Consider the following 273917-nt stretch of genomic DNA (forward strand, 5'->3'; position numbering starts at 1 on the left):
TGCTCCTGGCTTCAGATCAGCTCAACTTCAACTGTTGTTGTCACTTGGGGAGTCAATCAATGGATGGAAGCTCTTCCTTTCTGTCTCTCCACCTCTCTGAATATCTGACTTTCCAATACTAAAAAAAAATCTTATAACAAAAAATAAAAAAAGATAACCTTGATAAGCAGGTGTGTGTGTGGGTGGATCATTGGCTAATCCTATGCCTCCAAGTGCTAGTATCCCATATGGGTGCCATTTTGTATCTGGCTGTTCCACTTCCCATCCAGCTCCCTGCTTATGACCTGGGAAAGCAGCAGAAGATGGCTCACAGCCTTGAGACCCTGCTCCCATGCGGGAGACCTGCAAAAAATTCTTCATTTTGGATTGGCTCAAATCTGGCCATTGTGGCCACTTGGGGAGTGAAGCAGCAGATGGAAGATCATTCTGTCTTTCCTCCTCTCTGTAACTGCCTTTCCATGCAGCCGGTGTTGTGGCAGAGCAAAATTTGGCTTGTAACACCAGCATTCCAGTGTAGTTGTTCAGGTCCCTGCTTCCTGCAGTTCACTGCACCCAGGCAGGCAGCAAAACATGCATCATATGTGGGTCCTCGCCAGCCTCACAGTACATCAAGCTGGAGTTCCTGGTCCCTGGCTCAGGCCCAGCCCAACCCTTGGCTGTTCAGGATGATCTCGTCCTTTCTTGTTCTGTCTTTCAAATAAACAAATGTTTCTAAAGGAGCACAGGCCACAACCTGGAGCTACTTTCAGTGTAGCCTGCTCCTGCTATCCGCATGATCTTGGCACGCTCCCACCGTTCACCCTGGGTGAGAGCAGACCAGCCAGGAAATAAGAGGCTCAAGCCTGTTCCAGTGCAGCTCACTGAGGCCTCCACCAATACCAACCTTCAATCCCAGTTAGGAAAGTTCAGAAGACTTCATGGTAATTCAGAACTTGTACAAGAAAATTCAACAAGTTAAAAAATAATAATTTTTGTATGAAAAAATAACGTTTCATCATACAAGTAGCTTATACACATCAAAATACCATATATTCAAAAGACTAAGTAAACAATGTTAGAGAAGCATGTTCAAAACCACGTTTGATCATAATACAAATGTGAGTAAAACACTGCAAGGGGTTGCCATTGTGGTGCAGTGGGTTAAGCTGCTGCATCCTATACTGGAGGGCTGGTTCAAGTCCCAGCTGCTCAGCTTCCAATCCAGACTTCCTGCTAATGAGCCTGGGAAGGTAGAAGACAGCCCAAGTACTTGGGCCCCTGCTACCCATTTGGGAAAGCAGGAGGCAGTTCCTGGCTTGTGGGTTTGGACTGGCCCAGCCCTGGCTGTTGTGGCCTTTTTGGGAATGAATCAGCACTCTTCAAACACAGGACCTACAACTCCAAGACTTATCATAAGCGAATAATCAAAGATACAGACCATGTTCACCACAGCACTATTTGTAATTAGAAAAACAGAGACAGTTTAAATGTCCAACAGCAAGGGATTGGCTAAGTACACCCATATTATGCAGCCATTAATCTTTAATGATAGAAAAGTGCATAATAAGAGTTTTGAAAAGTTGATAAACTTTTATATAAAACAAGGATATAGAAAAGTGTATCAAATAGAAGATACTAGAAATTGTACATTTTGTATTTTCAGTATTTTTCCAATTGTCCATATGAGCTATACATTAGAGTAACTGTCACAAACAAAAATTCAGTATTATTGAAACCAAAGGATGCTAAGATCGTGCCATGCCCTGCCCCTACTAGAAGCCTTGGCTTCCTCCCTGCCCTTCTCCTTAAGCCTAGCTCTCTGCTCCCAGTTCCAGCTCTACCTGGCTCCCTTAGGTGCCAGCTGGGTCTGTTTCCATGGCTAGGTTGACTGATCAGGGTGGGCAGTCTTTTTACTACCTGAAAATCTTTGCATCTAACCAGTCTTATTAGTTCCCAAGATTTGAACCCTGCATTTCAGAAAACTGTTATTACTCCAGCACCATCATCACTGGTATACACCAGGGTTTTGGATATGGGAGAAGTATACGGACCGATGAAACAACACAACAGCAGAAATGTATCAGAAGCATAATTAGCTTCGATTTGGGGAACATATGACCAGGTGGCCCTGCTGACGGAGGGCCTGCAGCACAGCAGGGTTGCTAGCAGCACAGTGCTAGGCACAGAATGATTCCTGTGACTGCAATTAGAAAATGCAAGTAAGCAACATGACTGACTGCAACACTTTTAGTGTACCTGGACACTTCTGTCCTACTAGTAGAAAACCACTTAGGCAATTACTTTTTTTTAATCTTAAGATAGTCACTTTATGGTTAAGTTTCAGGCATAGATTAATCTGCTCCACTGGTTTCCATCCTGTCATGTGCTTTTGGATGCAGAACATCCTACATCTCTGGCTCTGGTTCACCGATTTCCACGATTTGACACAACCTGTCCACAGCTCCTCAACCTGTAAACATGCTGACATTCTTCTCATGCCAATAGGTCTGTTTGCCCATACTGATGATGTTTCTTCCTCTTCACCTACTGACTCCCCCAGCTGGAAGCTCCCCGTGGGCCACTGACTGCTCTGTCTTAGTACAGCTGGGGGAATCATGTTCCTGGAAAGACAGTCTGACTACACTGCTTCCCTCGTAAATGCTCCCTGAGGTATCACACCAGCTACAGAATGCAGAAGCTCCTTAGGCAAGAAGGCTTCTGGTGTTATCTCATTCCACTGTTCCTTTTACCTTTCAAAAGCCAGTAGTACCTAACATGGTAACATTAACCTGGGCTCTCCTTTCATTTTCTCGGGCCTCTATGCTGTATGGCTTATGTCCTTGTCCACTTCCATTCAGACTGTCCTGGGCAGGCTTTCCCGAGCACCTATCATCTCAAGGCCCACCACCATGTTGTAAATCCCCTCTTCAGTGCTCCTCAGTAGCGTTCAGTGAACAAGTGCCAGAGCTCACCATATGACAATGACAGTAATTTCATGTCATTCAAGTGATTTCATGCAGGACCTTGCACCTAGTACAAAGAGAAGGCTCAAATGTTTTAACATCAAATCTGGAACCAATGGAAAACTATTTCAGTGTAACTGGTTTCAAGTTTAGATTTTTTTTTTTAAGACCTCAGTTTAAAAACAAAACAACATGAGAATTGGGCCTTACACTGTTGCTATTCTCACTTCATTTTCTAAAGTTTTCTGAGAGCTGATAATGGGGTGGGGCTAGAATGACCCAACCATAGTTCTGATGATCTTAAAAACCCAAAGGTAGAGGGAAGTGACACCCCTGACAGTGGCTTTCATAGTCCTGGATAACCAAAACCAAGAACACAAGGCAACAATCCAGGACGGCAAACAGTGCCCTGGCTTCTCCACACTTAGTGAGCACGCCCATAGGGTTTCTCTGCTCAGTAACTGACGCTAGCGTTACTCTGCTTTCTCAATGTGGCTCACTACCCACTGGGGCCTGAGAGCTGTTCATTCTTTGGCTCCTTCTGTTGGGCCTTCCTTCACCAGTATTGCAGCAAGGATCCTGTCTCTCAGGGCCGCTGTGTCCCCAAGACAATCGCGTGGGCCAAATCCCGCTGCTCCTGGTCAGCTCCACACTCCCAAGGCTGTCAAGAATCACCTGTGCTTTTGTACTAACTGGCTTCAAAACACGCCCAATGTTTTCTTATGCTTACGCTTTAAATGGGTCTAATTCTTTGCAGAAACAGCACATCACACCATGGCAAGCTGTTGTAGAAATAAGACATACTAATTCACCTAAGTCTTCCTTTATTTGGCTCTAGGAAGAAGTTGCGTGAAAATGAGTCTATGGCAGGTACAGAATGCATGTAACAGCACCGGAGAGACACAGCTCTCTCCTGCGGGCCTCGGGCGGCGCACATACACATGTGGCTTCAGTAATAAACCCAGACAGTCTGGAAACAGGAGCCCTTTAGAAACAAAACTCTGTTGAGAGTGATTTTTCAAATTAACCAGTTCCTGTCATACACTTAAAATTCAAATAATGGATAAATTCAGAAGCCCAAGTGTTGGCATAGAATAAAATCAAGTTCATTTATTTTTTTCTGCATTTTAGAATTAGAAGGCATAAAATTAAATATGTTGAATGTAATAAATTCATCCATACAAGTGCAAGTCCCCAGCTATATTGTATTTTATGGCAGATTTATTATTTTAAAAATGTACCAGTAAATCAAAAAAGAGGGAGTAGGTCCATTTAACTTTTATTGAAGTGTATGTAGGAGGTCTTCAGAAATCAAATATGAGCATGAAGATACGGCCAAACATAAAATTATCAAATTCTGTGAAAAGTTGCCGACTTTAAATAGTAGTTGTAAGAATGACCAATATATATTCTTTGTTAACAACCCCTCACTCTACAGTAAAAAAAAAAATAAAATAAACATTCAGTAAACATTCTTTCCTAAGGTAGTTTCCCTTATAATCAGTGATTTATCCATTTCTTTGTATACACAAATTTGTTGAACATACCAATCAGTGGTTCTCACAATTAAAAAATAAAAGCACAAAAAAGTTTACACTCTTGTACAGGTAAATAAAAGATCACCGTGAATTAAACTGGATCTCCTTAAGGGCGCAGTATAGTTTCATTACCTATTACATAATTAGTTTCTTACATACAAATATTGACATATTTGGCTTGTGCTTCGAAGCCTTTGTGTCTGTGACATCCACGTGGCCACAGCTCATAACTGGAAGTCCGTGGGAAGCTCGCTGCCACCACCGGCTCGCCCCTGCTCCTCAGCGTCGGCACCTGCCCTGCACACCTCGGGGGCTTCGTTGGCGTCGGGGTCCAGGCCTTCAGGGCAGGGCAGCTTGAGCAGCTCCTCCCGAAGCTGAGCAGTGTGACGCTGCGCAGGAGAGAATATTCATCAGGACTACAACTTCGGGTTGCTAGCACAACGCTGCCTGGGTTCTAACTACAGGGCAAACCTGCTGTCCCTGGGCGTGTCCTGAGCCCCCCCCCCGCCACCCCCAGTGCTGGCTGCGGGTATAGGTGCCACCCCAGAGGCAGGAAGAACAATGGCGGGAAAGCTCCCAGCGAGCACGGCAGCACGTCCTCTCACAGGAAGACAGGGACACACAAGCGGGGGACATCACTAACTGACACATGTGTTCCACAAAATGAATCACACCAGCACTTGGGCTTCTCATATACTGGCAGGCTGTTCCTGGTGAAATACTTTGGAAAGACAGACGAATAAATGTAAGAAAACAAACGAACAACAACAAAACAACAAAAACCTGCTATTTTGGTATATAAAAACTTGTATCTAGCAAGTACTAGAGCCCTAAGTAAAATCTGTTAAGACTTAATTTCATCGCAGAATATATATATATATATATATATATATATATATATATATATATATATATATATATAAATTTAAACAGAACACATTCTGCCAGATTACATCACTGAAGCTCTGGGCCCCAGCAGCCCAAGTGAGGAGGAGACCGAGAGGAAGAAGTCGTGTGTAAAGGTCTGGGAGAGCGCCTGAGGCAGGATAAAGAAGGTACGGGAACCGCAGAGAGGCAGACTTAAGTAGAATGGAAGTTATTAGTGAGAGGAGCTGCTTTCTTGTTCTTTTTAAAATATATATTTACTGGTTTATTTATTACTGCAAAGAGATTTACAGAGAGAAAGAGAGAAAGACCTTTTACCCATTGGTGCACTTCCTAAGTGGTACTTGAAGAGAGGATTAGCCACTCGAAGCACTGGGTCGGGCCCGAGAGGGGCTACAAATGGCAGGAATAAGCACGAGTTAATCTACTCTGACAGTGCAAGAAAACAAATGTCTGCAATAGAGCAAACAGCATTAGCTAAGGAGAAGATGGCAGTGTTTATCACTTGGTGTTTCTGAACACAATGTGGAAGACGGGGACTTAAGGAATAACACCTACAACACTGACAAGTTATGATTATCATCTAGCTGTTCTAAGTAGAATGTTTAAGTTTATATAAGATTTATTTATTTTGAAAGTCAGAGTTACATGAAGAGATCTTAAATCGGTTGGGCTATCCCCAGATGGCTGTAACACCCAGGGCTGAGCCAGGGTGCAGGGACCCAAGGTCTTGGCTCATCTTCTACTATTTTCCAGGACATTACAAGGGATTTTGACTAATAACTTCCATTCTACTTAAGTCTGCCTCTCTGCGGTTCCTGTACCTTCTTTATCCTGCCTCAGGCGCTCTCCCAGACCTTTACACACGACTTCTTCCTCTCCATCTCCTCCTCACTTGGGCTGCTGGGGCCCAGAGCTTCAGTGATGTAATCTGGCAGAATGTGTTCTGTTTATATTTATATTTATATATATATATATATATATTCTGTGATGAAATTAAGTCTTAACAGATTTTACTTAGGGCTCTAGTACTTGCTAGATACAAGTTTTTATTTATCAAAATAGCAGGTTTTTGTTGTTTTGTTGTTGTTCGTTTGTTTTCTTATATTTATTCGTCTGTCTTTCATGGACATGAAATGGTACCCACACAGGAAGTGCTCAGCCAGTTATACCACAGGGCTGGCACCAGAGAGACAGTTTTAAGGTTGGAAGAGAGGGGCTGGCGAAGATGGAAAATCAATCCTGACTGGAGGACGGGAGAGATGGTAGAGTGTGGAAGGCACAGACATCCTGGGGTAGAAAAAAAATCATGGCCATCTTGAAAAATGATTCGCACAAATGGGAAAACAAAACAAAACATTCCGAGCCCATCACATTTCACCTCTTACATTCTGTGAATGTCCAAAGTGCAAATAATGCTTGCTCTGCTACACAGGAATCCTAATGGCTGAGGCCTACCAGGCTGTCACACACCCCCACATCCTGCCCTCAACATTACTCCAAGGACTCCAACTCTGGAAGGCGAGATGCCTGAAGAAGTATTCACAGAGCACACTTTGCAGTTTTCATTTTCAAAGAAGTCTAAGACCTCTTTTGGCTCTGTCCTTGTGACCAAGCTCAATGTAAAGAACTAGAAAAGCCTCTAAATGATAGCACTTTGAGTAGCAATCCAGTCTTTTGTACTTCACCTTCAGGTTTCTCTGGCCCTGCTCCTTCAACCTGCTGGCAGCTGTACCCAGCTCATCTCGGCAAGAACACAGAGCTCACCTTGAGGGCAGCCGCGTGGTGAGACATAGTCCGGCCAACTCGTTTGTCACTGCTATACTGCTGGATGTCTGCGATCCACTCCTCACACTGCGCCATGATCTCAACTCGTTTCAAGTAAAAATGTTTGTGTATGACCTTGGAGGGAAAAAGACGCAATACAACAAAACCTGTTTAACACCAGAACTTACAGGACAAATGATGTACCATGATACATAATGAAACTAAAAAGAAACTACAAGATTTAATTTAGTGCCTGTTACTTTATCAACACAGAGGACTCAGAGTCATGATGTCAGCTTCTAATGCCAAAACCTGCAGTCCCACAGGAGCCACGCACGTGCGTTATTGCTCACACACGCAATGCACCCTTTCCAGAGAGGACATACAGAGTTAGAAGATGAATATAAAATAAACACTAACCAGGAGAAAAGAAATTTACAATCAAGACACTGGCTTTAAAAGCAGACTTGAAAATTTATACAACATGCTCAAAATATCACCGACAGTAACAGAAATAACAGTTCTATTAAAAAAAAAACCCTTATCTTCTGGTTAATTATATAAACAGAATTTTACTTTATGAAAATACATTTTCTTGTAATGACGATTTACATTTGGGATTAAATTTTTCTGCCTTTGCACAATGAGTAAAATTAAAATGTAAATAGAAGGAACTCATATCTGGTAAGTTTTCAGGGAAACACAGATAAGAGTTTGAACACACGCTGTTGGGGAGCTGTGTGAGCCGCAGCATGATGCACTGCGCTCATCACTCCCAACAATAAGGCCGTCGGACCTGCAAAGGCAATCACGTGCAAGTCCTAAACATGGATGTTACATTTAACCTACTTATTTTGATGACAGGGTCAAGTTCAAAAACAAGCAGGACATAGCTTGCTATGAAGAAAAATGACAGGGCCCGGTGGCATGGTGGACTAGCGGCTAAAGTCCTCGCCTTGAACGTGCCAGGATCCCATATGGGCACCGGTTCTAATCCCAGCAGCTCCACTTCCCATCCAGCTCCCTGCTTGTGGCCTGGGAAAGCAGTCGAGGACGGCCCAAAGTCTTGGGACCCTGCACCAGTTTGGGAGACCCGGAGGAGGTTCCTGGCTTCAGATCGGCACAGCTCTGGCCGTTGTGGTCACTTGTGGAGTGAATCAAAGGACAGAAGATCTTCCTCTCTGTCTCTTCTCCTCTCTGTACATCTGACTTTCTAATAAAAATAAATAAATCTTAAAAAAAAAAAAAAAGAAATATGACAAAACCAGGGAGCTCAAGAGGACAAATCACACTTAATTGGATTCTTTTTTTTTTTTAAAGATTTATTCATTTTTTTATAGCCAGATATACACTGAGGAGGAGAGACAGAGAGGAAGATCTTCCGTCCGATGTTTCACTCCCCAAGTGAGCTGCAACGGGCCGATGCGCGCCGATCCGATGCCGGGAACCTGGAACCTCTTCCGGGTCTCCCACGCGGGTGCAGGGTCCCAATGCATTGGGCGTCCGCGACTGCTTTCCCAAGCCACAAGCAGGGAGCTGGATGGGAAGTGGAGCTGCCAGGATTAGAACCAGCACCCATATGGGATCCTGGGGCACTCAAGGCGAAGACTTTAGCCGCTAGGCCACGGCGCCGGGCCCACTTAATTGGATTCTTTTGGTAAAAGTCATTTCACATATGATTCTCCTGTGTTCACGTGGGGAGAATATTTGACTGACCCTTAAGACACACCCCTTAGCACAGCACCTGGCACTGCTGCTCTCCCGATGCTGTGAGGTAGCAAGATGCCTGGAGTGACTGTGTTCTGTTAACCAAACGGGACACCCAGAATGAATTAACTGCTCTGACTTTGTCTCTGACCATCATAGGCACGTGGAGAATAAACTAGCAGACAGAAACAAGCTTTCTATCTTGGGGGGGAAAAACACAGTCTAAAAAAATTCATACTTGATTCATTTAACACACACACACAGGGCACCAGCGTAATCCCATTGCCTGCTTCACTCCCCAGATGGCCACAATGACCAGAGCTGGGCCAAGTGTTGCCACAAGCTCCATCCATGTATCCCACACCGTGTTGGGCTCTTCTACTGCTTTCCCAGTCCAACAGAATGGTGCTTGGTTGGAAGACAAGCAGATTGAACTCAAAATGGTGCTCACATGGGATGCTGGCTTTGTAGATGACAGATTAATACACACTATGCCACAGCGCCAGGCCCAAGAAGCCAGTTTTTGAGTTATCATCACTGACTTCCACGACTTTAAGGGAAAGCTATAGGCAGCAGATGGAGGCAGCATTAGATCCAAACACTCCAATGGGGGACATAGGCAGCTTCACTTCTAAAACATCCATTTCTGCTACTTCAAAAAAAAAAAAAAAAATTGGGGCCTGGCACGATGGTGTAGCTTCTTAAGTCCTTGCCTTGAACATGCCAGGATCCCATATGGGAGTTACTTCTGTTTTTGGCAGCCCCACTTCCCATCCAGCTCCCTGCTTGTGGCCTGGGAAAGTGTAGAGGATGACCCAAAGCCTTGTGACCTTGTCCCTGTGTGTGGGAGACCCAGAAAAAGCTCTTGGCTCCTGGCTTTGGATCGGCTCAGCTTCAGCTGTTATGGTCACTTGGGCAGTGAACCAGTGCTTGGAAGATATTTCTCTTTGTTTCTCCTTCTCTCCATCAATCTGCCTTTCCAGTAATAACTTAATTTTTTAAAGATTTATTTATTTTTATTGGAAATTCAGATATACAGAGAGGATGAGAGAGAGAGAGATCTTCCCTGCGATGGTTCGCGTTCTCTCATCAGGTGGTCGCAATGGCTGGAGCTGAGCCAATCTGAAGCCAGGAGCCGGGAGGCTCTTCCAGGTCTCCCAAGCGGGTCCAGGGTCCCCAGGCTTTGGGCAGTCCTCGACTGCATTCCCAGGCCACAAGCAGGGAGCTGGATGTGAAGTCGAGCAGCTGGGATATGGACAAGCTGCTAAAATGGGACCCTGGAACTTTAAGACAAGGACTTAGTCACTCATGATATCGTACTGAGCTCACTTTTTTAAGGTGAAGTTGAACATATTTTGAAAAGCACACAGATAACGTGCATAAAAGTGAACGTGTGAGTGTGTTCCCACACTGAACACACCACCATATTCTCTGTTACAACACACCAGACCACCACCCCCAGAAAAAATTCTCCTTCCAGTTTCGACAGACAAGGTACCACACCATCCTGACTTCTTTCAGTGTAACTGAATTTGCTTGGTTTCTGAGCTGTGGGTAAGCTGACCTCTTACACTGAAGGAAGAAGTGAGAATCCACAGTGCAGTTTCACACAGCACAGTCTGAAGTGACTGCTCCTTATGGCAGCAGAGCTTTCAGGAAATATATGTGGGTTCAATATAGTCTTTAAGGGATTGAGGGATTAATTTAGGACACAAGCACAAGGAAAGGAGGGTTTTCAAGGCAAACAACCTATTTAATGTAGTACTTTCTGAACTGTGGCATAGTGCCTAAGATTTTATATTTGATACTACTGCAAAGTGAGTTACTTCATTTGGGCAGTGAAAGTTCAAAAAGCAACAGAATATTATGTGAATTTGCATTTCCTATATTATCAGTCAACTTAGACATTCAAAGTACACTGCCTTGCCAATTCATTTATAATAGCAGAAACAAAAATGGGAATGGTTTTGTTATGTTCCTATGGAGCACATTCAGTCCTATCGGACAAGGCCAAGGGCTTAGCAGTGACACTGCAGGGTTCATGCACACAGAGTTGCTCAGCTAGACGAAAGAACAAATTTCTGCCAGGTAAACAACCCCTCCAACACTAAATGCGTACAAAAACAAATGGCCACAATCTGACTTTAAGAAAACACAAGCAGCCCAGCACCCAGGTAACAGGAGGTGTGCTGCTGCTGCTGCAGTCAGTTGTGATAGGTGACAGATGTGTTAGGCAGTCTCTGGGGAGACACCTCAGCGCAGGGTGAGCCACTACACAGAGCAGAGTGCCATACAAAGTCTTAGTCACCTTCTCTCCAAAGGAAAAGAAACGTCTTTTCCACATGTGGCACACACACATCAGTTAAGAGGGAAATGTTGGAGTCAGCAATGTGGCATAGCAGGTGAGGTGATCCTGCAACACTAGCACCCCAATTAACTTTCAGCCCTTGTTGCTCTGCTTCTTCATCTTTTCTTTAAACAATGACAACAAAACTTATTTATATATTTGAAAGCCAGAGTTAGAGAGAGACAGAGAGATCTTCCACTCTCTGCTTCGTTCATTCATTCCTCACATGGCTATAACGGATGGGGCTAAGCTAAGCTAAAGCCAAGAGTTTCTTCTAGGTTTCTCCGACAGGTGCAGGAGCCCAAGCCATTTGGCCCTACTGGCTCCAGGCCATGTGCAGGAAGCTGGGTACGAAGAAGAGCAGCTGGGACTCAAACCAGTGCCTCATGGCCTGAATGTTGGCCGCTGCTCTGCCTCCGATTCAGCTTCATTTTAATGCCCAAGTACTTAGGGCCCTGCCACTCACCTAAGCGAGCAGGATCAAGTTCCTGGTTCCTGGTTATGCTTGGCCCAGACCTCGCTACTGTGCACACTGGGACAGTGAATAAACAAGTGGATGATACTCATTTTCTCTTTCCCCCTCTCTGGCCTCTGTCCTTCAAATAATCACAGTTATTTTTCAAACTGCTAATACAATAGTAACATTCAAAAATAAGCAATAAAATTGTTTCAAAATATATTCAGATGTCTTTTAGGATACAGACAGCATCAAATAACACCTGTATTGTGCATCACACAATACATGGTTTTACAATGACTAACTCTGAATACCAAGCTCTAAATACAAGGACAGATGCAATACTGACAAACTATATTTTAAAATGTCTTTGAAAATTCGTTCAGTAACTTTATTGAGCATACCTCTTTAAAGCATGGTGAAGGGTTTCTGATTTGTTCTAGCATTGCCCACTTAACCGTTGCCTGCCGAATATTCCCATCATATTCTCGAGAACTCTGTGTGCCGCTGGGAGTGCCTCGGGACCGCTCATATCCTGGCTCATTGAAATAAGGCTCAGCTACTAATATAAGGGACTGGACAGATACCAACACCTGCAGAAAAACAAAAACACATGATAGTAACAAGGGGATTCCCAAAAACCTGGGATCTCACTTCTATGAGTACAGTCTCTTTTAATGTTTCTAAATAAACGTATCAACATGAAATTGATGTTCACAGTGACAAGGAAATACTTTATTAAAGAAAAATAACATGTAACTTATTATTTACTGAAATCCATAAATAAGAATATTCTACTTCTTGAAAATGCTAAAAAATAATTTGTCTATAAACACTCAAACCAACTGAAATAGATATGCTCAAACCATTCTTACTCTAAGAGCATAAACTAACCGTGTAGTCTTAAAGCAGTTTGACAAGGAAAACCATCCAGAAGGCAGTTTCTAATTCTAATTTCAAGGAAAATGGTCACGGTATCATAAACAAAACAAAACCATCACTTAAACCTTTCAATGGGAAAACAGTTTTATGTTCTTATGTTCATTTGTGACTCCTCACTTATTTAACAGAACACTTACTTCTCTAAACATAAATGACACATACTGACAAGGCAGATTCCAGCGAATACAAATAAATACTCCTAGTAACATACCCGCGCAACCAAAAGCTTCTGAACACAAAACACATCAGATAATTTAGTTACAGAAAAATTTTTAAAGATTAACTGCAAAGAAAAATTTAAAAAGTAAGTGCTTGTCGGGCCAGCACTATGGCTGAGCACAATAAGCTGCCCTGCTAGCATGGCATGTCATATGGACACAGGTAGGAGCCTTGGCTTTGCTTCTATCATAGCTCTCCACCTATGCTCCTGGGAAAATAAGCAGCAGATGACCCATGTGTGAGACCGAAAGGCAGCTCTGGGATCCAGGTTTTGACCTCAACCAACCCCAGCCCATGCGGCTACTTGGAGCATGAAGAAATGGATAGAAGATTTTGCCTTCCCTCTCTCACACTTCCTCTCAAATACGTAAAGATGAGTCTTTAAAAAAAAAAATGATGGGGTGGGGTGAAAACCTAGCCTCGCCTTGCATGCACCGGGAATCCATATGGGTGCCAGTTTGTGTCCCGGCAGCTCCACTTCCCATCCAGCTCCCTGCTTGTGGCCTGAGAATGCAATCAAGGATGGCCCAAAGCTTTGGGAACCTATACCCATGTGGCAGACCCAGAAGAAGCTCCTGGCTCCTCTCTTCAGATCGGCTCAGCTCAAGTCCTTGGGCCCTAACTAGTAACACTGGAACCCTTAAAGAAGCTCTTGGTTTCTAGCCTTTAAGGTCACCCAAGGAATAACCAATGTATCCCCTTCTTTGTGCAAATCTTTTAAGTAAAAAAAATGAATTAAAAAAAATAGGAATGTAGGAAAACATTCCAGAGTAGGTCAACTTTACTAAGTTTACATGGTTTTAATTTAACATAATCTTTTCTTAAACACTAAATACAAATGTCAAGCTTAAAACATAGAAACAATGATTGCTTCTGCTTCTTGAACAAAGAAGCAACAAAATTCATTTCTATTGTCAATATATTTCTATCCATGTGCTTGCTTGGATATGGAACATCAATAATAAACTTTAGATGGGATAATATGTGGCATTTTACTATATGCATTCATGTGTTTTGCAGAAATTAACAAAGAATAGGATTATGGAATGTATATACTAAATGCTTTGTAAAACAAGAACTGCAAATATCAAATTTTATGAACTCAAGAAACTCAAAAGAATTCATAAAATAGACTATAGAACAACATGATATAATTCCAATAGTGCTTTCTAAAGGTTTTTTTCACTAATGTTTTAACCTAAAATTTTTAAATCACAAACATGAGAATAAAATGGTTTAATGTCTGTGGTTCCTGATTTTCTAAATGAAATTGTAAGAGAAAAAGTTTGTTTACTTGCAAAAAGCTTGAGGTCTGAGGATTCCACTTCTCCTCTGGCCTTCCATGCCAAGTATTTAAGATGCTTAAACACACCTGAAAAGGAAGGGAGAAAAGTATCACCAAAACTGGAAGGATTTGTTTTTATAGAAGAAAAACAAATGCTGTTAGGTCAAAGTGTCTGGATTTTATCTGTCCTAAATACAACTCCAAGAGGTATTCTATTAAAGAAAACTGGCTTTTTCATATATAATCTAAACTATGTGGCATTTATAATTAATGCATAATGAAACGTGAAATAATACCAACTACATCCAACATAAGCAATGTTACTTTTAAATGAAAAACAACTTCTTTTCAAAAATTGAAACTGCAATGAGGAAAAAAATGATACTTTGGCCCAGTGGTTACATCACTGCCTGCAGCTTCCAGAATCCCATGTGGGTGCTGCTTGCAGTCCTGTGTACTCCACTTCTGATCCAGTTCCCTACTAATGGAAGGATGGCATGAGGACGTGGATTCCTGCATGCATGTGGGAAACCTTAGTCACTTCTGGCTCAAACTTTGCCCATCTGTTGTGGTCACTTGGGCAGTGAACCAGCAAACAGAAGATATCTCTCTCTCACTGTAACTCACATTTTCAAATAAATAAATATTTTTAGATCATATGCCCAAATACCATGTTCTTCTGAAATGAGACAACCATCATGAAAAATACAAGATCAATAGAGAGGTAAACATGTATTTTTTAAATTTGTTTTGTTTTATTTCTATTTTTTTTTCTTTTTTTGTTATGTTTAGGTAAACATATATGTACATATATTCATCTAGAAGAACGATATACCAGAGACTGTCATTTCAAGATGTGAAGACACATTGAAATAATCATCTCTACTCATGATGGACTCCTAATTAAACTGTTAAATACCTTCTCAATAGGATGCTAGACTTTCTGCCTTTGTCTCTACCTATAATGACACACTTCAAAAGCAGCATGATGTACTAATGGCTGCTTTTGAAGAACTACACTATGTTACCATAATACAGAGGAAATCAGTGAGAGGAGGGAAACTGTTTCTTCCCTGATGAAATATAATAGAAATGGAGACAATGAGAGTAAAAAAGCTGAGAGGCAAAGACAGACAAGGGCTCTGTTTACATTCTAAATGAGGACAGCTTGCATTAGTGGGTGATGAAATGAACTGAGGGCCAAATAGGTAGTATTTAGGTCAGTGAAGATGGCCCCTCAGTTCTCAGGGGACCTCCTGAATTCACACGGGGGAAGGAGGAAAGGGGGAGGGCTTGTTAATAGGATTATTTACTACATTTGCTTCTTAACCTGCCAATGTGATCCTTCCACTGAACAGATTCAAATATTGCCACCTGACGCTCTCACCACATGCCGAACCAATAGGCTGGAAGTTGCAATAATGATGATCTAACAACTGCAAATATAGTACATTTGTATTACTAATAGAAGACTGTTGTAAATACATTACCTTGCCATCATTATAAAGATTTGGATTGAACCGCACACTATGACCACCAGTCGTCTCTAGATTCACCAGAGGGGGTGAACTGGGATAATCTTGAGGAAAATACACATCAAACTCAAAACAGCCATTTGCATAGGGGGTATCCGCGGGACCTGTTATCAGAACCTAGTATGCAAAAGACACAGAGAACTGGGGTTATGAAACACTGACATCCAGAAAAATACAACCCAACATGAAATAATAACAATCTCCTAACTGTCTAAATATGTTACTACTAAAACATGTTAAAAATGAAGCTGAAAGTTAAAAATAAATACAGGACTACAAAATGGTTTAGGGTTACAATTAAAGTGATTTGTTTTTGGGAAAGGACTACTGAAAGAGATACTCTACAGGTATTAAGTAAGAACAGCAATTAATGCCTTTTTGACGCAGTCAACAGCAACATAAGATAACAGTTTTTGTCTTTAAAAGCTGTGTGGAATCAAGCGGCACCAGCATAAACTTTGATTTAAACAATGCTCCTCTGAGTCTGTGCTGTAAGTGGTGGATAGCAGGATGCGACCCAGCTCCAGCGAAGAGGCTCTTCTGCTATTTCCTTGTCAATACTTTGAATAGCAGTCTGTCATACTACTCCAAATCCATCTTAGAAAAGAATTCCTTTCACAAAGTTTTTTTTTTTTTTAACTAATTCTGTTCAACTTTAGGCTATTTCTAGTATGTATGCATATTTGAGTAAGATGGACAGAAAAAAACAGTTGCTCTTGCTACCTTCATGATGTCGAGTCGCTCCTCGTCACAGCGCACAAACACACTGGAGGACGACGAGAGGGGCAGTGAGGTTGAAAGCGTCACAGCTTCCTGGGCAAGGCGGCGGGCTCTGGCAGCGCTGTTGGCATCACTGGCATTCTTCACCTGAGACATGTAGTGGTAATTCACTCTAAAACCCAATTTCCCATCGTCATCTTCAGAAACCATTTCAAACGTATCTAAAAAGGTGTGTGTGGGGGGGATTCAACCGTTAAAAACAAAGAAGCCAGACTGAAGAACAACTGCTATAACAAAAATCACAAATAAATCAATACTCTTTCTTGCACACATAAGACAGAAGACAGCAAATTATGAATGTTTCTGCAACACGCAGATACAAATGCACGTTCACAGTGTTGGATGGATGGAAAATACAACAGACACAAAAACAGAGAACAATTTTTAATCAAAACAATTTGAAAATTACTTAAATAACAGTGAAAAGAAATAATTTCTTATCAAAATAGTATATCTTCCCAAAATAAATCAAACTATAAATTTATAAAAAGTACTCTCATAGCTCATTACGAAGTCAGTCCTTGTGTATCTCCAGTGATTTGAAACTAGAGAACAGAAACATTTGGCTGAGAATTACATTTATAGAACAAAAACGTATTAGTAAGATGGTGCTTAACTGACTTAGAAAGAAAAACCAATGTTCCACATACTCTGAAATAATGTAACGAGTAACTCTAAATCATTCATTTAGAAAAACGTAGGAGGATCTATTCTTTAGTTAAATAAACAATAGAAAAACTATACTTGAATTTTATCTCTGGCATTACCGCAATTCCTCATCAATATATAAACAAATTATAATACTAAATTAAAACCAGTTAAGGAAAAACTAGGATTATTGCAATGACTTATGACCTATTTTCCACATATTACTGCCATCAACTTTGCCAACAGCTCAGTAAGTAAAAGGTCCTGGGCTAGAGAATTCAAACCAAATAATACAGAACATAGTATATATATTGATATGCCTTCAAGGAGTTCAGGATCTAGTAAAACAGCAAGAACCACAAATAGCATACTACAGAGTTGGAACCAGAATGCTACAATCTTCAAAAAAAAAAAAAAAAAAAAAGACAAATTTTGGTATTTCATGCAGAAACTATCACCAATACACTGAAAACCTAAAAAATTTTTATTTAACCTGAAAATCAGTTATAGAATGGGGATACAGTATCTCCCACCTTCCCTTGTTAACTCCACAATGGCCAGAGCTGAGCTCAACTGAAGCCAGGTCCAGGGAGTCCCATCCAGGTCTTCCACAAGGGTACAGGGGCCAAGGACTTGAGCCATACTCAACTGCTTCCCAAGCCCTAAGCTTCTGACACATAGATGTAGTCTCAGCAAAACTACTGACTGGTTTCTATCAGTAAACTTGCAAGCTGAAACTATTCCAACTGTGTAACACTTGTCTTTCACGGACAACAGGGATAAAATTTCCCTCCAGTTTTATAAATAGTAATCCATCACTAAAATCGGCCTATGATCATGCCAAGAAACTCTGATCTCATAGATCACAGGGTCTAATAATATCAAAATTTTATTCAAGTACCATCCAAATGTCTAGTTGTTGAAGATACAGATACTGTTTGACTCAGAAATTCCTCTTGTATTAATAAGGACTCAATCATGTATACACACAAATATTTACACCTAATGATGGTACTGAGATGCTACATATTTTACTGAAAAGCTATGAACAACCTAAAGGTCCACTGATTACACACAAATGACATTACATCATATAATGGACGACCATGGTAAAAGCGAATCACCATACTAAAAAATGTAGCTGTATAGTAGAAAGAACAGTTTACCGTTAAAAAAAAAATCATCCAGGGATATGGTTATGTGTCAGATACATGTCAAAAGTGCTGTGAAAAACTTTACTCAGATTTTACACTTGATCTTAACAACACTGGCATTCCAGACGGACACCTGCCCTCAATCTCCACTTACAAGCCAGATCCCTGCTCACATTCTAGCAAAAGAGGTGGAAAGCAGCCAAAATGCCTGGCCCTCTTCAATGCACAAAGGAGACCCAGAAAGAGCTACTAGTACCTGGCTTTGGCCTGGTAAGCAGGCCACCTTCTTGTGCTTTTCCCAGGTTCATTAGCAAGGAGCTGGATTGGAAGTGGGATAGCTCACACTTGAACTAATCATCATACAGGATGCTGGCCTTAGAGACAGTAGCTTAACCTCTACCACTAAGAGGTGAATATCTCATAGGAGGTGCTAATTTATCTTTTCATTAGTCTTCATTTGTCTTGAGTTCTTTGATGGGAGAGCCTGAAGATTTGTCTCAGGGGAGTTTAAAATGGTAAGCAGACTTAAGTCAAACCCCAGTTTTAGCTTCCTGGTGAGGATGCACATATAATCAGGAGCTTGTGTGGAAAAGGTACACTTTCTGCCTCTTCTGGAGACATCCTGCTTATGCTATTTTTCTAGGTTCTTACAGACTTCCTTCTACTGAAGCTGTAATTTTCACAAATTGAAGAAACAAAAGTGATACAAATTTTCAAATGTATCCACATGCAAAGTATAAGTGATCTTGCGTGCAGTTCTTCTAAATTTTTACGTAACAAAAAGACAAAGAGAGCTCCCATTCACTGGCTAACTCCTCAAATGCCTGGAATGGCCAGTACTGGGCCGGTGGGCCAGGGCACAAGGCAGGAGCTGGAGCTCAGTTTAATTCCTCCACACGGGTAACAGAACAAACACTTCAAAACCTTTAATACCAAAATACGTGTCAATAGCGCTGTTAAAACCTTGGGAGTGAGATTTTTACACTTGATCTTAATCAAAAGGCTGAGAAGTGACAAAAATGAGATTTAACTCTTGAAAAACTTCCACTTACCAAACTGTAATTTCTTCATAACAGCCACATACTTTTCTTCAAGCGATTTTAATACTGACAAAGGTTTGGGTTTCATGGCCACCTTCTTGGAATATTCACCTAGTTTTTTTTCTGTTATTTGATATTTGAAGATAAATAATATCAGTAAGCATATTATTATTTTAGAAATAATATCAGTAAGCATTTAAAAACAATTCACATATGGAGTTCAGATTCTGAATTCTAAAGCAATGTCTAATGTTTCAGTTATTTTCCCATTATACCTTTTTCAGAGGAAAGGATGTCTGTATCATAAATGTTAACTGTAGGGCCCCAAACCCAATCAATCTTCCAAATGGATGTGAAATAAAAGATACTGTGAATTTACTGCTAATATTTGAAAATGTTTAAGTAAATTAAATTATCGCAGTCTTAAGCTACTACTTCCTACCTAATGCAACAGCATTTTTCAATTTTATTACTTTCAGTCAAAAAAAAAAAAAAAAACGAATGATGCATGTTCGTAGCCAACCACCATTCAGTCTTAGCAACACTGTGTAGCAGATACACATTCTCAAATTCAAGAACATTTGTGTTAAAAAAAACCTGACAAGAACAAAGCTTGACAGAGCAATATGTTTAGGAAAATAGACCTACTTGAAAACCATTAACTAGGTTAAGGAGAAAGACAGCCTTGAGTAGATAAACATCTTTGGGCCAAGCGAGAAGCTGCCTTGCGGGAACAGTCCCTACCTTGATGTGCCTGCCGCAAGCTCATGGTGGCTGCATACACGATCTCGGCTGTCTTCTGGATGTCTGGCACCAGAAGAGTAAGTCCTTCTGGCTCTTGATCAGATGCATCTGGCTTTACTCCAGTTTTAACATTTTCCCTTTTAGATCTTAATTTTTTTTAACATGGAAAGAAATATAAGGAAAATCAAAATGTTAGAAATGAAAGTAAACACCTATATTCGTCAATAACAGGGGTTAAAAATTAAATTGACAATTTTTATTTCATTTGTCATACACATACACAGCAGTGGTCAATTTAGATTGATTATTGCTTGAAATCTCAGACTCAAAACTAGGATATTAAAATTATTTCACCTAATATAAAAAAAGAATCAAACATTATGCAATGTGCTATAAAGACTGATATCTGAATATCTGCTTACATTCACAATATCAAAGGCACAATGAGTCTAAAGATAGAAAAATCACAGGTACACCATAACGTGTATACGCATCTTCTCTAAGATTTGGAGTTCAAACAATAATGAGCTGTTTTATGTTAATATTATCAGCGTAAGTGCAAAATATATGTTCACTACTAGATTTTTTTTTACTACAACATATTGGATCTTTAAGCATTAAGTTATACTGCATAATCATTTTAAGGTATTATTCTGTTTTCTTATGAGGATTATACTACATTTTCTATCAAATTGTTAAAATAAGATGTAATACTATAAGATTTATGCACATAAGAGAAGAAAATTATTGAAGTTTTTCTAGGTGACACTAGTACAAGTTAACAAAGACTTCAGATTCTTCAGAAAGTTCATGGAAACCGTGTACTGTGGGGAGAAAAACACTACACAAGGATTTTAAATTTCTGTACCAGCATAAATTTAATTCCATTTCCATGAACTTCTTGAAGTAACTATTTCTTTTGTTTTTTATTCCCACTCTTAGCATGTTAACATAATATCTTTAATACTGAACTTGTTACAAATCTATATCCTCATAAACCAATTTTCATATAAAGTTAAAATATATATGTATATATATATACACACACACACACACACAAAGGTATGATTTCAATTACTCATTACCCATTTTTCTAGTTGTATATCTACCAATAAAATCATCTGGACATTAAAATAAAATACTATTTCACAATATGGAGCTTTACAGAAGCAGAAAAAAAATAAGGGAACAGAGAAGAATCTTTATACAAAATTATACTGCATCATCTGTACACAGATGAACTTTTATCACAAAGAGAAAAATTGCCCAGAAGCAATTCAATGCTTAACTCTAGGTATATAACAAGTAGTAAAACTAAAAAGCCACACAGGCAAGGTAGCAAGGGTAAATATCTGGATACAGTATTATGCATGTATACTAAATTTGGTTCCTCTACTGTATGCAAAAGCACTAGCATCCACAAATATGTCAAATTACATGGTACATAATACTAATCTTTCAAGATGACTTAACTAGAGATGTAGAATTTGTAACTGAACTATTCCCTTTTCTCTTGTGCCTCCTTTCACATTTCCGAAATAAATTAAGTCACAGAGAATACACCACCACTTACAGAGCCATTTGGCAGGTATACTGAAAGCACCTTCACTCAATAACTTTTGCATGTATGTGTACAAAAATGTATGTTTTCATGTTCGAGTCAATCAGGATTTGTATCGATTTTAGTTATGAAAACAAGTCGGAATTCTAGCTTAACAGGGACTCTGAGACGGGAACAGATTCTCAATTGCATTTCCAAAGCAGGCAACAGTGTTAAACCAGAGAGCCAGGAAAAGTGCTTAAGTCACTGGACAAAACCCATTTTTGACTGTCATGTACTTTTTTCGCCCAAGTGTAAATCAGACTCTAATAGCAGGCCTTAAAAATTCTTCAGCAAAAAGGTCAGTATGAACAATCATAAGAAAACAACAGTAGCTTGTTTAAGCAAAGAGTTACGGGTAACAGTTCTAACAAAATACAGATGGTTTCCTAAGCCTACGGTCAAGCAATTACCTCACGCTGTGTTCCCAACAAAGATCTCACTTCAAGAAACAAATCTTGCAAAAGCAGAGTATGAAGATACGAAAGGGAAGTTCCTTTCTTCCTAAGAGCTACTTTTTTCTCCAGGTAAGCAGACACCTGTGGCATGGCAAGTGTCCTGCATTAGGGCAACCCATGGCTTCACAGTGCTTGTCACCCAGCAGACTGGTGACCCTGGTCCTAAATGTCAGGTCACTTTCATTATCACCAATTGCTTAATTCCAAGTTTTACAATATTATATTATTAAAACAGTGCAAAAGAGATGGTTAAGTTTTTATTTTGTGGTTAAAAATTCATGTAAGAATCCAGAGAAGTGGAAAAATTTTACACCAAATACATAAAAGAAATGAAGGTTGAATCATAAAGCAGATATATCTTAGACCAGATGAGGTTCTAATGAGAATTTTGACTTGAATAAGCAAAAGAGGTCATCTTCAAACAGTGAGAGTCAATCAAATACATGAAGATCGCACACTACCTGCCTTGCCATGGTTGCAGCCAGTCACTGATATTAAACTATAGCCAATCATCTCTTTTCTACAAAAGGTGCAGGTTACTGTCAACACATATGTAGGCCCAGCTCATGAAAAAAGGCCATACCTTAGCTCACATCCTGAAGTCTGTGTGAAAAGCTATTTGAGTTCAAGGCACCTAGCAGGAAGTAGGTCTTTGGGACTGACAATGGATCCAACATGGTAAGAGCAATCAGCGACGGCCGCTACCATGGTATCCGCTGCTTTGTGCAGACGTTGAATCTGGTTGTGATCACTGCCCTGAAGAAATATGAGGAAGCAACTGAAGTTTCTACTGTTGCACAGAATTAGCTGCAAATATTATCCACTATGCTGTGAATTTCAACTAAGCTAACAGAATAAGCAAATTTTGGTTTTGTGACATATAATCTGAACTAGGATGTGAGCAAAATGGGCAAGTTGTTCTTTCGCAAACTAAAGAAAAAAAAAAACTCTCACACTTCAACACTTAACTTCAATGAACTGCCTGTACTACCACGCCAATTAAGCCAAAAAATACTAAAGCTAAATGCATATTGCAATCATGCTTGATTCAGCAAAATGGAAACAGCTTACTACAGCTGTTTTCTTGGTAAACTGATGAAGCCCTCTTCAATTCTTATACTTCCAATTTTAAATTCAAACAAATCACACAGTTGAAATAAACACTTAAAAGTAGAGCTACTCTCAAGAAGCTATCTGACAAAGTTACATGCCGGGATACCCAGATTCAGGATTCTTAGATTAACATCTCAGAGGAAGATTCTCAAACTGCAGGAGAATGAGACTTTTGCAATTACCTACTATACTATCATCACACCACGCTCTTCACTTCCAAATCTTTTAGGAAATAGAAGTTTAAAACAAATTAAGAATAAAAGTAAGTTGAAAACTTTTTCAAGTATTACTCCTGTACAGACTGTTTGCTTCTTACGTTCCAGAAAGAATTCACAAAATGTGCTGGCAAATGAGACTTCTGTAAGACATTTTCTGTGACAAATTTGAAGCCTGATTTTTTTCTGTGATTCCATTTTATAAAATGGGAATACCAAAAATAACAGTACAAAAGAAGCAAATTCTGAAAACAGAGGAATAAGAAGCCTGTAACAACTTGTAGGCCAGAATACAAGTCACCATATATACTGACAGCCTGTGAGTTACTGTGGAATAGAGCTGCCACCTCACCAAGGGATGCCCAAACCATGATAAAGAAGGAATATTATAACAAATGTTAGTGCACTTATCTCCACCACCATGCAGAAAGGTGACAGACAGCTGAATTTGTTTAAACTCATCTAAAACTTTTAAGGACATACCAGGTAAGAGCAAACAGAACCTTTTCATTCTATAGATATCTGAAGCAGAAGTAACAAAGTAGATACTACTTTCTTTCTGATTTTCCTTATCTCTGAGAATTGGCCTTTCCAAAGAAAATAAATCTTAACCAAAAAAAAAAAAAAAAAAAAGCTAGTAGGAATTGTTTTCCCAACAGACAACAAAATGAGGTCTTGAACTGAAATTGCTTATGTAACTGACTAAGCGCTAAGATTCAGTTTCAAGCCGGTTAAAATACAACAGCCTGGGGCTTGCACAGTGATGTAGCAAGCTGATTCTTTGCTAGTAGTACAGGCACCCCATGTGGCCAATGGTTTGATGCCCAGCTGCCCCAATTTTGCCCTTGCTCCCTGCTAAAGGCCTGGTAGATAGAGGAGGATGGCCCAAGTCCCTGGGACCTTGGGTCCACAAAGGAGACCCAGAGGAAGCTCCTGGCTCCCAGCTCAGTCCAGCCCACTTCTGGTTGAAGCAGGCATTTTGAGGAGTATAACAATGGTTGAAGATCTCTCTTTGTTACTCCCTGTTTCAGTAATTCTGACTTTCAAGTAAAACCAATCTTAACAAAGGTACAACAGCTTGATAGCAATATGCTATCAAGAAGCAGGTCAAGTAACCAGTTAGCAAGACTCAAAATGGAGTAAAGTATTTCTGTAAAACAGCTAAAAGAACGCATGATCATCACTTCTCGGCCTTTTGGCTAAGATCAAGTGTGAGAATGCATGATCCCCATTCAGGTGTCCACCACAGTTTACATTGACACACACTGTCCTAATAGCTACTGTGATGCAAATTTCTGGTAAACTCTCGTATCAAATATGCTAAACATGACAACTTAACTCCTGGAGTCCAGAAGGAAACACAGATTAGAAACAACTGTCTTTGCTGCTCCTTCAATAAAGGTATAAATACACTTAATAAAAGTAAAACCAGCGTGCTAGGAGCAGTGGCACATAAACTTAATCCTCCAAATGCAAGTGCCAGCATACCACAAAGGCGCTAGTTTGTGTCCTGGATGCACCCCCTCTGATCCAGCTGCCTGCCTGTGACATGGGAAAGCAGCAGAGGAATACCCACTGCCTTGGGTACTTTATCCACATGCGGGAAACTGAAGAAATTTCTGGCTCCTAGTTTCAGATTGGCTCAGCTTCAGCCAATGCAGCCATTTGGGGAGTGAATCAGCAGAGACAATATCTTTCTGTATCTCTTTTCTCTGTGTATCTGTCTTTTCAATAAGAACAAATAAATCTTTTTTTAAAAATGTGTGGTGTTTGCAACTGATATTCTCAGGTTCAATCTCAGCTGCCAGTTACACGCACAATGGGAGGCAGCACTTGGTCTCTCCCTTCAACAGAGATCCAGGCTGAGTGCTCAGGTCCTGGCTTGAGCCAGCCCAGAGTTGGCCGTCGTGGGCTCTGGGAAAGAAAACCACACAGGGGAGTTCTGTCTGCTTCTCTGCCTTTGAAAATAAAGGAAATAAAATACTGGGAGGGGGCAGAGCCCCTTACTACTCTTAAAACACATGACTATAATATGGGCTCTGATAGGCCTGTGTAGAGTTATATAAACTATTTATAATAATTAGGTTATATTTACTTAGTAGAAGGTTTCCTGAGTTCTTTTCTAAAATACTCAGTGCAAAAATGGTGTGGCAGGCAAAGTCTGGGAGGGGTCCGGGCCTTGGGGTTGGGGGCAGCTTGCAGCACCCCACAGTGTGGCAGCTGTGTGGGGGGGTGCCCCTGCCGGCCGGATCTAAGGCTGGGGACTCAGGCCAAAGCCACTGCCGAAACACAGTGAATGAGTCCTTGGCTTTGGGCGGCCAGTGCACCTATTTGGTGCCAGGCTCTGCCTGCAGGCCACCCAGCGGCGAGCTCTGGGGTTTTTATGATATGAAACTGCTGCTTTGGGACACCCATGAATAAGGCCAGCTTTAGTGTAGGTGAGAGATGAATTCTGGGTGATTCCCAGTAACAGGGTCAGGAAACTCTCGGGCAAGCGTGGGGACTGAGACCTGATGGTTTGGAGGGGAGTGTCCATAAGATCTATTTGGACCAGACTGATCCACCAGCCAAATTAGGAATCCTAAGATGAGCTGTTAGCATAGAGCATCACTGACTACCACACACCAGTCCACACCAAAGCTATGGATGGGCCTGTCTGGCAGGGCTAGATACGATTACCTGACTGGGTGGTGGAACAGTGGACTGGTCACATTTGGCAGGGTCAAGACACTAACCAGCATGCGAGAGAACTTGGTCTGGGGGCAAACTCTGTGGGGGAAGTGTGGTCCAACTCTGTGGAAATACAAGTCCTGCAGGCTTGCTCACGAGCTGAGGTGGTGAAGGGCTAACCTAGGAGTGACCACGGCACCTGCCACCACTTACGGGTAAAGGAACCAATGACAATCTGGGCAGGTCAAGGCAGCACCACCCGAAGGTGCATCCTAAAATAGGATGTGGGGTGGGCCAAGCTGCAACTGGAAGGGGGCAGACTAGGCAGGGCCAAGCAAACTTCAATTTACAAAAAAGAAAAGAAATTAGGATGGAGCACATGTCATTCCAACCTAGGTTCTTACCCCAACTGGTCTTCATGAGGCAGAGATACTACTGCACAGCATCACAGGCAAAATCTGAGACAGGTGAGGGGCTAAGCAACTGGGTCAGAGCACCCACGTACACGCGCGTTATTTTGGGTTGGGAATAGACTTGGTTGGGGAGCTGTGAGACTACACCCTTGCTTGGTTGGGATTCCCACAGGAGGGTGTAGGGGCTGTGTTCTGGTCTGGATATGACTGCAATCTCCCGATGCACAGATATGGACTGGGTCTGGGTGCACCAAGTTGGGCTAGACAACAGCACTATCTGGTGCTCTGGAGAACCTGGGTAGATGTAGGACGGACTAGGCTGGGTCTCTGCCCCTACTGAGCCATATGTGAGCAGTGTCTGGGTATGGACAAGCCTTGGCTGGGGTGAAACAGCAAACACAAAGAATTGGAATGGATTGAAGGCCAGCAATGAGGGCTGGCCCATGGAACCACCAGTACACACAAGACCTGGCATAGGGAGAGGTTCTGAAGGAGGAGCTTGCAAAACTCCTCTGTCAGAACACAGTCCCTACAGGTGAGTCCAAGAATCATGATATGGAGCAACCCAGACCAGGCCAGAGGAAGATACCCATCATCATACATAGGTGGGGAGCAGACCAGGCTGAACCCGTTCATATTAACCACGGGAGAATCCAAGCACCAGCACAGAGTGTGGGTCAGGCCAGTTTCAGTTGTAACACATATCAGTACACATTAAGGAATGCCAAGGTGAGGTGAGCCATACCAGATGTGCTTGCAGCACCCAAACAGCACACGTGAGAAACGGGGAAGGAGGCAATACCAGCAGGGGAATGTGGGCTCCCCTGCTGGACAACCACTCCCACTGGAGAGCAGGAGTTGAGATGGGGGCAGACCAGACCAGGCAGGGCTACAACACTTGTGGGCCTTATGTGAGCTAGACTGGGGAAGGGCCAGATTGGGCTGACTGTTTCGACTAGCACAAGCAAAAATTAGAGTGGGTGAGGGTTGGTTGGGCTTTGCCATATCATCAGAGGGCAGAGGCTACCATTGGGGGCTAATTCTGTTAAGTTAAATGCCAGAACCACCCGGAGAGTGCACAATCCAGAAGTTGGAGTGGCCTAGTAGGAAGATAGTGGGCACCTCCCTCATGGGTTACCACTCCCACTGGAGAACATGAACCAGGACTGGGGCAGGGGTGGCTAGACACAAAGTATGTGTGTGGGCTGGACAGTAAGTTGGTTGGGTTGAACTAGCGCATGACACTGCTCACATGTGACAAACTTCCTCGCCAACAACTCTGATAGATATACCAACCAGCCCAATTTCAGTATTACGAACATACACCTGTATCAAAGAATCACATTGTACCCAACAGGATGATAGTAAAAGACACAAAAAACCCAAATTAAATAACAAAATCAAGGTCAATTTGGATGTCTAACGTTAGCTTCTCCCAACCAATGGGGTAAAGGAGTGAAAATGGTTAAAATCTCATTTGTTCTCTCTTTTTTCTATCTTGCTAGTTTATACTGCAAATGTTTTGACTTTTAGGGGATATGGGGATGCAGTCTAAAAAACAATTATCTCAAATTAGCAAGAAGATGTTCAGTAGTAGTATGCTATGAAATAACTGAATTACACAAGCAGAAAGCAATTATGAAAGGAAAGGTCTTGTTAAAACTTTGGTTATTTATTAATTTAGTCAAATCTCACTTCTTAAAAGCAGGGCAGGAGTCTGGTATCTGTCAATGAAAATTTCTATTTCAATTTGTTCATGCTTTTTATTTCCAGATATCTAAAAAAAGGCAAAATTATAATGGCAGAATACACCTGGGGATACCAAAGGGATACACGTGAGATGAGGGCTTGACTGCAAAGAGTAGCAAAAACACTGAATGGATTTTAAGGAGATAAAACTGTTTTTTCTTCATGATAATACTGAAATAAATCGAAACATGCATTCAATTCATAGTATGGAACATAAAAGAAAAATGACTACACCATATAATACTCATATTCTTCAGAATCCATTTAAGTAAATCAATGGTAGGGACTGACACTGTGTTGTAATGGGTAAAGCCACCACCTGAGACACCCACCAGCATCACATGCAGGGACTGATTTCATTCCTAGCTGCCCCACTTCTGTTCTGGTTCCCTGCTCATGCCAGAGAAAAGCATGAGGCCGGCTAATGTTCCACATCTCCAAGTGCACACATATGAATGAGTGCCAGTTTGTATCGTGGTTGCTACACTTCCCACCCAGCTCCCTGCTCTTGGGCAGCAGGGGACAGTCCAAAGCCTTGGGACCTCATGCTGCCATGGGAGACTCGGAAGAAGCTCCTGGCTCTTGGCTTCAGATCAACTCACCTCCAGCCGTTATGGCCATTTGCAAAGTGAATCAGTGGATGGAAGATTTTTGTCTCTCCTTCTCTTTGTAAAATCTGCCTTTCCAATGAAAATAAATGAATCTTAAGAAAAGGAGAGAAGGGCCCAGTGCCATGACCTAGGGGCTAAAGTCCTTTCCTTGAATGCACCGGAATCCAATATGGGCACTGGTTCTAATCCCAGCAGCTCCACTTCCCATCCAGCTCCCCGCCTGTGCCCTGGCAAAGCAGTCGAGGATGGCCCAAAGTCTTGGGACCCTGCACCCATTTGCGAGACCTGGAGGAAGTTCCTGACTCCTGGCTCTGGATCGGTACAGCACCGGCCGTTGTGGCTCACATGGGGAGTGAATCAATGGATGGAAGATCTATCTCTCTGTCTCTCCCCCTCTCGGTATATCTGACTTTATAATAAAAACAAATAAACCTTTAAAAAAGGAAAAGGAGAGCAAAGCATCAGGGGATGGTGAAGTCCTTGGGCCTCTGCTACCTGTGTGTGAGATGCAGGTGAAGCTCCTGGAAGCTTTCTCTTCCCTCCTGCCCCTAAGTGCTTGGGCCCCTGAGCTCACGTGGGAGACCTGGAAATATCTCCTGGCTTCTGGCTACAGCCTGGCCCAGTCTTGCCAGAACAATAAATCAGTAATAGAAAAAGAAAATTCATTGGTATGCTTAAGCAGTTCTTACTACATCTAAAAATACTGATTACTTTTATTCTTTTTTACAGCTATGAAGAGATATACTATGGTTTAAGCAGTCCCCTGTAATGGAAATGTATTTTATTTCTCTAAATTTCATTTTATGAAAGAAAATCTGGCAGAAATTATTCTGTTTATTCTTCTTTGCACACTTTAAATAAACCCTATTTCATTAACAGTAAAAATCTTAACCATTTTTACCTGTAACTTGCTTATATGCCTAATATCACTTCTTTTAAGTCAGTAATTGCAGCTTCCTCTTGTAACAAAACGCAACCTTGCTTTCTCTTAAATGCTATTTGATCTAATGAGAAACTCTAAACGATAGTATACCTGTTATTACATGTGGAAGTTCTTCCTCTGAAAAAAAAAAAAAAAAAAAAAAAAGCTCTTTCTGACCTGACAGACCTCTAGGACCTAATGATCTGACAAAAAATTTCTACTAAAAAAACCTTCTTGAAGTTTTTAAACATGAAAACTACATGACTTATTTAATCAATTTACTTAAATCTCACTATTACATTAACTCTCTAATGGATGTGGTTAAGTTCTAAGCATAGGAAAAATGTCCGGGCCAGGTGCAAGGGCTCCTTGGCTGAAGGATTAAACCATTTGTAACAACTGGAATCTCATGGGAGGGCCAGTTCCTGTGCCAGCTACTCCACTTCCCATTCAGCTCCCTGGGAAAGGAGGATTGCCCAAAGCCTCGCGACACTGCACCAGTTTGGGAGACCCTGAGGAAGCTCATAGCTCCTGACTTTGAAAAAACTCAGCAACAGCCATTTTGGCCATTTGGAGAGTGAATCAGCTGACAGAAGATCTTTCTCTCTCTCTAATTCTTTTTGTAAAACTACCATCCCAATAAAAATAAATCTTTAAAAAAAAGTTCAAGAAAAAAAAAAAACGTAAATCCACTTACTACTGCATATTTGCAAAGGTAGCTGGACATACCCCCTAAGAATTATCACAGTTATGTATGAATATGTTTCCAGTCTCACCATATGATCCTTGGACCAAAAAGCGAAATATACTCAAGTCCTTTACCAGGACTGATGACAGCGTGTGGCATGAGCATCCCATACAGGTGTCAGTTTGTGTCCTAGCTGCTCCACTTAAAACTCAGCTTATGGCCTGGAAAGGCAGCGAAGGATGGCTCAAGAGCTTGGGACCCTATTCCTATGTGGGACACTGAGAGGAGGCTCCTGGCTCCTGGCTTCAGGTAGGCTCAGCTCTGGACACTGCAGCCATTTGGGCAGTGACGGAGGAAAGAGAATTTTTGATGGAAGATTCTCTCTCTCTCTCTCTGTAACTCTGCTTTAAAATTTAAAGATTCTCGGGCTCGGCAGTGTGGCCCAGTGGCTAAGGTCCTCGCCTTGATCCCATATGGCCGCTGGTTCTAATCCCGGCAGCTCCACTTCCTCTCTATCTCTCCTCCTCTCAGTATATCTGACTTTGTAATAAAAATAAAATAAATCTAAAAAAAAAAAAAATTAAAGATTCTCTGAGGCCCAGCACGATACTCTAGTAGTTATATCATAGTGTTGCACCCTTTGGGATCCCGTATGGGTGCCGGTTCATATCCCCACTGCTTCACTTCCCAACCTGCTTGTGGCCTGGCAAGGCAGTGGAGAATGGCCCAAAAATCTTGGGATCCTGCACCACCATGGGATACAGAGAAGAGGCTCCTGGCTTCAGATCAGCTTAGCTCCGGCCTGTGCGGCCACCAGAGGTGTGAACCAATGGACAGAAGATCTTTCTCCATATCTCTTCTCTCTGTGCATCTGCCTTTCCAATAAAAAGAAATACATCTTAAAAGAAAAAAAAAGATTCTCTACTAATGATCGTTTCTTTATCAAGCCTTTTAAACAGCTAAATGAATCTTTGTGAAGGATTCAGGCGTGGGGCATGTGAATCTATGGATCCTCTTTTAATCTCTTAATTATCAAAACTGCAATAAAAATAACCACAATGATTACACAGAGATCAGCAAAGTACACATTAAATCCAGTTTTTCTTTATACAAGATTACTAAGGATTTCATCTGAAGAAAAAAAAAATACATGTCGGGCCTGGCAAGGTGACCTAGCAGCTAAAGTCCTCACCTTGAACGTGCCAGGATCCCATATGGGCACCGGTTCTAATCCCGGCAGCTCCACTTCCCATCCAGCTCCCTGTTTGTAGCCTGGGAAAGCAGTCAAGGATGGCCCAAAGCCTTGGGACCCTGCACCCACGTGGGAGACCCAGAAGAAGCCCTTGGCTCCTGGCTTTGGACTGGCGCAGTACCAGCTTTTGCGGTCACATGGGGAGTGAATCATCGGCTGGAAGATCTTTCTCTCTGTCTCTCTCTGTATATCTGACGCACGCTAAAAATTAAATAAATCTTAAAAAAATACGTCTTTTGTGGGAAAGAAAGAAGGAAGGGAAAGAAATGGCTAAAAAAGAGGGAGGGAAGTTAATGAGAAGAAAAGCCACTTAAGTCTTGACTGGTTAGCAAAGAATGAATGGCCTTAACTCTCTGTGAAGTTAGAAATGCATTCTCAATGTGTTAGGGCCTTGAAAGCAAAATAGGGATGCACTGGGCTTTTTCTGATAAAGGCTTTGCAGTCCAACAGAAACCTCAAGAAATATCTAGTAAAAATCGCTTCAAAACATACTAATAGTGCTTCATTAGAGTAAAATGGCATTAATAAACATATTTATTGTACATGATCACTGTGAAGATAAATGAAATATCTCTTTAAACAGTCATTATGAATTTCACAAGGAAGTTTTGTTGCTGCATACTTAGAATTTAAAATGCATTTTTTGATGGTTGAAGTAGTAAGAATCTAAGCAATAATTTTTTCCATGTGATCAAATAAATAAATAAATAAATAAAAACCAGCTCCAGTTATTTGAAACTCAGTTATTTCCTATATGAAATCAAATTTTCCTGACAAAATAATTAACAATTTTTACAGAAGATTCCTCTTACCAAAACATCATGGAACATATTATACACACAGGAAACAGGTTAATTTATGAAAAGCAAAGAGTACAGAGGCACTCAAAGAGAGCAAACCCATTCAAAAAAGGATACTTTGTAACTATCTAACACCTTGACTCCATTTATACATGATGCAACAGGAACTACAGCATGAGAAATAACAATACTATTATTAATTTTTAGTTTTACTGCACTGCAACTTGTGATACTAACCAAGGCTCTAACCAAAAATTCACAAGCATTTTAAATCAGCACACATTTTTTCACCTAAGAAATAACGCTGGCTAAAAAGCACTCAAGATTCTACAAACTTCCAATGTTTAGTTAGAAAATAACATGGTCATCTCAAAAAATAGACATGCAACCTACAAAAACACAGGAAAAAATTTCCCTTAATGTAGGCAATCTCAAGCCTTGGTGTATTATGTTAGTATACTAGCCACAAACCGCATGCTTCCTGTACGTGTGTACGGTAAGGGACAAGGGCAGGCCGGGAAGAGCACAGGACAATCACTGAAGCTGGGCACCAAGCAGACGTAACTCGACCACAGAATCAGCCTTTCACTTCAATTATGACACATTATTTTTACATAATTACGCTGGCTTGGTTCCCTCCCTGAAACACTGAGGTTATCACAACAGAAGATGTTCCCTCTATCATAACAGAAGAAATATCCCTTAAAGAAAACAACTCTTCCAATTTTCCTTTCCTAGCAGCAAGAGTAATACAAATCACTAGTTGTTCCCTCTCTGCCAACCAGCTCTCCTTCTTTCTTTTCATTGTCTGGCTGTAATCAGCTTTTAATGTCAACACAGACACGGATACCTGCCATAGTCACAAGTTTTCTGTCATTGTTTGATATACACTGCTTAAGTCGCAAGGGAAAACAGGCAAAGCAAATATAGTACAAAGCTGGTAAAGAACGTGGATTGAACCAAAAGATCACTGACAAACGAACACATTTCTGCTGTCAGTCCAAATGCTTTAAGAATCAGAATCAGCCATGAAGAAGGAAACCACTCAGCAGATTGCTAAGAGCAAGAAAAAGGCTTTCTACGTTACTGGGAATTTAGATACTAGGTAATTTATAATTTGAAAATCTGAATCTAGTGTTATTAATGCACACAAAAATAATTTTAAATTCAATTTACCAGAAACAATTTACCCTTTGACTTACAAAAAGAATTGTATCACGAATTATGACATATATCAAAAAATGAACGAACAAAACAGGAATAACACACATACCCAATAATTCTACTTCTAAAACTGTAAACTGCAGACACACAGTTTTACAAACCGGAAATAATCTAACTATCCACTGCAAATAGGCTAAGCCAAACAGAGCATTTATATACAATGGAGACTCAGAAACATAAAGGACAAAGTCAGCGAAACGTATCTGCTGCCACTGAGAACCATATCCAACAGTTACAGTGAGTACAGCTAGCCAGCATTTACTTCATGGACTTGTCTACAGACGAGATAGAACGGGAATCATTTAAGAAAGACTCCTCCGAGGCAGGCATCAGATCATACAGGGAAATGTCTGAGAAACATCTAGGGATAAATATTTCTTTCTTAGTGTAGGATTTGGTTAGATGTGTCACTTTAGATCTTTATGTAAGAACAGTGAATGTGTATTTAAATAACATGTATCACTAAAACAAAACAAAACAAAAAAAACCTATACATTGTTAGAATCAAGAGGAATAGCAGCCAATCTAGTACCTTAAACGGTTGGTGTATGTATCTACACAGGTCTTCATTTTGGCTAATAATGTACCAACAGAAGTTTGACACTCGGACTGGTCCTCCTCCTCTTCACCATTCTCTGTAGAAAGAGGCAGCAGCAGGGGCACCATGGACGTGCAGGAAGCAATGGCCCGGAGCAATTCCAGCAGAGCTCTATAGAGGGGTACATGTCTCGCCATGTCGAGAACTACAGGAAGAGAGGGGAAAACGCAAAATGAGAACATGTGCAATGCAAGCCCTAGGTCACCGCACTGTGGCTTCTACCCGGATCTCAAGAGGGACTGCTTAGTGGACAAATGGACAAACACAGGACGTGATAAAGCACCGATATACAGAGCATGGCAAGTACTCTGGGAAATACAAGAAGTATTAAATACAGAGCTGGCGGTGGGGTGATTGTAGAACATGTAAAATCTATCCACCTAATTAACTAACACATAACAATGAACACATAGCCCAAAATAATATAATACAGTAGAAAATACAACTATCACCACAAAGTACAAAGGTATTCTTTGTATTAAGTTAAAACAACAACCATTAAATCTTACATGAAAACCAATAGCACTATAGCTCCCTGAAAAATCTTTCAACAAATCAATATTTTTATATAACAAAAAAAGGATATTGATTATGAGGACATACCATTAGTAGCTGCAAGTGAAAACAATTTTTTCTTACTGTCTGGCGGTAGCACACCAGAGTCCCTGCCACCTGGGACACCCTCACGCTATATCAATCTGAGTGCCTTTTTCAGGCCTGACTATTCCACTTTGAACAGAACTAGCTGACAGTGTTTCTGGGGAACAGCAAGTGGCTGCCCAGTATGTAGCTCCCAGACACTGCCTTGGGAGAATGAAATGGGGTTCAGCTCCTGCCTTTTACTCAGCTCAGCTGTGCCAGTGTGGCCATTTAAAAAAGGCAATCAGATAATGAAGAGATCTTTCTCAAACTCTCCGTCTGTCAGTTACTCTACTCCTCAAATAAATAAATTTTCCTAAAATTAATTTTTAAGAACGATTTATTTATTTTGTATTGGAAAGGCGGGTTCATAGAGAAAAGGAGACAGAAAGATCTTCCATCTGCTGGTTCACTCCCCAAGTGGCCATAATGGCCAGACCTGAGCTGATCTAAAGCCAGGAGCCAGGTACTCCTTCTGGGTCTCCCACATATTTCCAGGGTCACAAGAGTCCTTTCTTGCTTTCCCAGGCCACAACAAGGGAGCTGGAAAGGAAGTGGAGCAGCCAGGATATGAACCAGTGCCTGCATGGGATCCCGGTGCATGCAAGGGAAGGACTTTAGTCACCAGATTAACGGGCCCCAAAATTCATCTTTTTTGAAATGAAACACATGAATTATGGTGGAGATGATTAACCTTGCTGCTTGCAACACAGGCATCTCATACCAGATCAAGGGCACAAGTCCTGCCTGCTTTGCCTCCAACTGAGCACATTACGAACGTGCTTGGGAAAGCAAGGAATGGTAGGTAGCACAAGAGCCTGTGCCCCTGCCTCGTAGGCACGAAATGCAGGGAGTTCCTCCCTCTGGGCTTCAGGTGGGAAGCAGCCTAAGGACAATCGCAGTCTGTTTCTCTTTCTTCGTTGCTCTTTCAAAAAAAATCCTATCCATCTTAGAATGTATTCTTATCTTGAGAAAGGTAAGCTATAATTAAGGCATGTATAAATGGGTTTATGGTTGTAGCACAACTGAAATTTGCGTGAATCATTTGAGATAAGCATCTAGCATCTTTTTTTCCCAACACAAGCTACTGAACACTACAAACTTTCACTAAAATCTGTGCACTGTTACCCACCGTCTGCTGGAGGACATAAAAGCCAGGGGCATGACTGGTTGGACAAGGCTGCAGAACCTGCCTGCAAGTGTTAGAGCAGGGGGTGGACCACATCAGCCTGGGCTGCCGCATCCACCAGAGCACAGGAGAAGCTGATCTGAGCGCAGATTCTACAGGGGACTTGTGGGCTCACCTCTGTGGTACCTCAGCACCTGCCGGTTGACCATGAAACTCACTAAACACTCAAGGAAGCTCAGGCTGGGAGCAGGCTACAGAACCCACATACCAGAACATACAAAGGCCAAGCCTGAGGACAGATTAAGCCAAGCAGGGTCACAGCACCTGCCGGCATGCTTGAGAACTAGGGCTGGGTATGGGCCTGAACTCCCCTGCTAGGCTGCAGCCACCGCTGATGAGTGTGAGAGCTGGGCCTGGGGATGGGCCAAGCTGGGCTAGGCCAAAGTACCAGCTGGGGAGAGACAAGACTGGGGATGGGCGCAGTATCTGCCAACAAACACTGAGATCTGAGGCAGGGATCAGGCCTCGTAGGGAAGCTTGGGGAACTCCCCTGCTAGGCTGTAGCTCCTGTTTGTAAGCATGAGAGCGAAAGCTGGGGGCAGGCAAGGCCAGGCTGGCCTGCAGCTCCCGTCAACGATGTATGAGGCAGGTCCGGGAGTGGGCTGGCCTGGGCCAGTCCATGGAACACACTGGCACAATCAAAGATACAGGATGAAAGCAGGCCAGGCCAGGATGGACAACAAAAACTTTCACTTCACATGGGGGCTAAAGGCTGGGCTAGGTTTGTGGCACTCGTTCGCAAAAGCTGGGACAAGGACCCAGCACAGTAGCCTAGTGGCTGAAGTCCACACCTTGCAAGTGCCGGGAATCCCATATGGACACTGGGTCTAATCCCGGAGGTCCCAGTTCCCATTCAACTCCCTGCTTGTGGGTTGGGAAAGCAGTTGAGCATGGCCCAGGACCTTGGGACCCTGCACCCGCGTGGGAGATCTGAAAGAAGCTCCTGGCTTTGGATCAGCTCAGCTCCAGCCATTGTGTGAATCATCTGACGGAAGATCTTCCTCGCTGTATCTCGTTCTCTCTCTATTTGCCTTTCCAATAAAAATAAAATAAATGTTAAAAATAAATAAATGATCTTAAAAAAAACAGCTGGGACTGGAGTTGGGAATCTCAGACTGGGCTGCAGCACTCAGCAGCACATGCAGCAGCCTGGTACGGGGAGCTCCAGGACTCTGCTGGGCTGCAGCTTCACTGCTAAGTGAGAAAGCTGGGACTCAGGGCGGGCTGCTCTGGGCAGGACTGTAGTACCTGCTAGTGTGCACAACGGCCAAATGGGTGCAGGCCAAGAGAGCTAGCCTGCAGCAGCTGCTGGCAAGAGCTGGGACTGTGTGCAGTTCCTGTGAGGCTGGACTGCAATGCCCCCTGGCAGGCGCAAGGTCTGGGGCTGGGACAGGGAAGTGTGAACAGTCCCCTGCTGGGCTACAATGGCACCCATAGAATCTGGTGACTGGTACATACAGACATAAACACCTTAACTATAGTCAAGTGCTTCGACTTTTACTTGTACTACTCATCTAAGAGATATATTGTTCAACAAAATAAGATAATCGCTTCTCGGCCTTTTGGCTAAGATCAAGTATAGTAAACAAAATAAGATAACATTATTTTCATAAATAATAAAATTACATATTTTAAGATATGTTTTACAAGAGCACTAACACAATTTCTGATCCCAGAAAGAACAAACCTCTTATATTTTGTCCTCGGAAATCTAATAAAATGGCAATGCTACCAAATGTGCATGGAGTTTGAGGTCAACTATTAAACAATAGCATATAAATTTTTTAAATGATGCCATATTTAAAATCTTTGTCACAACATTAACTTTATTCTCAAACACTGAGGAAGTCAGGCTGAAGCAGTGACTTTTTAAAGGAATTTATCCAAAGGTAGAAACAGAGGTAACACCAAAAATCCCGTTATAAAATTATCTTCAGGCTATGCAAGTGTAAGGCACATGAGATGTATCCAAGTTGTTTAGATTTGGATTTTATCTTCAAGTTATCCCATTATCTATATAAAAGTATTAAAAATATATTTTAAAAATCCCAAGCACTTCTGGACTCAAACATTTTACATGATGGACAGTCCTTAAGTACCACCATTTAGCTAAGAGTCCAAATAGAACATTTTTATAAGTGTCCTTTACAGTTTTTCTAATAAAAGCTCGATGCTTGCTTTCCCATCTCTCCCTTCCTCTACACATCACATATACTTATTTCCCATTTCCCTACTGACAAAAGACAGAAAATTTTGCTTGTAAATTTGAAAATAAGTCAGTTTAGTATCAGCACACTATTGCTTTAAACTTGGGCAACTGAACCAGTTCCGCTGGACTTCATTTTACAATAAATCAAGAAATTGCCAGGCAATATCTAGGACAACTTCAATTTCCATCCACCCCCTTTTAAAGATTTATTTGTTTTTATTGGAAAGGCATATTTAGAGAAGAAGTGACAGAAAGATTTTCCATCTGCTAGTTCATTCCACAAAGGTCTTGGGCCATTCTACACTGCTATCTCCGGCTACAAGCAGAGACTTGGACAGGAAGTGGAGCAGGCAGAACATAAACCATCACCCAGGAAATCTCAGCACTTGCGAGGGAAACTTTGTCCAACTGTGCTACTCTAATGGGCCTCAACTTCCATTTCTACAGGGAAAGAATCATCTCCTTACTCTGAAACACTGAAAAAGTAAAGATTTCTTAAAACTAAAGGATGTTGGGCTCGGCAGCGTGGCCTAGTGGCTAAGGTTCTCGCCTTGATCCCATATGGCCGCTGGTTCTAATCCCGGAGGCTCCACTTCCTCTCTATCTCTCCTCCTCTCAGTATATCTGACTTTGTAATGAAAATAAAATAAATCTAAAAAAACAAAAACAAAAAAAACTAAAGGATGTTTAGCATAACCACCAAGTTATTGGCAAGTACCTAAAATTGCCCTGAGACAGTACACTGTTTTCTGAAGAGGAAAAAGGAAGAGTATGATAAGGTCAAGATTTATGTCAACACTGAATTGAAATGTAACATTAAATTATGAGCATTACACCAACTATTTCGAACAGTGAGACAAGATCTCCATCTAGTGGCCAGAGCGAAGAGTTCAATCTTTAAAAAGTAGTCTAAACATTAATTTTAAAAATTACTTTTATATCCTTTTAAAAACATGTACAGTATGCCATTCAAAGAGAGTCAGAGTGCTTAAGATCCACATCAAAGAATTGTAAAACCTAATATACTTTTTTTTTTTAAAGATTTATTTTATTTTTTTTATTTTTATTACAAAGTCAGATACACTGAGAGGAGGAGAGACAGAGAGGAAGTGGAGCTGCCGGGATTAGAACCAGCGACCATATGGGATCAAGGCGAGGACCTTGGCCACTAGGCCACGCCGCCAAGCCCAAAACCTAATATACTTTTAAGACCCTAAGCTACTGGGAAATGGGGCGAGAGAGCAGAGAAATCTTCCATCTCCTTAGAATGTGTGAGGAAGATGTCAAGTATAACCTATCAGGAACACAACAGGTAACTCATAGACTTCAGACTCGAATCAGCATTAGACAATAGTACAACTACAAAGACATGGGGGAATCAAGAGCGATCCTGACAACCTCTTAACAGGAGGTCATATGCAGAGCGGGGGGGAGGGACCCTAGAGTGGAGCAGGGGGACAGAAGGAGGCTTGCATCCCAACCCTAGAGACTACAAGATCGTCACCAAGGATTATCAGTACGGGAACCAAGGACTACATCCCAACTGCCAAGGAGACCACGGGGAACTGGAGTGCCTTCGGAGGCCAAGAACTCTGAGGTCACCCACCCCCGTTTGGATCTCCCACATGGGATGGAAGAAGCCCAAATCCTTCCTCGCAGGATCTAAGGTCACTGGAACAACAGCCAGGAACCCTGAGCGGTCCACAGAAACAGAAGAACAGTAAACTTCCTTCAGGACTAGGGAGGGCATATTTCTCTGGTCCTTACTTAGTTCCAACTTTGGATCCCCACCCTTTCTGGCAATGACCATAAGAGTCGCTCCAGAAAACCGCCCCCCCAAAACAAAATTAGAATAGACAGAGAACAACAAGGAAAGCTTAGAACAGACAGGAAACAGTCAGCGTTGACTCACACATACCTTACTAGATAGAACACAAAGATGAGTTAGTCCTCACTAGGGTACTGAAGATTTCTCTGCACACACCTCCTAAAACTGGTATGCACCTCAACTGTTGACATATGCCTTGTTAGAGTTTGAAGTCAGTTTAGACTATCCTAAAATCTGCCAAGTTCAGCACTTAGGCTTCTACACTTATAAACTGCTAAATACCAAGATGAAAATAGACACAAGACAGCTGAATAGTGCCCTATAGCCATTTTAAGGTGTATAGAAGCTGCAAGCTTCAGACCCCCTCACCTCCGGCCAGTGCGGCCACTGGGGAATAATCAGGGAAGGCAAGTTCTCCGTCTCTCCCCTTCTCTTTGTAACAGTGACTTTCAAAGATTTGCTGTCACCCAACCTACTAGGGTTATCATTTGATAGGAACTTACCTTTGTTTTATTTCAAATACCTTTTTAATATTAACATTAATTAAAATCATACTAAACAGTATCAGATTCAAATACATTTGGGAATGAAACAGCAAATGGAAGGTATGTCACTATTTTTCAAATAAAAATAAATAAATAAAATAATTAACAAGAGACAACCAATCTGATATATAAACCTATCAACCTAAAACTTTGCTGAAGGTGTTTGAGGGAGGCAGGAAGTGGTGTGTGCTTAAAGCACACTTTCTGCCACTGGGAGAAAGCAGGCAACCGTGTTCCACACAGGAGGAGTGTCCCTGCTCGTTCGGACGATTCTCTCCTAGGAAGTAAGATGGAACTGAGTGATTGATGCATCTGTTTTTCACATCAAATTACTATTGTCTAACTTTTTAGCATTCAACAAACACGATAAACAACCCCACGGGAATTCTGACATACTTAGATTAGGGAATCATCATGAAGTGGTGGTCAGGCCATTTTTATAACCATTTTTGTTTACAGGTTATAAAGACAAAGAAATGTACTTTCGGTAATAATATCGGGGAAATCAGCTGGGGGGAAGGGATTCTGGGGAGTGGATAAGGGAAATCCCAAAGTCTACGGAGTTGTATCATAACATTAAACATAAATTACAAGGAAAAAAGATCATAGGCAAAAAAAAAAATGTCTCGGGGAAGCACGCAAAAAGGTCTAATTATCGTATAAATAGAAACCATGCATTTGAATTTGCTTCTTTTGAGAAAGTAAGAGTTCTTTTCTGATACAACAGGTGGTCTAAATAATTGAACATATCATACAGACAAGAAATGATGTTTAAATAAGATTGTGCAGATAATTATTATTTTCAATGATTCTGTTACTCCAAAAATTAGTTTCTGAAAAAAAGGGGTTGAACGTTAAATGACAAATGTAACTCTGAATTTACCTTTTCTACCAATGGTACTGTTGGCTAGGTTCACGAATTCTAGAACTCTGAATTTAGGTGCATACACATTTTCATAATATGATTTTCTGAATAATGAAATGGTCATCACAGTAAAATACGTGTATCAGTCATAGTGGTACTATATATATTGGATCAACTATTATGATAAGAGTTTAATTAATTAAGAGTTTAATTAAGATAATTACTTCAGCTTTTAAAAAAAACCAATCCATCAGATAATTCAACTGAAACGTATTTAAGTCGCTATGACAAATAAATAACCAACATTCATCCACAAGGCAATTCCAAGGGGTGACTGCAAAGGGCTTTACCGGAATCATTTCGCAGGTAGGACGACACGGCGGGGATGAGGCAGGACTGACTGAGCAGCTCCAGGAGCACGGCGGGCAGGGCGCTGCTGTTCTGGCCTCGGCTCTCCTGAGCGGACTGCGCCTCTCCACTGACCGCACCACTCAGCGGGTTGATGTAACTCGCAAGAACCTAGGTGTAAAAGTGGTTGAAATTCAACTGGATCACACTGATATACTTGAAAACCCTGCACTCTCAATACTCAGAATACTTTCTATCTCATGCTACGTATAGAAAACACGATATTTTTGTTAAAAATTTTTCAAAGTCCGTTTTGCCAGGATGCTGCTTACAAACAAATCTAATTCAACAGATGTTTGAAACTTAAAAACTTGGCAGCAACTCTGATCTTATTTATGATAATATTGAAAAAATTCAGTTCACAGTGTGAGAGTGAACTCAAATTAGCAGATAACAATGAAAACCGATCTTCTTTAAGCATCTCTCGTCACCTCTGTAGTAAATTTTCTACACTAGCCTAGAAAAATTATGAATAAAAGTAATACTTTGAAAAACAAAAATATAAATAATTACTTCTGTGGAGTCCAGAGACAACATGTTAAGGTGAGAGGATGACTAGAAAAATTATTTCCAGGGCCTGGCGTGGTGGCCTAATGGTTAAAAGAAAGAAAGAGAGAGGGTAATTTCATTCTTGCCACTTTTCCCAGGAAAAACATTTAGAAAAACATGTGGAAAACCGTCATCTCTGATGAGTGGCATCTTAAGTGAGCATAATTAGTATCTTGTGAGTAATCAACACCTAAAAACCATCAGATGTGCAAAAACCAAGTAACTGAGCAATGCTACCGTCAACCTTGCAAATATACCTGCAGAAGACAGGTGACGTGCTCCTCTTCCAGCCTCTGCTTAGTTAAGGCTTGTTCCACATCCCACCCAGAAGCTGTGGAGCCTGTTCCAAAACCAGTCCCTTTGGCCCAATACAGCTGCTGTTCTTCTGTTGATGTAGGGTTATGAGAGCTTGCCACCTGTGGCTTATAACAACAGAACATGAACATTTATTACTACTTCTTGTTATTTATTCAAAAGTAAAATGGTTCAACCACTATGGAAAACACTGTGACAATGCCTTTAAAAAACGAGGTACGAATCCCAGCCTAAACGAAATTGTACCACATAATTTAGAATTCAAAATAAAAATATATTTTAAAAAACAACAACAACAAAAATAAGGGGTACTAAATTACTTTAAGGTCCAAAAATACCCAGGTATACACCCAAAAGCAATGAACACGTTGTTTAAAAAAAAAAAACATGCAAATGCACTTTCGCAGTATGCTATTCCACAAGAAGAAAGAAGAAGAAACAGAGGGAAGGAGGAAAGAAGGGAGAAGAAAAAGGGAGAAGTCGATGTGTTCACTAACAGATGATTATATACGAAGAAATGCAGGGAGTATCACTCAGAGGTCAGAAACATTAAATTACCGACACACCACCATACACGTGAGCCTTAGAATCCTTAACCCCAGAAAGAGCCCTCATTCTCCAATTCACATACACTCATTTTCCTAGAAAGCTAAGTATAATTCTTTTGTAATCATTCCTTACATTACTTAAATTACATTAAGTAATAAATCATTACTCAGTAAGTAAATTTCTTCACAACTGTATCACTAATGAGGAAGTCAGGCCCTGTAATTCTGAAGCTTGCATCAACCCTGGCTGCTGTGAGAGCCACCAGTGCCGCTCCCCTTGCTGGCCTAGTCACTCCTGTTACCTTACAGCAGCACTTCATCACTTAGGAGAGCACAATTACACTGTTCGTGCTTCCAAATCCACTGCTGTTAACACCACAAATGACAATACACTGTTTGCTATTGTTGCTTTTTAAAATTTTAGCCTAGCTGATGCAGTCACAGCATACTGAATTTCTGGTTTTTATTCTTCCAATAACTACCCAACAGGAAACACTGTTTTCCCGTGTTTTGGATACTGAGAAGACTTTCTATATCCTTTCAAGCATTTCACACATTTTTAAAATTGGTTTATTTGCTTTTGCTTTTACATATTCTCGATATAAATTCCTTATCAAGATCTGCTGATGTCACAGTCTGTGACCTACCTTTTCACATTAGAGAAATTCATACTTCTGAGGGCAGATCAGAACAGGCTGGTCAATGGACACAGAGTCACAATAAGACAGAAGTTTTATGTTCTTTTTGACAGATCAACAACAGTTGCTTATTTCAAAGTGACTGGAAGACTGAGGGTAACTATATGTGAAGGATATGATAATTACCCTGACTTGTCATAACATAATGTACCCATGTGTTGAAAATTCACATCGGGGGGCCAATGTGGTAATACAGCCTACACCTATGGCACTAGCATGTCATATGGACGTTGGTTCAAGTACCAGCTGCTCTACTCCCCAACCCAGCTCCCTGTTTATGGCCTAGGAAACCAACAGCAGCTGGCTCAAATGATTAGGCCTCTGCACACACATGGGAGGCCCAGAAGAAGCTCCGGGCTCCTGGCTCCAAACGGCCCAAGTCTCACCATTTCAGCCATTTTGGGGAGTGATGGGAGAGCACTCACTCCTCTTTCTACAACTAACTTTCCAATAAAAATAAGTAAATCTTTTTTTGTTGGTGTTGTTTTCTTTTTGCTTTTTTTTTTTTTTTTGCTATTCTTTTTATTTATTTATTTTTTTGAAAATAAGTAAATCTTTAAAAGTAAAACAAAGTATCCCATTGCAACCCATTTTTAAGACTCCCAGGTTTTCTTCTAAATATCCTTTGCTTTAGATGTAAAAAAAAAAAAGGGGGGGCGGGGGGCGCCAAATCTCCGAAATACGAACTGAATTATGTCCCATGTTTTACTCTGTAGTCAAAGTTACATAACAAAACAAAATTACAATTGAACCTACCTCTGTTTGATTGAGGTTAGAGTTTGGAACACGTGGAGCATGGTGGCTCAAAGCAGAGAGGCACACAAGAATGAGGTGCAGCGCCCCGATTTCCAAGGCCATCCGCCTTAGCAGCACACCATCATCAGTTGTCAAGGGGGTAGAGCTGAACAAGCTCCGGAGGACATGGAAAGGAAGGGTTGGAAGCACATTGGCTGATGGAGATTGCAGAATATGACCTAAGATTAAAAAAAAAAAGACTCCAAATTAAATATAATTAGAAACAAAAGAGCTACATACTAACACAATTAGCAATGCAACATAAAATTATATAACTAAATTCAGAATGGAATATGTGAAAACATAATCCAAATACTGTCAGAGAAAACCTTCTAAAACAGTACATAAACACAAACAGGAAGTTGGATTACACGAAACTGAATAGTGATATTACATGGAAATCACTGCAAATCCCAATACAAACTAAAACATAGGAGCCAAAATGAAACATTAAAAATTCCCTGAGAGAAATTTACTCTCCTTAGGAAGGATCTCAATAAAGAACTATTCTCTTTTCTGCAACAACATCTCCTAGTGCATTCCAGTCGGGAAGGAATACTAAATGTAAAAACAGTAGTGTTATGCAAAAGATAGCGAAGACAACTGCTACAAAGTACTGTCAAAATCATCCTTCACAATAGCTTGAAATGGCTTAAACACAAATCTTCCTCCTCTTTTAAGCAGGGTTTTAGAAATGTGCTAAAATACAGTGCTTCTTATGCCTCTGTCTGCTTATAACACCAAAATCAATTAGGTAATTAAAATTTGTTGTAAGTTAAAATCAGTACACAGAATCATGTATAAGTAACCAAGACCAGGTAGAACACACAAAATAACATGAATGTTACAACATCAAAAGTCAGTAATTATGGAGGAATTGGTGAACATGAGAGTATAAAAGAAAAATGATTACTTTGCATACTTAGCAATAGAGGTTTAACACGCAAAGTTGCACAGTTTTATTAGGTTACATATAATCTGTGCTACAGGGTTCCTACATGGTATATAAAATAAATCAGATTATTAATCAAAATCTTGAGATTTAACATTCAAAACCACTACTGACTAATATTAATGAAATCAGCATTAACCAAAGGAGTCCAAGTGAAAATCCATTTATCACGGCATTCTTTTTTAGTTTCTTTTCCTTCCTTCTATTCAAGGGAAACAACTCCCACAGCATTCTGTAAGTATCCTATATAATATGCCATGCTACATGCTCTGTTATTTTCCTGTTATTATTCACTCCCCAAGTGGCTGCAAAGGCTGGAGCTGCACCAATCTGAAGCGAGGATCCTAGAGCCTTTTCTGGGTCTCCCACACGGTGCAGGGTCCCAAGGCTTTGAGCCATCCTCAACTACTTTCCCAGGCCACAAGGAGGGAGATGGATGGGAAGTAGGGCCATGAACCAGCACCCACATGGGATCCCAGCATGTGCAAGGCGAGGACTTTAGCCACTAGGCTAAGGTGTCGGGCCCTGGCTCATGTGTTTTGAGGTGGTATTATCACTGAAATCACACAGCGTATGTACACAAACCTCGATGGCAGAGTCTGCCACATGGATGCTACATGCAGATCACAGATCAGTAGTTTCACAAGCACTCAGTAAATACCTTTTGAATAAGTACAAATATAAAAATGAAAGTTCCTTAGCATTTACTGTGCCTAATACACCAAATGAGCCAGTACAAATAACAACATCAACTAGCAACTATGAAAGAAAGAAGTAAAACCTTAGTAGCAGGTCATGAATTGGGCAACATTAGACACCTATTTTCTGTATGAAAGAATAAAACTACATTAATAACTTACTTCCTTCTCCATCATCTGTCACCCCTAACACTAAACGCAGAAGGCACTGGGCGTGTTTCCTCTCTTTCAGCAGCACTTCAGCATAGCCTGGAAGACGCAGAAACAGGCCAAAGGCAGCCAGAGAGTGGGCAGGTATGGGCGACATGGTCTGCACTGCGGACTTGATTGGGGGAGGCTCAGCTGCGATGGTTTCTGGTGCTTCATAGACTAACTCCCCGGACTGCTCAATAGTCACCCATTCAAACTGATCACTGTCCTTTGGCTTCTCCTGAGTAGCAGATGTTACAACTGGAGCACTGACCTAAAAAAGAAACAAACAAAAAAGAAAAGAAAAAAAGAAAAAGGGGGAAAAAAAGCAATGTCTACGGTTATTTTCAGGTGTCAACGTCAGGTTCCAACTACGTTATGTCAAATAACCTATTTTAAAATTCGAAATATAAGAATTAAAGGGGAGGTGTTTGTGAAATCAGGCTTCAAAACATAAGCAAAAATGTGACATAAGTGTGGTTCTGTCTGCTAGCTGTCTCTACAACAGCACTATTATTTTTGCCGTTGTAATTACAAATATATATGTGGAAAGAATCTTTCAAACAACATAAATGCATTTTTTTTCATCAGCAACCTGTAACACTACTTGTTGTGGTAACTTTGTTTCATTTCTTCTACAATTAATAGTTAGAACTGAAGTATAATCATAAACAGTCCCATCTCCATATACTACTTTATTAATTTCTACCAGTATGGATTTCAGTTTTATTCTATAGATTTCACTCCGTAACCACCTATTTTGACATCCAAACAGAATCTGATTTTATTAATAGAATCCACATTAAGCAGACCCCTGCGTTATTTTATAACACTTATTTTTATTGGAAAGTCAGATATACAGAAAGGCGGAGAGACAGAGAGGAAGATCTTCCATCCACTGATTCACTCCCCAAGCAGCCGCAAAAGCCAGGAGCCAGAAGCTTCTTCCAGGTTTCCCACATGTGGAAACTCCCAGGTTTCCCAAAGCTTTGGGACATTCTCTACCGCTTTCCCAGGCTACATGCAGGGAGCTGGACGGGAAGCGGGGCCACCAGCTCACAAACTGGTGCCCACATATGATCCCGAAGAGAGCTAGTTGAGGATTTTAGCCATTAGGCTACTGCGCCAGCCCAATTCCGGAGTCTTTTCCAAACATCCATTATGCTTTGTATTTCCTTCCTTGCTGACACAGAAAGATGTTCTAAGGTTCACCTATCTGCACATTCTCTGCTCTAACAATGGAATGTCTCCAAGGATAATCACTTTCTTTTAATGTTGAATGGAGTCTGTTGCTGGGCTCTGTCAGCAAATAAATCTATGAAATGCACAAATCCTTCAGGGTCACAAGGTCTTAGGCCATCCTCCACTGTACATCCAGGCCACACAAGCAGTAAGATGGATGAGAAGTGGAGCAGCCAGGACATGAACTGGCATCCATTTGGGATCCTAGCGCATGCAAGGCGAGACTTTAGCCAATAGGTTACCATGCTGGGCTCACCATTAGTAATTCTCATATCCCTATTTCTACCAAGTCTGTGTATAATGATTTAGGCAATCTCTAAAAACAATTTGGATTTTCTCAAACGTGATCCACATTTTTTCCCCTTAGGCTCTATCACTAATATTTCTACTAATAATCTGTCAAAGAAACTCTAGGATTATTCTGTCATGCTACTTGATATTCTTCCACACTCTGACAACTACCCAATTCTAATGTCAATTTTGCATTTTTAGAATTATGCCATATTAGTATTGTAATACCATCGTACTTTCCAGGTACTGATCAAAACAGTAAAGCACACAAAGTTTTGAATTAGGAAAACCATTTTCAGTAAGTAAAGATAATTGTGAGAATGTTGAGGAAATACTTGCTTCAAACATTTAACTAATTATGATATCACTTTTTCTAATAATACAAAAAATTTGACTTACATCTTTTCACACCAACCACACTACCACATAGCTATATAAAATCAAATAAAAATGTCATATCTTGAACTTTGTGAATAGTAAGAAATACCCATTTTTAAACAGATACTGTTTCAAGTTAGATTTTAGCACTCTAAAAGATATAATAATGTCCTAAATACAGTTAATTTGCCCCCTATGAATTCCTATCAAGTTCCTTGCTAATTTCCGGAGAAAAGCAGTGGAAGATGGTTCGAGTGCTTTGGTCTCTACCACTCTAGCAGGAGACCCTGCTGTTGTTCTAGGTTCCTAGCTTCAGCCTGGAGTATTGTAGTCATCTTAGCAAAGAACCGGCCAATGGAAGCTCCCTGTCTGTCTCCCCCCCTCTGTTTCATCCCAATTTTAAACTAAAGAAATAAATCTTTAAAAAGAAAAAGGATCTGCAGGCCCGGCGCCGTGGCCTGGCAGCTAAAGTACTCGCCTTGAACGCCCTGGGATCCCATATGGGTGCCGGTTCTGGTCCCGGCAGCTCCACTTCCCATCCAGCTCCCTGCTTGTGGCCTGGGAAGGCGGTTGAGGATGGCCCAACACTTTGGGACCCTGCACCCGTGTGGGAGACCCGGAGGAGGTTCCAGGTTCCCGGCATTGGATCGGCGCGCATTGGCCCATTGCGGCTCACTTGGGGAGTGAATCATCGGACGGAGGATCTTCCTCTCTGTCTCTCCTCCTCTCTGTATATCTGGCTGTAATAAAATGAATAAATCTTTAAAAAAAAAAAAAAAAAAAGAAAGAAAAAGGATCTGCCCAGAAGTAATCAAGAGATGAGAGAAAATCATTTAAGGAGACACTAAATCCAGTGTTAAGGAGAGGGGTATTAGACAACAGTCAGGGCAGATGGCCACAAGAAGACACAGGCCGAAATGAAGAGTGAAGCAGCTGTAAATGCGAGAATGCCTAGAACCATCAACCAATGAAGCAGGGAAAAGGCAAGGAAGGATTCTTCTCCAGAACCTTCACAAAGATCACTGTCTTCTGCACACTCTCAACTAAGACTGGAAGCTTCCAAAATCAAGAAGACATGTCTGCTGTTTCAAGCTAACTCTATTGCAAAAGATCTAAAAATTTGAGTACATGTATTTTTATATACAAAAGCAGTCAGAATATTTCCAAATCTCATTCAATAAACATTTAATAAAGCGCTGTATTTAAACCTATGTATTACACTACTACCTCATAAAAAAAACCACCAGAAATTTACATACACCAATGGCAAAAACATTACTGAACAGTTAAGCAGCTTAAATTACTGCATTTCTTAAACGCTCTAATATGGAAAGGACACCCAAAACCTAAGATACAAAAAATGATATAAATACGAAATCATATACTTAAGTTATTCTCTCATTTATAAGAATATCCACATTAAATATCACACATTAAAAAAAGAGAGAAGAATGTGAATATGACAATCATGAAATTGAGAAGAAACAACTCTATGTGATTAGTGTGCCAACTGTTCTCAGTCATCAACTAATTTGCATGAAGCTCTGCATAAGCTGACCTTTGAAAGATTAATAGACTGTTCAGTAAAGGAAGGGGTACTTCTAAAATGTCAAGACAGATTAGTTGAAAAAATGGAAAACAAATAAAGGGCTCTACTATAGAATAATATATTTACTTACAAAACTTATTATTACCTGTTGAATTACTTCAGGATACAGCATAGGCAATCTTTCTGCAATAAGAGCCAGTCCACCCATTCCTGCAAAAACCTGTAATGGTGACTGAATGGGACAGGTTTCAAGCAAAGATTCATCCATTATCCCATCCATGCACTCATCATTTGGAGTGAGGGCCTCATCTTCAGGACAGTTACCAAGTAAGTCTCCATGATCTAGACAACGAATTACAAATAATTAAATATGTGAGAAAGGCTCTATTAGTATAATATTCTCTTATTTTTACAAAAGCATTGAGATTATTCCCTACTATCTACCCAATGAAAGAACATGAATAGTATAGTTATATAAGTGGATTAAGATTAGCTACAACAAAGACCTCTATATGACCTCTGACATTGACTTACACACCAATTACTCAAAAATATAGTTCAGGTTCTGTCAGCATGAGCATCACCTGAGTTTGTTTCAAAAACAGAACCTCTGGTTCTACCAACCAGCATCTAGATATGTAATTAGTAACCTTACCTAAATTTGAAAAGCACTGTCAGTTAATCAACATATAATTAAGTTCTCCAAAGACACAGATTGATTGATATATATATACACATGCCAGCGTGTATGATGTATGAATGTATGTATATGTGCATATAAATAATATATAAATATATATTCATAAAATATCAAATATGTATGTATGTATGTAAATTCAATTAGGTTGATTTAACAAAAGCTGAAGCCATGCCACTAAAAAGGCAAGTTTAGCATGTTCAGCACAAAACCAAACCTTACACACTATAACAAACAGACATGGTGCTGAAAAACTGGGCAAAAACTGTGTTAAATGCAACAGATATACCTAACAACTGAATTTCAATCATGACACGGAAACTTCAAATAAGGTAGTATTACATTCATACTGTGAAAATGATTAAAAAATAGTTCTATTATAAGAACTTAAAAATAATCAAAAGTTTCAATGTTGGAAAATTTTATTATGCCACATGAATAAATAGCAGAGCTTTTAAATCCTCAAAAAAAATTAATGGAATATATAAGCAAAACAATCAGAAGAAAATGTATGATCCTCTCTATTCTAAATAAGGAAAACTGTTATTGAACATTCAATATAAATTAGCAATAAAGTATAAATTCAAGTTCTCACTTTGACTTTCAAATGAAAATTGATGTAGCTATTACAATAAAAGAAAAAGCTTAAAAGATTAAAACATAGCTATTCAAAACATAAAGGATACAGTAAGCAAAATGACCACAACATAATTTCCAAAGGAAATAATGACATTTTGCACTAGTGCACAGTCATAAAGAAAAACAGCATTTTGTTAAGCTAATGTGATTGAGTAGAGGAAAGTAGAAGATTCAAGTTCATGATTTCATAAGTGATAAAAATCCCTGCCTCCTTACATGACAATGATTCTTAAATGAATATCACACACGTACCTTTTTCAGGATGCAGCCTTTTAAAAGAGTCTGTTTTTGACAGACTTGGGTCTGTGATAACTCTTGATCCCAACTTAACAGTTAGATCTATTGAGCGATAACCTTGAGGAAGTTTTCGGTCATATAGGAGAGTTAAAAGCTGGGCAAGTGTCATTTCAGCAGGCAACGGTTGGCCTGAAAATGATACAATTAAATTAAACACAGAATCCACGGATATATTTATTTGATTCTTACTATGTTTTCAAAACATGAAATTATACTCCAATTTCAAAACAGTTTAAAATACGCCATTTACAAAAACTAGATTTCAGACTTATATTAACAACAGTTTGTGGAAATTCAACTGAAGTATAAAATCATGGCCAAACAGAAACAGAAGAACAGATATTTTCCATAAATCTGAAATTGGCAAATTTTTCCAAAAAGGACCAAATAGTTAAGTATCTTAAACTAATTGTCAAATATTCTCACCTATAACTACTAACACTTGTGGTGAAGCATAAAAATACCTACTGGCAACAAACAGTCATCATTGTATTCGGATTAAATTGTATTTATCAAAATATATATCTAACCAACTAGCAACAGTTTTTCACTCCTAATATAAATAATGAAAAGCTAAGAAAGAAAATTCAGAGTTAGAAGGCAATGTGAAACAATACCATAGGTGGGGAAAAAAGTGAAGAATAGTTCCCACCTTTAGCAAAAGCAAGAATACAGAGCAAGGAAGCTGCCTGGAGTTTAAGACTATTTTACTTAATTGTCAGAAATATACTCAGAATTATACATCCAACACTAGTCACACAAAATCTATTTAAATACTGCCTTCTATTTAACCTGTTGTAAACCCTCCAAACAACCATTTTTTGGCACACTGACAGTGAAATTAGAAAATTGCCATAAAGTGGAGACATATAATAAATAGTATCAAGGACACATAATAGTTTATTCCATTTTTGTTCTTTTTCTTAGAACTGAATGGAGAGTCTCAACTTGTTAGCAACAACTGGAGAGAAACGATTTGAGCGAATACAGACAATCTACATAGTTGGAAGCTTATTGACGCTTATTTAATTTTCACCCAGCATGAATATTACCTGCCAAAAGTTTGTGAAACAGATGAAATACTGGGACAGTAATAACTTTGCTGGCAGCCTCTGCTCCTGAGGAAGCAGTTCCTATTTTATCAGGTACTGTCCTCCCTCTCCTGGATGGTGGGCGAGGTGGGGTGGCAGAAACAGCACGTTTAGACTGGGACTTCAGGCCTAAGAGAAAGCAAGCAGTAAGAATCAATATGGCCAGAATAGCAACAGGAAGTAAAGTTTTTGAAATATTTTAATAACACAAGCATTGCTAGGTAACGTCGGCAACAACCATGCTTCTATTCCATTACCTCAACTCCCAATTCTATTTGCATTTCATGACTACCTTAGATAATTTTCCTAGAAAAATAATGCTAGCAGCAATAAACTGACATAGACAATCATCCATTAAACAGAAGGCAATTTTTCCAAATGCATAAGAAATCTCTTGTTCTTCCTAAGTAGGTAAGATGTTGACTTTCCATTTCTCAACAAAAATTATCCCACTTATATTAAAGAAATAACCCTACAAAGTTGTCAGTTATCCTTATAGTTTTGATTTTTTTCCTGAACCTGATATGAAAAATTCCTACTTTTTAGGTAAATATTTATCTTTTCGAGTTTTATAGAATGAACACAATGGTTTTCTTTTGAGTAATGAAGTTATATGAAAATTCCTGAAAAATTACTGGATCTAAGAGAATATGATTCAACCTGTTACTTTTTACCAAGTAAAAATGAAATATTTGAACTATTCACACATATGAAGTGATGAAACAGTAACAGTAACTTTTGGCTATAAATGCCAGAGTTACAGATTGCTAGTTCAGTATTAATCTAGTATTAAAAAAACATTACAGGTCTAGTTTTGCATTAATGCTTTTTTATTACATAAAATTCAAACAAATAAGTCATTTTGGGTCCATGTTTTAGCACAGAAAGTAAAGCAACCACCTGCAATGCTGGCATTCCATATGGGTACTGGTTCAAGTCCTGGTCACTCCATTTCTGATCCAGTTCCCTGCTAACGGCACCTGGGTAAGCAACAGAAGCTGGTCCAAGAACTTGTGTGCCTACACCTACTTAGGAGAGCCAAATAAAGCTCCTGGCCCCTGGTCTCAGAAGAGCCCAGTTTTGGCCATTACTGTGATCTGGGGAGTAAATCAGCAGTTGCAATATCTCTATCTTCCCCCTTTCTGTGTAACTGTGCATTTGAAATAAATAAGTAAACTATTAAGAAATGTAAATATAAGCCACCTTACTGAAATTAAAAAATCAATATTATAAAAACTAGAAACCGTACCGGAAGCAACAACAACACTATAGTTGTCTTGAAATCCATTTTCCGCCTTAACTTTTTCTTTTTCTTCATGGTTTTTCTTTTCTTTGTCATCTTTTTGTTCACTAATTAATTTAGCTGTGATGCTTGGAGTATCTATAAGAGAATATTATCTAAAACATACTGCTTTTCCAAAATATAAAAGGGAAGGGGTATCTTAAGAGCAATATTAAGCAGAATTACATTAATTTCAAAAATAATTAAACAGCAATAGAAAGGCTACTGACTGCTCAAAAATGGCAAATAAGAAATGTGTCCTTAGGCCTTACTCAAAATTATATACCAGATTTCTGCTCATAGAACAAATTCCTGTGAAATTCTGTCTTGTTGTTTTTATTTAGATTAAGACAACCATCTTAGATAGTAAATTAGTGTAATACTCTATTAGCACTTCAAAAACAAACACTGAGGGTATGCACAGATGGGGACTATACGCTGCATAAGCATCTTTTATTTCTTCGGTGTGCACAGCATGTTATTAAAATACAAGTGATCATATGAGTAGGTGATTACACCTAACAGATGAATAAACTGGTTTAATACTGGAAATTTTTTGCAACATGTGACAGTGATTGATGCAGACATTCTTATAATTTCCCTGATTTAACACAATTATGATATGAATTTTTGTGTCATTAAAAAGGTTCAGAAAATCCAGTAAGCAGCATGCGTGCTATCTTCTATTTCACAATCATCTTTGAGAATGTAAAGATCTCAGTGACTTGGTTCTGGAATCTCTTACAAACTATGGATGGCATTCCACAGTGCATAATGCAACAATCATTTCACTTTCTAAGGAAGCAATCAAGGATTGGTACAACTGAACTGAAACTTACTATTTACTTAAATTTTCCACTCCAAGTTTCAAAAATTAAATCATAGGATAATTAGGGGAAAATATGTGAAGAGTACTTACTAGGTGCTAAGAATTTCTAATCACAATGAGAACTGTGATTATTTATACATTCAAATGATTTCCATTTTATACACTCAGATGTCCCAAAAACTAAAATTTAAACAGCTTTCAAATACTAAAAGATACAACTAAGACAAATTTCCTCAACCTACTGTTTAAAACTTCCGTTTTTTAGAATTCCATTTAACGAGGACCAGGAATGCTCTCTCACTTCAAAAACTAATACTTTTGAAAACATATGAAACAGTTTTGGACACTGGGCTTTAGGTAGGAGGCAACAGTGATGCCTAGGTCACAGGCACACATGGTGAGCCCTAGGACTGAACTTTCTTATCCGGAGTTTCCCAGGCCCAGGGTGGCAGAATCTCAGTCAGTCATGTGTGTTGACAGAGCAGAGCTAAGAACCCAGGAGACAAACGCAGCTGGCTGCAATTCCTAGGACACACTGTTTAGTGTGAACAGATACCAGCATAGAAAGGTTCAAGGCTCCATGGAAGGTCTCCTTTACTTCTGTGATGTGTACTGACAGTACAATCCAAAGAGGCAATGACCAAAAGTAAGCTAGAAACCACGCCAAAGAAGGGAGCGCAAGATCGCTAGGATCACAAATGGGAGTTCGACTATTTTGTTTTAAATGCGCAGTGTAATTAGAAGGGCAGAGCCTCAATACTAAAGTCTATGTAGCCCTACACCTCTATTTTCAAATCGGCACCTTACTTCAAGTATATTCAAAACAAAACTCATTAAAATTAAAAATATAGGGCCTGGCGGCATGGCTTAGCGGCTAAAATCCTCGCTTTGAACGCACCGGGATCCCATATGGGCGCTGGTTCTAATCCCGGCAGCTCCATTTCCCATCCAGCTCCCTGCTTGTGGCCTGGGAAAGCGATTGAGGATGGCCCAATGCTTTAGGACCCTGCACCCACGTGTGAGACCTGGAAGAGGTTCCTGATTCCCGGCTTCAGATTGGCGCAGCACCGGCCGTTGTGGTCACTTGGGGAGTGAATCATCGGATGGAAGATCTTCCTCTCTGTCTCTCCTCCTCTGTATATCTGACTATGTAATAAAAATAAATAAATCTTTTAAAAAAAATAAAATTAAAAACATAGCTTTCAGATTCATCAGCCACATTTTATGTTCTCAACAATCATTGGACTTGCCAGCACAGATTGATAAGCATCAATTCTCATGGTAGGTTTTACCTTAGATTAAAAGCTGCTCATATTTCAACTATCAAACCTTAACAGCAGGTCCCACAAGCAACAAACTATTTCAAAGTAATATGTCAAGCAAACAATATCACATACAGTTTCTATTAATGACCTATAAACATTCGAACTATTTTATCGTTACTCCGAAGAATATGCACTGTTACAAAGAATTAGATGTCTGAGGAATTTGAGCATTTTGCCTACTTGATTATCTCCTTATTTATGCTTCAAAAAAATGAAGAAATCTTGAGTTTTTCTAGTTATGGATTATAAACTGTGTAAATACAGTGACACAAAGTTATAAAATTACTAAAATACCATTTAAATACTACACAAAGTTCAACAAATTTCATACTTAAATATGACTTGCCTGACACTCTGTCAAGGACATCTGATAATGTCGTTGAAACAGGCAGATGCAGAGTACGGAACTTGTGGCCTGCACCATACATTGGATGCTGGATGACATGGCTAGTAGCATTAATTCTACCTTTATACAACTGAAAAACAAATTAAAATTAAGAAAAAAAAAACCTTTTGGAATATGCATCATCATGAAAGAACATAAAAGCACAAAAGAATAAAAATGTAATGAATCACATAAAACAATTTCATTTTAATTATTTGGTTCACACAGTTTCATTTGACTTACTTGTTTTAAACGTGGCACACTTACTCCATAATGTGTTAAATGGCCAACTTTCACCTTAGTGGTAACATTACTTAAAATCACCTCACTTTCTCATCTAACCAAATCATGCTTCCTGAGGTGAGATGAAAGTGTTATTCCCTCCTAAAGAGCTCTGCAAGCCCTGGGCAAGTGCTGACACAAAATTATAAACTTTACACTAATATACTTACTGGACAGGGAGACTGAAGAAACATTGTCACCTTCTCATCTTCCAGCATTAACTGTAAAAATAATCTGCGTATAAACCCTGAAATGTTCCCAGATGTGGGCAGGTTCCCTCGCTGGGGAGCGGTCTGAAACAGTTCACAAAGAACCTGACAAGGCAAAAGATATCAAGACTTAAATGAAGAATTTGTAGCTTTCTTATTTTGAGGAATACATGGAAATGAAGAAAGGTGGATGGATACATTTTAACATATGAAATCAGCAATTAAAGAACAAACTATTCTACATTAAAGAATAAGAATATAAAAGTAGAGCAAAAGTAAAAGATGCGTTATTTCTGTGGTTAAAAGAAGCTACTACGTAAAGGTTTTCACATGCTGAATATTAACTTTACCCAATTTATTTTTAGCTCATCAATACTGACACTGCTACAGTAAAATAAGAATAGGAACGAGACACTGTCTTTTTTTAAATCTAGTAAGGCACTGAGAGATGCTAACTGTGTCAGAAGACAATAGGACATAGATAAACACTTTACAAAAGCACAAATCAAATCACAAAACGAATCATGCCCCTTGGTTAAAGAAGGTAATTTAAATAATTCATTTTAATTATGCATACTTAGTACATTAATCATATATCCCCAACTATAATGTCATTGCACTCTTTCCTTCAAAGAAACATTCATTTATTTATTTGAAAGGCAACATTAGAGAGAGAAAATGGGCAACAGAGAACTTCCACCAGCTGGTTTTCTCCATAGATGATCGCAACAACCAGGCCTGTATTAGCCCAAACCCAGGATCACAAAATTCTCTCCAGATCTCCCACGCGGGTGGCAGGAACACAGGTACTGGTGTCTTCTCAGGTGCAGTATCACGGGGCGGCTCAGCCAGGACCCAAATCTGCACTCACATGAGATGCTGGTATCCTAAGTGAAGGCTTAACCCACTGTTGCAGAACACCAACACCTTTCTTCTTATTAAGATTAAATGTGTCAGGATGTTGTAGAAATGTGCTAACCATATTTACACATACTAATACAATTTTATGTAGATACAACCTATTAAGAAGCAGGGTGGGAAAGATGATTACCAATTATTTTTATCTACCACATCTCAGACTCGCAAATGAGGTTTTTTTAAACACATCAAAATATTCAATCTTATGAAAATTCTTAAAGCAGGTGCTACTACCCCAGCTTAAACAATTTGCCAGAGTACAAAGTAGGAATTACTTGGCAAAAATCCCTTGGAGTTATTCCTGAAAGACTCTGCCCCATACAGACTTACTATACAATAAAATTATTTTTTACATCCTTAACTTAGAGTCTCCAATCCAAAGCTTACTCTACTGGCATGGCATTCCACTTACATCAAATCCATATCTCAATGTAGGCATGGCATTCAGGACCCACTAACAGTTGGTCAGACTGCATGTGCCAGCTAAAACACTGCCTTGTAGTTTATTCATTTCTTAGCTTGTATTTTTTGAACTGAGAATTTTTTTGAAAGGAGGGGTACACAATCTATAACTAGAAATTCACCAATCTGCAAACAGTTTCATAAAAAAGAAGGCAGCAAATTCAGAAAAAGGAGTTGGCCAGGACAAGTATTTTGTAAGAAAGCACATTAAAACAAGAGCTGTGAGACATAAGGTAGCTGTTCTGCTTTTACCTGTGCCATCAGCTTCTGATTATTAGGGTGGCATGAAATACACTGTAGAAAGAACGCAACAGTGGCATTCTCAATTGCTGTCCGCTGCTGAGTAGTCAATCCTGCGGTGGTGGTTGAAGCAAGAGAGGCTGATTTGGTACTGGTCTGTTGGGCAGCTAAAGCAGGTCCTCCCGAAGCTGACCCGGGGTGACACAGTAAGAACAGAAGTGCTGTCCAGAGCGGATTGACTTCAGAACCGCCAAGCCAATCTTTCATAATATGGCTATTGCCGACTTCCGTCAGAAACCTCAGAATAGGAGCAACCAGGTCTGCTGTGACAGGCATCTTGTTGCATTGCTGTAGAACATGATGCCGCCGCAGTTTGTCCTGGGAAACATCTATTGACGGAGCAATACTTTCTGAGTAAGAAATGTGGCTAAAGCAGAAACTTGCCAGACTCCTCACAAGCAAAGAAGGCACGCCCGAGTCTAGTAGCTGCTTGATAGCCTCTGGAGACTGTGAGGACGAAGCCAGGGTTGCCAGGTGTGACTCCGTGAGTGCCAGGGGTGCCTGAGCATTTTTAGAGTCATCTGTTAAGGATGAACTGAGATCCTGCTTTTTGCTGTCATCCGTCATGGAAAGCCTGTGGTGGCACTGCACAGGGGGAGGGGCAATGCCCATCCAGCCCATGAGCAACGAAAAGTAAGTGGGGTGGATGTGACACATGGAGCAAAGCAGACTGTCCACAGCTTTCTTCAGCACCATATTACAGGGAAGAGACATGGACCAATTAAACAGCAACCTTGAAAAAACAAAAACATAATGTCAATTCATTAGATTTAGAAAGAACTCTACTTAACATTAAATAGCATGATATCTATAATGCATTTCAAAAGCTGCTTATGCCACATAATTTTTATACAAGAGTGCAGGCAGACTGACAGGTATATTTGAAACATTACCATAAAAAAGCAAATAACCCACACTAAAATGGTTCTACCATTGTGTGTCTTAAAAAAAAAAAAATCCATACAAAGAATATTAGAGGGGAAATCAGCAGTAAGGAGGAGGGGAATTTGGGAGGGAAACAGGAAATCCCAGAGCCTATGGAACTTTATGATAAAGAAAAAAATCCATACAAAGAAACAAAAATAAATATGCTAAAAAATGTTTAGGTAAAATTTGGCATAACTGATAAATTAGTTCATGTTTGTATACCAAAACCATGAACAAAGGTCGCTATTACTAACTCATGGAAGATATGCACCATTAGGGTCAACTATGAAGATGATACAGCAGAGGTCCAAATATTAATTTTCTTAAGTCATGAAACTCTTTAAAAACACGAAGATAAAGTATGCTGTTGTGACATTTCACACAAATTTAAGAGTTGATAATCACTGCTTTGAAAATGTTATTAGTATGCAAACAAGAATATAAAATTTTCTTTGGTAAAGTGAAAATCTAAAGTGCTATAATACTGGGGGAAAAACCAGTTATCCAAGCATACTTACTCAAAGAGTTCTCTGTCCAGCAGCGCTGGTAAATCATACTCTACAAGCAGTTCGTAACTATGCCACAGGATGGCTGCCACGCAGTGCAAGTGAGAGGGCGATGGCATCAGCAGACCATACTCCACTGCGGAGTAATTAGGGCACATGTAGTTCATCCTGCCACTTCTCTTCATAGCAGCCACTCTTGCAGAATCACTGACCCATTTTAACAAGGCCTGAATTCTTAAAAGAAGAAAATTATTTCAAACAATTAATTACTACAATTGATATTGATAAATATCCCCTTTGCAATTAAGCAAAGAAAGTTTCAGAAAAACTGTTATTGCTTAGTTTAATACAAATACGAGGGGAAAGAAATTTACAAGGAACGAGGACCAGAGCATTTATTCAACAACTTTACCAATTCTAATGAAGGCCGTGAGACAACACAATTAATACTCAAAAAATTGGTTACACCTCTATCTCACTTTTTATAAAATACAGTCAACTCTAGAATTTAGGATACACACTTCAACCAACTCACATTTTCCTGTTAATTTTCTGTGATCTAAGAGCAAATCCATACAATATATAGCACTGACGTGGAGCTATTTCATTACCCTGAGATTTCCTCATGAAATACAGCAAGTGTCATAGACCTAGACCCTAAGCACAAAATGCTGGTAGTCACTACTCACCCTCACTCATTCTTACAATACAATATATACTCAAACTACAAATTTTCTAAAATTTCACCCTACTCCAATCTCTGATGCTGGTGGCAAATTTTTAAAAATCCTAATATGAACCACTAGTTGAGTGCAAAGTATTAAAGCAATATTGGTGGGTCCTACAACATGGGAAACCAAGTTAAGTCTCCACCTGCATGCTGGCAACCCATATGGGCATAAGTTTGGGGCACAGCTGCCACACTTCTGATCTGCCTCTCTGCTAATGCAACTGGGAGAAGTGTGGGGGATGGCCCCAAGTCCTTGAGTCCCCGCACACATGTGGGAGACCCGGACAAAGCTCCAGACTGCTGGCTTTCAACCAGCCCAGTTCTGGCAGATGAGGCCATTTGGCAAGTGAGCAGTGGACAGAATTCTCTTTGTGCCTCTCTTTCTTTCTATAAATCTGTCTTTCAAATTTAAAAAAAAATTTTCACCAGAATTTACATTAAAAAAATACAAATGAGATGAAACCATGTGCTGTAGCACTACACTACACACTAAACTGCTTCTCCCTTTATCTCCCCCTTTACCGCAGATACAGAAAAAATAATGTGGAAATAAGAGTCTTACCCACTTTCCTGTAGCCCTCAAACCTTTGTGCCCTAATTAACTATGTAAAGATTGTTAAAAATAAAGAAGAAAAAATTGCTTCCTATGACGCCTTCATCCCACAATGGGTACCAGTTTGTATCCTGGCTGCTTTACTTCCAATTCAATTTCCTGCTAAGGTGCCTAATACACTACTGTTGGAGATGTGGATAAAAAATTTTATTTGGACTTCCACCTGGTACGGTCCAAGCTATTGAGGGAATTTGGTAAGTGAACCAGTGGATGGATAATTTCTCCTTCTCTATAACTCTGTCTTTCAAATGGGGAAAAAAAAAAAAAAACTTCTAAAACATCAAGAGAGAGATACAATGTAAAACACTGGGATGATACACAAACATTTCTCATAAAATTTTTTATTCCTATACTCTCTGAAGACAGCAACTCTCTTTCTCTTTTTTAAAGATTAATTTATGGTTGGAGCTGAGCCAATAGGAAGCCAGGAGCCAGGAGCTTCTTCCAGGTCTCCCACACAGGTGCAGGGATCCAAGGCTTTGGGCCTTCCTCAACTGCTTTCCCAGGCTACAACCAGGGAGCTGTATAGGAAGCGGGGCTGCCAGGATTAGAACGGTACCCATACGGGATCCTGGCGCATTTAACGTGAGGACTTAGCTGCTAGGCTACCATGCCGGGCTCAAGATACAACTTTTAAAAGGATATCAGAGAAAGTATTTTCTCAGCCCATAGCAGACAATCACATCATCAATGTCAATTCCAAACACTAAATTCCCATATTTGACAAAGCATGAAGCTTGGATTTGAGTCTTCGCTGCCCGGCTGCCTATCCATTTTCCTACTAACACACCTGAGAAAGCAAAGCAAGAAGGCTCAAGTGCTTGTGCCCCAGCCACCTAGAGAGATTTGGATAGAACTCCTGGATCCTGTCATCAGTTAGGCCCAGACCCAGCCACTGCAGCCACCTGGGCAGCAACTAGCAGCTGGATGAACTCTTCCTCCCTTCTCCCCGTCCTTGCTTCCACTCCATCTTACAGATTAAGATTTAGTATTTAAAAAGACACAAGCAAAAAAAAAAACCCTTCATTTGCTTATGATTTAAAAAGCATAAATACATCTTCATAGTGGCAAAAGATTTCCAACAATCTGCTCTGGAAAAATATTTATAACTATTAAAATACATCTTCGCACTACAAAACAACCTATTATATTCTATGTGATAATTCTGGTACATGTTCTATAATATTTATTTATTTGAGAGGCAGAAGGGTAGAAACAGAGATGAGCATGGGGTGGGGAGGAAGAAAGATCAAGTGCTCCCCAATTCACTGCTTCAGGTTCATATTCCCAAATACCCAAGATGGCCAGGTTGGTCCCCAGCTGGCACTGGGAGCATAGAACGCTGTTCTCACGAGTGTCTGCAGGAAGCCAAGCACTGCAGTCATCAGCGCTTTCCCTCCCAGGGTCTGCATTCTCATGAAGCAACGCTAAGGCATCTTGAGGGGCAGGTGGCAAAGTCAAACTAACCACTCCATGACACCAGTGTTGCTAGGGAGGCGCAAAACCAATCCACTAAAGAAGTATTAGGATAGGAAACAGCTCTTTTTAATATTCTAAAGGTGTGATTCATGTTCAAAAGGACTTTCCTGTACTGAAAACATGACTTAAACACTTCAAAATCAATAAAAGATGAAAATAATAAAACAATCAAGTTGTTACAGTATTTACGCTAAGTAGCAATTTTTCTCAGATTGCCTTCACTGTCCAGCACCTCATTCACATTCCCATGTCTGGCATCAACCTTGGTAGCTGAGACTTCTCTACTCCCCTAAGCTAAGGTACACTAACTCAGATTTCAACCTCATCTCGCGAGTTCCTAAACAATGCTTGCCATACAACAACTGCCAGACAAAAACTCAGTAAGAGGAGGAAAGAGCCACCAAAAACCTAATGTTCCTACTGATTAAGAGTTAACAGGCACTATTTTGTGAAATGTGGCAAAAGTTTTAGGACTGCAGGGACATCAGTGAGCTGCACATGTGCTGAGCTCGCAAGAACTCACTGAGCTCAGTGCATTGCACGGGTCCCACAAAAAATAATACTGACTATGGCATTGTATGAATCAAATTAGGTCCGTGTATCCCTCAGACCTAACAGCCAACAGGTTCCTGCAAGATTAGCACCAACAACCTAGCTAAATGTGACTCCTGGTTTCTCCCTAATTCTGGGACCTGCCGTAAGCAGAAATGAGAGAAAGGTTGTTCAGACAATGGTGCAGCCTCAGCAGTGTCACAGGAGGTGGAGAGTGGTGAGTCAGGAGCTGGGGCTACGGAGACCCATGAGAACCCAGACCTGGAACTCGCTGCAAAGAGTGGCACAATTGGCTGCAAGCAAAGAGTTGTGTACCAACCACAATAAGTAAAACCAAACTGTAGACCTGTGGGTGAAACAGCTTAGACACCTGTCATAAGGAGAAGATTCTGCTAACCAGAAGTACAAAGACCAAAAGCAAAGGAAGAGACAAAGGAACAATGAATAATACTGAAGAAACCCCTGCAAAGGAGCAAAACCCTATGCCACATAGATCATACAGTAGCATCACTTTCTTCAAGGAGGTTCTTGATTTACACTTCTTCAGCGACACATCAGTCATTCAGTAGCATGTTATTAAACTTCATGGCATTTTTAATTTGCTGGATTTTTTTCTTCCTGTTGTTGATTATGTTTTGTAGCTTTTCTCTTAGGGAGATGTACAGTAACTGTGTCATGTAATGGAGAATATCATATCCAGCAGCAGGTTATTTAACTTCATGGAATTGTAAATTCCTATTTTTCTTCCTATTATTGATTTTGTATTGTGGCTTTTCACTTAAGGTGACGTACAGTAACTCTGAAATGGAAACTAACATATCCAGATGTGAGGATACAATGCAGTATGCATTTCTACTTCCAGACTAAAGTTGGACTCCAATGAAACTATTTACTACATGACAATAGGATGCTGGACTCTCTGCCATTATCCATGTCCACAATAATGGACATACGACTGTGTATGAAGAACTATACTATAGTAATAATACAGAGGAACTTGCTTGGCGGGGGATGGACTGGGAAGGGGATAACAGAAATCCCAGGGCCTAGGGAACCATATAAAATAATAACAACAATAAAAGATTTTAAAAAAAAGGAAATGTACTACCAAAAATGAAGTTTAAAACTGTTTGTTCTTGGTTCCAGCATGATAGCCTAGTGGCTAAAGTTCTCATCTTGCACACGCCGGGATCCCATATGGCCACTGGTTCAAATCCCAGAGGCCCCACTTCCCATCCAGCTTCCTGCCTAATGTCTAGGAAAACAGTCAAGGACAGCCCAAAGCCTTGAGACTCTGCACCCACTTAGGAGATCCAGAAGAAGTTCCTGGCTTTTCACTTCACATCAACTCAGCTCTGGCCGTTGTGGCCACTTAGGGAGCGGATCAGTGGACTTAAGAGCTTCCTCTATGTATATCTGCCTTTCCAATAAAAAAAAAAAAAAAAAAAAAAAGAATTTCTGTTCAGGGGCCAAGTTGTGACACAACAGGCTAAGATGGTGCTTGTGATTCTGGCAATCCATGTGAGTGTTGGTGTAAGTCCCAGGTGCTCCTTTTCCAATCTCACTCCCTGGTAATGTGACTGGGAAAACACTAGAAGATGACCCAAGTACCTGGTCCCTTTAACCCACACGAAAGGACTACATGGAGTTCCAGGCTCATGGCTCTGACTTAACTGTACGGGGCCCTCTGCAGCCATTGGGGAAATGAACCAGGGAATGGAAGATCTCTGTGTAACTCTGTCTCTTAAAAAGAATTAAATTCTTTTCAAAAATTATGTTTAGAAGTCTCTAAATTTGTGTAATATGAAACATGTAAGAAAAGGAACTATAACATCAATTTAATAAAATTCTGGAAAATTAGTTTAAAATACAAGTTCATGGAGCTTTCAATTCTGCTATTTCACATTTCCTGAAGTACCCTCTTGTAACCGTGTAGTCTTATGACATAATCTGACAGTGTTTTCACTAATATTCACTACAGTGTGTTCCTGTGCACAGGCATGCATTAATATCAAGCAGAATCATACCTGTCTTTTGTTCCAGGATCCTGAGTTGTTCCAAGCTGGTAAAGAATGTCTATTGTAGAGTCAGAAGAGAGTCCATTCAGCCTTCCAAAAAGTAAAGGGCTATTCAAGTCTTGCAAAGAATCAAAAGAAAAACCTTGCTAAGTTACCAAACAGACTATTCATTAAAAACATTTATAAATGCCAACAAGAAACAGAAACCTCTAGCGGTCATGAATAGGTCAGAACAGGTAAACTACAAGGAGCCCATAGTCCAATATACTGAATACACTTAGAAATCCTGTGAATTATGTAAAAAACAAAACATTCATTTCAAAATGTTTCCATTTTCCACAGTTTTGAAATCCCCATCACACAAGAAAATAGCAGATGTAGTCGTCACCTGTAGGATCGCTGCCAGAGGCCGCACAGTTTCTCAGGAGGATGTCAATGAGCTTCAGGCCGATGCTGGTGGACTGCAGTCCTATCTTGACAAGCACAACCTCGATGTTGGGGGAATGCATCCCACAGTACGGGGACATGAGTAAGGCAGCACAAGTCTGTAGCAGGTTAGCAGTAGGCGCAGCTGCACTTGCCATCATTCCTTCTAAATCACTTATGTGAGTGAGGCAATGATGCAGCAAGCGTAACCACCCAATACTGAAATACAAAACACAAAATGTTCAGGGGTGAGTTGGAACTTTTTGAAGACCACATATTGTGTTTCATAAATGGCATCAAGCAATACAAAATAAAATACTTAAGAATGCTAAAAATAGTCCTAGACCCTCTGTGCCCTAATCAACCATGTGAAGATTATCAAAATCAAATAATTAAAAAAAAAAGCTACAAGATAAAAATGAAATCCAAAGGAAGGTTGCCCATAAATAAGTATCAAAAGCATTTTGAAATTATATGCTCAGTTTGTTGAAAACAAACAAAAGAATCCCAGAAGTATGTACATATACATAAAATACAACTACATATAGTTACATTCATCTTGGTAGCAACACATATGCAAAAAATGTAAAGTCCTGGGAACTTGAGAATAAAAAAATTATAAATTTTTTTTCACCAGGCAAAACTTTCAATAAAACTTCTCAGGAGAATATTGATTAAAGGATATGTTCAAATCTTATTTGGCCAAGGTACAAGCCCTCTGCTGCCATTCAGGAATTACCATCAAAGATGAGGTCCCTGCTTCTATAATCTGCTCTGACAGACAATGACACCAACTGTCGGACTCTACAAACATAACAGCATGCATCTCAAAACACACATTAATACTAATTTTAGTCAGATTCAGGGTTATGCCCTCACAAAGTAGTTCCTCCATCACATGTAATAAAACAACACAATTTAAGGTATCCATGCAGCAAAAAGCATACCGTAAATGCTAAGCAATGCAACCATTCAATGAGTACCTTAAAAGCACAGAAAGCTTTTGTTAAGCATCAGAACACTTACCTGGTTTTTGATACCTGATCTTCAGACGGAAGGAAGGGATTATTAACTGTTGCTGAAGAAGTGGTACCAAAAGCGGTAAGGCCCAACAATTTGATTTGTGACAGGCCTACAGTACTGGCATCACGTGGACGGTGCAGTCGAAGGCAGACAGCAGAAGCTACTTCAGCTTTCACCAATTGGATTTTTATGTAGGTGAGACCACTTGTGACAACAGGAGTAGACAAGGGAAGCATATTTACCCCATCTGCACTGACTTCAACCGACACCGACGACGGACAGGCTACAGGAAGACACAAAGAATAATAACAAAAGAATGAGTGAACTGCAATTGAGAATCTAATAAAAATACTAATAAATAAAGCAATTTTGTGTTTTATTCATTATGGACTTACATAAAAAAATTTCTACACCAAATCAAATGTTGTCACTTTCATTATAATTAATTTTAACACAGGATCCATAACGTAACAAACAAAAAAGTAAATGTTGTTTTATGACAAAAGTAAAACTGCACAATCTACATGTAGCTACTCTCTCCAGGGAGGGGAGAACAGGCAGTAATTTCATCATTTTTTGATTCATAACCATCGCATGGAACACGCTATGATCTTATTGTTTAAATAATTTGGGAAAGGAAATGTAATAGCAAAATATTTTTGCACCAACACAATACCACTAAAATTCAGCTGAATTTTTACACTGTTGAAATTCTAATCTTGTGTCCCTATTCAAAATTGAGCCAACACAAAATACCCTAAAAACTAATTCTTGTAAAATGGATACTATTAAAGTAATAATGGCAGCTATTAAGGGAAAAGTATTTCTTCCTAGGATAATGCAGAAAGCTATGTAATAAAAGCCTCTATCAACAAAAACAACCATAAAAATTTAAGGTATATATTAATTTCAGTGAAGTAAATTTCACAGGGAGGCAATTGTAAGTGAAGATATAATTAAAATTAGATAACTTTTAAATATCAATTTAATTCTCCATTTTCAAGCAATTACCCACAGTTTATATGAGCAGACCATAAACCCCATTAAATAGTGCAACAGCAAATGAAATATGATGTCTGATTTAAAATTCTACATTATTTTCACTGGAGAACAATATTGCCTTCAATTTCAACTCTTTTCCAAAACTAAAAGCTAACTGTGTGAACATATGTAAGCACTAAAATGTTTAAATCTACTATTTTTTTTTCAAACCAGGAAACATCTTTGAAACATGCTTCCTTTCAACGCTTACGTGCAAATCATCATACTTCAATATGCACATTTAAATGCATGTTTTCTCTGACCAAATAAAAATAATCTTAAATTTGAGTTTTCTTTAATTTTATACTGACTTACATATTGCCTGTTTATTATAATTATATTGTGATCAACTGAAGCACTCTTCCGCCAGTATGTTTTCTTGTAACTTTAACACTAATGATTTGTTTTATCTATTTTTTTTCAAAGTTCTTTAGATTAAAAAATCTTAATAAATTAAAACATAAGAGATCTGAGACTGGCATGGTAGACTTAGTGGCTCAAGTACTCGCCATGTAAGTGCCAGAATTTCATACGGGCACAAATTCATGTCCTGGCTGCTCCGTTTCCCTCCCAACTCCCTGCTTGCAGCCTGAGAAAGCAGCTGAGGACAGCCCAAAGTCTTGGGACCCTGCAATCTTGTGGGAGACCTAGAAGGAGCTCCTGGCTTTGTATCAGCTCAGCTGCAGTCATTATGGCTACATGGGGAGGAAACTAGCTGATGGAATATCTTTTTCTCTGTCTCTGCATGTCTCTGAAAATCTGCCTTTCCAATAAAAAGAAATAAATAAATCTTAAAAAAAAGTTTAGTAGAAAGAAGTCTATTATTTCTAATTTCCAAAAACTCAATTTACCAAATTTTCATGCATTTGAAATGAAAACGAAGCAATTTTAGTGAACATTAAGAATTACACTGAAAGGGTTTGAGGAAGTTCAACAACTCAAACCTGTATCTCAACTTGTCTGTAAACACTTAGGAGGTTCCTGCTCCACTTAATCTATAGTTTCTAAAAATCTCAAATTATTTATTTTACAAAGTCACAATTAAATGTATTCAACCAATAACAAATCAGATTATAGCGTTAAAATATAATTGCAATATTGTAATATAAGTTACCTAAGCCTTTAAAATTGCACATAAATATTCAAAACATTATTGCAAAAAATATTTTAATTGAAAATTCCTCAGGCTGTTCCAACTGGGCTACAGGAACAATGGTGTATATGAGGGCCAAGTCTGTGGTGGCTGCACCACAGCATCCACTGGATTATGTAAGAGATCGAGCCGCAGACAGAACTGACCCACCAACTGCAACTACCAGTGCATGTGGGGGCTCATGTGCTGGACCCTGTACTGCAAACGCAAGCACACACAAGGTTCAGGTCTGGGATCACTTCAGAAGAGGTTTGTTTGGGGTTATCCCCAGCTGAACCACTGAATTAGGAGCTCCAACTATGGGGAGAACAGTAGAATCTGTGGTTTGACTGTGGAGTGCATGTGTCAGAACTGTGCCTCATCAGTGGCTAAGACAGAGCAATAGAAGGTATGCCCAGATGCACAGACAGGATATGGCAGTACCTTGGGGGCTGAAGAGGACCTGGTACCATAGCAGAGAATGGAGGTCAGAACAAATTGGTCAACCACCCCAGCCAAGAGTTAACAGCAAACATCTGGGCAAATGGAGACTCTAAGGTGGACTGTGTCAGCCAATGGATTGGCAAGACCAATAGAATTTCAGAACTTCAAAACCACTTGAGCAGAACCCTCAGAACATACTCTACATTGGACCCTGGGATGACACTGTCCAATAAATCCTTCACTTTGAAAATAGTTATCTTTATTCTCAGATGGAATGCCCGGGTACTGAGGCAGTTGGGAAGTTGGGTATGGCTTCACCCTTTCTGTCCCTTCTTCCACCAGATACAGGAAAAACAAAAAAAGAAAATCTGGAAACAACGGTCTCAGCCATGTTCCTCTAATCCTTGACCCTCCCTACCCAAATCAACTATGTAAACATCATCAAAAGTAAAATTTTAAAAACTAGATTAAATAAAAGAAAATAAATCTTAACAAAAACAACACAACAAAACAAACAAAGAAAAAACTAATCACTTCAGAAAGGTAATTACATTACAATGGAGACAGTAGGAGAGATACACAAATAAATCTACCTTAATATCACAGTACAGGACTAGAACTAAAAAACATGCTACCAAAACAAAACAAAAATGTTAACACCCCACAAGTACACATAAACAAATTTACTTTGAGATAAGGCAATAAGCTAATAAATCTAGAATGAAAGTAAAAGCAAAATACTGTATTTAATTCCTTAGACTCAGGGTTTTCTCCTTCCGCCACCTGCCCCCTAGACATCCCCCACAGTGCTTTCCCCAATATTATTACAATGGTATAGTCCTTCAGCAATAGTCACAAATCCATCATTCTGCTATTTAAGTGTATGCTGACATTGCTGGTAGAGACAATAGCAGAAAGTCCAACATCCTATTGTGAAAATACATTCAACAGTTTCACTGAGAGTTCATCTTTTATTCTAATCCAGAGATGTATATTGTAATGTATCCTCACTGCACAGTATACTTGTCTCCATTATACAGTTCCTCTAGATGAATGAATGCATGTATATACACATTTGTTCCTATATATATATATATACACATATATATATATATATATCCATTAATATGGCATTTTGCATGAAGGTTGCTATCTAGATAATGGTACAAGCCATGTCACTCTCAAAAATTAGGCAATTTGATAATCATTCATGAGAACATCTAATTACTTGCTAAATATATTTCTTTTTCAAAATTTTGTTAGTTACACTTTATTCCACGATGTATCTTTGCAAAATCTTACTTGCAAGAGATGCTAAATGAGGCTGGATGTGTATCTCTTTAAGCAGCACCGCGGCAGGAAGGTGGATGGTAAGGTCACACCATGCTTCCTCTGGCAGAAAGATGTAGGACCAAGCAGCAGAGCGCGCTCTTCTATGGGGCGGTGTGGCCTGCAAAAGCACCTCTGCTGGCTGAGCAGTAGGACTGCTAGAGGTGATCGTGCCTGTGGAACACATTCCAAAAATGAAATGGACGCCAAAAGTTGCAATGAAACACTAAGAATCATTCAAATCATAATTACTAAACTGGAAAAGCTAGCCTAAAAATACAAACTGTCTGCTACTAATACACTTAACAACCTAACCATGTTCCCAAAATATCAGAAAATGTAGTCAACTGGCAAGGTGACAAACTTTAACTTCGATAAAAATTTTTTCTCATCTAAAATACTGATTACAAATCTGACATAGTCATTCTCAAATGAATTCAAGAAAACATAAAGTCTAATAAATCCTTCACCTTGAAAATAGACATCTTTACTCTCAGATGGCAATGTTCATGAACTAGAAACATGAGAAGGAAAAAAATAAAAAAGTATATGGATTGCATAAAGGAATGATTTCCTAAATTTAAAACTTTAAAAGAGAATACCATGAAAGAAGGAAAAATCTCCTTCAACTATATTAATGATCTAAAGGAAAATGGACACAACATTTTCCAACTCTAACAGTGTGTTTCTATATAAACTCAGAAATAAAACATATTTAACCATCAGTTTAAACTGAGTAGTAAAAATGTTTTGAAATGCAGCAGTGTAAAATCAATTACAATTAACATGGTGATAATCAAATACACTTTATTTATCATAACAACTAATTTTGCTTCACAATATTTAACAATAGATTAAACAGTCATACCAATTAGTAACACTTTATTTACCCAGGGGTGCGAAGTTATGGATCCCTTCTGCGTTATCAGGTTCAGAAGCTAGAATTCTTGTTTTCAAAGAGCTGTCAACAGCTTTGTTTGGGCCAGAATCAAGAAATTTCATAATGGTTGATACCATACTTCTTGCAGGGTTCACAATAGCCCTTGTACTAGTAACCATATTGTTGCAAATCAGCTGAACACCACCTAAACATACAAAGAATACTGACTGAAAATAATTCTCAGTAGAGGTTTCACTGAAAAAGACTAAAAAAACCAGGAGACAGCCAGGTGGCATAACTCTCTGAGGGAGGAGAGGCCCTGAGTGGCTTGGGCAACAATGGTGCCAGGAGAATCCCTTGACCCACCTTGGGGCACGCTCTGTTTACTTGGAGGGTAGGCTTACAAGGGGTATGGGGCTGGCACAGGTTTCGGGGGCACCAGGCATCTGAGGGCTCATTATGCAGGTGAGGAATGATTACTGAGTGTCTTCCAAAGACAACGTGCATGTGTTTGCAGGTTAGTGAGGGGGCTGAGATCAAGCAGCGTTAAGGGGAAAATGTGAAGACCTTTAAAGGTCAGACCAAAGTGCCAGCATGCATGGGACACCTGAGCTGCAGTAGTTAACACTGACTAACACCGAGTACCACTGACAGGTTCACACTAAAGCTAAGACTGGGGGCCTTACTTGGTGTGGTTAGATTATAGTATCCACCAGTGAGATGTGGAACAGGGGACGGGTAATGTTAGGCTGGCCCATGATACTAACTAGCATACAAGATAATCAGACCTGGAGCAGAATCTGTGTGGGGGTATGTGGGCTCACCCTTATGGAACTGCAATCTTTGCTGGCATGCACAAGATCTGTGGCTGGGAACTGGCCTGGTCAGGGAACTAAGGGGACATACCAGCTGGGTTGGTGTTCCCACTGGCGAGTACAGGGGCCCGGAATGGGGGAAGTGGTGTGGACTGGACATGGCTTAGTACACCTTGACATGGGTGTGGAATGGGTCTGTGGAGCAACAGACTGAGGCAGATTCCAGCATCCACTGTTAGACGGGAGAGGCAGGGTGGGTGTAAAACCTGTGCTGGGTCTCGGCTCTCGCTAAACAACATGAAAGGTGGCACTGGAAGTGGACCAGGTATGGCTGGACTGTAACTCGAAAGAGTAACAACTAGAATGGGTGTGGGCCAGCTGGGCAATGACACTGTATTTGCCAGGACAAGAGGTGGACTAAGTTAACCTGGGCCAAGCAGCCACCGGTGTGTATAAGATCTGCTCCTGGGAAGAGACCTGATACAGGAACTGGGGAACTCCTTTGTTAGGATGCAGTCCTTGCAGCTGAGTGCAAGAACCAAGGCAAGGAGCAGTCCAGACCATACCAGGTTATTGTACTCGCCAGTATACACATGATTCAGATGGCTGGAGCAGGGTGGGCCAGTTCATAACATCCACTGGCAGATCTGAGAACCAGGACAGGGTGTGGGACAGGACAGGCCAGAATACAACTCCAGCCAGTTCACATAAGGGCAGGGACTGGAGGCTGGATGAGCCAGGTAAGGCTGTATCACACACCAACAGGAGCTACAAATGGGAGCAGGTGGTAACAGCCACAAGTAGATGCCGAGGTGAGGGGAATCAGGCCAGTCTGGGCATGGTGTTTCAGTCAGGACCCAAGTTTCCAGGCCTGGGTCCTTGGGCCTGCCTGCATGGTGGGTACTGGGTCTGTGAGTGGTCTCACAGGGATGGTGGGGTCTGGGTCGCCTGGCGCAGGCCCTCAAGTCCACCAGCAAGAGCAGTTCCTCCTAAGTGGAAAAGATGGAGCAGTGGACGGCAGGCCCCGATGCACAAAGAGGATACGGCAGTACAATGGGGCCTGCAGAGGACACCATAGCAAAGGAAGTAGAAAAGAACAAATTGGACAACTATCCCAGCCAAAGGATGACAGCAAAAATCTGGTTGATGGTGAGTGCAAGGTCGAGTATGACAAGCAATGGACATTGGAAGGGTTTCCTCATCTTGGATCAGCAAGATCAAAGGCACTTTTGAACTACTGAAACCACCCAGGCAGAACCCTGGGAGTGTGTACCACGTCGGGACACTGGGTTGACAGAGGGTGGATTTCCCCCATCCCCAGGTACTGGGGTGGCTGAGAGGCTGGGCTTGGCTCATCCCTGATCTCCTAAAGGAGGAGGAAATGGAAAATTTGGAAACAATGGCCACACCCACTTTTACCTAATCCTTGATCCTTCCCTCCCTGATAAATTAGGTAAACATTTTCAAAAATAAAATTAAAGAAAAAGAGGGAGAATATAACATAATATCACTTGATCATATGTAAATGCTATTTTCTTCTTTTTTGTGTGTGTAAATGCAATTTTCAAACTCATCTTACCCATATCATGGAATGCTTTCAACGCATCACTAGTATCCAATACTCTTAAAATGAACCACAATAATGGTTCAGATAACTGGCAGGTAGCAAGAGAACCCTAAAAAAAAATCGTACACATCACTATAAATGTTTCTATAGATTATTACAGATTATGCTACAAATAAACTCGTCAATGAATGTAATATTCCTTTAAAGTTAAAATTTTTATACAATGACAGGTTTACATACACTAAATACAAAATATCTGCCAAAATTTTCTGCCATAATCCCTACCTGTGGCCTGGAAAAGCAGTCAAGGACAGCCCAAAACCCTGGGGCCCTGCACCTGCATGGGAGACCCAGAACAAGCTCCTGGTTTCGGATTGGCTCAACTCCGTCTCCCACAAGGGTGCAGAATCCCAAAGCTTTGGGCCATCCTCGACTGCTTTCCCAGGCCACAAGCAGGGAGCTGGATGGGAAGCGGAGCTGCAGGAGTTAGAACCGGCGCCCATTTGGGATCCCGTCACATGCAAGGTGAGGACCTTAACCAATATGCCATCACACCAGGCCCTAAATCTTTTTTTTTTTTTAAGATCTATTTATTTTTATTGGAAATTCAGATATACAGAGAGGAGGAGAGACAGAGAGGAAGACCTTCCATCTGATGGTTCACTCGAGTGACTGCAACAGCCGGAGCTGAGTCAATCTGAAGCCAGGAGCCTATTCCAGGTCTCACACACGGATACAGGGTCCCAAGGCTTTAGGCCGTCCTCAACTTCTTTTCCAGGCCACTAGCAGGGAGCTGGATGGAAAGCCTGGCTGCTGAGATTAGAACCGGCGCACCCATATGGGAGGACTTAAGCTGCTAGGCCACCGCACCAGGCCCAATGGCGTTATTTTTCAGTCCTTGCTACCCACATGGGATGCTATGCTGTTGGCATATCCTTAAATGTCTTCGCAATTTCAGGGGAGTAAGCCAGCAGATGGAGGCTCACTCTGTGTTTCACTTTTCGTTTGATTTTTTTTTTTCACCCCAAAGGAAGCAGGCCCCGAACCCAGGCAGGCCCGGGGCACAGCTCACCTTGTGCACATGGTGGCCGGAGTCGGGATTCGAGCAAGACGCCCCATCCTGCGGCCCCTCGTTTGACTTTCAAATAAATAATTTAAGATCTTAAAATTCACTCCAAAGGAAATTTACTCATCAACTTCTATAAATAGTCCAGTCTCTCATCTATTTATATTTCATTTCCAAATGTGGAATAGGAATACACTGAAGCATAACTTAACAGTAGAAATATACTCTGAGATGTATGTCCCTAGGCAATTTCTTTGCTATGTTAACATCACAGAATATATACTTAAAGAACCTAACACAGCCATGACATTACTAGGTTGCATAACCTTAGGAGCATGGACGTTGAATGAAACAGAATTACATACTCCATCACTATACCCCTATCTGCCACTTTAGCATTGTCGGAAAACTACTGGAATTACTGCACTTACTTGTCTGCCCATATAGCCACAGGCCATGTAGGTCAAAATGGGCTGCAGCATCATGTGGACTGTGGATGCTTTTTTACTAAGGGTTGTCAGTATGGTAAACAATCCATCCCCAACTGATATCGCATCTAATCCACCATGAAAATTTTCATGTTTGGTAAGATGTAATCCACTTGCCCCTAATTTAAATAAAATATTATACATTTTTCAAAATCATATCTTCAAAAGTCATCAATAAATAAACAGAATTTTATATGACAACTAAGGAATGATACAACCACAATAGGTAAAAACACATATATACACCCTTAGAGATAAAATATCAATAACCATATATACAGTATCTTTGGAAGATACCCTGTCGTATGAGATATTTGTACTGTTCATAACAAAACTGGTATTCAACATAATCTGACTGTAATTTCTAAAATGTGAATACATATTACTGATTTATGTAAAATTCAATGTCTTATCCTTCTCCATTTGAAACATTAGCTAGTATGATGTGAGTTTTTCACAAAATAAACACAACGTTGCTTTGTTACAGTTTTCCAACAGATTTGAAATATGTTTTACAAAAAATACTGCACTTTAATTATAGTTCAAATCACGCTGTAAAAGAATTCACTAATGAAAGTCAGTTATAAGGCGTATAATAAAGTCGCTTTACACTAACAATTAAAATGTTCCTATACAATGCTAAAGATAAATGTAGTACTGAAAACAATCTATATTGAATACTGTCAATACATACCAATGATCATTGCCATGGTACTGCTGTTACACAGACCCAGAGCAGACAGAATCTGGCTCATAATTTGTTGGTTGGCTAAGACCAGGTCAGCGACATGGGCAGGAGATCCTGGACTGCAGCTGCCACTTCCATTGACATCTTTGCCTCCCGAGACTTTTTCTTCATCTGACACACTATCTGTTGTATTGCTGGTCACAGACACTCTTGCACTGTATTCCTTGTTGCCTGAAAGGGGCAACTGAACTAAAATGTTAACAAGTTTTAACAAATCAAACATAAGTTGGTCTCTTGTCATTTCGCCACAAACTGCCTTTGCATCACCTGGACGGATGAGATTGGCAAAGAGCCCACCAAAGCATGCTCTAGCTCCCACGGAGCTGTCAGATCCACTTCTAGACATGACTTTGTCCGAGCAAGTGATATAGTGGTGTACCAAGAAGGTGACCGATTCTATTACAGCAGAAATAGTGCTAACTGAAACAACTTCAAAATTTTGCTCCAAAGTAAATTCTAACAGCTTCACTTGGGCATCAAGGGGTCCTTGGCCTGTCTGGAAGGCACCCCTGCAAAAAAGAACAGTTAAAACTATTACTCAAACAAACACTGAAATAAAAATGTAAATGCTCAGAAGTTCTGTTTCCATCTAAGATTTAAAAAAAAGCTGGAAAGATAATCTCAAGTTACCACCAAGAAAAAGTCCAATTACTTATAAAATCATAATTTTTTTTTGTCATTCAATGAAAACCAAAAGAATGAAACTAAGGAAACACAGGCACTTCTAAGGAGACTGCAGGGAACACCACCTTTCCTTTTGAAATGAGATGGAAAAATTCACTTAAAATACTCAACTAACTGCTGCAGGCTGAGCACATGTTAGGATGACGCATGTTAGAAACAGCCTGGGTGCCTTTCCAGGCTCAACGCCTGTTTGTTTCACTTCATGCTCTTCTCTGTAACTCTCCTTTTCAAGTAACTAAACAAACTTAAAAAAAAAAAAAAAAAAAAACTTTCATTCTCAATGTATTCCAGAACATTTTAAAATATTTTTAAAATTTATTTTCATTTAAGCTGAAAAGCAGAGAGACACAGACAAGCACAAACACAGACTTTCACCAGCTGGTTTATTCCTCAAATGCCTACACACTACAGGCTGGAAGAATGTGAGGCCAGAGCTCAGAATTTCACTTGGGTCTCAAAAGCTGGCAGGGACCCATGTACCTGAGGGCATGCACTAGCAGGAAGCTGCCTGAGAAGCTGCATCAGGAATGAATCAGGATTTCCATAGGGGATGAGACTATAAGAAAGGATGCTTTAATGGCAGCACCAAATGCCTGCCCCTTCCAGAACAATTTGAACAGCTTCAAAATAAACATCAACTAAAACTTATGTAATAACTATTAAAATCATTAAAAGCAAGTCAAGTTGTGAATTACTGCATTCCTTTCAGATTACAGAATAGAGGACTTGAGAGTCATAAAGAAGAAAAATGGAAACAATCAGGGAACACATTATAAATGCTTCCCCCTATTAATCCCTATGTTCCCCAAAACTCAGAATTACAGTACTGTTCTGGTAAGCACATTTGAAAACACTGAAACTTACCTTTCTGTTGAAAGTATGTGAACTAATTTAAGCAAAAATTCACTGAATATTTGAGGACATGTTGAAGAAAGATGTACTTGTAATCTGGTAAGAAATTCTTGCATAGCTTGTGTAGCTGTTGGGCCAACCTGAAGAGACACATATATATCACTCATTTAAGAAGTATCAAGCTTAAATTCAAAAGACATACCGATGAACTTTTCATAAGAAAGAAGAAAAAAATTATCAAGAAAAAGTATTTCACAATCTGATATGTTTAATTGGAAATTACAAATTCAACTGTCAAAATTAATTATAATTTATACTTCACATTACTTCATTAAAGATTTATTTATTTATTTGAAAGCCAGACTTTCAGAGAAAAAGAGAGATTTCGATCCTATGATTCACTCTTCAAAGGGCAGCAACAGCAGCCACTGGGGCCAGGCAAAATCCAAGAGCCTGAAAAATCATCACATTCTCCCATGTGTGTGGCAAGAACCCAAGCACTGGGGCCATTATCTGCTGTTTTTCCAATGAACATAGAACTGGATCAGAAGTGGAGCAGCCAGAACTCAAACCTGTGCACATCTGGGACACTACTGTTTTTACAGACAGAGACTTTACCTGCTCTGTCACAACAAAGGACTCTAGATTATTCAATTCATCACAGAAAAGAATCTCCGGAACTACACAAGAACATCTTTGTATAAAGAATGTATGCATAGATTTTATAGAAAACCTAAATCATTATCCCCTTTCAAAACACTTAACTTCTACAGGCCAAATAAAACAAAAACAAGCACACAAAAAAAGCTAACGGTAAAGATAAACCTTTACCATGTTTAAAACACTGTTTTCCTAAATCTCTACTTTATCATCAAAAAGAAATGATAATGAAATCTAAACTAAACAACCTGAGGAATGTCAACACTCCTACTTACTGACATTAATACGCTTTATGCTAACTTGGTATGATGGGCAGATAATAAAAGTCTGAGGAGCACAGGAAAAATACATGACATTAATCCTCCAAACAATTATAATTTCTAATCTGAGCATAAAAATAGTAGAGTATAAAAAATAACAGAAATGCTTGTTCTTACACATTTCCCACACTTTTGAAACATAAACCAAACAAGAGGGAAAACTATTTCACACAGCAACATGCTCCCCAGCATGTTACCTTACCACTGACCAGATGCATCATTTTAGAATTTGCTGTATCTTCTCTTAAATGTAAAATAGGAAGGACAGAATTACTGATACACACAGCTTATGTGTAATTGTCACTCAGTAACACACCTTTGCATCCACCAGAAACCCTAACCCCATCTATCAGCAGCTCTTACTGCTGTTTCCCTTACCTTACTTATTTCATTATGATCTATAACATTAAAGTGCATAAAATGTATTCACCAGAATTGAAGTTCTATGAAGGCAGAGATTAATTCTTGGCAAATACCAGAAACTTCTTAAATGCTTACTAATAAGGAAATCAATTATTTTGCATTATACAACCTAATTAGAAAGTGTCTAATGGCAAACAAATGCAAAAAATTGGAAACTTGCAAGATAACGTTGAATAGCCACCATTTAAAAAAATTATACAAATACTAAATCTTATATGAAAATATAATAGAGCAGAAATATTTACACTAAAGTACTACAAAATAGTAACAAATTAAATTTATGTGAAAGAAAGCTACAGTGAGAAAGTCTTATAAACCTTGACTCATTTTGTTAAATAAAAATTAGTACTATAAAATGATTAATGAAAATAGTCACCTTAACAATAGAGCATAAATGACACATCTCTATCTTCTTCCTTCTCATTTTCCATTATACGCTTTTGCTGTTGTGGAGGTTTCCCCACCTTCCCTCTCTTTCCTCCTTTTCCCCTGCTCATTGCCCCTTGTATTTTAAAATTATATAGGTCTTCAGCTGAAGAAACAACTCCAATATTCTGCTCTTTATATGTGTCATGACACTGTATATATAGGCAACGGTGGATAATCTAGTATCTTGTTGTCAAAGGTCTATGTAACAGATTTATTGGGCTCTTCTTTTATTTTGAAGTCCTTACCAAACTTTTTAATGAGTACTAACGTTTCTTAAACAGTCAAAAATATAGTGCAAAGGCATTTGCCTACAGCAAAACTTTTAATATTCTGCTAAAAGATAATTACTAATTACTGTCACTGTAACAGCAAATATTTTATATAGATATTCAAAGATTATTATTAAATACTTTAGTAGTAAAACTTTTCCTTTAAAAGCACTGTTTCAGATCACTAGTTGAAAGTATACTACCTGTGGACTGTGTTGATTTGTTCCATGTGGACTGGTACCAGAAAGAAATTTCACTAACACATGGATAAGGTTTGGATCGGAAACCAACAAATGTGCAGTACTTTCCTGAGTTCCAATAGCACTAGTGCATCCAGCTACAAAACAGTAAGGAGGGGTGAAGAGGGGAAAAAAAACTCTTAAAAAAAAAAAAAGAAAATGAAACAGAACGCACATTTCAAAACAGTTTCATAAATTCTCCGAAATAACAGTTTTCATTATGAGAGTTTCAATGTTTTTTTCCTACCAAACTTCTGTATTTTTTACCTACCATATACCTCATCTTGCCTTTTTCCTAATTATGAAAACATTAATGTTTATTGTGCATGTTACTCAGCATACAGTCAAAGAAATTCATTGTAAGACTTAATTAAACACATTATATACTTTTAACAGGAAACACCAGTTTTGTGAGCTGAATAAAAGTCTTCGTGGGCAAAACCTTTATTTAGCATCAGAGAGCAGTACCTTTGATTCCATTTTTGGAAAATAAATCCCAAATGAGGAAGAATAGCACTTTGACGTTAAAATCTATTAACATCTTTGTCAATGTGCCGGAGCCCGCTCTATAAAGCCATCCATACATTGTCATAACCTCCAAATGAAATGCAGATTTATATTCACAAATGGCTAAAAGTTGCTTTCTAAAATAAACTTGAGGTTTTTACTTCACAGGACAGTCAAGAACGCTAAATACAACCAATACAACCTTGACTTAAATGGGAAAACTAAAATCCATCAACACTATTTAACATAGTTTAATACGCTTATGCCACTGAAACATGTAAGGTCACCAAGGGGCGGGGGGGGGGGGGGTTGGGCGGGGGGGGGGGGGGGTTGGGCGGGGGGCGGCGGGGCGGGGGGACCGAACCAAAAGGAAAAAACAACCACTTTCAGGTTCCTTTTCAAGAAGGTTCATTATTATTTTACAACTTTAAATTAAAAAGGGGTGTTTGGGTAGGGTAAAACAAACGTTTCATACAGCATTAGAATCTGAAAAACGATATTTGTAACCAGCAAGCATATCTTTAAGATGGAGAAGGCAGGGCCAGTTTTGTGGAGGTAAAGCCACTGTCTGTGATGTAGTCATCCCCTATGGGTGCAGATCTGAGTTCCAGCTGCTCCATCTCCAATCCAGCACCCTGCTAATGGCTTGAGAAAGGCGGCAGCTGCTACCCATCTGGCAGACCTGGTTGAAGTTCCTGGCTTTGGGCTGGCTCAGTCCTGGCTGATGCAAGGAGTATGGGGAGTGAAGCAGGGAATGGAGGCCACCTCTCCCTTACTCCCACCCATGTCTGCCATACCTCACCCAATGCATCCGAAACTTTCAAAAAAAATGAAGACAACAAGAAAAGAAAACTTGGGAATCCAGTCACATCTCTATGAACAGCACAAGTGAACTGCTATTAAGTACAAAGATTTCTAAAAAGAATACATAAGCTAAATACTTGGAAAATTTGACATTAAATGCTGAAATCAATTAGTTTCAATTTAATAATCGGTAAGAAGATACAAATATAATCTGAACTTTCTCTAATGGTTTACACTGAAATAATTCAATCATTTTGCTGATGTTATCGCTTCTTAGAACCAAATTTTAAAAATCAAGATGGTTAACGTTTATGTCAGGGATTTAAATGAATATATTTGAACTTACAGTTAAGCTGCATGTTTGTCATGAGTGTTAGGCTATGAAGCACGAGGCACCACGTCCGAAGTAAAGTATTGGGATACCAAGCAAGCACTGTGAGAAAGCTAGTTATTGATGCTATGCAGAAAAGAGAAACAGAAAACATTTTTACTCAAAAAAAAATTCAAAAACAAGACACCTATTCTTTAACTGAATTCACTGACTAGTATTCTCAAATCAATGAAATAGTTGCCCACTTAATTCAACTAAACATTAAGAGTAGATAACATTTTGTGGCAAAGCTTAAGATTCAGCCCACAGGACATAAAATAACATAATAACATAAATTTCTGTTGCTTTCCATACTATAGACATTTCTATAGCCATATAACTTGTGTGCTACTGGAAAGTATTAAGGCATATTGCAAGATAAAGGATAGATTATATTAATCAAAATCAATGCAACTTCACAACAGAAACTGGGTGGTCAGGAAAGCCCAGATATGAAGCACTCATGGAGAAGGCAAATAATTTACTAAACATGTACAAATATGAAATGGGCATTTGGTCCTGGGAGTATGATGTCCACCTTGCACATGGGAGTGCCTGACACCGAGACCCACCTCTGCTCCCTAGCCACTCCCCTGCGAGTGTGCCTGTAGGCAGCAAATGGGGGAAGCGGGGATCTAGACACCCTTGTGAGAAACTGAAGTGGAATTCCCAGATCCTGGCTTTGGTCTGGCCATGACTGCAGCGATTGGGGTGATTTGTGGAGCAATTACAGGCGGAAGATCTCTAAATAAATATAAATAAATATAAATATAAATAAATATACACGTTTGTGTATATTTATGCATGTATGGTGCTGCCACTCATTATTTACATATATTGAGTATTTACACTATATATATTATATACTGTGTGTGTGTGCATGTGTGTGTGCGTGGAGAGAGAATATAAAATGTATATATTGAGGTATATACATTTTAGGGGCAAGTTTAACTAGAATCACGAACCAGTTTGTTTTATCACTAAGAGAATTTTTCATAGCTGAGTAAGACAAGGGAGAAGGACTCAGGAATACTTAACTTTTCTTAACACTGTAGCAAGAGCTTAAGACTAGCTGTTTTGCTGCTGAAATATATATTTTACTTTCATACCTTACATCTATCAAGGGAAAAAGATAAGACAACTGCTAATGGAATTTAACTTTCTTTCTCCAGGAGACCAACCCTGGGCTACTTTAGACTGGGGGAAGGGAAATACCACCTGCTGTAACAGAATAGTGAAAGTAGAGGAAACTTTAAGGAAATTCAATGTAAAGAGAATAAAAGATTATTCTGTTATTTTTGCTAAGACTAAGTTAGTTCATTTTTCAAAAGGCAGGGATGGCTTCCCTCACTGAAACAATGTAACCCCAGTGAGAATGATCTGGCATATTCAAATGTAATGACTGCCTTCTGAGCTTATTTGTAGTATATCAAAAATTTTTCCTTCTAGTAAGTCTTACCTTGATTTAATGAAATTATAGGTACTCGATTAGCATTATATAAGAAAATGTCTGCTCCATTCTCCTTGTTTCCAGATGAGCTGGAATTCAAGCTCAATGTGAGCCACAACTGGAGAAGTGATTCCAACTGCAAAAGAAAGATACTGACAGGTAAAAATGTATCTATTATCTTTAAGAAACACTGTTTCAACAAAAATCTTCAATCTAAATCCTTATCCTGAATAAAAAAATTCATTCATACAGGGGCTGGCATTGTGGTACAGCAAGTTAACCTGTCGCCTATAATGTCAGCATGACATATGGATGCTGGTTTATGTCACAGCTGTTCCATTTCCAACCCAGCTCCCGATTAATGCTCTGAGAAAATGGCAGTACAAAATGGGCCACATGCTTATTAGGCCACTGAACCCCTGTTAGAGTCCCCAAAAGCAGCTTCTAACTCCTGACATCAGCCTGGCCGAGCCGGGCCACTGTGGTCATTTGGAAAGGAAACCAGCAGACAGAAAATATTTCTGTGTAGCCTTGCCCTCTTTCTCTGTAACTCTGCCTTCAAAGTAAATAAAAGAACAATTTATCCTATTAAATACCTTGCTAGTTACAATTCTTTTGACAAACCAACACATCCTCAAAGTTTAGATGAAACAAAATACGGCTCAACTCACTTACATAAATATTTATTACACATAACAACAGTTGGTTCAAGACTTGAAATCAAATCAAACTTAGGGGTCAACGTTGTGTAGCAGGTTCAGATACTGCTTATCCAATATCCACCAATTGGAGTCCCAAGTGATCTACTTTCAATTCAGCTCCCACTAATGTGCCTGGGAAAGCAACACAAGATGGCCCACATGGCTGATCTGTTCTGCATTCCTGGCTTTAGCACGGCCAACCCTCAGCTATTACAGCCACTGCAGATAGAAGACAGAAGGTCTCTTTCTCCATCCCTTGTCCCACCCTTATACTCTCAGCACTCTGCATTTCAAATCAATCTTAATAAAAAGAAAGAAATCAGATTTAGCAAGAACTATAATGCCACAACTTAAAAACCTGAGTTTCAGGTGGCCCATAACTAAGGAACTGAAATCTTCAACTATTTCCAATTTTCTTTCAAGGTTTAATAACTAAAGCGACTCAATTAGCCTCTCAATTAGCTCCATCTTTTGTTGAGCCAGCAACATTATGTATAAATATACCATTTCTCATAGTCATACCTGGACATGATGGACTTGAAGCATGGAAAAAAGTTTGTTGAAACAAACATTTAACATTGGGACAGATGACAGCTGGATAATAAGTTGGTTGGTTTGGTTCACTGCTTGAAAACTTCCTAGAAGTGAATCATCAGTACCAGTGGGAGACTGTGATACTGGAAATCAAACATAAATATGATTTTACGTACACAGTTTCAGAAGATGTGTTACGCAGTAGGTAAAACAAACAAGTTGTACTATACAAGACTAGCTCAAATCTCTACAGCATTTAAAATTCTGTGTTTAGAATCAAACATGAAAGTTAAAAAGACCAGGGACTTTCAAATTCTGAAGACTCACTTATCAATAGAAAAGAATTTATGATAATTTTTAATCACATTTTTCTTAATTAATCAAGGAATAACAAAAAGAGGGATGTTATCTTAAAACTATGGTAGTTTTACAATTATTTACTTTCTGATCCACTGATTGTTAACGCTGACTGTATATTACAATCAACCTTTTTTAAGGCTCCAATGTCTCTGGTTCTACATCAAACTAATTATACTGAGTACATACCATGAGGGACAGAAAAACACTGACAAATTCAGACAGATTTTTCATTTATGCACAATACCACATGCAACAAGGGGCCAATGTTGTGCAGAATAATCAAAATAAAATATTAAAAGCAGCATGTACCATTTCAAAAGGGCATTCTAGTAAGTGCTTAGTCTGTGATGATGGGCAGACTAGGATCCTATAACAAGGCTTACAGCACGAGATGATAACAAACAACAACACTAGTGTACCAAGATGAAGATTACCAAACATCCTCTTTTCTCCTTTGATTCTAGGGCCACAAACTACATGAAGAGTGCAAACTGAAAGAATTCAATTTAACATATAGAAAAACAAAAACCTCACACTTCTCTTCTGACACAGGTTGATGCACTTCAGGGAGGAAGAGAAGTGGTCTTCATACCTAGCACCTATCATCTCTAACACGTTACTCACTCTAGCCCAGAAAAGATGGCATGATTTATAAACAGGCCAGAAAATACACTATGATTCTCTTCTCAGCCTGGATGAAAAGCAGAGCTCTCTGTAACTGTACTTCCCTGACATGCGGAGATCTACAAAGCATAGCAATATCTATCAAGTCAGTGACTATGAACTGATACAGCCAAATTTAGCAATGCGTTTATGTCTGTAACACAGCCATGCCTATTCATTTACATACTACCAAAGGCTGCCTTCCAGCTACCTCTTCACAGTTGAGCTAGCTCAAAAACACATTATGGGGGGTCCGGCGGCATGGCCTAGGGGCTAAAGTCCTCGCCTTGAACACCCTGGGATCCCATATGGGCACCAGTTCTAATCCCAGCAGCTCCACTTCCCATCCAGTTCCCTGCTTGTGGCCTGGGAAAGCAGTCAAGGACGGCCCAAATCCTTGGGACCCTGCGCCCACGTGGGAGACCCGGAAGAGGTTCCAGGTTGCCGGCTTTGGATCGGCGCAGCACCGGCCATTGAGCTCACTTGGGGAGTGAAGCATCGGACGGAAAATCTTCCTCTCTGTCTCTCCTCTTCTCTGGAATCTGACTTTGTAATAAAAAAAATAAATAAATAAATCTTAAAAAAAAAAAACCCACTGTATCAAAAAACTATAATGAAAAGAATTCACAACTAACTAATCCCCAGTCTTCTTTAGGAATTTAATTAACTTCACAACAGCACAATTCATTTTGAACTACAATTAGAGCTCTATACGAGGTGTCTGGCTTGCACTTTTCTCATGTTGATCATTTCACTATTTTTGTTCTCAATATACTAGTAACTTTGATAGGGAAGAAGTGATACATTCAGACTTACAATAGACGGGGAATTCTTTTTTTTTTTTTTTTTAAAGATTTATTCATTTTACTACAGCCAGATATACACAGAGGAGGAGAGACAGAGAGGAAGATCTTCTGTCCGATGATTCACTCAGACTGGGAATTCTTGTAGAGGTCCTTGCCTTGTCGAACATACCCAAAAATAATCAAGGGATAAATCACATGTAACAATTTTCTAAGCAGGCTAGTTGTACTTACATGCTGGAGATGTATTTGTTAGTGCCTGTAAAATGGAATCTGCTTCCAGGGTTGACATCATTTTCAACATAAGTTCTGCCTGCTGTTCAAGACCAACTTCAAGGCGAGCATCCAAGGCTACAAAAAACAATCGGATGGGAAGAGCACATTTGCCATTATTACTCATTTCTGCCATGTACAATAAAATGCTAACATCTTGACGGTACTAAGCAAAAACACCCCAGAAGAAAGTATGAGAGCTGGAGCAGGGCGTACACATCTGTGCAAAGTGGGTAGACAGAAGTCTGGCTATACAGACAGAGGCAGGCAAAACTTCAAGGGAAAAAAAAAAAAACAAAAGCCAATGCATTAAGGACAATGAGAGCCAGGTCTCTGTCAAAACTAAGCGATACAGCCCTTGAAAACAGAAAGTAATACTTTATGGAGAGAGAAAAAAATACAAATGCAAATGTCCATGTACACACACACACACACACACACACACCCTCGCTCTGTCCATGTAAAGGGCATGGAAACGGCCACAAAAAACACAAGTGTTTCTAGCATCCAAATCCTGCTTTCTTAACCAGATCCCTTTAGCAATTAAAAAACGCAAACAAGATTCTGAAATACTATACTGCTTTCACAAGCAGATAATTCTTACGCAGGGGAAGGTAAAATTAAATGAGGCATCACATTTTGCTCAAAAACAACAAAGTACAAACATTAGAGTTAGGCAGCTCCTCCTGGTCAAACATGGGACAATTTAAACATTAAAATAAATAATGACAGCACTATATTTAAGTATACTTAATGGTACTAAATGATACACACATGACAAAAAATGATTTAAATGATCAGTTGCACAGTATTTACACATAAGAATAAATGATAAATTTCACAAGGAAAATAAGAAACAAAGAATAAAAACATAAAAAACAAATGATAAATTATAATCTCCACATAACTTAATTGTGAATGCATAACTAAATGAATTAACAAGCTAATTCATTTTATAAAAAAATAACCTTGGTAAGAAACAGGATATTTATATTGTTTCCAATTATTACTCTGCTTCCCAAAGCCTCAAATATTTTCTTTTACAAAGGTTAAGAGAAATTCAACAATGGAAAACTTGGCAGAAACTTCCCTGATTAAAATTAACAGAATTAAGTTTGGACAAATAAAATTCACAGATCATCTAGGAATTTACAATCCATTTTTTTCATGCCAAGATGTACCTCAATCAAAATATGAGCAAAAAGCACACAAAGGTAAACTGAGGGACATCCACTATACAAAACAGTCAAATATGCAACAGCATCAAGGACAGATAGCATAGAACAGCTGCAAACTGAACAACACTAAAAAGTTCTGAAAATGAAGTGCCAAGGCACTGATAGAGACCGGCTTCTGAGCAATGCCCACCATTTGAATAGGATCTCAGTATGAGACCGTAGTTAACATTAAATTCCTGATTTCAATGAAAGCTGACTCTTGATATGTTCATGTGTAATGTCTGGCTTTGTAAACTAAAGGAAGTAACTTAGAGTGAACAACGAACTCTCAAATAATTTGGGATAAAAAACGTTGTCTGTAGTGACTTGTAGCATTTTGTTAGACATATAATAGCATGAAAGTCTTTAATACTTTTAAACATGTAGATTGTTTGACCTATTCTATATGACTAAAAAAATGCAAAACCAAATTTCAACGGCTTTAACATTGATAGCACACAACCAAGCTCAATTTCTCAAGGGACGCAGTAGACACAAATTTAGAATTCTTTTAAGAGTAGCACATGTTTTAAGATATAGGTACACACTTACCCTGAGACACAGAAACACTAACTGTCTGTGATCCATTCTTTTCCGTGTTTGCTGGTGGCTTTGCTACAGGAATTCCCAGACCGCTAATGTAAGGGTTGTAGTTGTATGTGCCATAATCAGCACCCCAGTAATCATACCACGTACTGCTTATTGGCTTAAAAATTAAAAAAAAAAGAAGACAAAGCAAAAAAAATTGATTTATTTTTATCTTTTCACTGACACAAATTGAATACTGTCACCATTTCCAACTCATTTATAAACTGCTTAAAATTTTATCTAAATCTGAGAGATTAAGAAAGAGAAACAGTCTGAGCACCTGTGCAACACTCCCTAAATGGCAGCAATGGCCAACTGTGACTGGATTGGGTGAAGCTCGCAGCAGGGAACTCAATCGAGATCCCTCTTGAGTGCAGCAAAAATCCAAGTACTCTGCACCACCACTGCAACTGAGGACTGTATGCACAGGCAAGCAGAGTCAAGAGTAGAGCCAACAACTCAATCTGCACACTCCATAATGGCAACCATGCCTGCCAAAGGTTGGGCAAAGGCCAGCTTCTGTCACTTCTAATTTTAATGATTTACAAGAAGGGTTCAGGGCAGCTGGCGTCATGGTTTAATAGGTGATCCTTTATATTCATATGTTGCCAACCCAATCCCAGCTGCTTCACACCTAATCCAGCCCTGCTTATGGCCTGAGAAGTTAATGGAAGATGCCCCCGTCCTTAGATCCCTATACCCATGTGGGAGATCCAGGCAGGGAGTCCCGACTCGCAGCTTTGGCCAGTGCAGCCATGTACGGAGTAACCCAGTGGCTGGAAGATTTTTCTATATATCTATGTATCATCTTCTCTCTATAAATCTGCCTTTCAAATAAAAAAATACATATATTTTCAAAGAAAGATTCAAGAACATTTGATGCATTTTCTGCCAAAGGAGCATCTTTAGTAAGTATCTACTATGAGTTAAAAGAACATTAAAGTATTACACGAAGCAGAGGCCAAAACGATAATCTGCAACAAGCTCAGCCTGTGTAAGATTTAAATATTTACTGCACCGTTGGTATTCTGTAACTGCACTTCCAACTGCTCTTCAGTGGTTCTTATTCTTTTAATTTTTGTTCCTACATTACTAAAAGTGGTGTAAATTAATTAATTAATTGCTGGACTTTTTTTAACTACTCTAATATCGGCAATGTACAACTTGAAGACCCCCTAAAATTACTTGTATTTGAAGACAAATATGGATCTTTCCATCTTCTAAGCGTATAAAGCAGAAAATGTGAGAAGAAATATTGTGAACAATATTCTAATGTATCAAAATACCTTGAAAACTTTGGCTGCAAGAGGATCCTTTTCTAAATCAATATCTAACGGATCAATGTCTACTTCCATTAGATCTTGAAGTAACTCCAGGTCTATTTCTTTATCTTTTTCCAAAGAGGAGAGAGGGGGTGCACCTTAAAATAATTGAAAATTATTGTATTGGCAGAGTATCACATAAAACTTACATAATACACTACTTATAGTAACCCAAAAGGTATTCTACTAACACACATGACACTTGCCTGCTGATGTGTTTTTAAAACTCTCTATTTACACTTAGCAAATTAAAATAAATATGCTTATGTGATACTCAACAGCACGAAAGAATTATAACACTGCAACTATATGTTGATTTCCTAAGAGAATAAAACATCATTAACTCTTCTTAAATCAAGGGACATAAACTTCTTAAAAAGATTTATTTATTTGAAAATGGAAAGAGAGGAAGGAAGGAGAGAGAGAGAGACTAAAAAATAGAGAAAGAGAGAGAAACAGAGAATGTAAGAGATACATCTTCCAAGCGCTGGTTCAATCTCAAAATAGCCGCAAAGGCCAGGGCTGTCAGTACTCAGTACCCTGGAGATCCATCTGAATTTTTCACCTGTATGGCAGGGCCCAAGTTTCTGCCATCCTGTGCTGTTTTCCCAGGCACATTAGCAGAGAATTAAATAAAAAGGTTCAGTCAAGACTTGAACCAGCACTCAGAAATGAGAAGCCAGAAGTGTAGGAGGCAGCTTTGCTTACTGCACCACAATGGAAGGCCCAAGTCTATAAACTCTGCTATGTAGAATAATCATTAATATGTTTTGAATAATATTATTCATTCAATTACACTCTACGTGTCATTCATTATACAGTATGTATCTTTTATGACAAATTTTACCCTTTATTAAAAGAGTAAGTCAAAGGTTTCCACACTGACATCTTTTATTAGGGTTACTCTATATGCATATAAAAAGAAAATAAATCCACACCCTAAGAGAAGACACAGGTTCAGAGAGGTGGAAGTACAATAAATTTAACTCCAGCATGGCACACACTAGCAGAGACACCGAGATCACGACAGGGCCTGTTTCATGGCACAGCACACTAGGCTGATCCCTGCAATGTTGGTATTCCACAGATGTTGGTTCTAATCCAGGCTGATGCACTTCTGATATATCACCTTGCTGAAACGCCCAGCTAGGGAAGCAGCAGATGTCCCAGTCCTTGGGACCTGCCACCCACGCTAACATGAACACTTACCTGTTATGTCATGTGTCAAAGGCTCGTCTATGGTTTCCAGCAACTGAACGGAAGACTGCTGTAGGGAGTCATCGGAGTCTCCAGCTGTTGCTCCGACATCCTCACTAACAGTTCCTTCTTCCATGGCCTCTGCAGCTACCGGAGCCAACAACTCTCCTACACATAAGCAGACAATCCTAATCACTTTAATAATATATACACAGTCTTACAGATCATATTAAATCACAATTTTTCCTGTCGTTTAGAAAATAGCAAAATACATGCTATCATAAGAGAACCCAAGGCAAATGAGATTTCACCTACCCAAAGGATGTTAGGATTCACTGCATTATCTTTGAACATCAAAGACAGATGGTGAGCAGTAAAAAAGCTCAACATACATAGATGTCATTATTATAATAATTTTATATGTTACCTTAATTTAAAAAAAAGATCTTACAAAGTATTTTTACTTTCCTTAATTGACAGATGCAGAAACTGAGAACAATAATCCCCTCAAGGCCAAATAAGGAACCAGTAATGTTAACACAATGCTTACTAGAAATAAAACAGACCAGCCCAATCTCCAAGCCCATTAACAACCTCTTTAAGTAGATTTATCACAGGTCTCCACTAACTGTGAAACCTGTAAGTTTTTCAGAGGAATTGTAACTTCTTTAAAAGACTAACTCATGGAGCAGTGACAACCTAAATTCAACATATGCCATGAAAAGTAAATCCTTACAAACCTGCTAAAATATCCTGCAGCATACAAGTTAAGGAATACTGAGCCCAAGCTCCACCCCAAGATATGTCGCCTCTATTGAAGTCAGTTCCAACAAGAAGTAACAGCAGCCTTTCCAGTTGTGGTTCATTCACAATTTCACACAGATGAATAGTTGGCCTGGTAGCATTTGCAATGCGTGCAAGAACCTGAAATAGGTTTAAGGAAATCACAATCTTAAACAGCAATTACATTTTATTTCAGAGGTTTAGGCTAAGCTACTATTTGGAAAACCAGAATCCATATGGGAGTGTTGGTTTGAGTGTCCACTACTCCTTGCTTCTGATCAAGTGCCTGGCCATGCTGCAGACCGGAATGGAGTTCCTGACTCCATACTTGGGCATGGCCTAGTCCTGAATGTTCCAAACATTATTTGGAGGGTGAAGCAACTAAAGGAAGATATCTAATACCTGCTTTCATCTCATGACTATGTTTGAAATAAAATGAACCTTTAAGAAAAATGGGCAGGACTGGCACTGCAGCATTGCAGGCTGCTGCCTCCCATACAGTCACCAGTTCAAATCCCAAATGCTCCACTTCTGATCCAGCCAGCTGTACCCACATGGAAGCCCAGAAGAAGCTCCTGAATATTGCTTTTAGTTAACCCAGCTCTAGCCATCTCAGACATTTGGGGAGTGACCCAGCAGACTGAAGATCAATTGGGTCAAAAAATCATTTTTAAAACAAGGAAAGAAAAGGAGTGGGAGAGAAGGGTAAAAGAAACAGAAATATAAAACAAAAAAGAAAAAAAAAATGTCGCCAACATTGCAATACAGTGGGTTAAGCTGGTACTTGCTAGAACGGCACCCATATCTGGGTTCCAGTTTGAATTCTGCGCAATCGGCTTCTGATCTAGCTTCCAGCTCATACACTTGGGAGAGCAGTGGATGACGGTTCAGTTACTTTGTGGCCCTGTCACTAATATGGGAAACAAGGACAGAGTTCCCACTTTGACTCCTAGTTTCACCATAGCCCAAGCTTTGGCTGTTGCAATCACTTGCAGAGAGAACCAACAGAGAGGGAATGATCTTGCCATCCCTTCCTTTGTTGCTCTATCTTAAAAAAATTATAAAATAAGAAGAAACCTACAATTACATTAGCAGTAAAGAAATATTATAATATGTTTGTTTTTAGTGATTAAATAATCACTAGAAATGGAATGTCAAATAATGTAATTCCAGGAATCAATATTACAATATGACTAGAGGGACTAGCATTAAGGTATAAGGTAAGCTGCTGCCTAAAACCCCAGTCCCATGCGAGTGCTGGCTGGAGTTCAGGTGCTCTGGCTCCCTGTTGAGGTGTGTGGCAAAGTAGCAAAAGATAGAAAAACATGTGGGAGACACAAATGGAGTTCCAGGCGCCTGATTTGAGCCTAACTCAGTCTGACTGTTGAAGACATTTGGAGATATAAGCTCTCTCCCCTTTTTTCTAACTACTGTGCCTTTAAAATAAATAAACCTGAAAAATTACTAACAATAATGATTTCTATAAATAGTGAATATACTGTAGGAAAGCAATCACTGTAAGAAGCACCTAATTAATATTTCATTCCAAAATACTGTCTTCAAGAGTATATCAAAAACTGTTCACTTTTTAAGCAACAAAAAATAAACTACAAAAATGGAAAGTCAAAAGATGCAATATTATTTTTTATAATCAAAATAATTTAATACTCCCTATTCTAAATGGTTTTCTTACTCCATAAATCAGAACCTACAAAAGCCTAATAATTTACTTACCTTACAAACAAAGAGTAAGAGATCTGCATGACATGTAAAATCCATGGACAAGAGAAACAAAACAAGTTTCTGGACCACTGAAATACACCGTTCATGGGCCAGAGTAAATGGGAGTGGTTCTATCTCTGGGCTTTCTTTTGTGGTCGTAACTTCTGTATCTAAGTTAGAACGAGACCATTCTGCTGTCCGACGTAAACGAATTAAATCCTTAAAATGCTGTACACAAAAGATTATAGCATTAAAACCAATAAATACTTAAGAAACATTTTTCAGTACAAGCTTATTCACTCAGTAAACATATAATTTCTACAGAACAAAACATTTAAACAAACCATAAGCTTCAAAAGTAAAAACGATAGGGCCAATGCTAAACAGCAGTGAGTTAAGCCGAGTGATGCGAAAGATCAGCCATCTGCACACTGGTTAGGCTCTCGGTTGCTCCACTTCTAATCCAGTTTCAGGCGAGGAAGCCGCGGGAAGCACTGGGGGATGGACCACCGGAGGCCCAACTGCCCACATGGAGACCTGCCTGGAGTTCCAGGCTGATGGCTTTGGCCACGACCAGCCCAGGCAACTGTAGCTATTTGGAGGATAAGCTGTCCAAGATAGATCAAGCAAGCAAGCAGTCAATCTCTGCCCCGCTCATTCCTCTCCTCTCTCTCTCTCTCTCTCTCTCTTCCTGACCCTGGCTTCCATTTTTCATTCTGATTCAAATAATTTTTTTAAAAAAAAAGCATGATTACAAACTATATTAATTCACCTTACCTCTCATTTAGAGTATGATACAGGAAATAAAATAACATTTTAGGAGAGTAACATTGTACAACAAGATAACAGGACAAATCTATCATTTTAAGTAAGCATTAAAATATTCTCAACATAATTCATACTAACTTGATGGTAAGGAATAAATACAAACTATAAATACAACCTCAAGCACTAAACCTCAACTAACGTCCTTTCAGAATCTAGCAGACTATAATGTAATATTTGAAGAAACAATACAAAATGCGTATCCATGGTTTCCTTTTATTTTTAAGACTGAAATTTAATCTACCATAGAAGTCACATACTGGAGAAAGCATCACTTACACACACCTCTCACAGTTCCTCTGGCTAAAAGTCTCTGTACTTCACTCCCTGTCTAGGGCAGATAATTTTTTTCTGTTGACAAACAGGAAATAAAGTATCTAAATTTCCTAAATATTATTAAAGACAATTAACTTCTAAAGCAACTTAAAATACTGAGGGGGAAAGTAACTTTTCTAAGGAAATCGCATTACAATGTTTACTTCATACCTTTGAAGTAGCTTGTTTTAGCTTTGCTTGCTCTACCAGGAGTTTATATGAGGATCCTTTGTTACTCTGTATTTTTTCTTTTTCCATCTGTTCCACCAAAGCCTTCTGTTTTGCTTTTAGCAGGTTAAGTTGCTTTAAAAAAACAAAATATTTGATCTTAAAAAGATGAAGACATGTATTATTTTCCTCATTGAATTCCTACATGACATTAATGGTATAAATACTCCTTGAAAGACACAATAATACAAATTTTTTTCTAAAAGATTTATTTTTATTACAAAGCCGGATATACAGAGAGGAGGAGAGACAGAGAGGAAGATCTTCCGTACGATGATTCACTCCCCAAGTGTGCCGCAACGGGCCGGTGCTGTGCCGATCCAATGCCGGGAACCAGGAACCTCTTCCAGGTCTCCCACGCGGGTGCAGGGTCCCAAGGCTTTGGGCCATCCTCAACTGCCTTCCCAGGCCACAGGCAGGGAGCTGGATGGGAAGTGGAGCTGCCAGGATTAGAACCGGTGCCCTTATGGAATCCCGGGCCATTCAAGGCGAGGACTTAAGCCGCTAGGCCACGCCGCCAGGCCCAGTAATAAAAATTTAACTGTGTTGCTGATTTGAAAGAAATCGGAAGCAAGTTTTAGCACAGCCATTAAAACACAGCTTGTGATATCCACATTTCAAATCACAATAGAGCAGAATCCTGCCTGCTCTACTTCAGGCTTCCCACTAAAGCACTCAGATGACTACTCAAATACACTGATTCCTCAGATTCAAATACAAGGCCACCAAAGAGCTCCTGACTGGGGCCTGACCTGCGGTCATCCTGATGTGAACCACCACACTGACAGGTGATCTGTCTGTCACTCACATTCACTCACTTTGTGTGTCTGCCTTTCCAATGCAGCTAGTACTACAAATGTTCTAGTCATTTACAAATGTTGACTTTGAGATTTCTACAAGTCACCATTTAGAAAAGCCTCAGCCAAGTAACACAAGCAAATATAATACACAGCAGCCACATAAATCAAGACAGAACTCATACTTCCTGGTTATGTTCCTTATTTTATTTGTAAAGTATGTGTTTATCTTGAAAAACGTCACAAAATGACAGGGGGACAGACGATATTTTAATAATAACACGAGATCTCAGAAACAGAAGAACAGTAAACTACCTTCACGACTAGAGAGAGGAGCTTTCTCTGGTCTTAGTTCCAACTTTGGATCCCCACCCTTTCTGGCAATGACCATAAGAGTCGCTCCAGAAAACCGCCCCCCCAAAACAAAATTAGAATAGACAGAGAACAACAAGGAAAGCTTAGAACAGACAGGAAACAGTCAGCGTTGATTCACATATACCTTTCTAGGTAGGACACAAAGATGAGTTAGTCCTCACTAGGGTACTGAAAATTTCTCTGCACACACCTCCTAAAACTGGTCTGCACCTCAAGTGTTGACATATGCCTTGTTAGAGTTTGAAGTCAGTTTAGACTATCCTAAAATCTGCCAAGTTCAGCACTTAGGCTTCTACACTATAAACCGTTAAATACCAAGATGAAAATAGACACGAGACAGCTGAATAGTGCCCTATAGCCATTTTAAGGTGTATAGAAGCTGCAAGCTTCAGACCCCCTCACCTCCGGCCAGTGCGGCCACTGGGGAATGATCAGGGAAGGCAAGTTCTCCGTCTCTCCCCTTCTCTTTGTAACAGTGACTTTCAAAGATTTGTTGTCACCCAACCTATTAGGGTTATCATTTGATAGGAACTTACCTTTGTTTTATTTCAAATACCTTTTTAATATTAACATTAATTAAAATCATACTAAACAGTATCAGATTCAAATACATTTGGGAATAAAATGTAAAAATAAGCCAACAATTAAAAAGCTTATTAATAGAAACACAGTTACAGAAAGAGTTAATTAATAGGAAAAAGGATGCAGAAATTTGGGAAGACAAAGAAATGGATAATGGTCAGAAATGAGAAAGAACTACTGATAAACTGGACATGCATCAATCTTAGAAGCATCTCTTTGAACGAAAGAAGCCCGCCATGGAGGACATAAAAAAATAGGTTTTCTCAGAGAAATGTGCAGAGCACAGTTACATGGCGGAAGGCATGGGAGAAGAAAACTTTTCTTAGCACATAAAGACAGCCTACATGAGAACACTAGTGTGCGCATTTTCAGCAATAAAAATTCAACATAAGCTCATATTTAAGAAACTGAAATCTGAAGGTTGGAAAGAGGGGCAGATGACAACTATCCTAATATCTTGATAAATAATGTGACTTCCACTCAAAAGTCAACAAGGAGTCACAAGGAACGTTAGGAGGAAATGGTATGATCAGTTTTGTATATAAAAATAATTTTTGAGGGTTAAGAATAGAAAACGAATTTAAGTAAGAATAATCAAAGCAGGGAGACAATAGCCAACTCATTTTGAAAGGTAGTAATACAGATGTGAAGGGTAAACATTTTAAAGACTTCATACAAATCCTGTAAATTGCAATTGCTGCATCGTACAAATGAAACTCAGTCTGCAAAGTGTTAAGTAATTTCCCTAAGCTAAGTAGTTCACCAAATTTAACAGCAAAGATCCAGGTGACGGCAGGTCAACCACATAAAACTGCTCAAATAATATTCCTAAGCGTTAAAATGAAAAATGTACTGATAATTACCTGCTTATGATGAACAAGCTGCTTTCTGATTTTCCTGGAATATAATCTATCCAGGCTACTGCTGCCTTTTGATGATCTTGTTAAACTCTGAGTATGCAGATTATTGTTAATAAAACTCCACTGGTTACCTAACAGGAAAGGAAATGACTTATTAATATTTCCATTGAACACATTGTAAAGGAACTTGCAAATATAAAAAATGAAAAACACTAGAACAAGTGTGACGATCACAACAAAGCTGCTATAGCCAAGCACAGCACAGCAAGAAAATCATCAGATGACTGACCCTAGAGAGATGCAATCACCGTCACTGCACTGCACTAACCTGCACTCTGAATGACTGTAAGACATGAGCTCTCTGCTCTCACCTTCCCTTCAGCCTGGAATTCATCTTCTTCCACAACATTAGCACTAATTTTTGCACAACACAGTTTGAACAGCAAATACTACTGTCCAATCAAAACACATGTTTTTACACAGAGATCAAAAGAGGGTACTCAAAAATTACAACTAAGAATTAACAAACTAAAGTTAAATAATTAAAAAAATGAAATTATATTCATTTTTTTAACTGTCTGGAAAATTCCAATTCCATCTAATTCATTTAATACCTTACTCTACTAATAAAGAATCTCTGGTTGTTTATACAAGTTTGTTTAACCTAAATCATCTTTTTTTTTGGTACTACCCATTACTGAAGTCTTACTTCAAATTCTTCAAATCCTGACAAGCCATCAATGTTGTCACAGTAGATGAACAATGTAAAGATTTCCAAAGCTATTCCAATATTATACTGCAGTACTGTTCATTGTAATCCTACATCTAAACTCTGTACTTTTTAATAGTACAATCACCAACATATAAAAATGAGTTTTCAAAACCAATAAAAAACAAATTCCCTACCCATCATTTTCCAAAACAAAATAAAACAAAAAAAACCCCTAGTTCAGCTATAAAACATTTCAAGAAAACTGTAATATACTGAAATTCTGACAATATGTGGAATTCCAAATTTTATAAAATTTTGTAAAGATAATTTTCACATATCAGATTTAATTATTTCAAATTCTTTAATGAAAAGCATTGTTAACTGCCAAGAGTAGAAAAAAATGGGTACTGATGCTTGATTGCTTTATACCTTATAAAAGAAAATACAACTAAAAAAAACATAAAACTAACAAATTTCTCTGAGCATTAAATGCATCTACACTTGTTCAGGAAAACATTATATTAAAATAGAAACACACACAAGAATGCCAAATAAATTTCCATTTCATAATTCAATCATAGCTCTGCTTACTATAAACTGTTTCAAAGAGCAACAGAAAAATTTTGTGAAAGGCACAGTTGTATTTAAAAATGAAAAGCTGGGCCCAGTGCAGTATCTTCGTGGCTAGAGTCTTCGCAATGTATGCATCGGGATCTCATATGGGCACTAGACCACGTCCCGGCTGTTCTGCTTCCCATCCAGCTCCCTGCTCGTGGCTTGGGAAGGCGAGAGTCCAAAGTCTTGGGACTCTGCACCTGCGTGTGAGACCTGGAAGAAGCTGGTTCACCCGTGAGTGAACCAACAGATGGAAAATCTTTCTGTATTTCCTTGAATCTGCATTTCCAATTAAAGAAAAATCTTTAAATCATAGAGTAAAATAAAAATGAAAATCCATGACCAAAGGAGCTTGTCCATCAAATATAATTTCTTTCCTTAAATATCACATTTTACATAAACTACATACTGCTGGGCATCTCCATGTCACTAGCCAGATCAGGAACACCTGCAGAGTAAGTCAAACGTCCCACCAACACATTAGTATAAACTGTGGTACCTGTCAGAAACCTCTCCCTGTCTTTACCATTCAAAGGCTTCTTTGCAGCTGCTGCTTCATCTTCAACAGTTGACACATAATCCAGCAATCTGGACACCAGCATAACCACCCAACTGATCATGGGAATATCTAGTACTCCTATACAGCAAGGACAGGAAAAAGAAAGAGATCCAGGTGACTATTAGAGCTCATCAGCTGATAAAACAACTGAGATAAAAGGAAAACCCTAAAGTATATCATATAACTATATACACTAATGCTTAACAGACTGAAACTATCAATTAACAAATCAATTACAAAAACACTAAAGAAAACTGTTAGACTTAAAAGCTGTAACTCAACTTACAATTCATATAGAACACATTCTAAGATTTTAAAATTTTTCTAACAATTTTCTGGCTGAAATGAAACTCATTATCATCACTGACCAGAATACCAATGGTTCATTAAAGCTTAAACTTCTATGACAAAATTTGGTTTTAGTTGTGACAGTACAAAAAAATCATAACAATATCCAAGTGTGAAGTGCAAATAAAAAGCTATAATAGATTTATGAAGTACTAATTCAATCAATGAATTTACATGAAAAAAACAAATGTGCAGATAATGGATATTTTTAAGTATTTTATGAAAGCAGTATTTACTGGATTCTTAGGTTTTTACTGAAGACCACTACCTTCTGTCCGTCTATGCATGGGTAACTGTGGCTGAAGAGGTGACAATAAGTTATCCAGAAGATTAAGTAGGCTTTCTAGTACTCCACTGTTACTAAGTGACCTTTGTCCAATGCAGGAAAGTAACATGAAGACCCTAAAAATAGATATTAAAAAATACCAAGCAAGATGATGTTAAAATAAGCTTTTTCCAGTTATTAGTCATAGAATTATCCACAAAGAATTAAACAATTTTATCTTAGATTCAAAACACACACTGAACATATAATGCAGAAAATACTTAAAAACATCGTGTTAGAAATTGCACAGGTTCCATTAAGTTCAACAGGAACATTACATTTGCATCTTGCACAGTCATCCTCAACATAGTGCTGTCTTTCATGGGGCATTCAGAAGACTAGCCAATGCCTACTTCATTGCCTCCATACTTAATATTGACAAGCAAAATTTCAAAATTAGACAAAAAACTGAAATAAAATCACTACTAACAAATACCTCCAGCATTTTCTGACCTACCTATCTTGTGGAAAGATGAGAAGCTGCTCTGAGTTGTATAATTCCTGAAGAACATTGGAAAGAAACTGACCCCACCATCTTTCACCACCACATAGCTGTACAAGCAGAAGCCCAGTGTGTAACCGTATCTTTGGGGTTCCACTGATGCACAGGTGTTTGAAGAGCTCCTCACAAGCCTGGGCATGAAATGTGCTCTGCAAAACTGCAGGAACAGAGTGTCCTAGAACAAGAGACAATATAAGATTTCCCATTTAAGACAGTGGTACAATCACAAAATTTGCACTTACATACACATTTGTCTTTACCAACAGACTATATATATTATATATAATATATTATATTATATTTAATTTCCCAATCTCCTTCTAGATGCCCATGTATCTAGAAGCTCATTGTTAAACAACAGGTGGAAGAGATGAGCCAGAACTTACATCTCCTCTCTGTGGAGCTAGGTTTAACAGGAAGACACATGGGCTAATGGTGGCACTGGGCATTAGGATTTGTATCAGTGTTGGCTAGTGCTCCGGGAATGATCCAGTCTCTGGCAAGACTATGATGATACTTTATCAGGCTGATTATCTATGAAAAATCTTCAACTTTAACAGTACTTATCATTTTGCCAGAAACACAATGATGTATATGTTAATAGCATAATCCCAAGAAACAAAACCCACCAAAATCAACTCAAAAGAAAACAAGAGGGGAAAAATGTGTGACTCTAAGCAGACATTTCATCTTTCAGTTAGAATAGATAATAAAACATCCAGAAAACAGTAAAGATCCTAATTTGCAATTAAATCACAGAAAACACAAGTAGACTTTTCCAGCCTTTGAATTACAAAAAGCAAATACCAACCATTGGAAGAGTGAAGCAGGCTGAGCAAAGTGTCCAAAAGGTATCTGATGGTGGTCCTCAACTGCTCCGTGGAGGACATCTGAATTAACTCTTCTGGATCTGATGTTTCACTCAGCATCTTACGACTTGAACCCAAAGCTACTTTGAGCCTTTGCACTGCATTATGAGCCAAATTTAGTTGAAGCTGTAACTGAATACAGTCTTGGTAAGCAGAAAAAACCCTACTGTCTTCCTCCACTGCCTTGTTTGGTTTTCGTAAAAAGTACTGTGCATTATTGGCACTGTTGAGAGGAGGAAGATCAATACTTTGCAAAAGAGCTTCCAGACGATGACAAGCCAAGTTGTATCTGTAAGTAAAAAAATAAACTAACGCTCGCAAGTTTCCTTAATACATACATACATACTGAAATTAATTTTTTAAAAAATCTACAACTGTTAAAAAAGAATTACTCAATGGTAAGCAACAATAAATTGATTCAATTACTTAAGCACAGTGTTTCCATGCATTACTACTGCAAGGTGCTAGTGTCCAACTTTCCTTCGTTTCCATAGAGAATTTTTTGACAAACAATACATCATAAAAAACATAATTTCAATACAATTAAAACACTTGTGTAAGTTTCTACTAACCTGCACTGTATATCCTCCTGCAGAGCAACCATCATTGTTAAATGCTGATCAATCTCTGGCTGGTTTGCAGACTCGCCCTCTCCCCTTAGAGGATCATGCATTAATTTCAGTTCACTTTCCCAAGGCAAGATATAAGTATGACCATAGTAAAATCCTAAAGGAATTTTGGCTCTTGCATTGGTACTGCCATAACGTCCAATGACAGTGATCTGAAACAAAAATTTATAAACATCCATAGTAATGTGCCATAAAAAAAATCTGAGCAATGAATTTAGATGCAATTTATACTGTAATTACTTCTTATCAGGGTAGTTGTCAATGAGAGTCACAAATATGGAAAGCTATCAATTTACTTGAAGTAATTTACCTTCATGAATCTGCACACAGGAGGTGGTATTAAATCATGGAGAATCAGGGAATGAGTGCTTATATCAGTTGCTACCACCAATCGCCTCCCATCTACCTCTTCTCCTAAAGTCCAAATGTCAATTGATAAGGAAGCCAAGTCTCCACAAGTTGGAATCAGAACATCTGTCAACAGTATTGATTTGCCAAAATCCAAAGTCACAAATCTCCTGGCTCCTATGACGGAAATAGTTCACAAAAAAAATGCATCAGTCACATGATAAGTTAAAAGCAGCTTAAAGCATTCATCTTAAAATATGAAACCCACTTACTGAAGTACAGAAAAGAAGAAAAGTAAGTAAAACTACCTATATCAATTCCCATTCAAAGCCTCAACCTATGGTTAGCTTAGAATCCCAACATTTAAGTCAAAAATTACAAAGGAGTGTTGCTGTGAAGGCAACCCACTATACATGTAAGCTTCAGTTATTACATTACATCCTAAAAAACTAAAACAGCAAATGTAGTATGTTAGGTCTACAAGTAGTAATCTCCTTTTCAAGCACTCGATATTCTTATAGTTTGACAACTTAGATATATCATAGATATCAAACACTAGTAGTTGGCTTCAGTGCTCCTTTTTTTTTTTTTAAGAAAAAAATATTATTGGAAAGGCAGATATACAGAGAGAAGGAAATACACAGAGAAAAATCTTCTGTCTTTTGGTTCACTCCCCAAGTGGCTGCAATAGCTGGAGCTGCGCAGACTCAAAGTCAGGAGTCGGCAGATTTTTCCACGTCTCCTACAGGGGTGCAGAAACGCAAGGCTTTGAGTCATCCTCTACTGCTTTCCCAAGCCACACACGCGGAGCTGGATAGGAAGTGAAGCAGCCAGGACACAAACCAGGCACATCAAGGCGAAGATTTAGCCACTGAGCCATCACATTGGGCCCTTGGCTTCAGTTGCCTAAAGCCTAACTAAACTTGTTGAACCGTAAACTATATTGGGGTTAAAAAGCAAAATCAAAGTGTGTCTACAAATCACATAAACGATCATTAAAAATTGTGTTGGAAAGGCCCTCCAAAGGAAAAAGATGAGTGTTTGCTAATGAACACATCAGTGTCTCATTAGCTCAACAAGGTAAATAAACCGTAAATTTGCATCTCTCATTTTACATATATTAAAAGGTTAAGTTCATTTAGTTAATTAAACAGAAAGAAGATCATTAATAGTACTATAAATCTTTCTCACTGCCAAGGTAAGCAGAGTTAGCAAAATTGCCAACTGTACTTTTTCCCCCCGGGCCTGAACAGTCTTGCTTAATTAACACCTTAAATACAAGGGAGTAAATCGGGGAGACCAAACCCCCAGCAAGGGTAAAGCAGCAGGAGGAGGAGACAGAAAAATGGGTAGACACGCACCCTGGGATGCTATAACCCTGCAGGAGCTGAAGTCCCCACCGTCTCCCACCAGGACCTGGAGCTGATCCCCAGCACAAAGGTGGGCCTGGTCTGTGCGGCAGGTAAGTGGGCCAGCCCCCTTAAGCTACCCACAAGGAAAGCATCTCCAGTGACTCTGGGACAACAGTGGGTAGAACACATTAAGAATAAGGGCCACCAAAGCTGCCACGTTGCCCAGGAGAAAGTATCGAAAGTACCCCTCTTTGCTGTGGGAGCGTCGCGGGGTGGCCAGTCTTCGGCCCCAGCTCCTCTTCCACCTCTAACTCCTGCCAAATCCAGGAAGCCTGGTTGGCAGCAACTTCAGCTATAGGGCACAGGTCTGTATGGTGCTCAGAATGCTGGTAGAAGAGGACATACACAGAACATCACAACCTGGCTCTCATCTGCCATTGTCACCATGCTGTCATCAAACAGGTGCCAGCTCACATCACTGCACTGGCTGCTACGGTTGTTGGGCAGGCAGCACAGGCAGCAAAGTGGCTGCCAATCATGCCTCTGTAATGGTTGATGACAGCCGTACAGGTCATAGCACCAACCACATTTTACAGTGAAATAAAATACCAAAACTTGTAGTAATAGCACTATTTTTGATGAAGCCAGTTTGCAAAAAAAAACAAGGTAATTACTAATACTCTTCTAAACAGAAGTACCTTTAAAACCAAAAAAACAGAAACAAAAAAAGAGCATAACTCTCCTCCATGGTAGTCTCATGTGTCACAGTCACTTACTTACATGGAAAAAGCACGCTGAACCGCAATACAAAGAATTACTCAGATGTCGAAAGGCAACAGAGCCACAAACTATTACTCTAAATGATGTAAGCATTAATAGAGCTGCCAATGAACAGTTAGTTGATCATAAAAAACTACAAAACATTCAATTAACTATCCGTGAGACTCCTCCTTTCAAACCAGGAAACATTCCATTGCAATAAAGCAAAGGTGGTTTAATTGATAATAGAATGAAAACTACTACTATGAGCAATAGCCACCAATACTATTTAATTCTGATGTCACTCAAGTACAGAAACAGAAATTGGTAGTGCTGTAGGTAAAAACTGTCTACAAATAAAAGCACCTATCCTGGCAGCAAGACTGGGCACAGCAAGTCAAGTCACTGACCACAGAACCATCTCCACACTAGAGCACTGGTCTGAGTCTCGACTGCTCCTCTTCGGATCCAGCTCTCTACTAATATGCCTGAGAAAGCAGTGGCAGGTGGCACAAACAGTCCTCTGCACCCAAGTTCGAGACCTGGAAGGGGCTCCTAGTTAAGCCCTAGCCAATGCAGCCATTTGAGTAAAGCAGTGGATGGAACACTTTTTCTCTCCCTATATATCTGTAACTCTGCCTTTCAAGAAAATAACATGAATATTTAAAGAAATAAAAATACATGTATCTACCCCAGTCACAGGACTCTAGCACATATGCATGAAACTAAGCAAGGTAAAATTTAATCCAGCTAGAGACCCTGCGCTTTTTTAATCTTACTCTCATTTTATTATACTATAATAAGTAGCAGCTGTCTGTATATACTACATGAATGCCAATTTCAAGAACATATCCTTGACTCCAATTATTGAACAAGTAAAATGGAAGTAAATAATTATATCATACTTCAACAAACATGACTCATGTCCAGATCATTTGTACAGTTTAGAGCTGAGCATACGTGCTCCACAGCAATCTTCCAATCAACTTGTGAACACATGGCTTCATCATTCCGTAATACTTGGCAAACAGACTTATCCAAGAGCAAACGTCATTTATTTGCAAATGAAAGTCAAACTAAAGAATGATAATTCATAAAAGGTCCAACAGGCTAGCCAGGTAAGATGTTTCAAAAAGTCAGTATTTACCTGAATGCATTCGTTCTATAATGATGGACTGGTGAGGTGGAGGCTGAAGAAAGTGTGAAGCATGAGAAATTGCAAGGGCCAGACCAGAACCGAGTGGATTCTAGAAAAGAATAGAATAGAATTCTATATTGATATTATTCTTGCTCTATAAGAATTACCAACAATGCTAATCAATTAACATATCTCATTTCCAGATGTATATTCTACAGCACTATATTTTAAATATCTAATTTGATATACTGAGATACAGAGACGATATAATTTTGCATAATAAAATTAGAGCTTATTTCAAATGCACAAGGCAACACCTTTTTAAAACATAATTTACCATTCTGGACTTGTTGGAATTTTTGTTATGTGCAGCAAGATTGACTGTTGGGGGATCAATGACTGAGCCTGGGAAAAGTTGTGCAAGTTCGGCATTAATCACAACGGATACTGCTTCATTGGGTGGAGTGAGTGGTGGAGTCATAAAAAGTGGTGTTGTTTTTGGAGTGGGTGGAATAACATCAGATGGATGAATGAAGAATCCAGGGGCAGCCACTGGGTTGGAAGGCACAGAGTTGTGAACAGGACCTACTGCTGTTGCTGCTGATGCTGCCGCAGCTGCTGCAGCTGTTGTCTGATGTAACTTGGCTTCCAGCTTTGCTTTCTGTAAAAGAAGTAAAAGCAATATATATAGACTAATCCTGCTGCCTAGGTTGTGAGGAATACTGCATGGGCTTATGCTATGAAGAGAAAGACAAATAACCAGAACATCTCTGGTTTATACTTCATAACTAGGATTTTCTCAATTCAAAGGTAAAAATGAAGCAGACCAAATTAAATGTCAACAGGAAGCAAAATTTTGCTCACAACAATGTATTAACAGAAGGTGGAGTCTCCTGATAACTGACCTGACAAAATTCCATCATTTACTTAGATCCCAACGAACCCTACAAAACAGCTGAAACTATTAAACTTTAAACTAATATTAATCTAATTGGTCCTGAAAGTATTATTTTAGCTTTTACAAGCCAACTAAATAGTTAAAAGGTAATGTTTGATCAGGAGTATCTAATGGATTTTAGTTTTAAGACTCCACAAAAAGTACCATGATATTCTCTGAAATATGTAACCAATAAAATGCATTCATGTAACTTTAACAGACTTAAACATATCACAAAACCTTTACCTCATTTTTTGTCGAAAGTGATTAGCTCAGATGGATCAACCTACTTTCCTTTACGAAAACAACGGTCATTTTTATAGCACTTTTTCAGCTTTTGCAGTTTAGAGACAGCATGAACAAAGAGCCAAATAGTCTCCAACCTGTTGCTGAAGCTTCAAAAGCTGCTGCTGTTTCTCTTGCAGCACCTGCAGCTGTTGCTCGGCTGAAGCCATTGCATGAGAGAGAGACTGCAAAGCTACCTGGGCTGCTGAACTCAGGGCTGTCGAGGCTTCCCCAACTGTCCCAGATGAAAGTCCACCTACTGCAGGAGTAACCCCGAAGGAACTCACTGGCATAAGACAAGGGAAAAACAAAACAAAACAAAACACACCAGGATGAAGAGAAGGCCCACAAAGAAACATTCGAGGCACCACACTTTATCACTATAGTTAATTTTCATTTAAAAAAGAATCTAGGAATTTTAAATAAAGAAATCTTAATGACTTAAGTAATACAGTATTTCTAATATTAGCATTCACATTCTAAGGGATGCAGGAATCACATTGTTTTTACATTGTCATTTTATTGAAAGATAGATGCAAACAGAGAAATCCTCAATCTGCTAGTCTGCCTAAAAGGTCATAACAGTTGCACCTGCACAAGGCCAAAGCCAGGATCCCCACGTGGATGGCAGGGACTCCGCTCCTAGAGCCATCACGTGCTGCTTCCCAGGTGAACAGCAGGAGGCCTCAGAGGAAAGAGAGGAGCCTGGACTCAAAATGGCATGCCAATAAGGTATGTGGGCATTCCAAGCAACAGCTGAACCCTCTGTACCACAATGCCTACACTCACAACCTATTTCCTAACAAATCATCATAAAATCAAAGGTGGGGATGAATCTGACGACAATATGAATATTTCTCACAACTGTTTACTTGCAAAGTTCCACTAGAGAAAGATAGCTGCTGTAACAGCAAACATTAGTGTGCACTACCAGTTTTAGTGATCTGCCAGAGGGCCAAAGTGCTGCGTCCAGTCCTGCCTCCAGCTGCCCGTTAGTGCACCCCCCGAGAGCTGCCCACGTTGTGGACTGAGTTACAGTCTCCCGGTGTCAGCCTGGCCAAACTAGATTGCTCCAAGTACTCAAGGACTGATTCAGGAAACAGACTCTTTCTCCATTTCTCTGCCGTTCCAATAAATAATGCTCTCAAAAAAAGAATAAACCAAGGACTGACTAAATGAAGAAAAATTAACTGCAAAGCACAAAGCTAAGTATAAAACCTACACTAAGTCACTATCTCCTAATTAAGCAATTAGTAACATACAATATGATCTTCTTATAGAAATGAAATTATGAGAAGTAATGTAATTTCCTCATAACTATGGAAGATGGGGGAAAGCTAGTCATTTGCAACCTGGTTTTGTAATATCAAACAAGGGCTATATGAAAAAAGAGTACACAGGAAGGTAAGAGGTTACAGTCATCTTTCAGGACCTTATAATCCCTGATCAGGACTCGGTTCTAACATATGACAGAAAGTCCTCTACACAGTTTTATGCTGGGCAGACGACAGAAAGAGTGCTTGTATATGAACAGAATACATCACAAAGACTGCTTTCTGTGCACGAGGGGAAATGAGTAGATAATATGAAGAAATACTTTTTATTATATTTAAGTTTTAACCTTCTGAAAGTATGCCAGACCAAAAAATGAAGAAATTTTCAGGATACTCACTTTCATGACAAGTATAATAAAAGGACTAATAAATGGTTTTGTTAGATTTTAATTTCTTGGACATCGCATGTTTCTATCCAATTGCGAATCAGTTTCTATACAGTGACTGTTAATAGTTAGAGAAAAACTAATTCTGAACCTTCTAAAATCTACATAATGTAAAAGCAAAATTAAATTCAAATTGGTCACCATCACTGTATAAGTTATGCATTGTGCTTAGTGGCAATGAGGACATAATGACATTCTGAATATAAAGGCACCAAATTAAATTCCTTTTAAAAAGCACTCTTGTAATTATAGAACCAAGTGCAAGATTAAATTTTCTATGACTTCTCATATGGAAACTTATACCGAAAAGGGCAAACACAATCAAACCCTTCAGTTACAATAATACAAACATAAAGCTACATGCCAATATTGTTAATTCTAACAAACTATTTGTGCTATAATAGAACCAACTGCAAGTAAACATTAACCTTACCATGTAGGGGTAAAAAGCAAATCACACACCATAAAACAAACCAAAAAAAATGATAAGTTTCCACTCACAGTCACACTTAATTTTATTTAAGACATCAATAACCTCCATGTATTTAACACATTCAAACAGTATTCTAGAGAAATATCACTCCCTGTTTATTCATCTCAGTCTTTTTTTTACACACATTATAAATGTAAGGTAACAATTAAATTCAGGAAACATCTTTCTAATTCCAAAATTAGCACACAGTGTAGACCAAGTGTGAGTGGCCACCAGTTGGTGGGTGTGGAAAGGAGTAAGGGAAATTGCAGAGTATTTCATTCCTGCACTGTTTCCTTTATGGTTGGTATTTTCCAAATTAAAGATAACAATGCACACAGACAGAAACAAAAGGATTTAAGACAATGCTCTAATGTGGAGAAAGGGTAGGGACCGGGGGTACTCATAGACTGAGAGCAAAATGATATAAAACCATTTACATCCATCCGCATACATTTCCACCAAAAACTACAGCAACAACACTTAGATCATAAACAGATACTTAAATACTTACATTTCACAGTGTTACCATAGAAAATAAATAATAAAAGAAGGTATATACCAGTAAACGTACTTGCATCATCCCTTTCTATTCTGGTTCCATCACTAGTTGACACACAAGTAAAGTGCAGTGGTTCCACTTCCAGCAGTCCAGTCAGAGACGTAAAGCTGCCCTCAGCAGCTGTGTAACTGCTGACCTTTCCGTTTCCTGGCACAGAAACAAAGACAAGCCTTACAAGAGAGGAAGACATTGATAATTCATGTATTATTCCAATTATAATTAGAAATATCTAAATGCACATCCTCATAGTAGCTTTCAACAATGGACATGATATTAAGCAACAGTAGCTAGCAGTTACTCTGTTACAAAAGCAGAAAAGCATAAATGCAAGTTAGTACCATTCACACTAATTAGAAACACCAGGATATTATTTCCTAGAACACTAATTTCAAAACAAGTGATTTAGACTTTAAATGGACAGAGTAAAACACCAAACAATACTAAATATTTCAAAATATTAACAATATTGATCTACATGAGGAACACTGCAATGATAAAAATAGTTCAAGTGAACCTAACTAGCTTAAAAAAAAAAAACATGGAAATAATACATTAACTGCAAAACCAGTCTAAGAATACAGGGGAAACAAACTTCATAGTGGCCCTGTGGTAGCCTTGGGAAGCTAAGTATATACTTAATTACTTTCAAATTTCTTGGAATTGGCACAACTTTAAACAGAATCCTTTAAAAGACAAAGTAAAATACTATTAAATATTTTAAACATTAAAAGCAAGACTAAGTGATCATAATCTTGATCTACAAACTCCCACTGCGGACTGAAATGTGTTCTAAACAATGTTTACTGAACAACAATTTGATAAAAGACTTGGGAGGGAAAAAAAATAAAGTTCAATCCTGATGAAACTTTAGCTTTAAAATTAAGTTTTTTTTAAAGGTCAAGTTCTACTTAAAGAAAAACACAAATAATCAAGCGGAGACCAGTCCTAAGTGACAAAGTAACAAAATGCTTCCCAGAAGAAATCATGAGGGAAATGGGAAGATTAAAAAGATTTCTACAAATTCATTCCCTTAAGGTGGGAGAATCCACCCAGAAAAACCCATGAAGCAAAACCCTTGTGTGACACATTAGAGGAAATGTATGACGAGCCTAAACAGTTCTTGGCCCTAAGAGCCCTCCATGTGCCTTTAACATATTATCAACTCTAACACACTTCCATTCACATGGATTGTGCATCTCTTCATATATACCACAGCAGAAATATAAAAAGTGAGGATATGTTTAGTTTAAGTCATTAAGGAGCAGGCATGGCAGCCTAAGTGGGTTAAACCTCTTGGGAACTCTCCATCCCATATCGAAATGCTAGTTCAAGTTCTTGCTCTTCCATTTTCAATCCAGCTTCTTGGTAAAGTTCCTGGAAAAATGGGAGGGGAACACCCAAACCTAAAACCTGATCAGAGTTTCTAGCAGGAAACTTGGGCTTCACAATGGCCAAAGACCCAGCTGCCCCAGTATTCCGGGAGTGAATAGGTAGATGAAAGATCTCTCTTCCCTTTCCATTTCATTCTGCCCCTCAAGTTAATCTTTTTGAACAATTAAAGCATTTAATAGTGCAACCAATACGGAGAATAACAGCATATTTCAACTTAAAATATAACTACTGTTTAACAAAACAAAAACTTCAAATACTGCAAATCTTTTTAAAATCTGATTTATCAGAAAACAGCTGCAGAATCTGTCCCTGTATTCAATTTGCTTCCTCTATATGCATTGTGATAGAAATATATAAGGAAAAAAATCAAGCCTGAGAAGTGCAGGATGATTTTATTAATCTAACATATTTAGTAACTTGAAGGTGATTTGCTTCTTAATAATTACTTACAGTATAGTATTCTCTGAAATCTTTCAAATGCATTTATCAAACTCTATAACATTAATATCAATTCCCCTAGGTTTAGGCAACCGCCTAGGCTGCCTTGTACCTAGGCAAGTGTTACTGCTGGGAGAAAAGCAAAAGCAATCAATACCTGGCTGGCATTCTGGGCCTAGTTTATGCTAAATTTGTGTGAACTATACCAGTGTGCCAGCACAGTTGCCTACCCTTTCCTTTTTTATTTCTTTTTTTGTTTGTTTAAAGATTCATTTATTTTTATTGGAAAGTCAGACACAGAGAGGAGGAGAGACAAAGGGAGATCTTCCATCTGCTGATTCATTCCCGAGGCAGCTGCCAACAGTTGGAGCTGTGCTGATCCAAAGCCAGGAGCTTGGAGCCTCCTCTGGGTCTCCCACACGGATGCAGGGTTCCAAGGCTTTGCATCATTCTCCACTACCTTCCCAGGTCACAAGAAGGGAGCTGGATGGGACATGGGGCCACTGGGACCAGAATCGGTGCCCATATGGGATTCCAGTGTGTGCATGGAGAGGACTTCAGCCACTAGGCTACCGTGATTTTTTTTTTTTTTTTAAGATATGTGTGGAAGGTGGAGAACGCCAGGCAGGGGAACAAGAACCCAGCGCCCCGAACATGTGCTGCAGATTGCAGGTCAAGTATATACAGAAACATATTGGAATGGGAATACCTGAAGGCATGACAGACAGGAACCAATGACTTCTGGGGTCTTCCTCAGGATGGCAGCACCCACCAGTATATCCACTGACGTGGGTTTGATGATGGGCAGAGAAACACTGGACCGCAGAACTCACCTGAGAGGAACCCACCTGACCCTCATGGGAGCTTGGGCTGGGAGAAGGTCAGGTGTGGCCAAGCACATGCAAAGGTGACATGAGGGCAGGCCATGCCAAGCAGGGCCACTGCACCCACCTGCACAAGTGCAATCTGGGGCTGGGAGCAGGCCTGGCAAGTAGAACTCCTCTACTAGGCCATAACCCCCACTGGTGTGCATAAAGACCAGGTCTGTTGCGGGCCCACTGGGCTAGACTTCAGCACCCACTGGTTCACATGAGATGCAGCTGGGGTGGAACTGACCAGGCAGCTGTATCCACTGGCATAAGTAATGCAACAAGAATCAAGTCTGAGGTCATTCAAGGTGAGGTTTTATGGGGGACTCCCCAACTAGACTGCCAGAGTCAGATCCCAGCCATCCCAGGAAATCACGTGAGGTCTGACCTTCGACTGCCTGTATCAGAACTGGGCCACCTCAGTTGCTGATGCCTGTGCAGTGGACAGTGTGCCCAGATGTATACAGGCGACTTGATGGCCAGCTCATGTTGGCCAGCAGAGTTCATTGACTGCCTTCATCAGAGGATGGAAAGCAGAACAGGCTAGGCAATGGTGGCCAAGCTAGCAGCATGTTCCGGGGTGTGTGGATGCACTAAAGCAGACTTTGTCAACCAACAGACACGGAAAAGATTTTCTCAACACTGGAACAATGAAACTAACAACTATCTCAAGTAACACCCTCAGAACACTCCTCTCCATATCAGGGTCTCTAAGTTGTCATTACATGACTGCTCCCCATCCCTTGGTGCTGATGTGGCTTGACACAGCAAGGAGTGGACCCGTCCTCCTCCTCCTTCTCCTCCTCCTCCTCCCCTCCTCTTCCTCTGAAGACACGGGCGGCAAAAAAAAAAAAAAATTGAAACATGTCCCACTCACCTTACTCCATACATGACCCTCCCCACTACCCTTAAAAAAAAGACCCACATGGTGTGCATCTCTCTCAACTATGTAAATAATACTAAATAGAAAACTGAAAATTATAAAATATATCAATTGATCTTATGTTTTAAGAAATCTTTTCCCTATGCACAATGACGAAACATTATGTGGAAAACTCTGGACGACCATTTCTCAGTGTTAACATTTCATTATCAGTCTAATCACATTCCATCAGAAAAATCATTAGGTACTGTGAAATAATCAACCTCACTCACTGTAGAAGATCCAAGTCCAGAATTCCAATTTTTGCTTAAAAGCTTCACTTTTCAACATTGGAAACTTCTCACAAAATGAAAGGCTATTTTCATTCATCATGAAAAAGTGCATGACATATAACCATGTCTGAATAAACATAGCTTATCTGCAAACCATGTTCTTTCAATTTATTTCTTCACAGAGTTGGGAGTGGAGAAGAAGGGAAAGAGGAATGGAGAAAGGCAACAGGGAATGAAGTAGGAGAGGTGAGGCTTTTTTCTACTGGTTTACTCCCAGATGGATGGTTTTAACAGCCAGCAATGGACCAGGACCAAGCCAAGTGCCAGAACTTCACCAGGGCCTCCCACACAGGTGAAAGGGCCCCAAACACTTATGCTATTCTCCACAGCTTCTCCCAGACCATTAGCAAGGAGCTACATTTGAAGTAGAGCAGCTAGAACACGAACCGGCACATATAGGATGCTGGAATCACAGGCAATAGTTTTATCCACTATGCCACAATGCTGGCCTCCTTCCAATCATTCATGCAAATAAAAACGTGTTCCCTGACAAAAGCAATTAGCTCATCTTGGGATCCTAAAAATTGCACAAGTTCAGTTCCCTAAAACAATCCTTGTACTTCTGTAGGCAAAAGTATCTTGTGAATATTTCTGTTTATCATGGAACACTTAGAAAGATGTGCACTGGTGTTTATAAACATTCAATAAAATTACTTTTAAAAATATTTGTGCTTTTAACATATTTTGATTGACAAGTAATCTGTGCATTCCCTTGGGGTACAATGTGATATTTCTACACATGTATACAGGACAGACTGATCAAATTCTACAAACTGGCAATTTTTATGTCATCAAGAACATCTAAATGAAACATATTTTCTTTTTTTTTTTTTAAGATTTTATTTTATTTTTATTACAAAGTCAGATATACTGAGAGGAGGAGAGATAGAGAGAAAGTGGAGCTGCCGGGATTAGAACCAGCGGCCATATGGGATCAAGGCGAGGACCTTAGCCACTAGGCCACGCTGCCAAGCCCATGAAACATATTTTCAAGTGCACAGTTAGGAACACACATGATGCAAATCTGTATAAATTTCAATGCAAACAGGCATTGATCAAGACAAGTAATATTCTGAAAGCAACTCAGAAAACATAACTAGTCCAAGGAAAGGAAAATAAAAGGGACAATGGAACAACATTACATGGAAAATCAAAGATAGTCAAATCACAGAGGATTTTATGTTGTACATCAGAGACTGAAGTTCAGAACAATAGCAAGATATGAAAATATATTTCAAGAAGAGAAGTTGGACAAGTAGGTTTGCATCCAAAAAGGAGCACACTCTGCAATGGGGAGAATGTTCAAAGCAAGAGACCAAAACAAAAGCTACGACTGCAGTGCAGGCTCAAGGGGACTGGGCGTGGACTCTCATCATGCGAACAATTGGTAAGAGGCAACAGAGCACAGATGCAATATACATTGGTAGAAAAATGAGTAAGACCTGAATACAGCCTGAAAGTGGAGCACAAGAAAGAGGGAAGTTGAAACGCATGACATTTAATCAGTAAACACAGGCAGTAACACACACACTCAAGGCCACCCAAATCATCAAGCAAGTGACAATCCAGTACATGTAACATAACTGTTTTAATAAAAACTTTATATGTGTTGCTAATGAGTCAGAGCAGCTAAACATCCAGACAGTGAAAAGGGGAGAGCTGAAGCATTTCACATTTCCATTTTTCATTCCTCTATTTTGCTTTTGTTCACAAATTCTTGATTTAAAAATAAAACTGAGATTAATACTGAAAACTTACTTACTTGAAGTGGGAGCTATCTTCATATGCTTGTAAATAAATGTTTAAACATTTCCATTAACTATTAATACTTGCAATAAGTGCAATTAGAAAAAACTTACAAGATAATAACCAATGCTTATCTATTGAAAGTAGCTACAAATTCTAGCACTTAAGAAGATTATACAAGTAGTGTTATACACAGAATCCTAAAGCTTTAGAAATGTGAAGGATACACATACTGCATACAAACTACCTCAAAAGGGATAGCGGATGCAAGAAATTCTTTCTGCATCCTTGCTAATTATAGTAAGTACATATCAATTTCATGATTTTAAAATAAAATACATTCTATTACTTTGTAAAATCAACAAAAGGACATCAAATAAAATCAAAAAACTACAAGTAAATTTAAACTCTTATATGCACATTAAAGTCATTTCAATAAGCAATAAAAAAACAAATTCACAACCATTTCAAAGATAAACTTAATATAGTATTATTTTGTTCACATAGAGAGCGGACAAGGTAAGCAAAAGGTTTAATGATTGGCAGATTGTTAAGTTCTAAAGAATACTGGTTATCCAAAGACAAAATATAGTATCCACAATCTAGGAAACTAAATAGTAACTTAAGATAACGACATTCAGGAGTCCCTTTAACAACAGAAGACACTACCTGAAAGGACATCTGATAAATCAATTTCATCGGACTGGACACCAATACTGCTGTTGTATACATTTTTACAGGAAGAACCACTCATCTCCAAATCAAACAGGACTGGATCAAATGGCGAGCTGTAGAGCCCATATCTGGAAAACAAAGCAGCAAAATAAAATATTTCCCGTCAGCCATCTAATTAACAAATCACTTAATAGTTTTTATAGTGGTCTGATTCACAGGACAGATGAAGATCCTAACCAGACTTAACTGACATCACATTCAGGGACTCTCAAATATGTTCTCTGAGGTTAACACACAGAAGACACTGTCCAGAGACCCAACACATGCAATCATGTGACTCTGAGTCCAATAAGCTAGGACCTAACACTCTAAGATGGCCAAAGGCAGACCCCAGGACAAGGGCTGCTAGGCGCTCTTCTTTCCCATTCATTATAAGCACACAACAGAAAACACAATAGCTTTGAGGATATTTCCACTGAAATCAAGATTTCTAATACAACTACAAAAGCACTGCTCAAAGTGGAAGAGTACTTCACTTAAAACAATGAAAAGTCAGGCAATATTTCACATCCAACCTTTTCCTGTTTCTTAATTCATTTTCATCAGAAACATACAAATCAAACACAGTGATTTATCTGTTATGATTCCACCTATAATAGATTATATTACTTTTATTCCATTACCAGGGAATACTATTTTTAACTATTAAATATAATGTGTGCTCTGAATGACATCTGTCTTCAAAACTTCTCAAATCATCAAAGAACAATGTTAGAGAAAAAAAAAAAAAAAAAGAGGGTCCGGCACGGTAGCCTAGCGGCTTAAGTCCTTGCCTTGAATGTGCTGGGATCTCATACGGGCACCATCTGTGGTTCCAGTGGTCCCGCTTCCCATCCAGCTCACTGCCCATGGCCTTGGAAAGCAGTCAAGGATGACACAAGACCTGGGGACTCTGCACTGCACGGGCAACCCACAAGAGGCTCCTGATCTGCTCAGCTCTGGCCATTGTGGCCAACTGGGGAGTGAATCAACAGATGGAAGATCTTCCTCTCTGTCTCTCTCTCCTCTCCGTAATATCAGACTTTGCAATAAAATTTAAATAAATATTTAAAAGGTAAAAGAAACCGGAAAACTAAACCCTTACGCTACAATCATTTCAAAACAATTAAACCATAAACCAAACATATTTTTTGAAGGAAAAGCAATGTACTGTATCTATTAAGTAACAGTCCTGTGCAAATATGGTATCACTTTACACATTCTAAAATACCTTGTTTGAAGTAAAGCCTCCATTGGTGTCAGCCTGTCCTGTAACTGTCTGGACACAGCAGTAAGCAAAGATGCACAAGCCGTACTGCATCCAGCCAAATCTTCATCTTTAACATAATTCAACAGGACAAAATACCAATAGACAGAACCTAGAAAACAACAATAAAAACGTTCGTGTTTCTCCCTTGCTCTCTAACAAAGTCAACTGCACACTACACATTTACCAGTATATAATCTTTCACTGAAAAGACACATCCTTTTTCCGGAAAGAAAATCTTTAAAGCAGCTTAGAAAAAAGGACAAACTCTTTAAAGTGATCAAAGAAGGCATAGCGGGGCTGCTGTGGTGGTGTGGTAGGTAAAGCTACCATCCGAGGTGCCAGTACCTCCAATAGGGGAACAGGACTGTGTCCCAGCTCTTCCACTTATGATCCTGCCCTGAGAAAGGCAGCACAAGGTGGCCCAACTGTTTGGGCCACTGTCACTCATGGGGGAGACCAGATGGACACCCCGGCTTCTGCTCTTGGCCTGGCTCAGCCCTGCCACTGTGGAAACCAAAGGACTGAAGCAGCAGATCCAACACCTCTCCTGTCCTTCTGTCTAATTCCGCCTTTCAAATCAATAAACAAATCTTGAAAACAAAGAGAGAGGATATACAATATAAAGTATAGTCTGTGGTATAACCACACACAAAGAATTTCAGACATATTCTAAGACATATCAAGTCAGTGCAGGCACTTTGATGTAAAATAATGTCAACTGATTCTGAGAAACATATTAGAATTGCTGGAGAAATGAAGACATTAAAAGTCCTCTGAGTTATTTGTCAACAAGTACTTTATGTTTATAGTAATATTTTTTAAGTCAATGAATGGCAGTGAGCTTAAAACACTACAAATTAGTAAGTAGAGCAATTCTACACCGCTAATCAGATAAAAAACATGGCTTAAAAGAAGAATCATGGTGGTATGAATTAAGACCTTTCCATGAAAATTGAGATGTTTCAGCTATAAATGCATTCCAGAATTTAAATACACTAACTCCAAAATTATCCTCTACTCTATATCCTGCAAAATTATCTTCTACTCTATACTTACATAAAAGTTAGTGGAAAGTATGTTAGCAGTAAATATACTCTATACAATGATAAAATTGCTGACCATTCGCAAATTAACCTTGAGAAACTTTTCCTGGCTTATTTGAAAATATGTATCTCACTGAGACCATAAGCAGAGAACTGGATGAGAAGTGGAGCAGCTGGGACACAAATTGGAATCCAAAGGGGGTCCTGGAGCTTGCACAGTAAGGATGTAGCTACTGAGCACGGTGTCAGGCCCCATATTAAGTATTTTATAAGCCTTGTTCATAAATAAACTCTTGACCTGACTAATTACATACTTTATATTAAAAAAAAAAGATTTATTTTTCATTGGAAAGGCAGATCTACAGAGAAAAGGAGAGACAGAAAGAAAGATCTTCCTTCCACTAGTTCACTCCCCAAATGGTCAAAGCATCTGGAGCTGAACTGATTCATAGCAAGGAGCAAGGAGCTTCGTCCACGTCTCCCAGGGTGTACAGGGTCCCAAGGACTTGGGCCAAGCAGAGAGCGGGATTCAAAGTGGAGCAGCCAAGGCACGAACCGGTATCCATTCAGGATGCTGGTGTCACAGGGCAGAGCATTAGCCCGTTGACCTAACACGCTGGCCCCAATTGTATTTTTTCTTGAAATTCACTTGCAGAATCTTCAGATATTAACAAAAACCACCACTCCATCTTCAGAAACTCATAGTTCCCCCAAGTCATCCCCAAAATATGCTCACACAAGGAAACTGGATTATTTTACTTCCGTACATCATCTAGACGGCACTTGCGGAAATTTTCATTTATGACATCTGATCTACAGCCAGCGAATAACCAAACAATGCAATAATTTAGGAAAAGACATATGAATGTAAAGATTTAATGTTTACTTAACTATCCCTTTAATCTTTTTCTAGAAATATTATCAAAACAACACACGCCTACCGAAGTATATTTCTCAATCCCTTTAAAAAATGAGGTAAATTACAGAACATAATGGGGCTAATAGATAAAAAAGAGGTGCCCCATTCTAATTGTGAGACATGCTGCATAACTGTGGCCAGAAATATTAACTGCACATACCACCAGTTGCTGCTGCAGGCAAGAATGGCATGTTATCAAGTAAAGCCTTCAAAAGAACAGATCCAAATCCCGGCTGACATGGGTCACATTTGCCATTACTGAAAAAGATTTAAAAAGGAAAAATTCGAAGTTATTATTCAATCCCTAAAGCCCTCAAACTGGGAGGCTATCTTTACATCAAAGTATTCTAACATTAATTAAAAGAAAACTCTTAGTTAAATATATATATAAACATACAGAGAGGTGGTAGGGACTGAATAAACTACATAATAATCAATGGAAACATTATGTGCTAAACCATTTTATTACAAAGAGCAAACGAGTAAGTCTAGTCTACAATAACCATTAAGGGCTAAAGATTTCTTGGACAGCTTTAGTTTTCAGAGTGAAACAAAGTGTTGTTTACAATGTTACAAAAGCCCAGTGAGATGGTTACCTGAGGATATTCTTAAATCTTAGGAAAAATAAGATCAAAAGGTAAGCTTATCTTAGTGCAAAATAATTTTGAAATTCATGTCAATGAAGGGTCTTTAAGTTGACCAAAAAATAAAAAAACAACACTATGACAAAACCATTTAGGCATACCAAACTTGCACTTTTGAAATGAACAACTATACATGTTTATGGGCTACCGTGTGATATTTCAATAAATGTATACAACACATACTGATCAAAACAGTGTAATGAACCTCATTCTATGAGATTACTTTATGAATACAGACTCCTATTATACACTGTATGAACAAACTTGTACACTGTATGAACAGAAAAAAAATGGACTGATTGCATCAAAATATCTTTTTTAAAAAAAGTATTTATTTGCAGTCAAACGGAAGCACAAGGAAAGAGACAGAGAACAATGCCCAACTGCTCACAAAGCCCGAGTCTGAGATGAGCCAGGTCCAGCCACAGCCAAAGCGCTGGGCTGGGAACGCAGGTCAGGACTTATCCTTTGATAGCAGCAGCCCAAAACCACTGCCTAGCAAGGTTTTCATCAGCAGAAGTTGGAGTTAGAGCCACTGCCAGAAATTAAACCACAATATAATGATGTGGGATGGGAGCATGTTTACCACTCAGCTCACCCAAAGTGAATGCTATCCTTTAATCCTACCTTTCTATCAACAGTCTTTATCACAAGAAACAAAACATCAGATAAACAACTAGGAAGAGTCAGGAATGAAAGGGTGAGAATGCCTTCACGTACCAAACGCTCCAAAGTGCTACTACCACATGGAGAAACTCATTGGCTCCTTTTATTAACAGACTTACTTAAGAACACAGCACGACCTGCTAACCCAAAAATTCTGTCTTAGAATCTCAGTATTCCTTCTGAAATGTTCTTAAGTCACACACACACACATATTTCACTGAATATCAAATCACAGACAAAGGATATAGTCCAATCAAACTGTAGATGCACATACAGAAAGTATACTGTCAACTGAGAACACACCAACCTGATGCACAAGGCTAGAAAGCGGGCACACTTATGGGCTATACTGCGTCCTGCCTCAAAGAAGCACACACGTATGATGTCTGAAAGACACTTTCGTGTTTTTGAAAGTAGACTCTCATTTCCTTCCTTTGAGCTGCAAAACAATACCAGACATTGAGATTTCTCTTAAGACATCCAAAGAGCAACCAACAGTAATAAACAAAGAAACAAATTAACCTTCCAGGTCCATTTGAATGCACTCCAGCTAACCAACACAGAGTGTCCAACACAAGGCTCTGGGCGTGTTCTGTGATCTGGCCATCATCTACTTTTCTGCAAAGAGTGTCAAGAAGCTTCTCATGAAATTCTGAAAACTGTAACATGGCACATCGCTGCACTCTACAAGAAAATAAAACAAAATTACCAAATAAAATGGAACAATTAGATTCAACAACCTATTTAAGTCATGGATATCATAATTATGTTTTCAAAATGTTTATGAGGCCATTGTAGTGACTTGACAAGCAAAGCTCCGAGCTGCAATGCAGGGAGCCCAAACATAAAGCGGTTCAATGCCCCAGTGCCTCTACTTTCAACCCAGCTGCGGGCAAATATGCCTGGAAAACCAGTGGAAGAGGACCCAAGTGCTTAGGTCTTTAAATCCAGAGGGGAGATTGGGAATAAGCTCCTGCCTCCTGGCTCCCAGCTCCCAGCTTTGACATGGCCCAGCTACAGCCACTGCAGTCGGCAGAATAAACCAACAGATGCAAGATATGCATCACTGATTTTCTTTTGGTAATGTAACTTTCAAATAAATAAATCTTGGAAAAAAAAAAACACACATAAATAACTGGGCCTGGCATAGTATCCTAACGGCTAAAGTCCTTGCCTTATCTGCACCAGCATCCCATGTAGGTGCTGATTCTAATCCCAGCAGCCCTGCTTCCCATCCAGATCCCTGCTTTGGGCCTGGGAAAGCAGTCAAGGTAGGCCCAAAGCTTTCGGACCCTGCACCCATGTGGGAGACCTGGAAGAAGTTCCTGGATCTTGGCTTTCAATCAGTTAAGGCTGTTGCGGCCACTTAGTGAATTTATGGACGGAAGATCCGCCTCTCTGTCTCTCCTCTTCTCTGTATATCTGACTTTCCATTAAAAATAAAATAAATTTTTAAAAAAATTTACAGGAAATATTTGGCTTATTATCTAGCTCTATGTGCTTACTCCAGCATTCAGGTGAAAAAACTGTGGGAAGTATCAATGATTGGTTTAGTAAGTGGACTCTTGCCATGCACACGGACACCCAGGGCCAGCCACTGTGGTCAGGATACTTAGGGAGTAAACCAGCAAACAGAAACGATGTCTCACTTTGCATAACCCTCCTTCACAAAAAAATAATCAAAACACAAATGGCTTTTCCATTAGCATAATGAAGAATTTCACTTGTACAAAGTTTTACCAGAAACAAATTTACAGCAATGTATTATAGTCTGACAATTACTAGAACCACTAGAACTTCAATAAATTTTATTCATTTCCTTCCTCATCTATTACTAGCATATAATAAGTACAGTTACACACGGCAGTAATAAACCAATGAGGTAGTAAGATACCTCAAATCTTCACTGGTTTAGATTTTCTTAAGATACAAGAAAAGCGGGCCCGGCGCCGTGGCTTAGCGGCTAAAATCCTCGCCTTGAATGCCCCGGGATCCCATATGGGCACCGGTTCTAATCCCGGCAGGTCCACTTCCCATCCAGCTCTCTGTTTGTGGCCTGGGAAGGCAGTCGAGGACGGCCCAATGCATTGGGACCCTGCACCCGCGTGGGAGACCCGGAAGAGGTTCCTGGATCCTGGCTTCGGATCAGCATAGTATCGGCCCGTTGCGGCTCACTTGGGGAGTGAATCATTGGACGGAAGATCTTCCTCTCTGTCTCTCCTCCTCTCTGTATATCCGGCTTTCCAATAATAATAAAATCTTTAAAAAAAAAAAAAGATACAAGAAAAGCAACAAAAATTTCAGGCAGGCAATGACGTCTGGCATCCAGTAAAAATGCAATTAGGGGAACAGTGTCATGGAATGGCAGGTAAAGTCACTGCATATTAACACTGACACCCTAGAAGGGGCCCCAGTTTATATCCCAGGCTGCTCCTGTTGGCTATGACCCAGCTCCCTGCTAATGGCCTGATAAAAGCAGCAGCAGATGATCACGTGTTTGGGCCTCCGCCACCAGGCAGGATCTAGAGGAAATTCAGGAATTACGTCCTGGCTTCTCGCGGCCTCAGTTTAGCCCAGGCTGGCCACTGGGGCAACCACTTATGGAGTAAACTGGTAGACAGGAAGATACCTCACAATTTCATTTTTTCCCTCTCTCTCTTCCTTTATAACTCTGACTTTCAAACAAATTAAAAAAACCTTAAAAAACAAAAACAAAAACAAGAGATAGAAAATAACTCAGAAATTAAGTCACCCATTTACATCTCACATCAAAGTAAATGGGTTTGAATCCTGGCAGAAGCTCCTGACTCCAGCTTACAGTTGGCGCAAACCCTGGAAGCAACAATAATGAATCAACTAGGTAGTTTTCAGCCACCCAAAATAGGAAACCTGGATTGAGTTCCTAGTTCCTGCTTTGAACGTGGGACCAACAATTTAACAAGTAAGGAGCAGGGCCTAGCAGCTAAAGTCCTCGCCTTGCATGCACCAGGATCCCTTATGGGCATTGGTTAATAATCCAGCTGCTCCACTTCCCATCCAGCTTCTTGTTTGTGGCCTGGGAAAGCAATCAAGGATGGCCAAGGCCTTGGGACCCTGCACCTGTGTGGGAGACCTGGAAGAAGTTCCTGGCTCCTGGCTTAGGATGAACTCAGCTCCAGTCACTTGGACAGTGAATCAATGGACAGAAGATCTTTCTCTCTGTATCTCCTTCTCTCTGTAAATTTGACTTTCCAATAAAAAAGATTTAAATAAATCTTAAAAAAAAAAAAAAAAAAAAAAGGACATTGAGAGCAGATATTGAGCATGGGAGCTGGGACTGGGGGCAGACCAAGCAGGGCAGGGATACAAAACCCGTGAGTTGCGTTAGGGGAAAGTCAGACTGGGCTAAGCAACTATATCCACTGGTAAGTGCGTAAGCCAAAGTAAATGCAAGCTGGATGTGCTCTGCCACAGCATCAACTGCCAAGTGTTGGAACTGAAGGCAAGTCCTGTTAGACTAGACTAGAATCATGATGGAGGGCTGGGAGTGGTCCAGTAGGGAAATGGTGGGCACCTCTCTGATTGGTTACATCTCCCACTAGTGAGCAGCAGAACCAGGCCTGGCTAGACAGGCAGTAGCACCCACCAGAATAGTGGATAGTGAGGATAGTTGGCTGAGCTAGGCTCCAACACCCGTTGAAGTGTATGAGAGCTGAATGGGATGTGGGACACACTGGATCAGTCTGCTGGCATGCACAGGAACCAGGGCTGTGGGAAGGCCTAGTAGGGGTTAATGGGGCTTGCTTCAACTAGGCTGCAGTTCCCGCTGGTGCACATGAGGGTAGAGTGTGCAGTGGCAAAGGTTAGACTCTGTCACAGCATCTATCAATTTGCATACGAGATGGGGCTGGGGACAGAACTGATCAGATAATTACAACCGGGCCCGGTGGCATGGCCTAGTGACTAAAGTCCTTGCCTTGAATGCCCCGGGCATCCCATATGGCCACCGGTTCTAATCCCGGCTGCTCCACTTCCCATCCAGCTCCCTGCTTGTGGCCTGGGAAAGCAGTTGAAGATGGCCCAAAGCCTTGAGACTCTGCATCCATGTGGGAGACCTGGAAGAAGTTCCTGGCTCCTGGTTTCGGATCGGCATAGCACCCACTGTTGCACTCACTTGGGGAGTGAAGCATCGGAAGGAAGATATTCTTCTCTGTCTCTCCTCCTATCTGCATATCTGATTTTGTAATAAAAATAAAATAAATCTTAAAAAAAAAAAAAAGATAATTACAACCACCATTGCGTGTGTAGGCTAATGTGGGCAATGGACTAAGCGAGACCCTACACTGGCTCACAAACACCGGAGTAAGGTTGGAGTTACCTCTGGTGAGGCTTCTTTGGGGACCCCCTTCCAGCTGGATTATGGACTCGGAACTCCCAAAAACAGTAAAAATCCCAGGACTTGTAGGTTAATCATGCAGTGCCTGTGTCAGAACTGGGTCTCCATGGTTGCTGAGGCCTGTGTGGTGAGTGTTACTCCCAGATGATCATGGGAACATGACAACCAGTCATTTGGGCCTGCAGAGGACATCTAGTACCATGCAGGGTAGAAAAAATTGGACAACTCTCTCAGCTAATTATCTACGCAAATGGAGATTCTAAGGTGGACTATGTCAGCCAGTGAACCTTGCAAGGATTTCCTCAACCTTGCAGCAATGAAATCAACAGCATCTCAGAACCAATGAAACCACTTCAGCAGTAACTGCAGAGCATATTGCACACGGGGGACCTGGGATGACATCCGGTGGCCTTCCCTATTTCTGCTTACTGATGTGGTTGGGCTTCTGGGAGGGGCCCGCTGCCCTTCTCTCTCCATTTTCCCCAGAATCCAGAAGAAAACTGCAGGCAGATGTCATATCCACTTTCTCCCACTCCTCAACCCTCTCCAACCTAATTGGTGGTCTACACTGGCATGCATCCTTCTCAACCATGTAAACATAATCAAAAATAAAATGTATTATTAATTAAAAAAAGTCAACAGCAGATGCAGGAGCACTAACTTGCCTGTTTCACATGCTCGTTCTACTTTTCAGTACATTACAATTGTGGCTGGGTTTTTTTATGTTTATGTTTTATATATTTATTAGCACAAGTATATCAGGAGAATGAAACTACCTTTCCTTAGGGATGGAAGTTTTCTTGAATCTTCTAATGGTGACTGAGACCTCCTGCAGTAAATCACAGCCGCGGAGGTTTTCAGCTTTCCGAGTACTACCTGCATTTTCATTCTTCACATTAGATGATTTTTCCTAAGCATACAATAAATGGCTGAATCAATAAACAAAACTAAAACACTTATTTATACTTAAAGTTATGAAAGAAAATGTAACTGAATCATGATTATCAAAACATAAATCTCAAAACCATAGTTTTTATTCTCATATTCAACACATGATTTTCTTAAAAACAAATAAATAAAAACGGGGGTTGAAGACAGTCACTATGCCTAAGTCAATAATTAAAGATTATAAAATCAAAGCTTAAACAACTCCAGTTACAGTTCTTTATAAAAGACACACCAATTTCTCAACTCCTACTCTCCAGTGTTAGAAAAAATTTTAAATGAGATACAATAGTATCTACTCTGTCTAACCCAGAGGTGTTTTTGATAATCAAATCAGAAAAGGTACATGGAGCCCCTTGAAAAATACACAAATCCAATACTAATATTGCCAGTTGTAATAACACTGTAAAATAAAACCTCTGGAATTTGGCAAAATCTGAGATCAGACAATCATGAAGAGCCAGCAGGTTACACAACTAAAATCAATTATGAAGACTGAGACATGCTTCTAAAGTTACTGTGGAACTTCTTTTCCTGGATCCTCCCAAATGTTCTCTCTTTCTCGTTCTTTCACTCTCTCTCACACACATATACACACACACAACACATACATACAACACACACTGAGCTTCCATTACAGGATACAGGAAAAATCCCCTTACTCATCACAGGCTGATGAGTCCATTTTAATGAAAGGAAATACCAGTTAATAATTATTTCCTTCAGAGCACACTTTACAAAAGCTAGAGAATTTGCCTAAAGCTAATTCAAAACATTGCCTCCTTACTTGTATTTCTGCAAATTATTGCAAAGAAAAAATACAAACCAAGTGTCAAGGACAACATCAACGAAGAACCAAACTACTTCCGCAGTATGTCAACTCTCATGCTCAATTCTTCAGAGTCACCAAGGTTCCAGAGCATAGTACCGTACCTTTCCTGCTGCAACTTTAGCCAACAGGGAAGCCAGCGAGTAGCCCTTGTTACTCTGGTGTTTCAGGGATGGGAGTCTCACAACAGGACGTACACCACCGTTACAAATATCGTCTGTTCCTCTTTCATTCACTGCCTTCACATGGATTAAAAATGAGCGATATTTTCCTCCTGCCATACCTAAAGGAGTAGCATACAATATGATGAAGAACTGAATCACCAAAAGTCAATCTTTTTTTTAATCTTCACAGAGCAAGCTACAGAGTAACTCTAACAACAACAAAAATACACTAGGTCAGAATCATTTAAGTACACTGTTTGATCACAGTAATACTGTGTAGACTTCATACAGGGGCCAAAAAAAACACAGGGAGTTATCCATGCATGTTTGTGTGTACACACCACTAAGGTACTCACAAAAGAAACACCTTAAAAGTCACTACTGGATTTGAGTGAAGACTCCACCAAGTATCATGCATGTGTAAAATACTAAGTGTATACCTCAGGAGATAATGAAAATTAGAATTCCTTTGTTTGGCAAGGTAGAAACCACTCTAAACAGTCATCATCACCAGTGTTTTATGCTGTTTCAATTAAATCGAGATCATACTACATAATCTACATGTAAAATACTTTACAAAAATACCTTCAAATGAATACATCTGCCAGCCCAATACTGATCTACTGCTGCCTTAGCAATTATAAATCCTTTTTGTGACACCAAGAGTACCTTTCTTGTTTCCTATGTACCAGTCTGCCTATGTGCTTAAACCATCCTGTCAACAATTCCTCCTGAATTATTCTAGATTCAAATACCTGACAAAACTCTCCTGGCTCAAGAACCTATTCAATTTTTTTTTTTTTTTGAAGGGGGGGGAGGGAGTTGCGGAGGAAGTGATTCACTTTTTATACTTCCATTAAAATTCAGCAATCATTTTCTCCAGTTTCCATGACTTTGAAGAGATTGTTCTCAAAAATTTGGGACCAGTGCTGTGGCATAGTAGATAGTCACTGCCTGTGACATCAGCTCCCATATGGGCGTGAGTTCAAGTCCCAGCTGTTCCACCTCAAATCCAGTTCCCTACCAATGTACCCAGGAAAGCAGTGGAAGATGCCTAAGTGCTTGCACCCTTGTACTCATGTAGTAGACCTGAAAGAAGTTCCAGGCTGCTGCCTTTGAATTGGCCCAGCTCTGGTGCTTGTAGGAAGTCAATGGAAGACCTATCTCTTTCCCACCACCACCCCTCACTGCCCCGCCTCTCAACCTTTCTCCTTCTTCCCTACCACTCTCACTGTAACTTTGCCTTTCAAATAACTAGATGTCTGAAACTTAATCAATGAATAAAATATAGTAAAGTAACTACAGTAAACCTTACATATACAAAGGTTCCCTCTCCTTTATTCAAGATCTCCTGTGGATGTCTGAAACCATGTACCAAGTCCTCTATGTATTTTCCTATACATAACATAACTACAATAATGCTTAATATATTTTTCATTTTAAAGAAACACCTACTACACTGTGGCCAGAACTTTTTCAGTCTGAGATGTGATTATAAGAATGACATGAATTTCCTTTTTCTTTCTCACAATTTCACAAACAGAAGATTCATTTTCTCTGTTCATCTAAGCTACCTAGTTTAATACCATTTTACTTCCTTCACATAAGTTAAAAACTTTCACCTTTTCCCTTGAAAGAAGTACTGAAAGGGAGTAAGTTTCTACCCCACCAGTAAAGAACCTGAGTCCTTCACAGGAGTACATGGGTTCAAGCCTCATTTACTAACTCCAACTTCTTGTTAACACATTCTCTGGGAGACAAAAGTAAGGGTTCAAATAATTGGGTTCCTGATACTCACATAGGAAACCTGCACTGGGCCCAGCGGCGTGGCCTAGCGGCTAAAGTCCTCGCCTTGAACGCCCCGGAATCCCATATGGGCACCGGTTCTAATCCCGGCAGCTCCACTTCCCAAAGCTTTGGGACCCTGCACCCACATAGGAAACCTGGAGGAGGTTTTGGGTTCCCGGCTTCAGATTGGCGCAGCACCAGCCGTTGCGCTCACTTGGGGAGTGAATCATCTGACAGAAGATCTTCCTCTCTGTCTCTCCTCCTCTCTGTATATCTGACTTTGTAATAAAAAAAATAAATAAATATTTAAAAAAAAAAAAAAAAAAAAGGAAACCTGCACTGACTTCTCCCCTCTCCACTTCGGTCCCAAGCCAGCACTCGCCTTACAGCTATTTGGGAGTCAACCAGACAGAGAAAGCTGTCTACGCATCTATTTTTCTGCCTTCCAAACAAACTATAAAAGAAATCACAAGCTAAACTTTCTAACATGTCTTAGGCATGTTTCAAATGGCCAGAGCACTATTCTTGCACTTTGGGGCCACTACGAAGTCAAATGCAGTCACATGAACACGGCACAGGGACACTTCAATAGTCCAGCTGACAAGTGAGAAGGCCACTGGTGAGCAGTCAGTCTATCTGGCATAGACAGGTTACACAAAAGCATGACTCGTGACCGGGCCTGCATGGAGCAGAACGAAGTGAGATTCATCACACTATTCACAACAGCTCACAGTTTAAAGCCGTTTAGCTGGTTACTCCTGGAATTTCCATTTAACATTTTTTCACTAACACTGACCATGAGAACAACCTGCAGAAAATAAAACTACAGATAAGAGGAATTACTATATACTACGCATTGTAACTAACCATAAATGTTAATGTGACAAACTATGAAGGGAATTAAAAATTAAATAAATTAAACAAACTAAAATAGCTGTTGTTTAGGTAGTAAGCTGTTCTTGAATTGAGGAAGGATCTTCACATCTCACTTGCCTCCAATCATTTTCAACAATCAAAATAAGGGTTTTATTTGATTAATTTGCTTTTGTTTAATCCATCCCAGAGATACAAAAGCTGAAAAAAATCCATACTAGTATTTGTACATATTATCCAGATAACAGTTCACTGTTAAACATACATTTATTATAATTTCTGCTTATTATACTCAAATCACTCTATCTCAATATATACCAAAAGACTCTTCCAGAAAACCTATGAATAAAAATGCAATATGTAACACTCTTGAACACAGACTCTAAAATTACAGGAAATACAAAATGACATAATATGCATCATAACTTAGAAGATCTTGATTGTCACCCTGCAGCCACTTCCTTATGTTTTTTCAAAAACAACTAAGACTATTACCCAAAAAAGAGAATATACATTTCACACACAATTATTTGAATAAATAACTTCAGAAAACAGCAAGCTGTTAAAATAATGAAGTCCTAAATAAAACACTGTGCCTTTTACTTTTAGTTCATTTTTAAAAAATGTTTACAATGTGTTATTATTCATTCTGCTTTGTTAAATGTACTACTTCACCTTTAACAAGTTTGGGGCTTGTTAACGTCAACATCCCAGCATGACCTGACAGATCAAGGCCACTAGCAAGCCATACCGGCCCACACAGAATGTCTTCTTTATGATCCTCTAAAAATGGACATAATCTAAGACCTAAAAAGAAAAACATATATTTTTTCTTTTAAATTAGTTATTAAAAAAAATTTACATATAATACCATCACACAAAATTATTATACTTAGACGTATTTAAGAAAGAATCAAGGTCATGCTAAGGAACGATAATCAATTATCCAATATATGGTGTTGCTTTCCAGTCCCATATTATTTTAAATTTCACCTCGATTTTCAAAAAAAAATTGTAAGACCAAGACTTGATTGTAATTGCAAGGCATTAAAAAAAAAATAAAAAGAAGAAGGAAGAAGAATGCAAGTATTAGCGCAGCTATGTTCACAAAGATGAGCTGGAAGTTAAAGCATATTGCCAAAGCAGAAATATTGGTTATTTTTTCATTGTGTTTTTAAAATCAACTTTTTGCAAGCCAGAAGGAAATCTGTGCCCAACAGGATGCATGTGGATCACCACTCCTCTTACTGTCGGACAACAGCTCTACGATTTAACTCACACTGTGATTCCTCTACATCCATGTGCTGCATTTCTTCATTCAAATCAATCAGGGACGGTTTCCCATTTTGTTCCACTTCAATGTTAAGAGCTGGAGACAAAGGAAAGGTGATCTGCCTATCTACTGCTGTTTCTAGAGGATAAAAATATTGATAAACTTAGTTTTGTTTAATATCAATGTTTTATGTGCCTAAAAACCTAAATTTTCTAACTGGGAACTACTGCAATTTTCCTGCTATGAAACAGCTATGATGAGAGAAGAAAGTTCAACTAACTGCTTTACATACTTCTCCCTCCTCTAATAAAGAAAAATTCACCTGCAGAAGTAACTTATTGGCAACCAAAGTTCTTATTCTCAGCTACACAGTTTAAGTGCCTGCAGAGTTTAAAAAAAAATTCGCAGGTCTAAGTCCCAGACTCAATTATCAAAACATTATGACTCACAAAAATGAAAATACAGAAATACAAAAACACATGCATACACAAAGTCACATCAAGATACAAATGCATCTATATAAACAGTGTATGTAATTCTTGACACAGGAAATCTTTCAGATTTCAATATCTGAAATGCTTAATTTAGGCTACCATTTACCCTAAAGATTATCCCCGGTCTTTCAGAATAACTTGTAATAATAATAATAATAGAGAAAAAGGCCACCAAGAGCAATATCTAGTTTTTATCATGCATAATTTGTACAATTCACTTCAGTAACTCAGCATAACAAATTCTAAATCTACAAGAAAGCTAAATAAAAACAGGCATTGTCTGGCACCACACTAATGATGGCATTACTGTAAAAAGAGCAGTAAGTTCTGGTAATATGCTCTTCATAATCAAGTCTCCTCATAGGAAAAGAAATGCATAAATGAATGAATCTTTAAAAAAAAAAAAAAGGTTCTAACACTAAAGTTGAAAGTAATTCACAATAGAACTAATCCTACTTCCCCAACAGCATGATAAAATTACTCAAGTTTACGCTATTCCAAAAAGCACCGAGTTACTGAAAAGCTCTGAAATCAGTGTTCTCTGGATGACGCTACTAGATACAATCACAGAAAGTAGAGCAGACAGAGCCCCAAGAGATAAAGGAAGGGCATCAAACCCAGATCACCAAGTGGAAAATTAGTCTTTTTTTTTTTCTTTTAAAGAAATCAACCACGGGCTCGGCAGCGTGGCCTGGTGGCTAAGATCCTCGCCTTGATCCCATATGGCCGCTGGTTCTAATCCTGGCAGCTCCACTTCCTCTCTATCTCTCCTCCTCTCAGTATATATCTGACTTTGTAATAAAAATAAAATAAATCTAAAAAAAAAAGAAATCAACCACGATATCTTCATTTTGATCTATTCTTACCATTAACTTTCCCTAAGCCTGGAGCTTTGTTTTTCAGCAGTGTCACTTGTATCTGAGGAATGTTGGTGATGTTTGAGTTCAGAACAAATTTGAAGTCCACATGTCCAACCATACAAGCCTTAGGTAGAACCAGTTCAAATACATGTTCATCCCAGCTGTTGCTGTCAAATAAGAGGGGAAATGCCAATTAAAGCAAAATTTTTCCTCAGCCATAATCTTACTTCCTTCACTACTTCTTTTCCTACTTTTTTATTTGTAGAGTCCAGCAAATCTTCATGTTTCTCGTGGGATCAAAAGAAGATAAGCTGTTCTCACCAGGGAGGTTAATCACAGAGCAATGAGTGATCTTACCCTACAACTGCCATGAGATTTACACAGACCTATGCAAGAAACCCTTGTGGCCCAAACTGTGAATCATCTCACACCAAAATTATCAGATTCCTGGGTTCCACACCACATCGAAAGGCAGGATACAAGTCTGCTTCATTTTTTAAAACAAATCCAACTTGCATTAATACATTCAAATACACACAAATCCTCAGGTTTTAAATTCTTCAAAGTTAGAAAATTACACTCTCCAAATCATACTCCATTATATCCAGACGTCTACTAGATAACTCAAACTCATCCTGAAAAATAAAGACACACACACCCTTCTTGATTACCCCTTCCTGCATGTCAGAGAACAGAAGTTCCATCTTTCAATGAGTCAAGCCAAAATCTTACAGGCATCCCTTACACTTCTCTCATATCAGATGTTTAACATATCAGCAAATTCTACTCCTTCACCTCCAAATTACTGCCATGATCCACCAATGCACCTAAGCTTGTCACTACCCACATCACTGTCACCATGGTCCATTAGCATCTCACCCCATTACTGCACCAGCAATGCAACTGGAATCCTCACTGCCCCCTCTCCTGCAATCATCTTTATTCTACACTTAGTATTAATGGTAAAACTTTTAAATCACAGATCCTATCTCCACATTCCTATATTCACAACCCTCCAACATCTTCCTACTTCATACAGTACACAAAGAGCTAGGGCTCTGCTTTCCAGCTGGCTGGTCTGACCTGACTCTCTGTCACTATCTCCCCTGCCATCACTACATAACAATAGCAGTCTTCATTGTGTGCTTTGTAGAACTCACAAAATGGACTCCTCAGTGTCTTCATATTTTCTATTGCCTGTGAATTCGTATCTCCACAGAAATAACATGTTTTCATACACATTTTTTCTTTTACTCACTCCCTCAACTCTTAAACACACACAGATACCCAACAACTTCTCTCTTAACATACTCTGTTTTTAACAATTCCCACAGCTTTTACGACCACACACTACATTTCATACAAAGATGGTTCAAAAGTTCATGAAAAAATGGAATAGGTCAAGTTTATTTTGGTACAGAAAAATTTGAAATCTATGCATACACAGGGTCTTCACCAAAATAAACTTTTTAATTGAATCAGAGAGAAAACAAATGAAGCTGCCACATACTGGCTCACTACTGATTTGCCTACAAAGGCAAAAGAACCAGAGTCAAGGACAATTAAATCCAAGCTTCGCAAGCAGATGGTCACCACTTGAGTCATCATCGTGTCTCAGCGCATAACGTCAAGAAGCTCGAGTCTGGGGCAGAGCTAGGTATTGAACAAGGCACCCAACAAAGGAAGGTGGCATCTTCTGCTTAAAGATTTATTTATTAGATTTCATCTGCTGGCTCACTCCTGTATTGATTATAAAAGGCCTGAGATTCCACCTGGGTCTCTCAAGTTGGTGGCACTGACTCAAATGGCTGAGCTTCCCTGCACATTACAGGGAGCCAGAGAAGAAGTAGCCAAGACTCAAACCACTGCTCACATATGGGATTCAGGCATCCTTTGCAGAGCCTGATCCCACCTGCATCGTTAATACCCGTCCCAGCTTAACTTAACTTAACTTCTAGACAAACACCCAACTAAAATCTATTTTTTAATTCTACTTTCCACAAAGTTTTTGAAATTTATTTGGAATGTAAATTTCATGAAAGTCCTACTACAAGTGTCTACAAGAGTACTTGCTTGTATATTTCTTAAATATATTCACAAACTGGGGCCGGTGCAATAGTTTCATGTGGCTAATCATCTGCCTGGAACAATGACATCCCATATGGATGCCAGTTTGCGTCCCAGTTGCTCCAGTTTCCTTCCAGTTTCCTGCTGGTGGTCTGGAAAACCAATGGGAAATGGCTCAAAGCCTTGGGACCCTGCATCCACGTGGGAGATCCCAAAGAAGCCCCTGGCTCCTAACTTTAGATCAGCTCAGCTCTGATTGTTGCAGCCATTTGGGGAGTAGACCAATAAATGGAAGATCTTCCTCTCTGTGTCTCTCCTTCTCTCTATAAATCTGTCTTTCTAATAAAAACAGATTGATCTTTAAATGTATTCACAAATAAAGGACCAAGTTATTGCAATGGCTAATTTATACAAGTACTATTTTATCCATCTATTAAGAATAAGAATACAACAACTTTCAAAACCAAGATGACAGAATGAATGGTATCAATAATAAAAAAAATATTGAAGAGAATCATTAATAACATCCCCAGAACCCCGACATTGTCTCTGACAAAGCATCTTGGGTAAAGGTTTTACCTGTCCGTCTGCAGTTTCCAAGTTCTAGTGTGCTGAGCGGCATCTCCATGGTGCTGCTGGTGGAGGTGCTGAGGATGCCTCCTTTGCTGCTGTTCTTGCTGAACTTCCACCCAGCATGGAGGGACAGTAGCTGAAAACCGTGGGGTTAAGGTCTCGAAGCGGGTGAGCTCCACTAGAGACGTCAAGGTTTCAAGTGTGAGTGGCTGGTCCACCAACAAATCAACTCCTTGACATTGGTCAGTGAAACAATTAAAGGATAGAAAAAAAAATGGTAGTTTTAATTCCTGTTTTGGTGGCCTATTCAATTATAACACTACCAAATAACTTTAAAGTAAATAAAGTGGGCTCAGAAATTTATATCCAAGTATTTATACCCAATTAAAATAACTAGCACTCGCTGAATGGTATAGCACAGAAGACAAATCCATGGAGACTATTTTAAAGCACAGCAAAACTACTTGCAATTGGAAAACCCCCAAATCAACTTGGGGAAGAGACCTTCCCGAGGTTCACTTAGTCCTAAGTCAACAATGCCAACAGAAGCATTGGTACCAAACGCAAGTCCTTTCCCATCAGATCCACTAGACCTTGATACTTATACAAGAACAAGCTAAAAACCAGCAAAACATATACCCTTTTACAATCAATACAGAAATCTTAATGCTTATAAACAAACAGATTAAATGCTATTTTGCCTTCATCTGTGGTAACAAAGTATTTTCGATATCTACCAGCAACATTAGGGTACTAACCTGCTTTGGACAGTTTAATCTTCTTTTACAAATACATGTATTCACATCTATGAGATGTCTGATAATAGTCAAAACTTAGAAGTTGTTCTTATTCAAATGAACAAGAAAGTGAATTTTAAAGATTTAAGCATGAGTTTTGGTAAGTTCAGAAAATTTTCACAAATGACAATTTCTACAAAATTATTATAATGTTTACTTCAAACAACATCTTTACCTTGAAGTTGAGACCCTTTTTAATCTGAATAAGACAGAATTAAGTATTATTTATAAACATTTATGCAACATAAATGTCTTTTTATATTACTTCTTTACTACTTAATCTTTTCTTTACAGAAAGTATTATTTGAGCTTTATAGAGAAATTCCCCCATTCTTCCAAAAATGCACAAACTATTAGTATACTCAGTACCTTAGTTTTTACAACAGGTCATAGAGTTAACCTAGATGAATGACAGCAGGTCAGTACAGCTCGGGTTGGAGAGCACCGGTGCGGCTGTGTGCACTCCTGAAATCTAGTGCGCAGGAGAAACCTGCTACCACAGCAGAGAAAGTCTCCCGACACCAAGAGCACTGCCCTGCAATGAATGCACTTCAGACTGCAACATACTCCACTGCCAATCCTTAAAGATCACTAAAAGTTTGCTCTTGGCGCCAGGAAGAATGATCAAATGCCCAAATATAAGTGTTCATGAAAACTAACTTTGTAAATTATTTCCACGTGGAATATATTCAAGTTCAAATACTTTTCATTACTTATTAAACTTCTTCTAAAATTCTAGACTCAGGACGGGAAATGGGGTGAGTGCTAAGAGTCAAGCATGACAGAACTATGGACACACAAAAGAAAGAACAAGGATAAAAAAAAAATCTTAGTGTGACATGTTAAGAGCAAGAAAGGGAATTACAAAGTACCCTGTAGTTGGAGACTGGTTCACAGAAGTTCACAAAGCTAAGATTTTTTTATCTAAACCAGGGACTAATGTGCCATCATTTCTTCATATGGTGGGTTGGGGAACCTTTTGGAGAGCAATATGGAACACAGATGTAGAAACCAACCAAAAACAATCACCCACAAACTGAACTGATTTAGAGGCTGACAATGTGGTGTGCACACAAACTCCATGAGAACATACTTTTTCAGATTTTAATTCCTCTGTCACATGAAATTATTATTCAGTCTACTGATTTTTTCCTTTCATAAATTAATAAATCTTTCTTTCCATTTTAGTACTCCCTAACTAGAAGAAAAGCTCCTTAATGGCAGAATAATGTTTCTACCTCTTATACAGCACCATTAATATTAACCTACCATAAGTAACAAATCAATTCTTATTTTACATTTATGTAACATCTCCCAAATGCTAAAAGACAAATACACAGTAGCAACTCTGTTGAAAGAGTAACAACAAAGCAACCAGCCTCTCAACAAAGCAACCAAAAGTTGAATATAACTGAGGTAATGTTTAAGATTATGTAAAATACTCAGAACATTGAAAATCATCAAAATTTGCACTTGCAAAAATATTTAAAATTAATGTCATACCTGAAATGCCAGGACTTGAAGGATTTGACAAAGGTTTAGAACCTTCTGAAGATGGCTCTACTCCTTTAGAAAGAGATCCATCCACTAGAATATCAGCTTCATCAATATCATCACAGGTTCCTCCAATTTGGAGAAAATGAAGCTCACCACCTAAGGGTCAAAATTTCATCAACACAGATATATGAAGTATGGATAAATATTCAAATATTTAAATACAGTACTAATTAGTTAAGAACTCTAATTGTTTCACCATTACTTAATAGGCAGATAAAAAAGGCCTACCGAAATAAATAAAATTACCTCCAAGAATTTGGAAATTATATTGCGAAAGTCCTATAAACTGTCAACCAACTATAAGAAAATTACAAACACACACATATGAAAATAAGTATTTATTAGTATCAACTACATGAAGGACACTATCTTAGGTGTTTGATTCATTCATCTAGTTTTCACCCAAACCCTTGAGGTAAAGAACAAATGCAATAGCTATATGGAACTCCACAGCCCAACCTCTTAATGCCAGCAGTACAAAACTGATCAAATATTTTGGGTATTTTGAAGTGCCTACAATGAAATGAAAACTAATTTCCAGCTTTTAAATCTGTTACAGAAAAAAAAGCAAAATATTTTTAAGATTTATTTATTTTATTGGAAAGGCAGATTTTACAGAGACAAGGACTGACAGAAATATCTTCCAACTGCTAGTTCACTTCCCAGTGGCCACAAAGACCAGAACTGAGCTGATCCAAAGCCAGGAGCTACTTCCAAGTCCCCTGGGGGTGAAGCATTCCAAGCCTTTGAACTATTTTCCATTGTCTTCCCAGGCCACTATCAGGTAGCAAGATGGGAAGTGCAGCAGCCCCCTCCCCACATAAACTGGCACATTTACTGGATGCCAGTGCTTGTAGGTGCCATTGTGCCTACCCCAAAAGAGCAAACAACAACAACAAAAAGAAAAAACAAAGAATAGCATATTCTAGCAAAATGTATTTGAAGATTCACTGACAAAAACAAGTAAATCATTAAATCCTTTTTCTAAAACACAACTGGAAAGCAGGACAGACATACCAGTCAGTGCAGGTGGGGGAGCCCTTAAACCAGCCTTCAGGTCGCTCCATGCTGAGCTTTGTTTGGAAAGCTTCCACTTTAAAAACGATAATTTTTTCTTAATAGGAAACAAACAAGGTCTTCTAACTGAGGTCTCAATGCCTCTGAAACAAGCAACCCAGTACAAATAGCAAGAAATTAACACGGAATTACTAGAAGCAAGAGAAACATCGAGGGCTTGGCAAATTTCATATAACTCAAAGACCAGAGACTATGCACATCCACAAAACACACCCAGGAGCAGCAATGCCGCCCAAGCAGCCCTATCACGATGCCAGGCAGATCGACACAAAAGAACCTGAGGACACGCAGAAAAGCAGCCCAGGGAACACTCAAACAACCAATGCCTTCCCAACTCAAGGTATTTGGACACAACAGCTCACCAGTGTTTAACTGAAACTAAACTATGTTGACACATCAGCAACAAAAAAGAAAGACCACTTAACAATAAAAACCAAGGGGCAGGGGAGAAACACCCGAGTTGCACACTGCAATGGAAACAATGGAAACAAAAAATGGCCCAGGTGAGTTATCAACTAAAGCAACAAACTCCAGGAGGGGAGAAATCAGGACCCAGTCTCTGAGCCATTCTAAATATCCACTAACAAATGAAATATTAAAGGACATACAAAGAAGTAGTGACTATACTCAAGAGGTCAGGGAAACTGTTCCACGTCATGATTTCACCAGATCAAAACTCAAAAGCAGCTATGTTAAATTTTTTTCTACAAGAAAAAGATACAAAAGATTATAATAAGCCATGTTCCAAATGACTGAAAAAAGGTTACTTTAAAAAGAACATAACAGAAAAAAAAAAAAGGAACATAATGGGAAGTCCAGGTAATTCATTGGCGTGGTTGCTATGGTATGGGGTACCCAGGCCGGATCAGGCTTTCTGATGGGGCTCCTAGCTCCCCATCCACTGCTGCTAACTAGACAAGCGGAGGGTCCTGGACTTGTCCAAGCCCAAGGTCCAAGATATTCCTCTGTCCACAGTGACCATGCCCCATACAGTGGTACATGTCTCAGATGGCTCTGGCCATGCTCAGGATTATGTCTCTGCCCACAAACACCATCATGGTGGGCAGACTCCAGGTAACTGAGCAGCAGTGTGGGTGACTAGATCTCCCAGCCATGTAGCTGTGGCTGGGGGTACCCCTGCCAGCCCAGGATTCCTGTTGGGGATCCTAGCTCCTCATCCATGTCTGGTAGGAGCGGGAGAGTTATGGGCTTGTGAGCAGCCAGAGCGGCTACTGGCATTGGGCTTTGCCCGCTGGCCACCTGGTAGCTATTTCTGGGATCTTGGGAGTATGGAATTACTGCAAAGGGACACCCATGGATACGGCCACTGTATTTGTAGTTTAGGAATGAATCCTGAGGGACACCCAACGACAGGGCCACTGTACTTGCAGGTAAGTGAGAGGACTTAGACCTGGAGGTTTGGAGAAGTGAGACTTGAAGATCTTTATGGGTCAAACCGATGCACCAGCCCACATGGAAGCCCTGGGTTGGACTTGTTACCATGGAACATGGCTGACCACTACATGCCAGCGGACACACACAAGCTATGACTGAGCGCCTGTCTGGCAGGGCTAGATTCCAGTACCTGACAATGAGAGTCAGATCAGGGAATAGGTCACATTAGGCTGGACTATGACAACAACCACCATGAAAGAGAACCAGGTCCGGCATTGAATTCTGTGGGGGATATGTGGGCACAATCCTATGGATCTACAAGTCCCACTGCTTAGCTTGAGAATTGGGATGGTAATGGGCTGACCTATATGTGACCATGGAATTCACCGGTACTGGGACTGGGAACAAGCAGGGCAGGTCCAGGATGCAGCACCCAACACAGCAACATAAAACAGGGTATGGGGCAGGCTAGGTGACACTAGCTCATACATACAGGCAGGGACAGAAGGGGCAGGCCATGCCATGTAAGGGCTAAGCACCCACTAGCAAGCGTGAAATATAGGTCTGGGTGTTGGGCAGACCAGGCAGGGTAGCTCCATCCGTTGGCAAGTGTGTGAGTTAGTTTTAGAAGGGGGCAAACCAGGCTAGACCGAGCAAACCATAGCCCACTGGCAAGTGCAGAAACCAGGATGGAGTGCAGGTCATGCCAGGCTAGGCTGCCACATCTACTGGTCTATCACATGAGCCTGGCATAAGAGCAGAGTGAGCAAGGCCAGATTGCAGCACCCAACAGTCAGAGTTAGGACTGCAGCATCTGAAGGCGAAGACCAAGACAGGGGAGGGACTAAGCCAAACTGGGTCAGAGCAACCACTGGCACACACAAGATCTATAGCTGGGATCAGACCTGGTTGGGTAGCTAAGAGGATGTCCTGGCTGGGTTGTGGGTTACACTGGTGAACACAGGGGCTGGAGTGGGGGCTGTCGTCTGCTCTGCATATGGTTGCAGTCACCCTCAGCATGGCTGTGGAATGGTCTGGGGCGAGTAAGACTGGGTTAGATCGCAGCACCCACTGCAGCTCATGAGAACCAGGATGGGTGTAGGATGGGCTGGGGTAGGTCTCTGTTCCTGCCGATCCATGTGTGAGCTGTGTCTCGGTATGGACAAGGTTTGGCTGGGTTGTAGCACCAACAATAAGAACCAGAATGGGTGAAGGTTGGTGAGGAAAAGTCACTATTCCTGATGGGGCAGGAAGTGGACTAAGTAAGGTTGGCCCATTGATCCACCGGTGTGCTGAGATCTGGCATTCGGAGAGGTTCTGATGGAGAAACATGGGGAACTGCTCTGTCGGAACACAGTCCTGTAGGTGAGCACGAGAATCAAGAAAGAGAGCAGCCCACAACACGCTGGGGAAAGGTACTCATAGGCATACCTTTGGCTCAGGTCTGGGGCAAGCCAGACTGGACCAGTTCACATCACCAGCTGGCAAATCTGAGAGCTAGAACAGTGCGTGAGTCATGCCATGTTGGGCAGAAATACCAGCTAGTTCACATGAGGGCTGGGACTAGGGGCTGGCTGGGGATGGCTAGGCTGTAGTTCACACAAGCGTGAGATGGAAATGAGGGAGACCAGGGCTGGGTCAGGCTACAACACCCACTGCCAATTGCTGAGGTGAGGCAGGCCATGCTAGACAGGGCCGCAGCACCCAACCAGCACACTTGAGACCCAGCAGAGAATGGGTGAAGCCGGTAGGCGGGCTGCAGGGAGACCCCCTACTGGGCCACAATTCCCACTAGTGAGCATGAGAGCTGGGATGGGGGCAGACAAGACCATGCAGGGCTACAACACCTGTTGACCTGCATGTAAGCTGGATCAGGGATAAGCCAGGCTAGGTGGACTGTACCTACTGGTACATGCATAAGTCAGAGGGGGTGTGGGTTGGCTAGGCTTTGCCACAGCATCAGCTGGCAGATGCTGGCACAGGGGGAAATCTCTGTCGAGCTAAATTGCAGTACCACCTGAAGAGTGCAATACCCGCGAGTGGGAGTGGACCCAGAAGGGAAACAATAGGCACCTCCCTGTTGGGTTGCCACTCAGACTAGTGAGCAAGAGAACCAGGACTGGGACAGGCATGGCTAGCAGAGAGTTGCACCCGCCAGCAGATGTTGAATAGTGTCGCTGGTTGGGATGAACTAGGCTTCCATAGCCACTGACATGTATAAAAGTGGGTTCCCCCTTCTTGGGTCACTATTCCCGTGGGAGGGCATGAAGACTGGGACGGGGGCTGGGATGGCTAGATAGAGAGGCACTCAACAACACCCGTGAGGGCTGGGTTCCCCCTTCTTGGGTCACTATTCCCGTGGGAGGGCATGAAGACTGGGACGGGGGCTGGGATGGCTAGATAGAGAGGCACTCAACAACACCCGTGAGGGCTGGATGGTTGAGTTGGTTAGATAGAACTAAGCTTTAATACCCACTGACACGTACAAGAGCCAAATGGGATGAGGGACAGACTGGTCTTCTGCTACACATACTGGCAAACCAGGGTAGGGGGCGGGCCTGGTGGGGGTTATTGTGGGTCGCCCCAACTAGGCTGCAGCTCCCACTGGTTTGTGTGAGGGCCGAGTACGTGCTGGGCAGAACCAGACTGGACTGCAACACCCATTGGTTCCAGTGCAACTCGGGACTGAAAACAGAACCAACCCAGCAATTGCAACCACCAGCTGATCGTGGTGATGGACTGTGCCGGGCCCTGTGCTTGCTAGAACATACAAGAAACTAGTCTGGGAATACCTCAAAGTTTCTTTGGAGATCTCCCTAATCGAACTGCTGGACTCAGAACTCTAATCAAGAAAAGACAGAAGACAGAGCAGATCAATCATTCATCTCAGCTATATGTTGGCAGCGATATATGGGGCAAACGGAGACTTTATGATGGACCATATCAATCAGTGGACGACCTCATCGAGCGAAACTGGCAGCGATTCATAACCGGAGAACTATTAACACCACTCGAGCACATATCTCAGAGCATGCCCCACATCCGGGACTCGGGGTGGGCGGGAAACCGGGTGGGGCTTCCCCCTCAATATCCCCCTTTACCTCAGATACAAGATGGAAACAATGTGGACATAATAGTATTACCCACTTCCCTATCCCCCTGAACCTTTTTTTTTTTCTTTTTCTTTCTTTAACTGTAATTAACTATGTAAAGATTGTCAACAACACAATAAAATAGGAGAAAAAAAAGAAAAAAAATAAATAAAAAATAAAAAAGAATTGAAATATGGCATTTCCATCCATATACAAAAAAAAAAAAAAAAAAAAAAAGAGCTGAATGAGACATGGGACAGAAAGAACCAGTCTGCTGTACATACTGGCAAGCACAGGAACCAGGACAAGGGGTGAGCCTGATGGAGGTTACTGCAGTTTGCTCCAATTAGACTTCAGCTCCCACTGGTTTGTATGAGGTCGAATGTGCAGCAGGCAGGATTGAGCTGGATTGCAACACACACTAGTTCGCATAGAAGACAGAGCAGGAGACATGTGACCCAGCAATTGCAACTAACAGTGTGCACAAAGGGCAGTCTGGGCAATGGACTGTGCCAGACCCTGTATTGGCACGCACACACAAGAATCAGGTCAGGGATGACCTCAGATGAAGTTCTTTGGGAAGTCCCCCAAACAAACCACTGGACTCAGAACTCCAACCATGGAGGTTCCATGATCTGACCATGAAATGCATGTGTCAGAGCTGGGTCTCCTCAGTGGCTCAGATGGAGCAGGGGACAGCATATCTAGATGCACATGAAGGATTTAGCAGTACACTGGAACTGCAGAATACACCTGGTACCATAGCAGAGGATGGAGGACAGAACAAATCGACCAACTATCCCACCCAAATGTTGGCAGTGAATACCTGGACAAACGGAGACTCTTAGGTAGATTATGTCAGCCAGTGGAGTCTTGGAGAGATTTCATCATGCTTGAAATACAAGATCAGCAGCAACACAGAACTGTTGAACTATCAAAACCACTTGAACAGGACCCTCAGAGCATGCCACACATCAGGGACCATGGGATGGTTGGGAGGCTGGGTGTGGCTTCCCCCCTCGTGCCTCCCCTCCCCACAAATACAGGAAGGAAAAAAGAGAATGTCAAAACAATGGTTTCACCTACTTTCCTCTAGTCTTTGACCCTTTTCACCCTAATCAAATGTGTAAGAATTATCAAAAATAAAATTTATACAACTAAAAAATAAAAAAAAGAATAAAAGGAGGCCAGGTACTGTAGTCTAGCGGATAAACCCTCACCCGGCAAAAACCAGGATCCCAAATGGCACTGGTTCACATCCAAGTTGCTCCACCTCCCACCCAGCACTCTACCTGTAGCCTGGGAAAGCAGTGGAGGACAGCCCAAAAGCTTGGGACCCTGTACCCAAGTGGGAAACCTGGTTCCTAGCTTCAAATCTGCTCAGATCCAACCATTATGACCACTTGGGGAGTGAATCATTGGAAGGAAGATCTTCCATTCTCTCTCCTTCTCTCTGTAAATCTTCCTTCCCAATAAAAACAAACCAACCTTAAAAACAAGGGGAGGGGGAGCTGGTCTGATAGGGCAGAAAGCTAATTCTTTGCCCTGTGATGCCAACATCCATTATAAGTGCTAGTTCAAGTCCCAGCTGCTCCATTTCTGATCCAGCTCTGGAAAGCAGCGAAGGATGGTCCAAGTCCTTGGGACCATGTGGGAGACCCAGAGCAGGCTCCTAGCTCCCAGTTTCAGATCAACTCAGCTCTGGCTGATGCAGCTCTTTGAGAGCTGTGGATGGAAGACCTTCTCTATCCAGCTCTCCTTTTCTCTCCTTAAAATCTGTCTTTCAAATAAAAATAAATCCTAAAAATAAAAAAGAGGAAATTTTGAAGGTCCTAAGTAAAATATTTAAAAATAAAACAAATAAAAGAAAACTTCACTGTCTATAGCAAATTTGAGACAGTAGCTGAAGGGATCAATGACATAAAGACAGATCAAGAGGAATTAACCAATCTGAAAACAAACAAAAGGAAAAACATTAATGAAGAGAACTCCAGGCCTGAGAGGCAGCTGAATTGTAAGAACACACACCTAGGGTCAGTTTAATGGCACGCATTAGGTCATGATCCCATGTGAGCAGTGGTTGGGGTCCCAGATGATCCACACCCAATATGGCTCCCTGCTGGTACGTCTGGGAAGGCAGCTGATGATGGCTCAAATATTTGAGGCCCTGGTACCTGTGTGGAGGAGCCAGGAGGAATGCCAGGGTTTAGGCCTGGTCTAACTGCAGCCACTGCACCCAACTGGGGAGTGAACCAGTAAATGGAGGAGCACTGTATGACTGGCCTTCCCCACTTGTGTAAATCTCTATCCTTAACATACATAAATAAATCCAACAAAAAGAGAACATACAAACAACTAGAACGCCATAAAGAGGAGAGAAAAAAAAAATCTGAAGAAACAGTGAGGGACTGGTATTGTGGTGTAGCCAGTACAACCACAACCTGCAATGCCAGCTTACCCACTCCACTTCCTATCTAGGTCCTGCTAAAGACCTGGCCAAAGCAGTGAAGGTAGCAAAGAGCTTCCCTCCTGGTTCTAGCTTGGCTCACCCAACTGCTACAGCCTTACGGAGGGTGAACCAGCGGGTAGAATATTCTGTGTCTCTCCAATCTTTCAAAATAAATTAAATAAATAAATCATTGGAGGGTAAAAAAAGGAAGAGCCAAAATTTCTCAAATTTGATGGAAACGCTTCAGAATCCACTCATATGACTGTCAAACAAGACAGAGATACGCACATACATACAAACTATTGAGAGTCAAAGTCAGAGAACATCATGAAAAGACCAAGATAAAAATGACATCACAGAGAGAGAAACAGCAACACCAACTAACTGATGACCTACCACAAACCAGAGGGGACAGAAGACGCTGGGATGACATTCAAAGGGCAAACAAACTGTCAACTTTAATTCCATACACAGCATTCTTTCAAAAATGAAGTGCAGACATTTCCAGATAAGGAAGACTGAGAGGATGTTATGCTAGCACATCTGTCTTACAATCAATACAAAAGAAAAAAAATAAAAGATAAGTAAATATTATTTTTTCTCATTTCTTTCACAACTATTTTAAAAGATCAAAGTTGTACATATAAAATAATAACAACATTTTTGTTTGGTTTCTAACATATCTAAAGGCAGTACCCAAGGGCAGGGTCTAGGTCAGGGATGGGTGCTTGCCTAGCCATGAAGACATTCACATCCTGAAGTGGAGTGGGCAGATTTGACCAATTCCCAATGCTAGTTCCTTGCTAATGGAGGACAACAGGCAGGGTTGGCTTAGAGGTCAGGGCCCTGCTTCAGCAAGCATCTAGAGAGTGAACCAGCTGAGGGGAATTCTCTCCACGTCTCTTTGCAGGTATCCATCTCACAAAGAAATTTTTAAAAAGCAAAATGAAAGTAAGTCAGTATTCATTCTAAAGCAGATATTAAAAATATATATTAATTTTACTTGCAAGAATTACCTAGAGAGGGGGAAAAGGAGGGGGGAATGGAGAGAGAAAGAGAGGAAAGAGAGAATCTTCCATCCATTGGCTCACTCCCCAAATAGTTGAAACAGCCAGATCTGGGCAGGTCCAAAGTCAGAGCTTCTTACGCATCTCTCACGAGGGTGTCGGGGCGCAAGACTTTAAGGCATCCTGCACTGTTTTCCAAGGCCATTAGCAGGGAGCTGGATCAGAAGTAGAGCAGTCAGAACTAGAACTGGCATCTAGATGAAGTTGACAGTGCAGGCGGAGGATTAGCAAACTACACCACTGTGCCAGCTCCCTAAAGTAGATTCTGGTAAATTAAAACACTGAAAACCAATAAGCATGGAACTGAGGGATTGATAACTTCAGGCCAAATAGCAAAGCAAAAAGTTCTAGAGCCCAGGAGGGGAACGTCCAGCTCGTGGGCAGTGTTAAGACCAGTAATTCAGAGTTTGGTGGGTTAACTTTTAACACGATAATCTCCTATGGCCACAAATAACATTACAACTACCCAAACAGCCCTTAGCAGAATAAAGATCTCCCACTACACACTGAAAGGAGTAGAGAAACAGCCAGCTGGTGCCATCCCTCGGACCTCAGCCCTGGCATAGCTTCAGGTCCAGTGGCTCCCATGCCTGGAGCTGCTGGTTGCACCAGGATTAGCAGCTGGAGACCTTGTCCTCCCCAAAAGGTGGTGCTGTGTATTTTGGTTGCTTTGGCAGTGCCCGGAGGACTAGAGCAAACACTTTGGCCTTTTCAGACTGAAGCGGTCTGCTCTATGGGAAGACTGAAGAGATTAGAATCCTTTGGAGAAGAGACAGTTGAGCAAGGAAATTTATCAGGTCCCTGACCGCAGAGAGAATGAAACCTAAACCTCAGAGGTCATACGTAATAACAAACACAGTCTTTGTAAAAATAGCCTGGAAAAGTCACAAATGGACAGCTGCAGCCAACAGCAAGGGACATTCTCCCTGACTGGAAGAATTAGATTTCCAAAGGACCACAGCACAGCAGTCAGAGAGACCCATTCGCAACAACAAATCACAAAGCATTCCAAGAAGCAGCAAGGGCCCACCCACGGGGAAAAACAACACACTGCCCTGAGGGTGCCCCTCCACCAATGCAGCTGAAGAGAAAGGACAGGAAGCCCAGCACAATGGCTTAGTGGATGAATTACAACTCTTCAGAATTAAACTCTTGTGCATCAAATGACACTATAAAGACGGTGAAATGACAACCCACAGATTGAGAAAATATTTACAAACCATAAATCTAATAAGGGCCTAATGTCTGAATTTAAAGAAAAAGTCTACAACTCAATAAATAGCTGAATTTAAAAACAAAGGACATAAACATATCTCTCTAGAAAAGAAATACAAATGACCAGTAAACACATGAAAACGTGTTCAACATTGCTCATCATCAGAGAAATAAAAATCAAAACCAAAAGCAGCTACAAACAAGTTCAAATTACCATTTAACACCTGCTACAATAGCTACTACTCAACACGCACCCTCAGAAAATAGGCTTGGCTGGAAGTAGAAATATTAAGGATCCTCCCCCGCCCCCCCCAAAAAAAAACATTGCTTGTGAAAATGTAAAATTGTGCAGCCTTCACAGAAAACCATGTGGTGATTCCTGAAAAAATTGTATACAACATTATCATGCCACAATAATGGGTGTATATCTTTAAAAAAAATGGTAACCAAGACAAGCACTTGCCACACACAAGTGTTAAGACACACCTTGAGGAGAACTGGATGAGAAGTGAAGCAGTCAGGATTAGAACTGGCCGCCCATATGGGATGTGGATACTGCATGCGGAAGCTCAGCTTGCTAAGCTCCCACCTTTGCACTGGCCCAGCCTTAGCTATGGCAAGCATTTTTGAAAAATGAACCAATGGATAGAAAATTTTCTCTCCCTTTCAAAGAAAATAATAATTTAAAAATATTTTTAAAAAGAATGAAAACGAAGGGCCCAAATAACTTGCACATCAAATGTAAAAGACTTGAACATAATTTTGGTACAAAAAATTTAATCAATGCAGTTTTTCATAATATTCATCTTTAAATTTTTTAAATAACCCTCATGGGCACCGATTTCAAAAATATATATGTTAAGGCACAATGACAGGGAAGGAGAAAGAGAGAGCTCTTCCACTCCCCAATATACAGGTGTCCCATATGGATGGCAGGGGCTCAAGTAAGTGGGCCATCAACTGCTGTTTTCCCAGGCACAATGGCAGGGAACTGGGTGGGAAGCACAGCATGTCACTCAACCATGTGCACTGATGTGGAATGCCGGCATCACAAACAGTAATTCAACCCACTGTACCACCAATACGAGACTATAAATTTCAAAAATGGTTTGCACCAACACAAACTTATCTTTTTATTATTTCATTATTTTCTACGAACTTTGTGAAAAGTTCGTAGAAAATGGTGTAACAACTCAAGTGTCCATTTTTACATTAAATAAACAAAGCACCCTGTTACACAGTGGCACATTATCTGGCACAGTAGGTTAAGCCACCGCTTGGAATGCTTCCTCTGCTTACAATCCAGCTTCCCACCAATGCACCCTTGCAGGCAGCACTTGGGTCGTGCCTCTCACGTGGGGAGACCAGGACTAACTTCCAGACCCCTGGCTTTGGTTTGGCCAGCCCTGGCTTGCTGAGGGCTTCTGGGGAGTGAGTCAACAGACAGTACACTCTCTCAACCCAGCCTTTCAAGCAATTTACTTTTGTTCTTTTCTTTTGATTCCAAGAAGCAAATGAGAAGGGTGGCGGGGTATCATCTTCTGAGTTGTAATAGTTCTCTTGTATGTCAAGGATTCCTTTAAAAAAAAAAAAAAACTCTACCCTATTTATTTGACCAAAAGAGTTACAGAGAGAGAAGGAGAAACAAAGATTGAACTTATATCCAATGATTCACTCCCAAAATGCCTGCAACAGCTGTGCTGGCAAAGGCAGAAGCCAAGACTCAAACACAGTCTCCCAGAGGGTGACCAAAGCCCAACCACTTGAACCATGTTCAGCTGCCTCCCAAATGCATTAGCAAGAAAGTGGACTTAGGAGTGCAGCCGTTGAAATTCAACTCAGACCTCCCACTTGGGAAGGGGACATCCCAAGCAGCTGCTTCAACCACTGTGCCGCAACACAGGTCTCAGGAAAGATAGCTGTCAGATCTACCATTACTTTATTTCTACTTAAAATTAGTCTATAACACTTATTAACTGTAGATTTATATTTATGAAACAGTTTTGTGCTATTTTAATATACTCCAAAGACAAATGTCACATCTGTTTCATTCACAGGATAAGTGGCTGCTCTACTTCCCATCCAGCTCCCTGCTTGTAGCCTGGGAGCGCAGTCAAGGATGACCCAAAGTCTTGGGACTCTGCACCCGTGTGGGAGACCTGGAAGAGGCTCCTGGCTCCTGGCTTCGGATCAGCTCAACTCCAGCCTTTGCAGCCATTAGGGAGGGAACTAGCAGAGAGATCTTTCTCTCTGTATCTCCTTCTCTCTGTGTATCTGCCTTTTCAATAAAAATAAATAAACCATTAAAAAATCCTCATAAAATGTTAAAATGATCTCTGAAATCGCACAGGATTTTAGTGGCTTTTCTGACCTTTTTAATTCTGATTCAAAATTTTATTAACTAAATTTATTCGGCACTGATTACTTTCGTAGATTAACCTTGCTGGATTTTAATATTAGTTCAGGCTTTTTCCCCTCGTCACTTCATTAGATGCAGCAAAAAGGTGGTAATAATCTGAACGACTTCATTAACATGACACCCCTTAGCTAAACTCTCGAAAACCATGTGAAGTAAGGAAAAACTCAGGTAAATTCCCGTTTGAACAGCAAAGGAGAAGCATGAAAACTCTTCTCAAATCCCAAATCCCGATCAGCTAGGCTTCACTGGGGCCTTGCCTAAAACTCCTTCACTCTGGCCAACTTTGTCAATAATCCTTTTTGAAACATCTGCTATCTCTTCAATGTAAAATAGTTAGAGTAAAACAAATATTGTTACGTCATGTATTAATTCGAAATGGGGTCTAAAATGTTATAAAATGGACTTATTGTCAGTCAAGTATTAGAAATAAGTAAGAAAAAAATCTGGCAAAATTAGCAAATATATGGTAAGCATTTTTATTTCAAAAATAAAAACTGACAGCTGTGCCAGCAATTTCATATATACGATTTCATTTAACAAACATGGGAAATAGATCCTAACTTATAAACTAGGAAACAAGGTTTAATGAGTTCCAAGCCTAAGATTTTGGATTAGAACTACAGAACCAATTACAATTGGTTATTTTCTTGAGGTTAAAGACATTGAGGACCTTAATGACTTACTTATGAAACCAAAATATTTTAAAAAAAAAAAAAAGGCTCTGAGAGTCATTAAGACAACAGAAAGATTTTACTACTACTTTACAAAACAATAAATTCCCCGGCATCTGTAAGATCTAAGATTCACACTGGTATGCAGGCAAACAAACACCACACATATACTGGTGGATCTGAAGAACCAAAACAGACGGCTTACCTTTGGTGCACGCACACAGCCGATCTGTGCCCGAGCAGTAGATGACGGAGACAAATGTGTCCTGTTCCTCAGTGCCCTCCTTTCTAGGAGGCTCCACTTTGGCCAAAATCTCGAAGGTTGAAAGATCTAGTATTTTTACATATCCTCCCTGAGTGGTTATTACCAGGTGTCCAAGAGTTGAAATGTCACACTTTCTCTCCCTTTCAAAGCCATTTTTTGAGGTTAACTGCATTTCTTCAGCAGGTTCCTCACAATCATCCTCTCGATTATCCAATATATCTGGTGGAAGCAAAATGAGCGAGGTAATTGTGTCCTGGGGATCTTTGATATGTTGAATTTTTATGGGCTCTTCTTCTAAAGTCACTATCCGAGTGGCATAATTCATTTTATAAAGCACTAAATATCCACCACTGGCGTTCCTCTGCTCAGGCTCAATGATCAGAGGCGTCTGTACATCTGCTGGTGATTCATGTGGGATTACACTAAGATTTGCACCGTTGACTACAGCGAGATTTGATTCCAGCTCACCTTTCCGTCTACTACATAGTGCAGAGTTTAATTTATTTAAATTATTCAAGGCCTCTACTTGATTTATTGCACTCAAGGATTCAACAGGGCATGTCCGCAGTCCTACCAACAAATGGATTCCATCGGCACAGGGAGTTATGGAGTCTATGCAAAGATTCTCCTCCTCTGCGAACTTCGGCAGCCTCAAGCACTGAACCAAAGTCCCAGGCTTAGGCAGCACTGAGCTCCACTTCTCAGAATCTGGAGAGGTAAGGTTGGTGGCCGCATCTGCGAACTGCTGAATGTAACTCACAGGTGGGTCCTGCAGCAACAGCTGTTCCTGACTGTCCAGCTCCATTTCAATGATCTGGGGAACAGTGAAACCGTCATCATGCAAACTTTTGCTCATAATATTGTTCATCTGTGAAAATATTTTTCCTGCTTTCTCATCAGATTCCTTGATGCTATAAAGAAGTAAAACCGGCAAAGTCCTCCTTACTAGAGGAGAATTAAGTTCTGAATTAGTGCAGGATTCATTGTCTGTTGACCCTTGCTCTGATATATTTTCACCCTGAGTTCTGCTTAAACCATCCAGTGACCTATGAGAATTACTACTAATGGGTGAGGTCGCAGGAGATTTGTATGTTAGTAAACCTCCCGCCAACAAACACGGAAAGGGAATGTTGTGTTGCTCCTGGTGCTTCTCCTTTGTCTTTTCACTCTTGCAGCTGGTTAAGCAAGGATTTGCACCAAGTTCTTCAAGATCTTTAACAGTATCTTCCAGCACATTTGCAACAATCTCCCACTGAAGCTTTTCTGGCTGTTGGAGAATACTGAGTGCTGTTACATCCAGGCTTATTTCCATGGCTTCCTTTTGTGATGTATGCCCTTCAAAAAGAACCATATTCATTAGATATGGCAGGGATATGCCAGACATGCTCCCATATGGAGCAGCCAGTACCCAAGTCAAAGCCCATACGGGATGCCAGCGACACAGGCAGCAACTTTAGCCACCAGGGCACAACACTAGCCCACATGTAAACCTTAGCTACAGAACATAATGTACTTAACACTAATTCAAGATGTCTGACACACAATGCTTTGGTTTTCTCTGTATATCAGTGAACAACTGAGTATGCATTAACTAAGTGTACATTAACATAAACAGGTATTTAACTGGAGAACTATGAAACTTAAGAATTTAAAGACATTATTACATTTTTTTATATACCTGTCACAGAATCTGATCTGGAATGCTCTTCACTGTCTGAATCCTCCAGTAAATCATCACTTAAATCAAAAGACAAAAACAATCAATTTAAAAAGAAGTACTCATACATCAAAAACAAAGTATTAGTAAAAAAAAATCACTGCTACTTACATCAACCAGTGACATATATAAATCAGTTTGAAACCATAACTGAAAATGAATCATCTTAAGTCAATAAATGTCTACCTGAAATAGAATGTGGAAATCACAAAGAAGCTACTATTTCATTCATAGAATTTTGTTTATTAAAATTTATGGGTTTTTTACTGGAAAGTGAGATCTATAGAGAGGAAAAGAGAGAGAAAGGTCTTTCATCCGCTGCTTCACTCCCCAAGCGGCAGCAACAGCCAGAGCTGAGCCAATCTGAAGCCAGGAGTTTCTTCCAGGTCTCCCACAGGTGTGCAGGGTCCCAAGAAATTGGGCCGTCCTCGACTGCTTTTCCAGGCCACAAGCAGAGAGCTGGATGGAAAGTGGGGTAGTTGGGACATGAACCGGCGCCCGGCGCCCATATGTGATCCTGATGCCACTAGGCTACAGCGCTGGGTCCATCATTCATTGAAAAATTTTTTTTAAAGATTTATTTATTTTTATTGGAAAGGCAGATATACAGAGAGGAGGAGATACAGAGAGGAGGAGAGACAGAGAGGAAGATCTTCCGTCCGATAGTTCACTCCCCAAGTGACCGCAATGGCTGGAGTTGAGCCAATCCGAAGCTGGAGTTGAGCCAATCCGAAGCCAGGAGCCAGGAGCTCTTCTGAGTCTCCCATGCGGGTGCAGGATCCCAAAGCTCTGGGCCATCCTTCACCACTTTCCCAGGCCATAAGCAGGGAGCTGGATGGGAAGCAGGGCCGCCAGGATTAGAACCGGCGCTCATAAGGGATCATGGCACATGCAAGGCGAGGACTTTAGGCACTAAACTATCGCGCCGGGCCCATCATTCATAGAAATTTAAAGACAATTATAGGACTGGGGGTGATCTAGGCAACTAAGAGAATTTTTTTAAAAAGCTGCTACTAAAATCGTACATAAGCTTACAGTTTTAACATTTTAAGAACTATTTTATCACTGAATTCAAGACAGTAACCTAAAAGCAAACAGAAGAGCTGAATAAATAAATATACAGGTTTGTATATGTACTTTCACACACATGCATTTCACTGCTCAGGGTTTTTCATGTTTTGCAGAGCCTCCATGACATCTCTCTCCAAAACTCTGCCTTTTGAATAAATGAATAAATCTTTAAAATTTAAAGATGGGATGCGGGGTGAAGGATGGCCAAGGACAGAAGTACCTGCTTTCTCTTACGCTGCGCATTTCCAAAGGCCACCATGAAAGCAGAGCTGCAATTAAAACCTATTTTCAATTCAAATTCTATTTCCCCTAGGAGACACAGGTATTCCAGCTAGAGTCTGAACTGTTGAGCCAAGCTCCGCCCCAACTCACATAATCTTAACTAAACAATTTTAATGTACCTACATCTTGTTCATTTTTGCTCAATACTTTGTGAAACACCTTGTGTTCTGTACAAGAGTTTAGTAGAGGGACCGGTGCTATGCCGGTTAGTAAAGTCACTCGCTACAATGCCAGTATTCCTTACGGGCACTGGCAATAGTCCCCGCCGCTCCACTTCCCAGCCAGCCGCCTGCCAACAGGCCTGAGAAAGCAGCAGAAGATGGCCCAAGTGCTTGGATTCCTGCACCTACATAGAAGATTGCAAGAAGCTCCTAGCACCTGGTCCAGCTCTGGCCATTGTAACCACTGGTTATATTGTAACCACTGGTTCATGAACCAGCAGATGTAAGATCGAGCGTTTTAAGTCTGCTTTTCAACTAAATAAACAAATCTTAAACAAACATTTAAAAAAAAAAAAAGGAAAGAAAGAAAAAAACTCCGCAACATGCAGGGAAACTATTACTACTCAGAAGATAGGACCTCATTTGCTCTCCACTCAAATGCAGAATAAATGTCAGCTTCCCTCTTTGTATTCACACTTACTTTACTCTCTTCCTGTTATCATCAAAAAAAGATGTAATTTCAAATTACTCCAAAATAACTTACATACCTACAGTAATTCCTAAAACTGTTAAGTTCACTGTAAAAATCAAGATTCATTTTATAGAAATAACAATGTTTCATTCTGAAACATGATGTACTTCATCTGAAACGAACAGACATTTGTAATAAATACTGTAAGTTGGTGAATTTAAGATGCTGAAAGATATATTCCAAGACAACGGCTGAAATTTGAAGGCAGGTACCCAGATGTGTTGGACAAAGTTTCTCTGTTTTGGGTTTGTGAAGCTAGTAAATCCAAAAAAACACTTCATAGTGCAGAAATGTAAAACAAGTGGTACTCATCCGGGATGCCAGCAATGCAGGCAGGATTCCCTTCCAGGGCCACCAAGTTAGCCCCAACTACAGACTTCTTAAAAGGATTTTATTTATTTGAAAGTCAAAATTACCGAGAGAGGGAGAGTCAAAGAGTGAAAAAGACAGAGATTTCCCATTTACTGGCTTACTCCCCTCAAGCGTCTGCAACAATCGGGTCTGGGCCAAGCTGAAGCCAAGAACTTATTTGAGGTATCACAGGTGGGCAGCAAAGGCCCAAGCATTGGGTCATCTTCAGCTTTACTTCCAGGCCATCAGCAGGCATCCGGATCAGAGTGGAACAGCCAGGACTAGAACCTGCATTCATATGGGATGCAGGTGTTGCAGCACTTCGACCCGGTGTGTCATAACATCAGTCCCTTTAGTAACGCCATGCACAGGACAGAAAGCCTTTCACAAAGTACTCAGCAATATAAACGATACGGGTAAATTAAAACTGTTTAGTAAAGATTGTACATGTTGGACCTGGCACTTAGCCCAACAGTTAAGGCACCACAGGGAACACCTGTGTCCCAGTGTGGAACCAGTCTTAAGCCCTAGCTCTGCTTTTACACTGGTCTCCCGTGAATGCATAGCCTTGGAAGCAGCAGGTAGTAGCTCAACTACATATGAGAGACACAGACTGAGTTCTTAGCTCCCGCCTTCAGTCTGGCACAATCCCACTGTTGCAGCATACAGAAGGTAGACCTCTCCATCTCTACACTTCAGCTACGCTTCAAATAAGTGGAAATAAATTTAACAAAATTGTCTAAGAAATAACGGAAAAAATTGCTCAATATACAACACAATTCTATGCTGTCTCTTTCTGTGCGTAAATGATTTTCAAATAATTTTTTTAAATTTATTTTACTGAAAAGGCAGATACACAGAGAAAGGAGAGGCAGAGAGAAAGATCTTTCATGTATTTGGCTCACTCCCCAAGTGGCTGCAACAGCTGGAGCACAGCTGCACTGATCTGAGGTCAGGAGCCAGGAGCCAGGAGCCAAGAGCCGGGGGCTTCTTCCAGGTATCCCACAGGAGTGCAGGGTCCCAAGGCTTTGGGCAATCCTCTATTGCTTTCCCAGGCCACAGGGAGCTGGATGGGTAGTGGAGCGGCTGGGACATGAATTGGTGCACCAATATGTGATCCCGGCACATGCAATGTGAGGATTTAGCCACTATGCCATCACACCAGGCCCTAAATAAATAAATCTTAAAAAAAATTGTTCTACATAGTGCTGAAAACTAAACGTTATAAATAATGGGACATCTTGGTTAATATTAATACTATAAATATCTTTAAAATTAAATTCAGGATATTTTTATAAATTTGACAAAATAAACAACTAATGAAACAACTAGACAAAACATTAGTTCATTAGAACTGTTTCCACACCTTTTTCCCTAAATAAGTGGAAACGGCTAAAAAGCAATTTCTAAGAAAATTACAATGATAGTTACTTTAAACATATTATTTTTCAAGTTAATGAAAGCCACATGGGGTATTTTAAAACTAGTTCCAATTTATGTTTCGTTACAAAAAGACTAATCTAGTTCATTATAACCACTACAAATCAAACCGGATTTCTAGTTCCTCTGAGAGAGGGAAACCCAGAGAGGCTTAAGGTTAGGAATGCCAGTTCTCCCTCTTCCTCTGCTTCCTTCCACACCAATTCAGCTGTCATGTCTTCTGGGGGAGGGAAGGAAAGGGAGGCGGGCCAGGGTGAGGCCAGAGTTTTCCCACATCGATAACTGGAACCTAACCAGATCTGCTTCACCAGCCACCTTCTGGGAAAACCATCAGCAGCAAGCTGATTACAAGGGGAGTATGCCAAGCAGATACTTCGTTACGGGATATAGATGTCCCAAGTGGCAACTATCATGCCGAACACCTGAAATCGTTCTGTGTGAACTGTTTGCCACTTTCTTGGGCAAATAGTCCCTTGTGCCCAGATACAGCGTACATATTTTTTTAATCAGGCAGAGGAATTTAAATCTCAACTCCAGAACATATATCAAAGTGATGTTTTCTAGTACAAATGTGAGTACATACATTTATGAATACAATGTATATTTTAAGAAAGCGGTAGGGCCCGGCGGCATGGCCTAGTGGCTAAGGTCCTCGCCTTGAATGCGCCAGGATCCCATATGGTCGCTGGTTCTAATCCCAGCAGCTCCACTTCCTCTCTATCTCTCCTCCTCTTTGTATATCTGACTTTGTAATAAAAATAAAAAAGAAATCTTAAAAAAAAAAAAAAGAAAGGGGTAAACAGGGGCCCAAACTGTGGCTCAACAGGTGAATCCTCCATATTCAATGTGCTGGTATCCCATAAGCGGGGTTGGTTCGTGTCCCGGCTGCTTCTCTTCCTATCCAGGTCCCTGCTTATGGCCAGAGAAAATAGCACTTGTACCCATGTGGAAGACTTTGAAGAGACTCCTGGCTCTTGGCTTCCAATCAGCTCAGTGCGGGTCACTGTGGCCATATGGGGAAGAACCAGTGGACAGAAGATCTTCCCCTCTGCCAGCCTGCGAATACTGCAAATGTTGCTTGTGTGAACCGAACCTGGCTCAGTGACAACTGCACAGCTTCCTTGGAATCAAGTACAAGGGACTGGATTTTACTAATTCTACCCCACACGGAACAGATGCAGCCCAAAAGAGCGAGAGAAATCACAAATCTGTCAGACTTAGAGAAAAATCCAGAAACGTAATTTTAGGAAAATATTTCCAGACATATTTATGCTATGTCAAATCAGTGAATACTGGTGTACTGCTCCAAACAATTAGGTACTCATGTTTTACCTCAGGTCATTTCACTTTTATTAGCACTTCAATAATTTAAGATGCTACTGGAAATACAAAACTTTAATTTTTTTTACTCTATGAAAAGATATAATAGAAGCCAAAATTACAAATCTAATTCAAGAATTTCATTTAACAATTCAAACTTTTCTTTTTCAAAGTGGCAATCATTTCTAATTCCTACAGATTAAGATAGAAAATATATTTTATAGAGAATGGCATTTCCACAAAAAAAAATTTTACACAAGGGATAAGATTTCTAACTAAATCTCTGTTCTTCAATCTCCTAAGATAACCATTTTTCTGTCTGTTTCATTAGAACACTGAGAATGCAAACTTTAGGGGAAAACAAAAGCCTGTAACAATAAACAAAGTCACATACCTATCTCCTTCCAATTTCGGTATATCTGAGCAACTGGAGGAATCCTCCAGCCATGCCAAAGTTGGTCTTGTTGAATCAACTCCTGAGCTTGGTTCTCCTGACAGAGTAAGCTGTTGTACAATTGCTGGATCATAGGCATTGATTTCAAACTTTAAGTGCACCTGAAGAAATGAGAAGCCTAAGTGTATCACTGATTTTCCCCTCTGTTATTTATCTGTTGCTTCAAGATTCAAACATACCTTCATAAGTTTGGAAACATCCCATATGCAAATCTTTCCTCGTTTAGTTGCAGCAGCTAAAAACTGAGGGCAGCTTCCAGACCCAAAGCAAGATATCCTGTCGGTTCCATCCGTACAAGGAAACTGTGCAGGACTCGTGGCAAGAGTGACAGACAACGGCACATTCTGGGTGTGCTCACCTTTCACAAACGGGCAGTTGGGGGAATGTCTCTCATGTTCAGACCTTTATACAGATTAAGAAAGGAAAAAGTTTACTGAACAGCAAAGCAGTGAAGTTTATACACTGAAACAAAACTAGGATCATCATCTTCTCTGAAAAAACTGAAGTTACAAAGCATTAATAATTGGAAGACTTACAGGTACCAACCAGGGTTACGTTCCTTCTAACATACTCTACATTCAAAGCACACTAGCCATTATTACTGTAACTGGCTACCAACAAAGTCAGGCTCAGAAGAAACTGGGACAACAATGTCATCTTCTCATTTGCGTTGTAGTATCACACTAAAAAAACTGCTTCAAATTTTTGATACTATCGCTTCTCGGCCTTTTGGCTAAGATCAAGTGTAAACTTTTGATACTGCCACACATTGGTCTCCTTGTAATGTGAATAAGTAAATCATTTGTTTCAATTTTCGTAAATATCTAAAAGCAAGGAGATTTCCAAAACATGAATAAAATTCATATATTAAAAACATAGAAATACAAGTTCACCATAGGATACAGTCAGACCAAAAACTTCAAACAGAATTTTCTTTCAAAGTACCTTAGAAAGTAAAGTTTGTAAGCCACATAACAACAGTCAGACTTCCATGTCTATGGGTTGCAGATTCTCAACCTAACTAACTTCAGATAAAAAATACACAGGCTTTATTCCTGTCATCATTTTCTGACCAGTGCAGTAAAACAACTAATCTGTAGAATTCACATTGTAGTAGGTATGAGTAACCTAGGGATGATGTAAAATAGGGCAGAGGATGTGCAAAACTTAGGTGAAAACACAATGCCATTTTATACAAAGGACTGGAGCATCCTCAGATTCTAGTACCAAGTTACCTGCATACGCCCATAAAGCCAGAGCAATTTGCAATATGCAGATACTTTCTATAATCCATCTATACTGAACTCTCAAGAACATGATTTGTTCTTAGGGGATTTTTTTTTTTTTTTTTTTTTTTTTTTAGTTTTTATTTGAAACAGAGCTACAGACAGTGAGACAACGACAGAGATCTTCCACTTGCTGGTTCACTCCCCAAATGACTGCATCAGCCTGAGGTAGCTGATCCAAACCCAGGAGTCAAACCTTCCCCAATGTGGATGCAGGGTTCCAAGGACTTGAGTCATCCTCCACAGCTTTCCCAGGTACTAAGCAGGAAGCTGGATTAGAAGTGAATGAAGTGGGTACCGGCGCAGTAGCCTACTGGCTAAAGTCCTCTCCTTGAACGTCCCGGGATCCCATATGAGCGCCAGTTCTAATCCTGGCAGCTCCACTTCCCATCCCGCTCCCTGCTTGTGGCCTGGGAAAGCAGTTGAGGACAGCTCCAATGCTTTGGGACCCTGCACCCGCGTGGGAGACCCGGAAGAGGTTCCTAGTTCCTGGCTTTGGATCAGCACAGCACCGGCCATTGTGCTCACTTGGGGAGTGAATCATCAGATGGAAGCTCTTCCACTCTGTCTCTCCTCCTCTCTATATATCTGACTTTGTAATAAAAATAAAAATAAATCTTTTTTTTTAAAAAAAAAGAAGTGAATGAGGTGAGCCTGGTGCAGTAGCCTAGTACACACCAGGATCCCATATGGGCACCAGTTCATGTCCCAGCTGCTTCATTTACCATCCAGCTCCTTGCTTGTGACCTGGGAAAGTAACAGAAGATGGCCCAAAGCCTTGAGACCCCACATCCAAATGAAGAAACCAGAAGAAATTCCTGGCTCCAGATCAGCTTAACTGCGATTATTGCGACCACATGTGGAGTGAATCAGCAGACAGATTTCCTTCTCTCTGTATATCTGCATTTCCAATAAAGGTAAATAAATCTTTAAAACAAATTGGCATAGCAATCTTGCACCTGCAGCTCCATCATCCCATATAGGTGCTGGCTTGAATCCTGCCTGCTCCACTTCCATTCTAGTTCCCTATCTAGGATCTGGGAACACAGTGGAGGATGGCCCAAGGCCTTTGGACCTTAAACCATTCTGAGAGTCTCTGAGGAAGCTCCTGGCTCCCAGCTTCAGACAGGAGTAAACAGAGTGAACCAGCATATGGCAGATCTCTGTCTCTCTCTCTCCACATACAAGTAAATAAATCATTGAAAAAAAAAAGACAGTGGAGGAGTCTGGCCACGAACCAGCACCCACAGGGGAAGGTGGCATCACAGGTGAAGGCTAAACCAACTACACTACACCACAGGCCACAAGCACATATTTTAATCAAATCCACACCTGACCAAAACCTGCAATGTTATTTCTCCTGTCTTTACCTTGGGTTTTTATTTCTTACTTACATTTTTTTAAGTATAATTTTTTATTTATATTTTACTTACATAATTAAGGTATGATTGCAGCATATCTGTCTATGGTCAGAGCCTAGTTCTACTAACTGGCATATATCCCATGTTTACGCTAGAGGCACTGCACACTAAACAATGTTGAGAGACTACAGACAGTGCTATCTTACTTTCTCCAGATGGTGGCAAAAAGGTGAGAGGATTACTGTATCAGGAGGGGAAAAGTAAAACTTAAATGCATATCTGTAGAACTACCTTAGCTTATTACAGCCAGAAAAATCAAGACTCACCAAGGTTCATCAGTAGGTTCCCAACAGACAAGACAGACACTACAAGTAAAACACATGGCTCGATCATCTCCAGATGAAGCAGGCTACAAAATTAGAAAAGACAGAATAGGTTAATCAGTACTGAAATAGCTTCTTTTCTTTCAAAACATCACAATTTTAAACCTTACACCAAGGAAAGAAAATTAATCTGTACTATTAGGCCCCAACGATTCATTAAAGTTCCAAATGTGGGGCCAGCATTGTGCCACAACAAATAAATCTGTGAATTTGAGCCCTAGCTGCTCCACTTTCAAACCAGCTCCCTGCTAAGATGCCTGAGAAAACAGAAGAAATGGCCCAAGTGTCTGGGCTCTTGCAACCATGGTAGAGAGCAGGAAGAAGCTTCTGGCTTTGGCCTCTCCCAATCCTGACCACTTCGACCTTTAACCAAACAGAAGACATTTCCTTCTGTCTCGCTGCAACTCTGCTTTTCAAATACAATAATCAGCCTTTTTAAAAATCCCACATGTTTATGAAATGGCTACTTTACTTGAAAAATCATGATACAACACCTATGATCAGCAAACACTAACTCAAAACCACACAGGCACACACATTACTCAGTGATCCACTATCTTCTAACGACAATACTTCACTATCTGAAATATAGTTGAGTATATAAAAAAGACATACGCTCAATAGGACCATTATTAAAAACTGAATTACATAGAATTTCAAAAGAAAAAAAAACTAGCTAATTAATTCATGTAATATTCTCTGAGAAACATGAAACAAAATGCTATTTATCAGTTCACAATTTGACATATGCATCAAAAAACAACATATTTACTGACATTACATAACTGCAGATTGCAAAATGAATTTTAATAACTTTAAAGAATAAATATAAAATATAATGTGGTAAATGTATAATAAATTTCCATCTTCAGAGTAAGTTCACAGAAACAATCAGTTTTCAGGTTTGTATGCTGAATTCAAACATTTTTTAAAAAATTAGAAGATAGGATTCTGAGTTTTCATAGCAGAAAGGAATGTTAACTGTTCAGATAGATTTCCCTGAAGTGTCCACTGCACATAGCATATACATACTGAAACTCATACAGTACTTCCAAAAACCTGCATTTTACATCCATTAAAAACTTCAGACTTTAAGCAAAAAAAAAAATAATAATAATAATAACAATAACCCCCCCAAAAAAACCACTGTATCCCATAAATATGTACCTTTATGGTTAATAAAATTTTATTTGATGTTTTAATAAGGAAGTAAATTTATTATACATTTTATGAGGTTAAGAATACTTAGTCCCCAATACAAGAAGAAGATTCTATAAAATCCACACTTTTAAAAATGCATTTGAGGGCCCGGCGGCGTGGCCTAATGGCTAAAGTCCTCCTCTTGAACGCTCCGGGATCCCATATGGGCGCCGGTTCTAATCCCGGCAGCTCCACTTCCCATCCAGCTCCCTGCTTGTGGCCTGGGAAAGCAGTCGAGGACGGCCCAATGCATTGGGACACTGCACCCGCGTGGGAGACCCGGAAGAGGTTCCAGGTTCCCGGCTTCGGATCGGCGCAGCACCGGCCGTTGCGGCTCACTTGGGGAGTGTATCATCGGATGGAAGATCTTCCTCTCTGTCTCTCCTTCTCTCTGTATATCTGACTCTGTAATAAAATAAATAAATCTTTAAAAAAAAAAATGCATTTGAAAGGTTAAGTTGCTGAGAGAGAAAGAGACAAAGATACAGATCTTCCACTCACTACTTTACTCCCTAAATGGTCCAAAGAACCACAATGTGACAGAGAAAAGCCAAGAGTTTGGAATTTCATCTCAGCTTCCCACAGGGGGGAGTGAGCCCTGGAGTCATCTTTGTCTGCTTTCCTAAGTGTAGCCAGAGACCTGGATGACAACTACATCAGCCAGGCCTGAAACAGCACTCAAGCACGGAACGTTGGCATCACACAGGAACTATTCCCACTGCTCCGCAACACCAGCCCCTGTACTGTGTTATCTTTGCAAAAACTGGATGTAATAAACAGTAACTCAGAAGAAAAATCACCAGGTCTCACTTAACAAAGACACTTGCAGAAAATAACACCAAATTACAAGAGAAATTGTTAAAAAAAAAAAAAAAAAAAAAAAGGGTGGTACACATTTGATCTTTCATTTAGAGAAATAATTTCAATAGTTTCAACATTAGCCAGTCCCCAAAGTTCTCTATTACTGGAAAATGGATCAGCTCTAAATACCAATTATGCATCTGCTGCTACACTGCCAATTTAGACCTCTTCTAATTCAGCTGGAAAGACAGTGGTAAGGGCCCAAGTACTTGAACACGTGCCATGCTCGTGGAAGACAAGAATGGACGTTCCTGCTTCCTGGCTTTGGCTCTGCCCAGATCAGGCTGTTCCAGCCATTTGGAAAGTGAGCCATCAGACAGGCGATCTCTCTCTCATTCTTTTTCCCTCCCTCCTCTATCAGGCTTCCATTTGAAACAAGTTGTTTTAAAATGTATGTAACACAAAATAAAAGTTACTAAGCATTAATTAATTCAGTTGCTAACTTTTTTAAACACTTTTTTCCGTTGTGTACCCAATACATGACATGTGAAACAGCCATTCAGCATCATATTAAAAAATACAGAAACAAAACTCACACACACGAATAATTAAGAGTGCACAGGAAAGTGACAAAGTCCGTTTCTGAAGAAATAATGAAATGCTTATGATTTCACAATGGCATGATGAAAAGCATTATTTTTTTATCTCTTTTACCTGATGATAAAATCCAGCTTGAGCCATGGGATCTGGTTGTGCCCACCTGTAGCCTACATGGGGCCATGAGGTAAATGTCTCCCGTCTATTAGCTTCACTATACATCAAGGATCTACAAGTAAACACACTTTGTGTAACTAGAGTAAACCAAAAAACTACAGTGAAATGCTTCTTTAACAATGTAGAAAAAAAATTTAAAGGGTCATCAACAAAAACTAGGAATGGCTTATTAATGTACTTCAAACCTGTCTTAAACTAAAAACAGTCACTTTTAAGAAGTTTCCTTAAGCAAGATAGAAAAAAAGAAAATGGGTTACTTACGATTTATCAAATCAGCCATTTTAGGGATAAATTAAGTTAACCAATGCTGCATAATTACCATAGAATTACCAATACTTACATCTCAACTCTATTGAGAAAGTTTTTGATTTCTTGTTCACCTGATTGAAACAGAATGCAGTTTTCTGTTCCTTCTTCAAAGAAATCCTTTTCCAGGAAGGCTACACTCTCCAGAGAGTTATCAAAAATGTAATCTTCCCAAGTGTTTTCATATTAAAATACATTGGTTCATTGAGAGACAAACTATTACCAAAAGCACTAGAGAATCTCTTTCAAGAGCCAGGGCAAAGCTAGCAAGAAAGGACTGTGAATAAACTTAACACAAAACAGCACCTGCTTAAGAGCCATCATGAAGAGGCTAGAAAAATACTTCGCTTAATGTTTTCCAGTAATTTAGTACATGATTTCATATGATATTGCTAGTGACCTTAGAATTACAACTGTATTCTGGCATTTTTAATTTAAGTTGTTAGGTTAGAATTCTCATTTATAAGTTATATTCAGAGACAATCTGTCTCAACTAGTGATATTATCAATCAAAATAGCAGCATTTAAGAGAAACTAATAAAAACCTGCAACAAATCTAAGGTCAATAAACTCCTTACATTGCTATTTTCATTTTTAATTAAGCAAATGCAATATGAAAGTTAATATTGGGGGAAATATTTAAACACTTCCTATTTAAACACTTCCAGAAACACTTAATATTCTATCTGAAGAATGCATTTGCTACAATACTACAACATCTCCCACAGCTTGCACTTATTTCTTGAGAAGCCCTGCTACTGTTAGCAGGGCTATTTTATGATCTCAAGATCAGCACAGCTCACACTCAGATAACAGAACTAATGCCCTGCTTACTGTCACCCTCTCAGATATATTCCAAAGACTACCCTAATGACATCTCTAACACACAGCATCTGACACTCAGAAAGACACTGTTTACACTATGTCCAAAGGCCAAACATAGTAATATCATAACATGATGCAAAAACTTCCTGGAGCAAGTTAGTAAAATCACATTTCTTCACAAAACACAACAAATGATCATAACCATATACACTCACAGTTTACCACAAGATAATTAAATATAACAGATGAGAATCAGAACTATATTTTGTGAAAATTTATTTTTCAACATATCTTTGTTAATAAACGCATATACTAATTACAAATGTACCTCAAAAAGATGCAAAGGAACTTAAAATTCACAGCCACTGAGCGTGTGAAAATACAAATGCTACATGTAAGGCATATGCGAATATCTAATACAAACTGTTGGGATTTTACATCTCAATATAACACTTCAATACCTTTAGTAAGAATCTGATTAGTGGCATTTCAAATATCAAATCATTTAAATACTCAATTAGTGCATTACTGGCTCTTCAGTTTCAAATAAAACAGTCACTCTCAATAAATACCTACTGAACAAAACACAAGTAAGATACAATTTTCACAATGCAGCTTAAATCCTGGGCAGGCAGCTTAAAAATCTTAACTCAAAACTGCTCTAATTGGTTTTTCAACTTGTTTCAAATTTTTGTTGGAAAATAACAGATTTAGCTGTAAATTTCTCAAAATTTATCTCAAAGCTCACAAAAATTCAACAACAGCAAAGTAATTCTTACTGAATGATGATAATTTTATGTTAACTCAAACATTACAAAGTAACAAACTGCAACTTTCAAAACTACACCTCACAATCACCCCAATACTTGTAAAGTACCAAAAGACCCACTGTTTTAACAATAATCCTGTTAGGAGCCAAAGACTTATGGGCCTTAGACTTGGCCTACCTGACAGCCTGTTGCATTGCAAAAGCCTGCAGGCAGGGCTACAGCAAGCAGGATATTAGGCCAAAACATCCTCTGTAGAGCAAGCAGAATACAACCTCCACCCTTGTTCCTGTTCAAATAATTAGTTCCTCCCCTGTTTCAATATAGCTGATTAGTTCCTTCCCTGCTTCAGTGAAGATAATTACTCCCAGGAAACCCCTCCCTTTTTCCCCCTCCCCTAGAGAAGGTATATATATGAGGAGTAAAAATAAAGAGAGAGGCACTCTTTTCCACCAAGTACGAGTGTCCGTGTGTTTCTTGGGCTAGCAGCCCGGGGCTACCAGCTCGGCATTCCCAGTCCACCCTCAGGGTTTGAGCCTCGCGTCCTGCAGGTCGGGACAAATCCTAGCAATAATTTCTAGCAATTCTAGTAGTACTTTATCAATCCCATGTGTTTTAACAGAAATGACAATTTGGCTTTCAAAACATTTTTTAAATCACAATCACATTTTACAGTTGTTTTCTGTAAACCCAAAGCCCCTCGATGTCATCCCACCGCGGCTGCTGTGGATATGCAGGTTCTTACCTGTCTACAGAACGGCCTGGCCCCACTCCGAGTTCTGGACGTGCACTAGGTAAGAGGTAAGACAATCTGTCCATCACTGAGGATGCCACAGGTAAGGCAGCAACATTTTGATTTATTTTCTTGAGTTCATTTACAATGGCACTGGCAATGGACTTCAACACATGATGAGGAAGATGAAATGTAACTGTGGCCCACTGAAAAACAATGGGGGATATAAACAAAGGAAAATGTATTCAACAGCTTTAGGCAAAACTTAACTTAGTCGGTACCAAATAAAAAAACAATTGGCAATCTCAAGTCGGTTTTATCCCACTAGTTTTTCATTTACAGCAGTTTGTAGCTATGCATATTTTTTAAAATGTCTTATTCAAAAGATCAGATATGGAAGCAATGTAAGAATCTATCAACTGATGAATAAATCAAGAAAGTAATGGTGTGAAGACACAATGGAATACTATATAGCCTTTAAAAAGCTCATTTTGCATTTGCAACAGCATGGATGAACCTGGAGAACACTATGCAGAGAGAAACAAGCCAGGCACAGAAAGGCAAATACTGCACAACCTCAGCTGCGTGTAAAACTTAAACAGCTGAATTCATGTCAGCAGAAAGTAGAAGGTGAGGCATGGGTGAGGATTAGGGATGCCAACATGCAGTTGACTACACAGAAAAAACACATTTGGTCATTCATTGCACAGCATGGTGTACATATTTTACATTTCCAAACTTCAAAAAGAGTAAATTTTAAACATTTTCACCAGAAAGAAATAATGAGGTGATAAATGTCAAATACCCCTGGCTAGTCTTTTCAGACAATGCAGACATACAGCAAAACATGTTATACCTCATAAATGTAAACCATTATCATTTTCCAATTTTTTCAACGAAACCTCAACTGCCAATTCTGAAAAAGACTGTGATAGGGTAACTCATCTTTTCACATACCCCATCACATTAAGTGTAAAGGGAAATCATCTGTCGTTTTTCCTGTTTGTTCAGAATTCACATAATATAAAGCACAAAATAAACAACCTAGTATCTGCATCCATACAAACATACGTGGACAATGGTCATTTCCAGGGTAGATGACGATTCAGTTCAGCATAGTAGGGCCTTTTGTTGCTGCTGTCATCATAATTCAGCAACAGTAACTAAAAGGATAACCTTGCAAGTCCAGGATTCTGAGACCAGCAAGTAATAATTTCAGTATGTTTACTAAAATATTTACTATTACAATAATTGTTGAAAAATTAGACTGCTAAAATGCTATTATTCTCTCAAAGAACTCTATTAACTTCATCTTTGCATCCTGCCCTACCTAACCTGGGAAATGGTCTCCACTCCATCTAGGACATTTCTAGGTGGCCTCATAAATTATTATCTATAAAAACAGAAGAATTTCTGGCAAAAATAATAACTTGAATTGTTTTTGAAAAAAAGTGTGGGGTGTGCCACATGTCTGGCAAAGCTGTTAAGATTGCCACATCCCATATTTCAGTGCCTGGACTGAAATCCAGGCTCCATTCTCAATTCCAGCTTCCTACTGATGAACACCTGAGGTAGTACATGATAACTGAAGTATTAGATCGCTGCCACCAACATGAGAACCAAGCCTTTAGCTATCCAGTCCCAGCTCCTACAGGCATTGGGAAATAAACTGGCACATGAGCTCATTCTTCCAACCTGTCTTTCCAATAAATTAATCATATCTTAGAGAAGGAAAATCTTTAGATTCAAGCCCTAACCATGTGAGACCTGGCTGAAGCTCCTAGTTTGTTCTGACTCAGCTCTGGCCATTACAGCTGCTTGAGGAATTAACCAGCACATGGAAAACCTTTATGTCTCCCCCACTCTGTAACTCAGACTTCCAAATAAATAAGTGAATCTTTAAAAATAAAAAAGAAGACATGGTTTGGGATGCTCACATTACCTATCAACACCCTTGCTATGGTCCCCAATTCCAGCTTGGTGCTAGTAGGCAATGGGTGATAAGTAACTGGGTCCCTGTTATCCATACAGGTGACCTGATAAGGCAGCAAATGTCTGAAGAGCTTGGGCCCTGCTAACCAGCTGAGACTTAGATGGAGTTCCTGATTCTGTGCTTCAGCCCCGCTCTGTCCTGGCTGCTGCAGCCATTTGGAAAACAAACCAACAGATGCAAGAACTAGCTCTGCCTTCCTCTTACTTCTCTCGTGTGTGTGTGTGTGTGTGTGTGTACTTTAAATTTTTTTTGTAAAGTTTCAGAGGTAGGCATTTGGGCTGGCAGGTAAAACGCCCATGTCATACACCAAAATGACTAGGTTCAGTTGCCAGGCACAGCTCCCCATCAGTGAACTCCCGAGAGACAGCAGGGGATAGAGACAGGCACGGGTGAGTTCCTGCCTGCCACACAGGAGATGTGCACTGGGTCCTGGCTCCAGGCTTTGTTGTGGGTCGCAATGCACATTCTCTTTCCTCTCCTCCCTCTCTATCTCCCTGCCCATAACCAACCCCCCCACCCCTCACCCTACAATCCAGCTTTTATAATAAAAATTTTTTAGACTTTTTAAGTTTGAGATGATTTGAAAGCACATTTTGTTTTTTGCAGCAGAGAAAAATCCAGAATTAGGACATTTCCAAGGGAAGAGGAATCAAAAAGGCAACTTACATTCCAAGCCCACATAAGATCATCTTTCTGACTTCTTACCTTAGCAACTTTGTGGTTTGCTGCAGTTTCATGAGATGTATTTTTTAAACCATCTTTGAGCTGTGTGATGAACAAATCATAACCTTCTGTACTTGAAATATCTACCTTTTCTAAACATGCTGATAAGAGCTGCTGTGCCTAAATAAAGAAGGTAACAAAAAATTAAACAGACAAAAAGTTGTAAGCATGTCCTAATTCAGATACCTTAACTTATATGACTATGTTAGGCATGATACTCAACTAACCTTTTTTAAAAAATAAATCAAATTAACTAATATGTAAAGCACTACTACAAAACAGAAAGTATTCAGTGTAGAACCACAGCAAGATTTCAATTTAATGATTATTATAAACCAAATCAAACCATAAGAGAGAACAGTTAGCAAGAATGAAACAGGTAAAATACTTGAAATAAATATAAACTCTGCACTGAGTTCTCAATACTCAAAGTGTGCAAAGCCCCAACAGATGACATTCACTAAAACAGCATGTAAGATAAAAAAGTCCTTTGCACTATTACCCATCTGTTCAATATGTACCATTCTTAGTGAAAATGCACGGCTGATATAAGACCAGACTAAATCCATCACATTAACCAAACTAATGCCAGAATCCCGTACTTTAGAATGAATGGTGACAGACTGACGTGGTGCAGCAGAGGACGCGTGGGACCGTACAAAAGTCCACCATGAACAACAGCCAGAGCTGAGATTCTTTAAGGAAAAAGGCAGAAAATGAGCAGTAGAAATCTCAGCAGGCAAGCTGCAGAGAGTAGGGGTATAAGCCACCTAAATACCCTGCCAGTCGGCATAGCAGAAAATGCAGACTTGACAATCAATAAATGCACAAATAGCTCACTGTGCTTCATTGGTTCCTTGCAAAAGCTGAACATAGCTTAACTCCATCTGTAATTGTTGAATACATCACATCCTTTATTAAGTTATCATCTATCCTATATTTCCTAAATTAGTAGAGGAATAAAAGTTTCAAGTACCTAGAACTAACATTTCAGATATACCCCCAGATTCAGATATTCTGAAGACAAAGATACTGAACATATTACACTAAATGCAAATAATATATTTGGGCATCTTGAGAAAAAAAACTAGCACAAAGGGAAAATTTTAAACAAGATATTTAAAGGCAATGCACTTAAAATTTACACTTAGGGGCTGTTGTCGTGATATCCAGGTTAACCCTCCACCTGTAATGCCAACATCCCATATGGACACCAGCTGAAGTCCCACTGCTGTACCTCAATCCAGGTGCCTGGCAGCAGCCTGGGAAAGCAGGGAAAGATGGCTTAAACACCTGGGCTCCTCCCACCCTCATGAGGACAGAGCAGAAGCCTCTAGCCTGGTCCTTGCAGCCTTCTAGGGCGTGAACCAGCAGATGGACCGAGTGCACGCTCCCTCCCCCATCTCTCAGTCTTGCCCTCTCTAACAGTGATTTTCAAATTTAAAATAGTAAATCTTTTAAAAATTTACACATTAACACTTCACCTATTCTAAAATAGAAAACAGCAGAACACTTCAAAAACTGTAGCAAAGAGGACTTAAAAGTTAAATTTGTTTCAGTGTAATAAAATTTGAAATCACTGCATATACTATTTTGGTTTTATAAACTAATTATATCAATGTTGTACAGCAATGCAGAACAGTTAATTACCAACTACCTGAGACCATACCAAGCAGAAAGAACACAGTGACACTTCAACTTACCTCTGTAACGGGCAATTCAAGCTGAACCACATCATCCTGCTTTGCAACCGGAGTCTGTAGAGCAGTATCTAACAACAAGATCCCATTGAGGTCTTTCCTACATCCTACTGCATATTCATCCACAAATACAACTTTATCCACAGCAGAAATATACTGACATTTCACTTGTCCTCCTGGTTTCGCTGTCAAAAGAATAAAAATCCAATGCAACATTTTAAGACCAACTACAAGTAAACGTTTAGGGGCTGGTATTAAGATTTAACAGATAAAGCCACAACCTCCAACATCAGCAACCCATGTGGGCACCACTTCAGCTGCCCTCCGCTTCATTTCTCATCAGGCTCCCTGCTGACAGCCTGGGAAAAGCCGGGAACATGGCCCAAGTGCTTGGTCACCTGCCCCTCATATGGGAGATTTGGGTGAAGCCCCTGGCTCCTGACTTCAGCCTGGCTAGTCATGGCCACTGTGGTAATGCAGGGAGTAAACCAGGGGATAAAACATCTCTCCCTGCCTTCCCTCTTTCTTTTTGTAGCTCTAACTTTCCAACAAACAAGTAAATCTGAGAGAGTGAAATAAGTACCCAAGAGATCTATAAAGCAGCCTATCTGCATCACTGCAAGGAAAGTATCCTTAATCGCATACAACATTTCCTCTTAGATCATACTTTTCTTCTATGATTTTTATTCATGGTTTGGTATTCTTACTACTCAATAATATCAATAAGCGTAAATGCTGCAAACAACATTAATTAAATGTAATTTAACAACCCTTATTTCAATTACATACCCCAGATTTATATTTCAAAAAATTCAATGTTACTTTAACAGTTTAAGAAGTATTGTTTCGGGCCCGGCGGCATGGCCTAGCGGCTAAAGCCCTCCCCTTGAACGCCCTGGGATCCCATATGGGCGCCGGTTCTAATCCCGGCAGCTCCACTTCCCATCCAGCTCCCTGCTTGTGGCCTGGGAAAGCAGTTGAGGACGGCCCAATGCATTGGGACACTGCACCCACGTGGGACCTGGAAGAGGTTCCTGGTTCCCGGCTTCGGATCGGCGCAGCACCGGCCCGTTGCGGCTCACTTGGGGAGTGAAACATCGGATGGAAGATCTTCCTCTCTGTCTCTCCTCCTCTCTGTATATCTGACTTTATAATAAAAAATAAAATCTTAAAAAAAAAAAAAGAAGTATTGTTTCCCCTGTAAGTTGTTTTTTTTTTAAAGATTTTATTATCATTAAAAATAAAATCTTAAAAACAAAAAGTATTGTTTCCCCTGTAAGTTCTTTTTTTTAAAGATTTTATTATTATTAAAAATAAAATCTTAAAAAAAAAAAGTATTGTTTCCCCTGTAAGTTCTTTTTTTTTTTTTTTTAAAGATTTTATTATTATTGGAAAGCCGGATATACAGAGAGGAGGAGAGACAGAGAGGAAGATCTTCCATCCGATGTTTCACTCCCCAAGTGAGCCGCAACGGGCCAATGCGCGCCGATCCGAAGCCGGGAACCAGGAACCTCTTCCAGGTCTCCCACGTGGGTGCAGTGTCCCAATGCATTGGGCCGTCCTCAACTGCTTTCCCAGGCCACAAGCAGGGAGCTGGATGGGAAGTGGAGCTGCCGGGATTAGAACCGGCGCCCATATGGGATCCCAGGGCGTTCAAGGGGAGGGCTTTAGCCGCTAGGCCACGCCCCCCCTGTAAGTTCTAAATGCCTAAAAATACATTTCTTAAAAACAGTTACACTAAGGTAACATTTACTAGGTTCTCAAGAGGAGGAGCAGCATGAGGAAAATTTCTTGCACATTACCTATTTCCATTCGAACTTTTAAACTTACATAGAAAAAGTTCAGAAAATTCACATACAAATTCTAATGGAGGAAAACTGATATTTCCACTGTCTACACCAGATGTCAGCCAACTCCTTCTGAAAAGGGTCACTTTACAGTTACTTAGGCTCTGCCCACAGCTATTCTGTCACTGCAATAGCAGTCAGGCCATGCCAATCAACAATGCAGCAGTGTCCCAATAACCCTTCACTGTGTTTACAAAAGCAGGAAGCAGCAGCCCAAGAGCCACAGCAGCAGCAAACCACAGCTGGCAACTGTGACTAACACTAATGATTTTCAACAGCACAAGGTTCTTTTTGGAGGTAGAAGAAACCTCATAAAAATAGATTAAAAAGTCACTGCCAGAAACAACAAACTGCGGAAAACTAACTAAACAAATCTTAAAAGTAGTCAGGGGCCCGCCGGCATGGCCTAGTGGCTAAAATCCTCGCCTTGAATGCCCAGGGATCCCATATGGGCGCTGGTTCTAATCCTGGCAGCTCCACTTCCCATCCAGCTCCCTGCCTGTGACCTGGGAAAGCAGTCGAGGACGGCCCAAAGCTTTGGGACCCTGTACCCGCGTGGGAGACCTGGAAGAGGTTCCTGGTTCCCGGCTCCAGATCAGCGCAGAACCGGCCATTGCGGTTACCTGGGGAGTGAATCATCGGACGGAAGATCTTCCTCTCTGTCTCTCCTTCTCTCTGTATATCTGACTTTGTAATATAAATAAATAAATCTTAAAAAAAAAAGTAGTCAGAGAAAAAATACATTATTTGCAGAGAGGCTATAATTATAATGAAAGGACAGTTATGATTAAAATCCAAAGGATTTAAATAAAAAGTAGGGCACTACAAAAAAATTCCATATCCAACAAAAATAGTCTTGAGGTGCCAGCAACTACAACCCCCAGTGTATGTGTAGGTTAATATGGGTGACGGACAGAGCTGGAGCCCGTACCAGCTAGCACACACAGGGTTAAAGTCTGGGGTCACCTCAGTTGTTGAAGCCCATGCAGCGGCTGGCATAAACAGACTCATATAGGGGATATGGCAGTCCACTGGGGCCTGCAGAAGACATCTTGCATGTAACACAGGATAGAGGGAAGAAAAAATTGGACAACTCTCCCAGCCAATCACTGACAGCAATTATCTGGGTAAATAGGACTCTAAGGTGGACTATGTCAACCAAAGGATCTCAGATTTTCTCATCCTTTGAACAACAAAATCAACAGCATTTCAGAACTACTGAAACCACTTGAGCAGTACCCTTGGAGCATGCTTCACATCAAAGACACTGGGATGACATTGGGGTAATGATGCAGTTAGCATGCTGGGTGCGGCTTCTCCCCTTCTCTTCCCACTTTCCCAAGACAAAAGAAGAAAAACCAGAAACAATGGTCTCATTCACTCTCCCCTATTCCTCGATCCTTCCCACCCTAATCAGTGACCCACATGGGCATGCATCCATCTCAACTTATGTAAACATCATCAAAATTAAAAAATTTTTAAATATAAAAAAAAATGTTCCTGAGCTGTATCAGTTAAGCCACTACTCAAGAAGCCAAAATCCAATACTGCATGCAGAGCCAGTGTAAATCCTGGCTGTTCCACTTCCAAGCCAGCTCCCTGCCAATGTACCTGGGAAGGCAGCGGATTATGGTCCAAGTACCGGGGTCCCTGGCACCCACACAGGAGATCAGAATGGAATTCCTGCCTTGACCCAGACCCAGGCACTGTGGCCACTTATCTGCAGAATAAACCAGTAGCTGGAAGTTAGCACTCTCTCGCGCGCTCTCTCCTTCTCAATTTTTTTTCTCCCTCTTACTACCTTTCAAAAAAATCAATCTTTAAGAAAAAATTCTGCATCTTGCAAAACTAAACCTCATCACAGGGTAAAATAAAGATATTCTCATACAAAGGGACATTGAAGAGAACTTCTGCCAACAAAACTGCACAAAATGGATTGCGAAATGAAGTATACCCAAGAGAACAGAGATTAGACACAACAGAAGAAAAACAAAATCGTAAATATAACAATCCTTCATGTGAGTTCTTTAATATATAAAACAGTTGACAGGACCTGGGGTGGGTGGGAAACTGGGTGGGGCTTCTCCCTCTATATCCCCCTTTACCTCAGATACATGAAGGAAACAATATGCAAATAACAGCCTTACCCACTTTCCTATAACCCTTGAACCTTTTACCCTAATTAACTATGTAGAGATTGTCAAAAAATTAATAATAATTAAAAAATAGAAAAAATATAAAACAGTTCAAAGCAAAATCATTATAATCAGTATGGAGAATATTCAAACAACTCAAATTCAACATACTGTATGATCCAGCAATAGCACTCCTAGGAATATATCCAGAACAATTGTTTTATGAGAAACCAACATGCACTCCTATGCTCATAGCAGCACAATCAGTAATTGCAAAAACATGGAAGCAGCCAAAATGCCCATCAACAGAGGATTGCATAAGAAAGCTATGGTTCATCTACTCCATGGAATACTACTCAGCTATTAAAAAAAAACAAAATGCAGTTCTTTGTGGCCAAATGGGCCAAACTGGAAACCATAATGCTAAGGGAAATGAGCCAATCCCAAAAGGCTAGATACCACATGTTTGCCTTAATTTAAGAGGATATGATGTTATGTAAAACTTGTTATGTTTTGAATGTTATATGTTGTGTATAAACTAAATTGAAGTATAGGTGAGGTGGTCACAGAAGGTGGCTGGGAACTCGCATTTACTTTTAACATATTGGTCACTCATTACTATGTCAATTAATTCCATAATGATGTAAATTTTTGCTGATGGTATGTTGGAGCTTTCAATTGACTGGGATGATACTCTGCTGGCTCTGTCTTCAGACCAGAGAGGGTATACCTAAGAAGCCGTTGAACTTGACTGGACAATAAGATGCTGGACTCTGTGTTTGGTATACGCTTGCAATGGGGGAATATCAACTGAACTTGAGCTGTGGTTATGCAACAAGGTGGAGGAATCCACCATGGTGGGAGGGTTTGGGGAGGGGTGGGAGAACCCAAGTATCTATGTAACTGTGTCACATAATACAATGTAATTAATGAAGTTAAATAATAAAAAAATAAAAAATAAATAAAAAAAAAAAGACAGATTGGGGGGCCTGGCAGCGTGGCCTAGTGGCTAAAGTCCTTGCCTTGAATACCCAGGGATCCCATATGGGCGCCAGTTCTAATCCTGGCAGCTCCACTTCCCATCCAGTTCCCTGCTTGTGTCCTGCGAAAGCAGTCAAGAACAGCCCAATGATTTGGGACCCTGCATCTCCCATGTGGGAGACCTAGAGGAGGTTCCTGGCTCCTGGCTCCGGATCAGCACAGCACCGGCCGTTGAGCTCACTTGGGGAATGAATTATCAGATGGAAGATCTTCCTCTCTGTCTCTCCTCCTCTCTATATATCCGACTTTGTAATAAAAATAAATAAAAAATAAATCTTTAAAAAAAAAAGATGGGGGGAGCTTGGCGGCGTAGCCTGGTGGCTAGGGTCCTCGCCTTGATCCCATATGGCTGCTGGTTCTAATCCCGGCAGCTCCACTTCCTCTCTGTCTCTCCTCCTCTCAGTACATCTGACTTTGTAATAAAAATAAAATAAATCTTAAAAAAAACAAAAAAAAAAAAAGATGGGGGTGGGCAGCGATATGGCATAACATGCAAAGCCACCAAGGTCTGCTATGCCAGAATCCGAACCTTTAGGTGCCAGTTTGAATCCCTACTGGTCTTTTTCCAATCCAGTTCTATGCTAATGTGCCTGAAAAGGTTGTGGAAGATAGCCCAAGTGCTTGGGACCCTGCACCTCACAGGAGAACCAAAAGAGCTTCCAACTCCAGGCTTTGGGCTGACCCCACCTTGGTGGCGCTTGTGGCTCAAGAATGCATGTGTTCAATCTGCCCCTTCTTCCATGTGCTGATGAGGTACTTAAGGTCTTCTGATGAATTAGAGGAGCCAGCATCCTACCTTTTGTGTGCACCTGGCTATATCACTTACCCTTTTTAAAAAAGATTTATTTTTTATTGGAAAGGCAGATATACAGAGAGGAGAGACCGGGAGGAAGATCTTCCACCCGATGGTTCACTCCCCAAGCAGCATCAACAGCTGGAGCTGAGCCAATCCAAAGCTAGGAGCTCTTCCGTGTCTCCCACACAGATGCAGGGTCCCAAAGTCTTGGCCATCCTAGACTGCTTTCCCAGGCCACAGGCAGGGAGCTGGATGGGAAGCAGGGCTGCCGGGATTAGAACCAGCGCCCATATGGGATCCAGGTGCGTTCAAGGCGAGGACCTTAACCGCTACACTATCGCGCCGGCCCATATCGCTTATTTTTGCAAGGCAATCAGCAACATAAGTGGCCCAGCTTTGTGACGTGTGCTCCATTGCCGGCCCACACATTCAGGTGATGTTCCCTGAGGTCAGGGATCACGTATAACAGTCCAATAGGGAAGACCTACTGGGCAGTTGGCAGACCTGGCTTACATGTGTACAGGTGGGTACAGTGGCTCAGCTCATCCCTAGGGCCTGGCTTGTACACATCCCTGTGGGTACTGAAGCCTAGGCAAGAAGACCTTTAACAGCCCAAGCTTCGATTCTTAACACAGTCTTCTGTGGGGCCAACACCATGGCACAGCATGCTAAACCTCTGACTGTGATACCAGCACGCCATATGGTCACAGGTTCAAATCCCACCTACTCCACTTCTGATCCAACTCCCTGTTAATAATAATCTGGAAAAGCAGAGTAAGATGTCCCAAGTTCTTGGGCCCATGTAGCCATTGTGGCCATTTAGAGAGTGAACCAGTAGATAAAAGATCTCTATGTTTCTTCATCTGCAACTGTGGTTTACAAACAAATAAATATTTTTTAAATACAATACTGTAATACACTACACACAAACATCAGTCAACAAAGTGCAAAACTATTTGAACTCACTTATCTGTTTAATAACATGAATAAACTAAATTAAAACAAAGGTTTCAAAAGAAAAAGAAATCCTTAATGAGAGAAAACCTATAGTAACTGCTGTTAGTAACTGTTCACTATTGTTAACAACTGCTACTAATACTACAATGTTAAAAACCAAAATGAAAAAAAAAAAAATGAGCATTCATATAAAACAGAAACACCAATCAAGTGAGTTTGGGAATGCTTAGGGGCTAGCCCACCAAGGTAATGAGTATGGGAAGGTAAACCAGACTAGTCAAACTGAAAGAACCAACTAGTCAAACTGAAAAAGTTTCTATGGAGACACAGATTTATGGGCATTAGTTTCAGGTTGCAACTGTCTTTTTTCTCTTTAATCAAAACTACCAAAAACTAATTCTTATTTGCACCATAATCTCAAGTATCTGATAGCAACTAAGGAACTTCTGAAAACACAATCACCACTGAAAACTTCCTTGCATGGGGCTCAATCTCTAAAATTCCATTCCCTGCAAAATACTGCCCGGCCTCTGTCATACAAATTGTCCACTTTGCCACAGCTACATCTCCTAGCACGTGGAGGAACACCAGTCACTGCCTTCCTCCAGGTGGCTGCCCCCAGCTGTAACTGAGGCCTAGCTTTCCCTGCATGATGTTGCTCAAGAAAACCTTTAACCATCTGTAAATAGAAGCAGTTGCACAAAGTTGTCAATGTGAAAGCAACTCAGCTTCAAATCAATACAATAATGCCACAACTTGAACTATGTGCTCCTGTGACTTTCTACTTGAACTTACTGTCTTCTGTTTATTGTACATGATACACACCTCTAAAATGCTAGTCACAGGCCCTTCATTATTCTTCACAGAGCTGCCATTTTTTAAGTCACTTCAAATCAATTTCCATCCAGATAGGACGAAACCCCATCTAGCTGTAAGCAGCAGTCCTGGATGTCTGCATTGCTGCTGTACCTCACTTCATGCAGAACATGGGCCCAATGTCAACTCACACCATCTCCCAGACCATGCAGCACAGCCTTACCACAATCTTCAGGCCAACCTGCATTTTCCTTACAACAGTTTCCACCCCCTGACATCCTATATCATAGCATATGTATAATAGTTTTTCTTCCCACTCAAAAAAGTGAGCCCTACAAAAGCAGCTATCATCTTTCTTTCACAGAAAAAAGAACCTTTAATTTTCAGGAACTTTTTAATACATTAAAACTAAGCTACAGTGTAGTATAATTCATTATTTTCGGTTTGTCTATTCCTACTACAAGACATTTTAAACATGAAACTAGTTAATCTTGTGATATAAACATACCAGCCATCTCTTCCTTCCCTATCACACTTTCTTGCTTCTTCCCTCCAATAAAAGCTCCCTTTCCTTGACTGAGGAACATTTTCATGAAAGAGGCCCTGCTAGCCTCCCTTAGGCTGTGCAGCTCTGGCCCCTGATCCAGGTTCCCGCAGACCCTGAGTGGCTTGGGCAGAGAGCTAATGCCTCAGGCAACTAATCCGTGGCACTCACACAAGAAACTCAGACTGAGCTCCTGGCGCGCACCTTGAGCCTAGCCCAGTGTAGGCCACTGCAGGCACCTAGAGGATGAACTGGTGGATGACAGCATATCCATGGGCTTTCCCTCCTTCCTTCTCAAATAAATAACTTTTTAAAAGTAACATCACATTTAAAGTCAATCCCGCTGCCCCAAAAAATATATAGAAGAGGATAAAACATGATCCTTCATACAGTCATCCCTGCTGTTAATGGGCCAACTCCGTATCATACTCACTAGATGTAATTTAAAATACACCTGGGTGGGCTTAAGAGCAGACAAATCAGCTTGGGAGATTTCACGTAAAAAGAAAAGATAATGCTTAAGACTAAGCAGACAACTAATCAATTCAAATGAAAACTGTCTCTCATTTATCCCAGACACACATGCCAAAACTTGCTCTTAAAAGGTCCTAGATTCAAATTCTGAACGTGGGCCCGGCAGCGTGGCCTAGCGGCTAAAGTCCTCTCCTTGAACGCCCCAGGATCCCATATGGGCACTGGTTCTAATTCCGGCAGCCCCATTTCCCATCCAGCTCCCTGCTTGTGGCCTGGGAAAGCAGTCGAGGACGGCCCAATGCTTTGGGACCCTGCACCTGTGTGAGAGACCTGGAACAGGCTCCTGGCTCCATATCAGCACTGCACCAGCCGTTGCACTCACTTGAAGAGTGAATCATCAGACGGAAGATCTTCATGTCTGTATCTCTTCTCCTCTCTGTATATCTGACTTTGTAATAAAAATAATCAAATCTTTAAAAGAAAAAATTCTGAACGTACACTCAGATACACAATGGAAACTACATTTCATGTTTTATTTGTTTTTAGCTTTGCGCAGTGGCAGTATTGTAGCTAATGAGGTTTATCCGAGACGCGATTATTGCTAATTGAAAACTTTTCCCATTTTTTTGTTTGTTTTAAAGTAATTTCCTTGGGGAACAGGACACTTTACTTCTACCAACGTAGAGTATATGTCTACAGTCTAGAATTTCTTCGACACACTTGTTCTTCCATGAATCAATAGGAAATCAGAGGCCCAGTGCAATGGCTCAGGGGATAAACCTTCGCTCTGTACAGGCCAGGATCCCATATCCATGCTGGTTCCTATCCCGGTTCATTTCCCACTGCTCCACTTCCCATCCAGCTCCCTGCCTGTGGCCTGGGAAAGCAGTTGAGGATGGTCCAAAGCCTTGGGACCCTGCACCCGCGTGGGAGACCCGGAAAAAACTCCTGGCTACAGATCTACTCAGCTCCGACTGTTGCAGCTACTGGGGGAGTTGAACCAGTAGACACAAGATGTTTCTCTTGCTCCTCTTTGTGAATCTACCTTTCCAATAAAAATAATCTTTTAAAATCTTTAAAAAAAATAAATAATAAGAAATCAGTTCTAGCAGCTCCAGCTCCTTCCCACTGGTTCTAACAAAGTGGATTTCTCTGGACAGAGTGGGCTGGCACATCAGTGAACCCTGTTGCCATCCATTCTCTTTGGCTTCCCCCTTTTTCTGACCATTTTCTCTCACATGTTTCAGGAAGTATAGTATGTTCAACACACACATTAACTCACTTGACAAGAATTCTGTCCTTGCTTAGAATGATGCCAACAGCTTGCTGGATACCATTATGGACTCTTCCAGTTGGGCCACAGTAACATTTACGGGGCAATGTTTCAGGAACAGGAACTATCTCCTATACCTCAACAAAGCAGCCTACAACCAAGAAACGTAGATTCTCACGGGGGCCACAGAGACAGCTCCACAGTTTCTAAAATGCCTGGAGCTTGTGTGTCAGTTTTATTCTACTCCCTATGTTCCTCATGTGGGCAAATTCTAGAAGATGGCAGTTCCAACCAAAAGAAAAACTGGCATGAGTTTGAAAATATAAAAATTACATGAGTAGCCTTCACTGCAGACCGTTTAAGTCAGAATACTGAGGTTCAAACACGCTATTTTTAAAGCTCTGCTTTGTGATTCTAAAGATAAACCAAAGCCCAGCACTGCTGCCTTCTGCCATTTCCCCAATTCTTGCGTCTTCCTACTCCATAAATCAAAGTACAAGCACGTTAACAAAGATTTAAATTCCTGAAACCCACAATGAATCTCAGAGGCATCTCATCTTCCCCGACTTAAAATGTGTATCATTTCCTCTAAAAAGAATATTTATCTCTTTTAAAATATATTCCTGAGTTAACTCTAAAACTGGATCAGAATTTTTTTTTTAGTTTTTAAAATTGTTATTTGTGTATTCACTCAGAATTGTGAAACGGGTTGGAGGGCTCTAACCCACTGCTTCACCTCACAAGCTGCCACCACAGCCTGGAGTCCAGACTTCCACACACGTCTCTGTGAGGCTGGCAGGAACCCTCCTACTTGAGACAGGTGCGCATGAGCAGGAACCTGGACTCAGAAACAGAAGTAGAGTCAACCACTACAGGAGTCAATTGCTACAGCAAACTCCACCACCAACTACTACTTTTTTTTTTAAGCACAGTGTTGAGGGGGAAAAAAAACCACCACTGTTAAGGGCCCAGTGCGGTAGTCTAGTGACTAAGTCATTGCCTAGTATGCGCCAGGGTCCCAAAGGGTGCTGTATCATACCCCTGCTACTCCATTTCTCTTCCAGCCCCCCACTGTGCCCTGGGAAAGCAGTCAAGGATGGCCTGAAGTCTTCAGACTGTGCAGCCCCATGGGAGACCCAGAAAAAGCTCCTGGCTTTGGATCAGCTGAGCTTTGGCCATTGTGGCCACTTGGGAGTGAACCAGCAGATGGAAGTTCTTCCTCTCTGTCTCTCCTCTCTAAATCTGATTTTCCAATAAAAATAAACAAATTTTTAAAAACTGTTGAAGTCACAGAATATTAATAAAACAATGATTATATTTTTGTTATTTGTACCTTCATTATCTCTTCTGTATACTCTTTTTTTTTTGAAATTGTATCTTTCCTGTAACAATGAAGTTTAAATTTCTCATATCCCTTACATTTGACGTGCTATAGGTTACAAGGAATTTCTACATTCATTATCTTATTGGATAAAGTAGTCTGGGCAGGTATTAGTCACCTGTTGCAAATGCAGTGCACCAGAGGAGTGCCTTACCAAGAGCACCTTCCCTGGCCCATGAGCAGTAGTACCTCACACTTACCTGAGAGGTACTTCCTGCTCACCTCCACAATCTTCATACACTCTTATTAACAGAAATCAACCATTATTTTCCATCTGTAGTTACAACCAGTGTTCCTAAAGACACTCTAAGTATGGTTACAACGAGCAATTTCCAGTATATAATACCCTACACTTAACGCTACTACCTCACCCAAGCTCCCACTGGAAAGACAGCATAAGACAAACACAAACACAAAACAACACAGCAAACACAGTAGCACAGTCAATCAAAAGGCAGGCAGATACCCTACCAAAAAAGTCTTACACCTAAACTGGCAGAGAAGGCCAAAAGCATACAAGCACATATTGTAATATTTTTCAAACACACAGAGAAGTATAAAAATAAAATTACTTGCAAGTAATTCTTTTGGCAACATCTCTCAATTAATACTACAACAAAGCATATCCTATCATCACAACATTACCCTATTTGGGGATTTTTTTTTTTCCAACTTTAAGCTGAGAGTTTTTACTCTTAAAAACATAGGAAACACAGCCTAGGAGGACCCTGTCCAAGATCCTAGACTGCCTCTTCACTCCCTTCCTCATACCACATGTACTCTAACACTCCTGTTTGCACTGCTCCTCCGATGTGACTAGCTCCTATCCTTTGGGACTCATTTAAGGCATCACTGCTTCTATGCAGTTTACCAAACATATTTGGAAGGCAGGAAGAGGATCTTTAGCTTGCGTATTAACCCCACACGGCAAACACTTGTTCAAATGACCTATAAGATTTTAAGATATCAATACAAAAAGTGACAGTTACTGAGTACTTAAGGTAGACCTACAAGAACCAGTTTTCTGAATCTTGCTAATACTCCAATGAGTTAGGATCCAACCATGCAGCCCAGAAGAGCTAAGTATGTTACTCAGAGTCACACCTCTATACCATAAGATGGAGACTCAAACTGGATGGTCTGGTTCCAGAGTCACTGCATTGTAACCACTAGGCGGGTAATCCTTATAAAACTCTATTGATGTCTTCCAAATATGTATTCCCAAATACTCAAACTTCAACCCTGAATTTCCAAATGCCTTCTGGACATCACAGATGTCGTGAGACTCAATTGAAACCATCACCTCTCCCTCTCCCTTCCCAACCTTTTCACCACAGTCACATTTTCTTTTTTTGGATTATCTAATTGGGTTGAAAATATCACTCATTCAGTTACCCAAAGTAGGAACAGAACGGTAATTTCCAGTTTGTCAAATCTCCTCAAGCCTCACATGGACCAAAATGTAAACACCCTAAGTCTCCAACCACCTTACATGAGGATTCTCATCACTTCTAACACTTCAGTCATTCATAACCTACTCCTACCACCGACATCATATGATAACTTTTTTTTTATTGGAAAGTCAGATATACAGAGAGGAGGAGAGACAGAGAGGAAGAGCTTACATCCGATGATTCACTCCCCAAGTGACCACAACGGCCGGTGCTGCGCCAATCCGAAGCCAGGAACCAGGAACCTCTTCCAGGTCTCCCACACGGGTGCAGGGTCCCAAGGCTTTGGGCCGTCCTCAGCTGCCTTCCCAGGCCCCAAGCAGGGAGCTGGATGAGAAGTGGAGCTGCCGGGATTAGAACCGGCGCCCATATGGGATCCTGGACGGTTCAAGGCGATGACTTTAGCCGCTAGGCCACGCTGCCAGGCCCTAAGATCATTATGCTAAAATGGCTTACCTGAAAACACTGTGTAGCACTGATTTCAAGGCAAAAATGCTTCTTCACCTTATGTTCCCCTTGCCTAAGGCAGGTTCAGTAAATGTGTAAATGAAAACTAGCCAACCAGCTCTTTACATCAACTTCCTTTTAATCTGAAGTCCAAAGTCATAGTGTATAAAGCCCCTATAATACAAAAGTGCTGCTCTTTATGTCTACGACAGTTAAGCCAGCTACATCTCCACAAACAAGAAAAATCCAAAAACCATCATTTCAATGCAGTAACTGGGGCAACAACTCCACTCAGTAGCCTTTTAAACAGCTATTACTATCACAAACATTAAAAACAAAACCAAAATAAAAATAAACTCATCGAACACTTTTAAGATATGAAGCACTAGGACTGGCACTATGGCACAACGGGGAGAGTCACCACCTGTGCCGCTGGCATCCCACATGGGCACTGGCTGCGGCTGCACTTGGCTCACCCCCCTGCTGATGTGCCTGGGAAAGCAGCAGAGAACACAGAGAACAGCCATACTGGAGACCAGCTCCCGGTTCCCACCAGCCCAGCTCAGGTGACTGAACACCTGGGACGTAAATCAGTGAATGCACATATTCATTCGTTCTTTCTCTCTTCCTCTTTCTTTGTGTGTGTCTCCCTCTCTGCAACTCTGCCTTGCAAATAATTAAATCTTAAAAAGGGGTACAAAGCACATAATATTATTAACCTTACCTTACAGAAATCCCTCCAAGGTCAAAATCAAAAACGTTAGCACAACCCTTTGGCTTCACAATCTGAGCTGTCACATTGTCTCTTAGTAATTAGGAGTCTAAAGCCAATACACATAGACTAACACAAATTCTGTTAAAATAAAAACTACCTTTGAGCATGCAACAGTTACAAAAACCCAAGGAGTAAATATACAGGTTCTTAAAAGCACAGCAAAATATTAACCGATCTTAATAAAAATTTCTTATAATTGAAGAAAAATGTGTTGATAAGAAGACAGCAAACTTTTGACACAAACAAGCCATCAGTTAATACCACCAGGATATCAAGTAATATCACTAAAGTCAGGCAACTGAGACAGAACCACAAAGATTCTGCTGAACCAAGGGTTTTCTCTTTTAAATTTACTTATTCATACTTATCTGAAAGGAAGTGAGATGGAGACAATGCTTCCACCTGCTGCTTCCCTCCCCAGATGCCCACAACAGCCAAGTCCGGCCCAGCTAGGGACGGGAAGCAAACTCGAGTCTGGTCTCCCTCACAAGTGGCAGGGACTCAAGTAATTGAGCCACCACAAGCTGCCTAGCAAGGAGCTCTAAGCAGCTCCAAAACAGGAGCCTGGATCCAAAGCAGAGCCAGATGAGAACCAGGCACTCATGCAGGGTGTGGGCATCCCAACGGACATCCTAACCACTGTGCCAAATGCCCAACCCTGAGTTGTGCTTTCTCCAAAACCTCAGGACAATGATTATTTGTCAGTACTATTAAAATCCTAATTCCAAACCATATTTATTATCTCTCAAATTTATTAACTAAATACCTCTCATATTTATTATCTAACTAAAAGTAGAAATGCTACATGTACCAGTTATTCTGGAAACAAGAACAATTTACAAATTCTATCACAACAATATTCTGCACTTTACCCTTCAAAGATTATTTTATGCAAACATACTTCTTGAGAACTGCACAGACTCCACAACTTCTTGAAGCAGGTAGCTGTGAATTTTACATTTGATTCAAAACTGTTATATCAAGAGAAAAATAAACATATACAGTTGCCTAAACTACACTAAAATTACAATGGAATATACATATTTTTAATTTATGACCATAATGCAAAGTACTCAAATTGAAGTCAGTATTTATATAACAAAACAGGTATCAACTCATAAAGAAATACAGGGGCTGCTGCAGTGGCCATGCCGGCTAATCCTCCACTTGTGGCACCAGCATCCCATAGTATTTATTTATTTTTTTATTGGAAAGGCAGATCCACAAAGAGGAGACCCAGACAGAAAGATACTCTGCTGATTCACTCCCCAAATGGCCGCCACAACCGAAACTCAGCTGCTCTGAAGCCAGAGCTGCTTCCGGGTCTCCCATGCGGGTGCAGGGTCCCAAGGCTTCGGGCCATCCTCCAGTGCTTTCCCAGGCCACAAGCAGGGAGCTGGATGGGAAGTGGAGCAGCCGGAGCACAAACCAGCGCCCATATGGGTTCCTTGCATTTCAAGGTGAATACTTTAGCCACTAGGTTATTGTGCCAGGCCCCCAGCTGCTCCAGTTATGATCAAGCTCTCTGCTCATGGCCTGGAAAGCAGCAAAGAATGGCTCAAGTGCTTGGGCCCCAGCATCCATGTGGGAAACCCAGGAGCGGCTCTAGGCTCTCAGCTTTGACAGGCTCAACTCCAGACCTCGCAGCCATTGGAGAGGTGAGCAAGCAGATGAAAAGTTGGTCTCTTCTTTCCCCTTAGCTCTGTCAAATGAAAATAAAATAAAAATATATCTTTAAAGAAAATAAATATAAAAATGGAATATTTGCATAGAAATACTTGATAACTTTTTCTTTTTTCTGTCATTGTGACATAGATGTGAAATCTAATTCAGAATCTGAAAATGTGACTTCCTCCTACATAAACACAATAGGCATTGAATAATATTCATACATACACACTTTCATTTGTGTATGAGATACAGGAAGGTATTACAAAGTCACAGAAAAACTTAAAAACATTTACTTTGGTACCAAATTTTTTTGGAATTCATATTCTGTCCAAGATAAAAATGATATAAATTTTCCATGGACTTCCTGAGGTATCCTTGTATTACCGAACACATCCACATACAAATCCCTGTACACATACAAACAATATTACAACGGGCCCAGCGTGGTAGCCTGGCAGCTAAAGTCCTCACCTTGCACACTCCAGGTTCCCCTATGGGCACCAGTTCATGTCCTGGCAGCTCCACTTCCCATCCAGCTCCCTGCTTATGGCCTGGGAAAGCGATCAAGTACGGCCCAAGGCTTTGGAATCCTGCAACCCGTGTGGGAGACCGGGAAGAAGTTTCTGGCTCCTGGCTTCGGATCAGCACAGCTCTAGCCACTGCGACCCCTTGGGGAGTAAATCATCGGACAGAAGATCTCCTCTCCCATCTCTCCTCTTTGTATATCTGACTTTCCAATAAAAATAAATAAATAAATCTTTAAAAAACTAAACAAATAGTAATACAACAATCTTAACATCATTCTGACATTTATATTTCTTCCACTGTATCCAGCCACACCAATACATTAAAATATGCATATCTAAATACAGAATTAATTTTCAAAACTCATACTTCACCTTCATTTGAATGATATCAGTCATCTGTGCATAAACAGTGAACATTTCTGTAAGGATCATGAGGAGCATGTCAACACTAAGTACCCAAGAGACTCAAGTAATTCAACATTCACTAAATACCTGCTATACACTCGTCACACACTGTGAGAACTTTCAACATGTTCAACCACTGAATCATCACGACTGCCCATTTAAAAAAAGAAAAAAGTAATTATTTATCTGAAAGAGTCACAAGGAGAGAAAGGGGTGGGGGAGGGAGGATGGAGGGAGAGAGAGACACCCTCATCTGCTGGTTCACTCTTACAGATGACAGCAAGGGCTGGGGCCGGGAGAGAGAGAGAGAGAGACAGACACCTTCATCTGCTGGTTCACTCTTACAGATGACAGCAAGGGCTGGGGCTAGACCAGGAGCTTCTTTCAGTCTCCATATGGCACAGGGGCCCAGCACTTGGGTCACCCTCCTCTGTTTTGCCCAGGCCATTAACAAAGAGCTGGGACCAGAGTGGAACAACCAGGACTCAAACGGGCACCTTATAGGATGCCAGCATTACAACGAACAACTTTGCCTACTAAGCCACAATGGCCCCACAACTACTATTAAATATTAATCTGAATTAATAGCTGAATTAGCCTTAATTGAGGCTGAGATTAAAAAAGTTTAAATAGTGAGTTAGTAAATGAGCTAAACTTCAAAATTCAGAATTACCTATACATACAAAGCCCATTCTCTCTCCACATACCCTCAAAAAAGCTTATTAAAACATATAACGTAGGAGAATCAAGATGGCGGAATAGGATAAGGACACGTTCAAATGGACAGAAAAACATTTAATCAGGATGAAGCAGAAAGGACACATTCCAGGAAATAGGAGAGTACAGAACAACAGCAGAGGGGTACCTGGAGACTGACAGACATAGGAAAGCAGCAGACACAACAATGGTGTTGCAATGACCAATATTCCGGTGGCATTCAGCTAACGGCAATCCGAACTCCATCAGCAACCAGGTGGGAAGGGACTCTAACTGGGAGCTTGGGAGGCGAATCCAGACAAAAAACTGTCCATCTTGCTGATCCGTTTGATTTGACCATGAGCAGAGACAGAGCAGCAGATCCCAGACAAGAAGTGCGAGAACAGGGTGGATTTCACAGTCCAGTCAGCCCCCTAGAGCCAAACTGGGCGCCATTTTGCGTAAGGAGGCAAAGGCAAGAGAAAGGACTGAGCATACGCTGAGCTGGGAGTGAACTCATTTCTGACTCAGTGAACTGCAGCAATGTGGCATTCTACAGGTTCCACCCAATACAGGTATGGGTAGCTCTCAGACCTGACGGCCAGCAGATCAAGAACTCTAGTATTGGTACGTCAGGCGCCATTTTGTACACTGTGGCAATAGCTTTAGGACTTCAGGGGACAATAGTGAACTGCACATGTGCTGAGCTCGTAAGAACTCACTGAGTTCCATGGATTGCACTGGTCCTGCAGGAAAATACCCACTGTGGCATTGTACGGGTCAAAATAGGTCTGTGTGGAACCCAGACCTAACTGCCAACAGGTTCCAACAAGATCAGTGCCACCAACAACCTAATTATATAGGACACCTGGTGTCTCTCTAATCCTGGGACCTGCTCCAACCGGAAGTGAGAGAAAGGTTGTACAGACAAGGGTGCAGCCTCAGCACGGTATCACAGGAGGTGGAAAGTGGTGAGCCAGGAGCTGGGGCTATGGAGACCACGGTGGAAATCTAACATAAGAACCCAGACCTGGAACTCACTGGAGGTTGTGGCACAAGTGACTGCAAGCAAAGAGTTGTGTACCAACAGCAATAAGCAAAATCGCATTGTAGACCTGTGGGTGACACAGCTTAGAAACCTGCCCCAAGGAGAAGACTCTGCTAACCAGAAGTACAATGACCAAGAGCAGCAGAGACAAAGGCACAATGAAGATTACTGAAAACTCCCCTGCAGGATTAAGGGGCTGGTCCCCTTGCTGGACAGCTACTCCCACTGGAGAGCGTGGGCTGGGATGAGGACAGACCAGACTAAGCAAGGCTGCAACACCTGTGCGCTGCATGTGGACTAGACCAGGGAAAAGCCAGGCTGGGCTGATTATTCCTGTGGGTGCAAGCATAAATTAGAGCGGGTGAGGGATGTTTGGGCTTGGCCGCAGCATCAGCTGGCAGAAGCTGGCACTGGGGACTAATTCTGTCAAGTCAAATCACAGAACCACCTAAAGAGTGCATAAACCGGGACTGAGAGAGACCTGGTAGGGAAAAAGTGGGTTCCCCCTTCCTGGGTCACTAGTCCCGCGGGGGGGCATGAAAACTAGGACGGGGGCTAGACAGAGAGGCACTCAACAACATCCGTGAGGGCTGGATGGTTGAGTTGGTTAGATGGAATTAAGCTTTAATACCCATTGACAAGTACAAGAGCCAAATGGGATGAGGGACAGACTGGTCTACTGCTACACATACTGGCAAACCACGGTGGGGGGGGCCTGATGGGGGTTATTGTGGGTCGCCCCGACTAGGCTGCAGCTCCCACTGGTTGATGTAAGGGCCGAGTATGTGCTGGGCAGAACCAGGCTGGACTGCAACACCCATTGGTTCCAGTGCAACTCGGGACTGAAAACAGAACCAACCCAGCAATTGCAACCACCAGCTGATCGGGGTGATGGACTGTGTCGGGCCCTGTGCTTGCTAGAACATACAAGAATCTGGTCTGGGAATACCTCAAGGTTTCTTTGGAGATCTCCCCAATCGAACTGCAGGACTCAGAACTCTAACCAGGAAAGGACAGAAGACAGAACAGGTCAATCATTCATCTCAGCTATATGTTGGCAGCGAAATATGGGGCAAACGGAGACTTTATGATGGACCATATCAAGCAGCGGACGACCTCATCGAGCAAAACTGGCAGCGATTCATAACTGGAGAACTATTAAAACCACCTGAGCAAATATCTCAGAGCATGCCCCACATCCGGGACTTGGGGTGGGCGGGAAGCTGGGTGGGGCTTCTCCCTCAATATACCCCTTTACCTCAGATACATGATGGAAACAATATGGACATAATAGTATTACCCACTTCCCTATACCCCCTGAACCTTTTTTTTTTAACCGCAATTAACTATGCAAAGATTGTCAACAATACAATAAAAGAAAAAAAAACTCCCCTGCAAAGGAGCAAAGCCCTATGCCAACCTCAGAGTTCACTGAGGAAGACATCGAGAAAATGGGGGACACAGAATTCAGAAAACTCATTTTAAAGCTTCTGATCAACAAAGAGAAGCACTTACAAGAGTTCAAACAATTTAAGGAATATTTTACCAAGCAATAGCAGCAATAACACAAATCAAGGCTGATATATCAGAAATTAAAAATGCAGCAGAGCAAATTAAAAATACAATGGAGAGTCTCCAAAATAGAATGAAGCAAGCAGAAGAAAGAATCTCAGAATTGGAAGGTATTTCCTGTCATCAGGAGGAAGCAAACAAAAAGCTGGAAGCAGAGCTGGATCAGGACAAAAAAAAAGTATTCAAGAATTGAAAGACACTAGTAAGAGGCCAAATGTAAGAGTTATGGGAGTCCCAGAAGGTATAGAAAGAGAAACTGGTTTTACAATTATGTTTAATGAAATAATAAAGGAAAATTTCCCTCATCCAGAGAAAGAATTGGGAAACAAGATCCAGGAGGAACACAGAACTCCCAACAGCCCTGATCAAAAGCGGTCTTCATCAATACACATGATCATCAAGCTCTCTTCAACTGAACATAAGGAAAAGATCCTTAAATGTGCACGTGAAAAAAATCAATTGACATATAACACAATCCCAATTAAACTCACAGGAGATCTCTCACAGGAAACTCTACAGGCAAGAAGAGAAAGGTGTGACATATTCCGGATTCTAAAAGAAAAAAAGTGTCGAATAAAATGCTGGACTCTATGTTTGGTATATGCTTGCAATGGGGGATTCTCAACTGAACTTGAACTATGGTTATGCAACAAGGTGGAAGAATCCACCATGGGGGGAGGGTTTGGGGAGGGGTGGGGAGAATCCAAGTACCTATGAAACTGTGTCACATAATACAATGTAATTAATGAATTAATAAAATAAAAAAAAAACTTTGCAAGAAAATAAGATAAAAAAAAACTATTTATAGAAAGTCTACTGTGCAACACATGAACACCCAAGAGAGTATGAAAAGTCACCATCGTTTACTAAAAATATTGCTAGATGTCCTCCCATAGTTTTTATATATTGAGTTTTTGACTAAACCTCAGAGATTTTATTGAATAGATTAGAAGAAGAAGAAAATAAAGCAGTTTGTTGCAGATAAAAAAAAAAAATTGTCGGCCTAGGATAACATATCCAGCAAAGCTTTCCTTTGTCTTTGAAAATGAAATAAAATTCTTCCACAGTCAAGAAAAGTTAAAAGAATTTGCCTCTTTCAAACCCGCCCTACAAAGGATACTTCAAGATGTTCTCTTGACAGAGAAGAGGAATAGTACCAAACAAAATCAGAGGCAAATGCGAAGAACATCCCAGTAAAATGACAACAGAAGACTAAACCAATGAACAACCCATTCCTAAAATGACAGGACCAAAGTACCATCCATACATACTAAACTCTGAAAGTAAATGGCTTAAGCTCAATCAAACATTATAGATTAGTAGACTGGATCAAAAAACAAAACCATCTATTTATTGTCTAGCAAAGACACACTTCACCAACAAAAACCAGCGGAAACTATATTGCATGGGTTTTGATGTTTTCTGTTAGTTTCATCTCTTCAAAACACTTTCTTCTGATTAAAATCTTCAATGACTCATAGATCATGCAGTAGCATCATTTTCAGCAAGAAGGTTCTTGATTTTCATTTCTTCAGCTACATGTTAGTCATTTAGTAGCATGTTATTTAACTTCATGGTGTTGTTAATATCTTTTTTCTTCCTGATATTGATTTTGTTTTGTGGCTTTTCATTTAAGGCAATGTATAGTAGCTGTATAATGGAGATTGGCATATCTAGTAACATGCTATTATTTAACTTTATGGCATTGTAAATTTCTATTTTTCTTTCTATTGTTGATTTTGTATTATGACTTTTCATTTGAAGGGATGTACAGTAGCTGTGAAATGGAGACTAACATATCTAGATGTGAGAACACAATGTAGCATGCATTTCTACTTCCAGACAAAGATGGACTTACAATGAAACTGTTTAGTATATCTTGACAATAGGATGCTAGACTCTCTACCACTGTCCATGTCCGCAATGATGGACATATGACTGTGTATGAAGAACTATACTTTAGTAATGATATAGAGGAACTAGGTGGGAGGAGGGAACTGGAGAGGGGATAAGAGAAATGCCAGGAGCCTATGGAACTGTATCATAAAATGATAATAATAAAAAAATAAATTAAAAAATCCACAGCAGAAAAAAAAAATACATATATAACAAGTAATGATTTGAAGGATTCTTCCAGGAATAAAAAAACACCACTATTAGCAATTAAATAAATTAACACAACATCTTAACAACACCTGGAACTTAAGACTTAAGCACTGAATGGGTTCTACAAGATGGTGGAAAGGAGTAAATCAGACAAAAGTAACTAGAAGTTCACGTTTCAGGTTACAGTCACAAGACATAATACAGAATATGAAAAGGTTTTAAGTAAAAATGAAAGGAAAAGAATACTGACAGGAAATTCCAAAGTAAATAAAAGGACTTTTTCTGAGCACTTGTTGGTAAGCACACTTTTCTAAACAATAAAGAATTAACACATAATCCTCACTACAAGTACAATTATCATCCCCATTCTGCAAATGGGGACTGGAAATGTTAGTGATTTAGTCGAGGCTACAGTAAGCTTAAAGAAAAACAGAGACTGGGCTCTTAACCCAAGCCAAGACTGGGCTCTTAACCCAAGCCATCTGTCTCCAAAACCAAGCTCATTCCTAGCTACTAAACTGAGTGACAACATCTAGGGAAAGGAATCTACCTAGTAATATGAACAGTACTGTGAAGTTATATATATGGCTAAGACGCACAGTCAGAAAATAAACATAAAAATGCAAAAATGAGCACATGAAATAATGTTCAATTGACATTATATGTGATTAGAAAATTATGAATTAGGGCCTGGCCCAGTTGCTTCATGGTTACACCCTCACCCTGCACGTGCTGGGATCGGATCCCATACAGGCACTGGTTTGTGTCCCAGCAGCCCCGCTTCCCATAGCTCCCTGCTTGTGGCCTGGGAAAGCAGTCCTGGACAGCCCAAGGCTATGGGACCCTACACCCACATGGGAGACCTGGAAGAAACTCCTGGCTCCTGGTTTCAGATCAGGTTCAGCTCTGGCCATTGCAGGTAGTTCGGGAGTGAACAGCAGATGGAATATCTTTCTCTGTCTCTCCTCTCTGTAAATCTGATCTGCCTTTCCAATAAAAATAAATATCTTTTGAATTACAAATGAAAACAAAGAGATACCACAATATACCTATTCCATGAACAAAATCCTAAACATGTTATATCCCAAAGCAAGTAAGATATGGAGTCCAGAAATTCTCATTCAGTGCTGGTAGGGAAAGAAAATGGCACAGCCACTGTCGAAGACAACGAGGCAGTTTCTTACACAAGTAAACATACTCTACCACACAACATCCAGCAACCAAGGCCCTGCGTATTTACCCAAATCAACTTAAAGCGTCTGTCCACACAAAAACCTGTCCACCCATGTTTACAACAGCTTTACTCAAAACTACCAAAACCCACCAAGATGTCCTTCCATAGGTGAAGGGGATAAACTGTGGCACATCCACACAGCAGAGTATTATTTAGGGCTGAAAAGAAATGAGTTACAAAGTTGGTGTGATGGTGTAGCAAGTTATGCTGCCACATACACGCCACAGTTGCTAGTTCAAGTCCCAACTGTTCCGCTTCTGATTCAGCTCCTTGCTAATGCAGTGACAGACCAAGTATTCGGGCCTTGCACCCACATGCGAGACAGAGTTCCAGGCCCCTGGCTGCAGCAGATATGTGAATATTTTCTACTAGGCATTCAGGGGAGCTGGTAGTGGACAAGCAGTCCTCCCACAAGGAGCTTGATGCATGTAAGGAAACCTATGTGGAACTTACATAACTCAAGTCAACAAAAAGTCTACCACAAATGCTGTGCTGCCAAATGACCAAATTTCACACGGAAGACAGTACTTGCTTCAAGGTTCAACAGACCATCTCTGGCTACAGCAATCGGAAAAAAAAAATGCACTCTAGATGTCAAAAAGTGGTCAACATCTGTCTGGAGAAAGTTAGTGCTTTCCAGGAAAAGGGCAAATTACTGTAGTTAGAAAAGAAAATCAAAATGAACCAGTTTTTCCCAACAAAATAAGGAGACACCACTCTGGAGACTCAGAGGCCAGATCATGAAGGGCAGTGAATGCCATCACAGGCCATCTGCTCAGTGCTTCTGCACTCCCCAACACTGTTAGAGGGAAAATTTCCCTAACCCATTGATACACCACAGCGCTTCATCTTCTGAAAGTGCATTTATAAATACTGTATATCACATACAGATAACGTAAGGGCATATAATGTAAGCACAGCTTAAAAGCCATCACCTTTGCCCCCAATTGAATGCATGCTCACACAAGTCCTACTCCCATACTTCATCTGCCAATCTACACTAACAGGCCACCTATAACTCTATAAACTGAACCCTATGCATGCATTAGACTGTTACTCTCTCACACAATAACTCACCGTGACTCCCCTACTCTACCCCCTCAGAGAGCCTATCCTTCCTCCATGGAGAAAGCAAGGTGCTTCACTGTCCACTAACCAAGCAGAAGTGTGCTGTCAGGGGCACGATCACAACAGGCATCTTCTCTCTAGTCACAGGACTGCCATCTGTGTTAACCACTAAAAGTGAAGTAATGTAGCCTAGTGGCTACGGTCCTCACCTGCCACATGCTGAGATCCCATATGGGTGACAGTTCATGTCCCAGCTGCTCCGCTTCCCATCCAGCTCCCTGCATGTGGCCTGGGAAAATAGTAGGACAGCCCAGAGCCTTAGGACCCTGCAACTGCATGGGAGACCGAGAAGAAGCTCCTGGCTCCTGGCTTTGGATTGACACAGCTCCGACCATTGTGGCTACTTGGGGAGTGAACCAGAGGATGGAAGATCTTTCTTTCCCTCTCCTCTCTATAAATTTGACTTTTCAATAAAAATAAATATTTTTAAATGGCATTATTCAACAGCTATCTATTCCAAGTAAACACAAGTGAGTATTCCCTCCCCAATCCTTTGAACAAATTACATACGCTGGACCCAATACAACTTCTGCCAAGTATTATCAATAATGAACTTCAGTTCTCATATAGGAAGTGTTTTGGGATTTCTCAATAGTTCCTTTCACATTTATGCTGTCATCCATCCTTTTTGCTCAAACTCTTTCATATGTATCAGACCACATAATCTTCATTCATGGACTTCTGTAATTTCATCCAATTCCATATTTTCCTGGTAAATAAATGTTCTCCAACATATCTCAAATCAGGGCCTTATGCACCTATCTTTACATTCATATTATATACCTAATACCCTTCTCTTTAGTAATACACCATTTATGTCTTCCATGTCTAGACATATATTCAACTACCCCAACCACTTTAGCAAACCTTAACACACTGTTCTCAAACATGGTCTCCTGACACAAAAGTGACCCACAAACCCCTCTTTGTACCCAAAATACTTGACTACTTTTGTATATACAACTTTCTGCAGTTGTACATACACTCTGATAGCACTTATTATTCCAAGGTAAAGCTCATGAAAAGCAGCATTAGGTACTGAGAACACAAATACACACTAAAAAGACTATATAAAAAACAGTAAAATCAGAATAATAATGCTGGGGGGAGGGAGAGGATGGAGCAACGCAATCCAAGAACATGGGTTGCTCCAACTCTGAAATTTTATTTCCTGAACTGAACTGGGACACATAATTGTTCACCATAATTACTCTTTACATTTCTCTGCATTTGAAGTACTTTTAAGTGGGTTTTATTTTTTTTTTAAAGATTTATTCATTTTATTACAAAGTCAGATATACACAGAGGAGGAGAGACAGAAAGGAAGATCTTCCGTCCGATGATTCACTCCCCAAGTGAGCCGCAACGGGCCGATCCGAAGCCAGGAACCTGGAACCTCTTCCGGGTCTCCCACGCAGGCGCAGGGTCCCAGTGCATTGGGCCTTCCTCGACTGCTTTCCCAGGCCACAAGCAGGGAGCTAGAGGGGAAGTGGAGCTGCCGGGATTAGAACCGGCGCCCATATGGGATCCCGGGGCTTTCAAGGCGAGGACTTTAGCCGCTAGGCCACGCCACCGGGCCCTTAAGTGGGGGCCCTTAAGTGGGTTTCAAAAAGAAATACCCAATTACTAAGGAGCGTCTCCTTTTCATAAACGGTGACTATTAAGTCCAAATCACAGTAATTCATTAGTGTTACAGTTGAGACACCTTTCCTGTTGTTTACTTAAGCAAAGGGAAAGGAAAAAAGCCTACCACCCACAACTTTCCTGATGCAGCTCTCAGAAGTTTACAACTACACACAATCCACATGGCTCACAATCTCACTTCAACAAAAACGTATCTAACTTCATCTTTGTAGCCCTAAATTGTCAGTCGCTCTTGTACCTAAATTTCTTATTACTTACACAGCCAACTTTCCCTTGCTTGTGTCTGCTAAAACACAACTGCACAGCTACTTGTACTTGGCTAAACGCAGATCCTTGGATATACTAGATGTGTTCATGAATGAGTCTAATTCACAGATTCTAACGTCCCAATTGAGCCAGATGGTTGAACCACAAACGAAACTGTCATCTCTGCCAAAGGTAACTCAGCCAGGGAATTCCAAAACCCTCCAGCCAGTCCAGTGGGCGTTCACCTCCTGCATTCTAAATGTCCCGTCCCTAGACCAACGTTTACACCACCCACTTCAGCGCTCTCCCCCGATGGTGCGACAGATCCCAAGGATCGGGTCTCTACGATAAAACAGGAATTAGCAGCCTTCAGTTTCACCTAACTACGACCCCAAAATCGCACACTGCCTATCCCGAATTTCTCGTCCCCGGGAAGCTGAAGGTAGAAAGTCCCGGCTAGAGATCCAGGTCCAGTCTCGTCAGGTCGGCCCGAGCCTTGGAGCCCCTCGGGCACAGCCTCAACTGTCCAGGCGGCTGACTGGCCGCCTTTGCTCCCCGCCCCCAACCAGGCCCACCCCACCCCCACCTCCCCTAGGCGCCAAGTCCTCGGTCGGTCCCCGCACCTGCGGGACGCACGACCAGCCGGCAAGCCACTTCCCTGCAGGAAGCCGGTCGGACGTTCCCCGCCCCTAGCCTCTGGCCGCCCAAAGCCTCTCCCTCCGGGATCACCCCCACGGCAGCCTTCCACGCTCCGCTCCAGCACGGCGCAGGACCTGCCCCTCCCCGGCGGCCGGGCCTTCTCAGCGGCGGAGCTCCGCGCCCTCCTCACCTCTCCCTGAGGACCACGCCAGACCGGACGCTCCAGGCCCAAAAGGCAACTCCCACCGCTCCCCAACTCGCCGGCCTCTCCTTCCCGGCTGCACCTAGCATCCACCCCTCCGGGAGCTTCCGGGCCTGCCTGCCCCTCCGACCCGAGCCCCTCAGCTCCCCCGGCGGCTCCCGCGGCCGCCTCAGCCCCCGCCCGCCGTGCGGCACTCTCACCGCTGAGCGCCGAGGCCTGCAGGGTGGCCCCTGAGGTGCCGTCGATGACTTTGATGGTCCCGCGGCTGGTGACGGCCAGGATGGCGTTGAGCGCCGGGTGGTAGGAGAGGCTGTGCAGCCCGTCGGCGTCGCAGCGCATGCAGCCGTCTCGCAGCACCAGCCACTCAGAGACCCCGGCCGCTCCCGCCGCCGAGGAGCAGCCCGGGCCTGAGGCCGCCGCAGCCGCAGCCGCCATCTTCCGGCCTGCGCTCAGCACAATCACACTGGGAAGCGGCTCAGTGACAGTCCCGGGAGGTGCAGCACCACCGCCAGTCACCATCCGGGGCCAGGGGGCAAGCGGAGCGCGTTAGCCGGAAGTGAAGTCAGGCGCCCGCACGCACGCGGAACGTCGGCCGCCAGGCCGGAGGGGCCCGAGCGCGCGAGGGCGGGGGCGAGCCGGGGCGCAGGGGGCGGGGCGCGGAGGCGGGCGGGCGGAGCATGCGCGGGAGGGCGCGAGCCTGCCACGCGCCGCCGGCCGGGTCAGCTCCGCCGCGGCAACGTCCCACTTTCCTTCCTGCGAGCCCAGGGAGTGGCCGGAGTTCCACGGCGCCCCTCGAGCGCGGGGATGGGGCGAGGCGAGGGTGGGACGCCCTGTGTTTCCGCTGGGCGGGACTCCGGCTGCGGCGGCCGGACTGGGTGCGCCCGGAGGACCTTTACAGCGGTTCCAGCTGCGCCCGACCGTTCCCAGCCCGCGCGGGGCAGCTGCCCGCCGAGGCCGGAAAGGGACTTCGGAGTCAGGACCCCGAGGATCAACGGCCTGCGAAGCCTCTGGGTTTGGATTTGAAGGAACTCAACAACCTTCCGAAGCTTGAGCCACTTAACAGCGCCTGCCCTTTCCCTCTCCCCAGATCTTTCTATTGAACACAAGTGCCAGAGATAAGGTGTTCGAAGCATTCTTTTTCTCTCCACGTTCCACATCGTTCGAGTTACATAAAACTCTGTGTGTGTGTGTGTGTGTTAGAGGACTAAAAAGGACTATACTCCGTAAAGCACATTAAAAAAAATTTTGTTTAACTCAGTTGCAGGTTTGGTGCTCTCAAATACCTGACCGGCACTCCTCCAAGATTGTTCCGGAAGGTCCAGCTTGACCTGCACCCCATTTCCTTCAATAGCTACATGTTACATCAATGTAGTACATCAAAAGCAGGGATCTGACATGTATAATACATGTATGTTTCAGGTCGTTTTAGCATGTGTAGCTTCCCGCAAAGTAATGACAATGCAGAACTGTATGTTTTGGAAAGGCCTTTGAGGCTGCATGCTCCGGCTCCAGGCCCAGCTCGGCCCACGATTCCAGCTTCCGGCTTACACTTCCTAGCGGATAGCATGTGACAGCTCAGGCACCTGTCCACGCCGCCCATGTGGAAGACCCAGAGTGGGGTTCTAGATCCCTGGCCTGGGGCACACCTACCCCAGCTGTTGCAGGATCTGGGTAGTGAACTAGAAGAGGGAAGAGCTCTCCCTTTCTCCCTCTTGCCGTCTTCCTCTCCTATTGAAATAAAGATAGAAATTCTTACTCTAATCACTGTCGCATTGCAGGCAGTGGGAGAGTCGAAGAGTCGATCAGAAGCTCACTCGATATATATACATAGAATATATATGCATATAAGTCTATGGCAGGGGCATTTGACAACAGTTCAGGTTCAGCTCAGGACGCCAGTATCACAGGCTGCAGGGCCTTCGTAAATCTGGCTCCACTCGTTCTTCCAGCTGACTGCTAATATGCACCCTGCGAGGCAGCAGTGAAGGCTCAAATCATTGGATTCCTGTCATCAACAGACTGCCTGGATTGAGTTCCTGTCGCATCGCTTCTCGGCCTTTTGGCTAAGATCAAGTGAGTTCCTGTCTCAGAGATTTGCGGGTTGAGCCAACAGGTGGGAGCGCTTATGCTTCTCTCTGTCCCTTCTCTACCTTTCCCTCTGTCCCCATCACCGTCTCTCTCTCATTACCTCTGAAAAAATTACACCTCTGAAGAAATTATCTTGGCCCTGGTGCAGTAGCCTTGCGGCTAAAGGCTTCACCTTGCACACACCTGGATCCGCTATGGGTGCCAGTTCTAATCCTGGCAGCCCCACTTCCCATCCAGCTCCCTACTTGTGGCCTGGGAAAGCAGTCGAGGACGGCCCAAAGTCTTGGGACCCTGCACCTGCGTGGGAGACCCGGAAGAAGCTCCTGGCTTCTGGCTTTGGATCGGCTCAACTCCAACTGTTGAGGCCAATTTGGGAGTGATTCAGCAGACAGAAGATCTTTCTCTCTGAATGTCCTTCTCTCTGTACATCTGACTTTCCAACAAAAATAAATAAATCTTTTATATATATATATATATATAAAAAATCAGGGGGCCTCTTGTGGAGCAGCAGGTTTAGGAGCCACTTGTGATTCCAGTCATCCCATATATCCCATAGCAGAGTACTAGTTCAAGTCCCGGGTGCTCCACTTCCTGTCCAGCACCCTGCTAATGCATGTGGGAAAGCCCAGTTCCTTTCATCTCTGTCACCCATGTTGAAGGCCAGGAAAGTGTTTCAGGCTACTGGCTCAGGCTTGGCGCAGCTGCAGCACCAGGCCCAGCCACTGCAGCCATCTGGGGAGTAAACCAGAAGGTAAAAAAAACTCTCTCTGAAATAGTCCTTAGCATAAATCAAGCCTCCCATCATACTGAGAGGGAAAACATACTAGACCTGGACACTAAATTCAATTGTACTTTAATGCCACACTATAAAACTTGAGTTATTTCACTACACTTTCAGTTAGTTTGTGTTGCTTTTTTTTTTTTTTTGATTGGAAAAATGTAAGTTTAGATTGTGTTCACAAGTGGAATAACATTTTCCAAAGCATTTTACCTGGAAGAGGCTCTGAAAATATTTTGATCATCAAATAAATCTGGGAAACAACTCCCCCTATATTTCCCCTCTTGGGACATTTATAATACATGCTAACATTTCAAAAACTCTAAGATCTCTTATAAAGAATCCTATTTTTCCTCCTTTAGCCAATAGCTCACAAGCTCCCAGACGCACAGAATCCTGCACAGGTATTGTGAAGAACACTGTCATCTAACTAGTCGCTGATGACTGTCTTCCTGGGACCTTGGAGATGGCAGTGCAGAGGTTCAGAACCTTGAATGGAAGTGACAGTGAAAACAAAATTGAAATGAAAGTCAAGCCGGACTTGAAGTTCGTTATCCACTACGTTGCTGATGTCTTTCTGCATACTGCTGCCAGCAAGTAGCCGCCACTGAGACATGTACTGGTCTGTGTTGAAGGCCTCCAGATGAACCATTTGGGGTACAGTTGGCGATTACCTAAAGAAAGCAGAAATTCCTTCACCGTGACAATCACTATGAAATGAGGAATTTGCTAGACTCAGAAATTTGAACTCAAAAAGCAGGTCTGATGGGTGCAGGAAAACATTTGACAAAATCCAACACTCTTACATGGGCGGAAAGAAAACAACTCTCAATGAATTAAAAATAAAAGGAAAAACCCTTGACTTCATAAAAAATCATTATCAAAAAACAGCTGGGCCTGGTGCGATGGTTCCATGGCTAAATCTTCTCCCTGCACACACTGGGATCCTACATGAGCGCCAATTTGTGTTCCAACTGCCTCTACTGCTTCCAGCTCCCTGCCTGTGGCCTGGGAAAGCAGTCGAGGACAGCCCAAAGCCTTGGAATCCTGCACCCAACTGGGAGACCCAGAAAAGGCTCGTGGCTCCTGGCTTCAGATGGGCTCATATCTGGCTGTTGTGGCCACTTGGGGAATGAACCAGCAGATGGAATATCTTTCTCTTTGTCTCTCCTCTGTTAAATCTGCTTTCCAATAAAAATTGAAAAAAAAAACTAAAACAAAAAACCTTACAGCCAACATTATACCGAAAGCAGTGGACTGGATGCTTTCCTGCTAAGTCAAAGACATTCAAACTCACCATTCTTGTTCAGTGAAGCACAGAAAGTTATGGAAATAGTAAAGTACCTGCAACCAGACAAGAGGAAATAAAGGACAGGAAAAAGTCATTTCTAAGCCACTATGCCCCATCCACCTGGTGTAACACCATTAGGAGTCAGATGGTTGGAACAACCACTGCAGAAGCTGAGGCCTAAAGCTGCCCTGGAGCTGTCTCCTTGACCGACAGAGGGAGGGCTAAGCGGGAAAAAGCTGCACATGGAGCTATGCAGCTGAGGGGAGGGATGGTGATGGTGAGGCATAACTAAGCTTGGAGTTACAGATCAAACATTACCCCTGAAGAGCCAAGAAACACTAACAAGGCAGCAGAGGCCACACCATGGTACACTGAGACCACACCAGGAAAGCTCACCAAGGCACACACATGTGCATGTGCACACATACACACACACACACACACACAGTTGAGCTGCATGTGTACACTGCACTGAACAGATGCTAGAGGATCATGAGGATTGATTAGCCTTTTCAACAGTCAATGAGCATTAATTCCCAAACTCAAAATAAATTAGAAATCATCACCCTAGTGCCCACATTAATTAATCTCTCTGTTGAAGTTTACAGGCAAATTCGTCCCGAAGGAAAAAAAAAGAAAAGAAGTTATTTTTAATGGAAAAGGCAGTATCCTAGGAATTTCTTCTATTGGGCCAATATATAAATATATCAGTAATTCACTGTGTCAGGAAGGTGGCAGAGCAGTTGTCACCAACCAGGACATCTTCATCTCCTTATCAAAGTGCCTGGTTTGTGTCTTGGCTCCTCAGCTATTTAGCCAGCTTCTTGCTAACGTATACCCCTCAAGAAAACTGATGACGATGGCGCAGGAAGCCACATGGTCTACACTGTAAACTTCTGGCTTCACCCTGGCCCAGCCCTGATGGGCGCACACACACATACAATACACGGACACTGATCTTCACCTGCTGCTGGATCAATCTCCAGATGGCCTCAACAGTCACATCTGGCCCAAGAGCCAGGACATTCATCTGAGTCTAAGTGAATAGGAGATTTGGGCCATCATCCACCACCTTCCCTGTGCATAAGAGGGAATACTGGATAGGAAGCTGAGTAGCACCAGGACTAGAACCTGCACTGTGATGTGGGAAGGTGGATTAACATGCTAAACCGCAATACTGGTCCCTGAAAACATTAAAAATAAAATTGCCATGTGATCTTACAATTCCACTCCTGGTACACACTCCAAAGAACTGAAAGCCAGGATTCAGACATGTTTGTAGACCCAGAGCTCCTAGCAGGTATAAATAAGTGATTTTAGGGTATGTGAAGTACAATTAAGGAAGTGAAAGAAACAATCTCGTCTGGTGTCCAGGAGTGAGCTGCTTAAGAGAACATGACCAGGGTGCTAACACCTGAGTGACAGGAGCCAAAGGACACATGTTCAGGTAGGGGAAGTGTCAAAGCAGGCTGGAGCAGGTCTTAGGAGATCACAGGCTCTGGCCTGAGTTGGCATGGTGACCAACAAATGGAGAACAGCAGCCCAGCTAAGACATTCTGAAAAGAGTTCGGAAGTAGGCCTTGGCGGCGGTGGGATGGCCACCGGATGCGACGCCCATGACCCATGTCGGAGTTCCTGTGCACAGGCGTCAGCTCCACATGCTCGTCTGCTTTCCTGTCAATTTGCACCCTGGGATGCAACAGGTGGTGACTCAACTACTTGGCTCCCTGCCACCCACAAGAGAAATCCAGATCTCTGCTTTCTGTTTCAAATAATACTTTAAAAATGACAATAAAAAGGAAAACTGGTCTGTTATTTCAGTGGGTAAATGAGGATTGGTTCTCTCTACTGGAATCCGCACCCATCCCAACCCAGGGGATCTTTGTATATTGCCAGAGAGCAATAAAATTCAGTCCTCCTTAGCTGGGACAGCTCTGGGGATCCTGGAGTGACCTTCACCAACCAGATACATGTGAGTGAGATTTGGAAGGCAGAAGTAAGATCAGAGTGATTTTCATTCCTCTTCTGCTTATTTTTCTGTAGCAGGCAGGTTGTAGAAACGTGAGGGCTTGGAGGTTTTGTTTGGCTTGTATGTTGATTTGTTTTGTTTGGCTGGATGGTACCTCTTTTGGTGTTCCTTCTCCAGCTTCCTTGGGCTGGGTGGTGTTGTAGTGGCAACAGGAGCCATATTGGATTCCTGAATCCTGGAGTGTAACCAAGATACAATGATCTTGAACACATTCATTTTAATTAGTGGCCTCAGAGGCAGCTCCTCCAATGAGTCATTTTTTTATTGTTCTAGAGTCACTGCTAAGGCCCAGCCTAGAATCTACTTATTCTACCCTTTTATAAATTTTCTAAGCAACACAGATCTCTACAATAAACCCCTTCAGGGTTTTTTTTTTTTATGTCTTTTTAAAATTTTATTTTTAATATTGTTTACATACTTGAGAGGGAGGGTCAGGTATGAGGAAGGTGGGTGGGACAAATGTGTCCCCAGGAGAGGAGGCAGAGGGGGTCTCTCCTTGCTGTCAAACTACATCATCCCCCAGGGATGAGGGATGGTCTGTGGCCGCCGCCCAGCAGCCGGCGACACTAAAAACGCCAAGGCAGACTCTTGGGGGTCTGGGAAAAGCTTGCAACCGGATCCTTCACTGCCAAAAGCGGTTTAAAACCTTCTCTCCACTGCTCCTGTACCCACAGGTCTAAGCTTTCCTCTCCGCTTCTTCCGCCACCCTTCCTCCCGTTTTCCGCCACCCTTCTTTCGACATTTCTTCCCATACTCTCTGCTTCATTCCCCAGTCTTCCTCCTCGTTGCCCCCCAGTCTCCTCGTCGCCCCCAGTCTGTCTCCACGTCATTGTCTGTTCCGTCTGTCTGTCCGTCCTGTGTCCGTCTTCGTCCGTCTGTTCTCCCACTAGCTTTTTTTTTTTTAAAGATTTATTTATTTTATTACAAAGTCAGATATACAGAGAGAGATAGAGAGGAAGATCTTCCGTCCGATGACTCACTCCCCAAGTGAGCCGCAACGGGCCGGTGCGCGCCGATCCGAAGCCGGGAACCAGGAACCTCCTCCAGGTCTCCCACGCAGGTGCAGGGTCCCAATGCATTGGGCCGTCCTTGACTGCTTTCCCAGGCCACAAGCAGGGAGCTGGATGGGAAGTGGAGCTGCCGGGATTAGAACCGGCGCCCATATGGGATCCCGGGGCGTTCAATGGGAGGAATTTAGCCGCTAGGCCACGCTGCCGGGCCCCTCCCACTAGCTTTTACCCGCTACTTTTATATAGTTCTCCACCAATCACTTCTCCCTGTGGGTCCACTTGGCGCTATCTGATAGGCCAGCAATCGCAGCGGGGTAACTAGCCTATCCTGTTTACCTGCTGGCAAGACCAGCTCCACCTCCTGGCCCTGGGCCAGCCGCCATCTTGCAACGGCCCCTCCCAGTCCCAGCAGTGGTTTTAGCACCCCACTCCCCACAATGCTCCTTTGATGACACCCTAGAGACCTCACCATTGGAAAAAGTATTCCAACGGTGTTACTTGAGTGCTTTTGATAGTTTTGAGAAGTCGTTGGTTTCATTGCTCCAGGGTTCAGATCTTTCCAAGGCCTTTCGGTTAACAAAGTCCACTTTAGTGCATCCAAAGACCCAGGAACATGCTGCAAAGCTTGGCCAAAATTGTCCAATCTGTTCTGTTCTTAAATGAAGTAGTTGACATACCCAACTGGCCCAGATGAGCTGGTTGTCAATGTTCCCTGTATGCATCTGGGCATGCTGTCCATTGCACGGGCATCAGCAGCTGAGGAGGCCCAATCCTGACACATACATTCCAAGGTCTGACCACACATCCTATGACTATCCAGTGCGGTATTGGTCCGAGTCCAACAGTCGATTGGGGAGTCCCCGAACAAACTTTGCCTGGAGGGACCTCTGATTTGGCTCTTCTGTGCACTAGCTAGGGTCAGGTTTGATCCGTCACTTGCATCAATGTACATACCATTAGATGCAGCTGCCTAGTCAATTCTGCCTTAGCCTCACATATATGTGAAACCAGTAAGTGCTATGGCCCAGCCCAGCTAGTCTGACACAGATGGAGTCTTAATGCATATTGCCAGGTGCCTTGGCCTGCTCCCAGCCCTAGTTCTCACACATATCAGCCCCTGCTGCAGCCTAGCCTGGCCCAATCAGCAACCCTTCTAGCTCTTGTGCACACCCATGGGTGGTGCAGTTTAGCTCAGCCTGATCCACCCCCCAAGACCTGACTCATGTGTACCCCATCTTATCCATCCTGGCCCGCCTCCAGCCCTGGTTCTTGTGCCCACCAGCAGTAGGTATAGTCTAGCAGGGGAGTCCCCACATTTCCTCTGGATCTTGTGCCTGCCAAGGAGTACTGTGATCCAGCGTGACATGACTTATACCCAATTCTAGCACTCACAACCTAGTGCTGCTGCCTATCCTGGCTAATCTGCACCCTTCTGGCTCAGTCCATTCATCCACTTTATTTCATTTTTTTTAAAGATTTATTTATTTTTATTACAAAGTCAGATATACAGAGAGGAGGAGAGACAGAGAGGAAGATCTTCCACCAGATGATTCACTCCCCAAGTGACCGCAATGGCCTGTGCACGCCGATCAAAAGCTGGGAACCAGGAACTTCTTCTGGGTCTCCCACGCGGGTGCAGGGTCCCAAAGCCTTGGGCCGTCCTCAACTGCTTTCCCAGGCCACAAGCATGGAGCTGGATGGGTAGTGGAACTGCAGGGATTACAACCAGTGCCCATATGGGATCCCGGGGTGTTCAAGGCGAGGACCTTAACCGCTAGGCCATGGCACCAGGCCCTATTCATCCACTTTAAAACTCTTCTAATGGTTTCTGTTTTCTGTACCAAACCCTACCAGCACAATTCCAGAGAAAATTATATAGTGCCACATTCTGTGGTGGGAATGTGCCCTCTGTGGTTAGAAAACCAGTGAGGACTCCTCGTCCCCCCATGGAAACACCTGGATTCAATCCCTGGTTCCAGTTTCTTGTTAAGGTGGAGCTGGAGAGGCCTTAGTGAGGGCTCAAGCTGCTAAATTCCTGTCACCCATATGGGGAGACTCAGAGAGAGTTCCTGCCCCCCAGCTTCAGTCACTTGGCTGATGCAGGCATTTGGGGAGTGAACCACTGGAGTGCAGCTTATCCTGCTTACCTCTCAAATAAATAACACTTGGATCTTGGTTTTGTTTTTTCCTACCTACCCCTCATTCAAGTTCAGGTTCCCCTTGTGACCCACTCAGTGGATATCCAGCACTCTAATTCCAACCCCGACTCCAAGCTGATAAGATTCAAAGAGCTCGAATTTAGAGCCCTGGGCTTTGGTGCTTGTACTGACCTGACTTGCATTCTCAGATTCTCAGTCTGGCATAAACTCACCTCAGGAGCTGTGTGTCCACCTTTGTGACTCAGTTACTGAAGAATGGACTTTCACGTAATATTTTAGATGTTAAGTTAAAACATTATTGGATCCCAGATCTCTGCAAGGGCTCCAGGCTACAAACCCGAACACAAGAGCCAAGGCATGCTAGGATGATTGCAAAAATAGTTAAGCGCAACATTCACTATCCTGGACACATAAGGGTACCTCTATACAGCTTTCCCCACCTGGCCACCCCTTGCTACAATTCATCCACTCAGAAAGCCCTACCAGGAACTCCAGGCCTCCGTTCCAGAGCCCTGGCCAACCTCAGTGGTGATCACCGCTTGACTGTTTCCTAGTGGATAGTAGATGTTTTGAGGGATCAGCTCTGCCTGTGAGTGTGTTGTGTGCTCAGCTGAGCAGTTCTGTAATTTGCAGCTGGAACATCTCACCTTCCTTTTACTGAGACTCTTCACTCTCCAGCTCTGGGAACTATCATGATCCAATCCTGGTTTTAGATTCTAGTTTCTCACTGATGCTACGACTTGGATTTTGTCTATTCAAACCTTCCTTCAGATGGTTTAGGTTTGATCAGTTGCATTAGCTGACATCTAACTATAGAAAAGGCTTCTGTGATTACAGAGAAATTAAAAATATATACATTTATTCATTTTTATTTGAAAGATTCAAAGAGAAAAGAAAAGATGGAAAGAGAAATCTTCCATCCACGGGTTCACTCGCCAAATGGCTGCAATGGCTGAAGCTGAGCCGATCTTAAGCTAAGAGCCAGGAGCCTCCTCTGGGCCTCCCATGTGAGTTTAGGTGCCCAAGGACTGTAGCCATCCTCTGCTGCCCTGCCATTCCATCCATAAGCAGGGAGCTGTATCCCAAGTGGAGCAGCCAGGACAGGAACACAGCCCCTGGTAGGGCGTTTTGAGCAGGTAAGTAATAGCGAGGGGTATCCAGATGGGAGTCACTGCATGAAGGTGACCTAATGTGTCCATATTGGATGCTGGTGCCACTTGGTGAAGGATTAGCCAGTTGAGCCACCATCTTAGCCCCTATAAGTACCTTTAGAAAGCCTAACTCTCCAGGCTTCAGTCTCAGACTCCACGTCAATCCTATTCTAAGCAACACTTAGAAAAATTAACTAAACACTCTAAGAAATAGAATTTTTAAACCAGTACTAAATATGAAAATATACTTAAATTTTTAAAGGAAAATGAAAGTTTGCCTTATCCCTATTTAAAAAAAAAATGTATTGTAATTTGGGTCTTCTCTCTCTCGTTTTTTAAAGGATTTATTTATTTTTATTGCAAAGTCAGATATACAGAGAGGAGGAGAGACAGAGAGGAAGATCTTCTGTCCGATGATTCACTCCCTAAGTGACCACAAAGGCTGGTGCTGCGTTGATCTGAAGCCAGGAGCCAGGAACTTTCCTCCAGGTCTCCCACGCGGGTGCAGGGCCCCAAGGCTTTGGGCCATCCTCCAATGCTGCCAGGCCATAATCAGGGAGTTAGATGAGAAGTGGAGCTGCCGGGATTAGAACCGGCACCCATATGAGATCCTGGCACATTCAAGAAGAGGACTTTAGCTGCTAGGCCACCATACCGGGCCCAATTTGGGTCTTCTCTTAAGGCAGCTACAAACACTGTAACTACATCTTACATTAACTTAATTTGTACTGCAACGTTGTTAAAATCCAGCAATCAGACACTATCAAGTCCAATTCTCAGTTGTACACTATAGATGTTGGAAACTTCTATCCTACAAAATACATATTAGGTTTATCCATAGTATCTGGATTATTCCACCACAGAAACAAAGGTTGCTCTAGACTATAAAACTGAGAATACTCTTGCTCTTAAAAGAATACTGCTTGTTTTCTTGCAGGAAACCTAGGAAGACAATTTCAAAAGGGAAGAACATCTAAAGTAGAATGAATTCAGAGGAATGTGTATCAAACTTCTTTTTTTCAGAAAGGAGAAACAAGGACATGTTCTAAATTAGGTAATAAGAAATTCTTGTGAAAAGTGATGTATTCCGGGCCCGTCGGCGTGGCCTAGCGGCTAAAGTCCTCCCCTTGAACGCCCTGGGATCCCATATGGGCGCTGGTTCTAATCCCGGCAGCTCCACTTCCCATCCAGCTCCCTGCTTGTGGCCTGGGAAAGCAGTCGAGGACGGCCCAAAGCTTTGGGACCCTGCACCTACGTGGGAGACCCGAAAGAGGTTCCACGTTCCCGGCTTCGGATCGGTGCAGCACCGGCCGTTGCGGCTCACTTGGGGAGTAAATCATCGGACGGAAGATCTTCCTCTGTCTCTCCTCTCTGTATATCTGACTCTGTAATAAAATAAATAAATCTTTTTTAAAAAAAGAAAAGTGGTGTATTCTGGCAAAAATCAATAACGATGAAGACACAGGTTTCTGTAAAAGAGTTCTGGCAAAGAACAAACCCATTTCACAGAACAAAAGCCAGTAGCCTCTGAAGAGCAAATATTTGGAATGAGAATGGAATTTATTTCCTGCTACAGCTTGATACAGAGTTGTTGTTGTTGTTGTTTTTTAATCAGGAAAGCAGCTGGAAATTACAGGCAAAGGAAATAAAACACACACACACACACATGAAAACCAGGAACCATGGCCCACAAATGAGGCCAACTACAATCTGGCTTGATTTTGAGCAACTGAAGGGACGGGGCCTTCTCTCAGGTGGCTGAGCAGTGGCAAGGTGGAGAGGGAGGGAGGCAGCGCCCTGCTGAGGAACACTGGCAGGTGCTGTTTACTGCTGTTCAAAGGTTCGGACCAGTCATAGACAAAACACTGAACATTTATTTTTAGTTCCAGAACAAGGTGCAGTCGTCATTAACCCCCATGTGATCCAGTGAAAGGGCAGAAAGGGAAAGTGAAGCTGAGAGAGGTTGGGTGGAAATAGAAGAGGGCAGGGAGACAAGAGCTGTTCGAGTCAATGAGTACAAACAGGAGGCTACTTCATACTAGTTTCACTGTAGACCATGAAGACTTCCAATACAATAAAAACAGCACAGCTATTTAAAATGAGAAGAGGGCAAGAGGAGGTCCAGCAGTTAAGACTCCAGCTAGGATGCCTGCATCCCATTTCAGAACACCCATGACTGGATTCCTAGCTTTGGCTTCAGATTTCTGCTTCCGCTTGTCGCTGCTGCAGACTGGAAGGTAAGTCAAATTACTCAAGTGACTGGGCTGGGGTCCCCACACAGCACACCTGGCCTGAGCTCCCGTCTCACAGCTGTGGTCCACGAGTATCCGGGCTGAAACAGACAATGGGAGTTCTCTCTGCATCTCAAATTAAAAGAGAAAGAGAGAGAGAGAGAGAGAGAGAGAGAGAGAGAGAGAGAGAGAGAGAGAGAGGAAGAGTGGTTTAAGTAGTTAAATCCTTACCTTTCAAAGGTAGGAGTAAATACTTGTCTAAAATTGATGGATGGAGAAATATTAACACAGACATATTATTCACAATTGAGAATAAGCACCTGGAAAACAAAAATACAATGAGTTGCCCCGAGAAGTGGTTCGGGGGTGAGGAGCAGGGGAGGAACAGCATGAGGTGGGGGCAGTGTCACTGCATTGTAAGTCTTGCCAGACAGGCCAAATTTTTAACTTTGCGCACTTTTTAAAAAGATTTATTTATTTTTATTGCAAAGTCAGATATACAGAGAGGTGGAGAGACAGAGAGGAAGATCTTCTGTCATTGATTCACTCCCCAAGCGGCTGCAATAGCTGGAACTGCACTGATCCAAAGCCAGGAGCCAGGAGCCTCATCAGTGTTTCCATGTGGGTGCAGGGTCCCAAGCTTTTGGCCATCCTTGGCTGCTTTCCCAGGCCACAAGCAGGGAGCTGGATGGGAAGTGGGGCTGCCAGGATTATAACCAGCACCCACAAGGGATCCTGGCGTGTTCAAGGTGAGGACTTTAGCCTCTAGGCTACTGCACCGGGCCCAAACTATTAGTGTTTAAAACAGCTAATAGAAATAAAAGAGCCAAGTTGGAATGAAAATAGGCAAAAGTGATTTTTAAGTTCTATCATATCAATTGTGAGTGGGATGTCTCCCAGCTGCAGAATATTTTAGAATATAGTAGATAATTAAAAAATCATCATAAGCAAATATGTGATAAAAATTTGATAATTTTCTTTAAAAGTTGATACTTTTTCTGAAGATTTATCTTGTTCACTTGCTAAGCAGAGTTACAGAAAGATAAAGACACAGAAAGAGAAAGAGAGCGATTTTCCATCTGTTGGTTTATTCTCCAAACGGCCTCAGAGCAGCAGGAACCGGACTAGGCCAAAGACAGCCTCCTGGAACTCGACCCAGGTCTCCCATGTGGGCGGCAGCGACCCAGGCTCCAGGACCACCTTTTGCTGCTTTTCCAGTTACTTTAACAGGGAAACAGATCAGGGTGGAACAGCTGGGACTCAAACCGGTACTCACGGGATGCTGCTGTTGTAGGTAGTGGTTTAACCTACTGAGCTACAATGTCACAATCTCCCCTGCTCTTTCTTTTTCCTTAAATAATTGTTAAGTTTCTAACTAATTAATTTTATTGGAAAAGCAGAGACAGAGCGAGAGAGAGAGATAGCTTCCATCCACCGATTAACTGCACAAATGCTTCCACCAGGTGAGAGGCAGGGACTCAAACACCTGGACTGTTACATCCTGCCCCCAGTAGGCCCATCAGCAGGAGGGTGGGATTGCAAGTGGAGCTGTGATTCAAATGCATGCACTCTCATATGGCAAGCGGCACCTGTTTCGCTCTAAAATTATTATTATTATTATCATTTTTAATTGGAAAGGCAAAGAAACAGTTCTTCTACCTGCTGGCTCACTTCGTGAATTCCTACGACACCTGACACTGAGTTAGACTGAAGCCAGCAGCATGGAAGCCTCAAAGACCCAAGTCCCTGAACCGAACCTGCTGCTGCCCAGGCACGCACTAGCTGCCAGTTTAGTGGGCAGTTCCTTTCTCAGAAAGAACTCAAGGTAAAGAGTGGTGGAACAGTCTCACCAGTTCTCAGTGTTTTTTAGCTTCTTCATTTAACACGAGCCATGTGTGTCCCTTCCAGCCGCAGCAGCTGCAGAGCAGAGCAAGGACACGTCTTGCCCCACCATCTGCTGCGAGCAGGGAGGCAGGGAAGAGCTCCATCCGCCAGAGTATGTCAGGACGGGCAGCTGTGGCCCGAAAAGCTTTCAGGACCTGTACAACATGTGCATCCTTACAGAATTAAATTCCTCCTATCCATATTTCCCATACCATTTGATTAAAAAAATGAGATTTCCTAGTAAGTATCTGTACTACATTAGAAATCTCTTCATTGTACTAAAAGCCACACAAAAAACTGTTCTTGCTGGAATAAAGGACCTCCTAAGTAAAAAAAGAAAAAAAAATCAGTTCTCATTTAAATATTTTTCTCCATTTTCCCATAACCTAGTTTGTCTGTACATTTAGATAAAAATCTATTTCTAGGTCTTCCCTTTGCCAAATTTTGAGACAAGGGGGAACATGCTGATGGTACAGATGTCACCAGGTCCAGTTTTAGCATAGCAGTTAATGAAGGAAGAAAACACAAAAACATTCAACATATAAGTGCAGTGCTAATTTTTCATTGATTAAGTGCCTACATACTGAACACATATTACATACCAGCAGTAGGAAGTTGGGAACATTCTGTAAACACGGGACTAGACACATCCTATCCCTAACTAGCTCTTCAAATGCTTCAATTTTTTTTTTTAAAAAGTACATTTTTTTTTTTTTTTAGCTTGGGCATTTTGGACCAGTCATGTTGCTGTGGGGTGCTGCCCTGTGCCCTGGAAGCAACTTGGCAGTATTCCTGGTTTCCAGCATCAGGTGACGGCAGCATCTCCCTCCACCTGCCACCCCTGCAGAGGTCTTCAGACACTGTGAAATGTTCCCCGGGGAAAAAACCACCCCTCCTTGAAGATCACTGAGTGTTACTAATTTTTAAGCAATTAAAATTAATTTCAGAGATAGTACTGCTGTTTTTGCTATTTCTTAGGTGACAAACTCAAATCTAAACTGCTCTGGACAGATAATGCAAACCTGAACATATTTATGGAGTATCATGTGGTATTTGATACAACGGATTCTAAACATCGGAGAAGAAACATGTAATCTTTAAGCAATGTAATTGAGTGACATTTTCAACTAATTTATGAGCAGTAGAACAAACAGCTCTATATTTTTAGCTTAGAGAAGTTTATCTTAAACCATACATGGCTGATAAAATATGTGAAACCTAAGTTCTTAGGATTTCTCTTGAGTTAACCAGATGGTGTGCTTATAATGTGCCTACAAAATTCTTTCCATTCCTTTAAAAAAAGAAAAGCTATGCTTTTTTTCCTTTCCATTTTATTTTTTTTCCTTTCCACTTTAATATCATGTTTTTAGATGTTTTTCAAAGTAAAAAATACCCAGGCTACAATGGAAATTAATACAAACCACCCCAAGTTCTACGACTCCAGCCAACCCAGCCACACTGCGGCCTTTCTGCACGTTCTTCAGCCTCACCTTCTAATCTCTCCCTAACCTAATCGTCCTACATTCTCAGAACAAATAAACACCAACTCCTTTTAGGTCCCAGGCACTATGCTTAGTTCTTTTACATCTATCTTTAAAACTTTTAATGTTTTGTTTTGTATTAATTTCAGAGAGAAAAGTACTAATAGCACAAAGGGTTCCTAGATGCTTCTGGCCCAAATTCGCCAACTGCTAGCCACTTCCTGCATCTGCTACGCACGTCCACCTGCGCACTCTCACATCGTCCCGCTGCTGATTTAATCCGTGTTTACATTCACCTATGTCATTGTGCTCTTGTTCTTTGCTCACTAGGTCATTATGATTTTGCTTTCGTTTTTTATTTTGCTGTTCACATCATGACAGACTTGGTAAAAGATTCTTAGGATCTTTGTCACAGCATAAAACAACTATCGTGGCTCATCTTGTATTTTCCCTGTCACAGTCCTAGAACTAGCTTTTACATAGGAAGTCTTGGTTCTCTGCATCAAGGGAGCCCCTCAGAACCAGGGCTCGGCTTAGTTCTTTGTATGGGAGCATGTGACCGAGAAGGAATGTCTTCGTGTTATGTACAGTCACTGCTCCCAGACCCTGGGAAAGGACAGAACTGGGAAACTGAAGGACTTACAGCCACATACACATGTAAACTCACACTTGTATGCACGTACATTTATCAACATTCCATGCTTATTACAACCCAGCGAAGTAGGCTTTTAATAGTCTCAGATTCTCAGGCTTGTGGCTAAGGAGTGAAATAATTTGCTGAAGGTCTCAGTTCAGTCATGAGGCAGAGTTTAGAAACTGGAAAATCTGGGGGCCCGGCCGCGTGGCCTAGCGGCTAAAGTCCTCGCCTTGAACCCTCCAGGATCCCATATGGGCGCCGGTTCTAATCCCAGCAGCTCCACTTCCCATCCAGCTCCCTGCTTGTGGCCTGGGAAAGCAGTTGAGGATGGCCCAATGCATTGGGACCCTGCACCCGCGTGGGAGACCCTGAAGAGGTTCCTGGTTCCCGGCTTCGGATCGGCGCGCACCGGCCTGTTGTGGCTCACTTGGGGAGTGAATCATCGGACGGAAGATCTTCCTCTCTGTCTCTCCTCCTCTCTGTATATCTGACTTTGTAATAAAAATAAAATCTTAAAAAAAAAAAAAGAAAAGAAAAAAGAAACTGGAAAATCTGGCTCCAGGCTGACCCTTTTCGCACAAATATTTAAAGATCAAAGGGCTGGAAAGGAAGTGTGTTCTGCATGAGCTACAATTCCTAGTGAGCTCTGAGCTTTCACGTTATGTCCTGTTTCCTACCTGCGGGAGAGGGAAGCAGGGCGTGCACCGCCAGTCTGAGGATCGAGTAAGAGACGGATGGAAAACTGTAGCCACGTGGGGAGTGAATCCGCGGACAGAAGATCTTTCTCTCTGTCTCTCCTCCTCTCTGTATATCTGACTTTCCAACAACAACAAAAAAAAATCCTTAAAAAAATTGGAGAAAGAGGATTGTAGATTGTTAAACAAGGCCAAAGAAAATGAATTATTTTAAAATTAATCAAGCACCATTACATAGAGGGATGTTGGAAAGTTTAATCCCATCTGTCCAAAGAACATTTGCTTTACGTCTGTTCTCTGAAGAGAACAAAAATACCAAGTTTTACTTGCAAGTCCAACTTGATTCGGACGAGGCAGGTAAACATAACACCAGGGTGAGTTATCCTTGGAAGATTTTATAATGATAAGGAAGGGTTAGGTTGAACATAAGTAACCTATCAACTCATAACTTTCCAGAATGTTCTCACAAAAAAATTGAAAAAGTTCATGTGATTCCGAGGTGAGACTCCTTAAAGAAAAAATAAAGGTTAAGGAAGCTCTAAAAATAATATTTTAACAAAAAAAAGTTCCAGTGATTCCTCTGAATCAAAGTGGAAGGTGCTTCAAGCAGGCAATAGGGGGCTGCCGGCACTGAATTACAGCGGTTTAAAACAGTGCTTGTGGGGCCAGCATCCCGTAACACAGTACTGAGTCATATCAACACTCGGCTGTCCCCTTTAAGCCTGCTCCCTGATACAGCACATGGGAGGGCAAAAGAAGGTGGCCCAAGAGTCCAGGTCTCCCATGTGGGTGCAGGGTTCCAAGGCTTTGGGCCATTCTCTCCTGTTTCTCCAGGCCAAAGGTAGGGACCTGGAAGGGAAGTAGAGCAGCCGGGACCTACACGGGATACTGGCGTGTGCAAGTCAAGGACTTTAGTCACTAGGCAACTGCACCAGGCGCAGTGATTATAATTTCTCCTCGATTTCTAAAATGTCAATAAATATTTCTATATATTTCATACATTTATACACAGTAATGTACACTTAGATGAAATGTCCATGTTTTAATACCAAGCATAGGAAAAGATTAGTCATAAAGTGACTACACAGGAACAGAACCTATAGGACGCATAACCACAAGTAAGTGAAAGAATCTAAGGAACTGACTCACACGACTGTGGAGGCAGACAAGCTTCATACTCCTGGGGTGAGTCACAAGCTGGGGATGGAGAACTGTGTGGTTCCCACCCGAGCAGACGCTGCAGCTGGGAGCCACAGGAAGGAAAGCACCAATGTCCCAGCTCGAGGCAGGCACGCAGGAGATCTCTCTCGCAGGCCTGGGTATATGCGTGCATGCATACGTGTGTGTGTGTGTGTGTGTGTGTGTGGTGTAGGGGTGTGCATGGAAGCAGCCTTTTCATTGTGTTACAGCCTTCAGCCAATCAGACGAAGGTCACCTACGCCAAGGAGGGCAGTCGGCTTTACCCAGCTTACCCATTTAAATGTTAATCCTGGGCCCAGTGCCATAGTGTAGTGGTTAAAGCCCTCCCCTTGCACGTGCCGGGATCCCATAGGGTCGCCAGATCTAATCCCAGTGGCCCTGCTTCCCGTCTAGCTCCCTGCTTGTGGACTGGGAATGCAGTCTAGGACCGCCCAAAGCCTTGGAACCCTGCACCTACATGGGAGACCAGGAAGAGCTCCTGGCTCCTGGCTCCTGATTGGCTCAGCTCCAGCCGCTACAGTGACTTGGGGAATTAACCATCGGATAGAAGATCTTCCTCTCTCTCTCCTCCTCTCTGTATTTCCATCTTTCCAATAAAAAATAAATATTTTTTTAAAGATTTATTTTTATTTTTATTACAAAGTCAGATATACAGAGAGGAGAGACAGAGAGGAAGATCTTCCATCCAATGATTCACTCCCCAAGTGACCACAACGGCTGGTGCTGTGCCGATCTGAAGCCGGGAACCAGGAACTTCTTCCGGGTCTCCCACGAGGGTGCAGTGTCCCAAGGCTTTGGGCAATCCTCAACTGCTTTCCCAGGCCACAAGCAGGGAACTGGATGGGAAGTGGAGCTGTTGGGATTAGAACCGGCGCCCATATAGGATCCTGGCATGTTCAAGGGGAGCACTTTAGCCGCTAGGCCACGCTGCCGGGCCCAAAATAAATAAATCTTTTAAAAAATGTTAATCCCATCCAAAAAACAATCTCTCAGAAACAGCCAAAATGATGTTTGACCAAATATCTGGACAACCTTTGGTCTAGTCAAGTTGACATTTAAGACTATCACAGAGAGGAAAACTATCAGAAATGCAGTTTATTAGGTGCTATTTCTTTTTTATTTGGCTCTATACTGTTTATTTCCTTGCTTTGAATAAATTTTGTAGAGGGTATTCTGGTGGCACTGGAAGCCTCACCCTGCAGCACTAGCACCCCACATGGGAATTGGTTCAAGCTTCAGCTGTTCTGTTTCTGAACCTGCTCCCTGATAATGTGCCTCGGAAAGTAGCGAGAGAAGGCCTTGGGCACCCTGCACCCAACTGGAAGACTAGAAGTGCCTGCCTTCTGGCTTTAGCCTGGCCCAGCACTGGCCATTGTGCCTATTTGGGCAGTGAACTAATGGATGCAAGCCGTGTATTGCCCTCTGGCTGCTCCACTTCCCATTCAGCTCTCTGCTTGTAGCCTGGGAAAGTAGTAGAGGATGACCCAACTACTTTGGGACCCCACACCCACATGGGAGACAGGGAGAAGGCTCCTGGCTCCTAATCAGCTCAGTTCTGCCAGTTGTAGCCATTTGGGGAGTGAACTAACAGGTGGAAGATTTTGTTTCTTCTCTCTGTAGATCTGCCTTTCCAATGAAAATAAATTTTTAAAAAATATATTACAATTTAGTGATTCTGTGCGAAACTATTTAGAAATCTTTCTACAAATTTGACTGAAATTGGTTAATTTTACATTGTACTATCTGTTTAAAACCCGAAGTTTCTTCTGCATTCCATACTGGATTCATCCTTCTTCAGTAACTACAATAAAGCCATACTGAAGCCAGGGTCTCCCACAGGCATGCAGGGCTGCTGGGACCTGAGCCAACATCTGCTGCCTCCCAAGACCCCTGACAGGAAGCTGCTTCAGAACTGAAGGGAAGGCAGGCTTGATCCTCTGCATGCCAATAACACATAATCTGACTTTTCCAGCTGTGGCTTAGCTCACTGTGCCTCAATGCCTAACCTGTACATCTTTGATTAAACTGATTTTTAAGTGGATATGACTGCTTCTTGAATAAAACATGCATTTAGAACTTTAAAAAAGAATGCTGGTTTTTAGGCCTATATAGTAGCCTAGTGGCTGGAGTCCTCGCCTTGCATTTACCAGGATCCCATATGGGCACTGATTTGTGTCCCAACTGCCCCACTTCCCATTCAGCTGCCTGCTTATGGCCTGGGAAAGCAGTTGAGGATAGCCCAAAGCCTTGGGACCCTGCACCTGCATGGGAGACCTGAAAGAAACTCCTGGCTCCAGGCTCCTGGCTTCAGGTCGGCTCAGTTCTGGCCATTGTGGCCACTTGGGGAGTGATTCAGTAGATGGAAGATCTTCCTCTCTGTTTCTCCTCTTCTCTGTATATCCGACTTTCCAATAAAAATAAATCTTTTTTAAAAGTTGATTTGAAAGGCAGTTACAGGGAGAGGGAGAGACGAGAGGTCCCCCATCTGTTAGCTCATTCCCCTGATAGCCACAATGGCCGAAGCTGGACCAGGCAAAGCAGGAGCCGGAGCTTCACAGGGCTCTCCCACACAGGAGCAGGACTGAGGCAGAGTAGCAGCCCGAACCTGAATTGGGATCAACATCAGGAGGCTGCCGAGTGGCTTTCCAACGTCTGAGTTTCTGATCATTGTTAGCATTTAATCTTTACTTCATTTACAATAAGTCAAACTTTCCAGAAAATTGATTTATTTTATATTAATTCTTACACAGTATCAAGAATATATTTTGGGATGTTTCAAGTCATGGTGAAAATCTCATCATGATCTTTGAAAGGCTTTTTATAAAAGCATTTATTTTCTTTATTTGAGAAGAGTGATAGAGAAAGGAGAGAGAGAAGGAGAGGAAGAGATCCTATACCTGTTAGTTCATTTCCTAAACGCCCACAATGGCTAGGCTCCAGACAGGCAGAAGCTAGGAAGCAGAACTCCATCCAGGACTCCCAACGGGGCCGGCAGGAGCCTGAGCATTTGGACCACCTGCTGTTCTTCCAGGCCCATCAGCAGGAAGCTTCAATGAGAAGTCACCAGAACTCAAAGCAGCACTCGCATGTGAGGCTGGAGTCACAGGAGAGGGCTCAGCCTGCTGTGTCACATCTCTGGCCACCTTCAAGTGTTAGAGTATAAACATTCACAACATAAAGCAATGTTCAGAAGTTCGTCAACACTTGGTGGGACTTCAATCTGTGTGTATGCTACATCTCTTTTCAGGACATGGCTTTTTCCTCAAGTTTATCCATTCACAGGTGCATCTGTGAAAGTGTACAGCCTCTTAGGTTTTCACTCATGTAAAATTAAATACTCATATAATTAACAACAACTAGGATGAAAAGGTAGAACATACTAGCATCCTAGATAAGTCCATTCCCTGGGCCTTTTAGTTACTTCCTTACACTCAGAGTAACAGTCTGTATGGGTACTTCACTTTATCATACGAATCAGCTATTTTTGTGTTTAGGTTCTTACACTAAATGCCGCTTTTAAACATCACTCAGATCCTTCCATGCAGTTAGAGACCTTCTAACCTGCTTGTATTATATCATGTGAATGTATCAGAATCTGCTTGTCTATTCGGATTTCCAATTCTGGCTACCCGTAGTTACAAATATGAATGATGTTATTATGAACTCCCCTGCTCTAAGACAACAAGCACATACTACAGCTTTAGAAATAAAATTAAAATGAAAACCAGGTCCCTGGTCACACTATCCACATTTGAAGTGCACTACAGTCACACAGTCAGTCGGTACTACATATTTCGAAGAGAAGACATAGTATCTACATTAGCGCTCAGCACTGCATACAGGATGAACATATGAACTGTTATAGGATACATGTAGGTTGGGTATTGATGGATAATAGTGTTAAACGGCTTTAGCATGTTTATTTTTAACACTTTATTATCAATTCTTCCATATAAAAATAAAACACCATACTTCTCACATAATTACAATGTACTGAAAGAAAAAAATAAAGAAAAAACTAAATTAAAATGATTTAGAAGCAGTCACAGCTGCTAAGAATATCAAATTCTTCATTGCTAATGTACAAGGCAGCCAAGTCATTTACTGTGATACAGGTCAGGCAAGCAAATGTTGCAAACGTTCCTCAGATGCCATTCTATCAAGTGGTCCATTATTCTGGTTATCATGACAGAAGTAGCAATCCCATATTAAAGCTTACATAATTAATTTTATGCTACTATATTTAAAATTCATACCATTTGCCACTGATAGATTAACAATTCAGACAGCCATATTTCATGATACCAGCAGAATACATCTGCTTATGGTCCTAGACAACACACAATGTTCTCATTCTTCAGAGGTTTGGCAGGTCGCAGGTGTTTAACCTAGTGGATAGGACAGCCATGTTGCACACTGAAGCACATGAGTTAAACTCCGGGCTCTCCCTCCTAACTCCGACTTCCTGCCAATGTGGGCCACTGGAGGCAGTGCTGACACTTCCAGCGATCAGGTTCCTGTCATCCAAATGGCCTACTAGGGTGCATTCCCAGATCCCAGCTACTGTCTGCTTCATGCAGGCCACTGCAGGGCACGCGGGGAGTGAACTACCAAGTGGCTAGCTTTCCTCACTCTAAATTTTTTTTTTTTTTTTAAATTTTAGCGCCTGGTGCAGTCTCACTGCACCCACATGGCAGACCTGGAAGAAACTTCAGGTTCCTGGCTTTGGATTGGTTCAGTTGTATCTGCTGCGGCCACGTGGGGAATGAACCAGCAGATGGAAGATTTTTTCATCTCTCCTTCTCCCTGTAAATCTTGTTTTCCAATAAATAAATAAATAGATCTTAAATTTTGTTTAAAGATTCATCCACTTTCATTCGGAAAGTAGAGCACAGACCCACAAGGAGACAAAGATCCTGCATCTACTAGCCCACTTCCCAAGTGGCCACAACTGCCAGAGCTGAACTGATATGAAGCCGGAAGCCAGGAGCCTCCCCTGGTCCTCACATGTGGGCAAAGAGTCCCAAAGTGTTAGGCCATGCTCTGCTACCTTTCCAGGACACAAGCAGGGAGCTGAATGGGAAGTGGAGCAGTTGGGACACAAATCAGTGCCCATATGGGATCCTGGTGAATGCAAGGCAAGGATTTAGCCATCAGGCTATCACGCTGCGGCCTCTAACATAAATTTTTTAAAATAGTTTTTACAATTAGAGGAGATATTATTATGTTATCTTTAAGCACTTATCAATCTGTGCATATTTATATACATTGAAGTCACTGCCCTTGAACAGCTTAACATATCTTGCTCATTCTAATCTTTTACTATACACTGAATGCCCACGTATATTTTGTCCACATCTATAATTTAGACATGTTTTCATATTAAGAAAATTTATTGACCCCGGCGCCGTGGCCTAGCGGCTAAAGTCCTCACCTTGAACATGCCAGGATCCCATATGGGCACCAGTTCTAATCCTGGCTGTCCCACTTCCCATCCAGCTCCCTGCTTGTGACCTGGGAAAGCAGTCAAGGATGACCCAAAGCCTTGGGATCCTGCACCCACATGCCAGACACAGAGGAAGCTCCTGGCTCCTAGCTTTGGATTAGCACAGTATTGGCTGTTGAGACACTTGGGAAGTGAATCATCAGACGGAAGATCTGAAGTCCTCATCTTGAACACGCCGGGATCCTATATGGGCGCAAGTTCTAATCCTGGCAGCCCTGCGTCCCATCCAGCTCCATGTGTGTGGTCTGGCAAAGCAGTCAAGGACAGCCCAAAGTGACTGCAATGGCCAGTGCTGAGCTGATCTGAAGCAGGAGCCTGGAGCTTCTTCTGGGTCTCCCATGTAAAGGTTGCAGTGATCCAAGACTTTGGGCTGGATGGGACGCAGGGATGCCAGGATTAGAACTTGCGCCCATATAGGATCCCGGCGTGTTCAAGACGAGGACTTCAGTCACTAGGATACTAAACGCTGGGCCACTGTTACGTTTTTAAATGTGTATTTCTTTTCATCTACTTGGAAGTTAACACAGTGATTCTTCTGTTCATTGGTTACTCCTCAATGGTTCCAATGGCAAGGTGACAGTTGCTGGAAGCTGTGGCTTCCCCTACTGAACGAAAATGTCCACTCTTAATGCTGTGAAAGTTTTATCTTCTCAAAAGTTACATAAGAAACTTAACTTTTAAAAATCTACTTTAGTGTGAAGAATGAGGTAGAGATTCATATTTATAGTTTGAGTGGCCTGTCAGATTTTTGTCAATTCTGCTAGTTATCTATTTAGCATTCATTCTTCCTTACTAATAAAATCTTTTTTTAACATATATTTTTATTGCATTTCATTTTTTTTAAAACTAATTACATTGCATTATGTGATACATTTTTTTATGCACTGGGATTCCCCCCGCCCCTCCCCAAACCCTCCCCCCACGGTGGATTGCTCCACCTTGTTGCATTTCCATAGTTCTAATTCAGTTGACATTCTTTCATTGGAGGTATTTACCAAGCATAAAGTCCAGCATCTTATTGTCCTGGTAAGTTCAATGGTTTCTTGGTGAGACCATCTCTGGTCTGAAGGTAGAGCCGGCAGAGTATCATTCCAATCAATTAAAAGTCCCAACATAATATTTCCAACCATTTACAACATTATGGCATTAATTGACATGGTATTGATTAACCAATATGTTAATAGGAAAATGCAGGTTCTCAACCACAACCTGTGACTTCTTCATAGACATTACAATTTTGGTTTACATTCAACCGTATTCTATACACCTTAAAATGACTTAGATTGCCATTCAGCTGTCTCATGCCCATTTTAATTTTAGTCTTTAGCAGTTTATAGCATTGAAGCATGATTTCGCTGAACCTGGCTGTTTTTCGGGTGGTCTAACTCTATAATTCTAACAGGATATATGTCAACAGTACTAATAAAATCTTAACTTTATTGTCCCTAGGTTTCTGAAGCTCTTTGCAAATCCTGGATATTAGTTCCTTATCACTGGTGTAGTATGCAAACGGCTTCTCCCATTCTGTTGGTTGCCTGTTAAAAATTTCAGTGAAAAAATGGGCAAAGGAAATGAACAGACACTTTTGCAAAGAACAGATTCAAATGGAAAACAAACATAAAAAGATGTTCAGGCTCCCTAGGCTTCAGGGAGATACAAATTAAAACCACATTGGGGCCCGGCGGCGTGGCCTAGCGGCTAAAGTCCTCACCTTGAACGCCCCGGGATCACATATGGGCGCCGGTTCTAATCCCGGCAGCTCCACTTCCCATCCAGCTTCCTGCTTGTGGCCTGGGAAAGCAGTCGAAGACGGCCCAAAGCTTTGGGACACTGCACCTGTGTAGGAGACCCGGAGGAGGTTCCTGGTTCCCGGCATCGGATTGGCGCGCATCGGCCCGTTGCACTCACTTGGGGAGTGAATCATTGGATGGAAGATCTTCCTCTCTGTCTCTCCTCCTCTCTGTATATCTGGCTTTGTAATAAAATACATAAATCTTTAAAAAAAAAAACACATTGGCTATGGCACTAGTGTACAAAAATAAGTCCATGGATGAGAAAGAAATTTTGAGGTCAGTCCCCTTTAAAATAGAGGAGAGGAATCTTAAATACCTAGGAATTAAACTAACTAAATATGTGAAAGATTTCTATGATGAAAACTATAAATCATTTAAAAAGGAAATAGAAGAAGATCTTGAAAAAATGGTGAACCCTACCATGTTCCTGGATTGGCAGGATCAACATTATCAAAATGACCATATTACCAAAAGCAATATACAGATTCAATGCAATCCCAATCAAAATCCCACCAACATTCTTCTCAGAACTAGAAAAGATGATACAAAAGTTCATCTGGAATCACAAAATACCACAAATAGCTAAAGCTATCCTGAAAAACAGAAATCAGGTTGGAGGAATCACAATTTCAGACCTCAAGACATACTACAGAGCAGTGGTTATCCAAACAGTCTGGTACCAGTACAGAAACAGAGCAGATCAGTGGAACAGAAGAGAAACATCAGCAGGGAGCCCAATTATGTATAGTCAACTAATATTTGACGAGAAAACTGAAAACAATCCAGGCAAAAATCATAGTCTAGTCAACAAATGCTGTTGGGACAACTGGAGAGCAGCATGCAGAATTAAGAAGCAAGACCCACACCTGTCACATTATACAAAAATTAGTTCTACATGGATCAAGGACCTAAATCTAGAAACCATCAAGAAACCACCCAGAAACCATCAAACTATTAAAGGAAAACATAGGAAGTACACTCCAAGATATAGTAACAGGGAAAAATTTCTTTGATGCCAAAAGCAAAAGCAATCAAATTCAAAATAAACAAATGGGACTACATCAAACTAAAAAGCTTCTGCACAGCAAAGGAAACAACAAAGTGAAGAAGCAACCAACAGAATGGGAGAAAATTTTTGCACACTACACAAGTGATAGCGGACTAATATCCAGGATTTACAAAGAGTTTCAGAAACCCAGGGACAGCCAAACAAACAAACAAGCCTGTACCAAAATGGGCAAAGGAAATGAACAGAGATTCTTCAAAGGAACAGATTCAAATGTCTAACAGACATATGAAAAGATGCTCAGACTCCCTAGCTGTCAGGGAGATACAAAGGAAAACCACGTTGAAATACCACCTAACTCCAGTGAGACTGGCTTACATTCAGAACTCAACTAACAACACCTGCTGGCGTGGATGTGGGGAGAAATGCGCCCTCCTTCACTGCTGGTAGGAATGTAGGCTAGTACAACCACTGTGGACATCAGTATGGAGAGTGCTTGGAAAATTGCAAATAAACCTGCCATATGACCCAGCTATCCCGCTCCTAGGAATATACCCAAGAGAAGTGAAATCTGCATATGAGAAGGGGATCTGTAATCCCGTATTTGAAGCAGCACAATCTATAATAGCAAAGACATGGAAACAATCCAGATGTGAGTCAAAAGACGAGTGGTTAAACAAACTGTGGTACAGTTACTCCATGGAATATTATTCAGCTATTAAGAATGAAATTATGGTATATTGCAACCAGGTGGTCCCAACTAGAGACCAGTATGCTCAGTGAAACAAGTCAATCACAAAAGAACAAATACCATATATTGTCTCTTATATAAGTAAATCAACATGTAAAGTGTAACTTCAATAATCCAATCCATAATGTTTTTTGCTTTTTTGCTTTTTTGGCTGTATCCCATGTGTTTTGATGTTTTTAAATTTCAGTTTGGTTTACTCCAAGTAACTTATTTTCTCTTCTTGAATTCATCACAGGCTCATGGATTATATGATGGCATCATTTTTCCCAAGAGACTTTTGTGTTTATTTTTTGTCACCCATGTGTTGGTTATTCAGTGGCGCGTTTTTTTCATGGCGCTGTAATTTGTCGTTGTTGTTGTTCTTGTGGTTGTTCTTTTTTTTTTTTGCTAAAGATTTATTCATTTTATTACAGCCAGATATACACAGAGGAGGAGAGACAGAGAGGAAGATTTTCCGTCCGATGGTTCACTCCCCAAGTGAGCCGCAACAGGCCGATGCGCGCCGATCCAAAGCCGGGAACCAGGAACCTCTTCCGGGTCTCCCACGAGGGTGCAGTGTCCCAAGGCATTGGGCCATCCTCAACTGCTTTCCCAGGCCACAAGCAGGGAGCTGGATGGGAAGTAGAGATGCAGAGATTAGAACCGGCGCCCATATGGGATCCCGGGGCGTTCAAGGCGAGGACTTTAGCCGCTAGGCCACGCCGTCAGGCCCTGTTGTGGTTGTTCTAACTCATACAAGTTGTTGACCTTGTTTCATGACTTCTCACTTGTGAAAATGCATAGTGATGGAATACTGGGGTCTATCATATACAGACGTGGGGGTATAATGGAACATGCATCCTGCTTCCAGATAAAAGCTGGATTCCCAATGAAACTGTTGGACATGTATAGACAATGGGATGCTGGACTGATATTGTCTGTACCAACAATGTTGGGGCACACTTAAATAAGACACTGATAGAATTATGATTCTTTGCAAAGGACTACACTATTGTAACAAAATGGGGAAAATCTGTTGCGGGGTGGGAGTTTGGGGGGGGTAATCCCAGTCTATATGAAATTGTACCACATAGTTCAAAATTCAAAATAAAAATATATTTAAAAAAACACATTGAGGTACCACCTAACTCCAGTAAGACTGGCCCACATTCAGAACTCAACTAACAACACCTGCTGGCATGGATGTATGAAGAAAGGTACCCTCCTTTACTGCTGGCTGAGTGCAGGCTGGTATAGCCACTGTGGAAATCAGTACGTAAAGTGCTTAGAAAATTATGACCATTATGCTCAGTGAAACACATCAATCCCAAAAGGACAAATACCATCTCTTCTCTCTAATATAAGGAAATCATCATGCAAATTGGAATGTTTAGTGATGGAGTAATGGAGACTACCATATCCAGATGTGAAGACACAATGCAACATGCATCCCTACTTTCAAATCTAAGACAGACTCCCAATGCAGGTGTTGGACATATCTAGACAATGGGATGATGGACTGTGTGACATTATGTTGGGGCACATTTGAACAGCTGAGTGATGGAATTGTAACTCCTCATGCAGGAAGGTACTGTTATGACAACATGGGGAAAATCAGTTGGGGGACTACTGGAGGGACTATACAGAATTGTACCATAAAATTCAAAATTTAAAATAAAAATTTTAAAAATCTTAACTTTATCCAGAGCAAGAATGTGCCCAGCTTAAAGTACTTTCCCAGGCTTTACTGCAGCAAGCAGTAGTCACGTGCCTCAACTCTGTCCAGTGAGTGGGGCTCCTCGGCAGATTTTAAATAAGGACAGTTATGACTGACATGCTGCACTTGGCTTCTCAACCTTTACCTGTCTTCCCCTTGAAATGGAGACAGTATCTTGAGGCAGACAATGAAGATGAAAACTACTCACCAAAAAATCAGCGAAGAAAGGTGAAACTAGAAATGTGCTAAATTTTTATAAAAGGGGAATTTCATGGTATATAAGTTATATTTCACTAAAGCTGTCCAGAAGACATTGTACCTCAGTATGTATGTTTAAATACTACAGTTGAATCTTTCTATTTAAACTTGTATAAAATTAGTGTCTTTCACTAAATAACTTTTTTAAAAAAAGATTTATTTATTTTTATTACAAAGTCGGATATATAGAGAGGAGGAGAGACAGAGAGGAAGATCTTCCGTCCGATGATTCACTCCCCAAGTGAGCCGCAACGACTGGTGCTTTGCCGATCCGAAGCCGGGAGCCAGGAACCTCTTCCAGGTCTCCCACACGGGTGCAGGGTCCCAATGCATTGGGCCGTCCTCGACTGCTTTCCCAGGCCACAAGCAGGGAGCTGGATGGGAAGTGGGGCCGCCGGGATTAGAACCGGCGCCCATATGGGATCCCGGGGCATTCAAGGCGAGGACTTTAGCCGCTAGGCCACCACGCCGCCGGGCCCACACTAAATAACTTTTATGAAAATCTCCATGGTCTTGCATGTAGCTTTAATATACTCATTTTCACCATTATGTAAGATTCCGTAAGATTTATCCATTTACTTTTCCACTTGTAGCATTTAACCATGCAGTGGGTAAATTCTACACTGATGGACATGCTGCCTATTTTTGGGAATCATGAAGCATGTTACTATGAACACAGCTCTTATGCATGTTAGGCATTTCTGTTGGACGGAATTGCTTATTTTAGTCTTTAGTTTGTACAAGTTTCCGGTATCATATTTCTAATCAAAAACTCTTGACTGAGCAAACATGGTCCAGAATGTCACGAATGGCATCATATTAGCTGTTCAATTTCATTAAACACAAATCTCAGCCAAGATGGCTTTCAATTCCTTCTACTCATCTGCCATTGCCTCTTTTTTAATCTTTTTAAAAATAATTATCTATTTTAAAGATTTTATTTTTATTGGAAAGTCACATATACAGAGAGGAGGAGAGACAGAAAGATCTTCCGTCCGATGATTCACTCCCCAAGTGACTGCAACGGCCAGTGTCATGTCGATCCGAAGCCGGGAACCAGGAACCTCTTCCAGGTCTCCCACATGGGTGCAGGGTCCTAAAGTCTTGGGCCGTCCTCAGCTGCTTTCCCAGATCACAAGCAGGGAGCTGGGTGGGAAGTGAGGCTGCCAGGATTAGAACCGGGGCCCATATGGGATCCCAGGGCGCGTTCAAGGCAAGGACTTTAGTGTTAGGCCACCATTGGGCCCTATTTATTTATTTTTATTGGAAAGGCAGATACACAGACAGGAGGAGAGACAGAGAAGAAGATCATCCGTCTGATGATTCACTCCCCAACTCGCCAAAACCACCAGAGCTGAGCCAAGAGCTTCTTCCTTGTGACCCATGTGAGTGCAGGATCCCAAGGCTTTGGGCTGTCCTTGATTGCTTTCCCAGGTCACAAGCAGGCAGCTGGATGGGAAGTGGGGCAGCCAGGATTAGAACCTGTGCCCATATGGGATCCTGGCGCATGCAAGTTGCGTACTTCAGCTGCTAGGCTACTGCACTTGGCCCTGCCATTCCCTCTTATGTAGAACTGTATTCCCTACCCAACTTGCCCAGTTGTCTTTTAATTATCCCTAAGATTTCAGATGGAGCATCACTGTGCCAGGAAGGGAAGGCTTTGTTTCTCTATTCCATGATAGTCCTGCTCCTCATGCTTATTATTTATTGACCTCTCATATTCAGAGCAACACATTCAAATACCTTTTCTTCTCAACATTTCATTCTTTAAGCCACCACCTTGTGTTGGGCCAGGTGCTCAGCTTAAACTGCCACCTGCAGTGGCATATGGGTGAAATCCCATTTGGTTACTAGTTTGAGTCCCAGCTGCTCCACTAACCCTGGCTAATACACCTGGAAGAGCAGCAGAGGATGGTCCAAATGTTTGGGCCCTTGCATACCCATATCACTAAATTCTTTGGAAGGTAACATTAAGGAAGTTTCCCATACATTTGCAAAGCTATACTTCAAATTACAAATATGCAGACATCCTGTTATAAAACGGAAAGGTAAAGCCAAGTTTACCATCAACTTAAAAAGTAAATTCGGGAATTATTTCACTATTGCCTTGTTAACCCTTGTTATAGTCTTTCTTCATATTACCTTCCAAGTTCTAAGTTCAGCATACCAAATATGTTCAAAAATCCAAAATATTCAAAATATTAAGGTGATCTGCATATGGGAACATTCTCCTAACCATTTCTTTTCATAACATTGCATATGCCATAAAGACACATCAGGGTCTAAAATGTTATGAAGAAAATATATTCATAGGCAGAACTTTCCCCAGAAAGTATCATGGGTTGAAGTGTAGATATAAAATTACTCAAACTTTCTGAATCCAGAGTCAAAAATGGAGATGTTCAAAAATTATTTACCAATGGATTTTCAGACACAGAAAATGCTGACAGGAAATTATACAAATGAGGAACAGAGCAATTATAATTTAACCCTTAAAGGGAAATTAAAAAGTAGTATAAAATGCAAGAATACAGTTTTTAACATATATGCAGACTAACACAACAGTGCCAGGCTGATCCATACATGAAGTGTCGTACCGAGAACTGCTGAGGATGACTTCCAGCACTGTTAAGACTGCCTGCGTGGAGGACATTAACACAAACCGCAAACAGCAATCTTTTAGAAATGTCATCCTGGGCAATGGGTAAGCTGTGACTCCTAACGCCGCCAGAATCCTGAGTGGGAGTGCTGGCTCAGGGGGCAGCTGCTCCGGGCTGGAAGCCAGCTTCCTGCTAATGCACCTGGGAAGGCAGTGGCAGGTGGCCCAGTCCTTGGGGCCCTACCACCCACGCAGGAGACCAGGATGGAGTTTCTGACTGTGGCTTGAATCTGGCTGTTGTGGCCATCTGAAGAGTGAAACATCAGATGCACCAACTCTATCCTCTTTCTCTGTCATTCTGTCTTTCAAATAAATCAATCACCTAAAAACTAAAAATACTCAATTTTGGAATACAAAAATGATATGTGTTTTTCTCACTGCTACAGCATTAATCTGTTGCTACATTAAAATTTGTAAATACATCAGATTTTAAATAAGATTTTATTTATTTATTTATTTATTTATTTTTATTGGAAAGGCAGATACACAGAGAGGAGGAGAGACAGAGGGGAAGATCATCTGTCCGATGGTTCACTCCCCAAGTGGCCCCAAAGGCTGGGGCTGAGCCAATCCGAAGCCAGGAGCTTCTTCCGAGTCTCACATGTGGGTGTAGGGTCCCAAAGCACTGGGCCATCCTTGACTGCTTTCCCAGGCCACAAGCAGGGAGCTGGATGGGAAGTGCGCTCTCCGGGATTAGAACTGGTGCCCATATGTGATCCTGGCACATTCAAGGCAAGGACTTTTAGCTGCTATGCTATCACGCCGGGCCCAGTTTTAAACAAGATTTAAACAGATAACTACTTCATATTTAGTCACTGCTAATCTTCACTAGTTTAGAATTCTGTATTAATATTTTGGAAACCTTAGGAAATGGAACCATTATTATATATAGAAATGTCTTGCCTTCAGAAATAAACAGGTTTTGAGGTGCCAGAATTATGCACAGTGGGTTGAGCTGGTTTTTGCAACCATAGCATCCCATACTGGAGTACCAACTGGATTCCCAGCTGCCCTGCATCTGACTCAGCTTGCCACTAATGTGCCTGCTGAGGCAGCAGGTGGTGGTGCAAGTCTGGTCCCTCTCACGTGGGAGATCCAAATGATGTTCTTGTTGCTACAACCATCTGGGACTGGGGGCAAACCAAAGCACTCTTTGTTTCTCTGACACTTTACCCTACTGATGCAGAGAGTAAAAAAAAATAAATAAATAAAGCAGGTTTCATAATGATTCATAAGATTTTACAAATCTGGGCCTGGCAGCGTGGCCTAGCGGCTAAAGTCCTCACTTTGAATGCCCCGGGATCCCATATGGGTACCGGTTCTAAACTCAGCAGCTCCACTTCCCATCCAGCTCCCTGCTTGTGGCCTGGGAAAGCAGTTGAGGATGGCCCAATGCATTGGGACCCTGCACCCGCGTGGGAGACCTGGAAGAGGTTCTTGGTTCCTGGCTTCGGATTGGCGCGCACCGGCCCGTTGCGGCTCACTTGGGGAGTGAATCATCGGACGGAAGATCTTCCTCTCTGTCTCTCCTCTCTGTATATCTGACTTTGTAATAAAATAAATAAATCTTTAAAAAAAAATTTACAAATCTTCTTAAACTGCCTTTATAACACAATGTTCAACTACATGTAATTTTTATTTCAAGTCAAAATTTCAATAGCTTTATAATCAAAGTTTAAACAGAAGCAAACACCTCATTTCTTCTTGGAAGATTACCACTCATCAGAAACAGTGTAAGTGACAACACCTAAGTGCACATACTCAACCATAAGACAGGACACAGATATCTGTCTAGTTTTAAACACACTAATGAACTGCTAAATAGTTTGGAAATCATTATTTAAGTCATGACTTAGAAAATGATTTTAAATTCAATGTGCGCACACTGTAATGGTCAGCTTATTAGTTGTAGCAGAACTGTACCTCATATAAAATGTAAAACCATGTTCTCAAACTGACAATCTTACAATATTTTTATTGATTATTATATGAACATATTGGTTGACTATGAAACACTATAAATTATATTTATATAAAACCTAAAAAAGCAGTTCCCAATATGAAATGTAATTGTTTTTAAATGTTCTTTTTAGAGCATTTCAACATTCTTGAAATGCCGTTCTTTTTAAATGTTTTTAAACACTTCATTTTATCCTGTATCATTAAGAATATGAAGAATATGATATATATATATATATATATATAACTGAACTTTTAAATCATACCTTAAATCCAATTCTGGATTTTTAAAAATTAAGCCATTTTTTGACAAAGGTGGTCCAAAAACACCTTGATTTATTGTTCAGTAAAATTTCATGCCCTGGTCTCAATCCCCAAGCTTTGTGATGATTGTGGGGTCAGTACCTTTAATACTGAATACAAATTCTGCTCTACCAAAGCTCTTCTATCAGGGACTTCTTCAGCATGACAGATGTCCTCTCTTAACATCTTAGGTCATTCTATATGCTGCATCGCTGGTGCTGTTAATTGGCTTTCCTAAGGAATTTTAAAAAGTTATTCTAGCTGAATAGTATCTTTTTTACATTTTGCAGGGAATGGTAGGATTTGGGTAGCAGAAAATAGATGGGTTTGATCCCTTGCTAATCTACAGGCTCGTTGTAGAGGTGCTAGGTATTTCTTGATGGGTAAGTTTGCTGAAAGAACACATAACAAGCAATGCCAACATCATCAAACTGAGGGCAGCAGGTAACTCTTCCAGGTAAACGCAGAAAGTGTAACAGAATCATTTATTAACAGGTATTTTCTATCTATGGGCATAAATAAAATATATTATCTACTTTACAAAGCAGTTAATTAAAGGTATATCTAGTACTTGTTAAAATATTCATAGTAAAAAGTCACTAACAAAAACATCTTTTAATATTTCCTTCAGCAAAAATTGTACATTTGTTATAGAGTACCTGATATCTGTGTAAACATCAAGCAACACAGGACAAGATGTTATAAAATAAATGCACAGCTGGCAAGCATTTTATTGTCTTCTACTTCTTGTAACATTGTTCAGGACCACAAAATTTTAAAGGTCTTTTTCCCATGACTTTTCTGATCAAAAATGCTTACTGATACTATAAATATTCTGTGTTCCTAAATAGTAATGATTTTAATGAACGTTATACCCATTACACCTCTTGCCCCTTAAATCAGAAAGATTACCAGAAACTTTTAATCAGATGTCTGGAAATTCAAAAATAGTTTTTAAAAATTTACCCAAATAAACCAAATCTATATCAGTAACTACTTTTCACAAATTTATATACCATTTAAAAAACAGGTGTGAATTTTTAAATAAAAAAAGAGTATGAGCCAAATTTAATGAAGTGTTAAGCATCGGATAAATACCTTAATTTTTAGGCTATCCAGAAATATATTTCGTGAATAATTATTTCATAAATATATACATATAAATATAAATATATATCTATAGGATCTGTAATACAGGAGAAAATCCTTTAAAGGAAAAAAATTGCACTTGCAGGTTATCAAGATGTTATCAAATTTATCCTTCAAGAGAAATATAATTACCAATCCTGGTGCTTCTGCCACAAGTTTTTACGTGAATATTGACACAATCGTAAAAACACAATGTTTTTATATTTTATTCACTGGAATATGAAGAATCAAACAGAATTTAGCATTCTGACCAAAAAGTCCCGGGTTACTGCAATTACCCAAATACAAAAAACATTGTTTTAGCAAGATCCTAAACCTGTGTCATGTCTGGAACACATAAGCTTGACCAGCACAGGTTTGCTTGAATCCCTTTGGCAATAATTCCCAGACTACACACACACTTATCTTTTTTACTCACGTATGCCTCGGCTCACACCCCAGTGTATAAGGACAAAAAATAAATGTATAATAAGAAGATTGGATAAATCAAGAGAGGCTTTTTGGTCTTGAATTCTTCACCCACTAACAACGAAGCAGCACTGTAGGCAGCCCAAAACACACCAAACAGCTTAGAAAAAAAAGACAAAAGGCAGAGTATTAGTAACATGATCAATTTTTAAGATACTGTAGAGTAAAAAAAACCTGTTTACAATATTTTTAAAATCAACTATCAATTGCAGGAAGTGGCAAAACATACTCAGTACGCAATGTCCTCAGTAAGAGTGCTCACCCTTGCCCTGCTCCTCACATCTGGCAACGTGGTGTTCCCTGATCAAATCTGTCTAAGCGGAGATCCCCCGGGTGGCTGATTAAGAACAGATGTGAAAGATCTGCTTAAATTCTTCACAAATAGATTTTTTAAACTTTTTTTTTTAAGTATGTGTTTCTGGAAAAACTATTAATGGGCCACTGTTGAAAGAAAACCTTGCAAAGTAAAAAATCTGCTTTTTCTTTTGAAGAAACAGAAAAAACAAAACGACTGAAAAATTTATACAATGTTTATCCTCACAGCGTGTGCCCAGAAACAGAAGCACAGGATTACGTGAAATACAGAAAAAAGATGACTTTTGGCAAGGATTTAATTAAATAAAATACACTGTAGTTGCCTGACTATACACATATCTATTTAAAAAACTTCAACTAGAGATACATGAGGTATTTATTCAGATAGTCACCAAAGGCATTTGATAGAATGAAAAGAAAAAAGCAAACTTATATGAAAAAAATTCAGGGCACAGCACAGTAGCCTAGTGGTTACAGTCCTCGTCTTGCATGCGCTGGGATACCATATGGGCGCTGGTTCGTATCCAGGCTACTCCACTTCCCATTCAGTTCCCTATCTGTGGCCTGAGAAAGCAACAGAGGATGGCCCAAAGCCTTGGGAGCCTGAACCCATGCAGGGGACTAGGAAGAAGCTCCTGCCTTCTGGCTTCTGGCTCAGCTTTGACCATTGCCATCTCTTGGGGAGTGAACCAGTGGACTAAAGATCTTTCTGTTTCTCTTCTCTCTGTAAAATTTGACTTTCTAATAAAAATAAAAATAAATCTTAAAAAAAAAAAAAAAAGAAAATTGGGCCCACCTGCTCCACTTCCCATCCAGCTCCCTGCTTGTGGCCTGGGAAAGCAGTCGAGCATGGCTCAAAGCTTTGGGATCCTGCACCCATGTGGGAAACCTGGAGGAGGTTCCTGGCTCCTTGCTCTGGATCGGAACAGCACAGGCCATTGCGGTCACTTGGAGAGTGAATCATCAGACGGAAGATCTTCCTCTCTATCTCTCCTCTCTCTACATATCTGACTTTGTAATAAAAATAAATAAATCTTTAAAATTGAGGTTTGTAAACTATAATACTAGAATTTGGTGATGAGACAAACCGCACCGAAACAAGAAACACACAGCAGCTTTAACCCACAGAAAACTAAGTGACTACGAAAACATTTCAGCAAAAACAAACCTGAAATATAAAAACAATTAAACAATTTTGTTATGAAGTTTAACCATGAGTTTTTCATTTTATAATGATACATTCATGCGTTATAAAGACATAACAAGAGGTCTGCAAGTGGTAGTCTTAAAATGTTCCATTTTCCATAGGGCAAAAAGTTACTCACTGTCTAATATCAATGTATGTATTAAACCAGCCATTTATTTCTCCAAGTTATTCACTATTAGTGAATGTTGAAGTTTTAGTTGTATTAATACTCTGTAAATGTTTAACATGTGTACGTTATCACGATACAGAAAAAAGTCCTACTCTAGAAAGCTGAGTGTACTAAAAACATGTCTTTCATATTAGACAGCAAGTTAATATTCACACAGGAATTAAGAAATATTAAATAACTGCCTTATGGAGCTAAGTATCCTTTTCAAAATCTAAGACAAATTCATTATACACAAATAAAAATTCAACATTAAAAAAAAATGCCCACTGTAACATCCTAAACACTGATGGGCTCTTTGCTTTCCCTCACCAGAGATTAATGACAATGACAAAAAACAAAAGCAACTGGAAAAAAAATCATTAAAGAAGGTTCTAAAATACTACCAACTGGATAAAGTTTTTGATTATAACACTCTCAGCCAGAAGACTAGTATACTTTCGCTGTTGGAAAACAGTAAGCAACAATAATACGTAAAACACAACTTACTTTTATAAGTGTAGACACCACTTCAAATGATCCAACCACCAAAAGTATAGGGGCTATTACAATGAGAGGAAGTAACGAATATCCTATAACTCCAAGAACTTGGCCATATGCAACCTGTGAATTTCATAGAAACCAAGATATTTATTTCAATCACTACTGATCATATGTTCTTTGTTGTACTTCCAGAAATGTGAGAAGTTTTTAAAAATCGTATCCATTGCAGTTCCAAGTATCATAGCCTCCTGTCTTGGTTTCAGTTACCATCAACTTCCTGATGCTGTGATCTGCATTTCCAAACCTTCTGTCTTTACTTCAACCTTTATATATGCAAAAAATGACCTTCAGTACATCAATATATTACACTTTGTCACTACTTCAATTGCATCGTTAGAGGATTAAATGTACTACAGCCAGGTTCAATGTTGTGGCACTGACAGATAAGCTGCTTCCTGCAATGCCAGCATTCCATGGGTGCTGGTTTGGGTCCTGGCTCCGCTGCTTCTGATCAAGCTTCCTGCTAATGTACCTTCAAAAGCAGACAAGCAGCAGACAAGGATCAAGTTCCAAACTCCTGGCTTCCACCTGGCCCAATCCAGCCTTTTGCAGCCATTTAGTGAGTCAACTAATGGATGGACAATGTCCCTCCAAGCTTTGCAACTCTGCTTTTCAAATACATTTTTTAAAAAAAAGATTTATCTGTTTTTATTAGAAAGGCAAATTTACAGAGAAGGAAAGACACAGAGAAAAATCTTCCATCTGCTGGTTCACTCCTCAAATGATCACAATGGGCAGAGCTGAGCCAATCCACACGGTGCAGGCCCCAAGGTTCTGTTTGGGCCGTCCTCCACTGCTTTCCCAGGTCATAAGCAGGGAACAAGATGGGAAGTGGGGCATCCACATGGGATCCCAGAACTTGCAGGCAGAGGATTCACCAGGTGATACTGTTTTTTGTTTGTTTGTTTACTCTTGTTTTTTAAAGATGTTTATTTATTTGAGAGGCTTCACTCTCTAAGTCTTAAATGGCCAAGGCTGGGCCAGTGCTGAAGCTGGGAGTCAGGAACTCAATCCTGTTGCGCCCACTCCCATTGTGTTCCACTTCCCACCCACGTGTGCCCAGGTTTTGAGTTAACAGGAAGCTGGAATCAGGAGCTTGAGCGAGGGAACCCAAGCTCTCTGATATGAAATGTCTGTATCTCAACCACAAGGCCAGATGTCTCTCTCTGGATTGTTAAGATAGATAGAATGGCTACGGTACATTAACAAAAAAAAAAGAAGAAGAAAAAAAATGGAGGCCACTGCTATGACTCAAAAGGCTAATCCTCTACCTTTAAGCACCAGCATCCTATATGAGTCTTTGTTTTGTCCCGGTTGCTCCACTTCAATCCAGCTCCCTGGTTATGACCTGGGAAAGCAGTGAAGGATGGCCCAAGTCCTTGAAACATGGGGACCCAGAAGAAGCTCCTGGCTCCTGGCTTTCAAGAGGTTCAGCTCTAGTCATCCAGCCCATTTGGAGAATAAACCAGTGGGTGGAAAATCTTTCTCTCTGCAAATCTTTCAATAAAAATTAATAAATCTTAAAAAAAACCCCAACAGTTATCCAGGAATGTGGGAATTTGAAGGCATCTATAAATGGGAGCACTGCTAGCCTGTTTCATCATGAACGCACAGTGAGAACAGAGGCGTATGAGGACTGACTGGACTAACAGCCCGGGCCAGTGCAGTCCTGTGGGGGTGGATCAGCAGATGGAAGAGTTCTTTCTCTGTTAGCCTGTCTCTCCCTTTGTGGGACTCTGTCTTTTTTGGGAAAAAAAAATCTAAGTTATGTTACAGAACACCTTCACACAGTTCAGACAATTCTCTCTGAAAATCTGCTTTTTCAATAAAATAATCGTTTTGAAAAACAAAAACGCATTCTGAGATAAGAAATAGTAAAAATGAACACATTTGAGGATGAGATCAGCAGTATTCAAATAAAGTCTTATAAAAAAAAGGGGGTATTTTCAAAAGGACTACTTACTTCTCCACCAAGAACTCTGGCCAGTAAGAAAATTGTTAGTGAACCAAATATCCAAATGGTTATAATCCATGAGACCACCTTGACGGGGAAAAAAATCATGTGATTAACAATTTTTATAACAAATAACCTAATAATTTTCCAAGAACGCAATTCTCTGCCATGTAAGAAAGTCTGCCATTCTCAAGCTCAGTTCATGAAGTCTGCAGGGCTTTCAGCTATCTTTCCAAAATGCAGCATTACAAAGTGTAACAATTTCACACTGAAACTGTCAATTCACCCATTAACACCAGTTCTTGTTTCTGTCAACAAGAAAAACAGCAACTTTATAGATGACGGGGAGACTGACTGCACCCTATCACCTAACCATGTAATCACATTATCACAACCAGTAACAATGCACACCAGTTTAGTGCTCCATTAGCAGACACAAAAGAGTACAAAATCATTCCTGTGGTATTCGTGCCTAATCCTATGGCTCCAATCCAATATAAGAAAACAGCAAGCAAAACCAAACTGACTGATGTTCCATGAGGATATGGTAACCTTCTGTTCTCCTCCTTAGAACTAGCTATTCAAATGAGAAGTTACACAGAACAGATGAAACTGCAAATGCTGTAAATGAAGGAAGGTGCTAGGAAGAACAGAATCCCCATTAATTTTCAATAATTTTTATAAGATCAGAGTGAATATTAATAGAACTAACATAGCAATGACTTAAAATGCTTGCAATGAGGTTACTATGTATTGCTTGAATAACTGTTGTTAAAAACAGACAATGCGGGCCCGATGGCGTGGCCTAGCTGCTAAAGTCCTCGCCTTGAATGCCCCAGGATCCCATATGGGTGCCGGTTCTGGTCCTGGCAGCTCCACTTCCCATCCAGCTCCCTGCTTGTGGCCTGGGAAAGCAGTCAAGGATGGCCCAAAGCCTTGAGACCCTGCACCCGCGTGGGAGACCCGCAAGACGTTCCTGGTTCCCGGCTTTGGATCGGCACAGCACCGGCCGTTGCGGCTCACTTGGGGAGTGAATCATCAGACGGAATATCTTCCTCTCTGTCTCTCCTCCTCTCTGTATATCTGACTTTGTAATAAAGATAAATAAATCTTAAAAAAAAAAAAAAAAACAGACAATGCAGTGATGCAGTGAGAAGCCATGAAATGCTGGCAGCTTCTGGAAGCCAGAGTCGAGAGATGGATTCTTCCCTGGGGACTCCAAAGGAAGCAGCCAAACTGACATTCTGACTTTAGTTCTTTTTTTTTAATATATATATATATATATATATATATTTTTTTTTTATTAATAACATTGCATTACGTGACACAGTTTCATAGGCTCTGGGAATCCCCTAACCCCTCCCCGTACCCTCCTCCCTTGGTGGATTCCTCCACCTTGTTGCTGTATTACATTTCAAATTCAGTTAAGGTTCTTTCATTGCAAGCATGTACCAAGCATAGAGTCTAGCATCTTATTGTCCAGATAAATTCAACAGTTTCTTGGGGAGACCATCTCTGGTTTGAAGGCAGAGCTGGCAGAATATCATCCCGATCAATTTAAAGCCACAACATGACATCAACGACAATTTACAACATTATAGAATTAATTGACATGGTATTGAGTAACCAATATGTTAAAAAAAAATGCAAGTTCTTAACCACATCCTGTGACTACTTCATTGACATTTCAATTTTAGTTTATACACAGAAACAGCTACTATACACCTTAAAATGGCTATAGGGTACTATTCAGCTGTCTCATTCTGACTTTAGTTCTGTAACACCCATTTTAGGCTTCAGGCTTCAAGATCCGTAAACTAAATCTGCGGTTAAAAAAAAAAATGGCGCGGAGCAATGGCTCAGTGGCTAAATCCTCGCCCTCCATGTGTCGGGATTCCATATAGACACTGATTTGTGTCCCAGCCTATACACTTCTCATCCAGCTCCCTGCTAACGCCCTGGGAAAGCAGTAGAGGACAGCCCAAAGCCTTGGACACTGCACCCATGTGGGAGACCCAGAAGAAACTCCTGGCTCCTGCCTTCAGATTGGCTCAGTTCCGGCCATTGCGGCTACTTGGGAAGTGAACCAGTGGATGGAAGATCTTTCTCTCTGTCTCTCCCTCTCTCTGTAAATCTGCCTTCCCAATAAAAATAAATAAACCTTAAAAAATAAAAAAGATGTACTTGCTATTTGAAAGCAAATACACAGAGAGAGGAGACACAGTTTCCACCTGCTAGTTCATTCCCAAATAGCTACAATGGCTAAAGATTTCTGAGTCTCCCAAGTACTTGGGCCCACTCTATTGCCTTTCCAGGCACATTAGCAAGGAGATGGATTTAAAATGGAACAGCTATGTTCCATGGGAGGCTTAACATGCTACACAGCACCACCAGCTGCAATCTGTCCTGTAAAGCCATTAAGGTCTGTGGTTATTTGTTACAGCAGCAAGAGGAAGCATTCAATTCCTAACACTGTGGGAAGCAGTCCCCTTTCCTCCCCAGTGCCTCATCTGGTCATGTCTATGTTGTGCTTTGCTGATATGCCTTAACAGTGGGGCAAATGAACGAAAATATATTTTGATAGGGATATCAAAATAAATACTGACAGAATCTTTGTCACTATTATAATGTTCATTTAAAAAAACAAAAATAAAACTTAGTAAGAGGCAGGAACATGATTAAGTACTGTATATATTACATTTCAAAACCTCGCTCCCTTTGAACAATCAGGCCACTTCTGGTGACTGGTCAAGTGTGATTAGCCATGAGTAGTTTGCTGGTCTTAATATTTGCACGTGAATGACGAACGCACAAAGTTTGGAAGGATCAATCTAAGGAATTCTTCACTTACTAATGAATGCATCACTTTCAGAATGAGCAAGGTGGAACATTCTCCATACTGTACTAGAGTTAGTAGTCAACTATATTTAATTTTTCAACTCTTCAAAGACTTAGAATTTGTACAGAATTAAACATACTTACCCTAAATTGTCCATACAGTGATATCATGGAAAAGAACAGAACAACTGCCAGAGGACCCCAGAAGTCAGGATTGTCTCTCACCACTTGTCTGTTAAAACCAAGTGATGGCATTGGCATCAAAACACATCGGATTTTGTAGTAAATATCCTTTAGATCAATATCCAATTCTTCCCTGTAATTTTAAAATAAAAACTTTCAATGACAGGACAGTTACAAATTTAAAATAAATGTGAGTATGACAGCACAGTCTCTACAGGCCAGCAGTACATCCACATGTGAGGAACCACACCTCTCTGACTGCAAGCTGCGTATTTCCCACCTTTCAACCTCTCTAAAATTGAGACATTCTCTCACATTCACTGGGGTCCTACAACGTTGTTAGCATGCAGCGAAGCCCAGGGATTCCAACCTCCACTTTCCATTGTGTCATTCTCCTGGGAACACAATCATCAATTCAAGACAACTTACAATTTTCTGCCTGAAGATTTTCTGGGACCATACTGACAATTTACCTTATATTTTATATGAGCACCAACATGAGGTTTACAATCTCAGGGAAAACTTTTTCTTTCAATATCCCACCCAACACCAAGCAGAAATATGCCACCCAGCATCAAACAGAAGCAAACTTTTAATGATGTAGTAAATGATTTCTTACCCACCCTTACACTAAGAATATAGTCCTTGGAATATTTTTTTGCCACCTTAAACATTTTTCACGTTAGTATGTAAAATAATTTCATTTTATTACCTATACTACCTTGGGTTTGATGGAATATGGTACACTAAAAAATACTGCATATTTAAGCATGTACCAATAATTACAACAAAGATTCACTTGAAAATGTCTTGATCTGACAAAGCTGTATGTTTTTTTTTTCTTAACTGCTTTATATTTTTCCCCAGATGATAGATAATCACAACTTTTCAAGTACTATAAAGAATGTGAAATCACCCCACAAGATTAGTTTGAAAAAAAATTTAAGAACTATTATTTTTACATACAAGAGAGGCTTGTTATCTTCAGGGTCATCATCTTCAACTTCCAAAAGCCAGCCATACCCTCTCTGTCTCAGAAATGTAGTGGCTGTAGATTCTTTGATAAAATCTCCTCCAAGGTTTAATTTGACATCTGGAGATGCTATTGAACCACTCAGATCTCAAGAGAAAAGACAAAAGGAACTGTGAGCCAAGGCAGAAATGTCTGAGGCGTAAATGAAGCAGCATATAGTCAACTAAAGGAACTCTTATTTGAATATTTCTTATTATGAATATCCATTATTGCATACAATCTCCAAACATTACAGTTGACAGATTTTAAGATATTTTTAAAGATTTATCATTTTTTTTTTATTGGAAAGGCAGATAAACAGAGAGGAGACAGAGAGGAAGATCTTCCGTCCATTGATTCACTCCCCAAGTGGCCGCAACATCAGCAGGTTAGTTAATCCGAAGCCAGCAGCTTCTTCTGGGTCTCCCATGCGGGTGCAGGGTCCCAAGGCTTTGGACCATCCTCGACTGCTTTCCCAGGCCACAAGCAGGGAGCTGGATGGGAAGTGGAGCAGGTGGGCCACAAACCAGCGCCTATATGGGATCCCAGCCGATGTAAGAAGAGGATTTAGCCACTAGGCTATTGCACTGGGTGCAATAGTTGACAGAAATTTTAAAACCATTTTGTGTTTTGCAAGAAGAGAAAGATGAAAGAGATGAATAGACATAAAAAAAGATTTCTCAGTTAATTTAGCTGGACTAGCTCCAGAATCAAGACTTAAAATAGTACCACTCTAACATTTAAAGGGAAGATACGTATATCTTTAAAAATACATGATTCTGGAATCTATTCCTTGTTATATACATTATGTAGCTAAGGAAAAAGTAATCAAACAAATTCTTTTTTAAAGGCATTACACACGTACATGTAAGAACAATTACACATACTCTAAAAAAGGAAAGCTACAGGTGTTAAGTTTTTAATGTATTTAAATAATCAGATATCTATGCTAAATGCTTCTGATATAAATTTATGTTTAGTTCCATCTAATCTCACTAGTACAAGTTTTCTGGTATTGCAGCAAGATTTTTATGGAAAAAATTACTCATCTTCAATTTTAGCAAAAAGAGAATTTTGTGTGTTTGCATGTAAAATAATTAACAAGTAAAAAGAGGTGAGGAGATACAGTTCTTCACATTAAACAAACTCCACAGCCTGCAGAGTCTTAGTAGTTATTAGTACTACAAATCCTACATTTTCTGGAGAAAATGGTGAATAATTAACGATTTCCTTCAGGTCACACATGGGCTAAGTAGGGACAAAAAAAGACTTCTATAAGACTGGAAAATACACATTACTAAACAACCATTGATACTGCTAAAGCCACATGACTAGAGTGTAAGTCAGAAAAACAATTTTGCAAAAGCAAACCAGGATATTCTCACACAAACCCTCCTTCCCAGGAAATCATCTCTAAACAATGCTAAAGGCAGTGGCCTTGAAGCAAGCTCAGTTTCCAAAAGGTTATAAGGAGCTCAATTTGCACAGTACTCTAAATTCTAGGTTAGTTTTTGATAATTGCTATTAACATCTTGGCTTGGGCCCGGTGGCGTGGCCTAGCAGCTAAAGTCCTCGCCTTGAACGCACCAGGATCCCATATGGGTGCCGGTTCTAATCCTGGCAGCTCCACTTCCCATCCCGCTCCCTGCTTGTGGCCTGGGAAAGCAGTCAAGGATGGCCCAAAGCTTTGGGACCCTGCACCCATGTGGGAGACCTGGAAGAGGTTCCTGGCTCCTGGCTTCGGATTGGCTCAGCTCCAGCCGTTGCGCTCACTTGGGGATTGTGTGGGAGACCTGGAAGAGGTTCCTGGCTCCTGGCTTCGGATTGGCTCAGCTCCAGCTGTTGCGGCTCACTTGGGGAGTGAATCATCGGACGGAAGATCTTCCTCTCTCTCTCTCTCCTCATTTGGAGAGTGAACCAACAGATGGAAGAATTTCTGTATCTTTTTTCTCTGTGCAAAATACGTCTTTCAAATAAATAATAAATAAATGTTTAAAAAGAAAATTTCCAGCCACTGGGTCACTCTATATAGTTTCAAATGTCTGCATCAGCTGCACCAAAGGCCAGCAACGGAATCTCCCAGATGGGACAGGGACCTGATGTCTGAACCCTAACCTGCTGCTTCAGAGAGTGTGTCCATCAGCAGGAAGCTGTGACAGAGCAGAGCCCAGATTCCAACCCAGGCACTGTGATAAAGGAGGTGGCAGGCCAAGCACAACTTCCTCCCTGGGCCAAACACCTGCCCTTATCTTAATTGAAAAACATCCTCTGGGCACAGACATTGTGGCGCAGCTAGGAAAGCCACTACCTGTGACGCTAGCACCCCACACAGGTGCCAGTTTTTGTCCCAGCTACACCGCTTACTAAACCTAGCTTCCTAACCGGGAAAAGCAGCATTAGATGGCCCAAGTGCTTCAGCCCCTAACACCCCGTGGAAGACCTGAAGGAAGCTTTGGCCTGGCCCAGCCCCGGATATCAGTGCTGCTAACTGGACTACCTGGGTTCAAGGCCCGCTTTGAGCCAGCCTCCACTGCTTTCCTAGAGTGTAAGTAGGCAGCTGGATGGGAAGTGAAGCAGCCAGAACAAGAACCTACACCTATATGGGATGCCAGTACTGCAACCATACCAGTCTCTGGTTTGAATTTATGTCCCTGGTTTTTGTTTCCCAGGGGTAATTGGGGAGCTCTCTTTGTGGTTCTCCTTCTAAAGAAAACAGAAAAGTTGAAAATTTCATTTCTAAAATGAGGGCATTTCAAAAATTTATGGAGGAGTGGGAAAAAATTGTGGAAAACAAATTTAAACATAGGCTTTTAAAAAATATGAAACATCAAAAGAAAAATTAAATATTAAATTAATGCATATTTCCATAATCTGCATTTTCTATGAACTGTGTGAAAGTGTCTCACAGGTATAAAAACTGTTCTCTTCTTGAGTGAACAAGAGACTTACTGTTTAAAAGATGTGTTTCTTTACTTGAAATCAGTTTGGAAGAGAACAGAGACAGAGAGATCTCCCATCTGCTGGCTCGCTCCCCAGTGGCCCAACCCAGGAGCCAGGAACTGCATCCAAGTCTTTTACAAGGGCCATCTTCTGCTGTGTTCCAAGGCACATTACCAGGAAGCTACGTTGGAGATGGATCGGCTGGAACTCACAGCATGCTGGCATTGCAGGCAGTGGTGCCGCACCACAATGCCAGTACCAAGAAAAGATTTAGATTAGGAAGTCACAGCAGTTACATTAAAGACTTTTTTTTTTTTCTTAAAGATTTATTCATTTTATTATAGCCAGATATACAGAGAGGAGGAGAGACAGAGAGGAAGATCTTCCGTCCGATGATTCACTCCCCAAGTGAGCCGCAACGGCTGGTGCTGCGCCGATCCGAAGCCAGGAACCTGGAACCTCTTCCGGGTCTCCCACGAGGGTGCAGTGTCCCAATGCATTGGGCCGTCCTCAACTGCTTTCCCAGGCCACAAGCAGGGAGCTGGATGGGAAGTGGAGCTGCCGGGATTAGAACCGGCACCCATATGGGATCCCGGGGCTTTCAAGGCGAGGACTTTAGCCGCTAGGCCACGCCACCGGGCCCCATTAAAGACTTTTAAATTATAAAGTTACAAAGGATCTCAATAATCAGCTTCTGACCCCTAGAAAAGATCCCACTTATGGTCCTTCATCTAAACCGAAGATACATAAAGTATAGTGCTAGCGAACATTATGTTCAACAATTGGCTCAATGGCTAAATCCTTAGTTTGCAAGTGCCAGGATCCTATATGGGTTCCTGTTCACGTTCTGGCTGCTCCACATCCCATCCAGTTCCCTGCTTACACACTGGGAAAGCAGTAAAGGATGGCTCAAGGCCTTGGAACCCTGCACTTGAGGTGGGAGACCTGGGAAAAACTCCTGGCTCCTGTCTTTGGGCCAGCTCAACCGATGTCATTTGTGGGTGGAAGTCCTTCTTCTCTCTGTAAATATGATCTACTTTTCTGATAAAAATGAATGAATCTTAAAAAATAAAGTTGCGTGTTTGGTAGTCTGTCATTCTTGGCAGCTAGAACTTCAGAAAGGCCCTTTTAGCTTTCAAATGTGGAACAAGGGGTCTGTATGGAAGATGCTTAATAATAGTAGCAACAAAAAAGACATCCTTCAAAAAGAAAAATGCTTACTATACAAAAGTGCACAGACTTCAATTTTTATATCAAAAATAAACTTATCTTTTAATTTCACTTGTTCATGAACTTAAATGTCAACTTTATCCCACCTGCAGATTCACCCTTTAAATGTCCAGAGCAGCTGGGACTGGGGCTGTGCTGAAGCTAGGAGCCAAGCAGTCAAGCCCAGTCGGCCCACGGGGGACAGGAAGCCAGTTCCTTCACCCATCATGCTTGCCTGGCAGGGTGTGCAGACAGGACCGTGGCCTCAGGAGCCAGAGCCGGGGATCTAACCCAGGTGCGCTGATGTAGGACGTGCTCCCTTAGCTGTACATTAAATCCTAGGACGAACTGTGCCCTCATCAACTTTCTAGGTGTTTCATGTAAAATAGGGAAATTACAACACACAGGAATGCTAGAAATAGCAATATAACACCTCTTTTAGCACCTGCAGGACGCAGTTAGTTATGGATGGGAAAAAAGTAACAAGATAGTACAAACAACACTGTTCAGGGCCCGGCGTGATAGCGTAGCGGTTAAGGTCCTCGCCTTGCATGCCCAGGATCCCATAATGGCGCCGGTTCTAATCCCAGCAGCCCTGCTTCCCATCCAGCTCCCTGCCTGTGGACTGGGAAAGCAGTCGAGGACGGCCCAAAGCTTTGGGATCCTGCACCCACGTGGCAGACACGGAAGAAGCTCCTGGCTCCTGGCTTCAGATTGGCTCAACTCCAGTCGTTGCAGCCACTTGGGGAGTGAATCATCAGATGGAAGATCTTCCTCTCTGTCTCTCCTCCTCTCTGTATATCTGTCTTTCCAATAAAAATAATTTTAAAATTAATTGATTAATTAATTATTTTAAATAATCTTAGTTGATTAGGGTACAAAGGGTCAAGGGCTACAGGAAAGTGGGTTATATCACTGTTTGCACACTAATATAATTTTTTCCCTTTGTATCTGGGGTCAGGGGAGAAACAAAGGGAAAAGCCCCACCCAGCCTCCCACCCATCCCAGGTCCCCGATGTGAGGCACGCTCCGAGGGTCCTGCTCAAGCAGTTTTGATAGTTCAACAGGTCTGAATTGCTGCCGGTCTCGCCATCCCAATCGCAATGAAACCTATTCAAAATCCACTGGCTGATATAGTTTCTTCATGGTGGGGGTTCTGAGATCAGCAGTTCAGTTGGAGGGATCCCCAGAGAAACTTCATCTGAGATGATCCCAAACCTGATTCTTGTGTGAGTTTGCCAGTACAGGGTCTGGCACAGTCTGTCGTCCCAATCAGCTTATGCACATGCTGGTTGTTGCAACTGCTGGGTCAGTTCTGTTTCCAGCCCCGTCATCCACTTGAATCAGTGGGTGTTGTAGTCCAGTTCGATCCTACCCACTTCATACTCGGTCCTCACGCATACCAGTGGGAGCTGCAGCCTAGTTGGGCCGACTCCCCATAACGCCCACCAGGTCTGTCCCCTACCCTGGTTCCCATGCATGCCAGTATGTACGGCAGGCTTGTTCAGTCTGTCCTACATCCCGTTCAGCTTAAGATATTAGCTATTTAACTGAATCATAAAACAAGAAAAAAATTTAAAAAAAATATCACTCCAAAGGGGACAACACGGTGGCACAGCAAGCCAACATTCCTCACATGCACCTTTCATATTTATTAAATAAATAATAAAAAAAATTTTAAATATTTATTATTATTACAAAGTCAGATATACAGAGAGGAGGAGAGACAGAGAGGAAGAGCTTCTGTCCAATGATTCACTCCCCAAGTGTGCCACAACGGGCCAATGCGCGCTGATCCGAAGCCGGGAACCTGGAACCTCTTCCAGGTCTCCCACACGGGTGCAGGGTCCCAATGCATTGGGCCATCCTCAACTGCCTTCCCAGGCCACAAGCAGGGAGCTGGATGGGAAGTGGAGCTGCTGGGATTAGAACCGGCGCCCATATGGGTTCCCGGGGCGTTCAAGGTGAGGACTTTAGCCGCTAGGCCACGCCGCCGGGCCCATAATAAAAAATTTCTTTCACAAACAAAGATGAATTTTAAGATAAATGAGAATTAAAACTAGCCAGCCTGACTGTCAACCATAAGATAGCAACCACATGGCAAATCACTGTTTTAAAGTGTATTTATGGTCCAGGCTGCAGCATCAGCATGAACACCCCAAAACAGGGTATGGGGCGGGCCAGGCCACACCAGCTCATACAAAGGCAGGGACGGAGGGGCAGGCCACACCATTTAAGGGCCAAGCACACTCTGACATGAGTGAGATCTGAGTCTGGGAGTGGCCTGAGCAGGGGAACCTGGGAAACTCCCCTGGTGGGTCATAGCTTCCACTGATAAACATGTGGTCCAGGCCTGGGTGTTGGGCAAGCTGGGAAGGCTGTCTCCATCCATCAGCAAGTGTGTTAGTTGGTTTTGGAAGGGGGCACCCCAAGCAGGGCTGAGTAAACCATAGCCAATTGGCAAAGTGCAGAAACCAGGATGGAGTGCAGGTCATGCTGGGTTAGGCTATCACATGAGCCAGGCATGAGAGCAGACTGAGCAGGCACAAGTTGCAGCACCGCAAGCAAGAGCTGGGATTGGGGGGCCGGATGCACGAGGCCAGGCTGCAGCATCTGAAGGCAAGGGCCAAGACAGGGAAGGGGATGTGCCAGGCTGAGTCAACAATCACTGGCACACACGAGAGCTGTAGCTGGGATCAGGCCTGGCTGGGGAGCTAAGGGGATGCCCTGACTGGGTTGTGGATCCCACTGGTGAACGCAGGGGCTGGAGTGGGGGCTGCGGTCTGCTCTGCATATGGTTGCAGTCTCCCTTAGCACAAGTGTGGGCTGGAACCGGGCTGTGCCAGACTGGGCTAGACTCCAGCACCCACTGGTGATCGTGAGAACCAGGATGAGTACAGAATGGGTTGTGCTAGGTCTCTGCCCCTGTTGATCCATGCATGAGCTGTGTCTGGGTGTGGACTAGACCTGACTGGGCTATAGCACCCACAGTAAAAACCAGAATGGGTAAAGGCCAGTCAGGAAAGGCCACTGTTCCTGCTAGGACAGGAGGTGGACTAAGGAGGGCTGGCCAATGGACTCACCGGTGTGCCAAGATCTGGCATTCGGAGAGGTTCTGATGGAGGAGCTTGGGGAATTCCTCTGTTGGGACATAGCCCCTGTAGGTGAGCATGAGAATCAAGAAAGGGAGCAGCCCAGACCAGGCCAGGTAATGGTACTCATAGGCATATCTTTGGCTCAGGTCTGGGGCAAGCCAGACTGGACCAGTTCACATCACCCGCTAGCAAATCTGAGAGCTAGAACAGTGCGTGAGTCATGCCATGTTGGGCAGAAATACCAGCTAGTTCACATGAGGGCTGGGACTAGGGGCTGGCTGGGGATGGCTAGGCTGTATTTCCCAAAAGCATGAGCTAGAACTGGGGATGGGCTGAGCTGGGCCAGGCTACAGCAACCACTGGCAAATGCCAAGGTGAGATGGGCCATGCCACACTGGGCCACAGTCCCCCACCAGCATACACTGAGACCTGGCGGAGAACGGGCAAAGCGGGTAGGGGGGCTGCAGGGAGATCCCTTGCTGGGCCACCATTCCCACTGGTGAGCATGAGAGCTGGGATGGGGGCAGATAAGACCATGCAGGGTTACAACACCTGTTGACCTGCATGTAAGCTGGATCAGGGATAAGCCAGGCTAGGTGGACTGTACCTACTGAGTAGTACATGCATAAGCCAGAGGTGGTGAGGGTTGGTTGAGCTTTGCCGCAGCATCAGCTGGCAGATGCTGGCACAGGGGACAAAGTCCGTCGAGCTCAACTGCAGTACCACTTGGAGAGTGCAAGATCCAGGAGTGGAAGTGGGCCCATTAGGGAAACAATGGGCACCTCCTTGTTGGGTTGCCACTCTGACTGGTGAGCAGGAGGACTGGGACAGGCATGGCTAGATAGAGAGTGGCATCTGCAGGCACATATGTGGGCTGGATAGTGGGGCTGGTTGAGATGAACTAGGCTTCAACGCCCACTGATATGTATAAGAGCTGAATGGGATGTGGACCAGACTGGAGCAGTCTGCTGTACTTACTGGCAAGCATAAGAACCAAGGAAGCTGGTGGGCCTGGTGGGGGTTATTGCGGGTCGCTCCTACTGGCTTCAGCTCCCACTGGTTTGCGTGGCGGCCGAATGTGTGATGGGCAATAGCAGACTGGACTGCAACACCCATTAGTTTGCATAGAAGACAGAGCTGGAGACAATGGACCCAGCAATTGTAACCAATAGTGTGCATGAAGGCTGATTTGGGCGATGAACTGTGCCAGACCCTGCAAGCACACACAAGAATCAGGTCAGAGATACCCTCAGATGAAGCTTCTTTGGGAATCCCCCCAACTAAACTGCTGATCTCAGAACTCCAATCATGGAGAAAATTGCAGACTCCATGGTCTGACTATGGAGTGCATGTGTCAGAGCTGGGCCTCCTCATTGGCTTAGACAGAGCAGTGGACAGCATATCCAGGTGCACATGGAGGATATGGCAGTACACTGGAGCCTACAGAGGACACCTGGTACCATAACAGAGGATGGAGAACAGAACAAATTAATCAACTAACCCAGCCCAGTGTTGGCAGTGAAAATCTGCACAAACTGTTCATTTTCTAAATGGAAACACTGAACACAGATAAACACAAAGGGATTTAAAAAGGGCACAACAGGGCCTAGGGTGGTAGCCTAGCAGCTAAAGTCCTTGCCCTGTACACACCAGGATCCCATATGGGTGCTGGTTCTAATCCCGGCGGCCCGCTTCCTGGCCATTGCGGCTATTTGGAGACTGATGGAATGGACAGAAGATCTTCCTCTCTGTCTCTCCTCCTCTCTGCATATCTGACTTTCCAATAAAAATAAATAAATCTTTTTTTAAAAAAGGGACACACTTTTTAAAAATGGACTATACAAAGAAAATGTTAAAAATGTTTTCAATGCTGTCTGGGGACAGAGTGAGTTAAGTTTCAGCAGGCTTTACTCTGAGGTAAAGCCATCTTTGGAAAAGCTGCACAAGAACATTTGGCAGTGGGGGATTCTGTCTCCGAATCCTTCACTTCCCCTGAGCACTTCAATTTGAAAGGAGAACTTTGGCAGGACGGCGACAATACACTCCAGATGAGAGTCACCGATCTGGCCGGAGACAATTTCTAGATTTCCATGAAAGAGGAGCAGTCTCCAACAAACACTGAACGTTTGTTGGTACTTGTCAACTTCTTATGTATGTGAAGAAGCTTTTTCTTATTAAACAAGCAACAAGAGCAACGGCAAAAAATCTCATTTCACATGAAAGCCAAATCCATCTGTACAAATCTGACACAGAATTCAGCGTGCAGCAAAACCAAAATTAACAGCATATTTTGTATGCTGAGATAAATTTCACGTTGCCTTTAATTTAACAAACATGTCCATACAGACATGTGAAAGAGATCAAGAAACATGTACAGAACTTTGTAATCGCCCTTTCTAGATCTGGATCATGCTACTCTGTGAGAAAACGGGCTTCAAAGCCCTGTATAAAATTACTAGTAATTTTTATTACTATTGTTTTTGTTTATAGTTTAGTAGCTTTATTACTCAGCAGCCTTCTTATTTAAGATTATTAATGAAAATAAAATAAATCTCCTGAGTCTATCCTGAAAAAAATAAAACAAACAAATCTCATTTCAAGTTACATAACAGAAATCGTTGTTTCGTCTTATGGGTCTTCTAACATTGTATTTTTTAAAAATTAGATACTCATAAGAATATCTACTACTGGGCCTGACTCAGTAACCTAGTGGCTAAAGTCCTCGCCTTGCACATGCCAGGATCCCATATAGGCACTGGTTCTAAGCCCGGAGGCCCCGCTTCCCATCCAGCTCCCTGCTTGTGGCCTGGCAGTGAAGAACGACCCAAAGCCTTGAGTCCCTGCACCCATGAGGAGCTCCTGGTTCCTGGCATCGTATTAGCACAGCTTCGGCCTTTGTGGCCCCTTGGGGAGTGAATCATCAGACAAAAGATCTTCCACTCTGAACAGAAGAACAGTAAACTTCCTTCGGGACTAGGGAGAGCAGCTTTCTCTGGTCCTTGCCTGGTTCCGACTTTGGGTCCCCACCCTCTCTCGTAATGACCATCAGGATCGCTCCAGAAACCCCTCAAAACAAACAAACAAACAAAAAAAAACTAGAACAGATAGAGAACAACAAGGAAAGCTTAGAATCAGACAGGAAACGGTCAGCGGGGATGCACTTATAACTCACTGGGTGGGACACAAAGATTAGTTACTCCTCACTGGGGTATTGAAGATTTCTCTGCACACCCCTCCTAAAACTGTTCACCTAAACTGTTGACATATGTCTTGTTAGAGTTATAGAGTTAGACTACCCGAAAAACAGCCAGGTTCAGCAAAATCATGCTTCAACGCTATAAACTGCTAAATACTAAAATTAAAATAGACATGAGACAGCTGAATAGTAATCTATAGCCATTTTAAGGTGTATAAAACCCAGTTGTATATAAACTAATAATTGAAATGTCAATGTAGAAGTCACAGGATGTGGTTAAGAACTTGCATTCTTAACTACAAACTACTTAAAAAAGAAATTGAACAAGACCTCAAAAGATGGAGTAACATCCCATGCTCCTGGATAGGTAAAATCAATATCATTAAAATGTCTATACTGCCAAAAGCAATATATACATTCAACGCAATCCCAATCAAATTGCCCAAAACATTCTTCATGGAACTGGAAACAAAGATCCAAAGGTTCATCTGGAAGCACAAAAAACCACGGATAGCTAGAACCATCCTGAAGAACAGGAAGTTAGCAGGGGGAATCACAGTTCCGGACCTCTGGACATACTATAGGGCAGTGGTTATCAAAACAGCGTGGTACTGGCACAAAGACAGAGAGGAAGATCAATGGAGCAGAATAGAAACACCAGAAGGAAACCCACATAGATACAGCCAAATAATCTTTGACAAAAAGACAAACGACAATCCAGGCAAATGGGAAGGTCTGTTCAATAAACGCTGTTGGGACAACTGGTTAATAGCCTGCAGAAACAAAAAAATAGATCCACATCTCTCACCATACACTAAGATCAGATCTAAATGGATAACAGATCTAAACCTACATCCAGAAACCTTCAAACTTTTGGAAGAAAATGTTGGAAACACACTGGAACACTTAGGGGTAGGCCCTCACTTCCTAAAAAAGACTCCAAATGCAGTAGAAATCAAGACCAAAATAAACAATTGGGACCTCATCAAACTAAGAAGCTTCTGTACAGCTAGAGAAACAATCAACAAAGTAAAAAGGCAACCCACAGAATGGGAGAAGATCTTCGCACACGACATAGGTGATAGAGGGCTGATCTCCAGAATATACAAAGAGCTACAAAACAACCAAAATGTCAAAACAAACAAGCCACTCAAGAAATGGGCACGGGAAATGGGCAAACACTTCACAAAGGAACAAACCCAAATGGCAAATAAACATATGAAAAAATGCTCAAGTTCCCTGGCAATAAGGGAAATCCAAATTAAAACATCAATGAGGTACCACCTAACGCCAGTAAGACTGGCCCACATGAATAAAAGCACCAACAACACTTGTTGGCGAGGTTGCGGGGAAAAGGGATCCCTACTCCACTGCTGGTGGGGCTGCAGGCTGGTACAGCCTCTATGGAAATCAGTATGGAGAATATTCAAACAACTCAAATTCAACATACTGTATGATCCAGCAATAGCACTCCTAGGAATATATCCAGAACACTTGTTTTATGAGAAACCAACATGCACTCCTATGCTCATAGCAGCACAATCAGTAATTGCAAAAACATGGAAGCAACCAAAACGCCCATCAACAGAGGATTGGATAAGAAAGCTATGGTTCATCTACTCCATGGAATACTACTCAGCTATTAAAAAAAACAAAATGCAGTTCTTTGTGGCCAAATGGGCCAAACTGGAAACCATAATGCTAAGGGAAATGAGCCAATCCCAAAAGGTTAAATACCACATGTTTGCCTTAATTTAAGATGATATGATGTTATGTATAACATGTTATGTTTTGAATGTTATATGTTGTGTATAAACTAAAATTGAAGTATAGGTGAGGTGGTCACAGAAGGTGGCTGGGAACTCGCATTTACTTTTAACATATTGGTTACTCATTACTATGTCAATTAATTCCATAATGATGTAAATTTTTGCTGATGGTATGTTGGAGCTTTCAATTGACTGGGATGATACTCTGCTGGCTCTGTCTTCAGACCAGAGAGGGTATACCTAAGAAGCCGTTGAACTTGACTGGACAATAAGATGCTGGACTCTGTGTTTGGTATACGCTTGCAATGGGGGAATCTCAACTGAACTTGAGCTGTGGTTATGCAACAAGGTGGAGAAATCCACCATGGTGGGAGGGTTTGGGGAGGGGTGGGGAGAACCCAAGTATCTATGTAACTGTGTCACATAATACAATGTAATTAATGAAGTTAAATAATAAATAATTTAAAAAAAAAAGAACTTGCATTCTTTTTTTTTTCTCTTTTAACATACTGGTTACTCAATACCATGTCAATTATTCCATAACGTTATAAATTGCTACTGATGTAATGTCGGGGATTTTAATTGATCAGGATAATACTCTGGCCAGCTCTACCTTCAGGCCAGAGATGGTCTCCCCAAGAAACCGTTGAACTTATCTGGACAATAAGATGCTGGACTTTATGCTTGGTAGATGCTTGCAATGAAAGAATCTCAACTGAATTTGAACTGTGGTAATGCAACAAGGTGGAGGAATTCACCATGGGGTGGGGGGAGAAACCCAGTGACTATAAAACTGTGTCACATAATGCAATATAATCAATAATAAATAAATAAATAAATTTTTAAAAAAACAATGGAAAATAACAACAAAAAAGATCTTCCTCTCTGTCTCTTCTCTCTGTATATCTAACTTTGCAATAAAAATTAAAAATAAATATATAAAAATAAAAATAATATCTACTACTGAGAGGTCCTGCCTACCACTCACCCAGAAGCTCTCAGTCGCAGGGGACTTCAACAAGTTCACAAATGAAACCATAACTTTATTCTGATGAAAAGTGTTTTGAAAATTTATGCATTTTTCCCAATACATGTTTTCCATGAATTTTTGAAGATCCCTATATGAATGGATTTCAAATCTTTCATAACAAAACACATTTGTGTTTTAAATGCATTTCCACAAACTTCTTGAGGTAACTGTATAACTACGAAAACAACAACCCAACACTGATTTAAATAACAGTTCCTATTCTGATTTCACCTGACCCCCCCCACCCCGATGGATTGACACTGGGGCCCCCGGTTCCAGCTGTGGCCTCCACACAGCTCAGGCCTTCCTCCTCAGGCTTGTGAGGAATGAACCAGCAGCTGGGGAGCTCCAGTCACCTTTCTTTCCTAAATAAATATATTAAAAATAATTTTCTAAAGTTTTTTTTTTCACTTTTGAAACAGGGGACAAAAGCTTTTTAATTCACTGTATCCTGTATCACATTTCACTAGCATGCTATGTAAGTTACTTGTGTAACCTATCTAGGGATGCAGAAATAAAAAGCAGGGAAATTTTACAAAGGAAAGACTAAAGATTCCTCAGTTCACATTACTAACTTGCTTTTTATTCTTTTAATTTGAAAGAGAGACAGAGTATCTTTCCTCTGCTGGTTCACTTTTCAAATGTCAAGGCTGGTCTGGGCTGCAGCCAGGGACCCAGAGTCTCCTATGGCAGTGTGCAGGGCCCAAGCACTTGAACCCTCTGCTGCTGCTTTACCAGGTTTCTGGAACTGGCACCTGGATGAGACGCAGGTGTTCGCTTTACCTGCTGAGCTAGGACACTGGAGCAACTAAGCTGTTTTAGAAGTCATATTCTTTCCGGGAACGGAGGATTTTATGAGTAAGCTAAATGCTTTATCATAAAGACAGAGTAACAGAAAACCATGGAAAAGAAATCTTTCTGCTTTTGAAACACAATAGTTTAAAAAATAAGTGACATTAAACCTTTAAAGCCAACTGACAACCTGCTTCCCATCCAGTCCCCTGCTTGTGGCCTGGAAGAGCAGCCAAGGACGAACCAAAGCCTTGGGACCCTACACCCATGTGGGAGACCTGGAGGAAGCTCCTGGCTCCTGGCTTTGGACTGGCGCACAGCTCCAGCCTTTAAGGCCACTTAGCGAATGAATCAGTCAACAGAAGATTTTCCTCTGTCTCTCCTGTCTGTATATCTGCCTTTCCAATAAAAATAAATCTTTCAGAAACACAAACTGAATGCTTTAAAAAAAAAAGATCCAGGTGCAATGGTATGGGCATATCATAAAGCGCCCAGGTGGCTTTATTCAACAACAACAACAACAACAACAACAAACTAACAGACAAAATCAGATTTGTCTTTTGGAAACATACGCTTAGCTGCTGCCCTATGGTTTAAGGAGACACAGTGGGACAGGGAATTCGGTCAGGAACCTGTGGTTGAGAACAGACAAGAAATTGTAGGGCAGAAAATTTGAACCAAGGCACTGTCAAAAAAGAAACAAAAAGAGATTAATTTTACAGTTATTCAGAGCTATTATGAAATAATTTTGTGACCAGTAGGAGAAAGCGGTGAGGAGACAAGGCTCCAGCCTTGGCAAGGGGGTCTGCCCCCCCAATACTAGGGTGTCACACGCACCCGAGCACCTTCCTCAGGCTCAACATTGAGTAACTCCTCAACAGATCCGACAGTTCACTTACATTGTTTAAAGATTTCTTTTATCTGAAAAGCAGAGTTAGAAACAGAGAGAGAGAGCGAGCGAGCAATTTTCCATCCACGATTCACCCCTAAATGGTCTGGGCTAAGCCAGTCCAAAACCAAGCCCCTGGAAATTCATCTGCACCTCCCATGTGGGTAGCAAGGGTGCAATTTCTTGGGCTATCTTCAACTGCTTTGCCTGATACATTAGCAGGAATGTGGCTCAGAAGTGGAGCTGCCAGTACCACTGAAGCAGCTTAACATGCAGCACCACCACTCAGCCCCAATTACACGTTTATCATGCCTAAGAACGATACAAGGATATGAGATATTATAAAGAGTTATATCCAAATGATAGGATATTATTGAGTCACAAAAAAATAACAGCTTAGTGATCCATATTGCAATCTTACAGACAGTATGCTAAGTGAAGGAAGCCAAATCCCAAAGGCCACAAATTATATTATCCAATTTTTAGGAGCAATCTCCCAAAAACCTATAGAGGCAAAGGTTAATCAATGTGTTCCAGGTACTGGGAGAATGGAGAAAGGAAAAGTGACTACAAACCAAGGGAAAATGTCCTAGAATTAGACAGTGGTTACGGGTGACCAACCCTGCACACCTACTAAAACCCATGGAATCGTATGCTTTTAGCAGTTAAGTTCATGGGGGCTGGGACTGTGGCATAGTAGGCTAGGCTTCTGCTGCTCCACTACTGGTCCAGCTCCCTACTTAAGGCCTGGGAAAGTAGTAGAGGATGGCTCAAGCCCTTGGGTCCCTGCACTCACAAGGGAGACTCAGAAGCTCCTGGCTTTGGATTGGCTCAGCTCTAGCCACTGTGACCACTTGGGGAGTGATCCAATCAATGAAAGATCTCTGTCTTTCTGTCAATGTACCTTCTGGATAAAAATAAATAAAATCTTAACAAAATGAAATCCATGGTATGTGAACTGAATTCCAATTACAAAACAAAACAAGACAAAAACCTGACCTAAGTTGTAATAGGAAGCCCTACAAATGGAAAAAACAATGATTTTTGCTGCTGGATCACAGATGCTAAAGTACTAAAGAGGTCTGCTCAATGAGAGGTAGTGAAGAAGGCTATGCAAGGCTAGAATCTGAATTAGACTAGAAAGATTAAGTGGATCAGCAGAGAGAGCTAGGAAAAAACAGAGCAGGGACAAAGGCACGGAGGTCCAAGGCCTATGACAGACAGGTTGAGACCACCATAAAAAAATTTTTTTGTTTGTTTTATTTGAAAGGCAGATTTCACAGAAAAAGGAGTGATAGACAGGTCTTCCATCTGCTTCTCTCCCCAAGAAGGCCAAAAACACCAGCACTAGGCCATGTCGAAGCCAGGAGCTTCCTCCAGGTCTCCCATGAGTGACAGGGTCCAAAGACATGTGTCTTCTTCTGCTGTTCTTCCCAGGTCATTAGCAGGAAGCTGGATCAGAAGTGGAGCAACTGAGCCTGAAACTGGTGTATATGAGGTGCCAGGTGGAGGATTAATCAGCTTGCAACACCACCACCTGGCCCTTAGGACAAATTTTTTTTTAAAGATGCATTTATTTTTATGGAAAATCAGATTTACAGAGACAAGGAGAGACAGAGACAGAAAGATCTTCCACCTGCTTGTTCACTCCCCAAGTGGCCACAAGGGCCAGAGCTGAGCTGCACCGAGCTGAGCTGTGCGTCATGCCTTCGCCTGCAGTGCCATAATCCTATATGGGAACCAGTCCATGTACAGCTGCTCCACTTCTGATTCATCCTCCTGCTTGCGGCCTGGAGAGCAGCAGAGGATGGCCAAAGTGTCTGGGGTCTTGCAGAAGCACTCCTGGCTCCTGGCTGCACATCAGCTCCACTTTGGCTTTTGTGCCTACATGGGGAGTCAACCAGGGCATGAAAGATCTCCCCCCTCTCTCTGTCTTTCCTTCTCTCTATAATTCTGTTTTTCAAATAAAAATGAAATAAACCTTAAAAATGAGAAAACACTACCATAGTGCCAGGAAGGCCTTAGCTGTATCGTGTAAATACGACCCATTAGTGTTGCAGGTCTGATTAGAGTTTCAGAAGGAGGGAAGAATGACAGGCATTCAGTCTACTGGTTCAAATGCCACTTGGGGTACCTACATCACATATGGGAACATGCAGAGTCCTGGCTCCAACCTAATTTCAGCTTCCTGACAATGCACATGCTAGGGAGCACCAGGTAATGGATTTTCACAGGCGAGTCCTGATACCCCAGTGGGAGACCCAGACTGAGCCCCCAGCTGCCGGCCTCAACCTGGCCCCAACATAGCTCTTGCAGGCAGTTAGAGTGAACCAGGGACTGAGAAAACAGAAACAAAAACAAAACACCAGGGGTCTGTTAACACCACATCATTACCTACATAAAAGGAGCACCTCATTCTGCCAGCGAGAGTGTTAAGTGTTCTACATTTGCAGTAATATTTGGACACTTAAGTATAATCACTGCCTATCCAAGAAACTGAGGTTCAGAGAGGGTGAGTAACTTGTCCTAAATCATCCAAATGACAATTTGCAAAGCCAACATACAATCCCAGGACTTTTCCATACTGAAGATATACTGTTCAATCAATAAGAAAAGAGGCATTCTCATATAAAAAGGAAAAAACTCCTCGGGAGAAACTAGTTCTTAATTCCAGACCCATCATATAGAAGCTACTGAAACTCTCTAAGCAAATGTCTTTATAAACTATGGAATAAAGCATGTCAGGGCTCCTATAACGATCAAAGAGTGGAATACTTTCAACGCTCTGTAAATCTAAACTATACCAACATACAGGAGAGATTTTACACACACACACACACACACACACACCCTCGGGACTTGAAGTTCATGGAAAAATGCAACCAAGGTAAACCTGCTTTGGTGCAAAAATTTTTTTTTAAATCAAGGCAGTTTTTTCACAATATGAACTTTACTTGAAGTTTCTAAAGTTCCCTCACATATCCTTAGATACAACAAAGTTTAATATTGATGAAACACAGAAAAGCTTGAACAAACTGACATTTTTACTTGTTACAAGCTTCTTGGTTAACCCATTTCCTAGTCACATTATTTTGTCAGATTTCTTTTTTTATTATGATTTATTTATTTTTATTGGAAAGTCAGATATACAGAGAGGAGAGGTAGAGAGACGGAGAGAAAGATCTTCCGTCCACTGATTCACTTTCCAGGTGGCCACAACAACCAGAGCTGAACTGATCCAAAGCCAGAAACCAGGAGCTTTTTCTGGGTCTCCCATGCGGGTGCAGGATTCCAAGCTTTGGGCTGTTCTTGACTGCTTTCCCATGCCACATTCAGGGAGCTGGATGGGAAGTGGAACGGCTGGGACACAGATTGGTGTGCTCATATGGGATCCCAAGGCGTGCTAGGCAAGGATTTTTTCCAGGTGGGAGACCTGGAAAAATCTCCTGGTTCCTGGATTTGGATTGGCGTAGCACCGGCAGTTATGGTCACTTGGGGAGTGAATCATCGGACATAGGATCTTCCTGTCTGTCTCTCATCCTCTCTGTATATCTGACTTGGCAATAAAAATTAAATAAATATATTTTTTTAAATGCCTGAGGGATCACAGCCATGATATAGTAGGTTAAATCTCTGTGGTGCCAGTATCCCATATAGGAGCCAGTTCATGTCCTGGCTGTTCCACTTCTGTTCCAGCTCCCTGCTAACGTGGCTGGGAAAGCAGCGGAAGACAACCCAAGTGCCTGGGCTCCTGCACCCATGCAGGTGACACGGACAAGTCTCCTGGCGACCGGCCGGCCCAGTCTGGCCTTTGAGGCCATTTGGGGAGCAAGCCAGCTCATGGACACCTCTAGTTCCTTCTCTTTCTGCAAATCAGCCTTTCAAATATAAAATAAAAATATTTGGAAAATTAAAATTTATATTCCCCCCTAAGCAACAGGTTTTCAAACGTAGATAACTATAAGTATTCTGGGTTGTTATATTTCAGGTTAAAAGAAGCATATGACCTATGTGCCATTTAGTAATTTTTTCTTTTAAATTATAGGCATCAATATTTTTGAAAATAATACTACTCAGTCACTGACAGAAAAAAAAGGACAAAGAAAATATGTAATGCACAATGACACACTATTTATTTAAATCTAAGTTCTTCTCCAAACAGTTACTTTTTTGTGAACTTTTTTTTTTCCTATCAGGTAGGTAAGTCTGGTCATTACAAAGTAACTAGTCAGTAAAGCCTAACAAAAGTAAAGGTGAGGGCCGGGCAACCCTATGGCTGGGCACCGACGCCCCATATGGGAGTGCCCGAGGTGGATTCCTGGCCCCAACTCCTGATGTGTGGACCCTGGAAGAAATCCAGGATGGCTCCCCTCCTCGGTCCGCCACCCCTGCACGAGGTGCGGACTCAACTCCAGCTTCCAGCTTTGGGCTGGCCAGGCCCCAAGCCCCGGGCTTTGGGAGTTAAACCAGAGGCCTGCTTCTTCAAACGAACAGAAAAAAATAAAGGAAAATCTGAGAATGGAAGATTCAGATTACAAGATGTAAAAGAACCAACGAAAAAACATTTTCCTGCGCTGCAGAAAAACCTCTCCAGTAATTGTTTCCACAAAATAGTACCATCCAACTCCGCCCCTCCGCCCCTCCTCCCCTCCGCCAAAACAATAAAAATCTGCACACGCTGGTACGGACATCCAGCTGAACCTTGGAAAGTTTCAGAAGTTATCTGGATTCCTTTTCTCTAAACACTGAGGTCAGACAATACAAAATGCAAGGAAAACTAGGACCCAGGCAAGATAACAAAGCTAGTAAGAGAAGCAAGGACTCTGCGCCGTCAGGGCCGAGTGGGCCGTGAAGAACCAAATTCCAGCTCCTGCCCCCTCCAAAAGTTATCTCTGGCTGTCAGCGAAGCACGGCCCACCTTCCTTGTTTTCATTCGGTGACACCTTTCCTGGCCAACCTAAACATCCCTCCTCTAACCGCGCGCAATTCCAGAAATTAAAACATAAAAAGAGTTCTGTGAAGGCACCTGCGATGAATACGCAACCCAGAAAACCGTGGCAGCAAAGGGCTGGAGTAGGAGGGAGCTAAGGACCGACTACGAAACTGGATGCTCTCTAGGACCTGCCCTGGGGCCCGTCGGGGCGGCAGGGAAGGCCCGGCCGGCGCCCAGAGCCGGTGTCCACCCCCGGCCACCACTGCCCGCCGCGCGGCGGCCCGGCCTCCTCACCTTCCGCGTCTGCAGAGGAGACGAAGGTGAAGTCCCCGTTCGTGGGGGCGTACGCGGGGGGCGGGCCCGGCGGCTGCATCTCGCGGGCCCCTCCGAGGCGCTCGCGGCGCGCACCCACACACCGGCCTCGCCCGCGGCCTAGAGCCGGGAGCTACGGGGCGGCCACCAGGCTGAACGCGAGCGCAGCGGGCCGCAGAGCTGACCGCAGGCCGGCCCCACCACTCGAGTCCTCCCGGTGCCGACTGCCCAGGCCCCACGGCGTCGGCGCCCTGACAGCACCATCACAGTGACAGCGCCGCGTGGATTGGCTATTTGTAATGTGCGCGCCCATTGGCTCCCGAGGAAAGGTTCTGATTGGCCTTCTTGTTGTTGACTCCGGAAGTCTCCCCGGGCAGGAAGTGCACTCAGTCACCGGTCTCCTTGTTGACTGTTTTTGTTCATTTTTGATGCCTGTCTCTTACAGCTTTAGTTTCCCTGCTTCTTTCGTTTGTGTTAACTGAGTAGGTTAAAGAGGTTTAGAAGTACATGGGCTGCTAGAGTTCAGCCCTCTCTCCCCCGTGTAGATTCCCAAATTCCGTTGTCATTTAGTAATTACTTAATTGTATGGGATCGTCACTAATCCTTACCTTCCAAACCTGGGAAACAATAGGTGCTACACTGAAGAAAAAATAGTAAGAAAGCAAGAGCTATAGACTAGCATTGTCTTGTAGGCATTACTCCTTTGTGAGGGACACAAGTGAGCCCAGAGAAGCATAGGACACAGAATCCCCACAGGTCATTGGTTTGGAATCAGGTGGTTCTTTTTGCTGGGGCCTATCAATACATTTACCAAAGTCTGCAAAGTCCCCACAGTTTTTAAATGTTTAAATATGTTTACATTTTAATAAACTATAAACATGACATCTTAAGGGAACAGACTTGGAGAAGTACATGATGGGCACAGTAAGGCAATGGGAGGTATGACTGTTAACAAAACAAACTTTCAAGAAAGGTTTCTTACAGGAGATAATAAATTGGTATTTAAAGGATGAGTAAAATTTTACAGGGCAACAGATCATCAGTCAGTCACAAGTTTCCAGATGTCAAGCAGACTTGGGCCCTGGAAGATGTTGGATTTACTCGGAATTGATGCTTCATGGGAAACAAAGTCTCCAGATGAGACTGCAAAGATATGTAAAAAAAAAAAAAAAAAAGAGAGAGAGAGATGATGGAATATTGTTTGTGTTCTTTGGAATTTAGATTTTTCTGCAACTGATGGTCAAACCATTAAGAAAGTAGAGTTGGGCTGGTTAGTGCATAGCAACTTGGGATACCCACATCCTATATGGGGACTAAGTGCATATTCCAGGTGCTTCATTTCAAATCCAGCTGTCTGCTCATGTTCCTGAGAAAGCAGCAGACAATGGACCAAGTGCATGGCCCGCTGCCACCAATGAGGAGGGTCCAGTTGATGTATTACACCCAGTCCTTGTGGCCATTTCGAACCAGCAGATGGAAATTGTCTCTGTTTCTCTCCCCACCCCACCCCCATCCGTCACTCTGCCTTTCAGATGTTAAAAAAAAAATTACACAGGACTCATCAGTTGAAAGAGATGGGGAGTGAAGAATAGGATAAGAATGATTTCACATTTCTTGCTCAAGTGGTTAATCAACTGAAGAAACAGGAAGAGGAGCTGCTCTGTGGAGAGGGCAAAGTTTAGAGAGTTTAATATGTATGACCATTCAGTTATTCTTAGCTCATAAGGACCTAATACTCAGGGCAGAGTTTTCAATTGAACATATGGTGTGGCAGTCAGCAGCACATGCTTGCTAATTATATCTGCAGTAAGTAAAGGTGAACTAGTCCAGGTAATGTGTACTGAGGAAAGAAGTGCCACGAATTCTATTCCCCAGATGTCTTCTTCAGTGGGTAGGCCTCAGAATGGCCAAGGCCAGGCATAAAACTTCACACAGGTCTCTCTTTTGGGGAGCAGGAACACAGCTTTTTGATCCATCACCTCTTCCTTCCAGGATGCATGTTAGCAGGAAGCCAGAATTCGGATCACAGCCAGATGCAACCCCAAGCACACTGATATGGGACACGGGCATCCCAAGTCATGTTGATTAGGCCAAAGTCCTTTTGTTTATACTGTTTGTAATTTATTGGATAACCTGAGCCTCAAGTTTGTCATGTTGACACTTGTTACCTTGTCTAATATTTCTGCTACTCTAGTCCCTCCCTCTACTCTTTCTTTTTTATGTCTGAGAGGCAGACACAGAAAACAGGACTTTTACCAAGTGCTTCATTCTTCCTGTTGCCTGCGGTGGCTGAGCTGGAGCCTTTATGTACCTGCAGTGCCTGCAATGGTGAAACCTGGAGCCGGGGACTGAATCCACGTCTTGAACAGGAGTGCCAGGGCCCTTGGTACTTGAGCCATCACCGGCTGCCACCTGGGGTCTGCTTTGGGGAAAGATGGAATTGAAACCCAGACAATTGAACTCCAATATTTAATGCTGGCGTCTTACTCATCAGGCCAAGAACGGCTCCTGTCCCCTCCTTCTGAAATTCCAATTAGCTATTCAACACTAACAGATAAAACAGCTAACAGTTTGAGGCATCATGGTTAAAGTTTTATGTTAGTCTGTTGGATCCTCATGATGACTTTATAAAGTGGGCACTGTGATCTCTCCCACGTCATATAAGAAACATGGCAAAGAAAAAAGTTAATCACTTGACAGAGACTCTAAAAGGGACAACTACCACGTGAACCCAGTCTTTCCGTAGTTTGTCGGAACACAGCTGGTAGGAAAGCTGGGACAGCAGAGGCCTGTGGGACCCTGTTGAGGAGAGGCTCCAGGAATGAGAAGGCAGAAAGTCTGTCACCCAGGGTGTGCTCTTGCCCCCAGTGAGTCCCTGGATGTGCTTGCATGCTCTCCTTGAAGATAGGTGGACATCTGTGCTCTGTCTGGTCAATCAAGGACAGACAGTACTCTTTATCTATTCCCTGTCTCAATAACTCTTTGACTAAGTCATCTTGTTAGCTTCTTTGTACTCTCTGTTCTTAGACATAATTCTGAGTTATGTTTGAACTGTTGTTTCACAAAATGTATAAAAACTGAAACCCTGGAAACAAAGTTTGTCAATTGCCAAAAGAGAGCACTGTCCCCTCATTTCTTCAGGTCTCATTTCCTCAGGAACCCGTAAGGTAAACTTGCAGCAGTCTAAACCACCATGTTGTAAAACCACAACTTCAGAGTTCATTGTTCTTTTTTTTTTTTAAAGATTTATTTATTTTATTACAAAGTCAGATATACAGAGAGGAGAGACAGAGAGGAAGATCTTCCATCTGGTGATTCACTCCCCAAGTGAGCCGCAACGGCCGGTGCGCGCCGATCTGAAGCCGGGAACCAGGAACCTCTTCCAAGTCTCCCACGCGGGTGCAGGGTCCCAATGCATTGGGCCGTCCTTGCATGCTTTCCCAGGCCACAAGCAGGGAGCTGGATGGGAAGTGGAGCTGCCAGGATTAGAACCGGCACCCATATGGGGTCCCGGGACGTTGAAGGCGAGGACTTTACCCGCTAGGCCACGCCGCCGGGCCCCATTGTTCTCTTTTTGATGTTTACATTTTTCTGTTTGTTTGTGGAGGTTGTTGTGTTTGGGTTGTGTTGCTGTTGTTGTTGTTGTGGATTGTGGCTGTGTACAATTGCATTACACCGGGGTAGGTAACCTGCAGTACTCACTGTATGACGTAAAAAGGAAGTTTTTTCCTCGATGTAAATACACGAGTATTGCTGTCCCCACTAACCACTCTGTCAATGAGAATATAATCCTCATAAAGTTTCTGTATCATTTCTTCAATCCCGAACACTGGAGAGGAGAGTATTTTCAGACTTCAATTCTTTCTGCTAGAATCTTATTTGAGAAACTCACGTCCACATTTGGCTCTTTAAATAAAGGGTTTGTTGACTTTTAAGGAGTAGTCCCAATGTTGCATTTAATTTGCTAATCTCACATTCATGTTGAAATGTGAAGAGGGCTCATTTACTCAAAGTAATATGATAGTCACTGCAAGCAACTCAACTCTAAGTGGGAAACCCATGGCTTGTTTGCTTTTGTTCTTATGTACTTAACTGTCTTATTTTCTTAAAATAAATATGTACTTTGGGCCCAGTGCCGTGGCCTAGCGGCTAAAGTCCTCGCCTTGAAAGCCCCGGGATCCCATATGGGCGCCGGTTCTAATCCCGGCAGCTCCACTTCCCATCCAGCTCCCTGCTTGTGGCCTGGGAAAGCAGTTGAGGACGGCCTAATGCATTGGGACACTGCACCTGCGTGGGAGACCCGGAAGAGGTTCCAGGTTCCCGGCTTCGGATCGGCGCGCATCGGCCCGTTGCGGCTCACTTGGGGAGTGAATCATCGGACGGAAGATCTTCCTCTCTGTCTCTCCTCTGTATATATCTGACTTTGTAATAAAATGAATAAATCTTTAAAAAAAAAAATAAAATAAAAATAAATATGTACTTTTTGAAAAATAGTTCTATTACCTATATTGACAACTGTTTTTTTTCTTATATAATTTTTTTTTAAATAATCTTACTTAGTTGATTAGGGTAGAAAGGGTCAAGGGCTACAAGGTGAAAGTTGGTAGTACCATTGTTTCCACACTAATGACAACTGTTGTTAACATCATGGTATAAATCCGTAAATTTATTTTACTAAGCATTATTCATATATATTAACTTCTTCCGAAGAGATTATTTCATAACATTAGCATTTTCCAATTTTACCATATATTTTCCTGCAACATTTTAAATATTGCATTTTGTTTAATGAGTATATTTCACTTTGTTAAAATGGACTTTTGGGGACTGGAATTGAGGCATAGGTTAAGCTGCGACTTGGGATGCTGGCATCTCATACTGAAGTGCCAGTGTACAAATTTTCAGGTACATATGGCAAAGACCTGGAAGAAGTTTCTGGCTCTTGGCTTTGGCCTGGCCCAGCCCTTGCTGTTGTGGCAGATGGAAGATGTTTCTGTTTCTTCTTCTCTCTGTAAATCTGATTTTACAATAAAAATAAATAGATCTTTGTAAAAAAAAAAAAGCCTAAAAACTACAAAATATAATTGGCTTTTAAAAAAGTCATTGACTTATTTGAAAGGCAGAGTGATGGAGAGGGAGAGACAGAGGTTTCTTCCATCCTCTGTTTCCTGTCCAGATCTCCTCCAGCAGCAGGTTAGGCCAAGCCGAAGGCAGGAGCCAGGAACTCCATCTAGGTCTCCCACACAGGCAGTAGGACCCAAGTTCTTGTGCCATCATCTGCTGCTTCCCAGGGCCACTAGTCTCCCATGGGTGCAGGGTCCAAGGCTTTGGGCTGTTCTCAACTGCTTTCCCAGGCCACAACAGGGAGCTGGATGGGAAACGGAGTGGCCAGGATATGAACCGGTGCCATATGGGATCCTGGTGTATGCAAGGCGAGAATTTAGTCACTAGGCTACTGCATTTGGGCCCATGGGATGGTGTTAAAGAACAAAAAAAAAATGAAAGTTGTAACACACACACACACACACACACACACACACACACACACAAAAGAAGCCAGTCACAAAGGACAATGTATCATACAGTACCATTTATCTGAAATGTCCTCAACAGACAAATCAATGGAGACCAGAAGCAGATTATGAGTAGTTTAGGACTTAGGATTTTAGGGGTAACAGCTAAGAAACTTCTGGGGATAATAAAAATAATTTAAAACTGTGATGTTTGAGTTCCAGCTCTGTAAATATTTAACTGTATACTTTGCATGAGTGGATTGTAAGATATAGAACTTTTTAAAAAAGGATTTATTTACTTTTATTACAAAGTCAGATATATAGAGAGGAGGAGAGAGAGATAGAGACAGAAAGATGTTCCACCAGATGATTGACTCTCCAAGTGAGCGCAATGGCTGGTGCTGTTCCCATCCAGAGCCAGGAGCCAGGAATCTCTTCCAGGTCTCCCATGCGGGTGCAGGGTCCCAATGCATTGGGCCGTCCTCAACTGCTTTCCCAGGCCACAAGCAGGGAGCTGGATGGGAAGTGGAACTGCCGGGATTAGAACCGGCGCCCATATGGGATCCCAGGGCGTTCAAGGCGAGGACTTTAGCTGCTAGGCCACGGCACTGGGCCCAGATATAGAAATTAATGCTCAATAGGGCCTGGCAGGCAATGGCTCATGTGGCTGAGCTGCCGCCACCCACCATGGGTGAGACCCAGATTGAGTTTCTGGTTCCTGCCACCAGTCTGGCCCAGCCCTGTAGTGGCCATTTAGGGAATAAACCAGTGCATGCAAACTCCTGTTCTCTCGCTTGGATTCAAAAAGAAAATTAATGCTGTTTTCAACTCAGGGTGCAGAGCGAGAATCAGTGCTGCACTGCACCTGGTTCTATTTTGTGAAACCTCAAGGTTGAATTTTCAGGTCTGTTTTTTTCCTTAATGATACACAAGGCTGGCTTGAAGCTGACCATGGTGAGAATATTCATACAAAATAGGACCATTGTCCCCAGAGAGCTAGTCTGTTGAACATTTAGTAGCGGAACATTGAAGCAGGCTCCAAGAAGTTCAGCAACTTGCCAAAGTTACACAAATGGGAGCAACTGGCAGATCCCACGCCAGACTCATACCTTTAACAATCTTACCATTCCAACCTCCCTGCGGGTTCTCGTGTGCCAGGGAGCAATGCTACTTGCCTTCTTTCATCACCAAAGCAAATCCTTGTGCTCACCTGTCATTCTGGGGTGAGAGATGGGAAGCTTTGCAGAGCTTTCCTTAAGGGTCTGCAATTTAGCATTTCCAAAACTGGGCACAGAGAGAAACAGACAGGACTCCTAATGCTCTGACAATGGCCACACATATTTATATGAATAAATAAGTACATGTATTTTCCCCATCTCCTAGTGAACTTCATAGAGAACAGTCAAGTCCTCATTCCAAGGAAGTGCATGGCAGTTATCAAGCAAATTATGGAGGATCTGTTTGTACGAAATGTTATGAATTGTAAAGAATCAATGTCATTCGCTGTGAGGAGGTGGAGCAGGATGCTGAGAGAGGCGTCATCCACAGGATTTTGAAGAAGGGCTCAGAGGCCTGCAACCTCTTTCTCAAATCCCTTGAGAAGTGGGACTCTGCCTAGTTTCAGGACTTGAAAGGGCAAAGTAAGTTGTCTGGTACCTGTTTCTACAAGCAGACTAAACCATGGAGAGCAAGCAGCACCCCACACTCCAGGACAGGGCCTCTGATATCCTCCCTTCTCATATACCCTGGCGTCGGGCTTTGATTGGTGTTAAGGAAAAACTCAGAGATTCTCAGGGCAAGCTTCCACTAAGTCTGCTTTGTGGCAAAATCAAATAACTCCAGGACCAGGGTCCCTAAGATTTGCCATAGTCTCACAATATAATGGGACAGTAATTGCACTGATTAAGTCCATGCAGGGCGCTCCTGGCATCCCTTGATCTACCCATGGGTGCGAGACCCGCTGGCTACCCCAGGACTCAAGCTTCATGGTCAAAAGAAGCTGATTCACTCAAGAATGATTCTGCTTCTCCTAAAACAGTCGTTTTGTTTTCACCAACTTGTACGCTATGCCGTGACAGGTTCCGGTCACTGTGAAGGCTTGCAAGCCTCCCTCCTGTGATTCTCAACCAGCCAGCCTTCAGTTTTCCTACCCGGAGTACTGGCTCCTCCGATTCCCCTGCAGCTGCGGACCAGGTGGTAGAAAGAGGCCAACAGAAGGCAAAGGGGGGAGGGCTGGGGAGAGAGAGCCATGGGAAAGCGGCGGCTGTTTGGAACTTCGGGCCAACTCAGAACTGGGCAAGAAAATCAAAGCTCCCAAGGGCAGGTTCTCAGCACGGCTGTCCTTCAGTTGCCTGAGCCCTCGCTTTGCAAGGGACACGGGAAGGCACGGGTCTCATCTCTCCTCTTCTCTGCCTGGTCTTTAGCATCCGCTCTGGGAAGGGGACTAGGAAGCGTTGGCTGAGGATTTAAAGACCTTTATCCCCTGGGCCAAGACATCAACATGATCTTCAACTTGAGAAATACCTTCACTGAACCTGTGCTGTGGCAGAAAGCCCAGCACCATGGCCAGGAGCAGTAACTGACCCCGGGGAACCTGCTGGCCATCCTCCAGAGCCCCTGCATCACTGAGGGCGAGTCAGGTAAAGGGAAGTCCACTCTGGTGCAGAGAATCGCCATGCTCTGGGCCTTGGGCAAGTGCGAAGCTCTGGCCAAGTTTTGTCTTCCTCCGGCTGAGCAGGGCCCAAGGTGGGCTCCTTGAGACACAGTGTGACCAGCTCCTGGACGTTCCTGATACGATCCACAGGTGGGCCTTCACAGCGACTCTGCTCAAGCTGCGTCACCGGGTGCTCTTTCTCTTGGATGGCTACAATGATTCAAGTCCCAAGACCGAAGGACTGATCAACAAGAACCATTGCTCCAAGAACAAGGTGGTGATCCCCACCACAACCAACTGCATACGGCATGTCTGGCAGTGTGGGGCCCTGACGGCCAAGGTGGGGGACATGATGGAGGACAGTGCCCAGTCTCATCCTGGCTGTGCTCATCACGGAGCAGGATTTAGAAGGTTAGGAGAGGCAGGAAGAGAGGCCTATGCAGGCGGAAAGCTATCAGTGTGGGAGGCCCAACACAACTACACAACACTACACAACTACATAACTGCACAACTACATAACTGCACAACTATTCTACACAACTACATAACACTACACAGCTACATAACTGCACAACTACACAATTACACAACTACAAAACACAATTACACTACACAACAGCTACACAACTATATACACGAATACACAAACACCCCCCCACACACACAAATACACACAACACAATTACACAACACAAATCTCTCCAACTTAGCTTTATAGAAAAGAAACCTCCGAACCCCAAAGCCTTGTCCATGGCTAGAGAGCTGCTTTCATAATGGCAGCGTCAGGACTGCAATCCAAAGCTCCTGCTCTCTAGCCCAGTATTTCCTCCATTACGACTGTGACTTCCTACAACAGGGCTCAGCACACTCCGGGAGCCCATTCCTAATCACAAACTAAGGACCAAGTACAAATATGCATGGGTTTCAAAATTTCTTTCACTCAATACATTTGTATTTTAAATTCCATTTTCCAATAATGTTCGAAGCATCCTCCCCTTACTTAAATCAGACTTCCTTTTTATTTGGCTTCAGGTAATCCTGAAGGTAATCCTGAAGGAAGGCAGCTATGCTAACCACTATACCACCAACGCCTCAGGCTTCAGGTAATCCTGTAACAAGATTTACTCATAAGGCGACAGCCTGCAGGCCAACACTAGCCCAGTTCCTTAGTTTTCAAATCCAGAAGTCAGCCAGAACCTGGCAGGGTTCAGTGTCACCTACAAATCTACTACTCACAGTGTCCTTACTCCAGCAGTGGGAACGCATAGTGCAGCATTGTTGGTGAGAGCTGCGTGCAGTTACCCCTGAACGGCTACTGATGAAGTTTGCACGGAGCCCCGCAGCGCTCTGTGCTCCCTGCTGGCACCCTTTCACATCCCCAGAGGATGGAGACGACATGTGTAGGGTAGCAGCAAACACCTTGTCTTTTTAAGATTTTTTTTCACTGTAAATTCAGATTTACAGAGAGGAGAGAAAGAGAGAAAGATCTTCCATCCGCTCCCCAAGTAGCCACAATGGCCAAAGCTGAGCTGATCCAAAGCCAGGAGTCAGGAGCTTCTTCCGGGTCTCTCACACAGATGCAGGGTTTCAAGGCTTTGGTCTGTCCTTGACTGCTTTCCCAGGCCACAAGCAGGGAGCTGAAACGGAAGTGGAGCAGTGGGACATGACCCAGCACCCAAATGGGATCCCTGCACATGTAAGGCAAGGACCTCAGCCACTAGGCTACCACGCCAGGCCCTGTGAACACCTCTTAATTATTACTTGGTAAAGAGCTCTAAATCTTCAGATTTCATCCATGACCCCAAATCACATTTAGATAAGATCGGCTTGGGTAAAAAACGTTATCATGTAAGAGTAGGTCAATAATGAGTACAGTATCATTGGAGAATGTAAAACAAAGGAGAAAGCATAGTTACGATATTTTGTTTCACTTCCCTGTGGTCAAAGGAGCAGGGGTCGGATCTCCTCAGCATGTCAAAAGTCCCGACAGGGTTGCAGGCGCCCAGATGACCAAGATCTCACTAAGCAGAAGGCATTTAGAATGGGATCACTTACTCCATAGGCGACTCCGGTTCTGCTTGGCAGATGGCTGGCACGACGCTTGTGTTCCAATCCTGTGGAGAAACAGGATTTGGAAGTGTCGCTCCTATTGAAAGGATGTGTGAACTGCAAAAGCTGGTACAAACTCTATTAAAAAAAACCCAAAATCTCCAGAGAGCTGGCTACCGGCAGGGTAAATGATAAACCTCCAGGAATATCGGATTTGAAGAATACGGGATCCATTCTCAAAACCTCTTTCTAAAACCCTCTTTATAGGCCTCTTGCTAAAACGAGACAGTTTCCCGGGTAACGTGCAACTGCTGTGGCTTATGTTTTTGGAAAATATTGACCTTGTTAGAAAGTTCTAAAAGTAAAATCCACTGAAAAATAACCTGGCGGATTCTCCCACTTCATTACAGTTAATAATTCAAACAAGAAATCAGACACTTCTCACCGCATATCCAACACCACCACACTCTAGAAGGTCCTTTTTGTTGGTGAAATTAAGTAATGTCAAAGGCTGCATGCAACTTAAAAATATATATATCCAATTCCATATTATGTATGGAATTTTACAATATATTCTATGTAGTTACTTATAAAGTCAGCAACCAATGGAAATGTGACAAAAAGATAAATTCCATCATTATGTTAATATTTGATTATAAATAGAACATAGAAAACTGGGACTCCCTTGTTGCACATTGTCACATATTTGGTATTCATGGCACCAAAATCGACACTGGGAACCAGACTATGTACAAATGTACTGAAAT

General features: G+C 41.3%; 2 protein-coding genes, 1 non-coding gene and 1 pseudogene across 11 annotated transcripts; 2 read left to right on the forward strand and 2 right to left on the reverse strand.

Moving 5' to 3' along the window:
* Positions 1 to 4026: 4026 nt before the first annotated feature.
* On the reverse strand, positions 4027 to 199051 carry BIRC6 (baculoviral IAP repeat containing 6). Of its 9 annotated transcripts, none has more exons than XM_004582721.3 (74): positions 198571 to 199051; positions 171319 to 171500; positions 169598 to 169735; positions 166912 to 167105; positions 164209 to 164320; positions 161437 to 161519; positions 158643 to 158865; positions 158404 to 158564; positions 152814 to 152872; positions 151076 to 152470; positions 137432 to 137581; positions 135138 to 135363; positions 132498 to 132658; positions 131144 to 131233; positions 130540 to 130671; positions 127144 to 127322; positions 126042 to 126175; positions 121413 to 121574; positions 121198 to 121329; positions 119741 to 119838; positions 117580 to 117727; positions 116304 to 116437; positions 109975 to 110121; positions 107319 to 107506; positions 106336 to 106659; positions 106008 to 106107; positions 102712 to 102926; positions 102345 to 102553; positions 101715 to 102061; positions 100859 to 101078; positions 100345 to 100478; positions 99696 to 99806; positions 97846 to 97973; positions 95172 to 95303; positions 93873 to 94088; positions 92096 to 92279; positions 91368 to 91523; positions 90123 to 90256; positions 88801 to 88954; positions 86993 to 87109; positions 84921 to 85075; positions 83707 to 83833; positions 82224 to 82334; positions 80531 to 80664; positions 78239 to 78366; positions 76637 to 77199; positions 75886 to 76061; positions 74401 to 74497; positions 72017 to 72211; positions 71100 to 71300; positions 67184 to 67463; positions 66120 to 66376; positions 65741 to 65849; positions 60352 to 60573; positions 58859 to 59639; positions 57188 to 57331; positions 56697 to 56826; positions 54164 to 54295; positions 52876 to 53043; positions 51779 to 51952; positions 50336 to 50532; positions 46704 to 47004; positions 44853 to 45070; positions 42793 to 42957; positions 41929 to 42097; positions 34238 to 34448; positions 19991 to 20136; positions 19259 to 19369; positions 16348 to 16565; positions 15580 to 15741; positions 14099 to 14176; positions 12048 to 12236; positions 7133 to 7267; positions 4027 to 4869 (listed from the first exon to the last, which is right to left on the reverse strand). In XM_004582721.3, exons 1-74 carry the CDS (start codon positions 198887 to 198889, stop codon positions 4705 to 4707), a joined length of 14577 nt encoding a protein of 4858 aa, XP_004582778.2. In that variant the 5' UTR covers positions 198890 to 199051; the 3' UTR covers positions 4027 to 4704. The 9 variants fall into 9 exon arrangements, with proteins under 9 accessions (XP_004582778.2, XP_036352941.2, XP_004582777.2 ...); XM_036497048.2 differs by having other exon boundaries at positions 99669 to 99806; XM_004582720.2 differs by having other exon boundaries at positions 109987 to 110121; positions 198571 to 198982.
* Positions 37678 to 37757, forward strand: LOC118760802 (U2 spliceosomal RNA; annotated as a pseudogene).
* LOC118760815 (U4 spliceosomal RNA) lies at positions 180470 to 180609 on the forward strand. Its single transcript, XR_004997000.2, has one exon. It is a non-coding gene; the product is annotated as a U4 spliceosomal RNA (small nuclear RNA).
* A 34583-nt stretch (positions 199052 to 233634) lies between the features above and the next one.
* Positions 233635 to 263214, reverse strand: YIPF4 (Yip1 domain family member 4). Its single transcript, XM_004582719.3, has 6 exons — positions 262918 to 263214; positions 242725 to 242878; positions 241720 to 241891; positions 238747 to 238824; positions 236730 to 236843; positions 233635 to 234652 (listed from the first exon to the last, which is right to left on the reverse strand). The coding sequence occupies exons 1-6, from the start codon at positions 262994 to 262996 to the stop codon at positions 234515 to 234517; spliced, it is 735 nt and encodes a 244-aa protein (XP_004582776.1). The 5' UTR covers positions 262997 to 263214; the 3' UTR covers positions 233635 to 234514.
* Between the last annotated feature and the right edge of the window lie 10703 nt (positions 263215 to 273917).

Source organism: Ochotona princeps, chromosome 8 (assembly GCF_030435755.1).
Source record: "Ochotona princeps isolate mOchPri1 chromosome 8, mOchPri1.hap1, whole genome shotgun sequence".
NCBI classification, from domain to species: Eukaryota; Metazoa; Chordata; class Mammalia; order Lagomorpha; family Ochotonidae; genus Ochotona; species Ochotona princeps.

Coding starts and splice junctions, on each gene's coding strand:
- BIRC6 (XM_036497052.2), bottom strand. CDS start 198,889: ATGGTGACTGGCGGTGGTGCTGCACCTCCCGGGACTGTCACTGAGCCG. Junction 97,974..99,668: donor CAGGGAGAGGTTTCTGACAG/GTACCACAGTTT, acceptor CTTTCCTGTTAG/GTAACCAGTGGAGTTTTATT. Junction 16,566..19,258: donor TATGAAGAAATTACAGTTTG/GTAAGTGGAAGT, acceptor ACACCTTTTTAG/ATACGTTTGAAATGGTTTCT.
- YIPF4 (XM_004582719.3), bottom strand. CDS start 262,996: ATGCAGCCGCCGGGCCCGCCCCCCGCGTACGCCCCCACGAACGGGGAC. Junction 242,879..262,917: donor CTCCTCTGCAGACGCGGAAG/GTGAGGAGGCCG, acceptor TTTTCTCTTGAG/ATCTGAGTGGTTCAATAGCA. Junction 238,825..241,719: donor CACTGTATGGACAATTTAGG/GTAAGTATGTTT, acceptor TTCCCCGTCAAG/GTGGTCTCATGGATTATAAC.